The 288,358-nt window shown below is 43.1% G+C and overlaps 4 protein-coding genes and 2 long non-coding RNA genes across 10 annotated transcripts, besides 3 other annotated features; 5 read left to right on the forward strand and 1 right to left on the reverse strand.

Annotated features, from left to right (window-relative positions):
* Nucleotides 1-13,806: 13,806 nt before the first annotated feature.
* LOC105373367 (uncharacterized) lies at nucleotides 13,807-39,673 on the reverse strand. Its single transcript, NR_188661.1, has 3 exons — nucleotides 39,446-39,673; nucleotides 33,399-33,578; nucleotides 13,807-14,388 (listed from the first exon to the last, which is right to left on the reverse strand). It is a non-coding gene; the product is annotated as an uncharacterized LOC105373367 (long non-coding RNA).
* On the forward strand, nucleotides 16,653-17,364 carry LOC105377213 (uncharacterized). The gene is made up of 2 exons (NR_135614.1): nucleotides 16,653-16,782; nucleotides 16,996-17,364. It is a non-coding gene; the product is annotated as an uncharacterized LOC105377213 (long non-coding RNA).
* On the forward strand, nucleotides 64,777-177,841 carry PASD1 (PAS domain containing repressor 1). 2 transcript variants are annotated; one of them, NM_173493.3, is made up of 16 exons: nucleotides 64,777-64,941; nucleotides 102,629-102,683; nucleotides 105,748-105,836; nucleotides 112,766-112,855; nucleotides 122,032-122,131; nucleotides 122,584-122,694; nucleotides 124,039-124,166; nucleotides 126,550-126,632; nucleotides 149,717-149,804; nucleotides 160,815-160,938; nucleotides 165,221-165,450; nucleotides 172,140-172,298; nucleotides 172,675-172,881; nucleotides 173,285-173,763; nucleotides 175,030-175,288; nucleotides 177,099-177,841. In NM_173493.3, the coding sequence occupies exons 2-16, from the start codon at nucleotides 102,656-102,658 to the stop codon at nucleotides 177,243-177,245; spliced, it is 2,322 nt and encodes a 773-aa protein (NP_775764.2). In that variant the 5' UTR covers nucleotides 64,777-64,941; nucleotides 102,629-102,655; the 3' UTR covers nucleotides 177,246-177,841. The 2 variants fall into 2 exon arrangements, with proteins under 2 accessions (NP_775764.2, XP_011529404.1); XM_011531102.3 differs by having other exon boundaries at nucleotides 173,288-173,763.
* Nucleotides 160,065-160,265: a silencer, noted in NCBI's record as "peak7436 fragment used in MPRA reporter construct". NCBI's record gives its function as "represses an SCP1 promoter by STARR-seq MPRAs in K562 erythroleukemia cells {active_cell/tissue: K562}" and the evidence as "EXISTENCE:reporter gene assay evidence [ECO:0000049][PMID:32103011]".
* Nucleotides 166,645-166,845: a silencer, noted in NCBI's record as "peak7437 fragment used in MPRA reporter construct". NCBI's record gives its function as "represses an SCP1 promoter by STARR-seq MPRAs in K562 erythroleukemia cells {active_cell/tissue: K562}" and the evidence as "EXISTENCE:reporter gene assay evidence [ECO:0000049][PMID:32103011]".
* Nucleotides 182,100-182,239: a silencer, noted in NCBI's record as "silent region_21057". NCBI's record gives its function as "represses an Ori minimal core promoter by ATAC-STARR-seq in GM12878 lymphoblastoid cells {active_cell/tissue: GM12878}" and the evidence as "EXISTENCE:reporter gene assay evidence [ECO:0000049][PMID:35858748]".
* PRRG3 (proline rich and Gla domain 3) lies at nucleotides 195,709-207,026 on the forward strand. Of its 4 annotated transcripts, none has more exons than NM_001372165.1 (4): nucleotides 195,709-195,845; nucleotides 199,886-199,923; nucleotides 201,109-201,258; nucleotides 201,608-207,026. In NM_001372165.1, the coding sequence occupies exons 3-4, from the start codon at nucleotides 201,199-201,201 to the stop codon at nucleotides 202,133-202,135; spliced, it is 588 nt and encodes a 195-aa protein (NP_001359094.1). In that variant the 5' UTR covers nucleotides 195,709-195,845; nucleotides 199,886-199,923; nucleotides 201,109-201,198; the 3' UTR covers nucleotides 202,136-207,026. The 4 variants fall into 4 exon arrangements, 3 of the variants coding, with proteins under 3 accessions (NP_001359094.1, NP_076987.3, NP_001359092.1); NM_024082.4 differs by lacking the exon at nucleotides 195,709-195,845 and adding an exon at nucleotides 196,075-196,377 and having other exon boundaries at nucleotides 201,098-201,258; NM_001372163.1 differs by lacking the exon at nucleotides 195,709-195,845 and adding an exon at nucleotides 196,560-196,646 and having other exon boundaries at nucleotides 201,098-201,258.
* Nucleotides 217,137-224,296, forward strand: FATE1 (fetal and adult testis expressed 1). Its single transcript, NM_033085.3, has 5 exons — nucleotides 217,137-217,327; nucleotides 218,374-218,501; nucleotides 222,497-222,603; nucleotides 223,005-223,083; nucleotides 223,730-224,296. Exons 1-5 carry the CDS (start codon nucleotides 217,222-217,224, stop codon nucleotides 223,859-223,861), a joined length of 552 nt encoding a protein of 183 aa, NP_149076.1. The 5' UTR covers nucleotides 217,137-217,221; the 3' UTR covers nucleotides 223,862-224,296.
* On the forward strand, nucleotides 235,848-246,666 carry CNGA2 (cyclic nucleotide gated channel subunit alpha 2). The gene is made up of 7 exons (NM_005140.3): nucleotides 235,848-236,045; nucleotides 239,560-239,695; nucleotides 239,889-239,981; nucleotides 240,664-240,834; nucleotides 241,896-242,003; nucleotides 243,638-243,744; nucleotides 244,195-246,666. The coding sequence occupies exons 2-7, from the start codon at nucleotides 239,586-239,588 to the stop codon at nucleotides 245,598-245,600; spliced, it is 1,995 nt and encodes a 664-aa protein (NP_005131.1). The 5' UTR covers nucleotides 235,848-236,045; nucleotides 239,560-239,585; the 3' UTR covers nucleotides 245,601-246,666.

The raw sequence follows: 288,358 nt of genomic DNA on the forward strand, positions 1-288,358 counted from the left end.
TTTTGATAGAATAGTTGGCTACTCAGGGCAGGGCAACAGAAGTAGCTTGCCCCTGGTGCTTTGGGGAGAATTTAATAATATGTAATGCTTATGTGGGAAAAAAAAGGGAAATCTGAAATCAGTGATATAAATTTCTATCTTGTGAAACTACAACTATAAAAAGTAAATCCAAAGCAAACAGAATGCCAAAGTAAGGAAATACTAAAGAGCAGAAATCAATGAAATTGAAAACAAAATTATTAGGGAAAAAAATCACTGAAACAAAAAACTCTTTCTTCCTTTCTTTTTTAGTGACAGGTTCTCACTCTGTCACCCAGGCTGGAGTACAGTGGTTTGATCATGATTCACTGCAGCCTTGAACTCCTGGGCTCAAGCAATCCTCCTTCCTCAGCCTCCTGAGTAGCTAGGACTACAGGTGCATGCCACCATGCCCAGCTAATTTTTTAAAAAAAGATGTGTACAGATGGCATATGTTACCCAGGCTGTCCCCAAACTCCTGGTGTTAAGCTGTCCTCTCACCTCAGTTTCCAAAATGCTGGGATTGCATGCATGCATTACCACATCTGGCCAAAAAGCCATTTCTTTATTAAAAAAAAATCGGTGAAATTGACAAACCCCTGGCCAGACCAATGGAGAGAAGACACAAATTACTGATGTCTTGAATGAAAGGGAGGCTATCACTATAGATGCTATAGACATTAAAGGGATGATTAAGGAATAACATGGACAACTCGATGCTCATAAATATAACAGCTTAGATAAAACAAACAAATTCTCTGAAAGATACAAACTTAGAGAAATCACTTAAGAAGAAAGAGGCAACCTAAAAAGTCATATTTATATTAAAGAAATTGAATTCATAGTTTAAAACCTTCCACAAAATAAAACTTCAAGTCCAGATGATCTCATTAGCAAATTCTCCCAAACATTTAAAGGAGAAATAATACTCCATCACACAAATTCTTCAGAAAATAGAAGAGGTGGAAATTCTTCCAAACTCATTTTATCATCAGTACTAACCTAATTACCAAAATTAGACAGTCATTACAATAAAGAAAAACTACAGACCAGTATTCCTCATGAACATAAATGTAAAAGTTCTCACCAAAATACTAGCAAATTAAATTCAACAATATATTAAAAGGATAATGCATCATGACCAAGTGAGGTTTATCCTGGAAATACAAGGCTGCTTCAACATTCAAAAGTCAGCCAATATAGCATACTAAAGAAAAAAATCACCCAGTCATATCAGTCGATGCAGAAAAAGTATTTGCCAAAATCCAATAACCATTTATGATTTAAAAAAAACTATGCAAACCAGGAATAAAAAGTAATTCCTACATCCTGATAAAGAGCATCTATAAAAATCCTAAAGCTAGTATCATACCTAATGATGAAAGACTGAATGCTTTTCCTCTAGATAGAGAACAAGGTAAAGATGTCTGCTTTCACCACTCCTATGCAATATCATACTTGAAATCATAGCAAGTGCAATAAGGGAAAAGAAAGAAAATGCATACACATTGGAAAAGAAGAACTAAAACTGTCTCTATCAGGAGACAGCATCACTATCAAAGTAAAAAATTCCAACAAAATCTAAAATATATCCAATGAAATCTTACGCGTACTCAGTTTGAGAGTCACAGTGCAAGGTCACAGTGTAAAAGGTCTTCATATAGAAATTAATTGTATTTCTATATATCGGCAATTCATATTTGAAAATTTACATTTTTATTAGCTTTACTAAAGTACAATTGATATACAAAAACTGCACGTTTAATGTATACAATTTGATGAGTTTGAATACATGCATAAACCCATGAAACCATAACCACAATCGAGGTAATAAACATATTTATCACCTCCAAAAGTTTCCTTGTGTTCCACTGTGTCTTTTTAATTAATGTGGTAAAATTATCTAACATGAGATCTATCCTCTTAAAAATTGTAAAGTGCACAAAAGGCACTATGCTGCGCGACAAATCTCTAGAACTTATTCATCTGCATAATTGAAACTTTATACCTACTGAGCAGCAATACCCCTTTTCCTCCTCCTTCCAGCCCTTGGCAACCATCATTCTATTCTCTGCTTCTATGGGTTTGACTATTTCTAATACTTAAAGACCTAAAAAATGGAAATACATACTCTAGTTATGAATTGGAAGACTCACTATCATTAAAATGTCAATTATCTGCAAACTGATCTATGGATACAGCCCCAACAAAATCACAGGTTTTTTTTTTGTAGTTATCAACACATTGATTTTATGATTCATATAGAAAGACATAGGAAATAGAATAAAAATGAAATTTTGGAAAAGAAGAACAAAGTTGGAAAAGTCATACTACCTGCTTGTAAGACTTAATATAAAGCTAAAGTAAACAAACCAGTGTGATGTTGGTGGAGGAACTGACCCATAGATCAACAGGAAAAAAAAATAGGGAACCTATAAATAGACCCACACACATACGAATAATTGATTTTTGACAAAACTTCAATGGCAATTCAATGGGGAAATAGTTTTTTCAACAAATAGTACTTAAACAATCAGACATCCATATGCAAAAAAAGAACTTTGACTTATACCTCAAATCTCATCACAAGTTAGCTCAAAATGGATCATAGACATAAATGAAAAGCATAAAATCATAAAATTCTAAATTAAAACATAGGGGAAAAATCCATTTGGCCTTTGGTTAGGCAAAAAGGTTTTAGATATGCCAAAAGCATGATCCATAAAAGAAAAATATATATCAGCTTTATATAAATTAAAAACATTTCCTTTGCAAAAAATACTATTAAAAGAATAAAAGTATAAGCTATAGACTGGGAGAAATTATTTGTAATCAGATATTTGAAAAAGGAACTGTATTTAGAATACACAAGGCAATCTCAAAACTCAACAACAAGATCAAACAATCCAATTAAGAAAATGGATAAAATATTTGAACAGATACTTCACCAAAGAAGATACATGATGGACCAAAGAGGATATACAGAATATATATACATAAGACAAATAAGCACATGAAAAAATACTTGGCATCATTAGTTGTTTTGGAAATGCACTTTGAAACCATAATGAGACACTACTACACATCTATTAGAACATTAAAAAGTAAAGAAAAGAGGAAAGAACTGACAAACCAAGTGCTGGTGAGGCTGTGGAGCTACTGGAACCCTCATCCAGTGCTGGTGGGAACGCCAAATGGTACTGTCATTTTGTAAGACATTTTGGCAGTATTTTTAATAAAGTTAAATATACACTTCTCATGTGATGCAGCAGTCCTATTCCTAGGTATTCACCCAAGTGAAATGAAAACACATGTTCATACAAAAACTTGTAGTCAATGTTTATAGTAGCTTTATTCATAATTGTCCAATAAAAACTGGAAACAACCCAAACATCCCTTAATTTAGAAATGCAAACTGTGACCTATCCATCCAATGGAATACTTCTCAGTAACAAAAAGAACAAACTCTTGATACACACAACAACATGAATGAATCGCGACTGCATCATCCTGAGTGAAAGAAGCCCATCTGAAAAGGCTACATATTCTGTGATTTCATTCCTATGACATCCTAGAAATGGCAAACCAGTAGGGATGAAGAATAGATCAGTGGTTGCAAGGGATTATATGCGTGGGGAGGAGTTTTCATTACAAAGAGGTAGCCTGAGAGAAGGTTTTTGGGGTAGTGATGGAACTGTTCTGTGTCTCAATTGTGGTAGTGGTTGTATAACTCTGTACATTGTTAAAACTCATCAAACTGGACACCAGAAGAGTGAATTTTTCTGAATGTAAGTGGAAAATAAATTTTAATAAAAACTTGCAAATGAATTAGGCATGGTGGCACATGCCTGTAATCCCAGCTATTTGGGAGGCCAAGGCAGGAGGATCACTTGAGCCCAGTTCAAAAATAGCCTGGGCAACATAGTGAGACTCTCTGTCTCAAAAACAATTATAAATGAAAAGAAATCTGCTTGGCTAATTTTGGATAAAAGTCTGTAGGGGAGCAAAAGTGGATTGAGTAAACCAGTTAGTAGGTTATTCCAATTTCCCATGAGAGATGTAGGGTTATAACAGAGAAAGTTGATCAGAGTGGACAGATTTGAGAGCGATACGGAAGTAGAAAAAACAGTGTGAGGTTGATTGTGTGGCTGAGAAAGTGGGACTAGTCTAGAATTACTCTTAGGTTTCTAAGTTGTTAACCAGAGTCAGTATTGTCATTTACTAAAATAGAGAAGAGAAGAGTAGGGCCAGGTTTGGGAGAAAGATAATATGTTCATTTGGGGACATAGGATATCGTGCGTGGATGTCAAGGTAAAGATGGCCAGCAGTGACTCAGATATCCAAGCTTGGTGCTCAGAAGGAAAATGTCTGCATTAGCGATGAAGATTTAGGAGCCCATTGAATTGGAAGCATTCCATCAACATGTAACACATTCTTTTATTTTGGCCCCTCTGTTGCATTTAACAGTTGTTGTCTACCTCCTTTTTGAAGCTCTCTATTCTCTTGACTTGTGTGCCACTGCACCGTCCTGGTTTGTCTCACATTTTTGTTTTCTGAGACAGGGCCTCACTCTATCACCAAGGCTGGAGTGCAATGGCATGATCTCGGCTCATTGCAGCCTCAACCTCCAGGGCTCAGGTGATCCTCCCACCTCAGCCACCCTGAGTAGCTAGGACTACAAGCGTGCACTATTATGCCTGGCTAATTTTTGTATTTTTGTAGAGATGGGGTTTCAGCCATGGTGCCCAGGCTGGTCTCGGACTCCTGGGCTCAAGCAATCCACCCACCTCAGTCTCCCACAGTGCCAGGATTATAAAGGTAAGCCAACGCACCTAGCTTTCCTCACATTTCTATGTCTTTTTTTTCTACTTTCTTTGTGGACTCCTCTATGTCCATCCAATAAATATTTTTCTAGGACCTACTAGGTGCAAAGTTACATACTAAGTGTTGAGGTAGCAATAGTAAGTAGGAGCCAGTGCCTGCCCTCAGAGTGCACAGCCTAGTGATCTCTTCCCTGGCCTTCCCTTTAAATGTTGGTATCCCCAGGCTTCTGCCTACTGCTCTTCCTGGTTTTTGTACACTGTCCTGTTGGAGCCTAGTCAAATAATTCTCCATGCTTACCCGCAGACTTCTCTTTAGTCTTTGATCAAGTGACTTGTATTTATCCATGGAAGACTTGAACCTATGTTCAAGTGGCAGCCCAAGAAGCAGAATAGATGCATTTTAGCCCTGGCTCTGCCATTCAGTGGTTGTGTGACTTCAGTATGTCCCTTGCTCCCTCTCTGGGCTTTGAGGTCCCATCTATACAAAAAGAGGATAGTATCAGGCAATGTCTTTTTAAGACAGACTGTGATTCTGTTTCCTCAGGCTCTTCTCCAGATTTTTCTTCAGCTTGTTGTTACCCTCAAATTCTGTAAACTTCACGCCACCAATCATATCTCAGAGGTTGAAGGGCACTTACAACTACAAAGTTATGTCCCAGATTTTGGGCCTCTGGCCCAGTGTCTAATCTATTAACCAATGGTCTGTTAACCGGATTATTCTTTAAGGAAGATGTTGAGGCTCCTTCCTTTCTACTACATCGATGAGCGTACCTTGAACCCCTGATGCCAGCCAACCTGAAACATGTCTGCCTCTTCCTGCCTACCTGCCGCCTAAACCCATTCTGTTCCAGAGCTATACAGGTGTACATTGGGAAGGCAGCCCCATTCATCGTCAAGGCTGATATGTCTGCTTCTCCCAGATTACAATCTGTGTCAAAATTAGCTATCCTGCCAAGGGGAAGCTTTTAGCCACCTGGATAGAGATATCTTTGGCCACTTGCTGCTCTGTCCATGTGGTATTTAGCTTTTGTAACATCAGTTTTAATGCTCTACAAGCCATGTCTGCCTTTTCAGTTGGGATCCCAACCAACGAAGAACTCCTCTTTTTTGGGGGGGGGGTGGGGGGATGATTATAAAGATTTATTTGCTATAGCATTTTTTTCCATTTTTAAATTCTTTTTTTTTTATTATTATACTTTAAGTTCTAGGGTACGTGTGCACAATGTGCAGGTTTGTTACATATGTATACATGTGCCATGTTGGTGTGCTGCACCCATTAACTCGTCATTTACATTAGGTATTTCTCCTAATGCTATCCCTCCCCCAGCCTCCCACCCCACGACAGGCCCCAATGTGTGATATTCCCTGCCCTGTGTCCAAGTGTTCTCATTGTTCAATTACCACCTATGAGTGAGAACACGCGGTGTTTGGTTTTCTGTCCTTGCGATAGTTTGCTCAGAATTCCAGAACATTTTCTAACAAAGCCTTAAGATTTCCATTTTTGCAGACATCCAGCTGACTTTGTCCAGGGTTTGAAGTTACCACCTCTAACAGGCTCCGCCCTCAATCCCTGGAGGGTAAAAATAAGGTGATTATTTTCTCATACAGGGATGAAGAAATTGGACTCATCTATTCAAGTGCTTTGGGTTCCCAACTGTGTACCACATTATCAACACTTCTCAAGGGCATCAATTGGAAAGTACCTGCAATGCCGCCCTGTTACAAATGTATTCAGACCTTTCAGTGGAGCAATGCAAGCTAATGAATACATTAACTCCCTCCTCATCAAGTTGTGCTTATTTATTCTGCTGCATTAAGCTCAGACATCAGAGAACAGACTGTCTGAACCTTGTTATCTTCCCAACTGGCAGAAATGCCTCCACCTCCCTCTTTCTGGAGGGTATAGTCCATTCTCCCAGGCTTGATGGTGCCATGAGCAGAAGCAGAGTTGCCATTCATTTGAGGCAGCACTTGCTGAAGTCATAGTACACTCTCATGCAGGTCCCAAGTGAAGACTTCTCAGTTTAATTGAGTTTCAGGACTCATTGGCCTTGGCTGCTGATCAGTCAGCTTTTGCTTTAATTTTTTTTGTTGCCAGAAAACAACCACCACAAAAACCAGTAAATTTCCCTTTGTGCCTTAGCTTCCAGAAAGCTGCCAGCCAAGGTCAATGCCCCATGCAACTCTCTAACACTCTGTCTCCACAGTAGGGAACACGCTCTGCCTTTCTTAGCCTTAATTGCCCCACTGGGCACTGTGTTTTGGCCTCTAGGTGGCCCCAGAGCATCTAAGATGAATGAGAAGAGGCTGAATAATAAATTCATAGGCATTCATAAGGTCTTCAGGAGTCTAGGTCCTACTCAAGTACATTCAAAGCAAGCTTAAAAGGGGTTGTTCCCCAGCTTTCGTGATCTGGCTTCTGTTCACCCTGCAGGCTCATTTTTCTCCAACTTCCCCTTCACTTGCGCCACTTCAGCCACATAAGTCTCGTCTTTTTCCTGTAATACTCCAAGTTCTTTCCTATCCCAGGGCCTTCACTCATGCTGTTCCATTTGCTACCCCACCACCCTCAACCAACATTTGGTAACTCCTACTCCATCCATTAAGAGTAGGAGTTGAATATGATTTAATCAGAGATGATTTAATCTTCTCTGACCTTCCCAAACTGGATGAAGTCCCCCTTCTTATTCTGTTTCATAGAACCCTATACTCTTCTTTGATAGCAACTATCAAAATTTATCATTATTTTTGTAATTTTCTGTTCATTGGATCTCTCCTCTACCAGGCTATAAGCTCTAGGAAGTCAGCAACCATGTTTAGCTTTGTTCTCTGCTGGATTTCTAGTGCCTGGAACATACTAAAGGCTCAATATACACATAGTGAGTGAATGAACAAGTGAATGACTACCCTGGAGGACAGGCAGAAATGTTACTCTTGAAGGTAGACAACTCAAGAGAAACTATTTGAATTTACCACTACATTAGCCAGGCACCTGAGGTGGTCAGGGCTCTTGCAGTTCCATTTCAGTCAGAAGACAGATCATAGGAAACAGTCCCCATTTGAGCTCTGGCACAGAGGCCTGAAATCTAGATTTTTCTTTGAGCTCTTCTACTTACTGGTTTTGTGATCCTAATCAAGCTTTTTGCCTTCTGGGACCTCAGTCTCCTTCTATGACAATACTAATTCTTGTCCTGCTGTGTTAGTCAGGGTTCTCTAGAGGGACTAGAGGGTTCTCTAGTCAGGGTTCTCTCTCTCTCTCTCTCTCTCTCTCTCTCTCTCTCTCTCTATATATATATATATATATATATATATATATATATACACACACACACACACACACACACACACACACACACACACACACACACATATATATACAGGAGTTTATTAAGTATTAACTTCCACGATCACAAGGTTCCACAATAGGCTGTCTGCAAGTTGAAGAGCAAGGGGCGCCACTCTGAGTCCCAAAACTGAAGAACTTGGAGTCCAATATTCGAGGGCTGGAAGCATCTAGCACAGGAGAAAGATGTAGGCTGGGAGAGGCTAGGCCAGTTTCTCCTTTTCATGTTTTTCTGCCTGCATTATATTCGCTGGCAGCTGATTAGATTGTGCCCATCAGATTAAGTGTGGATCTGCCTTCCCCAGCCCACTGACTCAAATGTTAATCTCTTTTGGCAACACCCTCACAGACACATCCAGGATCAATAATTTGTATCCTTCAATCCAATCAAGTTGACACTCAGTATTAACCAAACACCTGCTTACCACACAATACTGATGTAATAAATAAGACAAGATATATCCTGTAGCACTTTGTCAGCAGTGAAGCACTGTACATTTGTGAAGAATGGCTGCCACTATTGATGTCTCACCTCAATTGTCATTGCTATTGCCAGCAAAGGTTTCCTCAAGGCTCCCCCAGATCAAGGCATTGTATAATGCTCTAGGACTCTGGAGTGAGCTGTTTGCTTCTTGTGGAGCTAAAAGAGGTATCCTTTGAGAAAACACATGTATCAGCCCAACTCAGCTGTCTGCAGTAGATTACAGGGTTTTTCTTTCCTGAAAAGTTAAATCAGAGCAGCTCAATAGAAAATGGGACATTTTGAGGCCACAGCTAACTGTTGCAATAGCAGTGTGCTTATAAAGAACCCAGGGACGTCCCAGATGGAGTGACAGCTCACCCTTCATATGCAGAAAGTTTGCAGTGGTCAAATTCCAAGGATGCATCATGTCACAAGAAGAGTAAGTGTTCATTTGCAAAACAGAACAGAGCCTCAAGGAGACATCCAGTCCAGGAAGGGCTATACTCCACCAACCCCCAGAGTAAAGAAGGGTTTGCAACTCAGGTTTAAGGAGGCAAAAGTAAGAGAGCACCTAGTAGTTTTAAAGGAATAAAAGCACCCTTGTCCAAACACAATTCATTTCTAGGGCCTGAGAAGATTTTAGATATGTTAAGAAATACACTGTTTGGGCCGGGTGCCATGGCTCACGCCTGTAATCCCAGCACTTTGGGAGGCCGTGGCGGGTGGATCACCTGAGGTCAGGAGTTCAAGACCAGCCTGGCCAACATGTTGAAACACCATCTCTACTAAAAAAAAAAAAAAAAAAATACAAAAATTAGCCAGGCGTGGTGGCGGGCACCTGTAACCCCAGCTACTCTGGAGGCTGAGGCAGGAAGAATTGCTTGAACCTGGGAGGCGGAAGTTGCAGTGAGCTGAGATCACACCACTGCACTCCAGCCTAGGCGACACAGAGAGACTCCGTCTCAAAAATATATATATATACATATATATATAAACTGTTTGTAACAGCAGTAACTGCTTGGCTTGTAGTGGTAATTAAATATGTGTTGAATGAAAAAGAAATTTCTTTGCAGAATCACAAAGAATGGAACTTCAAAGAAGTAAAAGTTACCCTGATTTTTCAAAAGCAGAAAGAGGAAAATTTCAGAAACTAAAGACTGCATAATTTTGAAGGCTGGTTCGACATCTGTTCCCCCCCAAAATTGCTTTCAGACTGGAGGAACATCTTTTAATGATATGCACCACAGGACTCAGCATCTGACACTGCTGTCACTATTATACCATAGGTGAAGACATATGCACCAGCCAGGTTAAATTTAAAGATTCTCTGCCTGGCCTCGTGGAAATAGACTTATTCTTCTCCAGGGAGATGTCCAAGTATGAAGACAGGTCTGGACAGTTCAAGCAGAGTGGCTGGGTAAAGATCCAGGGAGTAAAGTGCCTGTGAATAATGGAAGAAAACATTCAAATAAGCAGAGCAGAAGGCAAGAGCACAGCCAAGGCGAGCAGGTGAGAGTATGCAGGATGCTTTGGAGGATAAGAGAGAAGGCCTGCTGGGCAAAAATGAAGAGTTTGTTTTGAGAAGAAGACTACAAGATGATAACATTGGTAGGACAGTATGCAGGGGCCAGATTAGGACAACCCAGAAAGCCTGGCTAAGAAGTTTGTGTTTTATGATTCTGGAAATGTGCAACGATTCATTGACCTATTCATTCACATAGTCAGTATACAATTATAGAGACCCTACTTTATGCCAGATCCTGGACCTGTTCCTGGCTAGGCATGCAGAGGTAAGGAAGATGGGATCCCTGCTTTCAAGATGCTCACTGTCTTGTAAGGCAATCCAGCTCCTCAATAAACATCTGATGACAAGAATGTGCCCAGAGAGCAGGCAGGAGGGTGTGTTAGGAGATTCACTGTGCAGTTGCTGGGGTTGGGCTTGAGGGGTGAGAATGCGTTCAGATGTGTTCAGGTCAGCGCTTCCAAAGTGCCCTCCCATGGGACAGGACTTGCTGTGTGAATGTGTACCCCAGGACAACAGGGAGAATTTTTCATAAGGAAAAGGTGTTACAAACATTTTCCTAGCAGATTTTAAATTTCTTACTTTCTAGATAATAAATGTTCATTGTTTTTAAAACAGCAATGATTAAACAGATAGTAGCTGGAATTCTTTTATACGCATTTACTTGGAACAACAAGAAGTTGCACCTTACATCATTCTCTCCTCAGGTTGTTTCAAGTTATGCCAGTGGGAGCCTTTTGGGGTAGGGCAGATCCCACCTTAGAAAATACACAGGGCAGCAGCAGAAGCAATAAGAATGGAAGCAAAAAACAGATGGTCTAGATAAAGACAGAAGGAAAGGGAACCAAATTGGAACAGGAATCAAGCTGACCAGAACAAGGCTGTGGCTCTCCTAGCATATGTCTCCATGACACACACGGGAAAAGAGGGTACAGAGACCTGGACAAGTCCAGAGAGCACCCGGCACAAGAAAGTGGGCTCATTTTAAATGGAAGGGATTCATGTGGGTATCAAAAAGAATGCCAGACTGGAGAGACAATTGACAGAAAGGCAACACGAAGAGCTCTGTGAGCCCTCTTCCTAGTGAAATAAATGGTGAATATTACTAAGGAACACAACAATTTAAAGTCTCGGGAAATTCAGAGAGTATTCAACAAATGGAGAAACATTTATTCCAAAAAATGTACTAAATATCAGTACGAGCAGCAACCAGCTCCCTCACCTGCCCCCCAGCTTAGCGTGACAGCAGCTCCACTCCTTCCAGCCATAGCTCAAAACAGACAGATCCTTATACAGCCAGTTTCCTGACTAAGGTTCTCCCCCCAACCCCAGTGGCAGACTGCCAGCATTTCTCATCCCCTCACCCTGCTCCACATTGCAGAAGCTTTGCTCCAGGAAAGAGTATCTGAGAAATCTAAGTCTCTCATTATCAGAGGAGAGGAGGAGGCGGGGAGAGGAAGGGAGAGAGGGAGAAACGGAGAGAGGTAGGGAGAGAGAAAGTATTCAAAGAAGCAGGTTCTAAGAAAAGATCAGTAAAAATGACAAACGTTTATCTAGGTAGACAAAGAAAAAAATGTGAGAAGACTCAAATTACTAAAATCATGAATGAAAGAAGGGACATCACTGCCCATTGTAAAGAAATAAAAAGGATAATAAAGGAATACTATGAATAATCATATACCAACGAATTAGATAATCAATTAGATAACCAAGAGGAGATAGAAAAATTCTTAGAAAGACACAAAATACCAAAACTGATAGGAAATCTAAAAAAGCATATAAGAAGTAAAGGGACTGAAGTTAATAATTCAAATAATCTCCCACAATGAATAGGCTAGGTCCACGTGACTTCATGACTGAATTCTACCAAATGTTTAAAGGAGAATTAACACCAATCCTTCTAAAACTTCCAAAAACTAGAAGAGGAAAGAACACTTCCCAACACATTCTATGAAGCCAGTATTACCCTGATACCAAAACCAGACAAAATCATCACGAGAAAAATAAAACTATACATCAAAATTCCTGGCCGGGCACGATGGCTCACGCTTGTAATCCCAGCACTTTGGGAGGCCGAGGCGGGCAGATCACGAGGTCAGGAGATCGAGACCACGGTGAAACCCCGTCTCTACTAAAAATACAAAAAATTAGTCGGGCGTGGTGGTGGGCGCCTGTAGTCCCAGCTACTCGGGAGGCTGAGGCAGGAGAATGGTGTGAACCCGGGAGGCGGAGCTTGCAGTGAGCCGAGTTCGCGCCACTGCACTCCAGCCTGGGCGACAGAGCGAGACTTCTGTCTCAAAAAAAAAAAAAGAAAAATTCCTAATGAATATTGACACAAAAATCCTCAACAAAATGATAGCAAACCAAATCTGCCAACATATTAAAAGGGTTATATAACATGACAAGTGGGATTTAGTCCGGAATGCAATGATTATATATATATGGATGTGTGTGTGTGTGTGTGTGTGTGTGTGTATGTATTGTCTACACTACCCTGATTTTACCTGTACAGTATTTTACAGACTTTATTTTAGTCAATTATTATGAAAAACACTGTGATTTAGGAGCCAAATAACCACAGCTGACCTGGGACCAAATTCTGCTTCCAGTTGCCTGTTTTTGTAAGGTTTTAGTGGGACACATGGAACATAGCCACACTTGATATTTACATATTGTTTATGAATGCTTTTGTGCTTTGATGGTAGAGTTGAGTAGTTGTGAAAGAGACGATTTAATGTAGCTTGCAAAGTTTAAAATATTTACTACCTGGCCCTTTACAGAAAATATTTGGCTGGGCACGGTGGCTCACGCCTGTAATCCCAGCACTTTAGGAGGCCGAGGCAGGCAGATCACGAGGTCGGGAGATCGAGACCATCACCAACACGGTGAAACCCCGTATCTACTAAAAATACAAAAAAATTAGCTGGGCGTAGTCCCAGCTACTCGGGAGGCTGAGGAAGGAGAATGGCGTGAACCCGGGAGGCGGAGCTTGCAGTGAGCTGAGATTGCACCACTGCACTCCACCCTGGGTGACAGAGTGAGACTCTATCTCAAAAAAAAAAAAAAAAGAAAAAGAAAAAGAAAATATTTGCCAAGCTGATATTTTCCAGATGAGAAAATTAAATATCCAAGTTCAATATCTTGCCCAACTTCATACTACTATGAATGTGGTAGGGTTGAGAAATGGATGCAAGTCACCTGGTTTTAAGGCCAGTGCTTATAACATATATCATACTACCTCATTATCTGATAGGACTGTTATCATCCCATCACTCCCAACAATGGTCCTCAGGCTTTAATATTTTTTTTCCAAGATATTGGCATTTTTTCACTTTTTAAATGATAAAAATATTAAAAGGTATCTATTTACCTCTGAATACTTTAGATACATTTCATAGACTTGATATTCACTGTATTGCTTTTCATTATTTTATAGTCTATAATATTTCATTTATTGCCTCTTTGATCTGTTGTTTGTGAGTTTTTACTTCTTCAATTTTGAGGTGGTTGCAATTTTTTTTTAATTAAAATATGTTAGGTAACATTTTATTTTCCAGTATGAATAGTTTTCCATGCATGCAGATTAAAGAATACTTTTCATATTATATTGTAAACCAAAAAGTATCTGAGACAGGTCTCAATCAATTTAGAAGTTTATTTTGCAAAGGTTAAGGACCCACCTGGGTGATATGTCTATGCCTTTCTCCAAGTATTATTTTGAGGGCTTCAATATTTAATGGGGAAAAGCAGGCTGGAGGGGAAAGAGGTAGGGTATGGTCACATTACTGAATCCACATATTGCAAGAGAAAAGGAGCGGTTAGGGGAAGGGTCAACTATGTATTCATCTCATGCTCTGCAAATCAGCACTTTACATAAGATAAAGTGAACCTAGAGTAGCTACCTGTGGAGATACTAAACCTTTTATCTGTAGCTATTTGCTTAGGAACAAAAAGAAAGGCAGCTTCTTGCATTACTCAGCTTTCAGCTTAATTTTTTCCCTTTTGGCATAGTGAATTGGGGTCCCAAGTTTTTATTTTCTTTTTATATTTCTCTCCCGTTTTCTTCTTAAAATCTTTCAGACAGAGCATTTTAGAAGAAAATGAGTCTGTGGTCTTGGGTTTTGTCTCATCTCTTGTGGCTAGGACAGTTTATTTTTAGACAAATAGGTCCCATGTTGTTAGGAAAGCTCATTTTTGGCAGATGATGAAGTCTCAAGTCCTACAAAGAAAAAATGAGGGGAGGAAAAGATAAGGGAAGCAACAATCAAATGAAAAAGAACAATCCTAGAAAATGACTGTAAGCCATATTGCTCTGAAATCCATACATCAGTAGGCAGGTATGAAAGTGGTTTATATACATAAATAGGTTATTGTTATTTTCATCTGAAGTTTAAGTTGTCTAGCTTCAGTTTACAGGGACTTAGGAAAAGCACAGCTTAATTTTTAGTGATTTCAAATCAGGAGTTTGGCTCTGTGTCTCCACCCAAATGTCTCCTAGAGTCTCTAGGGAGAGGGTGAGTCTTATGCACAATGGTGAAGAAGAACATTTCTCTTGGCCACAAATTGTCAAAGAAGCTTTGGATTAATCCCATCTGCTGATGCTGCTAACCTCCCTAGTGTTGTTGATTGAGCTCCCATTTAATCCTAGGGAGGAATGGGCTGCCTTCTGTTGTTAGATTGGGGGTTGGGAAACATCATGTCTAGATGACCTCTTTATTATATGTCATTATCCTTATATTGACATATTCCTATATTATATTAATTATATTAGTATAATCTTCCCTTAATTTCATTAGATTTTGTATATTAACGCAGTCACTTCAGCCTGTGCGTAACTCTATCATCCCTTTCTTCCAGGGACAAAAACCTGAATGAGAGGTCCTGTACTTAGGGAGGTAAATGAACTGAAATTGATCACACAGTGTCTCCTCCAAGAAGTTGGAAGCTTGTTATAATTGTTCATGAAAAATAATTCTATGAGTGTTTCCCCTTAAGGTAAGCTCTATTTCTTCAGAAGACCTCAGGAGAAGAAAGGGAAGTAGGATGTTAACAGAAAACAATAAAATAAGATAAGAAAATTATCTGGTGGATGAGGGCACATTTTGAAAAGAGCTTTTCACATAAGGTGGGCATGACTCTGGTTAAGCCAAGCTCCTTCCTCTATGCATTCATCAGTTTGAGGTTGTGATTTTCTTCATGCAAACACCCAGCACAACTTGGAGCATGTATAAATCTGCCTCATCCCCCTAACACTGTTAAAACTCAAGCCAGAGTATTATACCTGTTGAGATAAGCAGAGTTGAAACAAGGATAGGATACCCAGAAGAGCAAGTCTATTCAAGGAAGTCCCTCCCCTCCCCTCCTCTCCCCTCTCTTTTCTTTTCTTTCTCTTTCTTTCTCTTTCTCTCTTTCTTTCTTTCTTTCTTTCTTTCTTTCTTTCTTTGTCTTCTTTCACTCTTTCGTTCTTTCTCTCTTTCTCTCATCTTTCTTTCACAGGGTCTTGCTCTGTCACCCAGGCTGGAGTGCAGTGGCATGTTCATGGCTCACTGCAGCCTCGACTTCCTGAGTTCAAGTGATCCTCCCACCTCAGTGTCCCAAGTAGCTGGCACTACAGGCACGCACTACTATGCCCAACTAATTTATTTTGTGGAGATGGGTCTTGCTATGTTGTCAAGGCTGGTCTTGAACTCCTTGACTCAAGCAATCCTCCTGCCTCAGCCTCCCAAAGTGCTGGAATTACAGGCATGAGCCACCATGTACAGCCCTTCACTGAAGTCTTCATAGTCTGAAGGCGGTGGTTTCAGACTGGAGAATAGAAAACTGAGGAGAGCTAAATGGACACTAGAAAAGGTACGTGGAATAAAAAAGTTTCTTGGTAGTAAGCCAAGAAGTTAATGGTTTTCAAAATGCTTAGAGGATTTGTAGGTGGGAACTGGATGATTGACATCTCCACAGACACTTAAATATGGCCATGACATATTAGCATAAATTTTTACCATGAATAGATTGTAGGTAAGACATGCAACAACTAGATAATGGTTAAAGGTGGAAGAAAACAGAATGTACCACTGAATGGGTTGGCAGTAGAGAAAGGCTTTGGAAGACACACCCTATCCTTGCCATGTGACTCACCAGAACTGACATGAGAAGATGAGGAGGGTGCTAGGTCAGTTTGGGAAAGTTTTTAGGAGTGCTAAAGAAATGCCCCTTTTTTGTTTCAACCAGCCTGGCCTCCTCATAAGACTCCCCACTCCTCCCCTTGTCCCCTCCTCTTCCCCATGCCTGGCCCCTCCCCCTACTCTCTACTTCCCTATGACAATGTCCTGATGGGGTTTTGTGATGTCTAAGCCCCTCCCTGCAGGCCTACCATTGGCTGGGTAATGGCTTGCTGGCCAATCAAAGCTTAGGGGTGTGGCTCATCATTGTCCTGGAAGGGTTATATATAGGGAGGCCAGGTGACCCAGAGAAGACAGTTGGGAGATGCTGATGTGGTGAAGATGGCCAGTAAAGCACAAGCCTCCAACCCAGTTGTCGAGGGACAACCACCCACAACACCAAAGAGGCGAAGAAGAGGAAGGCCCCCTCTCAACCAAGATTCAGAAGCCCTCTGAAGGTGAGTGGCGCACCCAGGCTCCTCCTTGTCTTCCCCTTGATTCCTCCCTGCCTTCCCCTCTACTCCTCCCTCCCAAGACGCCTTACCCTGTCCTCGCCTGGCACAACCCCCACCTCAGCCTGTACCCTTCTCATGAAGCCCCTGTTCCCACCCCTCCCCCATCCTCTTCCCCCAAACCAATGCCCTTCTGTGATCTCCCTGTTGTCCTTCCAGATTCCCAAGACAACCCGGAAGGGAAAAGAGAGTCTTTGAGGGAGTTCCAGGAAAAAAGCCACTCCCGAAAGACCGCCGCTTCAAGAAAACCTGAGGAAGGGAGAGGGCCAACGCTATCCAGCCACTCTGACCAGCTGAACGAGGAACTCAATCAAAAGGAGCCACAGCAGGACCAGGAAAGTGAGGAGACTTCCACCATCTCCAGCGTCTCCCTGGACAGCCAGTAATTTCAGGGCAAGTTCAAAGGACTAGATCTATCTGAGAGGTCTCCATAGGTCTAACCCCAGAGAAATAGCCAAAAGGGTCTATGGTACATTTTACACACAACAGGGTACCCCTCATGGTGATGAAAATAAAATGAACCTGTTGTAAAATGATTTGAGTGTCTGCATGTTCTAGGATGGTGGGGAGGGAAGGAGGGAGGAGGTGGTGTGTGGCAAGCGAGGGAGGTGGGTGTTGCGGGATTGGGGTCAGACTGACAGGTCCACAGTTAATCAGACAAGGAGGATAAGGATTGAGTCGGGACTGAGCACTGGAGGCAAATTTCCACTTAAGAGGCTGGCTCTGCTTCTTGCGAGGTTGCTTTCAGAAGGCCAAGGGTCAGCTCAGCACTCCTGGGCTACATGCTGTGACCCTGGGGGACTGGGACCAGGCTTGCAACTTTGTTCTCTGGCCCCTTGAGGTTAAGCACCCGCTGTGATGGAGGGGCCAGAGTGTTTGTGTTGTGTCCATGGCAACAACACTGTGATGGGGGCTGCTGGCAAAAGTGCTCCAGCAGGGCAGCAGAGGCCCCCGTGTGTGAGCATATGCAGGGTGGCAGAGGTCCCCATGTACGTGTGTAGGCGGGACAGTGTGGGAGGCTGCAGGTGACTGCGTGGTGGTGAGGCAAGGCTGCAGGTGCAAGGTGGTGGGGGTCCGTCTGCAAAAGTTCTCTCACAGTTGGGCAGGATCTGCCAGCAAAAGAACTATGGCAGTGGCCGCTGGGAAGCTGAGGCTGCGCTGCAAACGGCTGTGGCTAGGCAGGGACCTTGGTAGATGTCGGCAGACAGGGGGCACTCAGATCATACTGGCCCCATCCCACGGCTAAGACAGCCTTGCTCTGTCCAGGTCCAGCAGCTAACAAAGGCTAGAGCCACCTAGAGGAGTATGGAGAGTCTTGAGGAGTGGGCGTCCACGGCCATGCTCCACTGCAGCCGCTCCTGCGCCAAACCCTCTGGGCTCCATGCAGGCTAGAGTTGTGTCTCTGCCAATTCTCCAGGAAGTTCTCCCTGCCAGTTCAGATGTCCATGGTGGTTGTGGGGTCTCCTGCAGCTAGAATCTCAGAGGTCCGTGGCAAAATTGGGCTACTCCATGCCCATTTCACTCACCCCTTCCCTAAGAGTTGCTCAGGGGCAGGAACTAAATACTGCTTCTTGGCAACCCTGTGCAGGGTTCCCAGCTTCCTTCTCTTTCAGCCGGGGGTCTGCGTCTTTCCTCTGTCCACTCTCAATGCCTTCTTTCTGAAGATCTGTTTGGAGTGTGCTGGTCTACTTGACGGTCTGATCTCTCTCAGTGAGAGAAACTCTTTCTGGCTGCATCTAGTTGGCCATCTTGGCTCTCCCCCTCTCCCTTCATATTTTGAATGTCCAAGATATTATTCTTGGTTTCTAAATGCCCCTTTTTATGCCCTCCTTGTCCTAAATTAGACCTGAATATTGTCTTGTGTCTTTGATGACATCATTTGTAGATTTCTTTGAAGTTTTATTTTGTTCCCTGCTGTGTCTCTGTTTCATTCAACTTTCCTGTTTTTGTTGGTTACTATGTTTACTTTTGGTCTTGTGTTTCATGTAAGCAACTTTCCTTAAATATCTCATAATTCTTGGCCCACTGTCCATGAAATTGCAGTGGAATTGGTGGATCGTATAGTTGCTCTATTTTTAGTATTTTGAGGAGCCTCCAAACTGTTCTCCTTAGTGATTGTACTAACTTACATTCCCACCAACAGTGTATGAGGGTTTTCTTTGCTCTGTATCTGCACCAGCATTTGTTGTTGCCTGTCTTCTGGATAAGCCATTTTAGCTGGGGTGAGAAGATATCTCATTATAGTTCTGATTTGCATTTCTCTGATGATCAATGACGTTGAGCACCTTTTCATGTGCCTGTTTGCCATTTGTGTGTCTTCTTTTGAGAAATGTTTATTAAAATATTTTGTCCATTTTCTGTTGGATTATGAGATAATTTTCCTATAGAGTTGTCTGAGCTCCTTATCTATTCTGATTATTAATCCCTCGTCCTCAGAGGGGTAGTTTGCAAATATTTTCTCCCATTCTGCGGGTTGTATCTTCATTTTGTTGATTGTTTCCTTTGCTGTGCAAAATCTTTTTAACTCGATGTGATCTCATTTGTTCACTTTGGTTTTGGTTGCCAGTGCTTGTGGGGTATTACTAGACATTTAACTTTTAAACTTTTGTTCTTACATTTCTGTTCCAGACCTGTTGTTCTATAAAATATTTGGCTAATAGTAATAAAAGTATCTGGCTTCCTGTATAAAGTGATTCTAATGTATTGGCTTGACCAAAGTTTAAAATATCCCAGCATAGGGATTTCTAATGTTTAAAAAACCCTGCAAGGCAGTATAGTGCAATGAGAAGAGTACTAGGTTGTGAATCAGTAGACATGTAGCTTAGTTTTAGCAAAAAATCCCTGTGTCACCTGGGGCATGTCTCATGCCCTCTTTGCTCCTGAAGTCCCTTCTGTAAAAGGAGTTGAAAGTAGATGCTTACCAAGATACCTCAGTGCTCAGAGACATTCAGAATTCTATTAATAGAAATACTTTTATATGTGTTAGGTTACTGGCTATTTGATATCAGGTAGTCTGGGACTAAAATGTAAAACCAAAGTTACATTGTAAGTAAATATGGCCCCTTTTAAAGTTAAGTTATATTTAAAACTTGGTCAGACAATAACTTAAACTGAAGAATTTAGTCGTTGTGAAAAGTAATTTTTAAAGTAGAAAAGTGCCACGTTTTACTATCCTCTGGCACAATCAGAAAAATGATACCTAGAAATGGAAATTGATTTGTTTAAAATTGAGATAAATACAAAATTGTCGGAGCCATGGAGAGACCCAGCATCCAAATAATAAATCCAGTACTTTAGAATATACCAATTAGACTGTATTCGGAGCTCTACACTCTCTAGTTATAGAAATAAAATAATCTCCACGTCCACCTTTGGATATATCAATACATGTGTTAAAATTGATGAAGCTATGAAATTGAAAAGTCTGAGGTCTTTTTGGTCTCTAATCTTATTTTTGTGGTCATTTACAGACTCTCAAAGTTAGATTTTGATTCCGTTCTGTTTCTTCTATTTCAGCTATTTTACTAGCTGCAAAGAAGCTTCTTCATAGGAAGGCTAATGTAATTCTTACAGATTGCTAAAAATGAAGAATTCAACGTTACTTTTGAACTTCCGTGTCTGATTGATTCTGAGGAAAATATTAGGAGTCAAGTGAAGGTGATATTTTTCAAGAGAGTGATTATGACAAATTTAATACAGTATTAAAATATCAGGGAAAAGGGAACCTTCTGTCTTTTTTTTAAGTAGTAGATCCTAAATTCATTTCATAACAAAGAAATGCGCTGACTTGATCAGAAATGTTAATATAAAAAGTTGTAGAATTTACTAAATGGTGTTTGTTTTCTCCAGTCTTCATAGTCAAACTCTAAATTATCCATATGGATAACTTCTGTAATCAATCAACTTATTCCGCAAAAATCATTTTTAAAGGGTTTGTGTTGGAATATCTTATCTTCAGATTCTATAAATATCATAGTTCCTAACACAGGTATGGTCAACTAGGTGGTTATTTTGAATCCAGATAAAAGGAGAGTTAAATCCTTAAAATGTAAAAATAAACTGTAAGATGGGCATAGTAATATCACTGTTATTTCTGGGTGAGTCAATATCATTTTCTTACTATATCATGCTCATCATATGTAAAAGTGTCTCTCCTATATCTAATCCGAGGTCTCCCAGACTGTATTTCTGGTTTATTAGCAGGCATGAGACAATGGTGTTTTTTGTATCATAATAATGTCTGAAAGATTCCACATGAAAATATAACCCAATATGGTATTTTTAAGTGAAGTAGGATTCTGACCTAATGTCTTATTTTACAGATTTGGAAATTTGAAGTCCAAAGAAATTTAGAGACCAGCGTGAGTTTCCATAGTAATTAGTAACTAATCTGTGACTCTTTCCTCCCAAGCTAGGATCTGTTCTACTGCATATCAAAAATAAGAACTTTTCAGATAAAATTACAAATATCTCCAGGTTTTTCTTGACAATTTCTTTTTCAATTCTACTCTCTTTTCTATCAAAAACTATGCTGGACTGCATCTTTTCCACAAAAACTTTGTAGATAGTTAGCTCACAGGGGCTTGTACCATGAATTAAATCCGGTGCCTAATGGAAATGATTGGCTATAGAAGGCACTTAATTGTTTTTTTGTTGTTGTTGTTTTGTTTTTTGAGATGGAGTCTCGCTCTGTTGCCAGGGTGGAGTGTAGTGGTGCTATCTCAGCTCACTGCAACCTCCGCCTCCCGGGTTCAAGTGATTCTCCTGCCTCAGCCTCCTGAGTAGCTGGGACTACAGGCTCATGCCACCATGCCCAGCTAATTTTTGTATCTTTTGTAGAGACAGGGTTTCACCATGTTGGCTAGTATGATCTCAATCTCTTGACCTGGTGATCCACCCACCGCCGCATCCCAAAGTGCTGGGATTACAGGCGTGAGCCACTGTGCCCGGCCAATTTTTTTTTTAATATAGCAAATATATTGTTTTTTAATATAGCAAACAAACAGGTAATTGTCATTATTTTCAAATAATGCATGACAGCTGAGAGAAATCACCTGCTTTTTAATTTGAAAAGTAATTTTTTTAGCCATTTTCAGTTAAACAATTTGGCAATGTGTATTAAGGACCATAAGACTTTTCTTGACTTAATAATTCCATTTTTTGACTCTAAGGAAATAGTATTATGCATACCATTTCTTTGACACTATTCTAAAGCAATAGTTTTATGCACAAAGATGGTTAACACATCATCCTTAATCATAAAAAGAACGTAGGGAGTGAATATACAAGGTTTACCTATTCCATTCACATGGCTGGACAAACAGCACCTACTGCCTGTGATTCAGCATTAATTTGATGTATTTAGGGCCTTTTGAGCATTCATTTCCATTCTCATCTCCTGTGGAACAACTCAAAAAGGACCCTTGCCCTTTTGTTCATTTCAAAATAGATTGATCTGCGTTTGAGAGAAGATGCAGAAACAACTTAAATGTACAATAGTAGAGCTATTTTAACATAAATTATTGAATCTCCACACAACTTGTTATTATGCAGCCATTAAAATCAGGTTGTATAATTTTATTTAATAATATGAAGAAGAACTTTATTATAATGGTAACTTCTAAAATCAGAAGATAAAATTGTATGTACGATATGGCCTCAATCATGTAAAACAAATATAAATAAAAGGGAATATGCCAAGATAGTATTGACGATTACCTCTGCTTAATGAGATTTTTTTGAAACTTGTTTTTCAAACTTTTTGTTTTTCTACAATAAGTATGTATTGCTCTTATAATCATAAAAAGAGACAAGATGATGTATGTTCAATTGTTCCAAAATGATTAGAATAAAGTACTTGAAAAATAATAGTGAAACAGACTGTTTTCTTTCTCATGCATTATTTATAAGGAAAATAATTCCTATCAGTCTCTGTTTTCAAAAAGCACAATGTGTACTCTTCACACCATTGCCAATACAATGCTGACGTAATATTGGTAAAAAGCACAAATGATACCTCCAGAGACCTCTCTGTTGATTAACTGGTCCTTCGAAATTGCTAAGTTCTAATGAAAGGGTCACTTAGTCTCCAACAAACATAACATTTTGTCCATGTCCTCTAATTTCACACAATGACAGTGTAATTTAAATATATATGGTTTTGAAATTTTCAATCTAGTTTGAAGAAGTACTATGTAAATATTTTGAATATTCAATTTAAAGTTCAACATAATGGAGTAGCACCTATTTAACAACTATACTGTTCCACATGGGGACAAAGACAACTTTCCGAAGTTTTAATTGGTAGGGACCATTTTGTACAGAGATATTACCTTCCTTTGAATAGTCTTTGTATTTATGTGGTACTGGCTGCCTTAATAGCTCACGAATCAGCCGATAGATCATCTGTTCCTATTTGTTAGATACTTCTCTCAGATGCAGATTAATCTATTTTGAAATGAACAAAGGGGCAAGGGTCCCTTTTGAGTTGTTCCATAGGAGATAAGAATGGAAATGAATGCTCAAAAGGCTCTTCATACATCAAGTTGCTGCTGAATCATAGGCAGTAGGTGCTGTCTGTCCAGCCATGTGGATGGAGGTAGGTAATTCAACCTTACATATTCTCTCTCTACATTCTTTTTGTGATTAAGGAGATGCATTTCCAAAATGGTAGGTTGACAGTGTCTGGGTAGCAATAACTAGCAGAGAAATAGTACACACATCCTACTTCCTGCACCTCATTCTTATAGAAGGCACCAACTAATCATCAGGCTTGATCTAGCCCTGTTCTGGCCCTTCCATTCAGTAAGTTGTTGTTTTAGCATCTCTTTGCCCTCAGCTACCCAGTCTTTATCTTCATGCATCATCTCCTCCCTCTGTGTTCTATTCCAACCTTGTAACTCCTCATATAACATCTTTCTTTCTCATTTCCCAGGACCAGACCCTTCCAGGTCTCTGATTTACTTCTGCTTTCATTCCTTGGAAACTGGTGTTGATTTACCTATGACCCTGACCTCTAGCCCCTTCCCCCTCACCCTACACACGGCTCTTGTGTAGAGGCTCCCTACAGAGCTTTAGACAGAGCTGGCTTCAAACATCTGCTGAAATTAACCCTTCACATTTTACCATTTACCAGAGCTAAGACTAGTTCAAATAAACAAATAATTAGAGTTGAAAGAGATATGTGGATGTTCAACAACAAACCAACATGCAACATTATCCAGAGGGGCTATCTAAATTAGAGCTTATTTTACCACATCAGTAGGGAAGTATATAATTTGAAAACATTCAGAGGGAATCATTTTCTACTCTTGTGCCTGACGCTAAACATTATCCAGTCCCCCAGTCCAATGTTGCATATTAACCCATTTTCAAGTATTAGGTGTGAATAAATACTGCATTCAGGTAAGTGAAGGACACAAAACTCCATTTCCTGTAAGGCAAAGTTGATTGCATCCTATTCAATGTAAAGCCAGGAGGTTTTAGGAAATCGGGCTCAAACATTTTGTTAAGTCTTGAACATTTTTGTTAAGGCACTGTTTTTAGGGCCCTATTGCTTGCATGCACAGGGCAGCTTGTAGCTTTTGAGATGCATGTTAATATCGGATATTCTCTCTCTGGTAGATTATTAAGTGATTTATTACTGGAGGGGTTCAGAAATACTGAAAGAACATCACTGAGAGTTTCCTCTTCTCACAACATGGATGTGGGGCTTGAGGAGTCAGCAAATTACTCAGCAGACAGTGAATATTAGCCAGTTCATTAACTATTTTCTCCTAGCCCCAAGAGCCACGAAGCTAATCCCTTGTTTGCCAGGCAGGGTGGGCCTTGCTCTCTGGTTCTTAGTGATTGAGATAACTAAAATTTGTTTGTGTTTTCCAGCCAGAAGTCATTCCACTTAATGCTTTCAATATGGAAACACTCTGGTTAAGGCACTGAGCAGAATTTAAAGTAATTGTCGAGTCTTCAAAATTAAAGTATAAACAAAAAAGCAATTTTAAGAATTTGTAAATCCTTCTTCCTGGTTCTGAAGGCTTTCCCTGAGGCTGACATTAGGCAGGGCTTGGTCATTTTCCTTCAGGGGAGAACCACTAAGTCAAGCTCCCCGGGAGATTTTTTTGTTTTGTTTTGGCTTGACCAGCCGTGAGTTTCCTCCCTGGTCAAACATGACAGATTCTTAATTTTAAAATTCTGAAGTAATGATAAATCAGGCTAAGAAAGGCTGAAGTTTCACATTTGGGAGCTAGCAAGGTAATCTTTGCTAAGTAATGTGTGTGAATAAGTTTAAGGAGGTGAGGTAGGCAAGAAACAGGTGAACCAAGGAGACCTGGTCCTAAGGTAAATTTACCTCATCCATTTCAGGTGAGTAGCATCCTGTTTGCATATCATTCGCATCTCTTCCTTGGCACAGACTTCTGGTAAGTGTTTTCCCATCTTCATATGTGTTGGTAAATGAAATAACAAAAGTATTTCATTCGAATGGAAATAACACAAATGCCTGTCTTTTGAAATACTCTTTAAACTTAATTTCTGAATGTTTTAGAACAACTCTTAGCCTCTTCTAGGATTTCTGAGACTTGACTACATTTTTGAACAACTGATTATAGGTTTTCCAGAATTTTAGGGAGTTAATATGTACATCAATTGCCTAGAGTTTATTTGCAGATTATACTGCAGCATTATCGAGCAATCCATCCACATTTACTGATATTCTCACAGCATGCCCAACAGTAGGATAGCATTGAAAAATAGCAGGCCTTATCCCCATTTCTTGCAAAACAAAATTACAATCTGGCTAGAGAAGTAAGTCTTAGAGAATGTTTATAACCACAAATAGATAATTCAATACAAAAAAGATATCCAACACAGGATTGATATTAAAGGTAGCTAGAGAAGGGCAAAAATCAGGGCTAGGCAAAATGAGTCAGAGTTTAATTAAGGAGGTGAAGCTTGAGTGGGATTTAAATGAAGCTGAGATATAGACACAGAAAGAACACAGTTATATCAATAATCTGAAAACAATGATGCACCCTCCTTTTCACAAAAGCTTCTTTCTATGATTGCACCACTGCATTCCAGCCTGGGAAACAGAATCAGACCCCATTTTAAAAATAAATAAATAGGCCAGGAGCAGTGGCTCACGCCTGTAATCCCAGCACTTTGGGAGGCCAAGGTGGGCTGATCACCTGAGGTCTGGAGTTTGAGACCAGCCTGGCCAACATGGGGAAACGCTGTCTTTACTAAAAATACAAAAATTAGCCAGGTGTGGTGGCGGTTGACTGTAATCCCAGCTGCTTGGGAGGATAAGGCAGAAGAATCACTTGAACTCAGGAGGTGGAGGAGGTTGCAGTGAGCCGAGATCGTGCCATTGCACTCCAGCCTGGGCAACAAGAACGAAACTGTCTCAATAATAATAATAATACTATACAATAAAAAATAAATAAAGCTTCTTCTGACTCGAAACTGGAAGGTAGAAAAAAAGATAGTTAAAGAATGGTGCAGTTTGGCCAGGTGCAGTGACTTGCCCCTGTAATCTCAGCACTCTCGGAGGCCGAGGCTGGCAGATCGCTTGAGCCCAGGAGTTTGAGACCAGCCTGGGCAACATGACGAAACCCCATCTCTACAAAGAATACAAAAAGTAGTCCGGCGTGGTGGCACATGCCTGTAATCCCAGCTACTTGGGAGGCTGAGGTGGGAGGATCACCTGAGCCTAGGAGGTCAAGGCTGCAGTGAGCCATGATTATGCCATTGCATACCAGCCTGTGCAACAGAGTGAGAGCCTCTCTCAACAACAACAAAAAAAAAAAAAAGAAAAAGAAAAGAAGAAAAAACAATGGTGCATTTCATTTGATTAACGTGTAAACACCAACTTCCCCAGTCCAAACCACGAACTTCTTTCATCACATAGCTCTGAAATGTTGCTGCTGAAATATTTCTGATGAAATGCTGCTAATAAAATATATTGTTTTGTATATAGTAGATATTCAAAGTGTTTTTATAGAATTAAATTGAGAAGTAAAGACACTAGCTTAATTCCTCTGGTTAAGAATAATTTAGTGGAGGCTGTGCGCGGTGGCTCACGCCTGTAATCCTAGCACTTTGGGAGGCCGAGGTGGGTGGATCACTTGAGGTCAGGAGCTCGAGACCAGCCTGGCCAACATGGTGGAACCCTGTCTCTACTAAAAATATAAAAATTAGCTGGGTGTGGTGGTGGATGCCTGTAATCCCAGCTACTCAGGAGGCTGAGGGAGAATGGCTTGAACCCAGGCGGTTGAGGTTGCAGTGAGCTGAGATCACGCCACTGCACTCCAGCCTGGGAGACAGAGTGAGACTCCGTCTCACCAAAAAAAAAAAAAAAAAAAAATTATAATAATAATCTAGTGGAGAAAGGACTCAGCTTCAGCTTCACAAATATTCAGCAAATAATGCACGAGCACAAATTTATTGATAGTGATATAGTTGCTTTTCAGCTGCTAATAGATATAGGTAATGTATATATAACTTTTTTTTTAAATTGGACTTTTATTTAGCAGGTATGCTATGCCCCGAATATATGATTTGTATAAAATATAGTAGAATTTAAAAGGATCATCTGCATGCTATCTTAAAAATCAAATATTAACAAATATATTTGATTTAATTTCATTCAGAATATTTGAAACTATATAGCTGAATTAATGCTGATTAACAAGTTTATTGACCATAAGCAGCAAAATCACCATGAGAAAAAAACTGCCAAAAATATGTCTTTTCTCCAACCAAGGTGTTTAATAACTCTTGTTCCTCTTACATCAAAGTAGAAAATTCAGCATGAAAAATGACATAAAGTTTTAAATTGGCTTTTAACTGCTTTCTGACAAAAACACAAACGTGATAGTGAATGAGGCAGCCTTTTAATTTTCCTCATTTGTTAAAATCTCCATAAAGTCATCTCTTTATTTTATAATATTCATTTTACTATGCTCTATTCAGTCCCAGAATAATTCATATGGTGTGTAAAACTATAACAAGTAGCTTTATGTGTAGGTTCTCCCCCGCTTTGGAGATTATGATCAGAAAGGAGGTCGCTGTGTCAAAGGCTGTGCTCACATGTGTCCATACTGTTTTCCAAGAACTGACTGGCCTTCTAATAGAATTAGTCATTCAACGTGTAACTATACCACAGAGAATCAAGATATTTTATTTCCCTCAACATTGCATCCCTAGGGCTTCCAAATTCTTACTTGAGTTCCACAGTTTTCCTTAGCTCCCTTTGCTAACCTGTCTTTGTTTTGGTCCTTCCTCATTTATGCCTTCATGATATATAGAACCACCGGACAATGCATTCATTTACTTCACTTTTTTTTTCTGTTTTTTGCTTTTCATAAATGTTTGCGATCGCCCATTGAATTTTGTCAATATTATAGAATCTGTTAACTGCAACAATAAACACAGTCCTAAACTTTACTTTATCTGTTCTCATTAATTAGTGTTCTAATTAGATTTTACTCTACATAGTATTCCTCTCCGTGTTTTACAAAATCATGTTTTAACCTTTTGCTTATATGTACTCTTCTTTCAAATGTAGAAAAAAAATTAATTAAAAAAGATGGAATCTCTTTTGAAGATATAACAAATTCAGATGTTGCTAAACCTACAACTAGGTAATTGTGAGCAAAATTAGCTACCGGCTGTTCGTTCTAAAGTAACAAGTGTTTGCCTGTGTCAGTAATTATTTCTACATAAAATTTTGCACTTTTGCATTTTGACAATTAATTAAACCATGCAGTTAAATTATACATGATAATTAGTCATGAAAGAACAAAATGCAAATAAAGAAAACTTAGAAAAAGCAGCCCTCATAAAGAGTAAATTTTCTAGCCGCATATGAAGATAAGCCTATTGAGCAACCATCTAAAATACCTTTTTATAGAACTAGTTATACAGTTAAGGTGAGAGATATACTGAGAATTGTCTGCCCTTGTGCTACATGTTCTGGCATCCCCCAAGAATCCCAAGAATCCCTGGTGATGCGGACAGGTGTGCAGCTCCCTGAATGTGCAACTGTTTCTCTCTGGGTGCTTTTTGCCCCTTTCTGCTTCACAATACAATGTCTCTGGGAAGTGACTTGTCATCTCTCCCAATACCCCCTCCTCCCTGATCTGGCCATAAGTTCCAGGCACGGTTCTAGGCACTGGAGATATAACAGTGAACAAAAGAAAGCCCCTGCCCTCATGGAACTGACTTTCTATAGGGAGGAGACAGAACAAATACACAAGTAAGTACATACAATTTTAGGTAGTGATACATTCTATCATGAAAAATAAAATCAGAGAAGCGAATTGAGATTGAGAATTGGAGCTTACTGTAGTGGTTATTGGAAAAGGCCTCTTTAAGGAGATAGTATTTTATCAGAGACCTGCAAGAAGTGAGGTGGTGAGTTATTTAAACATCTTGCAGGGATTACCTTTCCAATGAGAAACCAAAAGGTGAAGCCACCAAAGTGAAAACATACTTGTTTCAATGACCAGAAAGGATACCAGTGTGTCTGGGGCAGAGAGGGTGAAGGGAGAGTAGGATGAGTCCAGAACGGTATCAGGGACCAGATCATGTAAGGTTTTGTAGGCTACAGTAAAGACTTATTTCGGATTTTACTCTGAGGGTACCGGGAAGCCAAGGGTGTTTTTTTGTTTTTGTTTTTGAGACAGGGTCTTGCTCTGTTGCCCAGGCTGGTGTGCAGTGGCACGATTATGGCTTAATGCAGCCTTAATCTCCCGGGCTTAGGCAATCCTCCCACCTCAGGGAGGGTGAGACTACAGGCACATGTCACTATGCCTAGCTATTTTTTTTAAATTTAATTTTGTAGAGATGGGGTCTTACTATGTTGCCCAGACTAGTCTCTAACTCCTGGGTTCAAGCAATTCTCTTGTCTCAGCCTCACAAAATGCTGGGATTACAGGCATGAGCCACCATGCCCAGTCCAAGGGTGGGTTTGGAACTGTAAAAACAAATCACCAAATTGAGAGATTGTTATGGGCCAGGCACTTAACCCCATCCAACTGCAAGAGAAGCTTAGTTCCAAAGTTCTGGTGACAGAAAAGGAGCATATTTAACACGCTTTGACCTCTGTATTTGTTGTCTACCACTCTACTGTGGCATAACCAATTACCCCAAAACTTAATGTCTTAACACGTATTTATTATCTCACAGTTTCCATGGGTCAGATGTTCTGGTGTGATTTAGATGGGTTCTCTGATTTTAGAATCTCTAACAAGGCTGCAATCGAGGTGTCAGCTAAGGCTGCAGTTTCATCTGAAGACTCAATTTTGGGATAACTTACATGATACATGGCAAAATTCAGTTCCTTAAAGGTTTTTAGTTTGAGGCCTTGGTTCCTCATGACCTGTTGATCAGAGGCACTTCTTGTGTTTCTTTTTGCCATGTATGCCTCTCCATAAATTATCTTACAACATAACAGCAAGCAAGCTACAGAGCAAGAGAGAGTAACAATAAAAGAGACAGAGAGACACAGAGAGAGAGAGAGATAGCAAGATGAAATTCAATCTTTTGTAATCTTATCATAAAATTGTCATCCCATCACTTTTGCCATATTCTATTGGATAGAAGGAAGTTACTAAGTCCAGCCCACACTTAAGGGGGAAGGGATAACCCAAGGTCATGAATTCTAGGAGGCAGAAATCACTGAGAGCCATGTCAGAAGTTGTCTACCATGTCCTCTATCTGCACCAGGCTCTGCTTAGCCTACAACATCTGAAGCATGGTTCAGACCAAGGCCCAACCCAGGCCCAGAATGTGAAGAGCTGAGGACTTGGGACAAGGTGAGCAGGAGAAAGTCAAAAAAGAATATCCTATGTTTAAGAAATCTACAATGTCCAGGAAGATCAGCAAAGTCAGAAAAAAAGAGGCAGGTACCACTGGAGCAGAGGATTGAATTAATCACACTCTTTTGTTATGGGCACATTCTCATCATAAGTCCATGCAAACCCTGTTTAAGTTTTTATTTATCTATTCCATGCATTCATTCATTCATTCCTTTTTTATAACAATTTTATTGTATTATAATTCACATACTATAAAATTCACCCATTTGAGGTATACAATTCAATGGTTTTAGTATACTCACAGAGTTTTGCAATTTTACTGTAGTCTAAGTTTAGAATATTTTTATCATCCAAAAAAGCAATAACAAATCTATTGTTAGCGAAGTTCCATGTCCCCAACTTCCAGCACCTGGCAACCATGAATCTACTTTCTGTCCTTATGGATTTGCCTACTCTAGATATCTCATCTATGTGGAATCATATAACATGTGTCCATTTGTGTCTGGCTTATTTCGCTGAGTATAATGAACCTTTTCAAGGTTCATTCATGTTATAGCCTATATCAATATTTCATTTCTTTCTTTCTCTCTTTTTTTGTTTTTTTTTGAGACAGAGTCTTTCTCTGTCGCTCAGGCTGGAGTGCAGTGGTGCAATCTCAGCTCACTGCAACCTCTGCCTCCCGGGTTCAAGTGATTCTCCTGGCTCAGCCTCCTGAGTAGCTGGGATTACAGGTGCCCACCACCATGCCCGGCTAATTTTTGTATTTTTAGTAGAGACAGGGTTTCACCGTCTTGGACAGGCTGGTCTTGAACTCCTGACCTCGTGATCCACCCGCCTCATCCTCCCAAAGTGCTGGGATTACAGGCATGAGCCACTGCACCCGCCACTTTATTTCTTTTTATTGCCAAATTACATTTTGTTATATGGGTGTATTTTATTTATCATCAGTTGATGAACATTTGGCTTGTTTTCACTTTTTGGCTATTATGAATAATGCTGCTATCAACATGTGTCTATTAGTTAATATTATATATATATACACATACCCCTATATGTACATACACATGTACATACATATATGCATACATACAAAGGCAAAATTGCTGGACCATGGAGACTGTGTATACTTAATTGAACTGAGCAGTATTTGCTTGATTTCTTTGCAATTGGCTGGCCCTGTCTATGTTCCCACAGCAAAGCATGAGAATTCCTATAATACCTCAGCTCTGTCAATACTTGGTAATCTCCAGCTTTCTAATTTTTCCTGTCCAGAAGGTATAAGATCATATTACATAGTTGCTTTAATTTACATTTCTCTGATTATAATGAATTGGAGCATCTCCTCATATGTGTGTTTGCTTTTTGGGTTAACTCCTTTATAAATTACCTGCTTGTATTTTCCATTTTCACACTGCTATCAAAATACTACCCAAGACTGGGTAATTTATAAACAAAAGAGGTTTAATTGACTCACAGTCCTCATGGCTTGGGAGGCCTCAGGAAACTTACAATCAGGGGAAGGGGAAGCAAGGCACCTTCTTCACAAGGTGGCAGGAAGAAGTGCCCAGTGAAGGGAGAAGATCCCCTTATAAAACCATCAGATATTGTGAGAACTCACTCACTATCACGAGAACAGCATGGGGGAAAACGCCCTCACAATCCAGTCACCTCCCTCCACACGTGGGGATTACAGGTTGAGATAAGATTTGGGTAGGGACACAGAGCCAAACCGTATCACTGCTCCTTTATACTTTAATCATTTTTCTATTATGCTTTCTTTTTTTGTGTTGCTTTTTACAAGTGTCTTATCTAGCTTAAAGTTAGTTCCTCTTGGTTTTAGATATTGCAAATATTTTCTCCCATCCTGCCATCCATCTTGAATTTTGTTCGTAGTGTCCTTCATGAACAGAAATCCTTAATTGTAATGCAATCAAATCAATTAACATTGACTTCACATTTTGGGTTTTGGAGTCTTAAGAAATCCTTTCCCATTCCAAGACAAAAACAATATTTTACAATTTCTTTTTTGTTGCTACCATTTTTTCCTTTCATAATTATTCTTGGTTTGTTTGCTTGTTTTGAGATGGAGTCTTGCCCTGTCTCCCTGGCTGGAATGCAGTGGCACTATCTGGGCTCACTGCAACCTCCACCTCTCGGGTTCAAGTGATTTTCCTGCCTCAGCCTCCCAAGTGGCTGGGACTACAGGTGCACGCCACCATGCCCAGCTAATTTTTGTATATTTAGTAGAGATGGGGTTTCACTATGTTGGCCAGGCTGGTCTCGAACTCCTGACCTCAGGTGAGGAGGTCACCCACCTCAGCCTCCCAAAGTGCTGGGATTACAGGCATGAGCCACCATGCCCGGCCCATGATTATCCTTGAAATCATCTGGAATCCACCTTCATATAGGTTGTTAGAGAGGAACCTAGTTTGATTGTTCTGCACATAATAAGACAATTTTCCCAGCACTGTCTACTAACTGATCCATGCTTTTCCATAACCTGTGATGCCATATTTATTGTATCCTATAATCCCATGCATAGCTGGGTCTTGCTGGGTCTCTGAGCTCTTCATTCTGTACTATGATCTACTTAAATTTGACACTATCTCTAGCATGACTTTAGCTTCATTCTGTATGCATTCACCTTGGTCATTTTATTCATTGCCAGGAATAGAATAACTTACCTGAAAAAGGAAAAGCAAAGAAGCCAATCTTGCAAGATGAACCTGAGGGGAGGCTTACCTGCTGGATTCAGTGGTGCTTAGCTGCAGAGTGTTCACTTCAGTATGCCAAGAGGGCTGAGGGTCCCTTGCAGAGTTAAAAGCTCAGTCCACTTTCCAAGAATCTTCTCACTTTTCTTCATTCTAAAGGGCTTCTGGCAGTTTCCTTCCTTATGGGGCAGCCAGGAACTCATGCCCTACACTGTTATAAATCAAGAGGTTTGATGTACTTCTAGCAAGTCCAGTAGGAACCAGACTTTCTCAAATAGCTTAATTAAATGACGGCTATTGTTAATTTACACTAGTATCCTATTAGCTGTCCACAGAGATTTCTATTATCCAACATCAGTAGTGAGAATGAGGCAGATATTATTAGAAAAGCATGGAATTAGGACATATAAGTGCCATTAGGCTGTATTCAAATAGAATATTAGTATCTATTCATATTATAATTATTTTTTGTATCTTCAAGTTAGTTAGCCACTGACCAGCCATTAGGAGTAGTTATCAACTGGGTTTCACGGCAATCTTGTGTCATGTTTAAAATAATCATAATGGATATGTATTTTGCTTATTTTATCTCCAGCCACGAAGCCCACTCTTGGTTTGAGCTAACTGTGGTGCATGACTGTCTGCACCTGCAGACAATGAGACGTTTGTGAGCAGGGAAGCCAATGTGTAGCTTTTGCATAGTTTCTCATAATCATCAATTTCCTATCTTTCCTTTTCCTTTCATCTCTGGCGTACACTCCAGCTCCTACTTCTAGATTCTTTTATTGTCTTGTATCAAAATTTTGAGATAAAATTTACCCTTTTAAAGCATACAATTCAGTGTTTTTTCAATGTATTCACAAGGTTGTGCAAATACCACCATTACGTAATTCCAGAACATATTCATCACCACCAAGAGAAACCCCATGCATTAGTAGTCACTTCCCAGTCTCCCTCCTCCCAGCTCCTGGCAACCACTAATATACTTTCTATCTCTCTGGATTTGCCCATTCTGGACATTTCGTATAAATAGAAGCTATTCTTTTATTATGGTAAAAACATATCACATGAAATTTACCATCTTAATCATTTTTAAGTGTACACTTCAATAGTGGTAAGTACATTCACATTGTTTTGCAATCAATCTCCAGAAGTCTTTATATCTTGCAAAACTGAAATTCTGTCCCCATTAAACACTAACTCCCCATTCCTCCCTTGCCCAGCCCTTGGCCACTACCATTCTACCTTCAGTCTATTTGAATGTGACTAATCTAGGAACCTCAGATAAGCTAATCATACAGTATTTGTGTTTTTGTGACTGGTTTATTTCACTTAGCATATGCTGTCAAGGTTTATTCATATTGTAGCATCAATCGGTACTTCATTTTTATGGCTGAATAGTATTCTATTGTAAGGATATACCATATTTTGTTTATCCATTCTTCAGTTGATGGACATTTGGGTTGTTTCCACTTATTGGCTATTATGAATAATATGAATTAGGAGCATTCATGTGCAAGTATTTCTTTGGATGTAAATTTTTAAATTTTCTTTGTCATATACCTAGGAATGGAATTGCTGGGTCTTATGGTATCTGTGTGTTTAACCTTTTCAGGAACCACCAGACTGTTTTCCACAGCAGCTGCATCATTTTACATATCCACTAGCAGTGTGTGAGAGGTCTAATATCTCCACATCCTCATCAACACTTGTTATTATTTGTCCTTTTGATAGCCATTCTTGTGGGTTGCAGCAGGGGTTCCCTGCCTCCCTAACCCTGCAATTTCTGAACTGACTTAGGGCAGAGGGAGCCAGGTGAGAGGGGATTTTAGTTGTTCCAAAGGTATACCTACAGGAAGACTAGTAACTGGATCAATTTTATTTTTTAACAAAAGCTCTTAGTTTTCTATTTGAAAAAGATCATTCTGAACGCTCAGTTTTCGCTTGATTATAATAATTAGGTGACCAGACTGCTTAAATAAACAATGCTGTGATAAGCCGGAAGAGAATGATCACTCAAGCAGATCTGCCCTGGGTTTGCCCTGCCTCTTTGGACGAGTGATTGAACTTCTGAGTGTTCTTCTCTTCTGTAAAATGAGGTAAAATCGTGATAAAATGAAAAGTTGTATGTAAAAGAACCTGCACACATCTTCAGAATATGTCCATGATAAATCTCTATTTTGTCATTCTTTGGTTTTTAATGACCTGGCTTTTTATGAAAATTTCATTTGATTTTAGCCCTTGGGTATTCCTTGTTGAAGTCTTCTGGCTATCTGTGACAAGCAACACAGAGAAAGTGGAGAATAGTGAGGTGGCTTTTCTAAAGAGAAGAACATTTTGTTGATTTTTTAAAAAAGGAGGGATATTAGAGTCCTACATATTTCAGTATTTTTGAAGCTTCATATTATTGAGACAAAATTGTTATAGTTGTCATGGTAAGTGGTGTTTTTTTTTCATAGCAACTGAAGCCACAAATAATTACACAAATGCTGAAAAAAAAAAAAACCCAAAAATGACCAGAGGGCAAAAACATGGCTTGCTCACAATCTTTAGGTGAAGACATTTTCTCCTATAAAAACATTTTAAAGTTCCGTGCCTACAGCCTGTGCTTTTGATTTAAGCTACCCTAAGATTGCTTGGGCAGTAGTAACTGCTTCAGAATGGAAAGACTTAGTGCCCAAGGCTCTTTACTTGGGCTGGCTAGGCCAGTTCTAGGGTCTCATGTAAACCAGTTTAAAAAGATGAACACAGTTCATCAAACTGGATACCAGTTTTAAAAGATGGACAAGATGGCATAAATTGCATGGAGCCAGGGGGCTCTCTGGTTGACTTGAACCAGGATGTTTCTTATTGCAGAGGCCCAGGAACACAACTTAGAGATGGCCCAGCTTGCCTGAGATCCCACATAAAAAGAGAATTGGCAACCAAGGCTGGAACTAAGATGTAGCAAGTGGAGTGCCCAGGGCACATTTAAGGAGGCATTCACTCCCAGGGTCACGCAACATTACATGAGCTATTTGGAAATGTAAAATGTGTGATGCTAAGGCAGCTCAAAGGAGAAATTTATCTGGGCTACTGTAGCACTAAATCACAATATTAAATTGATCCTTACCCTGCTCCCTTTCCTATTCGCCCACCAAACCAGGGTCTGACACTGTGGTAGGGGCTTGGGAAGACAGGGAATCTCCCATATGGTCCCTGCCCTCTGTCAGCTACCAGATAGTGGTACACATAATTCTGAACCGAGATCAAAGAGATGTAGAAGTGCCTCCCAGTTGAGAAGTCTTGGACGGGTGAGAAATGTGGCATGGTTAGCACAGAAGCTGTACTTTAGGAGGCAGGAGACATGAAATGGGAAAGGAGGCCTGGATTAGTTCAGGAAGGCTAAGAGAAACTAACACCTATCACGTCCACTATTTGCCAAGCAAGGAAAGGCCCCCTGGGTTTTGATGACCGGATAGGGCAGAGAAAGCCAGAACAGTTAAAGGACCATTGCCACAGTCTAGCCCAGAGATCTACACTAGGAGTCCAAGCCAGTGACCAGATCTCCTGCCTGAAACTCACTGGGATGTAGTGTCCATATGGAAGGATTCTTGTGCCTTGTACATTCCTCATTTTCTTACTAAAGAACTGCATAGAGTTTGGAAGATATATTTGACCAAATTCATTTCTTTTTTTAAAAAATTAATGTTCCAATTTCATCCATGGAACATTAATTTTTTAAACTATCGCAAGAACAAAAAACCAAACACCGCATATTCTCACTCATAGGTGGGAATTGAACAATGAGATCACATGGACACAGGAAGGGGAATATCACACTCTGGGGACTGTTGTGGGGTGGGGGGAGGGGGGAGGGATAGCACTGGGAGATATACCTAATGCTAGATGACGAGTTAGTGGGTGCAGCGCACCAGCATGGCACATGTATACATATGTAACTAACCTGCACAATGTGCACATGTACCCTAAAATTTAAAGTATAATAATATTAAATTAAAAAAAATAAATAAGTAAAAATAAAAATAAAAAAAGAAATTTGAAAAAGCAAAAACCTTCTACAATCCTTTACAAATTTTGCTAAAGAGCAGATTAGTGCCTTAAGAGTATCTTGTTGTGCTTTTATTTCAATGCTCAATTTACAGAAAAACCATATAATATCCTTTTGAATTTAGTCCGTAAGTTCACACACAGAATTTCTTTGGCAATATTAATTGTTACAATCCTTTCACAACATGTTTGACCTTTTATCTTTATCTTATCTAACTCAAAACAATCCTTTAACCCTAGGCAAGAATTTACATTTCCACACCTTCTTATAATATTGTATTAAAAACATATTTTACTGTTCTTACACACCTTGCATGTAAATTTATTTCTAGCAGTTTCAATTACATGTTATAATGGTAGCTCCTAGAAATTTTTAACTTTAATGTAAAACCTGGTAAGTTGTTTTAATTATGTGCTAGGTGCAGCCAAGTTTGACTCCTTCCAGCATAATTAAGGGTGTGGTTAGTTCCATATGTCCCCAGGCCTTATCAGTTGTGAAGCAGGCTACTTAAATAGTTCTCAAAAAACAAAAAATCAGTTATAACCTTAAAACATTTAGCAAACCTAGTATCTGACCTGCATAATTTAGTTCACCTATTAATATTTTGACAATATCTGCACTTTACCAATAATCTTTAAGGCTGTTTTTATTTCTCAAAGATTACAGTCATGTGAACTAAAAGGTACCAGAGCTTTATATTCCCTTTAAAAAAATATTTGATCCAAGCGCTTATCTTCCTTTAGGCCAATTAATTAGAACTCTTTTCATAGACACCACACATACAACACATATATAGCTACACAGACAGGTAGAAGAAAACCCAGTTGCCGTAAGATTTTTTGTTTGCCAATCTCCTAATTGGATTATTGGCCTCCAGGTGGAGTCCTTTAAAAGACAGGGCTCAGAAAACTTGTAGCTTCTAAGGCCTAGTAAACAGACATAGGTGGGGCAAAAACAGATTTTGAGAAGGATCTATCTGCTTTTAATTCCTGGGGTTCCATGAGGAAAACAGAGGTCTCCCCACTCTCATGTGTGCATTAAGAGTGGCAAGGCAAAATGGAGAAAAATAATTCAATCAACTGAGAAAACACCTTTTTCTAGCAAAACAAGGTCCAAGAAAAGAAAAACATAAAGGCCTTTTAAATATACCTATAACTTGGATATCCACTTTAATTAAGCTGAGCACTCTTTAAGAAAATCATTTTAACTCCCTTATTATCCAATTTTAGCCATGCCAAGTGGCCAATATCTCTGGCTTTCAAACCTTATTAAGGCTCAGAGAAAGGAAAATCCAAGGATTAGTGGAGGGAAAGAGAGTCAACAAATAGCAAAGGATGCAAAGATATCAAACTAGAAAGGACTCATTCCCTAAGCCAGGATTGAATCGGGGCCACCACTGTAAAATGGCAGAGGCTAAACAAAGCATTGCTATGTGGTTACAGGTCATGCTCCCAAGGAGGTAAAACAAGATGGAGGACTGCCACAAAGTTTGCTATGTACCATATAGAAAGACACACAAAGCACACCAGATTGGCTATAGCTCAAGACCACCCTCACAAATCCTTTTTCATAATTAAAACTTTACAGAGAATATAAACAGTGAACTTTATCATTACTGGCCTAGTAAAACATTTTGAAAAGAAAAAAAAACACCTCACTTAAAAGTTAACTCATCACCTGGTAGAGAAAGAAAGAAAGCTTAAAGTACAGGGCTGTGTTAACTGCTGACAGGGTAGAGAAAAGGAAAAAAACTTTAAAGTGAAGGGCTGGAAAGATGCCTGGGGGAAGAACCTCTTATTCTTATGCCAATGGGCTCCTCCAACTGGGAGACAAACTTAAGAGGGGAGCTGGGGAGCTGCCGGTTCGCCCGTCCATCCCCAAAAAAGAAGGAAAAAGGTGACATTACCGACCCCCAGGAGCAACATGAATGGGAGAGGTATAATTTTCTCTACCCTCAGAAGAAGTCTGAGGACAAAAAGGCTTAGAAGTGAAAGGAAGAAACAGTTTTTGGTTTGCATGTTACTAACCTTTTCCCATGTCCCCATACAGGCCACCAAAAATGTAGAAAAAAACAAGTTCTTGTCACATGACCAGGAAGGATTGGGTGCACAGACATGTTGAAGGGTGATTAGAGAGGAATTTACTGGGTGAAAAGGAAAAAAGGAAAAAAACCTCTCAGCAAAGTGATATGGAGTCTTGCTAACAGGCCCTCCACCTCACAGATAGATTCCCAGGTCACCACAGGAGCTGAAGAGAGCAGAGTCCTCCTCTGCTTAAGATGTGAATTCCCTGTGGCTCCACCCACTTCCCCCAGTGCATATGCTGGGCTCCAGTCCACTGTGGGCATGCCCAGAGAAGCCCTGGGCAGATTTCTTCATCTGCACACAAGCATCTGATGTAAAAACTTGTGGGGCAGATCGGAGATTCTCCAGGGATGCCTTTTTATCTGCCTAGGCATTTGGCTGTCTTAGTGAAAAGAAAAGTGTTGCAGTTCTAAGGTCAGCAAGCCGACTACCACAGGGTAGGAGGGAGGAGACTTAAGGAACAGGAGCAGGGAATAAACAGCTTGCCATGCTTACAGTTTGCCAAAGAGACTTTACCCACCATCATGAGTCATGGCACTTGGGAGTAGTTGGGAAGCATCATTAGTCCTGTTAGCTCAGTTTCTTGGCAGCCCACTTAAATCAGGAAAGTCAAGATATACTAAAGGAATCCATTTCTGTTCTCATTACACACCCAGTTAGAAAACAGTCCACCCTCTACAAAAGGCAAAAGTAGGGCAGTGTCAGCCAAGATGGAAGATGGTTGACCTCAGAGCTTAGTTTGTTGCATTCTGTTGAAATGTCGAGTTTCAAGTTGCAATGAAAAGACCATAGTCTTCTTTGGTTGTGTTACCATCCTGTCTCTAGGCAAAACAGTTCTGGCTGTTCCTGCAAGTCTGAAAATGTGTAAGAGCAATCTTGTTTATGTTTGTTACCAAGATTTTCAGTCTCAAGGCTTTATATGCTCCCTAGTAGTACTTGCTAGGAAGTTAAGGACCTTGCCCTGATGCTGTGCAGGGTTATGGAACACTAGGGTGCATGTAGCCTTCCTTCCTTCCTGCTGTTTTTTCTAGTATATCCCATCTGACTACATCTTTCTCACTACATTTCAGTGGCTCCTGATAGACTTGAGGATTGAACCTCAAAACAGCTTGAAGTTAATTGATTGCTTATCCCATTAAGACTTTTATTTATTCTTTCACCAAATATTTATTGAGAGTCAACTACATGCAAGATTTCAAGGTCTTGCATGATCTGGCCCCTCCTTACATGTCTAGATTCATCTTCTTCCACCTGCCCTTCATACTGTATGCTCCAGGCCAAAAGAATGATACCCAATTCCATCAGCAGGATGTTTAATGTCTTAGTGACTTTGCACATGCTATTTTTTTCTGCTTGGGAAGCACTTTCATTACTTTTTTGTTTGGCTTGCTACTTGAGACTCATCAGGACTCAACTCTGTAATCACCATCACCCCCTCTGAGAAGCATTGCTAGAATTGTTGCCTTCCTCCCCATCTCTGTGGTGTTGCAGTCCCTCCCCAGTGGAAGTAGAGCCCCCTGTGCCTTCTTTCACCACAGCCTTCCCCTATTACATTGCACTGTAACTTGTTCCATCAACTGTCAACCCTTACTTCCAAGTCTATGAACCCCTAGAAGGCAGAGATTGGGATTTCATCATTTATGAATCCCCAAGGCCCAGGCCCGAGTATTGGCCACCATCTCTAAATGCTAAGTGAGTGAATGGATGAGGCCAGACTTCCCTCAAAGGGCTTGCCAGGCAGGTCACAGGAGCTGTCATCATGGAGAGGGGAAGGGACAGGACCCTGTTTCCAGTGAGCTATGGTGGAAGTTCCTACTTGGCATTTTCTGACACTGGCTTGAAGGGGAGATTGGGGTGCCCTTGCTGGCTGGAATGAAGGTGGGGTCACAATAATTTTTCTGTGGTATTTAGCTGGATTAGAGAAGTTATTGTCCAAATGTTTTCTGCCCTAGGCACCCCTTTCCTGGTCCTTTGGCTGGAGAGAGCAAGTTTTTCTTGGAGCTTTTTCTGTCTGCACCCATTGGTGTTTCCAGATTGCCAGTTTCTTCAGCTCCAAGTTTGGGATCTGTGAGGCAGAAAGAAAACCCACAGAAGCCACCACTGAGTAGTTCCATGGATCCTGAAGTCCCTAAAGAGTCAACTTTCTTCTTTCTACCTTTCAGTGTCTACTTCTGTTTGTTTTATACCTATTGTCCAGGGGTTTTAGTTGTACTTAGTGGAAGGAATAGGGAGAAATATGTCAACTCCATCTTCCCAAAAATGGAAGTCCCATAATTGTTTTTTTCCCCAGCTTCAGTGAGGCATAATTGATAAGTAAAAATTGTATATATTTAAGGTGTACAACTGGATGTTTTGACGTATGTATATATGGTGAAATGTTAAATGATTTACATATCCATCACTTCACATAGTTACCATTTCCTTTTACTTTTTATTTATTTATTTATTTTGGTTAGAACACTTAAGATCTACCCACAACTGATTTTTGTACATTGACTTTGTAACTTTTGACTCTCCTATATTTACTCCTTAAATCTAGCAGATTTTTGTGTAGATTCCATAGATTTTCTATGTACATATATAATAGTTTTGCTTCTTACATTCTAATATCTTTGTCTTATATTTCTTTATTATTATTTTACTGAATAGGCCCTCTAGTATAATGTTGAATAAAAGTGGAAGGAGAGGACATATTTGAATAGTTCCCACTCACAGAAAAACTAGTTAGTCTTACAATTGAGTCTTTTTTCTGATCTTAGGAGGAAAGCATTCAATTTTTCATCATTAAGTAGGATGTTAACTGTAGGTCTTTTTTAGATGCGCTTTGTCAGGCTGAGGAAATTTTCTTCTATTCCTGGATTGCTGAATATATATTTATATTTATATAAGGAATGGATGTTGAATGTTGTCCATTTTTATATCTCTGTCAATGATCCTCTGGGTTTTCTCCTTTATTCTGGTGACTTAAATTAATTGATTTTCAAAAGTTAAACCAACCTTGTGTTTATGGGATGAATTCTATATGGTCATAATGTAGTACCCTTAGTTTTTAATTCTAAAATTCCTTTTATTGTGGTAAAATATACATAACAAAAAATTTATCACTTTAACCAGTTTTAAGTGTTAAGTTTGGGGTGATAACTACATTCACACTGCTGTGCAGCCATCACTGTCAACCACCTCCAGAACTTTTTCATCTTCCTAAAGTGAAACTCTGTACCCATTAAACAAGAACTCCTCATATATCCTCCCCCAGCCCTTGTCTCCATGTGTTTGACTACTCTAGATACCTCCTATATGTGGATTCATACTATTTTTATGCTTTTGTGACTGGTTTACTTCACTTAGCATAATGTCCTCAGGATTCATTCATGTTGTAGCATGTGTCAAAATGTTTTTCCTTTGAAGGCTGAATAATAATCCATTGTCTGTTTTTTTTTTTTAAGAGACAGGGTCTCACTCTGTTGCCCAGGGTGGAATGCAGTGGTGCAATCATAGCTCACTTAGCTCACTGCAGCCTCAACTCCTGGGCTCAAGCAATCCCCCCACCTCAGTCTCCCAAGCAGCTAAAACCAGAACCATGTGCCACCACAGCTTGCTGATTTAAAAATTATTTTGGTAAAGGTGGAGTTCTCACTATGTTTTCCAGGCTGGTCTTAAACTCCTGAGCTCAAGCTCTCCTCCCACTTCAGCCTCTCAAAGTGCTGGGATTATAGGTGTGAGCCACCATGCTTAGCCGATCCATTTTCTTTATATATCACATTTTGTTTGGCCATTAATCTGTTGTTGCTTCCACTTTTGGGTTACTATAAATAATGCTGCTATGAAAATGGGTGTACAAATATCTGTTCAGTCCCTGCTTTCAATTTTTTGTGTATGTACTCAGAAGTGGAATTACTAAATTATGTGATAATTCTATGTTTAGCTCTCTGGGGCACCAGCATACTATTTTTTTTTTTTTTACAGCAGCTGCACCATTTTACATTCCCACCAGTAATGCATAAGGGTTCCAATTTCTCAGCATCCACACCAATGCTTGTTATTTTCTGTTTTTAAAATAATAATTATTCTAATGGATGTGAAATGTTATCTTACTGTGGTTTTGATTTGCATTTCCCTAATGATTAGTGATGGTGAGCATCTTTTCATATGTTTATCGGCCATTTGTATAGCTTCTCTAGAGAAATGTTTATTCCAGTCCTTTTCCTTTTGAGTTTTATTTTTGTTGAGTTGTAGAAGTTCTCTATATAATCTAGATTTTAATCCCTTATCAGGTATATGATTTACAAATATTTTCTACCATTCCATGAGCTGCCTTTCACTCTGACAGTGTCCTTTAATGCATAAATTTTAAAAATTTTGATGAAAGCCAATTTATTCATTTTTTCTTTTGTTGTGTATGCTTTTAGTGCCATATTTAAGAAATCATTGCTAAATCTAATATCATGAGGCTTTTCTCTTATGTTTTCTTCTAAGAGTTCTGTAGTTTTAGCACTTGCATTTATGTCTTTGATTAACTTTGAGTTAATTTTTGAATATGGTATAAGGTAAGGTTCCAACTTCTTTTTAAATTTTTTTGCATGTGGATACTGAGTTTTCCCAGCATCATTTGTTGAAAAGACTGCCCTTTCCTCATTGAATGGTCTTGGTACATTTGTTGAAAATCATTTGACTATATATGTGAACTTTTATTTCTGGGCTGTCTAGTTTTTTTTTTTTTTTTGAGATGGAGTCTCACTCTGTTGCCCAGGCTGGAGTGCAGTGGCACGATCTCGGCTCACTACAACTTCCGCCTCCCAGGTTCAAGCAATTCTCCTGCCTCAGCCTCCCAGGTAGCTGGGACTACAGGCGCCCGCCACCACGCCCAGCTAATTTTTTTGTATTTTAGTAGAGACGGGGTTTCACCGTGTTGCCCAGGCTGGTCTTGAACTCCTGAGTTCAGGCAATCTGCCTGCCTTGGCCTCCAAAAGTGTTAGGATTACAGGCATGAGCCACTGTGCCTGGCCTAGTTTATTCTTTATATGTCTGTCTTTATGCCATAGCTACATTCTTTTGATTCGTGTAGCTTTGTTGTAAGTTTTGGAATCAGGAAGTGTGAGACCTTCAACTTTGTTCTTTTTAAAGATTATTTTGGTTATTCAATGTCTCTTGAGATTCCATATACATATATTTTAGGACAGATTTTTCTATTTCTGCAAATTGCCATCAGGATTTTGATAAGGATTGGGATGAATCTGTAGATTGCGCTGGGTAGTACTGACATATTAACAACATTAAATCTTCCAATCCATGAACATGGGGATGCCTTTCCGTTTTTTGTGTCTTCTTGCATTTATTTTAGCATTTTGTACTTTTTAGTGCACAAATCTTTAACCTCCTTGCTAACAGGCCCTCCACCACACAGATAGATTCCCAGGTCACCACACAAGCTGAAGAGAGCAGAGTCCTCCTCTGCTTAAGATGTGAATTCCCTGTGGCTCCACCCACTTCCCCCAGTGCATATGTTGAGCTCCAGTCCACTGTGGGCATGCCCAGACAAGTCCTGGGCAGATTTCTTCACCTGCACACAAGCATCTGATGTAAAAACTTGTGGGGCAGTTTGGAGATTCTCCAGGGACCCCTTTTTATCTGCCTAGACATTTGGCAGATAAAATACAAAAAAATTAGCTGGGCGTGGCTGCAGGCACCTGTAGTCCCAGCTACTCCGGAGGCTGAGGCAGGAGAATCCCTTGAACCCAGGAGGCAGAAGTTGTAGTGAGCCAAGATCACGCGACTGCACTCCAGCCTGGGCAACAGAGCGAGACTCCATCTCGAAAAAAAAAAAAAGTTTATTCCTAAGCATTTTATTCTTTTTGATGCTGTTATGCCTTCTTGAATTGACTCTTTTATTACTATGAAAAGTTATTCTTATTCCTGGTAAGATTACTTATCCTGCAGTCCATTTTATCTAATATTAATATAGCTACTCCATCTTTTTTATAATTAATATTTGCATGATACCTGTTTTTCATCCTACTTTTAACCTCTCTTCATCTTTGTATTTAAAGGCATTTCCTATAGGCTGGATATGATGGCTCACACCTATAATCCCAGCAGTTTCAGAGGCAGAGATGGGAGAATTGCTTAAGTCCAGGAGTTCAAGACGCCTGGACAACGAAGTGAGACCCCGTCTCTACAAAAAAATCAAAAAAGTATCTGGGTGTGGTGGAGCACACCTGTAGTTCCAGCTACTCTGGAGGCTGAGGTGGGACAATTGCTTGATCCCAGAAGGTCAAGGTGGCAGTGAGCTGTGACTGCACCTCTGTACTCCAGCCTGGGTGACTAAAGGAGACCCTGTCTCAAAAACAGAGGTGTTTCCTATATATGAGATTATTGTTCAGATTGCTTTATTTTCCCAGTCTGGTAATTTTTGTCTTTTGATTGAGGTTTTCATACTATTATTTTCTTTTAATCTAATTATTGATATGCCTGGGTTTAAGTCTACCATCTTACCATTTGTTGGAAATTTAGGAACAACTTTAGAGCCTGTTCATGCTCTGTTTCAAAGCAACCATTTTGTGGGAGCAAAATACACGTGGGCATGATAAAGTGGGAGCATCCAGGGCTTCTCATCTGGGTACAACTAATCTCTAGCCCTGGGATTTGATAATTCTCCCCAAAGAACTCCCTGGGCTTCACTGTCCTCAATTAGAAAGTGAAGGGCTTGGACTAGACCATCCATAATGGCCAGCTTGGCTATGCTAGGATCACTAAGGCAAGACTCCAAGCAAATTTCCGACTTTTGCCCTTCTGTCATCTTTGTGAGAGACTCTTCTGAGGTTCACCAACACTCTGTAGGTTAGAGGACATAGGTACTTTCAGTGGTCTTGATTTTTTTTTTTTTTTTGACGGAGTCTTGTTCTGTCACTCAGGCTGGAGTGTAGTGGCATGATCTCAGCTCACTGCAACCTCTGCCTCCTGGGTTCAAGCCATTCTCCTGCCTCAGCCTCCCTGAGCAGCTGGGATTACAGGCACACACCACCACATCTGGCTAATTTTTGTATTTTTGTAAAGACGGGGTTTCACCATATTGACCAGGCTGGTCTCGCACTCTCCTGACCTCAAGTAATCCAGTCACCTTGGCCTCCCAAAGTGCTGGGATTACAGGCATGAGCCACCTCGCCTGGCCTAAACTTGTTCTTGTTAAATTGAGAGCAGAGGAAGAAGAAATCATAGAGGTTTAGGCTCTCTAAGAACATGTTTTAACATTTTTTTTTTCTTTTTAGTTAATGCTGTTTCTGAAAGGCATTATTTTTTTTCCTGGATTCCAATGCCAAAACATGTTTCTTCCATAGTTTGTCACATCAAAACATTTAGTAAGAACTCTAGGAGTAAAGACAAGATAGCCAAATAGAAACAGCTCTGGTCTGCAGCTCCCAGCAAGACCAACGCAGAAGGCAGATGATTTCTGCACTTCCAACTGAGGTACCCAGTTCATCTGATTGGGACTGGTTAGGCAGTGGGTACAACTCAAGGAGAGCAAGCAGAAGCAGAGTGGGGCGTTGCTTCACACGAGAAGTGCAAGGAGCTGGGGGACCTCCCCACCCCGCCAGCCAAGGGAAGCCGTGAGGGACTGTGCTACCTGGCCTGGGTACTATGTTTTTCCCGTGGTTTTTGCAATCTGCAGATCAGGAGATACCCTCGTGTGTCTAACTACCAGGACCGTGGATTTCTAGCACAAAACTAGGTGGCTGTTTGGGCCGACACCGAGCTAGCTGCAAGAGTTTTTTCATATCCCAGTGGCACCTGGAACACCAGTGAGACAAAACAGTTCACTCCCCTGGAAAGGGGGCTTAAGCCAGGGAGCCAAGTGGTCTTGCTCAGTGGGTCCCACTCCCACGGAGCCCAGCAAGCTAAGAACCACTGGCTTGAAATTCTCACTGTCAGCACAGCAGTCTGGAGGCAACTTAGGAGGATGGAGCTTGGTGGGGGGAGGGGCATCTGCCATTACTGAGGCTTTAGTAGGCGGTTTTCCCCAGACAGTGGTAAGAAGACTGGGAGGTTTGGACTGGGAGGAATTCGCCACTGTGTAGCAAACCGGCTATGGCCAGACTGCTTCTCTAGATTCCGCCTCACTGGGAAGGGCATCTCTGAAGGAAAGGCAGTAGCCCCAGTCAGGGGCTTCCAGATAAAACTCTCATCTCCCTGGGACAGAGCACCTAGGGTGAGGGGCAGCTGTGGGCGCAGCTTCAGAGGACTTAATCTTTCTTGCCTGCAAGCTCTGGAGAGAGCATCTGATCCTGACAAGGGGGATTCTCCCAGCACAGCGCACCAACTCTGCTAGGGGACAGACTGCCTCCTTGAGTGGGTCCCTGATTCCCGTGCCTCCTGACTGGGAGAAACCTCCCAACAGGGATCGACAGACACCTCATACAGGAGAGCTCCGCCTGGCATCAGGCCAGCGCCCCTCTAGGACGAAGCTTCCAGAGGAAGGAGCAGGCAGCAATCTTTGCTGTTCTGCAGCCTCCACTGGTGACACCTAAGTGCACAGGGTGTGGAGTGGACCTCCAGCAAACCGCAACAGACCTGCAGAAGAGGGGCCTGACTGTTAGAAGAAAAACTAACAAACAGAAAGCAACAACATCAACATCAACAAAAAAGACCCCCACACAAAAACCCCTTCCAAAGGCCATCAGCCTCAAAGACCAAAGGTAGATAAATCCATGAAGATGAGGAAAAACCAGCACAAAAAGGCTGAAAATTCCAAAAACCAGAATACCTCTTCTCCAAATGATCACAACTCCTCTCCAGCAAGGGCACAAAACTAGATGGAAAATGAGATTGATGAATTGACAGAAGCAGGCTTGAGAAGGTGGGTAATAACAAACTCCTCTGAACTGAAGGAGCATGTTCTAATCCAATGCAAGGAAGCTAAGAACCTTGATAAAAGGTTACAGGAACTGCTAAGCAGAATAACCAGTTTAGAAAAGAATATAAATGAGCTGATGGAGCTGAAAAACACAGCACGAGAACTTCACAAGTATCAATAGCTGAATTGATCACGTGGAAGCATACACAAGTATCAGTAGCTGAATTGATCACGTGGAAGAAAGGATATCAGAGATTGAAGATCACCTTACTGAAATAAGGCATGAAGACAAGATTAGAGAAAAAAGAATGAAAAGGAATGAACAAAGACTCCGAGAAATATGTGAAATTTCTTGGGATTATGTGAAAAGACCAAACCTATGATTGATTGGTGTACCTGAAAGTGATGGGGGGAATGGAATCAAGTAGGAAAACACTCTTCAGGATATTATCCAGGAGAACTTCCCCAACCTAGCAAGACAGGCCAGCACTCAAATTCAGGAAATACAGAGAACACCACTAAGATACTCCTCTAGAAGAGCAACCCCAAGACACATAATTGTCAGATTCTCCAAGGTTGAAATGAAGGAAAAAATGTTAAGGGCTGCGAGAGAGAAAGGTCAGGTCACCTACAAAGGGAAGCCCATCAGACTAATAGCGGATCTCTATGCAGAAACCCTACAAGCCAGAAGAGAGTAGGGGCCAATATTCAACATTCTTAAAGAAAAGAATTTTCAACCCAGAATTTCACATCCAGCCAAACTAAGCTTCATAAGCTAAGGAGAAATAAAATCCTTTACAGACAAGCAAATGCCAAGGGATTTTGTCACCACCAGGCCTGTCTTATAAGAGCTCTTGAAGGAGGCACTAAATATGGAAAGAAAAAGTGGTACCAGCCACTGCAAAAACACACCAAAATATAAAGAACAATGATACTATGAAGAACCTGCATCAACTAATGCGCAAAATAACCAGCTAGCATCATGATGACAGGATCCAATTCACACCTAACAATATTAACCTTAAATGTAAATGGGCTAAGTGCCCCAATTAAAAGACACTGACTGGCAAATAGGATACAGAGTCAAGACCCATCCGCGTGTGGTGTTCAGGAGACCCATATCATATGCAAACACTCACATAGGCTCAAAATAAAGGGATGGAGGAATATTTACCAAGCAAATGGAAAGCAAAAAAAGCAGGGATTGCAATCCTAGTCTCTGATGAAACAGACTTTAAACCAACAAAGATCAAAAGAGACAAAGAAGGGCATTACATAATTGTAAAGGAATCAATGCAACAAGAAGAGCTAACTATCCTAAATATATATGCACCCAATACAGGAGCACCCAGATTCATAAAAAAAAGTTCTTAGAGACCTACAAAGAGACTTAGACTCACACACAATAATATTGGGAGCCTTTAACACCCCACTGTCAATATTAGACAGATCAATGAGACAGAAAATTAACAAGGATATTCAGGACTTGAACTCAGCTCTGGACCAAGTGGACCTAATAGACATCTACAGAACTCTCCACCCCAGATCAACAGAATATACATTCTTATCAGCACCGCATAGCACTTACTTTAAAATCGACCACATAATTGGAAGTAAAACACCTTTCAGCAAATGCAAAAGACCTGAAATCATAACAGTCTCTCAGAGAGCAGTGCAATGAAATTAGAACTCAGGATTAAGAAACTCACTCAAAACCGCACAACTACATGGAAATTGAACAACCTGCTCCTGAATGACTCCTGGGTAAATAACGAAATTAACGCAGAAATAAAGAAGTTCCTTGAAACCGACAAGAACAAAGAGACAATGTATCAGATTCTCTGGGACACAGCTAAAGCAGTGGTAAGAGGGAAACTTAAAGCACTAAATGCCTGCATCAGAAAGCTGGAAAGATCTGAAATCGACACCCTAACATCACAATTAAAAGAACTAGAGAAGTAAGAGCAAACAAATTCAAAAGCTAGCAGAAGACAAGAAATAACTAAGATCACAGCAGAACTGAAGGAGATAAAGACACAAAAAACCCTTCAAAAAATCAATGAATCCAGAAGCTGGTTTTTTGAAAAGATTAACAGAATAGATAGACCACTAGCCAGACTAATAAAGAAGAAAAGAGAGAAGAATCAAATAGACATAATAAAAAATGATAAAGGGGATATCACCACTGATACCACAAAAATACAAACTACCATCAGAGAATACTATAAACATCTATATGCAAATAAACTAGAAAATTTAGGAGAAATGGATAAATTCCTGGACAAATACACCCTCCCAAGATTAAACCAGGAAGAAGTCGAATCCCTGAATAGACCAATAACAAGTTCTATAATTGAGGCAGTAATTAATACCCTACCAACCAAAAACAGCCCAGGACCAGATGGATTCACAGCCGAATTCTACCAGAGGTACAAAGAGGAGCTGGTAGCATTCATTTTGAAACTATTCCAAGCAATAGAAAAAGAGGGACTCCTCCCTAACTCGTTTTATGAGGCCAGCATCATCCTGATACCAAAACCTGTCAGAGACACAACAAAAAAAGAGCCACTACATGTTCTCACTCATAAGTGGGAGTTGAACAATGAGAACACATGGACACAAGGTGAAAGACATCACACACCGGGGCCTGTTGGGGGGTGGGGGGCAAGGAGAGGGAGAGCATTAGGACAAATACTTAATGCATGTGGGGCTTAAAACCTAGATGACGGGTTGATAGGTGCAGCAAACCACCATGGCACATGTATACCAACGTAACAAACCTGCACGTTCTGCACATGTATCCCAGAACTTAAAGTAAAAGAAAAAAAGGGAAATTAATTGGCAATTCACCAAGAAAAAATAAATGAAATAAATGATCTATTACTCTATAAAAAGATGTTCAAGCCTAATGATAATATTTAAGAAATAAAAATCAAAACAATAAAAACTCTAGCAAAGTTATATATATTTACCTGTTGTGGAGTGAGGAGAGAAAAGCTGTCATTATAATTGGGAGGGGTATTAGAGGAGGTGAGGCTGGCACTGGGCCTTTCTCAACAAGCAAAAATGGTGGTGGTGGCAGTAGGGGAGCTGACAGTATTCCCATTGTGTCCGGAATTGGTGGGTTCTTGGTCTCACTGACTTCAAGAATGAAGCCGTGGACCCTCGCGGTGAGTGTTACAGCTCTTAAGGTGGCGCGTCTGGAGTCTGTCCCTTCTGATGTTCAGATGTGTTCGGAGTTTCTTCCTTCTGGTGGGTTCGTGGTCTCGCTGGCTCAGGAGTGAAGCTGCAGACCTTCGCGGTGAGTGTTACAGCTCATAAAAGCAGCGTGGACCCAAAGAGTGAGCAGTAGTAAGATTTATTGCCAAGAGCGAAAGAACAAAGCTTCCACAGTGTGGAAGGGGACCCGAGCAGGTTGCCAATGCTGGCTCAGGCAGCCTGCTTTTATTCTCTTATCTGGCCCCACCCACATCCTGCTGATTGGTAGAGCCGAGTGGCCTATTTTGTCAGGGCGCTGATTGGTGCGTTTACAAACCTTGAGCTAGATACAGAGTGCCGATTGGTGTATTTACAATCCTTGAGCTAGACATAAAGGTTCTCCACGTCCTCACCAGAGCAGCTAGATACAGAGTGTTGACTGGTGCACTCACAAACCTTGAGCTAAACACAGGGTGCTGATTGTTGTATTTACAATCCGTGAGCTAGATATAAAGACTCTCCACGTCCTCACCAGAGCAGCTAGATACAGAGTGTCGATTGGTGCACTCACAAACCTTGAGCTAAACACAGGGTGCTGATTGGTGTATTTACAATCCCTGAGCTAGATATAAAGACTCTCCACGTCCCCACCAAACTCAGGAGCCCAGCTGGCTTCACCTAGTGGATCCTGCACCGGGGCTGCAGGTGGAGCTGCCTGCCAGTCCTGCACCGTGTGCTTGCATTCCTCAGCCCTTGGGGGGTGGATGGGACTGGGCGCCGTGGAGCAGGGGGTGGTGCTCGTTGGGGAGGCTCGGGCCACACAGGAGCCCATGGAATGGGTTGGGAGGCTCAGGCATGGCAGGCTGCAGGTCCCGAGCCCTGCCCCACTGGAAGGCAGCTAAGGCCCGGCGAGACATCGAGCACAGCGCCGGTGGGCCGGCACTGCTGGGGGACCCAGTACACCCTCCACAGCCACTGGCCCGGGTGCTAAGTCCCTCATTGCCCGGGGCCAGCAGGGCTGGCCGGCTGCTCTGAGTGCGGGGCCCACCAAGCCCATGCCCACCCGGAACTCCAGCTGGCCCGCAAGCGCCGCACGCAGCCCCGGTTCCCGCTCGCGCCTCTCCCTCCACACCTCCCTGCAAGCTGAGGGAGTGGGCTCCAGCCTTGGCCAGCCCAGAAGGGGGCTCCCACAGTGCACGGGGGGGGGGGCTGAAGGGCTCCTCAAATGCCACCAAAGTGGGAGCCCAGGCAGGGGAAGTGCCGAGAGCAAGCGAGGGCTCTGAGGACTGCCAGCACGCTGTCACCTCTCACCATTATGGAAGTGATGTGACATGAACTTCGTTTTAGAGGTCACAATGGCTGCTCGGTGGAGAACAATTTGGAGGGGTCAAGATTGGAAGCAGCAAGAACTCCAGTCAGGAGTGCAGACTAGAGTTGATGGCGATGTGAACTAAAACAGTGCCAGTGATGGGGGAGAGGACAGTTTATATGGCATTTCTTGTGCCTAAAGAACATTTTTAGCACCAGAAAGCATGACTGTTTTTGAGATTTCTGTCAGAGAGCAATAATCATGCTATATAGGAGAGGCTTGACATCTAGAAATGGATCTTATATCCAGTTTGTACTCTTGGAATTATGAAGACTGTAGTAGGTAATGAAATAGAAGTCACCCACTGTATGTTTGATGAATAGAGCTGAAAACTGTATAGACATAAAATGAGGATCCTTCTAGAATTCATTGGTTGATTTTTTAAAAATTCCAAATGAATTAAAATAGCACTACTTAAATTCCTTTCATGTATTTATCATTAAGTTTTTCAACAAGTAAAATACAGCAGATGTCTTTAAGGGACACCACTATGTATTAACATCATACTCCCCCCCCAGAAAAATGGAGGACTTTTGAGGAAAACTCAAATCACACATTGATCAGTGTATTTCAGATGTAATGGAAATATTACCAAGGCTTCACAAAATTGCATTCAAATAAACTGGATATGAACAAAAGTGTGAGTATTCTTATAAGCCAAGAGGGACTTCATGTTGATTTTGTGCAAGTTTGCTCTGTTTGCCTCGAGAGATGTGAAAATGAGATACTTACCTCCTTTGAGGATGAACCAAACAAATGGCAGTTTGATGACCACATAGAAATAAAACGTTACCTCACTTGGCTTTATGTCTTCCAAGGAATTCCTCCAGAGATTTCTATGAAATTTCAGGACTTGCTGTACAGGCTACTCACAACTGTCTTTTCTTTGCAGACAAGTGCCTAGTCTTTGATATTGACCAGTCCCCCTGTGAGAAAGAGCAGAGGTAAGATGATACTTCCAAGAAAGACCACTAGAGTCTCAGGTCGAAGTGCCCCAAATCCTGCATCCCATGTTCAGGTGGGATGGACATCTGGAAGCCCTTCCTGCCTTTGGTGAGTATTCTATTGTGGTTTCCGCTGGTAATTACAGCCTCACTGGCCAGGACCACCTCCCTGCCAGGCCCTTTGCTAAGTGCTTTGCATGCATCATCCCACTGAATCATCCCAATTTTGTGAGGCAAGTACTATTTATTACTGGGCCCATTGTCAGGAGAAGGACACCATGACTTCAGAGATATTAATTACGTTCTCTAAGACTGGCCAGGATTTATACTTAAGCCCAAACTCTTCCTGTTCTTTGCTGCCGCTAATCTCTCTGCTTTTGTGGCAGGAGTCATAACTCCTTTCTGAGGAAGCTTGGTTGAGATGTTATCAGGAGAAAAGCATGTAAAAATCCTTTTTGAACGTTGTTTCTGACAACTCACTACTAAATTTACAATTAAAATTAATTTATGCAGACAATATACTCTACAAATGACAAGTATTACATACATACATGTTGTTATCACCCCTTTGCATGTAATACGGCACTTAAAGAAGGGAAGTGATTTGCTTAAGGACAAGAATTGCATGTGTGTTGGGGAAGAAGAGACCTGATTTCTCTGCCCCTAGCAGAGCATTGTGATTTAGGTTACTAGAAGTATTACATAAATGGCTGCCTCGCTAAACAACTTTTTGCTCTATCATTTCCTGGTTATTTCAGATGTCATGTCATGCTGAAGCTTTTAAACTTAATAATTAGAGTTTGTTTGTAGTGCCCGAAGGTTGCAGACACAGCTGCGAGTCAGAATGTTTTATTTAAAATGCCGTCAGGAAGACCCATGCTGTTTTTAAATGAGTCCCTTCTGAAACTGGGTTTAGGAGCTTGTTTCTGAAGTTCATTGATCTTCAATTTTGATATGGAGAAAATAATACATCCAAAGACCACCTTTCAGAGTGGTCAACTTTTGACGTTACAAGGATTGAGTAGGAGGTTGAATGCTCTAGGGCCCTTTCTGTGACATATCCTCCTTGTCAGAGGGGCAGGGGTTATCACTATTATGAATACAGTTTAATATTAATGATGTTAAATTAATATTTGCTTTGTTTTTCCTGTGCTTAGTGATAGAGCAGAATTAAAGTTGGTTTTTGATCTTTTAATATCTGAATGTCTTTTTAACTTGTCTCAAAATTGGTCAGTTTAAGAAAATAACATGTAGTGTTAAATCTATTCCTCATTGAGGATTTATTCCACTCTGGAATGAGTGGTGAGGGAGGTTGTGAGATCATCTTCCCCGTGAGTGTTTAGAAACAGACTGGAGAAATCAAATGGTGTAATATAGGGCAACCCTGCAAAGCTCAGTGGGTATGTCTCCTGGAAAAGGCCAGAGAGGAAGGCAGATTGGGAGGTGTGAAAAAAAGGCTGGCCTTGTGATTGAGACCACCATACTAAATGAGGCAGCAGGTCAAGGGGAACACTGTGCAGTTGTTGCCCTCCCTCTGACCTCTGGGGTTCCAGACACCCACTGATGCCCTGCTAAGCTGGACTTGATACTCAACAAGGGTCGCATTTTGCTCTGTCAGGCTGCAAAGGCCCTTTAGATCAGGATGTGGTCCTACCTTCTTTAGTTCTGTGTCCGGAATTGGTGGGTTCTTGGTCCCACTGACTTCAAGAATGAAGCTGCGGACCCTCGCGGTGAGTGTTACAGCTCTTAAGGCGTTGCGTCTGGAATTGTTCGTTCCTCCCGAGTTGTTCCTTCTGACGTTCAGATGTGTTCGGAGTTTCTTCCTTCTGGTGGGTTCGTGGTCTTGCTGGCTTCAGCAGTGAAGCTGCAGACCTTCGTGGTGAGTGTTACAGCTCATAAAGGCGGCGTGGACCCAAAGAGTGAGCAGTAGCAAGATTTATTGCAAAGAGCAAAAGAACAAAGCTTCCACAGTGTGGAAGGGGACCTGAGCGGGTTGCCACTGCTGGCTCGGGCAGCCTGCTTTTATTCTCTTATCTGGGCCCACCCACACCCTGCTGATTGGTCCATTTTACAGAGAGCCGATTGGTCTGTTTTATAGAGAGCTGATTGGTCTGTTTTGACAGGGTGCTGATTGGTGCGTTTACAATCCCTGAGCTAGACACAAAAGTTCTCCACGTCCCCACTAGATTAGCTAGATACAGAGTGTCGATTGGTGTATTTGCAAACCTTGAGCTAGACACAGAGTGCTGATTGGTGCATTTACAAACCTTGAGCTAGATACAGAGTGCCGATTGGTGCATTCACAATCCCTTAGCTAGACACAAGGGTTCTCCAAGTCCCCACCAGACTCAGGAGCCCAGCTGGCTTCACCCAGTGGATCCTGCACCGGGGCTGCAGGTGGAGCTGCCTGCCAGTCCTGCGCCGTGCCCCTGCACTCCTCAGCCCTTGGGTGGTCGATGGGACTGGGCACCGTGGAGCAGGGAGCAGTGCTCGTCGGGGAGGCTCGGGCTATGCAGGAGCCCATGGCAGGGTTGTGGGGAGGCTCAGGCATGGTGGGCTGCAGGACCTGAGCCCTGCCCTGCGGGGAGGCAGCTAAGGCCCGGCGAGAAATCGAGCATAACAGCTGCTGGCCCAGGTGCTAAGCTCCTCACTGCCTAGCGCTTGTGGGCCAGCCGGCCGCTCCGAGTGCAGGGCCTGCCGAGCCCACACCCACCCGGAACTCGTGCTGGCCTGCAAGCACCACGTGCAGCCCCAGTTCCCGCCCGCGCCTCTCCCTCCACATCTCCCCGCAAGCCAAGGGAGCCGGCTCCGGCCTCGGCCAGCCCAGAGAAGGGCTCCCACAGTGCAGCGGCGGGCTGAAGGGCTCCTCAAGTGCGGCCAGAATGGGCGCCGAGGCCAAGGAGGCACCGAGAGTGAGCAAGGGCTGTGAGGGCTGCCAGCACGCTGTCACCTCTCAATCCCCCCTCTAAACAGGACACCCTAACTGCTGTTGGGAATTTGGCCGATGACCGCTCTAGCCTCCAGAGGGGAACTCTCTAGGCCAGGGGAAGTGCCAGCAGGTCAGTCGGTCCAGGGGTCCTCAGTAGAAGTTGTTAGTTGAACTCATTTGGGGTTCCATTTGTAAGACCATCTGTAGCTTGATGGCCTCGATTCTAGAGGAAACAAATTTGACAAGAAGGTTAAAAATACAGGGCCCAAAGGTGAGTAACAGCAAGATGGCTGCCAAGGGACCTAGAAAGGGGAGAAGCCATGTTGCCCAGCTCCAGAGGTTGGTATAAGAATTTGAAAGGCATTGTCTGATTTCAGAAGCCTTTTCCTGTAAATGCCGGGCGGCATCTCATACTATCCCTGACTGGTTAGTGTAAAAACAACACTCTTCCCCTAAGAAGGTGCAGAGTCCTCCTTTCTCAGCAGTGAAGAGGTCTAGGCCTCAGCGGTTTTGGAGAGTCACTGCTGCCAAAGAGTCTATTTGGGATTGTAAAGTAAGAGTAGATTTCATTATTTCTTGCAAACTGTCTGAGAAATCCTTTGAGAGTGTGTGGTAGTAGGATAATGAAGTAGATAAACTGGCTGTTCTGGTTCCTGTAGCAGTAGCCATTCCTAACCCTATAAGTAGGGGTATTAGTTTTATGGCTCTGTGCTGACAGACTTGAGCTTTGAGGCGTACTGATAGAGTCTGATTTCCTGGGGCAATGTTAATGTTGGGACTTAGAAAGACTAAGGTGCAGGTGCCTGTCCAGTTAGTGGGGAGGCAGATATAGGTCGATGTTCCACATACAAAGAACATGCCTTGGCTGGGTAGACAGAACTTTACCCTGGCTTTTAAAGGAGTAGGGTACACTGTTTTTTTCTTTACTATTTCTTTCTCTCTCTCTCTTTGACTTCTTCTTTGTCTCTTCCTCTCTTTTTAACTCTCTCTTTGACTTTCTGTGTCTGTCCCTCTTTGTCTCTGACTCCTTCTCTTTGTCTCTCTGTTTCTTCCTCACTCTCTCTCTTTCTCTGACTTTCTTTTTCTCTCTTTTCTTCTTGCTGGTCTTTCCCTACCTGTGCCAGCCACTTATGCTGCTGTTCTCCCCTCTTCTTCCCATTTTGATGGCTTTGGCAGTGTAAGAGTGCCACCTCCTTGTGTTTTTGCATTGCATGCAATAACTTTATAATTTCCTTGTGGTATTTAATGGGGGTTCCCCCAGAGGTTAGGAACTCCCTCTCTTTCCATATTGCAGCATGGGCATGCAGGATTAGATAAGCATACTTGCTATCTGTATACACATTTATTCTTTTTCCCTTTCCCAGTTCTAAGGCTCAGATAAGTGCCATTAGTTCTGCTAACTGGGCACTGGTCCCTGGGGGAAGAGGCTTACTTTCAAGTATGGTTACATCACTAACTATGGCGTAACCTGCCCTTCGTATCCCATTCTCCACAAATGAACTTCTGTCGGTATATAGGTTAAGGTCAGGATTAGTTAAGGGGACTTCTAAGAGATCATCTTGGGCGGCATAAGTCTGGACTATAATTTGTTGGCAATCATGCTCAATTGGTTTCCCATCCTCTGGGAGAAAAGTGGCAGGGTTGAGGGCCACACACGTGCGTGTTTGAAGCACCAGTCCCTCAAGGAGTGGTGCCTGTTATCTAAGTAAGCGGTTGTCTGATAGCCATAAACTTCCTTTGGCACCTAGTATACCATTTACATTATGAGTAGTCCAGACAGTGAGATCCTTTCCTTGTATTATTTTGATAGCGTCTGACACTAAGATGGCCACTGCTGCAACTACCCTTAAACAGTGAGGCCAGCCTTTTGCTACTACATCAATTTCCTTACTTAGGTATGCCACTGGTTGTGGGGTTGTCCCACAAGTCTGAGTAAGGACTCCAAGAGCTATCCCGGCTCTCTCTGTGATGTATAAAGAGAAGTTTTGTCCTGTGGGAAGGCTTAAAGCTGGAGCTTGTACTACGGCCTGCTTTGAGGTTTTGAAGGCCGTTTCTGCCTCTGGTTCCCATTCTACTAGATGAGTATTTGCCTTCTGTATTTCCATGATTAGAGTATAGAGGGGCCTGTCTACCTCACTGTATCCGGGGATCCATAGTCGGCAAAAGCTGGTAATTCCAAGGAACCCCTGCAACTGTTTTAATGTCTTAGGGTGAGGGTAAGCCAGTATAGGCTGTATTCATTCCTTACTGAGGGCCCTGGTCCCTCTGGCTAAGATTAGGCCTAGATATTTGACCTGCTGTAGGCAAAGCTGGGCCTTCGGCCTAGACACCTTGTACCCTTGATTAGCTAGAAAGTTCAAGAGAGCTAGAGTAGCCTGCTGGCATGAGGCTTCTGAACTGGTAGCCAAAAGTAAATCCACATATTGAAGGACCTCAGTGCCTGGACTTAAGAAGTGGCCTAGATCTTGGGCCAGTGCCTGACCAAACAGATGAGGGCTATCCCTAAACCCTTGGGGCAAGACCGTCCACATAAGTTGGGACGTGTGGTCTGTGGGATCCTCAAAGGCAAAGAGGAACTGGGAGTCAGAGTGCAGGGGAATACAGAAGAAGGCATCCTTGAGGTCCAGAGCCGTGAACCATTCTGCTTCCTCTGGTATTTGAGAGAGCAGGGTATAGGGATTGGGTACAACTGGATATAGAGGAATTACTGCCTCATTGATGAGTCTAAGATCTTGCACTAGTCTCCACTGACCATTCGGTTTTTGCACTCCTAGAATTGGGGTGTTGTAGGGACTGCTGCATTTCCTTACTAAGCCTTGAGCTTTCAAATGTTTAACAATATTCTGTAATCCTTTATTAGCTTCAGGCCTTAAGGAATATTGTCTTTGATAAGGAAAAGTGGTGGGGTCTTTTAGCCTGATTTGGACTGGGTGGGCATTTTTTGCCCTTCCAAATTGTCCTTCCAATGCCCAGACTTCAGGGTTGATTCCCTCCTCAAGTAGGGGACAACAAATGGGTAACTTGTTCCCCATATTCATGTAGATAATAGCTCCAGCCTTGGCTAATATATCCCTCCCTAATAAGGGTGTGGGACTTTCAGGCATAACAAGAAAGGCATGTGAGAAGAGCAAAGTCTCCCAATTACAACTGAGGAGGTGGGAGAAATACCTGGTTACAGGCTGTCCCAGGATTCCTTGGATGGTAACGGACCTTGAGGACAGTCATCCAGGATAGGAGATTAACACTGAGAAGGCCATGCCAGTGTCCAGGAGGAAGTCAATTTCCTGGCCCTCAATAGTTAAACATACCTGGGGCTTAGTGAGGGTGATGACATGAGCTGGTGCTTGCCCTGGGCACCCTCAGTCCTGTTGTTGGATCATCTGGCTGGGGGCTTCTGACCCAGGGAATCTTCATCCTCTGGGGCAGTGCACCTTCCAGTGATTGCCTCTGCATAGTGGACATGGATGAGGGGGCAGCTTGTTTCTCACTGGACAATCTTTTTTGAAGTGTCCTAGTAAACCACACTGATAACAAGCCCTACCAGGTGATTGGCCTGCTCCATTTTCTGTCCTCTCTGAACCACCAAGGTTTGATTGTGTGAGGGCCACGACTAAGGCTGCAGCCTTTCTCTGATCTCACTTTTCCTTTTGGGCCTGTTCCTCTTGATCCCTGTTATAGAACACCGAGGTTGGCAGGTTTAATAATGCCTCTAGATTCTGTTCAGGGCCCAGGGCTTGCTTTTGGAGCTTTCTCCTGATATCTGCAGCTGATTCAGTAGTAAACTTATCTTTTAGAATCAATTGACCCTCGAGTGATTTGGGTGACAGGGGAGTATATTTTCTTAAGGCCTCTCGTAGCCACTCGAGGAAGGAAGAAGGATTTTCTTCCTTTCCCTGAGTTATGGTGGACATCATTGAATAATTCATGGGCTTCTAATTCTCCTTAGTCCTTCTAGAATACGGGTCAACAGATGTTTATGACTCCAGTCCCCATGATCTGAGTCAAGGTCCCAGTGCGGATCCATACTGGGGATGGCTTGCTGACCGGTAGGGAATTTGTCCCTTTCTTCAGCTGTCATTCTATTATTTACTTGACTAAGATACCAGGTATCTCCAAACTCTCAGGCTGCACCTAAAGCCACATTCTTTTCATTAAAGGCCAGGGTTTGATCTAACAGTAGCATGACATCTCTCCAAGCGAGGTCGAAGGTTTGCCCTAGACCCTGTAGGACATCTGTGTACCTATCAGGATCATCTGAAAACTCCCCGAGGTCTGCCTTGATCTGCTTTAAATCAGAGAGGGAGAAGGGGACATGTACCTGGGTTGGGCCAAATTCCCCTCCCCCTAACAGCTTGAAGGGGACATAACCGATAGTCCGGGGGTTTTTGTGGTCCTTTGGAGATTTCTTTGCTTGTTTCCTTCTGGGCAGGGGAGATTAGAGGAGGCTTATCATTAATAGGAAGGGGAGCTATAGGGAGGCTAGGATATGGGGGTAAGCTGAGAGGTCCTCCTGTGGGATGTAAATTGTAAGCTTTGCATGGTTGTGTATTCTCCCTCAATGAAAAGAAAGCTTGGACATAAGGTATTTCACTCCATTTGCCTTCCCTCTTACAGAAAAGGTCAAGCTGCAGGATAGTATTGTAATTTGTACTTCTCTCAGGTGGCCATTTTTCCCCATCAGAGAGAGAATATTGGGGCCAAGGCGTAGTGCAGAAAAAAATGAGCCACCTCTTTTTCAGGGTTTGTGGGTCAAATTGGTCCCAATGGCTTAGGATGCATTTCAAGGGTGAGCCTGTTGATGCCTGAGTGTTTCCCATCTGAAAGACAAAACCGCCCGCAGTTTTGGTTTGTTTCTCCCCCTGCCCAAGAACCTGCAACGTTCCCTGGACCCTGCTGATCGGAATAGTTGTGCTCACTGATGCAGCAGCAGAAACACTAGTTTTCCTCCCAGACCACATGGAGGACCGAAGAAGGTCGGATTTAGTGGCCCTCACTGACGCATTCTCGAAAACCTGCACCCTTGCCTGTCCTCCTAGACCACAAGGAGGACCGACGAAGAAAAATCAGATTTAGTGGCCCTTACCGATGCATTCTCGAAAATCTGTTAGAGTCCTAAGCATTCTCCTGTTAGTACTGGGATTTTACCCCTGTCCTATAAAGGTGTTATGCCCCAAAAATGAAGTGGAGGGCCATGCCCTGAGGGAGGGAAGGGATCTCCACGGTTGGAAGAGTGACACCTTTTGTCCTCACTTATATGAACGGGAAGGATACAATTTCTGAGGCTCCCCATATCCTAGCTTCAGGAATAGCTTTTGTTAGGCCTATTAGTCTGAGGAGAGGAGGGATCATAAAATTCCAGGTAGTCCCCACTATGACGGGGCTTTGGGCAAAAGTTATGTCTTTCTGATTGGTGAGCCTGGGTTCCTAAAGAAGGTAACAGTCCTGGAGTTTATACTAGAAATCATACTTATAGGAGAAACTAGAAAAGCACCAGAGACAGGTAACAATTTTTAGAAGCGGGACTAACCTCGGAGAAGAGAGGCGAGAGGAAGTTTGTCTGGCAGGCATTAGGACCCAGGGGGCAAAGGTCAGGATAGATAGGATAGATGGGCGAGTCTCGCTTGGGCAACATGCCTTTGAGAGTTCCGCTCATGGCCGCAGGGTCAACCAACTTGTCGTTGGGACCCTGGAGCTGCATGGGTTTCCTCTCTGTCGACCCTCGGCTCAGCCCAGAAGTACAGGAAAAGTGGAAGCTGGTTCTAGGCAAACCAACGCTCCTAACTCCGAAGAGTCGGGGGTTGTTAGAGAGCCCTTTCCCAGAAAGCCTGACACCTGTGTCTGTAGTCCGGTGGCCGCGCTAGTCGCTTTTAACTGGCCGACAGGCGCCCGGTATTTAGCCTCCGAATTCTAAGGAAAAATAGGACAGAATAGCAAGCGAAAGGGGTCCGATGGTACTCACTGCTTGGCGATAGGCGATAATCTCTCCGCTCAGTGATAGGCGATGGTCTCACCACTTGGCGATAGTCTCACTGCTTGGCGATAGGCGATGGTCCCTTCGTGGTCACCAAAATGTGTCCAGAATTGGTGGGTTCTTGGTCTCACTGACTTCAAGAATGAAGCCGCAGACCCTTATGGTGAGTGTTATATTTCTTAAAGGCGGCGTGTCCGGAGTTTGTTCCTTCTGATGTTCAGATGTGTTCGGAGTTTCTTCCTTCTGGTGGGTTCGTGGTCTTGCTGGCTCAGGAGTGAAGCTGCAGACCTCCACGGTGAGTGTTACAGCTCTTAAGGCAGTGCGTCTGGAGTTTGTTCCTCCTGGTGGGTTTGTGGTCTCACTGGCTTCAGGAGTGAAGCTGCAGACCTTCGTGGTGAGTGTTACAGCTCATAAAGGCAGTGTGGACCCAAAGAGTGAGCAGCAGCAAGCTTTATTGCAAAGAGAGAAAGAACAAAGCTTCCACAGTGTGGAAGGGGACCCGGGCGGATTGCCACTGCTGGCTCAGGCAGCCTGCTTTTATTCCCTTATCTGGCCCCACTCACATCCTACTGATTGGTCCATTTTACAGAGAGCCGATTGGTCCATTTTGACAGGGTGCTGATTGGTGCGTTTACAATCCCTGAGCTAGACACAGAGTGCTGATTGGGGTATTTACAAACCTTGAGCTAGATACAGAGTACGGATTGGTGCATTTACAATCTCAGCTAGACATAAAGGTTCTCCAAGTCCCCACCAGATTAACTAGATACAGAGTGCCGATTGGTGCATTCACAAATCCTGAGCTAGACACAGGGTGCTGATTGGTGTGTTCACAAACCTTGAGCTAGATACAGAGTGCTGATTGGTGTATTTACAATCCCTTAGCTAGACATAAAGATTCTCCAAGTCCCCACCAGACTCAGGAGCCCAGCTGGCTTCACCCAGTGGATCCCACAGGGGGCCGCAGGTGGAGCTGCCTGCCAGTTCCGCCCAGTGCGCCTGCACTCCTCAGCCCTTGGGCAGTCGATGGGACTGGGCACCCTGGAGCAGGAAGCGGCACTCCTCCGCAAGGCTCCTGCGCACAGGAGCCGACGGCCGGGGCAGGGGGAGCAGGCGGGGGGGCGGGGAGTGGGGCTGGGGTGAGGGGGCAGCGGGGGGGGCGGGGGGTGGGGGGGCGGGGGGCGGGGGGTCGGGGGTCGGGGGGGCGGGGGGCGGGGGGGGCGGGGGGGCGGGGGGTGTCGGTGGTCGGGGGGGGGCGGGGGGGGTGGAGGCTCGGGCATGGCGGTCTGCAGGTCCCAAGCCCTGCCCCACAGGGAGGCAGCTAAGGCCTGGCAAGAAATGGAGCACAGCAGCTGCTGGCCCAGGTGCTAAGCCCTTCACTGCCCGGGCCTTGCGGGCCCACCGGGCCACTCCGAGTGCAGGCCCGCTGAGCCCACGTCCACCCGGAACTTGCGCTGGCCCGCAAGCGCCGCACGCAGCCCCAGTTGCCACCGGTGCCTCTCCCTCCACACCTTCCCACAAGCTGAGGGAACCGGCTCTGGCCTTGGCCAGCCCAGAAAGGGGCTCCCACAGTGCAGCGGTGGGCTGAAGGGCTCCTCAAGCGCGGCCAGAGTGGGCGCCAAGGCCGAGGAGGTGCGGAGTGCGAGGGACGGCTGCGAGGGTTGCCAGCTCGCTGTCACCTCTCAGTTCCACAATAGAGCCATGATTGGACTCAAAAAGACCCCTCTTTTCTGGGATCCATACATTTTCTGGGCTCCATTAGGTCCTGCTTAGGTAGTGCTCAGGGGTCCAGGGAGGGTGGAGAGCCTGTATTGGGGTGGAACCCTTTGACTCGACAAGCTAAGGGCTACGTTGAAGTGGCTTATCTGCACTCCTAGTTCCAGAGACAGTAGTTATCTCGGGCCCCAACATCGCGAGGTCTAGGGAAAAATGCTACCACTCCTCCCCCCTACTTCCGCTGCCACGCTGCCTCCATGCCTGCCTCCCCTCTCTGCCACGCCCCCACCACGCGCTTTGCACTCTGGGGCCCACGCACTTCCCTGAAGAGTCTAGAAGCTGCTCCTCATTTCCAGACTTTCCGGGCGCCCACCAGGCTCCCGGGCTCTCACCGGAGACCACAGGGAGGAGCTTCAAGGTACCCCAAGTCCCTGCGGCCTCCAGCAGTGAAGAGTTCCACAAGGGTGAGTGAAGTCCGTTAATGAAAGCTACTGCAAAGTAAAATGCCTTGGGGTGGCGGCGGGGAGCCAGCCCCTTTGTCCCTCGGTGGCTGAGGAGCCCAAGCTACTCCATCAGAGACATTCCCTGCAGGACCCTCGTTTTCCTGGTCATCCTGGGAAGGTTGGTTGGGATGAGGCAGAAGGAGAGGGGTGGCAGCGGGTAGCTGGGGGTTACACGAGGAAGACCCCCACATTCTGAACCTCCTCCTGCATTGGGCACCATCGTAGGTGCACCATAGGAGGCACCCATTGATTTTTCTTTGGACATTTCGAGAAATTGAAGCAGAGTTGGGAAGAATGGAAAGCTTGCGGTGTCGCGAATAGGCCGGTCTGAGCGGGCGGTTCGGGTGAGAACGCCAGGCTCTGTCCGGCAGGTCTGGGGCGCGTCTCCATTACCACAGTCGGGGACGGTGTGCTGGGGTGGGCGCGTATATCGAGAGGTTTGCCTGGTTTTCAGCAGATTGAGCAGTTTGTACACGTGAAATCTCAGACTTCAGAATTTTCAGGGCAGTAGCGGCTTTTCAAAGGATCTGCTTGAAGTTTTTGTTGTCCTTTGGGTTTGTTTTTTGCTTTTTTGGATTTCAAATGATGAGGAGTTTATGTCAGGATGTGTATTTGGGCACACTTACACGGAGAGCACAGAAGTTGTGGCTACCTTAGAAAATGTGTTTTTTCAAAATGGAGTCAGATTAGCGTGAAAGTGCCAGCAGCCATGTATCTGAAGACCGATAATGGAGGCGAACGTCGGTGCGGTGGCAGGCATCTTAGTCTCAGCTACTGGTTACGGCTGAGTTTGAGACCAGCTAGGGCGGACTTAGCGAGACCTGTTCTCTACAAAAATTAAAAAAAAAAAAAAAATTAGCTGGGCGTGTGGTGCCCAACTAGTCAGGAGGCTGAGGTGGGAGGGATCGCTTGAGCCTGGGAGTTCGAGGTTGCAGTGAGTCATGAATGAACCACGGCACCCCAGCCTGAACAACAGAGCAAGACCCTGTATTTTCAATCAAAACTTCCTTCAAAAATTACAACTCATAAGACAATAATTTATCAGTTACTCATCCATCTTAAGGGAACATAACTTTCCAATGTATAAAATCAAGAATGTAAATTAATCTACCCTGGATTATGTAATATGCATGCCATACACCACACAATATGCCAGGAAAGGCAGGTGGCAAAGTCATGCTCCAAAAGAGATCCAGGAACAGAATCAGGCATCCTGGTTTTTTTGAGGTATCCCTACTGACTGGCTGTGCTTTTCTCTAACCTTAGTTCTTTCAGTAAGTTAAGCTGTATCTAAAGTAGATTTGTTGTGCTTATTTCTCTGCCAGTTCTAGAACAGAGAGTACTGAGGGGTAAAGACACTCAGGCAGCAAAAGAAAATCCTTTCCACCAAACTAAAGAGAATGGGCAGAAAGCATTGGACTCATGACTTTGAAAGTATTCAGGCCAATGTAGCCAGTAGATGCCCTCCAATCTGTCAGTACTTACTTAGAGAGACATCTGTCTTTGAGATTAGCCTAGCACTTCCTTAGGAGAGTTGGCAGTGATGGAGGGAGGATGTGGGGGCGGGAACTGGACCTTTCTTCCATCAGCAAAGAACAGGCGTGAGGGCTGTTCCTCCTTTTCTTTTCCCAGCAAGTCAGGAGCCAGTGGGAAGTGGCTTTCTTTTTTCTTTTTCCTTACTTTTTTTTTTTTTTTTTTTGAGACGGAGTCTCGCTCTCAACCAGGCTGGAGTGCAGTGGCGTGATCTCGGCTCACTGCAAGCTCCACCTGCCAGGTTCACGCCATTCTCCTGCCTCAGCCTGCCAAGTAGCTGGGACTATAGGCGCCCGCTACCATGCCCGGCTAATTTTTTTGTATTTTTAGTAGAGACGGGGTTTCACCATGTTAGCCAGGATGGTCTCGATCTCCTGACCTGGTGATCCGCCCGCCTTCGCCTCCCAAAGTGCTGGGATTGCAGGCATGAGCCACCGCGCCCAGCCAGAAGTGGCTTTCTAATGGCTGGCCTTTATGGGCAGATTTCTTTGCAAAGTAATTCACAGATACCCAGTTTCTTGGGTAATAAGAATTAGACTAGAAATCCTCCTACTCTTAACTGAAAGTTGATAGGGTTGATAAGGTAATTAGGATTATGGGGAGAGCATTTGGTTGTTGGTAGTAAAACGAAAATTTGTGATAAAAGTGTAGTTTAACTCTCCTGGTTTTGGTTTCAACATTTCATTCAACACATATTCAGAAGTTCTGTTAGAGGCACGTTTTGAGCTAAGATACAGGGCAAAGCAACTGAGAATAAAGATGCAGCTTTTAGGGAGTCCATAGGCTAGTGGAGCAGAGAAACGTGCAAACAAATTATTATATCCCATTATTTGCTTTGAGCTATAATATGTGAATAAGAAACCCAGACACTGGACTTCAAAGAGAAGGGAGTGATCAATTTACCCTGGGTTAGGGCCTCAGCCCATCTTCCCCAAAGAGGAGGATTTAGATTGGGTTTTAAGTTATGAGATTAATAACTCTGGAAGGAGAAGGCAGAGGGAGACACACATACTAACAAAATGATGGAGGAGCAAAAATGCCTAGCATTTTCCGAAGCAGGAGGTGACCAGGTGAGGGTGGCTATCCTTGTGACCTTTGAAAGAGGAGGGATCAGTTTGAGGAGTTGCCTTTCATTTCTTGGACATTAGGGAGCCACGGCAGGATTTTAAGAAAGTGATTCCCTGTACAGGTTGATACCCTTTATCCAAAATGCTTGGGACCAAAAGTGTATCAGATTTCAGATTTTGGAATACATGTAATTTGCATTATGCTTACTGGGCGAGCATCCCTAATTTGAAAATCTGAAGTCCAAAAATGTTTCAGTGAGCATTTCCTTTGAGTGTCATATTTACACTTAAAAAGTTTCAGATTTTGTCCGGACGCGGTGGCTCATGCCTGTAATCCCAGCACTTTGGGAGGCTGAGGCAGGTGGATCACCTGAGGTCGGGAGTTTGAGACCAGCCTGACCAACATGGAAAAACCCCGTCTCTACTAAGCCCGGTGCGTGCCTGTAATCCCAGCTACTCGGGATGCTGAGGCAGAAGAATTGCTTGACCTGGGAGGTGGAGGTTGTGGTGAGCCGAAATTGCACCACTGCATTCCAGCCTGGGCAACAAGAGTGAAACTCCGTCTCAAAATAAATAAATAAATAAATAAATAAATAAATAAATAAATAAATAAATAAAATAAAATAAAGTTTCAGATTTTGGAGCATTTCAGATTTTGGATTTTCGATTTTCGAGTCAGGGATGCTCCGCCATACGTACCACACCTGATTTAGAGGTGGACTCATCAGGATTTGCTGGACTGGATTGTTTGGAGGCAGAGTGAAGGAGAGGGAGCTGTTAGCAGTGATCCTACAAGTTTTTGTTTTATGCAACTGATTCCACTTACTGAGATGAGGAGCACCGGGACCAGGAGAAATTTGGGTAAGTTTAGTTTTGGACCTGAGCATAAGGTGCTGGTGAAGCATCTAGGAAGCCACTGGATATGCTTCTAGAGCCAGAGCTCAAAGGAGTAGTCACAGCTGGAAATAAAGATGCAGTGTCATCAAGGTTTCTTTTTGGCAGAGGCTTCTGGGGACTACTAGCACCTCTTTATGGCTCTGGTGTCAGGGAAATGAGTCAATGCCTACCCTGCTCTAGCCATAAAAAGCTGCTGTCTCTAGTCATGCTGATGTGACTTAGACTCTGTCTGAATGTTGATAGGCAAAGGTCTGTGTGACAAAGGCTTCCACTAGATTTTCAAGGAGGTACTCCCCGAAAGTCAGTCTCTTAAAAGACGAGATCTAAGCAATTGTCTTTTTGTTCTGTTTTGTTTTGTTTGTTTGAGACAGGGTCTTTCTCTGTCACCCAGTCTGTAGTACAGTGGCATGATCTTGGCTCACTGCAACCTCTGCCTGCCGGGCTCAAGCGATCCTCTCACCTCAGCCTCCTGAGTAGCTGGGACCACAGGCATATGTCACTATGCCCGGCTAATTTTTGTTTTTTTTGTAGAGATTGTAGGGTTTTGCTATGTTGTCCAGGCTGGTCTTGAGCTCCTGAGCTCAAGTGATCTGCCCACCTCGGCCTCCCAAAGTTCTGGGATTACAGGTGTGAGCCACCACGCCCGAACAATTGTCATATTTTTTAATGGAAAATACAAACTACCTTTGACGTCCCAGTTTACACTGAAACTTTACATTTGCCCCTTGTCCTTTATCAAGGGCTTAAGATGTCGGCAAGGCTTTCTCCAAACACTATATAAATATTAAATTGACTTCCAAATGTTGTTTATGAGAACTAGAATACCGTTCTTGTTATTTGATATGTATTTATGGAGTGTGTGTGTTCTGACTTGAGTCTAGCTAATGTCCCAGTAGGGTAGGATGTTTTGGACGTTGATGAGTTTTTCTTCTGATTCTATTTCTAACAGTTAAGCACATTGTTTAGGTAACTGGTTGTTCCTTGATTATAGAGTGTTCATGGCCACTAATAAATGTCCCCCATATTTAAATATACAAGTTATACCTTTGGGATGGCAGGGAGCTAAGGGCCATCAGCTCTTTTATATGCTAATACCTGAGATCAAGGCACACGATATTATTCAATCAAGCTAATATTTAGCTTTGGAAATTAAAGCATAAATTCATGAATGTGAATAGTGTTCTTCTTTCTGCATTGATATTTAACCATAATGTATGTATGCACACAATGTTCCAAGATTTCTCTTTGTTTTTATTTTTTTGATGATGTATGTTTCACTTGCTGCAATATTTGTTGATTTCATGAATACTACTGATATTTAGGGAAAGGATCCAAGAAGTGTTGAACTCCTAGTGTGTCTTTCTTTAAGCTTGTCTCCTTGTTAAGGTGAACCTTAACATTCAAGGTTATGGTGATCCTTATCATTTGAGACATTTCACCGAATATATGGGTGAGCAATGCACCTTAGACTTTTCGGTGAACTTCTCCATCCGTGTGGTATCTGATCCTCCTGAGAGTGGCCATATGCGGTAGGGAGGCCAGGGCTTAGCACCATTTTGCAGGTACTCAGACAGGCTAGGTGACTTGCCCAAGATCACACAGCTAGTGCAGAGCTGGGACTAGATCCCAAGAATTCTGACCTCAAGAGGGGTGTTGATTTCCATTGATTTTGCAATTCCCCCTACTTAAGTCACTGGATTAATAATTTTAAAGTGTGGATTAAGGCAAGTATATTTTGTTGGCTTGCTCTCCTCTAACTTTAGGTCTCCCAGTTGGGAGAATGAACTTGTAGGTTAATAGTTTCCTAGTAGAAAGCAATAAATATATTCCTTAGTATAGACAATAAATTGTGGCAGTTTCACTCTCCTCCTTGGGCTGCGTCAAGATCACTTTGAAACATTCCTGGGTATTCTTCATACAGGACTTAGGGCTGTTTACTCTTTTCCGTCTCCCATATCAGCCTCCTTTGCCAATCATCTTCAGAAATACAGGTGTAAGCTGTGCTGTAAGGCATGAACCACACAGCACTTTGAAATGAGAAAGCTTTAAAGTAACAGGCAGGAATTTGAGGGGGAAATTGAAAAGTCTTTCTGCACAAAATGATTGTACTTTAAGGTGAAATTCACAAAGTCAATCAACATGAAGAATCTGGAAACTCTCATTGAGAGTTCTTTCATTTTTTTATACATTCCATAAGAAACAAGGTAGAGCTTTCATGTAAAGTTCTAACTTGTGATTAGAGAAGGCATTTGAAGTGTATAGAACAGAGAGTATATTGTAGCTGGCAGCCAGGGCATTTGCAGAGCTTCACGTTAATGGGCAAGTGTCTTAACCATCAGCATTGCGAAAAGGAATGGCACAGGAGTGAGGGCTGAGGGTGGGGTGGGGAGAGGGGCTCTGGCATCAGGTAGCCAAGAGTCAGCAAAAATTAGAGATAATTTTAAGTGAGGAGGTCCATAGCCTTTCTTTCAGGAAGTGGAAGGTTTCCTTGGCCCCTTTTTCTAATTTGAGAACAATGTGGCTCATACATTGTCAACCTTTTCACTCGGTGGTATATATTTTTTGACCTTTTATGTGATATTGATACTTAAATTATATATCCATCTTAAATTAATTTTGTTGCATATAGATTTTTATGTGTGGACATAGCCCTTTTTAAAAAATTATTCAACAGCTTCTAGGAGACAACTTCTCTGCTTTTTGGGACAAGGCAGCCCTGCAGTAGGCAGAACAGTAGGGTAGGATTCAGGAGAACTGGGGGTTAGGCTGGGGATTACTTGAAGATAAGGGATTTAAAGGAAGTTAGGATTCTGTTCCTCTTCTCAAAGTTGAAATAAAGTAAAATAAATTAGGAGAAACCTAATTAGAAACCTAATTGCTAAAGGGTTTGTTTCCCTACTCAGACTTGCCCTGATTTAAAAACTGTATTTACAGAATGTTCACAGCCATGTAAAATAGACTGGAAAGAAATACTCTAATGTGGCAATGTTTCCCTCAGAGTGGTAGAATTATGCTTGTGTTGTCTCTCCTTTCTATTTTGTAAATTTGGCACTCTTTAAAAAAGAAACCTAAAATAAATTTCCTTTTAAAAAATGAAATTCTAAAAAGAAACAAGAAGCCTGGCTCGTTCCCAGCATTCTAAAGGGGAATGATTGTAGAGCTCCACAAAACTGGCCAAGGAGCTACATAGTGATGAAAGGGTTTTGATCTCTTTGGGAAGTATTGTAGGGAACAGCTTTGCTGGCACTCTCACAGCCCCTTTCCTGTGTGGAGATTGGGCTGTGGGACCTTTGTCTTGAGTGGTAAATGCCCAGCATGCCGCCAGAAGCCCTAGCTGTGGTCACTCCCTCATGGAGCACCTTTTCGGTCTGAGGCTGATAATTGTCCTGCTTCTTATGTGGTAAGCTGTCAGGACTGTGGGCTGCCAGCTGCCTTAGCTTTACTAAAAGGAGGTGGTTGATTCATTCTTTTACTGTGGATTGTCAGCTGAATAAAGCGGCCCACCACAGCCTTAGGGACAAAAGCTCTCCATTAGGATTACACTGCCAGGTTGGAGAATGGCCCTTTAAATGCTGTACAGCCTCAAACAGGGGCTGTATTAAGCTGACCACCTTTATGCAAATCTCTCTCCTTTGTCCAAAGGCCCCCTCATGACAGAGGCCAGCTAAGCCTTTATGGACAGATAGGCTTTGTGCAAGGCTGGGGGATCACCCAGGTTAGGTGTTTCCAGGAAGAAAAGTGGATTGAGGCGATTTTGTAAATGTCACTGCTAATAAATTGAACATTGGCAAACTTGCACTTAAGACATTACTTGGGAAGAACAGATTATTAAAATGGAACAAATTGAGGTGCCATAGAGTTCTGGAGTGCTGAAATTGTTGTCCTTTGGCATTATGCAAAACAACATTATGTCTTTATCTGTCTTTTCCAGTTCCTTTCTAGTTTCCTCCCTGATCCTGAGCTGCTTTGTTTTTGTCCAAAGTGGAGAGGCTGCTCCCATCTGTGCTCATCTCCTCCTTAGTTGCTTTGGCTCTTTTCTCTCTCCTTGGTGCTGTGTTTTCCCTCCACCCATCTAATAGAATATTTCCAAGGTCTTATCTTCTTTTCCTCATGTCACTCCCTTGGGGCGCTCAAGTGACTTGTCTAATTTCAAATATTCTCTGTGAACATGTCTTATAGAGTCATGGATTCCCCAAGCTGAAAGAGACTTCCAAGTCATCTGTCCGACTCATGTCTATGTGGTCAAATTGACAATTCTTGTCAAATAGAGGTTGGAGTTTCTTCCATGTTTCATTGATGCCTAAGCATGCAAGAGAACCTAAAGTTGATGACTTTTCTTTCAGTACTTTTCCATGATTCAGTTTTTCTTTAAGAAAAAACACTCTCCCCTTTTGACCTTCAGCTACTTTAGCCTCCACTGCCCCAGGCCCATAACAGTAGCAACACATCTAATTCTTAATCTTTGTTCCTTCTCATATTAGTCTGCCTCCTTCATAGCATGTCTGGGAGTCATCCTCTCTTGCAACCTTTTTCTCTTCTTTCTGCAGCAGCTAACCTCGAACCCCTTCTCAGCCTGTCTGCTTGAGCTCCCCTTGCATCACCTCTTTTAAAATTAGTTTGATCTTGTGAGTCAATTCTCAGAAAATTTGAGTAGTGCCCAGCTACCTCACACAGTAAATAAAAATGTTAACATCTTCAGTTAGAGAATCCAGCCTGACCTGACGACTTTGATTTTCTCATTTGATTTTTCTTAACACCTTTTAACATTCCAGCTGCTCAATTTTTAGAGAATTATTTTGACAGTTGTAAGTTATAAGAGCTATAGCTCTTCTTTGAAATAATAATATTTTAATTTTTCTTTAGGTCCTTTTGATTTACAAAAACCCCCCACAACAACAACAATAATAACAATAGCAATGAAAACACCAGACACAGTGCCTTGCCCATAGTATGTTTGGGGGCATGAATGATGAATAAATAAATAAAAGTATTTGAAATCACTGTAGATAACTTGAGTTGCCCAGAAGCCAGAAATGTAGAACCCGCTGTCCTGGAAACTGTATTCTTTCTTCCTTGGTAAATTCCTACGGCATCAAGTAGAGGAAACCTTAATAAATACGGACTGGGAGTGGCCTAAAATATTCCACTATAATCTGTAATACTTTCAGATTCTTTACGGTTTAAATTTTTCTGTTCATTTATATATGAAAATCTTTCTGTTTAAAAAGTTCTTTAATGAAGTGTTCCAGTATCATTTTCTCTAGATTGTTTTACTGATTGGCTGTCAATATTTTAAATTGAAAAAGGACTGGAGACAGAGAAAAACTTACCTATCAAATTCTTAATTAAATGATTCATGAAGATGTCTTTTAAATGGTTCATTTGAAATATACCTTTATACGAACAGGAATGGCTATCTCCATATTAAGTCATCTGTATAAGTTCGTTCTTGCATTGCTACAAAGAAATGCCTGAGACTGGGTAATTTATAAAGAAAAGAGATTTAATTAACTAACAGTTCTTTAGGTTTTACAGGAAGCATGGTATTGGCTTCTGGATGGAGCTTTTACTCATGGTGGAAAGTGAAGCGGGAGCTTACACATCATGTGGCTAGAGCAAAAGGGGGTGCAGGAAGATGGGGTGGTGACGGGGGGTGGGGGAAGGGCATGCTGGGGGTAGAGGTTGGGGGTGGGGGGTAAGGCAGGGGAAGTTTTGGGGTGGGGGTGGGGGCTGGGGGTGGGATTGGGGGAAGGTGCCACATACTTTTAAATGACCAAATCTCCCAAGAACTCACTCACTATGGAGAAGACAGCACCAAGCCATGAAGGATCCACCCCCATGATCCAGTCACCTCCTACCAGGCCCCACCCCCAACCTCGGGGATTACAATTCAACATGAGATTTGGACAAGGACAGATATTCAAACTATATCATCATCTGTCCTGCATGTTTTCCTACATTTTTTCTATGTCTTAGGTCGTTCTGTTCCTGCATCTCATGATCTCTGGAGAAGTAACAAGTTCTTGATTTTTCACAATTTTCAACTAGCTGAATGTTATTCTTCATAGTTTTACAGGCTATGTTTAGATAGCCTTGTGTTGCTGAGAGAAACTTACCCTATTCGCTGCAGTGATCGGGGAGAGACTGACAATACAGGACTTTGATACAGTACCAAGTAAGGCAGGTGCCATAAGGGTAAAGGCAATGTGCTGTGGAGATGGAGGACAGAGGATCAGAAAAGGCTTATTGGAGAAGATGCTTTGGGGGAAGTGCTTTGAAAGATTTATATTACTTCATTAAGTAAAGATATAGGGAAGGACATTTTAGGCAAGGAGATGATCATGAGCAAAGGCTGGGCAGTATGAATGAAGAGTGAGTGTCTGGATAATAGTGGGTAGTTCCTGGAATTCAGGAATGTTGTGATTGGAAAGGTGAATTGGGTTGTATTGTAGAGAGCCTTGGGTGACAGGCTGAGACAGTTTTATTGTGGTGATGCTTAAAATCTCCAGACAAGAACACATGTGATTGTAATAGGAGAGCACATTCAATAAATATTTGTGGAGAAATCATATATTGAACTTCTTGTATTTCCCCTTTACTAACATGTTGTCTGTAATGAGGCAAGGTAGAAATGAATTTAATAAACCAAACCAAACTCAAACCTGTCTAACTAAGTGGGTTCCAAAGTCCACATGACTACTTTTGCTTGCTTCACAATGGCTTCAAGTGACAAACCTTGTGAGGGGATCTTCCTTGAGGTCACAATTGTGCCAAACAGGTAGTCCCAAGTGCCAGTCACTAGTGAAGTTAAGCACTGGGCATAACTGCCAACTGTGGGCACCTAGCCAGGTTCTTGCCAGATGCTCCTTGGCTGATGTGAATGAAAGTCATCTGTTGAGGAGTGGCTCCAGTTCATGTCACTGGATGATTCTTGAGCTTCTGCCCTGTGCTGGGTGCTGCAGACAGGGAGAAATCAGACCACATTCTGGCCTTGTGCTCATACTCCACTGGGGGAGACAGACAAGGGGTCGAATAGTGATCATACCTCTTAGAAAGTGACAAGTGCCCTGAGACAGTAGCAGACAATGAATTCTAGAGGGTTCAGGGAGAAGGAAGCTGAGGAAAACATTTGTGAGAGTGCATTCTACCTGAATCTGGAAAAACTTGAAAAAAATGATGTACTTTGGGATTCAAGTCCATACATCCAGGTTACACTTAACCTTTACACCCAGTAGATGCTGTGGGGATAGATATATTTTGCCAAACATCAGAAACAGATTGCTCTTTTGGGACTACACTATTTGGCTTTGGCATTGGTATGCTCCAGAGGCAAAAATGGTGTGTCCCTCAGAAAAGGCAAGAATACTATTTGCCTAAAGTGAAGCAAGTCCATAGAATCTGTTAAAAGAAGTTTTTGAACATCAACACTTACATTTTCTTCTTTTTTTATTAAAAAATAGAGACGAGGTCTCGTTGTGTTGCCTAGGCTGGTCTTGAACTCCTGGGCTCAAGGAATCCTCCTGTCTCAGGCTTCCCAAAGTGTTGGGATTACAGGTGTGAGCCACTGCTCCCAGCCATCACGCACTTTTGTATCTATAAACCAAGGTAAAGATTACAAGTAAGAGTTTTTACATTGCAGAAAAAGGAGAATTTCCTTAGAGGCAGATGTAAACACCATCTCTAGGGCTTGTATCAAAGACCACTGGACAAAATAGCATGAGAAAGCTCAGTCCCTTTGGTCAAGTAAACCATCATGGTGATTGCAGGGGGCTGGAATTGGGAGGAGACTAAAGACATTTGACTTCGTGCAAAAGCTAAAAGCAGTTTAAGACCATTTTTTTTTTGGCGGGGGTGGGGGGAGGTGATGAACATTCCCAGTTTCTCCAATCAATAGCATTTCTGTGAGAATTGTAACACTATGAAAAGTCATTTCTAATCTGGAAAGTCTTGGTGGTTGAAAAGTTTCTCTTACCTTTATTTTCAGTTATGTGATTATTGAATTCCCTGGTGTTGTTAGATGGGCTATTTTTTATTTAAAAACATCTCTTTTTTCTAAGATGATCTGGATAGACTATCCAGTGCCCATACATAACACTCATCAGTTTTTCAATCTCTCATTCTCAGGTAAGAAAACGATTTTTGTCTTTCAGACTTTACTTTTGTACTTACCTTTTTATATTTTACTATGTACTTGTAATGGAAGTAAGATTCCTCTGTAATTTGAAACGGATCATCAAGTTGTAAGTGGGGAAAATCTAAGTAATGAGCTGGAATTTTTTTTTTCTTTTTTGAGACGAGGTCTCTCTCTCTCTCTGTCACCCAGGCTGGAGTGCAGTGGCATAATCATGGCTCACTACAGCCTCGACTTCCAGGGCTCAAGCAATTATTCCACCTCAGCCTCCTCAGTAGCCAGTGAATAGCTGGGACTACAGACATGTAGTGCCATGCCCAGCTAATTTATTTTTTATTTTTAAAATTATTTTTATTTTTATTTATTTATTCTTTTGAGACAGAGTCTCACCCTGTCACCCAAGCTGGAGTGCAGTGGCACAGTCTTGGCTCACTGCAACCTCCACCTCCCAGGTTCAAGTGATTCTCCTGCCTCAGCCTCCCAAGTAGCTGGGATTACAGGCACCTGCCACCATACCTAATTTTTTTTTTTTTGTATTTTTAGAAGGGATAGGGTTTCACCATGTTGGCCAGGCTGGTTTCGAACTCCTGACCTCAAGTGATCTGCCCCCCTCGGCTTCTCAAAGTGCTAGGATTACAGATGTGAGCCATGGCGCTCAGTCCTAATTTTTAAATTTTTTTGTAGAGACAGTGTCTCCCTGTATTCTCCAGGCTGGTCTTGAACTCCTGGGCTCAAGCGATCCTCCTGCCTCACCCTCCAAAAGTGTTGGGATTGTAGGCGTGAGCCACCATGCCTAGCAATAAGCTGCATTTTAAAATAATAACACCTGAGTTAGTAATTCATACAATGCTCAGTCAGGCTTAAAGCATAGGCCAAGATGTAACATCATTCAAATAGTCAAAATCAACTCTTATCCTAGTGAATTGATTACATGTGAAATTGTGTAGCATCAATAATAAAATTATCTGTTTATGGATGTTCTTGATTTTCACCAATGACAACTACAGATTTAAAGTGCAAATCATATTTTATCTTGAGATTCTACTTGATCACTTTAAATGTAGCACTCTTCTAATTTCCCTCAGAGAATTATAAAATCAAGTGAAGGAAAGAAGATGTCTTAGTTTTGATAAATTGGTGATTGTAGATCAATAAGAAGTGTGTGTGTGTATGTGTGTGTGTGTGCACACGTGTGTATGTGTACTCAGTTGTAGAACAGTTGCAAACAGAAATGAACTTTAATGTTAATTTTCGCCAACTACTGTAATTTTATGTTTATATAGATATTATATGATTGTATTCTATCAAAACATAGCATATATTTATTGCCATAAATGTAATTTGTTTTTTTACATGATTTGCCATAAATGTAATTTGATACTTCTGTAATTAAAAAGTAAATAGATATAGAAAATAGATTTATAAATCTTAAGATATAACAATTAGAGCTCATTCTCACCCAACTCTTTCAAATGGGGCATTTTTCCAGCTATGCGGCTCGTCAATTCTGTAAATATATTTTTTGAAATTACATGAGACAGCCCAGTGCAGTGGTTGTGCACCTGTAGTCTTAGTTATACGGGAGGCTTAGGTGGGAGGATTGCTTGAACCGAGGAATTATTAATAGAAGCCAGCCTGGGCAATATAGTGAGACCTCGTCTTGAAAGAGAGAGAGAGAGAGTGAGAGAATGAGATTTACATTTCTGTTATGCTAAGTTGCTCATTTAATAAAAAATTCTCAATAGAAACACAAATTATCCTTGCACAGCCTTGAAATTCCATTTTGGGACCATTTCCTTAGTATAGGAATTCTACTGTGGTGGTATATACAGTGAACAGATTTTACCTTGTTTCTGTCTTCAAAGTTATTTCAATGGCAGGGATTAATAGCATATTAATTTATGGCTCATACTGTTTGCCTGAAGGAGACTTATCTTACACAGATAATTCTGACAGAGACATATACCATAATGCACAGTCATTGCAATTGTTTTGTAAAAGAAAGGTTAGGTGAGAGTCTTTATTTATTTATTTATGAGATGAAGTCTTGCTCTGTTGCCCAGGCTGGAGTGCAGTGGTGCGATCTCGACTCACCAAAACCTCCACCTCCCGGGTTCAAGTGATTCTCCTGCCTCAGCCTCCCGAGTAGCTGGGACTACAGGCATCCGCCACCACGCCCAGCAAATTTTTTTTGTATTTTTAGTAGAGACGGGGTTTCACCGTGTTAGCCAGGATGGTCTCGATCTCCTGACCTCGTGATCTGCCCGCCTCAGCCTCCCAAAGTGCTGTGATTATAGGCGTGAGCCACTGCGCCCGGCCCTGAGAGTCCTTTATTCTTCAAGTTGTTTCCCAGGTATTTGGGCAGGCTATGCTGGGGACCTTTATGGGAGCACTTTGAACTGCAACCAGTAAACCAGTTAAAAAGGATCTCTGCTATTACCACATTCATCTTTCCCTGGACCATTCATAAACCTTGGAGGGGATCCTAAGACTAGTATTTTTGTCACAGAGACCATTCAATATTTGTTAGGCTTTCAAAGTTTCCATTTTGTCATGTATAAGCCAAAATGCATGCATAGGTGTTTGAGGATAGAAAGTAAAACAAGACAAAGACACACTGAAGTCATTTTGGAGATTCTCTGTGCTCCTAGATCTATTAAAAGTGCTGAGATGTCTTGTGTCAAGAAATCTGCTTCAGTGTATTTAACCAGCATTTTTCAAATGTTCTCCGCTAAGGAACACTTAATACCTATTTTTATTTTTGCTTAATCCTGTTAACATCTTTTGGTATTCGTGTTCTGCAGGACCAGTGACCTTTAGGAAAGTTGTTGTTACCTGTATGATACCATTTTATATATATGATCAATGGTATTTGGCTCAGCTATATTGAATTCCCCAGGAATAATATTGACCAGCTATTTCTGGGCAAGAAGACCATCAGCTAATTGCAGTGTCAAACTTCTTATGACAACTGGTCATGAATGCTTTTGTGCCAAATTCTCTGATGTGTTGACTAAGGCTCTGGCAGGTTTGAAGGCATCAAAAACTCCTGAGGTATCTCCAGTAGATTCAAAAACTGGCCTTGCAGGCTTAAGAACTTTCTCTGCTGCAGAGACAACAGAAACAAGCCTAACTCCCCAAATCCAGAATGAATCTGTTGACTCAGTCCCCTCTGATCTTAGATGCTGTTGCTTGGGGATGACATTTGCCAGAGATTTCTCCCCTCTCCCTCTCCTCTGAGTGGCTTTGAGATGGTGGGTTTTGATAACTGAGTTCACCTCGTTGGAGAGAAAGTGTGGACACCAGCATCACAACTGTGGTGAACAAAAAGTCTCCTCCCCTTCCAAGGAAGCTGGGAAGGTGGATTGCTTCACTGAAGAGTTAAAGAAAAGAGTTTTAGAATATATTATTTGATTTTTTTTCTTTTTTCAGGATCATCTGTTGGGCACTTAAGTCACAGACCAAATCCCATTCCATGTTCCTGAGAACCCGTCCTTTAAAATACTGCAGAAAAATGGGTTTGCCTGTAGTTTGACAAATTAACTTTTCTTTAAGGAAACAGTAAAATGTGATTTTCCCATTCAGCAAAACTTAGAAATTCTTTGCATCAAATTTCAGTGAGTTTTATTTTTAGTGTATATGATTGGAATTCTGTTTAATACATAATTTTGAAAAGTCAGCATCTGTTTATATTGTGTATAAGATAGATCCAGTGTGGACAATGTCATATAAAATGTTAATCTTACAAACCGGTAAAGGCTTCAAGTTTAACTTAAGCCTGTTACTAACTTTGCAAAATTTTTTAATAAGGTGAGTGACTAGAAAAACCCTAGTTTCTATAGATTTTAATAAACTCAAGTGAGGAAATATATATAAAATGAAGTTTTACCCTTACATGAGTAATAATAGAAGTTTTAAACTGTTATGCAGATCTGTAGAATCCAAGTCAAAGGATAAGTTGTTATTCAGCTTTTGTAAGGAGCAAAGGAATAACTGTAGGAAGCTTAAAAGCTGTAGACATTTTAGGGAAAGAGGCATAGTGAAATGGACATGAGAGTAATGTAATCTTGACTCAATTTTAACTTTTTAAGCAATCATTTGCAAACCCCAATGCTTTAACTAATATTAAAACATGATTATTTCATTCATTTATTTATTCATTGAATAAAAATTATTGGGAGAAAGTGAAGATGGGAGGTGTGGAGGAGATGTGCAGGAAAGAAAGAGCCTCTATTCTGGGTTGTTGGAGGCTGTCATTTAGTACTTCACATTATTTTTCTTGTTAGACAAGATTACACATGTTGGATTGCCTCAGTGGATTGAAATGGAAATTCTATTGAAATATAATGGGTGAAAATAGTTTTTCTTCTATAATGGTTTGCTCTCTTTATCTCAGTAGCAGTGCAGTCTGTTTTCTCTGTGAGTCTAAGAATGACAGCCTGAGCTTTTCATTAGCCAGGGAACCCTGAGCTTCACTCTAGCAGAGTTCAGGGCATTTAAGAAAAAGTATGATTACTTTAACCCAGGTACTTCCCTGCTGTCCATAACACCAGATGCTGACCCTCTGTGCTTCTGTTTCTGTATTCCATCTGTGCTCTTCATTTTTATTTCTCCCTCTTAGCTTCCAGAACACTTTACGTATAACTTTTTAATGGAATTTATAAATTTTGACCTTGTATTCTAGTTATCTATTTACAAGTCTGATCTCCAAAGAGCAGAACAAATTGGCTTCATCTCTTTATTCTCCAGAGTCAGCCACAGAGTCCACACTTAGAAAATGTCTATAAAATGAATTAATGTTAAATGAATAAGTGGAATTTTTACAGAGGACTCTTCCGGAAAGATGTGTTACATGATGTGTGTTATCTTTAGTTCCACAAACGAGTCTCTACTTTTTATATAAAAGCTATCTGGTAAAGAGAACCAGGATATTAGAATATGGGATTTTCTCCTGTTGACCTTTTCCTTCGAACATGCTCCCTTTACATCATTTCTTTTTTTCTTTTTTTTTTTTTTTTTTGGTGGAAGTAGTCTATATATTATTTTGGATAGTGATTACACTTGTCAGAATTCATGAGACTGAAAATATGTGTATTGTATATTGTTATATCTCAATTAAAATATTTTAGAAAATAATACAATATAAACATGCAATACAATAAATACAATAATATAATACAATACAGTAAACATAATGATATATGTCTCTCTTGATATGGAAAGATGTTCATGGTATAATGTTAAGTAAATTAACTTGGTTAAAAACTCTGGCTACCATAACCCTTTGTGCATATATATCAAGGTAGTGAGTTTTTAAATTTTATTCTTTAATGTCTTTCACATTTTTCAACTTATTTTGAATGAGTATTTTACCAATAAAGTATTGTTTACTATACAGTAAAAAATTTAAAGTACATCCCCTGCTTATTAAAACTGCAGAAATTATTGAACCATATGAGAAGTTTATTTTTATTTCTATTAAATTACGAGGCTGCCAGATCACTTGAGGTCAGGAGTTCAAGACTAGCCTGGCCAACATGGCGAAACCCCATCTCCACAAAAAATACAAAAATTAGCTGGGTGTGGTGGCACATGCCTGTAATCCCAGCTACTCGGGAGGCTGAGGCACAAGAACTGCTTGAACCTGGGAGGCGGAGGTGGCAGCGAGCCAAGACTGCACCACTGCACTCCAGCCTAGGCAACAGAGTAAAGCTCTGTATCAAAAAAAAAAAAAAAAAAAAAAAAAAGTAACAGAACTGTAGCTTAAAAATAGTCATGAAAATTTATTTAAAAATGTCTTGGGGCCAAGTGCAGTGGCTCACACCTATAATCCCTGTGCTTTGGGAGACCAATGCAGGAGGATCCCCTCAGGCCAGGGGTTTGAGGACCAGCCTGGGAAATATAGTAAAACCTATCTCTACAAAATTATAAAAATTAGCTAGGCATGGTGGCATGCACCTGTAGGTCCTAGCTACTCAGGAGTCTGAGGTAGAGTATCACTTGAGCCCGGAGTTTGAGGTTGCAGTGAGCTATGATAGCACCACTGCACTCCAGCCTGAGTGACAAAGGCCCTGTCTCTAAAATTAATTAATTAATTTAATTTAATAGAAATACATCTTTTCTTATAGATGAACTATCAGTTACATGTTTTGAGTTTCTCATTCTTCATTTTTGGTAAATTCTCTGGTTGATTTCTTTTGGAGAGGAACCCATATTAGAACTTGGGGACAAAATGATGAAAAAGGAGAGAGGAAAAGAGCAGGATACAGGAATAGTGTCCACTAATGAACCCTAGAAAGAGAGGCCATGAACAGCCAGCTCTGTCAACTCAATTTTGCATAGCTCTCAGTTCAATGAGTAGCTGAAATAGATAGGATAGAGTTACAGTGTGTGAAGAGTAGACAGGAAAATTTCTCTAGGAGGTGTTCAGGGGCAATATTCCCAATAATATGTCCTTGAATCTTTTTTTTTTCTTTTTCCTTTTTTTTTTTTTTTTTTGAGAAGGAGTCTCGCTCTGTTGCCCAGGCTGGAGTGCAGTGGCACGATCTCAGCTCACTGCAACCTCCGCCTCCCGGGTTCACGTGATTCACCTGCCTCAGCCTCCCGAATAGCTGGGATTACAGGTGTGTGTCACCACGCCCGGCTAATTTTTTGTATTTTTAGTAGAGACGGGGTTTCACCGTGTTAGCCGGGGTGGTCTCTCTCCTGACCTCGTGATCCACCACCTTGGCCTTCCAAAGTGCTGGGATTACAGGCTTGAGCCACCGCACCTGGCCCCCGCTTTTTTTTGAGACAAAGTCTCACTCTGTCACCTAGGCTGGAGTACAGTGAGTGGCACAATCATGGCTCCCTGCAGCCTTGACCTCCCAGGCTCAAGTGATCCTCCTGCCTCAGCCTCCTGAGTAGCTGGGACTACAGACCTGTACCACCATGCCTGGCCTGTCTTTGGATCTTGAGTGTATCTAAGAGTATCAGCCTTGGTTCAGTGTCATGGTCCACTCAGATATGACAGCAACAAACACCCAAAGGGGCTTTAGGAGAGCTCTAGGTGGGAGAGAGATGTAGCAGGGGCCTAGAACTCAAATACTGGAGGGGGAAGTGATGAGGCAAGGATGGAATGCACTTCAAGATTCTTACCTCCTCCGAAGCCTAAAATGCTGCTGCACTTCAGCTTTGATACTGTCTAGAGGTTTGAAGTGCACTGGACTGTCACTCCTTGCTATAGACCAGGAATTCTCAAATATTCAAATCCCGTGTCTTAGCAATCACTGTCAAGGGACTGAGCTCTTAACATGATGGAAACCAAACTCTCTCTCCTATTTTTTTTTCAACGAACAACACTGATGTGTTTACAGACACTTTGTCAGCATAGTTATGATTTTTTGTGAGTTTCAAGAGCAAGATCAATTGCTGAAAAGTTATTGGACATAAATGTAATTGCTACAGAACATCAAAGTAATTTGTTGATAGGCAAGGGAACCAGAATTGGGAGAAATGTGGGATGTTCGTGCTTAGTCCTAGTGAGCTGAAGGTCACAGATGGAAATTGGGGGTGGGTGTAAGCAGGGTGGTTGGGAAACAACACGTGACACTTGCAGATGGGCAAGAGTGTTGAAAAAGGGCCAATGCTAAGTAATGAAAAGGCAGTACACTACAGCAAGTGAGTGCTCAGGCACTGCCATGGACTCCCAGGATGGCCTTGGGAAAGTTAGCAAAAATATTTGGAACCCATTTTCCTCATGTGTAAAATGGGGAACATAATGCCTGGGATGTGTAGTAAGTGTTTAATAAATATCACTTAATGTTATTACTATCTTTAATTATTCTAAAATCTTATACTTTTCTACTGCTATAAATCTAAATTCACTAACTATGGTTGCATATGAGCCCCATTCCAAGGGAGGTTTATTGCTTAAATATAAAAGTAACATAAGGAGGATGGTTTCATCTCCAAGGAACTCTTATAACAAGGGACCTGAAGACAGATTCCCTGTCAAGTCCCAGCGTAGTTTTTTTTGTGTGTGTGCTTTGGAAGAAGAATGATAGTAACATACTCTTCATAATTAATTAAAAAACTGGCAATATTTTTCAGTTCTACCTGTCTTTTAGATTTCACAGACTGTTTTAATCTTGATGAAATCCTTTCTAATTGTGGAGTTATAATGATTGACTTCAATGCCTCTCCTTATTGACTGTGAACTTTGTGAGGACAGAGACTGTGGCATCTTCATCTCTGGATTCTCACACTTGATATTGCTAAGGCTGGCTCGGAGTATGCACTTTGTGAATGTATTGGGAATAAATGCAGTACTTCAGCTTTTTGACTTAAGGTGCTTTCATGTGTCCCAGTCCTAGAAGAATTCAGGCTAAGTCTAAGGGAAATCAAAAGAAGATCTAAAAGAGATAAAAATTTACTGATAGTTCTATCAGTTCTCAGCTAGATTTTTATAAGATGTCAATTTGGAGAAGAGTATGAATTTAATGGATTAATAGAACAACAAGGTTGGTATATAGGCACATTCCTAGTGAGCAGAAGGTCACAAATGGATGGAAATTGTGACATAGCTAGAAATGTAAGGACCATTAACAATAACTTTGGAATTCCCCTCTGAATCCCACAGTAGACCACTCTCATTGGGAAGTGAAGGCTAGCCTTTGAAATACAGATTGAAGAAATCAATCAGGGAAAGATAGCACCAGACAATACATCCAGAAGAAAAGCAGAAGCTTTTCTTTTCTTCATATCAGGGGTTTATTGCTTCCTATACAGATTGATTTCTGTGTTTAATATTAGGACATGCTTTGGGAATAATGAAAAACATTAAGTTCTACAGGCTGATTGAATTCCACTTAAAATCTTACAATTCGTGTTTGTCACCTGGATATCTATAGGTCTTATTCACTAGGTTTTATTGTCCAGCTACTGTAACTAGCCGTGATAATGTGTACATTTGAGTAGCAGACTTCAGATTAATTTTCCTTTTTCAGGAAGTAAAGTCCTGCAAGGATGTCTTGTTATTTTACTGGAAATCAAAGGGATGATGAACTTTCCTTTGCCTGTTGGGGGTGGAGGTAGCCCTGGACAGTTATAGATAGTGTGAGACAGCACTTTAACCACTAGATGCAAGAAACTTGGAATTGATTTGTCTTGTAAATGCTTCCACAGGCCATTACCCATTCTCTAACCCTTTGAAACATCCTTAGACATGATGGGGTTGGTAAACTTCACACAGAATTCACTACGGAAATTAAATATGCTGGATTTCTCTGGAATTATTTATTCTGTAAAATCCTAGGACTCCTAGGGACCACATCTCTTTGATTTTGGTATTCTAAATTCTCATTTCCTCTATTTTGTCATCTCATTGTATAGGACCATATTCTGTCACTGCACTTTGCAAAGAGAAGGGTGAGCTGTTAAGGAAACATAGTTTGTACCAAGTTTTCTATATCATCTTTTGTACTTACATACATTTAATTTGATTGAACAAATACCCAATGCTTTGTGTCTGTGGTGCACAGTTCTAGATGTTTTAGGATATAGAAAATGGAATAAGCCTTCCCTGTCCTGAGGAAGCTTACATTCTAGTGGAAGAATAAGAAAAATGCACATAAAGGGCAAGGTTTAGTAGGGGTAATCCAGGAAGACTTCTTGGAAACAGTGGCATAGGTATATAAGGAAATCCAGTGTACTTTTTAATTCTTATACCAGACTCTCTGGATTCAAATCTTTGATCTACTACTTACTAGCTGGTTGATCTTGGGCTACCTTTCTGTGACTCAGTTTTTTCATCTATAAAGTGAAGATAACATCAGATCATACCTCAAAAAGATCTGAGAATCAAATAAATTACTTGCTGCAGAGGGCTTCAAGCAGGGCCTTTCCAGTAGTCTGGGATAATGGGGGACCCAGGGGAAGGCTTTAAGTGGAAGGACAGATCAAGTCAGTGTATAAGATCATATTGGCCGCTGGTTGAGGATGGACTAGAGGGGGCAAAAATGGAGACCATGGAGGAAGAGGTGGTTGCAGGAATTGAGGTGAAAGGGCCTGAGCTTGAGGCCTGGCATTGAGGATTGGTAGGAGCAGGCAAGTGTGAGTGATAGTACAGAGATGGGATCCAAGGACAGACAGGCTATGGTTGCTGGTCAGTTGGGCCCAAACCAGGGCAGAGAAGGAAGAGATGTTATGAAAATTGACTTGGCAACCATCATTTGCAAGAATAGATTGATGATATTCATGCTTGAGTATTTTGTCGTATAACTGGGATTTTCTCTGCTAATATCCAGGTAAATATGAATACCTGGCTTTCTACTCCTTTCAGAGGATTGTTATACAATAAATGTAGAAATTTAATTCTACCGAATTTTTGTTGTTTCAACCAAGGAAGGAGAATGTTGCATTCTGTTGATAAATAAGGGAGGGAAATTAACAAACATTTAATTACCTGCCTGATACTGATCAGCAGAATTCTTACATGGCTTAGGGATTCTGGAGGAAAGGGTTGTGGGAAGGGCACTCAGTTTGACCATGGAAGAGGAAGCAGATTGCTTTGGGGCTTCATGTACAACCCAGGAAAATGCTAGGGGACAGGATGTAGAAGACTGCATCTGAGAGGGTAGCTAGAGAGCTTTCCTGGGCAAGAGTGAATGTGAAGGCTGTTACAAAAGCTTAGGTGGTGTTGTCCAGAGAATGTAGTGGTTATAAACTGAATTCTAAAGTTTCCCACTTATTCATATACTCACTTTCACATCAGTTGGGCCTCCAAAATAGTTTAGAGAGCTTTTAGAGTAATCACTTCAGAGTTTAGTAAGAGAGAAAGAAAGTGGGTAGCGTAGCAAGAGAGAGAAAGATCACCTTCCTTGAGAGTTGAAAAGCACTACAGAGGAGATGGTGAAGCAAATGTTTACAGACTGATTTTCCAGTGCTGTCAGGTACTAGCTATGTAACTTCAGACAAGCTACTTAAACTCTGAGTCTCAGTACCCTCATGTGGGAAATGGGAGTAACAGCACCTATCGAACAGGGCTGTTGTAAGGATTAAATGGTGACTGGTGAAATACACAGGACCTAGTATGTATGTAGTAATCTCAGTAAATGTTGGTTATTTTGGCTCTACCTCTGCTGCCACTGCCCTACTTCAAGGCCCCAACCTCTCCCAGCTGAACTCCCTGGGTCTTCTAACTTAAGTGCTTCTCAAAGGTTAGTGTGCATAGACATGGCTTAGAGAACTTGATGCCGTGATGATTCTGATTGTAAATGTCCGGGGCATCCCTAGAACTTGCCATCTTCTGTGAAGCTTCTAGTTCGGTATTGATTACTCTCTTGCCCCTTGCCCTGAATCAGTGGATTTATACAGGTGCCAGTCTTCCCCACAAGCCTGTGTACTGCCAGGGTGTGGCAGGGACAGGAGTTGAATTGCTGAGATTTCAGAACTGGCAGGAACACAGAAGGGTTTTATGGACTTAATTAGAATAAGACTGGGATTAATCGTTTAATGGATTGCTGATCTGTTTTAGAGCCTGCAGAAATTTTTGCTGGACCATCTAGAAACTTGAAATATTCTGCCGGAATGTTCAGGGATGCCAGAAATCTTCTGTTTCTTTAGTATTCCTTATTGTCTCAGACTAAGAGAACATGACATATGAATTCCCAAAAGGGGGAAATCAGTAAGAAACACCCTTTTAAATCTGACTTTGTTTCTTTACAGATCTGGGTTTGCCTTTTTTTTTTTTTTTTTGTACCTATCTTTTAGGAACAGGATTAGGATTAGCTGGGTGAGAGGAGGTGTTCAGCAAACTTTGACCATTTGCATTTTTACAGGTAAGACTCAGCGTTCCCTCATTCATTTATTCATCCACCAAACATTTATTCAACATGGGTTTTCTACCAGGCACAGTTTAGGGTGCTAGGAATATAATAAGTGACAAAATTGGCCTGACCCTGTTCTCAGAAGGGGCCACAAAATATGCACCTGTGCTCAGAATGCACCTCAGCTTTGGTCTAGGAAAGACTGGGCATTTTTCCTATGCAGGTATGTGTGTATGTGTGTGTGCGTGCTTCCGTGGAATTGAGTTCATTTTCTTCATTGCTTGGATTCCCTCACAACGTTGGCTCAGGTCAGGGTCTATGCTTGTGCAGTGAGAGCTTACTGAAAGAACTAAGGTTAGAGAAAAGCACAGCCAGTCAGTAGGGATACCTCAAAAACACCAGGATGCCTGATTCTGTTCCTGGATCTCTTTTGGAGCATGACTTTGCCACCTGCCTTTCCTGGCGTATTGTGTGGTGTATGGCATGCATATTACGTAATCCAGGGTAGATTAATTTACATTCTTGATTTTATCCGTTGGAAAGTTATATTCCCTTAAGATGGATGAGTAACTGATAAAATATTGTCTTATGAGTTGTAATTTTTGAAGGAATTTTGATTGAAAATAAATTGGAAATTTCCACTGACTTGGTTGATATGTTTATATCATACACATTTAACATCATTACTGTCTACTTGAGAATTGTAAATATTTCATTCTTTCTCACTGATTAAATGCCTTTAATAAACCTTATATGAGAAGAGAAGATGACTTCACTCACATTGATGAAATGTGCCATAATGCATTTTCCCCTATAAACTTAAAACAAATTCCTGGAACCATATTGAGATTTGAAAGACCATTTTCCTTTGCTTGAGCAATTGTTTATAAAGAGTGTGTACGTGTCTCTCTCTATAGAAAGACAGAGTTGATCCCTGATAGTGCGCAGCAATTTTTATAACTACAAATATATGATGTGATTATCTTCCACAATAGCATTTTCAATACTTTGAGGTTTTTACTTTAAAATAAACAAATATTGTAACCAAAGTAATTTCCAAAGATGTAGTAGTCTCTGCATTCTGCTTTTCTTCTGACCTTCTCTGGTTTTCTTTAAAATTCCATGTAAACATCTTAAATGATGTTTACATGAGTCAAACACTTTCTGGCCATTACTGCACTGGGAGGCCACAGAGTTTTCTTTCTCTCTGTCAGTCTGGCTAAGCTGACTGACAGACTGGGTGAGGGAGGACAGACTGATCTGCAGAGCACATTTCTGGGTGCTGCTGAAATAGTACTCATTCTGACAAATCGCTGATTAGGCCTGCCAGGAACTGCCTGTGATTTAGGCAACCCCACAGAGATTCCTGGGTTCTAGAGCACTAACTAGTTAACTTTAACCTCTTCAGATGTGGAAGAGTGAGGATATGTTCTCTCTTAGTCTCTCTTTATGAAAGATAGAATATTGTTCATGATCATACTTTTTGCACCATTAGAAATTACTGCTAACATTTGCAACTTAATTCTGCTCAATTAGGCCCAGAAACTCCAATCCTTGCATTACTCTTTCTCTGGGACTTTTAATACACCTGCCCATTGCCTGCTGAAGATTCATTCCAGCCACTTGGCTTCTCTACTTTTTTTCTCAGTGAGCTTTCCCCACATCCCTGCCCCAACTTCTTCACTTAGTCAATCTTTACATCACAGTTCTACACGTCAAGTACTGTGGCTAATATTCTTAGTGTCTCTTGTTCTCCTTGGTGCTCAGAAACACTCGGAGCAAGGACTGATCTGATCACCCCCTTTCCCCATTCCTACATGTGGGCTGCTGTGTGTTATTGGGGACAATGTCACTTCTGCGCAGATCATTACCACTACAGGGTTATCCTCTTCTGCCACATGTTGCACATTACGCGGGCATACATTAGGTGCCATGATACCCTGACTCTGCACCTAGACCTGAGACAGCACTTATTCATGACATGTTAGACTTACCTGGTAGGCCCACTGCATGGAGATTGGTCTCCACACAGTTCTCTCATTGTTGCAACAACAGGTGATGTGAAGAAACCTCTCTGTATTGCCAAATTTTTGCCATCACTGCCCCCTCTGAGAAGACTGCATCCTTCTCACAGTCTTTTAGATTTTATACTGCTATTAACAATCGCTAATGAAAGCCATAATTTATTGGGTGGTTGCTATGAGTCAGTCATAGTGCTAGCCACTTCATATACATTAACTTAATTCTCATAAAAACCTTGGCATGTAGGTATTATAACCCCCATTTTAAAGTTGAGATAATTGAGACTCATAGAAGTTAAGGACCAAAGGTCACACATCTACAAACAGGTAGAGAGTTGGGATTTAAACCCAGGTCCAATTGATTCCAGAGCCCAGTCTCTTCACTCTTCAACACTGGTGTCCACATTATTTTTGAGAGGAGTTTCTTAATTCTGAATGGCACACATACTAATTGTAACAAACTTTAAAAATATAAAAAAAATGTACTTGCTCATTGTTCTATCACTAAAAGACACCTTGTGAATGCTTTGCTTTTATTTCTCATTCTGTTTTCTACACAATATTGCATTTGATCATTTGCTTAACATGATTGGGTTCATATAGCACATACAATCCTGTAACCTTTTCCAGACAACATTATAAGTATTTTTCGTAATACAGATTCTCTGAAAACATGCTTTTCACTAGCCTCTGCATTGATTACAAAACATGAAAAATCTACTGGGGAGTGTCACAAATGAGATATTCCATGAAATAAGAAATGTAATCTGGGGTGGGAGGATAAAGGGAGCTTGGACTCCTAGTCCTGGGCAAATGTTACTCTATTTGAAAATGAAGAATGCCACAAATATAGACATTTCACATGGAACTGCACTAAAATTCAACTTTAAAAGGCAGAACAGGCAAAGGTGGATGAGTACAAGTTATTTATCTGAATTTGTGAAGGATTTGTTGGAAAGGACATCAGCCCTGAGATATGTAAGTAAACTCATGAATTACAGTGCTTTAGTCTTTATTTTAAACTCTTTCCTAGTCCCCTAGGTTTGCATTCAGAAAGTCATGATCTTGCAATTCTTGCTCCTCAGCCTGGTTTCTCTCCTTCCACGGCTGTCAGGTGTAGTAAAAATTTGGCATTGTAAAGTAGTCCATGGATGGTGGAAGATTTAATACCTTGAACCTAACCCCATAGTAAATGGGTCCTGGACTGATTCTCAGGACATGTTCCACTTTCACTTTTTATTTTTACTTTTATTTTTACTTTTATTTGAGATGGTCTCACTCTGTCGCCCAGGCTGGAGTGCAGTGGTGCCATGTCATCTCACTGCAACCTCCGCCTCCCAGGCTCAAGCGATCCTCCCACCTCAGCCTCCACAGTAGCTGAGTCTACAGGTGCGCGCCATCATGCCCAGCTTATTTCTTATATTTTCACCGTGTTGCCCAGGCTGGGCTTGAACTCCTGGGCTCAAGCTATCCTCCTGCCTTGACCTCCCGAAGTGCCGGGATTGCAGGTGTGAGCCACTGCACCCAGCCAGGACATGCTTCACTTTGATTCTAATTCAGGATTACAACTTTAGTGTCATTTAGTCCTGAAATATTTGTTCTGGGAGATATGGCACATGACATGTATGTCACATAGGTCCCAGATAGAACTCCTGCAACATGTTTCAGGAACATTAGCAACAGGAGCCCAGATTTTGATCAGTAAGTCACTTGTCTCTAGAAAAGGTTGGTATTGCTGTGGAGCTTGAGCTGTAAGTCTGATATTTGGGTCTTGGAAGTTTTGAGACTGAGAGAGTTAGACTGAGGATTCTTTTGACTGTGGGCCTTATCCCAATTAGACACTGATACATCTATATTATCATAGTAGTCATGCCGGAAAGTATATATCTAAGTGATTCTCAACTACAGAGAGCCAATGATGAATTAAATCCACCTATTCAGTGTGTCTTCTTGTAAACTAAAACAAATATCTATGTATGTATAGATGTGTGTGTACACACACATCTATCATACGTTTTTCCAGAAAATTAAAAATGGATGAGAACAACACTCCCCACAAAACCTCTTAGAAGAAATGTTTGCAAGTGTGACCCTCCTGACCTTTATATTATACTTCAGTAATACAATTTGATGGGATTTTAGATTATTTCCCATTGATTTTGGAAAAATGTACTTATGTAAACAGCTATTTCCAACCAATTAATTATTATTTTGCATAGGAGGGCTGACTATTCTTGGCCTGAGAGCTTTTAATTAGCCTTATTCTTTTTCAATCTTTCCATGTTCTTTCACCGACATAAGTTTCTGAATCTGTTGTTTTAGAATGAATTACTGAGTGGAGAAGGTGCAAAGTCCATTAGCAGTTAGGTGTTTGAGCCTACCTTGCCCAGTAGGTAAGGAGAGTGGTCAGGTGTTTATCTGTGGATTTTGAGTGTGTGCTCTGTGTGAAGCTGTGTGCTGTTGGAGGTATCAAAGATATGTAAAGCATGGCTCCTGTCTTCAAAGAACTTGTAAACAAATTTTGTTGCCCCAAAACACAGAAAGGGCTATATTAAACACACACACATACTCTCTCTCTCTCTTTTTTTGTCTCTCTCCATGGTAAAACTTCAAAATTTTAATGCCTCTTTTATCATAAATCAAATTTCAGTTTATGTTGTCTCTTCTCTGCTATATGTATGTGTTTACCATTATTGATTAGCCTGAATACAGTAGCTTTATAATAAGCTTTGATGTCTAGTAGGCACACCCTTTATATTGCTGTTGTTCTTCAAAGTTATTGTAGGTATTTTGGCCCTTTACTTTCCACAGGAATTTTGTAATTAACTTGTGAAGTTACATAGAAAAACAAAGCAAAGCAAAACAAAAAAACTTACTGGTCTGATCAGAATTATGTTAATTTGTACATTAGTTGGGAAGATCTGATAAATTGATGATATTGAGACATCCCTTACACAGACTTCGCATTGTCACTGCATTTATTTTATGTGATTCAATAAAGCCTTATTATTTCTAGTGTAGTATTTCTGTGCAGTTTTGTTAAATTAGCTACTAAGCACTGGATAGTTTCCTTTCTATATGAAGGAACCTATAAATGTTATTTAAGAACATGAAAAACGGGTTTGAATAATTGTAGAGAGAGAACTTTTCTTGATGGAAATATATACCATAAAGATGTATAAATGTAATTTTAATAAATTACAATTAGATTATTGAAGTTTTTGGAATTTAAAATTAATTTTTATAGTAAATCATTTTGAAATATTTTCCAATTTTCTTTGGGGTTTCTTCTTTGACCCACAGATTGTTTAGAAGTATGACATTTAACTTCCAAATATTTGAGGGGTTTCCAGATATTTGTGTGTTTAGTATTACTAATTTAATCCTGTTGTGGTCAGAGAACAAAATCTGTGTGATTTTAATGCTTTAAATTTATTGAAACAGTAGATGTTGAATCTTATTGAATGTTCCATATACAGTGGAAGATAATGTACGTTCCATAGCTGCCTGGATGTGGTGTTCTGTAAATATTATTGCTGGTAATGTTAAGTCTTCGATATCCTTACTTATTTTCTCTTTATTTATTCTATTGATTACTAAGGGGAGTATTTAAATTACCAACTCTTAATTGTGGATTTATTTATTTCTTCTTTCATTTATGTCCGTTTTTACTTCACTGTAAAGCTTTGTAGTTAGATGTAAACATATTTAGGGTTGTTAAGTTTTCTTGATTGACTTCCTTTATCATTATGAAATGTCCCTTCTTTTCCCTAGTGATATATTTATCCTAGAGTCTACTTTGTGTAATATTAATATAGTCACCCAAATCTTTTATTATTAGGGCTGAGTGGTATATATGTTTTTATCCCACTTTTTTGTAGTTATTTAAGTTTATTTTTTTATTTTATTTTTTAAAATTTTATTATTATACTCTAAGTTCTAGGGTACATGTGCACAATGTGCAGGTTTGATATATAGGTATACATGTGTCATATTGGTTTGCTGCACCCATCAACTCGTCATTTACATTAGGTATTTCTCCTAATGCTATCCCTCCCCCAACCCCCCACCCCTGACAGGCCCCAGTGTGTGATATTCCCTGCCCTGTGTCCAAGTGTTCTCATTGTTTGATTCCCACCTGTGAGTGAGAACATGCGGTGTATAGTTTTCTGTCCTTGTGATAGTTTGCTGGGAATGATGGTTCCCAGCTTCTTCCATGTCCCCGCAAAGGACATGAACCCATCCTTTTTTATGGCTGCATACTATTCCATGGCGTATATGTGCCACATTTTCTGAATCCAGTCTATCATTGATGGACATTTGGGTTGGTTCCAAGTCACTACTATTGTGAATAGTGCTGCAATAAACATATGTGTGCATGTGTCTTTATAGTAGCATGATTTATAATCCTTTGGGTATATACCCAGTAATGGGATTGCTGGGTCAAATGGTATTTCTAGTTCTAGATCCTTGAGGAATCATCACACTGTCTTCCACAGTGGTTAATCCCACTTTTAACCTGTGTCTTTATAATTAAATTGAGTTTCTTATAGACGATACATATAGTTTGGTCTTGCTTTTTAAAAATCTAATCAACAATCCTAAACTACATTTGTGTGTTTAGCCCATTGATAATTTATATTATTATTATTATTTTGAGACGGAGTCTCACTCTGTCACCCAGGCTGGAATGCAGTGGCACGGTCTCGGCTCACTGCAATCTCGGCCTCCTGGATTCATGCCATTCTCCTGCCTCAGCCTCCTGAGCAGCTGGGACTACAGGTGCCCGCCACCATGCCTGGCCAATTTTTCGTATTTTTAGTAGAGACCGGGTTTCACTGTGTTAGCCAGGATGGTCTCGATCTCCTGACCTCGTGATCCACCCACCTCAGCCTCCCAAAGTGCTAGGATTACAGGCGTGAGCCACCGTGCCCGGCTGATAATTTATATTATTATGAGTATGTTTTGATTTAAGTCTACCATCTTACTATATGTTTTCTGTTTGTCCTATTTGATTGATGTTTCCATTGTCTTCTTTTTTCTGCTTTCTTTTGGATTAAATGAGCTTTTAGTTAGTATTCCATTTTATCTCTTTTTTGATTTATAATCTATATCTGTGCCTTTTATTTGTTGTCTAGGCAGTTTGTCATATACATCTTTAATTTATTACAGTCTGCCATGGATTAATATTGTGCCACTTCATGTATAATGTAAGAAGCTTACAACAGCAGATTTCTATTTTCCACCCTCCCGTCCTTTGTGCTATCATTGTCACGGGTTTTACTTCAGCATATATTATAAACTTTAGAATATTTTGCTTTTACATCAATTATCTTTTATAGAAATAAATTAAAGAAGATAAACATTCTTTTATATTTATGAACATATATATTCTTGCCAGTGCTTTTCATTCCTTTGTGTAGATCTGAGATTCCACCTGGGATCATTTTCCTTCTACCTGAAGTACTTCCTTTAATATTTCTATTAAAGCTGGTATGCTTCTCATTGACTTCTTTCAGATTTTGTTCACCTGAAAATATCTTTAGTTTTCTCAAAGGGTGTATTTTTGCTGGATGTAGAATTCTAGGTTGATTTTCCAACCCCCCCTTCCCAGCACTTTAAAGATGTTTCATTGTCTTTTGGTTTGAGTTGTTCTGATGGGAAGCCAGAGAGAAAACATTATTTTTCCTCCTGTATTAAATGTATCTTTTATTTCTGTTTGCTTTAAGATTTCTGTTTAAAATTGGTTTTCAGCAATTTGTTTTAGTTTTTCTTTGTGTTTATTTTATTGGGTTCACCAATATTCTTGGATATATGAGTTTATATTTTTCATCCAGTATGGCAAAAAAATTGGTAATTATTTTTCCAAAAAATATTTTTGCCTCCCTCTTCTGGGAATCTAGTTACTTATATTTTAGATTGCCTGATACCATCCCACACTGAGAGAGACTCTGCTCCTTTTCCTCTACTCTGGCTGGATACAACTCAAATGTCTTCCACCTAGGCATGAACTGTGGTGGTTATTTAGTTTTGTATTCATACCATTTGTTCTCTCCCTGGTAGTTTTGATCTTTGACTGGTCTTGTAGAATGTCACCTTGCAGGCCGGGCGCAGTGGCTTACGCCTGTAATCCCAGGACTTTGGGAGGCTGAGGCGGGCGGATCACGAGGTCAGGAGATGGAGACCATCCTGGCTAACATGGTGAAACCCCGTCTCTACTAAAAATACAAAAAAAAAAAAATGTACCCGGCGTTGTGGCAGGCCCCTGTAGTCCCGGCTACTCGGGAAGTTGAGGCAGGAGAATGGCATGAACCCGGGAGGCAGAGCTTGCAGTGAGCCGAGATCGTGCCACTGTACTCCAGCCCTGGCGACAGAGTGAGACTCTGTCTCAAAAAACACAACAAAAAACAAAAAACATGTGTGCAGATTTCTGGAACTCTTTTTCCCCCAGAGCTCCCTTCTTTCTGATACTCTGCTCCACAAATTGTAACCATCTTTCTTGGTTTTCTGAACTCTTAGGTCTGTTTCCTAAAACTTAATGAGACCACTTTATTCTGGTTGAGATCCTTCTCCCTCAATCATGGTCTGGAAGTGCCCTCAGGTAGAAATCTGGGATTTCTGTGGAGCTCTTCTCATTTTTGCTCTTATCTCAAAGATCACAGGCATGTGCTACCTGCTTTCCAGTGTCTTAGAACAGGCATTTCCTATAATTTGTCCAGTTTCCTAATTGTTCATGGCAGGGGGACTGTTCCCACATCAGTTATTCTAGAGTGATAAACAGCAATCCTGTCTTAGTCTGTTTTCTGTTGTTATAACAGAATACCTGAGACTGGGTAATTTATAAAGAAAAGGGGTTTATTTAACTCAAGGTTCTGCAGGATGAGAAGTTCAAGGGGATGGCCCTAGCTTCTGGCAAGGGATTTTGCGCTACATCACAACATGGCAGAGAAAGTCTAAGGGGAAGGGGACATGTGCAAAAAGTGAGGCAGGCAGGAGGAGGAACTTAAGCTTCTAACAACCCAGTCTCTCAGAAATTAATCCATTCCCCTGAGAAGTAATCCTGTATCAAGAGAGTGAGAACTCACGACCAGGAGAATGGCACCAAGCCATTCATAACCCAAACCTTCTCACTAGGCTCCACCTTCCAGCATTGCCTCTTTTTAAGGATCAAATTTCAACATGAGTTTTGGTGGAGACAGGAAACCACAACCAAGCCATAGCAGACCTCTGTAACTTTTTGTTGCTATTGTATGTTTTAAAAATATTTCCTAATTTTGGTTGCTGGTATGTAGGAACAAATTAATTTTTAAATATTAATCTTGTACACAGCAACCTTGCTGGACTATTTTATTTCTAATAATTTGCAGAATTTCTTAGGTTTTCTATGTAGATAATCAGAGTGTTCATGAATGCAACCACTCTTTTTTTTCCTGAAGCTAAAAAATTCCTTTAATGTTCTACCTTTAGGAGGTTTGTATGTTTCTGGTTGACATATTTTATCAGGTTAAGGAACTTCCTGTCTATTCCTAGTCTGTTAAGAATATTTTCAAAAATCATATGTGTGTATTAAATTACATCAAATGTGTTTTTCTGAATCTACTGAGATGATCACATGCTTTTTCTCTTTTTAACTGGGATGTTGAATTATATATTTTTTCTAATGTGAAAGTATCCTGATATTTCTGGATTAACTCCACTTTCTTAATACCCTGCTGGTTTGGGTTTTTACAATTTATTTAGAACTTTTTCATATGGATCATAAACAAAACTGACATAAAATTTCTCTTTTTGATGCTGCCTTTCTCTGGTTTGGTATGAAGAATATACTAGCATTATAAAATAGATTGGGTAATTTCTCTTTTTATGTGTTTTCTAGTGTAATCTGCATGGGATAGGAGATACCTATCAGTTCTCTAAATGTTTAGAAGCATCCATTTGCGAAATCATCAGGTTTTGTTTAGATTTGTTTAGGTTATTTTCTGTGGATGGATTTTTAACTACCAAATTTATTTATTTAGATTTGTAGAGTTTATTCAGGTTTTCTTTGTATCCTTAAATAGGTTTGGGTAAAATTCATTTTCCAAGGCAGTATCCCATTTTATCTGTTTCTCTGTTTTCAAATTTATGGGTATAACGTTGATCATACTGCTTTTTACTATGTTGTATTTATAATATGCCCTTTCATTCCAAAATGTGTCCTCTCCCATGTTTCTTGATTAATCTTGTATAACAATGCTTTATTTATTTCACTACTTTTTATTTTAAGAAAGCATTTTAAGATTTCTGTTTTATCTTTATTTTTATTGCATTATTTTCTGGTCCTATCTATTATTTTCTTCTCCTTTCTTTAGCTTTACTTTTATTTTTAAATTATTTTGTTTACTAATTTATTAATTTTGTTTGTTTGTTTGTATGAAATGGAGTCTCACTCAGTCGCCTAGGCTGGAGTGCAGTGGTGCGATCTCAGCTCACTGCAATCTCTGCCTCCCAGGTTCAAGCAATTCTCCTGCCTCAGCCTCCAGAGTAGCTGGGATTATAGGTGCCTGCCACCACGCCCAGCTATGTTTTGTATTTTAGTAGAGAGAGGGTTTTACCATGTTGCCGAGGCTAGTCTCAAACTCCTGACTTCAGGTAATCTGCCCGCCTCGGCCTCCCAAAGTGCTGAGATTACAGGCGTGAGCCACTGCGCCCGGCCAACTTACTAATTTTGTTTACTAACTTGTTTACTAGTTTTTGTTTGCTTTTTTTCCTAATAGGCATTTAAGACTAAAAGCTTTGGTACTACTTTAGCTGCATTTTACTTTAATATATTTGTAATATGTGGTATACTTGTAATACTTTAGTTCTGAGTATTTTCTGCTTTTCAGAGCTATTTAGGAAGTTTTGTTATTTTGAATGTTCAAATCGATCAGGTTTTGTATTGTCTTTTTATTATTGATTTCTAATTTAATTGTATTTGGGCCAGAAAATATGGTCTATATGATAATATTCTTTGGTATGTATTGATCTTTTTTATGGCTTAGAATGGCTTAGCTGTTTTTTGTGCTCTGAGATTTCACTGTGATATTTCTAGGTGTGGTTTTATTTTGATTTATCCAGATTGGGTCACATTTTCCATTCTGGAAAATTTAAAATTATCTCCTTACTGCTCATCTCCCCTTGCTATTATGCCCATCTGGAACCCCTCTTAGATATATACTGTGCCTTCCCATTTTGTCCTTCATGTCTCATAACCTCTTGTTTCATATTTTCTAACCCATTTCTCCTACTGTATGGCAAGTTTCCTCATAGCTCTGTTCCACTTACTAATTTCCCTATCTGATGTTTCTAATACATTGTTCAATCCATCTTTTAAAAATTAGTTTCATTGAATATATCTATTTATATAATTTCTAATTCATCTTTGTCCACATCTATTTGAAGTTCTTGGGGGATTCATACTGTTGGGGTATGTGTGTCCCTTATTTTGGGGACTGATAGATTATTATTATTATTATTTTAGTATTTATTGATCATTCTTGGGTGTTTCTTGGAGAGGGGGATTTGGCAGGGTCATAGGACAATAGTGGAGGGAAGGTCAGCAGATAAACATGTGAACAAAGGTCTCTGGTTTTCCTAGGCAGAGGGCCCTGCCGCCTTCCGCAGTGTTTGTGTCCCTGGGTACTTGAGATTAGGGAGTGGTGATGACTCTTAACCAGTATGCTGCCTTCAAGCATCTGTTTAACAAAGCACATCTTGCACCGCCCTTAATCCATTTAACCCTTAGTGGACACAGCATATGTTTCAGAGAGCATGGGGTTGGGGGTAAGGTTATAGATTAACAGCATCCCAAGGCAGAAGAATTTTTCTTAGTACAGAACAAAATGGAGTCTCCTATGTCTACTTCTTTCTACACAGACACAGTAACAATCTGATCTCTCTTTCTTTTCCCCACATTTCCCCCTTTTCTATTCGACAAAACCGCCATCGTCATCATGGCCCGTTCTCAATGAGCTGTTGGGTACACCTCCCAGATGGGGCAGCGGCCGGGCAGAGGGACTCCTCACTTCCCAGACGGGGCGGCAGGGCAGAGGCGCCCCCCACCTCCCGGACGGGGCGGCTGGCCGGGCGGGGGCTGCCCGCCACCTCCCGGACTGGGCGGCTGCCGGGCGGAGACGCTCCTCACTTCCCAGACGGGGCGGCTGCCGGGTGGAGGGGCTCCTCACTTCTCAGACGGGGCGGCCGGTCAGAGACGCTCCTCACCTCCCAGACGGGGTGGCGGCGGGGCAGAGACACTCCTCAGTTCCCAGATGGGGTCGCGGCCGGGCAGAGGCGCTCCTCACATCTCAGACGGGGCAGACGGGCAGAGGCGCTCCCCACATCCCAGACAATGGGCGGCCGGGCAGAGACGCTCCTCACCTCCTAGATGGGATGACGGCTGGGAAGAGGCGCTCCTCACTTCCCAGACTGGGCGGCCGGGCAGAGGGCCTCCTCACATCCCAGACGATGGGCAGCCAGGCAGAGACGCTCCTCACTTCCTAGACGGGGTGGCGGCCGGGCAGAGGCTGCAATCTTGGCACTTTGGGAGGCCAAGGCAGGCGGCTGGGAGGTGGAGGTTGTAGCGAGCCGAGATCACGCCACTGCACACCAGCCTGGGCAACATTGAGCACTGAGTGAGCGAGACTCTGTTTGCAATCCCGGCACCTCGGGACGCCGAGGCTGGCAGATCACTCGCGGTCAGGAGCTGGAGACCAGCCCGGCCAACAAGGCGAAACCCCGTCTCCACCAAAAAATACGAAAACCAGTCAGGCGTGGCGGCGTGCGCCTGCAATCCCAGGCACTCGACAGGCTGAGGCAGGAGAATCAGTCAGGGAGGTTGCAGTGAGTCGAGATGGTGGCAGTACAGTCCAGCCTTAGCTCGGCATCAGAGGGAGACCGTGCAAAGAGAGAGACGAGGGAGAGGGAGAGGGAGACCGTGCAAAGAGGGAGACGGGAGCGAGAGAGGGGGAGGGGGAGGGGGAGAGATTATTTCCTTATGTATTTTCTAATTTTGAATGGTGAGCTCATCTTCAACAGTGCCTTATTTGTGGAAATTCTGTGGAATCTGTCTTTAGAAAGTATGTCTCCAGAAGGGGTTTATCTTTGCTTTTTCTGGAACCCCAAGGTTGATTCAGTATGGTGGTGTCTTTTCTCCTGTACCCAGAGAACATGCTGAGACAGACAAGCTTCCTGTTTTCTTCTTTTGTTGGTAGGAGGATTTTTTTTTTCAATGTAATGTTAGCCTCTGGGAGTCCTGGCTACATGTAGGGAGAGGTGGTGAGTTTTAATTCCACTTCGCTGTTTGGGTTATTTTTTATCCAATTTTTCTTTTCAATGTAATGTTAGCCTCTGGGAGTTCTGGCTATACATAGGGAGAGGTGGTGATTTTTAGTTTCACTTCCCTGTTCAGGTTATTTTTTATCTAGGAGAGCATTAACACCAAGCACGGGTTCATATTTTGTGCTCAGTACCGTTCCAGTGTTTGACTCCCTGAACTTTCCCTTACTTAGAGAACATTTAAAGGATGTTTGCTATATTTTAATCACTTTTTTGTAACACATATGTATTGGGATGCCATTGACATCTACCTTGAGGCTTTGGCCTTGAGGTGATGTGTGAGTCTAATTGTATAGCTCAAAGCAGAGGACTTCAGTGATTTCAGGGCTATTGTTTTATATGTCAAGGATTTCTGTGAACATCAACAATAATGCAAATTTTTCCCTTTTGTGGCATGTACACGCTTGGCATGAAGCTTTCAAACTGCATCTGTCTTCATTTCCTTAAATTTTCTCAAAGTTAGTGAAAGTTAAATGAATTTAAGGGTATGGAATTAAAACACAAATTAAGGGTATGGAATTAAAATACAAATATTTGGTTTTTTTTTTGGTTAAGTGGTGTAACCACAGAATGTTTTTGTAACTTTTACAAATATATTCATTTGTAATGTTATTATCAAAAATATTCATTGGGGATTATGCAATAAAGCAAGTCTTCAACATCTACATAACATATGAGAGTGTTATTGGTACTTAATGAAAGCCTATCTTTAAAAGAAGTAGACATTCCTTGAGGGAAAAGTGTTACACAATTGAGAATTTTGATTAGTCTTATTGCTTTACTGTGATTCACCATAGACTGATCTCTTAGTAAAATGTTGCTTCACTTTGATTTCAGGAGTCTTCCTACGTCACTGAATAATGAATGAAGATGAGAGGGGAAAAGAGAAGAGGTATGCATTCATAACTGACTGACATTTCTGTCAAAGCCCTCTCCCTCGTCCTGTGTTCCCGTTTCACATCTAGCAAAATGCTACTTCCTCAGGGAAGCCTGATTCACTCAGAGAAATGTGGTTTCTCCAGTGTTTTTTTTTCATAACTCTCAGCTCCAGCTCTATTATAATACTTAGCACATCACCTGTTTACCTGACAGCCCTCTTCCTCAAACTGTGTCCTCCATGCCTTGCACAGTGCCTGCCCAGAGCTGACTCTAAGGGTTGTCAAATGACTGACAAGTATACAGTCCCTGATATTTTTAGAAGACAGTTTTTGAGCCTTGGCTTGCCTACAGCTTAAATTCATTTGTGTTTGAGAAGATAAATTAACTTACTTTTCCAGATCAAACTTCTAAAATAAATTCAAGTACACTGATCAAAAAGTTTTTGTCAAAAGTTTGCAGTATGATCTGTGGTATCCAATGGATACATTTGATACATTGTGGAATGGCTAAATCCAGCTAATTGATATATGCATTACCTCACATACTTAACTTTTTCTGATGAGACCACATAAAATCTACTCTCTTAGCAATTCTCAAGTGTACAATATACTGTTATTTACTGTAGTCACCATGATGTGCAATAGAACTCTTGAACTTACTCTAACTGAAATCTTATATCCTTTGTCCAACATCTCCCCACTCCTTCATCTCTTACTTTTGATGAAGGTTCATAGCTAGATTCTGCCTCTATCTTTGCTACCCACTTTATTCTGTTTGTAACAAACAACCATAGGGATCTTGTAAAAACCTAACATGTCACTCTCCTGCTTAAAAGCACTTCATGGGCTGGGCACGCTGGCTCACACCTGTCATCTTGGCACTTTGGGAGGCCGAGGTGGGTGGATCACCTGAGGTCAGGAGTTCAAGACCAGCCTGGCCAACGTGGTGAAACCCCGTCTCTACTAAAAATACAAAAAATTAACTGGGTGTGATGGCAGGTACCTGTAGTCCCGGCTACTCGGGAGGCTGAGGCAAGACAATGGCTTGAACCTGGAAGGCGGAGGTTGTAGTGAGCTGAGATTGCGCCACTGCACTCCAGCCTGGGAGACAGAGCAAGACTCCATCTCAAAATAATAATAATAATAAGAAGAAGAAGAAGAAGAATTAAAAGCACTTCATGTTTTACTCAGCATAAAATACCAACTTCTTACCATATACCCTACATGATCTGGCCCTTCCTGTCTCTCAGGCTTCACTTCCTACTGCTTTAACCCCTGGTCATCCCACTGCAGCCACTCTGGGATCTTGTCATCTCTTTAAATAGGCAAAATGATTTCCTGTTTCATGTTGCACTTACTGTTTCATCTCCCTGAGACGGTTTGGTCCCGTGTCTTCACATGGTTGCTTTCTTGTCAATCAAATCTTAGCTCAGATGTTACCTTCCTAATACCTTCCTAGTAAGGCTTTTCTTGATCACCCGATCTTACGAATTATTGTACTTGCAGATACCTGAAACTGTCTGTTCTGTTGTCTATGTGTTGATTATCTGTCTACGCTGCCCCGTCAGTCTGTAAGATACAAAAGAACAGTCACCTTATTTTTCTTGTTTATGCTATATCCTAAACCTGTAAAGCAGAATATGACCCATAGCAGGAGCTCTGTAAACATTCGTTAAATAAATGAATAAAAGAGGTTCACTTTAACAACAGGTACTGAATCCCTGCCATGACCTAAGTACTATGTTAGACGTTGGGGATATGATGAAGAACTGGATATGATGCACACCTTAGAGAATAAACAAAAACAAGTTCATGGGTAATAGTAAAGTAGAAAAGTCCTTTATGATTTATTTATAAAATACAGTGGTTATCCTTTCTTGGCAATATATGAACTCCCCTCTCTTTTTTATTTCTTTGAATGAAGTCTAGGAGATGAAAGTTATGAGATGGAACTGGAAGGCAATGGAGAAATTTCTTCAGAAATTGACTATGGAAGAGTGTCATGGGTTGTTTCTTGAGTTTGAAGAGCTATGCCTAGAATTGAGTTTCCAAGCTGGGACAGTGGTCAGGATCACTGATCCTGACTCATTTATGCAGTTGGCATGGTTTACTTTTCATGTTACTCCTATTTCACACCCAGTTACACACCCTATTTTCATTCCCTCATCAGTGAGGGCTCTAAAGCTCTCTTTATGCATGGCCTCCCTCTTACCCAACTCTACTCCTAGGAAAGAGTCAGAGACTCATGCCTGTCAAGAAAGCAATAGCCACTGTCAACATTATCCTTGTCATAGGATTTTACATTTTTAATAGAGATCAAAGTTGTATGCTATGGGTCTCATTTTTCTGTGAGGAGAAGGAACTAATGTTTATTGACATGAAGCATTAAAATCACTTGAGATTGGAGGGCTGTGTTAGTGAAGTCCCTTTGCTAGTGAAGTTAGTGGAGTAGGGTGGAGTTGGGGAGGTAGAGAGGAGCACATGTTGACAGCAAAGACTAAGCACAGGAGCAGAAACACACTTCTCATTGAGGAAACCAGAAAACCCTGAAGAATGTGATAGGACAGATGGGGGAGAGGACAGTACCAGGAGCTTTGAAGAGATAAAAGATAAGGCTTGAAGATATTCTAGTTAAGGAACCTTGTGCAAAGCTTAAATAGATGAAGCTAAAGAGTGGAATTTCATAATTTAGTTAGGACTAGGGAAGGGCTTTGGGAGTCTGGATCTGCTTAGAACCCCTTGACTTACCTGGCAGATTATGGATACTGGGTTTTGGTAGAATTCAAGAGGAAAAAAAGAACTAGAAGTTGAAAAATCATAAAATTGTTGGACAGGTCATAATGTGTGTGGTAGAAATTGAGTTGGATGATCTTCAAAGTCTTTTTCAATTCCAAACACTTCTGGGTTTATGATCATTTATATACAATTAGTTAGCCAACATCAGATCCTTCATTAGCACTCAGCATTTTCTCATAAGAGTCTTTTCTATAAATTAAGTATAACTTTGAAAAATCTAATACCCATAGCTAATCATTTTAATGTGACACTGTTCTGTACTTTCTTCCTTTTTCTAAAAAGACAAAGTCAATCCAAAAAGCTCTCAAAGGAAATTAAACTGGATTCCATCATTTCCTACCTATGATTACTTCAACCAAGTGACGCTACAGGTAAGAGGGCTTTTGTTCTTTGATTACTTCATATGTTGAATACATGTAATAGAAGACAAAGAATAGTGTTTGTCAAAGTGTGATTAGGAGATCATATGCATTAGAATCAACCAGGGAGCTTGATAACTTAAATCGTCTGAATCAGACTCTCAAACCTGTTAGGGCCGGGAGTTTGCATTTCTCTCAAGCTCCCTGGATGCTTCCTATGCCAACTGAGTTTTGAGAACCACTGATTTTGAGTGACAACAAACACAAACAAGTCTTCGCATAGGTTAGTGGCAAGTTAAGTGGTTATCTGGTAGACTAGTTCAACATAGATGGTTATACTCTAATGAATTAGCCTTCAAGTAGTTTCTCCCCCCTCAAGAATGTAAGGTGTTTATAGTTTCTGTCTCCAAGAGAACTGGTTAGTTTCACAAGCCACAAACTGCACTCTGAAGAACCATATTCCTTTGAGTGGGACAGACAGGGATACAGATTTTGCCTTTGTCCCTTACTTGCTGTATGTCTTGACTGAATTACCATCTCTGAGCCTTGATTTCTTTCTCTTTAAAATGGGTAAAAATTATCTTTATCTCATTGAGATGATGTGAGAATAAAATAAAGTGAACATGTGTAAAATATATAGTACAGCGTTTGGCAATATTAGACGCCTGGAAATTATCCGTCCAGTCCCTTTTCTCCTTCAGTACTGGCTGACCACCCAGCACTATGACCATTAGTGGTCATAAAGGTGTGTGAGAAAGGCATTGTGTGAGTGAATCTTTTCAAACCTATCCCAATGTTAGGGGCAAAATTCTGACTGTGAATGAATGGAGCCATATTGTAATATTCTACTTCATTTTTCTTCCTTTTAAGAAACAGACTCTCACTTTTTTTTGTGACACAGGGTCTCACTGTGTCATCCAGGTTGGAGTGCAGTTGTGTGATTGTGGCTCACTGCAGCCTCAAACTTCTGGGCCCAAGCAATTCCCCCAACTCAGCCCCCAAAGTAGCTGGGACCAGAGGTGCACACTACTATGTTCAGCTCATTATGTTTCATTACATCTCACTCTGTCACCCAGGCTGGTCTCCCAAGCTCCTGGGCTCAAGCGATCCACCTTGGCCTCCCAAAGTGCTGGGATTACATGCGTGAGCCACTGCACCTGACTCTCTCTCAATTTTATTAGAGGTTTTGTTTTAGGAATCCTATACACAAATATTTGCTAAATAGAGGACTTAAAATGTGTTATGTGAAATCCTGTTACCAATTTTATGAAACCAGATGCTTATTTGAAATATTTTAGAAGCTAGACAAGGTATAAATACACCCTAGAGGGATAATTATGTTCACAACTACAGAACATATGGCATTCAAGTGGAAGGATCAGAATTTCTTGGGTAATTCCCTCCTTTCCACTTTTTTCCCCTCCATTAGGCTTTAATAACTTCCCTAGAAAAGTCTGTTCTTTATTCTTTATTCATGAAGTTTTTTCTTGAAATAAACAAGCCCAGTCTGGCTAATCAGAGCTGACTTCAACCAGGGAGATGGAAACATCAGGGAATCTGAGAAGAGGGACAGTAGAGGGCTCTTTCTCTTCACTTTCCAGTTTCATTACAGCTTTGGCCATTCTTTTGAAGCATGAAAGAAAGCGGGGTTTGGAGGGCAAGAGAGCAAGGTGACTTTGTTTCTTATGGCTTGTATTTCAGAGCAGTGACTTAGCTTTGGATGTTTCCTTCCTGTTTGCCATACTGTTGGTCAAACGTAACAGCCTCCTGACATCTGCATAACAACCTACACTGTGCTCTCATGTAGAGTAGCCGATTTCATCCTCATAAGAAGCCTATGATTAACTTAATAATGATGTTGATCCCTTTTACTGCAGGAAAGAGGAGACCAAAGCTGGGAGAGCTTGCACCTTGCCCAAATCCAAGACCTGTTGAGTAGCACAGCCGAGTAGCACACCATGTTTTCTCACTTACACTCCAGCCCATGGGGGTCCAGACTAACTCAGAGCAAACCGTCTCAGTAGAGAATGTGGTAATCAAAATGCCAAAAGCAAGCAGACATACAGAAAATGAGTAGAGAAGCAAAGTGCCTTACCAGATCTGCCTAGACTCTTTTCTGAACCTATGTGTTTGGGAGGTCACTTCAGGCATGTGGCAATTTTGGATGTCATCTTTTGATGTCTAATGGGAAATAGCAAACACCCAGTTTTAAAAGTTTTTACTTAAAATTTTATCTTACAAAAATATACATAACATATAGTAACACTTAAAAAAATAGTACAGGTGACACCGAGCTTAAGAAATAGAGCATTACCAGATCCTTTGAAATCCCTTTGTCGTAATCTTCTTCTTCCACACCACTTCTTCCCTACTATTTCCTGAGTTCTGTATCAATATTTCTTTGCTTTGCTTTGTATTTTTAGGACATGTGTATGCATCTCTAAGTGATATGTTGTTTTCTTTTGCATGATTTTCACCTTTATATAAATGGAATTATATTGGATGTATTCTTCTCTGACTTGATATTTTTGCTCAACCTTTCTTTTTCAATTCATCCATGATATTGCATGTAACTCTAGTGCATTCATTTTTACTTCTGTATTCTTGTTAGAACATACTACACAATTACTTACCCATTTTGCTGTTGATGGGCACTAGAAATCTGTTTTAGCTCATGCTCCTTAGGAAGTAGAGGCTGAAGCAAAATTTATATGCTAAGGTTTTAGTGGGATATGCAATCTCAGGATAGCGAGGGTGAGGGGGAAAGTAAGGCAGGGAAGAAGGGAACTGAAATATAGGGTAGTTTATTACCAAGCTGGATAGAGCTTCACAAGAACACACAGCGGGTTGTTCAGTCACTCTTAAAACTATGTAAAAGGCACCACACCTTGAAATAGTCTGTATAGGGGAGGAAGGGAAAATACTGTATCTACCAGTTCCTTTCTTTCTCCTGTCATTAGTCAAAAGTCACACCCAGGATGTTAGCAATTCTGTCCTTTGGGTTACCTGGCTTTTCTGGAAACCCAATGGGGAACCCAGATCCCATGCTCCGAGGTGGATGAAGTTACTGCCTTCATGAATCCAGTCCCTTTGGATGGATACTGAAGCACCTAGTGCTGGCGGAGTTAGGAGACTAGGTTGGGACTGCAAAAGCAAAGCTAACATCCCTGGCTTGATTGAGGGTGGGATGGGGTATGAATCTTGAGGAGGCGCATAAACTGAGTCTGGTATAGCTGTAGGTTTTTGTTATTGTGAGCAGGTTTGGTTTGAACGTTTTTGTTCATATATCCTCTTCCATATAAGCAAGAGTGTTTCTAGGTGTATGTCTAGGAGTGAGATTGCTGGAGGGTAGGGTGGAGTGGTAGGGTCGCTCCCTCTACATGAAAATGACAATGCTTTTCAAGTGACTCTGTTTCACTGTGTATTTCACTGTTCTTTTATATTCTTAGTAGTAGTGGATGAAAGTTCTTATTGCTCCACATCCTTGCTAACAATTTATTGTCTAATTTTTAAATTTTTGTCAATTGGGTGGGAATGGAATGGCGTCTTGTTTCATTACAAATGACAATGAGCCTCTTTTCACCAATTTTGAGGCCACTTGTGTTTCCTCTTCTATGAGATGCTTGTTTCTAGCCTTTGCTCAGTTTCTTATGGTATTGTTCTTTCTAATTATTCATATGTTGGAGATTTTTAAAATAGATTCTGGAAACGAATCACTTGCTAGTTATGTGTTGCAAAATTCTTGTTCTAGTTTGTAGCTTGCCTTTTCACAATTTAAGGTGACTTTTGACAAATTATTAATTTTAAAGTAATCAAATTTACCAATCAAAGGGTGTTTACTTTCCTGTTTAAAAAATCCTTACCTACCACAAGGTAATAAATATATTCTCTTATATTTTATTTTAAAAGCTTTAACGTTTTATCTATTATATTTAATGTGTTCATACTTTTTGAGTTATTTCTTGTGTATGCCATGAAGGAGAAACATCACAAAGATAAGAGAATATTCTAAACTAGTGATTTCATTCTTTAATGATGATGTGATTGGTTATATTTTTTACTTCTTCCCAAGTCACTTTTTGCAATTTATATGTTTTTAAGACTTGCTTTCAAATTTATTGGCATAAAGTTGTTCATAATATTCTCTTATCTTCATAATGTCTAAAGCTTCTGTAATGATATCCACTTTTCACTCCTAATATTGTTTGTGTTTTTTGCCCCATGATTCATCTTACCAGAGGTTTGTCGATTTTAATGTTCTTTTCAAAGAATTGACTTTTAACATTCTTGATTCTGTCCATTGTGTCATTATTTTTTGTTTTATTAATTTCTGCTCTTATTTTTATTATTTACTTTTTTCTACTTTTTGGGGTTCATTTTTTGTTCTCTAACAATTTTAGATTATTTAATTCATTGATTTGTAACCAATTTTCTTTTCTAATATATACATTTAGGCGAAGATTCCCAAGTGTTGTTTTAGCTGCTTTTCACAGGTCTCAATAAATAGTGTTTAAAAAATTATTCTATTATAAATACTTTGTAATCTCCATTATTACTTATTATTTGGCCTATTTTTTTATTACGGTAAAATGTATATAACACGAATTTACCGTTTAATCACTTTTAAATGTAGAATTCAGTGGCATTAAGTACATTCACATTATTGTGCAACCATCACCACCATCCATTTCCAGCTTTGAAAATCTTGCGTAACTGAAACTCTGTACTCAAACAATAACTCCCCATTCTCACTTTCTCCCAGTTCCTGGTAACCACCTTTCTACTTTCTGCATCTATCAATTTGGCTATCCTAGGAACTTCATATAAATGGAATCATACAGTAATGTCCTTTTGTGACATGTTTCGCTTAGTATAATATCTTCATGTTTCATCCATGTTGTAGTATGTGGCAAAATTCTCTTTCCTTTTAAGGCTGAATAATATTTTGTTGTTTGTTACGCATTTTGGTTATACATTCATCTGTTGGACACTTAGATTGTTTACACCTTTTGGCCATTATGAATAATGCTTCTGTGAGCATAGGTGTACACATACCTGTTTGAGTCCCTGCTTTCAGGGTGTTTTTTTTTTTTTTCACTATACACTCAGAAGTGGAAATGCTGAATCACATGATAGTTCTATGTTTAGTTATTTGAGAGACTGCCGTAGAGTTTTCTATAGCAGCTTTGTCATTTTATACTACCATCAATAGTGCATAGGGGTTTCAATTTCTTCATATCTTGTCCCAAAACTATTTGTTTTGTTTTAATCATAGCCCATCCTAATGGGTTTGAGGAGTTCATGACTTTATACAAATAGAGAATCCTGCTTCAATTATTTGGGCTTCCTGAATCTTAAGATTGGTGTATTTTATTACTTCTGGATAATTTTCCACCTATATCTCACTGAGTATTTCCTCTTCTCTGTTATATTATCTCCTTCAGGAACACTGATCAGACATATGTTGGACTTTCTGATTCTCTTCTCCATGAAATGAATTTATCTTATTTTTCCATTTGTATCTCCTTGTGTTACATTCTGAGTCATTTCCTCAGCTCTTTCCAGCTCAAAAATTTTATTTCTGGCTGTGTTCTAACATGCTACTTAACCTATACATTAAGTTTCTAATTTTGATGACAATATCATCTATAGACATTTTGTTTGATTATGTTTTATATCTCACGAGTCAGTTTTGAGTCTCTTGTTTCTTCATATTTCTAGTGCCCTGTGTTATTTATTTAAGCCTATTAAGCATACTTATTTTGTATTCTGTATCTGATAATTCCAATAAGTTATTTTTAAATATGATTCTTTATTTTATTATGTCTGTTGCCTCTTATTCGTAATGCTTCATCTCTTCCTGTGTTTTATTTTTATTATAAGCTCATATTATTTGTAATTTTATCTACATGAATTCTTTGAACCCTCACTTTAAAATAATTCTCTAGATGTGATTTTGATTTCCTTTTATTAGACATATGGGGTCAGGATCACTTTAAACTAAATATTAGACTTTGGTTGTTGAGGGCCACACAGGTAGTATATGAATTCTAGCTCCAAGTTTGTGTGAAGGTGGGCTTCTGCTTAGTACCTCCTAAAGTTGACTATTTTCTCTTTTCCTACTCTTCCCAGGATGGAGGCTGAGGCAGACATGCACATTCCCTGTCTCCTTTCACTGGATAAGATTTTTCTGTTTTACCTGTTGAAAGTGTCTCCCTTTTGGAGACCTGGCTTTGTACTGTGGTCTTTGATTTCACCTCCTACCTTGTACAGGCCTCGGCTTTGCTTTTGTCCCCCAAGCTCTAGGCTATCAGTGTTGGAAGATAGTCTCAAGGCAAATACAGGGTCTAATATTCTCCAGTGTCTTAATTCTCACAATCTAGTCATTTCTGATATCAGGTTATTTCCCTTACTTTACCAGTAGCTTGGTCCTGTTTTGAAAAATAAGTTTTAATCTATTTTATTCATCATTTTAGATATTCTCTACCAGGAGGCATTTGTCTGGCTATTGAATCCATCATACAGCAGGAAAGTGATGGCAATATCCATATTTATAAGGAGATGACTAACCTAACCACAAATGAAAGTGTCCTTAAAATATTTTTAACATTTTTGAAATTAAGTGTTCTTAAAGTGAAACAACCTACACATGGAAATGAATCTTCTTAGCTTGCATTGGAGAATTTCATGTTAATTGGGTGTACATTGAAATTTGTTTAAGTGACACATCATTTGATAAACATTTCATGCTTAAGGTTAAGTAGATTCTGTGTAGGAGGCAGAATAATGGAATTTTAATTAAGTCTGTGCCTACTTTATTGATATTTAAGGACTGGGGTGCATTTCAGTGTGCTATTATAATTATCTATGCATTTAGCAATAAAACTATCATTTTATTATTGTTCCACTATTTAATTACATTATTATTCTCTCGTCATTAGTTATTAGATGGCTTTATGATTACACTGAGCACAGATGGAGTGATCATTTGTGTGGCTGAAAACATCTCTTCTCTTCTTGGACATTTACCAGTAAGTTCTTTCTACTTTTGGGAAAGTGGATCATTCTGGTTTGTTGTTTAGGGGTTCATTATTTATTTTCTTTTTTTATTATACTTTAAGTTTTAGAGTACATGTGCACAACGTGCAGGTTTGTTTCATATGGATACATGTGCCATGTTGGTGTGCTGCACCCATTAACTCTTCATTTAATATTAGGTGTATCTCCTAATGCTATCCCTCCCCCCTCCCCCCACCCTACAACAGGCCCCAGTGTGTGATGTTCCCCTTCCTGTGTCCATGTGTTCTCATTGTTCAATTCCCACCTATGAGTGAGAACATGCGGTGTTTGGTTTTTTGTCCTTGCCATAGTTTGCTGAGAATGATGGTTTCCAGCTTCATCCATGTCCCTACAAAGGACATGAACTCATCCTTTTTTATGGCTGCATAGTATTCCCTGTTGTATATGTGCCACATTTTCTTAATCCAGCCTATCATGTTGGACATTTGGCTGGTTCCAAGTCTTTGCTATTGTGAATAGTGCCACAGTAAACATACGAGTGCGTGTGTCTTTATAGCAGCATGATTTATAATCCTTTGGGTATATACCCAGTAATGGGATGGCTGGGTCAAATGGTATTTCTAGTTCTAGATCCCTGAGGAATCGCCACACTGACTTCCACAATGGTTGAACTAGTTTACAGTCCCACCGACAGTGTAAAAGTGTTCCTATTTCTCCACATCCTCTCCAGCACCTGTCGTTTCCTGACTTTTTAATGATCGCCATTCTAACTGGTGAGAGATGGTATCTCGTTGTGGTTTTGATTTGCATTTCTCTGATGGCCAGTGATGCTGAGCATTTTTTCATGTGTCTTTTGGCTGCATAAATGTCTTCTTTTGAGAAGTGTCTGTTCATATCCTTCGCCCACTTGTTGATGGGGCTGTTTGTTTTTTTCTTGTAAATTTGTTTGAGTTCATTGTAGATTCTGGATATTAGCCCTTTGTCAGATGAGTAGATTGCAAAAATTTTCTCCCGTTCTGTAGGTTGCCTGTTCACTCTGATGGTAGTTTCTTTTGCTGTGCAGAAGCTCTTTAGTTTAATTAGATTCCATTTGTCAATTTTGGCTTCTGTTGCCATTGCCTTTGGTGTTTTAGACATGAAGTCCTAGCCCATGCCTATGTCCTGAATGGTATTGTCTAGGTTTTCTTCTAGGGTTTTTATGGTTTTAGGTCTAACATTTAAGTCTTTAAACCATCTTGAATTAATTTTTGTATAAGGTGTAAGGAAGCGATCCAGTTTCAGCTTTCAACATATGGCTAGCCCGTTTTCCCAGCACCATTTGTTAAATAGAGAATCCTTTCTCCACTTCTTGTTTTTGTCAGGTTTGTCAAAGATCGGACAGTTGTAGATACGTGGCATTATTTCTGAGGGCTCTGTTCTGTTCCATTGGTCTATATCTCTGTTTTGGTACCAGTACCATGCTGTTTTGGTTACTGTAGCCTTGTAGTATAATTTGAAGTCAGGTAGTATGATGCCTCCAGCTTTGTTCTTTTGGCTTAGGATTGACTTGGCAATGTGGGCTCTTTTTTGGTTCCATATGAACTTTAAAGTAGTTTTTTCCAATTCTGTGAAGAAAGTCCTTGGTAGCTTGATGGGGATGGCATTGAATCTATAAATTACCTTGGGCAGTATGGCCATTTTCACGATATTGATTCTTCCTACCCATGAGCATGGAATGTTCTTCCATTTGTTTGTATCCTCTTTTATTTCCTTGAGCAGTGGTTTGTAGTTCTCCTTGAAGAGGTCCTTCACATCCCTTGTAAGTTGGATTCCTAGGTATTTTATTCACTTTGAAGCAATTGCGAATGGGAGTTCACTCATGATTTGGCTCTCTTGTTTGTCTGATATTGGTGTATGAGAATGCTGGTGATTTTTGCACATTGATTTTGTATCCTGAGACTTTGCTGAAATTGCTTATCAGCTTAAGGAGGTTTTGGGGTATTTTCAGAAGCATAAAGCTCATCAGAGAAGATGTTTTCAATGTTGTCAAAATGTGTCCCTGTTTTATTGTCATTTCCATTGGTTTCAGAGTACTATAGATTGGGTGTCTTTGTAAACAACACAAATTTATATTTTATAGTTTTAGAGTCTGAGAAGTCGAAGATTAAGGTGCCAAGAGATTTGGTGTCTAGTGAGGGCCCAATCTCTGCTTCATAGACATCCTTATTCTTACTATAACTTCATATAGTAGAAGAAGCGAGGGAGCTCTTTTTTTTTTTTAAGATTGGGTCTCACTCTTGTCACCCAGGCTGGAGTGCAATGGTGCGATCTCGGCTCACTGCAACCTCTGCCTCCTGGGTTCAAGTGATTCTCCTGCCTCAGCCTCCTGAGTAGCAGGGATTATAGGCACGCATCACCACGCCTGGCTAATTTTTGTATTTTTAATAGAGACGGGGTTTCACCATGTTGGCCAAGCTGGTCTCGAACTCCTGACCTCAAGCGATCCGCCCATCTCGGCCTCCCAAAGTGCTGGGATTAAAAGCGTGAGCCACCATGCCCAGCCTAGGGGTTTCTTTTATAAGGATACTAATCCCATTAATCATCTCCAAAGGCCCCACCTCTTAATATAATACCATCACATTGACAGCTAGATTACTTCAATATATAAATTTTTGGGGGACATAAACATTCAATCTGTAGCAAGGCCTTCATATTCCACTTATACGTGTGTTTGAAGAGGGGTTACCTAGAATACATTTACCAACAACCCTCCCACACAAACTGTCTGCCATTGGCATGGTTGTGTTAGCAAAAAGTTTTGGGAGAGGATATGAAGAAATTGAAACCCCTATTCACTAATGGTAGTAGTGTAAAACAATCATATCTCCGTTGTTGTTTTCATTACATATTCCTCATTCCACAGAGTTGTCTCAAGAACTTGACAAACCCTAATCCAGAAATCTATAGTACTCAAATTTGGAACATGGAAATTAATAGAAGCTAGGTTAGATTATCTTGTAGTTAGGTTGGAAGTGGATTAAAAATATGTCACTATTTTAGCCAGGCCAGTTGGCATGTTCCGTGGCCTTCTTGGAAGCTCAGAGTCCTTATACCCTTTTAAAAAAAATTACAGATGCTAGAATCGATCTCTTTTATTTCTCATTCTCTTTCATTTTTTAAAAAAACAGTTTACATTTCCAAATTCAGCTTATATTTGTAGGATACCAAAACAGCTAAATGAAATAGTAGAGATATTTATTGGATTGCACTTTAGTATATTTAAATCATAGAAGGAAAAGAGTCTTTTAAAATATATATTAAAAGAGGGAATGTACGAGTATGATCCACTACAGCTTAAATTTTATTATAATGAAGACCAGAAAACCACCCAAATTCTTGTGGCATCAGATATTGCTTAAACCAAATTGGTCATTGGCTGAGACTGGTGACTTTTTCTTATTATGTGAAGATTTATCATAGTGATGGTGTTAGTTATGATATGATCTTGCTTCTTTATGTATTTGGTTCAAAGTTTTCCCTATCAAGAAGCTCTTTCACCCTTCAACATTTGAGGTACCACACACACACACGCCCCCCAAAACCACAAGGTCTAGAGAGGTGTCTGGGACATGTGCTTTGAACTGCCAGCCTTAAACAATAGACTTGATTTACCTGAGATCAGTGTACTTAAAAATAAATGTATAACTATTACATTTGTACATAAACATTAAATGGGAATTAAGTTATATATTCCTATAAAACAAGGTTAAAAACGACTACACCTGAGGCATAGTTTCACACTTCCTCATTGAATCCCAACTGTTCTTAATTTTTCAAAACAGGCAATCTTTTTCTCAGGCTTTGATTAAAAATTTCATTTTATAAGTCATCCAACTTATATTATAAAATGGAGACTGAACCATTTCTAGAGTGTCTGCGTGGCTCCAGGAATCTTCAGTTTCATTACATATCAGGGCACCTCTGTCTATGGAGCAACTCCAAACTAATAGCATGGTGTGATGGAAAGAACTTGGTCTTCGGAATCAAATAATCTAGAGATTAAAATTTAGCTTTGTTTCTCTCTAACTGCCTGACCTTTAGTTTCTCTTCTATAAGTGGGGAAATAATATTACTTAGAGAGTGCTGGGAGATGAATTAGTATAAATAACGTGATTGGCTAAGGCCCATCTGATCAGTGACATTTATACAGAGACCTGAATGGAGTATGTGTGATATGCAGGTAACTGGAGCAAGTGTCTTTCAGACAGAGGAGGAAGCTTATGTAAGAGCCTGAAAGCAGGAAAAGGTACAGCAAAGAGGACAGTGTAACTGGAGTGCTGTGAGCAAAAGGAAAATAGAGATGATAAAGTCAGAGCAGTAACAGGAGAAGTAACATCCCTTTTCCTCTGAGATGGGAGGAAGCCATTGGGGAGGTTGGAGCAGATGAAAGAAATGATCTAACTTAAGTTTTATCAGAATCGCTTTGGCTGTTATGTCAAGAATTGGCTATGAGGGGCAGGCATGGAAGTACAGAGTCCACTTGGAGGGCCATAGATGGTAGTGGGTTGGATTAATGTGGCAGTGGAAGCATTTTGTAGGTAAAATAAGTTGTTTTGCTGATGTATTGGAAGAGGGGTGTGACACAGAGATAAGATGTGTCCAAGTTATGCTGTTACAACACATACCATGAATAAAATGATGCCCATTATCATCATGATCATGGTATTAAACTTTTATCTGAAACCTGCCATCATATTTTCCCAATCATTGATTTCATTGACAGTTTTTTTTTTCCTTTGGAAAAACTCATAGTCATTTGTAGTAGTAAGTTCCAGTCACTGCCCCCTGTTCTTAGCAGCCTGCCCTCCTACTCACCCTACTCTGTCATTCCCCCTGAAAATAAAATCAAATCTGGGAGTTTACATATATTTATTCTCTTTTGCAGTTCTAAAGCAAATGAAACTTTTAAAACGTACACTACATCTGAAAAAATTCTCAGCATTGAATCTTTAAGAGATTAAAACTTAGCAGGTTTTGAACATAGGTACATGGTTAGTTTGTGATAACTGTGATGAGATTTGCCCTATTTTCCCTGAGAAGCTTACCGCATAGTAGAGATTTAGTAGTGATGAGTCTCATTTGATTTGAGATGCTGCCTAAATCTCCTGCAGAGGATCTTATCCTTCCCTGTGCCCTATACAGTTGAATAGTTTTCTAATGCATGTATAATATGAGTGTCTTTGGCAGGAAAAAAGATGCTTCTTGCCTAGGTTCTCAGTAAATGTCATGAAGTCCTCAGTAAATTTCTTAATTCTTTCTTTTTTTGACGTGACTGAGACTCACCACACTAATATTTGTGTGACAACTAATAGATATTTGCAAACTTGGCTTTTGAAAAACCACCTTAGTTTTTCGCTGGTATTTATCCTTGCTTCATTAAGCTCTAAGTACCTTGATCTTTCTACCTTGTGTAATAAGAAGAGCAAATGCTAAAAATTTACAAAAATAACATGAGGTCGATCATGCTTTCAGGTCTCCTCCCTTTTTCTAACTAAGGAACAAGGCCACTGGAACAGATCCAGTGTTTCAATTAGCGGTTAATTATAAGGCTTATTGTCACTATTCCTATCCCTAGAGAGGCAATAAGAAACTCATTACCACTAGTCACATCCAAGAGAATGTAGACTATCAAAAGATAGCTCACTTTGAACTCTTTTAAGTGACAATGCTATCTTCATTTTTCAACTAATGAAAGAACTTACGAGACATAGCACTTTGTACCTCTTGTTAGGGTATTATTTTATACTCTACATCATAATTGATTGTGCATATTTAATCTGCCCTACTAGACTATGTGCTCATTGGAATTCGTTGTCAGGTTCATCTTTTGTAACCCTTATAAGAAATAAGTATAAAATCTTATTCAGTGAATTACTTCATGTAGAATGTCCAAAATACAGGAACTGGTCCAGTAGCAAATTTTCTGTTCCTGATGCAAACTGGACTTGAGGCAGCTATGGTGTAGTAAAAGGAACAATAGACATGGAATTGGATGGAGCTTTCATGTCAGTTTCATTTCTGCATTTCTGAACTCTCAACAATTGGAGAAGCCTTAATTTGCTGATGAATAAAACAAGGGATAATTCTTACTCTCCCAGGGGATTAAGTGAGCTTGTATATGTGAACATACCTAGAACAGTGACTGGCATGGAGCAATTGTTTATCGTGTGTTAGATGAGTGAATGAATGAGTGGTCTCCACAGAGGTAACCCAGTTTGGCATCTAAAGTCTATTTTATAACTAAACCAACAAAAGTGTTTTTATTGAAAAGTTAAATTTAGTGAAAAAAATCTACATTTCTTTTGGGAAGTCAGTATTTTACTGTGTGACTTTCACTGTCAAGATGTATTGCCTGTTAATTCCATAATGTTTTGTTTGCTAGATTAAGGTAATATTTCTATCCTTAATCAAGCCAAGCTTGATTGAGACAGCATCTGTCTGCTAATTTGATCATTGACCAGTTCATAGGCTGGCTTCTACAAATGGGCCATAAAGATATATTTCTAAATAGTGACTGTAGATTATTAATGCTAATCAGTTAAAAAATCATTGGAATTTGTGGTTCATCACACAAAGCCATTATTCAGCTACAAGGAATACTTTATTACTTTGTTGCTATCACATTAAAGCCTCATTACTTCTATATCTGATATTCAATTTATCCATGTCTCACCGTATTTCAGCTACATGATACGGTATTATTCATTCATTCAACCAATATTTACTGAGTGCTTACCAGTGCCAAGCTCTGTTCTAGGTGTTGAAGATATAGCAATGAATAAGACAGGCAAGGTCTCTGTTATACTGCAATTTACATTTTAATGGGGAAGGTAGATAATAAACAGATAACAAAAAAGGCAATAAGAGAATGTCAAGGAGTTGGTGCTATGTAAAATACTTTTGAGTAAAGACCTGTATTAAGTGAGAGAGAAAGCCATTGCAAATATTTGGGAACGAGTGCTTCACATTTCAGGAGGAGTTAGTTTAAGGGCTCTGAGATGAGTATTTGCTCTCATTGTGTTTGGATGTGAATGAGGAGTTGGGTGTACCTGGAGTGCAGTGAGAGAGAGAGAGAGAGAAAGCAGATAAGGTCAATAGCAGCAAGGAACCAGAATATAGAGTGGTGAAAGCCCTTATAAAGACTTTGGCTTTTATTCAGAATGACTTGGATAATCAGTAGAAAATTTGGAATGAGCATAGGAATAGCATGATGTGGCTCATGTTTGGAAAGAATCATGCTGGCTGTTCTATAGAGAATGGAGTGGTGGCAGGGGCATGGCAAGAATAGATGCAGGGAGAGCAGTTACGGCTACTGCAGTAATCCAAACTGGAAATGAGACTTGGACCAAGTGGCGAAAAGTGAACTGAGCCTGTATGTGTTTTGAAAATTGATCCATTAGAGATTGCTGATGGACTGGATATTGAGTTTGAGAGATAAAAGGCAAGTCAAGGACAAGTAAATGGGTAAATGGTGGTTGCCATTACTGATATTGGGAAGACCGAGGGAGGAACATATTTTGTCAAAGAAAAGATCAGTTCTTTTTGGATATCTTAAAGTTGAAATCCGATTAGACATCCAAGTTGAGTTATCATGGGGGCAAGAGACGACTATCTGTGAGTCATTAACAGATAGGTGGTATTTAATGAGATGGAAGTGGAAGAGACCACGTAGGGAAACAGGCCTAATGACTATAAGCCCTGGCACTCCGATGCCTAGTATTCAGGAAGCAAGACTAAGATCTAGCAAATTGTGAAGGAGTAGCCTTTGAGGTAGAAGTATATCCTCATGTGTGTGGTGTCCTGGAAGTCAAGTAAATGTATCAAGGGAAAAGGAAGGATCAATTGCATCAAATGCTGAGACGCTTGGTAAGATGAGGGCTGAGAAGTGATGATTTGATTTGGCAATATGGAGGGCACTAGTGACCTTGACAAAAGCAGTTTCAGTGGAGTGGAGTGGTTAGATATAAACTTCATTAGTGTGGTTTCAAGAAAGAGCGAGAAGTGAAGAAAGGGGAGGTAACAAGTGTCGTTTCATTTCAGGAATTTTTGTTCCAAAGTGGACCAGATAAGCAGAGTTATAATTGAAGTGAGAGGCGGTAATGTAAAGGAAGGTTATGCATGTTTCGAATTTTGTGTTGTTTTTGTTTTCCTGATTATTTTTAAAATTTCTTATTCATGTATAAATTTGTACATAACTCCAGATAAGTAGAATTATAATTGAAGGGAGAGGCGGTAATGTAAAGGAAGGTTATGCGTTTTTAGAATTTTGTGTTGTTGTTTTTGTTTTCCTGATTATTTTTAAAGTTTCTTATTGATATGTAATATTTGTACATATGTATGGCGTACATGTGATATTTCAATACATGCATAGAGTGTGTAATGACCAAATAGATGACAGATATCATAGCATGTATAGTACAGCATTTTGTATGCTTATGGGAACACCCAGTTGAGAGGGAAAGAAAACTTGATGTGTGGGGTAGGGTGAGACTTTCTAGAACAATGTCTTTTCATAGTCTACAGAAAAATGGGATGCAGTGCACAGGTGAAGGAGTGAAATTCAGGTAGGAGCTTATTCATTGGAAGAGGAGGGAAAGCAGGTCTCTAGGCACAGGAACAGATAGGTTGGTAGATTTGGTGTCAGATGTTGACATTTCCCATTTTTTTTTCACTGAAACAAGAAATTAGGTCAGCTGAAAATGAAGGAAGGCTCGGGGGTCGGAGGTTTGAAGGAGGAAAAAGAGTAGGGGAGCAAATTGTCTAAATAAATGATTTTTGGGCAGACTTGAATACTTATTTCAAATAATATACTGCTTAGTTGTGGGTTTTTCTTCATTTACATTCAATTGCTTGGGTGAAGGTGTAGATAAATGAAAGGTTGGAAGTAACTAGAGTCAAAATTTTCCCAGGCAAATATGGTAGAGGGAAAGAGCACATAGGAGGTGGTGCTCATAAAGTAGGATAATGGGAATTGTATTTTTTAGAGGTACAACAGGTATAACTGTACATGGCTGAGGTGGGGCAGAGCATAAGCTCACTGGAGGTAAGGAGATAGAGGAACTGAACAGTATTAACACAGATAAAAAAGTTTACTCTCTCCCTCTTCCCCTCCTTTTTCCCTCCACCTCCTCCTCTCCTCTCCTGCCAGGCTGAGATTGTGGGCAAAAAATTATTAAGCCTTCTGCCTGATGAAGAGAAAGATGAAGTCTACCAAAAGATTATTCTCAAATTTCCTTTACTAAACTCAGGTATGTATATTTTTAAAAGTAGTAAATTCTTAGGTTTTAAGGGACAAGTAACAATCGCTCAATGGATTAATTTCTAAAAAGATATTAGAGCACATACGGCTGTTGATCATATATTAATTTACTTTTATATAATATTACAAACTCTATTTCTAGTGTTAAAAAAATCTCTCCTCCATTAAATCTTATTCCTCACCACAGACCCTGAGTATTGTAGCATTTGTACAATTGCATTAGTGCTATATAAATGATGGACCATTGTATATAGCGTTCTAGCTGGTGCCCTACTCTACTGATACAACATAGCTAGCTATGTAAGTGCTAATGTTCGTGGAAAGAAAATAATATTTTTGTAAAATCTAATCGAAGAAAGACATTGGTCATATGAAATAATCCAGTAGAATATGGTAAAGTACAAATGTAGACTTGTTTTGTATTTCTTCTCTTTTTACTAGAAACACATATTGAATTTTGCTGTCATTTAAAAAGAGGAAATGTCGAACATGGTGATAGTTCTGCTTACGAAAACGTGAAATTTATTGTGAATGTAAGAGATATTTGTAATGGTAAGCAGTTCTGTTTATCTTATCTATATGACATTTATGAGTCATGTAGCCTCACATTACTAACATAAATGCTCTTCTGCTTGGTACTTGCAAACTGTCTGATATCCCTATGGCCACAGTTTCTGACTACTCACATTACTTAGACTTTTAAAAATTAACAGTGAAATTTACAAGGTGGGGGACACTGAGTTGTTAAGGATGGCTCTTTCTTTTTATAAAACAAGGAAATGATTGCAAAAATATAACAAAAGAAGTTTAATGCATATCCAAGCTTAAAATAAAGGGGACTCTGTGGGTCTATGTGTACCAGAAATTAAAGTTTAAAGCAGTATGACAGTGGTAAGAAGCAGCTGATTTTGTGGTGGCCTCGGTGGATTTTAAGTCATGCATAGGCTCCATTGGCTGGGGTCGGGAATTCTAACACCCAGTCAAGCACCAGTATATAAAACCTAGAGATCAATGAAGTGATCAATAAAGTTCTGTCCATTGACCCAGAGGAATAGTGAGTAGGTTTATCATCTCTCTGGGAATTTGAATGGACAAAATGTGCCATTTACAAGAAACCAAAACCCAAATTTTTGTCGCGTGTGGATATAGGGTCCATTTTACAAATTTTGAGGTTTCAGAAACTGCAAGCTGAGAAATTAACATAAATTAATTAATATTAACTGGTTTGGAGCCATTAAAATATCTGGGACTTGAATCAGAGGTAAATAGCCCAAATAGCTAACAAATATATGAAAAGATACTCCAACTCACTAATAAGCAAAGAATGAAACATTTAAAAACCAGTGACATTAGCACTCTACACCCATCAGAATGGGAAAAATTAGAAGTTTGAATAATACCAAATATTGATGAACATGTGAGAAATGAATAAATAAATAAATGAAATTAACTCACGCAAAAGGTGGCTGATATATTTGTCATGATTCTTGGAAATTAAAAGTCATACCTTTTGAAAAAATCTTACTTGACTCTGTGTGCACAGATTACACACACACACACACACACACACACACACACTCCCACACACTCTACCCATATGGTCTATATAAAAGAGAGGAGCCACATCTCTTTTGGAGACTAAAATATCCATCCACAGGGTAATAACGGAAGACTGAAAACCAACCTTAACTCTCAATATTTGATTCTCAGTAATAAATTCTTTATGTTTTGATGGGGAGGGTGGCTGAAAAGGAAAGAAGACAGGAAAAATCCCATGGCTCAGAATTTTGAAAATTGTCAATGGGTTAGCAAACAGCACATGGATGTGTCAGGTATTTGTCTTCTTGTTTAACTGGTCCACCTTTCTGTTTTCACATGTGTGTCTATCTTCCTTAGAGTTTCCTGTGGTCTTTAGTGGCTTGTTTTCCAGCCACCTCTGTGCTGACTTTGCTGCATGTGTTCCTCAGGAGGATCGGCTTTATCTTGTGGGAAATGTTTGCATTCTCAGGACTCAGCTCCTGCAGGTGGGTATACTGTGTTTGTGCTTCCCCCGCTGTGGCGATGTGGGCTTCCTTTGAAGGGTCACTTCCCCTTTGGTCTGTCAGCCACTGGACAACATTGCTAAATTACTCAGTGTGTGCAGAGGGTTGTGCTGGGATATGTAAATAAGGAAAATCAGCTCCTATGTTTCAGAAGGTGAACATCTCAGTGAAAATTTAGACACACTCGAAAGAGATGCACAATCATTTACAAGTAGTCTTGACATAATATAAAATATTATAAAATGTAGGTGCTGGGGACTGGAACACATGAAGAGAAATGAGCATTTTGGCAGGTAGATGAAGGAAGGCTTCTTATACTACGTGAGTTTTGAGGCAGCTCCACCACAACCCCATTGGGTAGCTGATTGTAAAGGCTTCTGCTCTCTTTGTGTTCTCTAATATAGCATTCACAAATTCTAGCTCTAAAAAGAATTCACTTTGGAATTCATCTGATAGATTCAGCTTCCATTAATTTTTCCATTCAGTAACATATATAGTAAGTACCTACTGTGTTACAGGTACTGTGCTAGGTGCCAGAGAGACATTAGGGGAGATAGACAATAGCTAAATAATATTGGAAGGTGCCCTGAAGGATGACAGAATAATGTGCTAATGACTAGTGCGGGTGGGGAGTTCAGACAGAGTGGTCAGGGAAGGTCCTTTTCGGATAATTTGTCTTTTGAGCAGAGACCCCTAGGGATGCTAACTAAGAAAGGAAGGCAACGCAGGTAGATGGTTCAACATCTGTAAAAGACCTAAGGTAGTAACTAGCTTGGAGAGTTCCAAGTAACAAAGTAAGTTATGTGACCAGAATAAGGTGAAAGGGGGAAGGAGCAGCAGAAAATAAGATCCAATAGATAGGCAGGGGACAGATTATGTAGAACTTTGAGATCCATGGTAATCAGTTTGGGTTTTATTTCAAGTGCATTGGAAAGCAGGAAGGTGACATGATCTGATTTTCTTTTTTAAAGGTCAGGCTGAATACTGGCTGAGAAATGGAGTACAGAGAAACAAGAACAGAAGCAAGAATACCTAAGTGAAAGATGATAGGGGCTTGGACTATGATTGTAGTAATGGAGATACAAGTATTCTGACTTGGGATGTATTTTGGAGGTAGTGCCCTTGCTGATGAGTTAGAAGTGTCTAGGAGAAGGGAGAGAAACATCTCGTGGAGGATTTTTAGCTTTTTGGCTTGTGGAACTCAGCAAATGGAGGTGCCATTAACTGATTTTAGCAAGACTGGGACAATGTGGATCAGGCAGTGTGGGAGGCTAGAATCAAGAGCACTGTTCGGGCCATGTTAATATTGTGTTGATGTTACAACATAAAACATCTCCAACTCATTACCTTATAAGGGAAGGCTCTGATCCAGATTTCCTGTGTTCAGATCCTTTCCCTACCAGCTCTGTGACCTTGGCCAAGTCACATCCTTTAGCCTCAGTTTCTTTTTCTATAAATGGCAGTCATAGTACCTTCTATTAGGGTTGTAAGGAGTAAATAAGACAGTTTCTCCTATATGGTAAGCACTCAGTAAATGTGAGCTATTACAGTTGTTGTGATCATTGTTATTACTGTCATTATTACTGCCAGTGATCCAGAGAGGGCAACATGCTTGCTTTACTTTTCATCTCTGGTTTAAAACGTGGGCTTTTCAGACCACATTTTAGAAACTGTGGAGGGGGCCTTTACATTCAATTTTAGAACAAGTAATATATGTCATCATTTCTTCAAATTAAAGATGGTAAGAAAAGTAGTATAGAAGAAAGGCAGTTTAAGGAAGTTGCCTAATTCAGTTGCCCCATTCATTATTCCGTCTTTGTAGCCCTCTGGGATTTGAACTGTCACATCTGCCATGAGAATACAGACATCCCATTTTGGAAGTCAACCCCAGTAACTACTTCCTTTTCTGAGAAACAGAAAAACATCTGATTTGGCCCAATACCTTGGTAGCCCTTACAGCACAAGGAACTCTATTTGTGTTCTAGTCCAGTTTCTCTCTGGGTTTATAGGATGTTTGTTCCATATTAGTGGACATTTTGGAGAAAAAAATCTTGTGCAAACAGGCGGGCTTTTGGAGGAAGATTTTTTTCACAGCGTGACTGTGTAGTACAGTGGGAAGAGGGATGAACTCACAGTTCAAACTTTGAAATTCTGCTCCTGGATCTACTAGCTCTATTTCTTGGGTCAAATCATTATATCTCTAATCCTCAGTTTTCAAATCTGTAAAACTCCAGTGCATTTCTCACATTGATATGCAGATTATTTGTAACATTGGATATGAGCATGCCTCCAAAATTAATATATGCTGTGCATTTTTACTATTTATATACATATTAAATGTCTAAATATTTGAATTTTTCTGCAGCAACTTTACACTTCAAAGGCAGTCAGTGATGAAGCTGTACTTACACAAGATTCAGATGAGGAACCTTTTGTGGGAGAGCTCAGGTGAGAGGTAGTATTGATAAAGCTAATGAAGATCTAGAATTCAATTTTACTAAACGAAACTAAAACAAGAGAAATAACACCTACAGATATTTTTTTTCCCATCAAAATGAAAATGAAAAAAGAAACAAACGGGCCAGGGATGGTGGCTCATGCCTGTAGTCCCAGAACTTTGGGAGGCTGAGGCAGGAGGATCCCCTGAGCCCAAGAGTTTGAGACCAGCTTGAGCAACATAGTGAGATCCTATTTCTACAAAAAATACAAAAAAAATTAGCCAAGCATGGTGGCATGTGCTTGTAGTCCTAGCTATTTGGGATACTGATGTGGGAGGATCAGTTGAGCCCGGGATATCAAGTCTGCAGTGAGCAGTGATCATGCCACTGCACTCCAGCCTGGGCAACAGAGTGAGACCCTGTCTCTAAATAAATAAATAAAACCAGAATAGCAGTCTACTAGTCTGAACTTCCTTTCCCAGCTCATATAATTCACATTTTTCCAACAGAATGTAAATACAGGTGATTGGCTTTTTATTTTTTATTTTTTAAAAAAAGCATTAAAGCAATAAATAGAGAAAACTTAACTGACCCAGGCATGTAATGACTTTCAAATTAAGGTAATGCATTTTAATATACTACTTCATTACTTTTTTTTCTTGAAAAGAAAGGTAATGTTTAGACACTTTTAAATGGTAGAAGAGCAAGTATGCATTGTGGTAACTGCTAATTATACAGGCATTCCTCTTTTGTGAATCTAATGTGTTCTTTAAAATTTGTTTACTAACACATTTTCAGAGAATAGAAGCAAATATTCCACTATTTCACGTGAGAAAAGTAAAAATATATTCCTAACCCCCAGGAAAATGCCGATTAATTTGCCAGATACCACTAAAACCCCTTTATAAACTTATTTAACAACCCACAAAGGATTTCTGTAAAATATAAATTATTTATAATACTATATAGTTATTCAGCATTTGATAAACTCATTGTTTGGCACATTTGTATGTAGTAAGCCACAATAGCATACACTATACAGTGTCTAGTATTGGGAGGGGATTACATTTTCCTTCTACGTTGCAGTGTACATGTACTGGTAAATAAATAATGAAGTAATATATTAAATATATTAAAGATGTGCACTGTATGCCAGTAATATTTAGCAAAATAAAATAAGCAAACAAGAGAACTTTGCAAGAGATTTCTTGGGATCAAAGGCATGCTTGCATGAGGTCTGATGGTGAGAAGAGTGAGCTGGAAGCTGTGGTCACGGTTACTATTCGGGGGCAGGAGGAGGTAAGGAAGCCAGAGCTGGTGAAGGAATGAGTTAAACAGGAAATATTTGAGGCTCATCTGGATTTAAGAGAAGGCAGGGAGAATCTTCCATTCCCATCAGAAGAGTACAGAGGTGATTGGTTGTCAACCTTTAGCTGATGCTACACACAGAGCAGTGGGATGAGAAACAGAACTCATGGTGGCTAGCTATTTACATCCCCTTTGCTTGATTAAAAATTCTTGCTAACATAAAGCTGCATTTGTATTAATAATTGTGTAATTGTGTGTTGAATGTGACAATGTGACATGTCTGCTCATGCCATGATCACATTTATTTGTACCAGCATGCTGTTTTTATGGAATCTAATTTTTATTTTTATTTATTTATTTTTAAATTTTTATTTATTATTTATTTATTTATTATACTTTAAGTTTTAGGGTACATGTGCACAACGTGCAGGTTAGTTACATATGTATACATGTGGCATGTTGGTGTGCTGCACCCATTAACTCTTCATTTAACATTAGGTATATCTCCTAATGCTATCCCTCCCCACTCCCCCCACCCCACAACAGGCCCCAGTGTGTGATGTTCCCCTTCTTGTGTCCATGTGTTCTTATTGTTCGGTTCCCACCTGTGAGTGAGGACATGCAGTGTTTGGTTTTTTGTCCTTGCCATAGTTTGCTGAGAATGATGGTTTCCAGCTTCATCCATGTCCCTACAAAGGACATGAACACATCTTTTTTATGGCTGCATGGTATTCCATGGTGTGTATGTGCCACATTTTCTTAATCCAGTCTATCATTGATGGACATTTGGGCTGGTTCCAAGTCTTTGCTATTGTGAATAGTGCCGCAGTAAACATATGTGTGCACGTGTCTTTATAGCAGCATGATTTATAATCCTTTGGGTATATACCCAGTAATGGGATGGCTGGGTCAAATGGTATTTCTAGTTCTAGATCCTTGAGGAATTGCCACACTGTCTTCCACAATGGTTGAACTAGTTCACAGTCCCACCGACAGTGTAAAAGTGTTCCTATTTCTCCACATCCTCTCCAGCACCTGTTCTTTCCTGACTTTTTAATGATCGCCATTCTAACTGGTGTGAGATGGTATCTCGTTGTGGTTTTGATTTGCATTTCTCTGATGGCCAGTGATGCTGAGCATTTTTTCATGTGTCTTTTGGCTGCATAAATGTCTTCTTTTGAGAAGTGTCTGTTCATATCCTTCGCCCACTTGTTGATGGGGCTGTTTGTTTTTTTCTTGTAAATTTGTTTGAGTTCATTGTAGATTCTGGATATTAGCCCTTTGTCAGATGAGTAGATTGCAAAAATTTTCTCCCATTCTGTAGGTTGCCTGTTCACTCTGATGGTAGTTTCTTTTGCTGTGCAGAAGCTCTTTAGTTTAATTAGATCCCATTTGTCAATTTTGGCTTTTGTTGCCATTGCTTTTGGTGTTTTAGACATGAAGTCCTAGCCCATGCCTATGTCCTGAATGGTATTGTCTAGGTTTTCTTCTAGAGTTTTTATGGTTTTAGGTCTAACATTTAAGTCTTTAATCCATCTGGAATTAATTTTTGTATAAGGTGTAAGGAAGCGATCCAGTTTCAGCTTTATACATATGTCTAGCCAGTTTTCCCAGCACCATTTGTTAAATAGGGAATCCTTTCCCCATTTCTTGTTTTTGTCAGGTTTGTCAAAGATCAGATAGTTGTAGATATGCGGCATTATTCTGTTCCATTGGTCTATATCTCTGTTTTGGTACCAGTACCATGCTGTTTTGGTTACTGTAGCCTTGTAGTATAGTTTGAAGTCAGGTAGCATGATGCCTCCAGCTTTGTTCTTTTGGCTTAGGATTGACTTGGCAATGCGGGCTCTTTTTTGGTCCCATATGAACTTTAAAGTAGTTTTTTCCAATTCTGTGAAGAAAGTCATTGGTAGCTTGATGGGGATGGCATTGAATCCATAAATTACCTTGGGCAGTATGGCCATTTTCACAATATTGATTATTCCTACCCATGAGCATGGAATGTTCTTCTGTTTGTTTGTATCCTCTTTTATTTCATTGAGCAGTGGTTTGTAGTTCTCCTTGAAGAGGTCCTTCACATCCCTTGTAAGTTGGATTCCTAGGTATTTTATTCTCTTTGAAGCAATTGTGAATGAGAGTTAACTCATGATTTGGCTCTCTGTTTGTCTGTTATTGGTGTATAAGAATGCTTGTGATTTTTGCATATTGATTTTTTATCCTGAGACTTTGCTGAAGTTGCCTATCAGCTTAAGGAGATTTTGGGCTGAGACTTCAGCAAAGTCTCAGGATATTTTTATTTTTTATTTTTTGAGATGGAGTCTCACTCTGTCGCCCAGGCTGGAATGCAGTGGTGCAATCTCGGCTCGCTGCAACCTCCACCTGCCGGGTTCAAGCGATTCTCCTGCCTCAGCCTCCTGAGTAGCTGGGATTACAGGCACGTACCACCACGCCTGGCTACTTTTTATATTTTTAGTAGGGACGGGGTTTCACCATGTTGGTCAGGCTGGTCTCGAACTCCTGACCTCATGATCCGCCCGCCTCGGCCTCCCAAAGTGCTGGGATTAAAGGTGTGATCCACTGCGACCAGCCAGAATCTAAATTTTACGTGAATCTTCAGTGTTTTATGTTTGGCTCCTAGGAGTGGGGAGCACGTGCACGACCAAGCTTAAGACTTCTAGCCAGTCTCTGAATGTGCTTTATTGCTCCCAGCTTTTCTTGTAGTACATGGACTTCAATAGGCCTGTTAGTCTTGCCCACTTCCTTCATTAGTTTCTCTAGTTTCTTAGATGACCTTTTACTGAATAATGTGGAACGTAAGATACCTACAAGACAACATGTTTAAACAACATGAACTCAAGTTTTGCTATAAGGAGAATGACTGAGACACAATAGCAGCACACTGACATGCTCTTGTCTAGGCATGCATGACTTAAACATATTCTTGCATGCACCCTAAAACAGATTTATTTAGCAGGTTTGGGTAATGAATTTTGTTTAAAAACTAGCATATCAGTGTAGCAAATATTCAGATAGTGAGAGTTTAGAGAACAAAGATACTCATATTTTATTTAAAGGTAGAGTTTAATTGGATGAAAAATATTCTGATGCAGCAAGGAGCCAGCTACCACATCTATGCCGTAATCTTCATAAGATACATAATAAAAGTGTTTTCTGAAGGCTTAAAATTATATCATTTCTAATTTTGTAAGAAATTATGACTCAAATGTGGGTGAACGCACACTCTTTCCCCTAAAGTTCAAAACTAGACAATGGATTGTTTATCATGTAGGAAGTAAGATAGAAAATGACACTTAGGGAAAAAGCGGATGCATTTAATGAAGAAAAGTCTGATTAATTCCAGACTGCTTGTCCCTCTCATATCCCTCCCTCCTCCAACTCCATGGCCACTACTTTGGCCCCAGTCTCTTCAGCTCTCATGTGATGGATTGTTGGTGGACCTGGCTGGCCCACTAACCTGAACTCTGTAAGGCAGGACCTGTCACCCTCACCCTTGTCTGAGCACAGAACCTGACAATGAGTAGGCAGAAGTGACATCTGCTCATTAACTGATTGGTTACTTGATCTTATCAAAATGGTAATACATTCCGGGCCATGAGATCTCTCAAACATTATGCAGTATTGTTAGAAAAAAAGTGCAAACCAGTACCCTATTGCTTGATTTTTTCATAGACTTGTCCCTTGTCCCCATGATATTTTCAATTAAAAAGGAGAAGAGATTGCATCATATCAGGGTTGTAATTTTTAGTTATTAATAGTCTGGCTTCCATTTTACCCTCTGGGGGATAGTTAGAAAAGCAATTGTTCACAAAGGTCGTAGGGACCCACAGCTCCCAAAATGTTTCCCTTATCTTGGTAATTCCATTTTTTAAGATTAAGAAGCATCCTGCTAAGTTTTCTCTATGCTTATGAAGGAAACACAAAGGTGGGAATTTGAAGTATTTAGAAGAAAGGGTGTATTTCCACATAGAATGTCCTGTTTGTGCAGGTTTAAGATTTGAGGCTTAAAAATCTTTCATTTCAGGAGAGGGCCTGAACAGCTGGGGTATTTTTCATTGAGGCTACAGGTGTACCGGAGTGGAAAGTCTTGCTTTCTTGGACTATTGAAGGTAGAAAGAAGTAAGGGATTTGTGAGTCAGTGAGGGGCAGGCAAAAAAGTGAATACTGAGTAGCCCTCTGCTGTCTTGCTACTGCTAAGAGTCAGAAGTAAGCAACTAAGGTACTCTTTGGATTTGCCCAGTTGCATGTATTGGTAAGGCCCAAATTCCTATCATAGCATCATCTTTTAACACAGTGCAATTTGTTCTTTATACTTCATCATGTTATTTTATGTTTATTAACTCAGTTATTTTCTACATATCTATAAGGTAGATTTTAGACTCATTGTACAGGTGAGAAAGTGCACTCACAGAGGATGTATGATTCACCCAAACTCACACAGCTGGTTAGGCAGTATAGCTGTATTTGGGACCTAAGTTATCCTGGGCTGCATTCCACGAGGACACCAGTTTCAGGAGCTGTGGCCGGTATGTGATTCAAGGGAGAAAACTCAAGGAGTCTTTGGAAAGTATGTGACCAGGGATGTTACTAAGAGAAAACATTTTTCTTTTTAATTTCACCTTAAACTTAGAGGGAGGAGAATATACCGATTAGTTAGCCCTAATACTTTTTACAAAGATGGCACATTTTCACCCAAAAGTAAAGTAGAAAACACTGGAAAATCAAATGATGAGTATTTCCCAGGTTCTAGTAGCTGTTACCTGTGCTTGCAAAGTCCTCAGAAACTCTGCTATAGGACTGGAATTGGTCCCTGGGGAGACTCCATCTGTCAGCAACTCCACCAGAAAGAATGTTCCTGCCTAATTCCTCTTTCAGTGAAGAGACACCTTGTACAAAGGTGTGGGGAAAATTTTGCAAAGATGTACAATGGTCCTAGTTAGTGAGGTTTTGTTGTACCGAGTCTTTTTACCATACTATACTATACCGTATTGACTCCATTCCTTATGTCTGTCCCATCTTGAGCAGAGGAGGGGCCTTGCACATCATTGTAAATGTGGCTAGCATGCCTAGTCTTATCACTTTAGTCCCAGTGAAACTTATTTATTCATACAGAAAATAGTTAGCATCTGCTATGTGGAAGTTTCTGTTCCAAGATTTAAGGATATGGTAGTGAGCAAAAGTCCTTATCTTCGTGGTCATTACATTCTGGTGGAGGAGAAAGATAATAAACAAGTCAATAGACTATAGAGCAGGTGAGATGATGAGGGCCAAGGGAAAAAAAATTGAGCAGTGAAAGGGGTATAGGGAATGTTATTGGGGGGAAGTTAAATACTACTAGATTTTGAAATGGCATTTTATAGGTTAAAAATGGAGTAATATTGGCAATTCCCTGTGGTTCCTTTGTGGCCAGAAAGGGCCTCAACAAGCAGGTGACTTGAGTTAACATCTGAAAGGAGTGGAGGAGCAAGCCTTGTGGATTTTGGAGGAGATATTCCAGACAGAAGGAAGAGCAGATGCAAGGTCCTTGAGGCAGAAGTACATGGCAGAAGCATATGTTTGAGAAACAGCAAAGGAGCCAGCATAGCTGGAGCAGAGTCACCAGAGAGGAACATTCAGAGCATGCAGGGCCTGTGAGCAACTGTGAGGGAAGGACCCAGGATCGTGTCAGCTCGACCCTGCCTTGTGGAATAGCTCCTGCTAGAGTCATTCACCATTATTTCTCTTGTTTTTCAATGCCGTGTGGAGACTCAGTCAACACTACCTGCTCTCCCTTTGCACGTTACTTGGCTATTTCTACTAATTCTACTCTACTAATTCTACCTATCACCTTTGGCAAATACTGTGGAGGTCTTGTAATATAGTTTTAAAACAACATAAAATTAGGATTTTTAAAAACTATAATGCTCAGGTTTTATTTCTCAGTTTTGCCATTTACAGTTTGTGTGATCTTGGAGAAGCCTGTTAAGTCTTATGTTCTTTATCTATAAATGATGAAGATAATTACTGCAGAATGGGTGTGAGGCTCAAATAAAAAAAAAAAGAAATAAGATCTATATGTTTTGTAAAATACTATGCAAAGTCAAATTATTATGGATTAGAAAGTCCTTCCAAATATGGAGTAATTATAATTTAACACTATAGTCCTTACTAATCTATGCAGACACCATTAACTACAAAGGGCTACCTGTGAACATAGCAGACAGTCATGATCTGAAGTTTGTGTCTGGTGATTTCTTCAATATTCTTTTTATTTTTCTATAAATTTAAGGTAGTTCTTTTTTTTTCTGCTTAAAGCCAGTACATTTGAAACCTCCATACTGAGATGGTACTCTCTCCATGAACAACCGAGTCATTCCATGAAGAGCATCCATGTCTCCTTGCAGGGTGAAGTGGGTGCGGCCCAACTTTGAATATGATGAAACTTCCAGCTTGGAGGCCACATACAGCCAGATGACTCTGTGCTCCGACACCCACCAGACAGATACTCACATGCTGACACCTGGTGTTAGCAGATAAGGAAAGGAGTTGGGGCTTTTCAGGCTTACATCCAGGGAAAGAACCCTTGAGCCCATTTCCACGCAGCTGTATTTGTTAGATTTGAAGCCAGCCCCTTGGTGTACATTTAACTAATCATATTAGTAGCATGTACAGGGTCTGGTCCTTGAAAAGGACAGACATCAAAAGACACAGGTAGAAGGGATAGCAGTCTCAGGATCCTGGGTTTTATATATCATTTTCTTTATGATGTGATCTCTAGCCAACCCATACTCCATCTTCAGCTACATGACAAATTATTTTGATCATCTAAATGCATAAAATCATTAAACTATTAGATTTGCAATTGATAAGAGCAGTTTTGTTGTTAATATTTTTTGAAAAGCTCTGTGTAAGGGTTTGTACTAAAGACTTATTGAAGCAGCACTGAAATTACTGAGGTTTAGACACTAATGAAAAAAGTCTAATAAATATAAAAGTTTAAAAAAACTGGGACAAATTATCTGATATATTTGCCTATTTTATGAAAAGCAATTTTAAATAAATATTCTCACAGCTGCATATTCTTCTCAAGTAATAATGTTATTTTTTTCTCACAGTATTCATTTGCCATTCCACAATATAGTTGCCCAGCTTGTGTGTTGGTCATCTGAAGATGTGGAATGGGATTCATCCAGCTCTCTTTTCACTTAATGATTTTGGCTTTACCTCTTTCTTATCTTGAGACATTCTTTTGCTTTAGCTCCATTGCCATTTTTAAAATTTCTTTTTATTTTTTAACTTTTTATTTGAATATTGGCAGGAACTATATGTGTCCTCTTTTACCTATACTCACAACTTTTTACAGCTTGCCCCATTTGCTTTATTATCATTCTCTCCTCTTCTCTCCTTCTCTCAACTTCTCCCCATCTTTTCTTCCCTCTCTCTTCTCTCTCTCTTCATATAGATAGATATTTTGTGTGTGTGTAATTTATTATAAACTGTGGAGATACACCTCTATTTCTCAAATACTTCTATGTATTTCCTATGTTCAAGTTTATTATAATACATAACCTTAGTATGGTTATAATATCAGGAATTTTGGTATCTGTGGAATATTATTATCATCTATTCCACAGTCCATATTCAAATTTTGTCAGTTATCTTTTGTAGCTTTTTTTTTGGTATAGGATCCAATTTAGGATCACGATTACATTTAGTTGTCATATGTCTTTAAACTGGAATAGTTTCCCAGACTTCCTTTGATATTCTTAACTTTGAAATTTGTGATGAGTGCAGACTAAATATTTTATGGAATGTCCCTCCATTTGGGTTTGTCTGATGTGTCTTCTTAACTAGAGTCAAGTTACGCATTTTTATCAGGAATACCACAGAAGCAATGTTGTATTCTCAGTACGACATATCAAAAGATAGATGGTGTTGATATTTCTCATAAGCTGATGTGAACTTTGATCACATGGTTAAAGAGATGTCCACCAAGTTTCTCACCTGTAAAGTAAAATTTCCCTTTGTAAATTTTAAGTAACTTATGGGAAAGTACTTGAAGACATGTAAATATTCTGTTCCTCAAGAAATTTTTACCCACTAGTCTTAGTACCTGTTGATAATTTTCTAACAGCATCATACCTTCTACATTTATTGGTTGGCATTTTGGTTAGGAAGTTTCCCCTCTGCCTCATTAATTGAATCGTTATTTATTTATTCACTGGCTTATAATATACTACTATTATTACTTATTTTAATGCTCACATTGTCTCAGAATTGGCCAGTGGGAGCCTCTTCCAGCTGACTCATCTCTTTTTAATGTGCCCTGTCATTCTTTGAGCATCACCCTTACTACCTGGCACAAGACTTTTCAGGTTCATTTTGTATTTTCTCTGCCTCAGAGAAATCAGCCAGTTCTCTAAGTCTTAGTCTGAGCAACTCCAGCTTCTTTAATCAGAAGTATTTAGAAACCAAGATCTAGGCATTAGTTCTGGTCATCATTACTTGTGTGCCACTGCTTTTAAGTGCTTTCAGAACTAGGAAACAAATACACATGTACCTACATATAAAGATACATATCTATATGTATGTGTACCTTTGTGTATGAGTGTATATAAAATAATACAAATCATGAGTTCATAGTGATGCTTCAGATTCTAAGCCAACACCATAGGGTTCATTCTAGTCTTCTCATTTCTGTATTTGCAACACTCTTTTCCAATAGTCACAAAGGCCTGGCCCCACTGTCCTCAATATAGTTACTTACTTGCTCAAATATCAAATGCACAGAAAGTAGTTTCAGGGTTGCCAACTTATGTCATTGCAAAAAGAAAACCTTCTAAATTGAGTTTAATAGTATTTACATTTGTAAAGTAAAATTTACATGTAGTAAAATACACCTATCTTAAGTCTATCATTCCATGAGCTTTGAATGGAGAAGCCCGTGTAAACCTCATTCCTGTCAAGATGGTACAGTGTACATCATGGTGGCTATGGTTAATAACAATGTATTTTATGTTTGAAAATTGTTAAGAGAGTAGATTTTAAGTGTTTTCACTACAAAAATGATAAGTATGTGAGGTAATGCTTGCATATTTTAAATAGCTTGATTTAGCCATCCCGCAGTGTATACATATGTCAAAACATTATATTGTACACCAGAAATACATATATAATTTTTACTTCTTAATTAAAAATTTTTAAAGATATACAATGTTTTCAGCACACTAGAAGCCTTCTTTGTGCCCCTTCTCTGTCATCCTCCCACCTAGAGGCAACTGCTATTTTGAATTTTTTCACTCTAGATTAATTTTGCCTTTACTAGAACTTCATAAAAATAGAACCATACAGTATATACTCTGTTGATTCTGCCTTCTAACCCAGCATAAGTTGTACGTATCAGTAGTTCATTCTTTTTGTTGCTGAGGAGTATTCTATTGTATGACTATACCACAATTTGTTACGTATTTTCCTTTTGATGGACATTTTTTTCTAGTTTTGGATTATTACAAATAAAGCTGCAATGAACGTTCTTTAAAAAAAGTCTTTCTGTGGATATGTATTTTCTTTTTCTTTCTTTCTTTTTTTTAATTTGTTGAGAAATTTCTCGCTCTGTCGCCCAGGCTGAAGTGCAGTGGCGTGATCTCAGCTCACTGGAACTTCCACCTCCCAGGTTCAAATGATTCTCCTGCCTCAGCCTCCTGAGTAGCTGGGATTACAGGTGCCTGCCACCAGGCCTGGCTAAATTTTGTATTTTTAGTAGGGATGGGGTTTCACCATGTTGGCCAGACTGGTCTTGAACTCCTTACCTCAGGTGATCCACCTGCCTTGGCCTCCCAAAGTGCTAGGATTACAGGCATGAGCCACCGTGCCCAGCCTGTATTTTCATTTTTAAAATTATTTCTTAAACAATCTATCTGTTAAATTGTGCAGTAAATTTTTTTTTTCCTCTTGGTATACAGTTCTGTGGATTTTAAGAAAGCTATAGATTCATTCAACCACCACCATAATCAGAATACAGAACAGTTCCATCATCCCTCAAAAAACTTCCTTGTCCTGCCTATTTATTGTCAGCCCTACCCCACCTCACCCCTAACCCATTTCAACCACTGATCTATACTTCATCCTTATAGTTTTGTGTTTTTGAGAATGTCATATAAATGGAGTCATACAGTATGTAATCTTTAGAGACTGGCTTCTTTCTCTCAACACAATTCCTTTAAGATTCATCCGAGTGGTTGCATGCATCAAAAACTTTTTACTGATGAGTTGCATTTCATTGTAGGTATGTACCACAGTTTATTATTTCACCTGCTGAAGGACTTCTGTGTTATTGCCAGTTTTCTGGCGGTTATGAATAGTACCGTGATAAACGTGTACAAGATTTTGGTAAACGTGTTTTCATTTCTCTAGGGTAGATAGGAATAGAATTGTTAGTACATACAGTAATTGTATGTTCAACTTTATAAGAAACTACCAAATCCTTTTCCAGGGTGGTTGTGCCATTTTGCATTCCTACTGGCAATGTATGGGAGTTTTTGTTTGTTTTTTGTTTGTTTGTTTGTTTTCTGGAGACAGAGTCTCGCTCTTGTCCAGGCTGGAATGCAATGGCCTGATCTCGGCTCACTGCAACCTGTGCCTCCTGGGCTCAAGTGATTCTCCTGCCTCAGCCTCCTGGTAGCCGGAATTACAGGTGCTCACCACTACGCCTGGCTAATTTTTGTATTTTTGGTAGAGGGGAGGTTTCACCATGTTGGTCTCAACCTCCTTACCTCAGGTGATCTGCCCGCCTCGGCCTCCCAAAATACTGAGATTACAGGTGTGAGCCACCACACCCAGCTTGTATGGGAGTTATTATTGCTTCACTTCCTCCTGAGTGCTAGGTGTTGTCATTTTTCAAAATTTTAGCCACTAATAGGCACACAGTGGTATTGAATTATGGTTTTAATTTGCATTCCCCCTAAGGACTAATAATATTGAATATCTTTTCATCACTTTCCATCATTACATCTTTGACAAAGTGTATGTTTGAATCTTTTGCCTAATTTTAAAATTTTGTTGTTTGTTTTCTTACTGAATTTTGAGAATTCTTTTTTCAGTTTCATTTTTTATTCACAAAATATTTTCTCATATTCATTGCCTTTAATCTTTGCAACATCCTGCAAACATTGTTCTAATATTAATTTTGCAAAGTCAGAGCAGTAAAAATTAAAAATGTAGTCTCCAAAGCTAACAGTCTGGGTTCAAATTCTGGGTTTGTCACTTATTGCTGTATTAACTTTAGCAGCTTGACTTCCTTGAACCTTGATATCCTCAACTATGAAATCATACTCATACAAAACGATCATTCTCAGCAAATTATCACAAGGACAGAAAACCAAACACCGCATGTTCTCACTCATAGGTGGAATTGAGAAATGAGAACACTTGAACACAAGGCAGGGAACATCACACACTGGGGCCTTTTGGGGAGTGGGGGGCTGGGGGAGAGATAGCATTAGGAGAAATACCTAATGTAAATGACGAGTTGATGGATGCAGCAAACCAACATGGCACACGTATACATATGTAACAAACCTGCACATTGTGCTCGTGTACCCTAGAACTTAAAGTAAAAAAAAAAAAAAGAAAAGAAAACAATAACAACACTTACTGAGTGCTTACTGTGTATCAGGCATGGTTCAGAGTATTTTAAACACATCTTAACTCATTTCGTCCTCACCACAGTCTATGAGTTTTGAGAATTCTTTATGCATTCTGGATACAAGTTATTTGTTCAATATTTGATGTGCAAGTACTTTCTCAAGTCTGGGGCTTCTATTTTCATTCTCAACAGTGTATTTTGCAGAACAAAGGGTTTTTATTTTAAGAAAGGAATATTTTGTCATTTTTTTTCTCTGATAGATTGCTTTTGGTGACATGTCTTAAGAATTCATTACCGAACCAAGACCACATAAACTTTTTTTTTCCCAAAAGTTTTATCATTCTGGATTTTAAGTTTGTATCTACGATCTACTTTGAGTTACTATTTTTATAAGGTGTGAGATTTAGGTCAAAGTTCATTGTTTTTGGTATATGGATGTCCAGTTGTTCCAGTATCATTTGTTGAAATATGATGTTGTTACCGTCCTGCTCAAAAACTTTCGGTGCTTTCTCCATTGCACTTGGAATAAAATCCAGACTCCTTTTGTATGGTCTGTAAAGCATACTGCTTTCATGCCTACTTATTTCTGAAACCTCATTTTGTGTTGTATTCCCTTTTGTCTGTCAGACTTCAGCCTCCCTGGCTTCTCTTTTCTGTGAATTCTCAACACTCTTTTCCAGCGTAGAGCCTTTGCACAAGTTTGTGTCCTCAACCTGAAATATTTTTCCATTATGTTGTTCAATAGTTGCCTTATATTGGTTCCCCTAAGTTTATTTTTTATTCTCTCCCCTGGCATTCTGCCCTTTTCCTTAATCATACTTATTACAATTTTTAACTTTATAGTTATCTCTAAACTAATCACTCATTGTCTGGATTTCCCATGAAACTGTAAGATCCATGAGACTGTGTTTGCAGTGCCCAGTACTGTGCCTATCCTCATAAAACTTGCTGTCTAGTGCTGAGATGTACAACGAAACGAGAAACTACAATACTACAAGAAACTACACCATTCTGCATACATGCCATTTAAGTTCATTCACTATTTCTACATGGACTAAAATGTTTTTCCCCACTATATTTTGTATACCTGAATCCTTCTCACCCCTCAAGAAACAGTTCCATCTTCCCTCTCTGAGAAGTTCCTCCTGGTGCCCAGTTCGGAAGAGCTCTTCCTCCCTGCTTTCTACTCTCGTACTGACACTCTCCACTTTGCCTTGAGATCACAGAGACTGACTTAGCTCTTCTCCTAGAAAATCAAAAGCTTGCTGAGAGTGGGATTGCATTCAGCTTGTGTCTCCCTCAGTACACAGACTAGCTCATTTTATTCAATTAATTCATTTTCTGATTTCTAGAATACAGTCATGTGTTTAGCTATGGGTCCATCTTGCCATTGGAAACTAACAGAGCTGATTTTCAGAACAAAAAGAGAAAACAAGGCCAAACTTCAAATCATATCTCATATTTGCACAGCCAACACAGGCCATTAGAGTTTTAATAAATAGCAAAGACATAAAACGTTTTCTTTTAACATATGCTGGGACTCGACTGGTCTCTTGTTGCTTTATTTCCCCGCCTGGCTCAATAATAGTCCTATAAAAGTGACAGAAAAACCATATACCATGTTACCTTAGAGGGATGACTGAGACAGTTACAAAAATAGGAAGACTCAGATGCCAAATAAAACATGGGATGTTTGGCAAAACCTTAGCATGAACATATGTACCTAGTCCAGGCGCTCTGAAGTTACTGGATGTATTAAAAAGAAGTTGGTCCTGCCCTGTTTTATGATGTAAAAGTGTGTGTGTGTTTGTGTGTGTCTTGTTTCATTGAAGTGAAAGCAAATCATTTTGACTGAATAGTGACAAATATTAATTCATAAAATAGTTTTTAGACTGGAAAAATATTTGATAATGGATCCAAATATGAAAATAATGAAATATAAAAGTCAATATAGTACCTTACAAACTGTAGAAATTATATCTGAGCTGTCAGTTCTAGTCCTTCAAAAACCCTGTCCTCTTTGAGTGAGAGATGCATCCCTATAGAACATCCTGTCCTCAGTTGGAAGGCTTGGCCTTAAGGGCTTATTAGTTAGTGGGAACAGAGCAAACTTTCTTTATATCTTACCACACAGTGCTGGTCTTAGTATAGTCTTGTGTCTGATTTATGAATTTCTCCTGGAATGAATTTTCCACAAATATATGATGGGGAACTGTGTAGCCTTGACATTCATTCTGCCCATGAATGTCTTTAGTGTTAGCAGCTGGCATCCAGGCATATTCCAGTGACTCACCAACCAAAGCTATATGTTGCCTTCTCTACGTTTGAAAAGGGGCAGGGGGCGGACCACAGAACACTAATCAGATTCTAAAGTTGCCTTCATGTTTACTTAATATTTCTACACTGCTCAGAGGAAGCCAATATCAGCAATATTCTTTTTGAGATGACAAAACCTTGAAACTTTTTTGGTTATTTTTATAGCAATAGAGTTTTTGTTGACTTAGTATTCATTTTTCTGTTTTCTCTTTATTATTTGACATTAGGGCAACTCTTACCACAGATTAATTGCTCTTCGGGGTACATCAGACTAAGATTTCTACCATGTTGATGATTTGTGTTTACTTTTTAAGTGTGATGAATATTGTGTATTACTTGTTTTTTTTTAATTCTGGTGAGGAAATACCACCAAGTGCTGTTCGGTGTTTTTCCTCTTTTGATGTGTTTGTGGAAAACTGGTGTAACCAAAAAAAAAGCACATTAGAGGAGTTCAAAATGGCCCTTTAGAGAGTGCTGATTTCTATGAAATGGATAGATTTTTAGTTGTATATTAGCAGTGATTTGAAGCAAGTCTTTACCATACAGCTAAAAGAAGAATTGAATTTTCTTAGCTATGCCATAAAAGTAATTACCTGCCAGATAAAAGGGACCTCATGTTATAAATAGTAGAAACTCAACATTTTGTTTTAAATCTTCATTTTCTAATACGTGAAATTATCTGAACTAATCTATATGGTGTAGGTTCAGTTATGTATCAGCTTCAGATATATCAGTTATATATATGTTAACCCACAAAAAGAATATGATTTTGAAAGCCATAAGAATCCATATCTGTGTCTCGTACAGGAAAACAGGAAGGCTGAAATGGAAAGATGCTTATAGACCCTAACTCATTGTCTCATGAAAGTCAGTCCTCTTCATGCTATGGCCAGGGAGCAGTGAGGGTTGTGGTGCTCAGGATAGGGAATTGGAGAGGAGAAGGGTACATTATTTCCTGAGTCATCTTGTTTCACTTTCTGCCTATCTCTCAATCCCAACACACACCATAGACGTGTGCACACGCGTACTTACACACACACACACACACACACACACGCGCGCGCGCGTATACCAGACATTTTCCTTCCCCATCCTTTTAGGCCCTGAAGTAATAAATTACTCTGCTGGAGAGGACGGGTAAATTCAAATAGCACACTCCTTCCATTCAGAATATCTTAATGAAATATCATACTTTTCCCCTCACATCAAAAAAGACAGAACTTTTTGTGACTAAAAGTTAATTTCTTAAGCCAAAAGAAAATTTCTGGAAGCAGTCACTCAGGAAGTTTCCTAAAACATTTATATGCTAAGATGGTAAACGATGGGATTTGTTGTCCCTTTGTTAGCAGGAAGGCATGATCTTGAGCAGCTTCAGGTCCATCAAGATCTTTCCCAAGTGAGAACGCAATGGGCTTTTCTGGCTGTAAGTTGTCCATTGCCTCTGCTGTCATTGGAGAGAAAGAAACCAATCACCTGCTCGTGTTTTTTCAAATTACAAAATCCATTCTTACATTGTAAAAAAACAGGCTGCTGCTGATTTTGGCTCACAGGCCATAGTTTGGATCCCTTATCTATTCAGTATACTAAGTATCTGTTCATATCAATATATTATTCTTGATTATATGCAATGACTACATTCTTGATTATAGTCAATGGATATATTCTTATTTTCAACATTTTAAGGAATGTTTAATTTGTAAAAAGTTAAAAGTCACAGAATGGTTTACCATTCTTATGAATAAAAACAGAATTTCAGGATTTCATATGAATGTTTCTAGTTCATGCTAATTTAATAATACACTTTTAAAGAATGCATTTTCTAATTTTTCAATGATTTAGCATGTTTTCAGATTTTATCACCAATATCATCAAATGACTTATTTGCCAAATTTACCATTTTCCCCAAACTTATATCTTTGAACTCTGATAAAACTTAATGACTTAGAGTGGATTGAAATATTTTAACAGTTTTTGAAGATACTTAGGATATATTGTGCTTGGCCAATTTTTCTATTAACATTTTAGGAAAGGTTCCATTTGTCTGTACCCCAGGTCCCTTACTGCTGCAGCTGAATTGAGCAGGGGACAAGAGAGGGGAACTTGCAATGGGGAAAAGAAACAAAGGAGAGCCAGCATCCAGCACAGCTTGGGCTTCCAACCCCTGAAGTTGGGTTGGGAGGAAACTGGAGTCCATGAGAGAAGGAAATGAGGAGCTAAGCAGGTGTCTGAAGCCCTCAGGACTCTGAAATCCTTCCTTCCAACGATAGTCTTAAACTCTGCCAACTCAGCATACTGCAAATTTTATGAATAGCTTAAAAAAACAGGTTTTTGGTAAATCAGTATATTTGGATAATTTGACAGATTGTTACTTTGATTCATGTTCATTCAGTCCATTTGTCTCCTGGCAAGTTGGCTTTTGGAAAATTTCCTATTAGCAGATTGACTTGGGAAGTTGGTATGCTTCCATACTGAAAAGCAGTGGCTTTCCAGAAGCAAAACTAAGAAGGAGCCAGGAGTTGGTCAAGATTGCATCCTTCCTGGAAACAATAGTGTGCACAAACTACCTGGCAAAGTTGGTAATAGCTCATAGGTATCTGCAGTTCATTCTGTGGGGGATGTTAGTGGGTTAAGCTGCGGTGTGAATATACAGTGATGGAATGGATCTTAACATATGAGCCTATCGATTTCAAAGACATACACATTTTGGTAATAGAGACAAATGGAGGCATCACATGCCTCTATCAAAACATTTCATGTACCCCATAAATATATACACCTACTATGTACACACAAAAATAAAAATAAAAAATAAAAGTAAAAATAAACAAATTAGGGCATATTGGACGTGTGACATGACAAAATCAAGGCATTTCTGGCTGGGATTAAACAAAACTAGAGATTATTTTACTACTCCCTAGTGGTGACACAACTATTGCCCTTACTGGTATAAGGAGTTAGCAGACTGGGTTCATATTCTGGCTTTGTCACTTACTGGTTGTGAACTTATATGTTATTCATGTTATAAAGCTTTATTTTCCTCATCTATAAAGCAGAGATGATAACAGAGCATATGTCATTGAGTTATTGTAGGATTCAGAAAGGTAATATGTGTAAGATACAGACCCCTGGGTAGGAACTTGGTAAATGATAGTGTCTTTTCTGTCAGTCAGAGATGAGATTGGTCGTGGGTAGGGAGTATGGTTAGTTAGCATTTACCTTAAGATTATTGAGGGTGATGATGAAGCATTCACTTCAAGTTACTGATATTCTGAACCGATCCAAATTACATCCATTGACTATCTGCCTTTAGCCAAGGTTCCTAAAATGAACTAAATTCATCTTCAAATAATGTAAATCTATTAAGACGACTATCTCCAATTATTTATTTAATAAAAGGTGGCTATATTGAAAGAGAAGGACCTATCAAATATTTAGAAGGCAGTGTAGTTATTTTGTATTCGGAAGGATCAGGATTTGTACATTGATTCAGAAGATATTTACAAGTGTACATTGTATGCAGAGCCCTGTAGCCACAGAACACGCTTCTCTTCTCCCCCTCAAAGGAGGGTATTGGTCTAGGTGATCTACAGCAATAGCAACATTCCCAACTCTCTCAGTGCAGTTTCAAGTCACAAAACCCAGGCTCTTGATCCCTAGTCTGCTCATCTTAACACTAGAGCACCTGCTTCTTGGCTCCAAAGGAATAGAGAAATGATAGTGCATGCAGAACTCATCTTGCAGGAAGACGTTTTCTAGGAGAGAGAATTAAAATTACAAAAGAACAATTGTAAAGCAAATTACAGTATTATGCCTCTCAAATCATATAGTTAAGTGGAATAGAAACTTAGAGACATAGGGTGGTCAATGAAAGAATGGCTAATGAGGGCATTTGAACTGACCACACTTATGGGGACTGTACAGATTACAACGTAATTTTTCTTTTTTTTTTTTAATTTTTCAGAATTTTGTTTTCACTTTTTGCATGTGGAGTTGAGAAAAATATTTTTCCAGCTTTATTTAGGTATAATTGACCAATGTTGAGGGTATGTGACCCCAGCTTCTGTTCACCTTCCATGGCTTGCCTAGAATACTGAATAAAATAGTGGGAGGCTGGGGCAAAGAGAGGCTGTTTCAGGCTTAATTCCCAGGGAGCCACTTAACAGGAATCCTCTTCTAAGAACATAATGACTCTTCAGGAGAGGTGGGCTTTGGAGCTGCTAGTATCTAGTTATCAAGGATGGCTGAGATGCAGTTGGATTTGAAGGAAAAGATGATACCTGATCCTTGACTCAAGATTTTACATTTCAGACAGGGCATGGTAGTGGGCTTCCTCTGAGAGCCTGTAGACAAGCCTTGGTTAGAGTAACCTTAAAAATTAGCTCCATAAACTTTGTTCATAACCTGCAACCAAGAAGGGAAATCTGGTTTTCTTTCCCTCCATCACTTCAGATTATATCATCTCAGCTGTAAATTAAGTAGGGAGAGACATTTAGGATTATATTTTTACTGTCATCAGTTTCCTGACTCTCTGCCACAACTGTTCAAAACACACCTTAGTTTGTACTCCATTGACGTATGAAAGGACAGTATTCATTTGACATCTTTTTCATATTTACAGTTTCATTTATACAGCAAGTAGAAGTAGATGATATTTTAAGCCAAGAACAACCTTGCATTAAAGTAATTCAGCAGTGTTGAGCACTTTACCAATGGATATCAAACCTCGGTAAAATATTTAAAATGAAGAGAGAGAAGAAACATGAAGGGCTCGATTTAAGAGTAATATTTTGAGATTTTACATAATGAGACAGAGGTACTTTTCTTTGTAGAATTAGGTGTTATTTTTACGTAACTACAACTGGCAAAGTGTTCTTTGATCTTTCTCCTTATTTTTAAAAATTAAGTGATACAATTTGGACAAAGAAAGTTGTGCTTGTATCTGTTCCTAACCAAAGGCCAGCAGTGGATATGGCTGCAAACCCTCTGTTACATGTTATATCCCATATCCTGAGCCCAAACTCATTATTTACATGCACAAACTAGTTAGGTATTAAATATTCCCTAATGTTTTTATTTAAAATTGTAAGTGCTTCTCTGTGACTTTTAATTGTGAGGTGTTTTTTGTTTTGTTTTGTTTTGTTTTGTTTTCGGGTCTCGCTCTGTCATCTAGGCTGGAGTGCATTGGCGTGATCACAGCTCACTGCAGCCTTGACCTCCCCGGCTCAAGTGATCTTCCCACTTCAGCCTCCTGAATAGCTGTGACCACTGGTGTGCACCGCCACATCTGACTCATTTTTTATTTTTTCTAGAGATGGGATCTCACTGTGTTGTCCTGGCTGGTCTCAAACTCCTGGGTTCAAGTGATCCTCCCACCTTGGCCTCCCAGAGTGCCTGTGACTTTTATGTTCTACATCAAATATTTGCCATTTATACTGGCTTATGGAGAGGCACAAAATGTAAATTCACTGAATAATTTGGAAAATATTTACTTGTATTTATATTCTTGATATTTAAGTCGGTGGATTTGAAACAAAACATACTTGCTTCACAACATATTGCTGTCAAAGAGTTTTGTCCAGTAAAACTTACTGCATCCTTTAATACAGCACTGTCCAGTAGAACTTTCTGTGATGATTGCAGTGGCCTATAATCTGCTTCATCCAAGACGGCAGCCACTAGCTACGGAGCACTTGAAATGTGGCTACTGTGACTGAAGACTAAATTTTAAATTGTATTTAATTTAAATTAACTTAAATTTTGATTTAGCCACATGTGTCTAGTGACTGCCATATTGGACAATGCAGCAAGCAATATATTCCTATGTTGTTTATCTCAGATATAAAGTTATGCACTATTTAGAAGCCAATATAAAGGTATTAGATTGCTTTTAAGCAACAAATAGAAGCTCCAGCTTGTTCATTAAAATAATTTTGTCAATCCAGGCAGACTTGGGATGAAGGATGTGAAAACATTTTGATTGAATTGACTACTAAGTTTTATCTGTTTATTCCTTTATTTACTTAGCAAATATCCATTAAGCACATAGTAATTGCTCTCCATTGTGTGAAGTGCCTGGGATACAAGAAGTTTAAAGCATGTTCATTGCCTTGAAGAAATTAACCAGGTAGAAAAAGTAGATAGAAAGTAATAAGAAACATTCATATAAGGCAGAAGAGAGTTGAGAAAGAGGGAAGAGTCTAGGATGACTTGGAGATTTCAGTCTTGAGTGACTGGGTGGAAGGTGGCACTGTTCACCAAGTAGGAGACACTGGAGTGGGGAACAGGAGTCTATACCATGTTGAATTGAGGTTAGATGCCCACATGCATGTGCTGAAGGCAGTTGGATATGTGGGTCTACAGCTTGGGAAGAGGTCTTGAGGTAGAGCTGTGGGAGTCACGCATAGTTGAAGCCAAGGGATACGACATGGTCTGCAAGGCAGATAATATAAAGAAATAACAGAACTCCAAGAGCAGCCCTGAAGAGGTACCAGCATTTATGATGTGAGAAAACATTCTGTTAGACTAACATAGCTTATAAATTTAGTCGGAGGTTGAAAAATTATTTTAAAAATATGTAATAATATAGGAATTTTGTTTTTAAATAATATGTGGGCAGATTTACAAGTGACTCCATTTATGTTTGTTTCATGACACTGAAAATCAAACCAGTAAGAAATATTTTATATTTTACATATTTTATATTTTAATTAAATTAATATTAACAACATAAAATATTAATAAATATATTTAATTAAATATATACTTTTTATATATTTTAAACATTCTGTATTCGATATAGTCCAGTTATACATGCAAATGAATGACTTAACTCATTAACTAGTTGTTTTATGCTGTGCAAATCAGTACTTCCTAAATATTACGTATTTTGGATATCCGAAATACATTTTTCAAGCTCTTAATTTTTTAGTGTTAGAAATAAATGATATAAATAAAATGGATTTTTGTCAGGGTCCTCTGAAATACATAATGGAAAATTTATCTCCATTGGATCAGAATTCACTTTTTGAAATCATGTGGCATAACCCAGGTTTTCTCTTAATTATGTGTCTTCTGAATATGCTTGGAAAGTTTTATATATATCATTTTGCCACTGTCTTGCTGCTCTGAGGTCTTGTTTTTTATAATATTTATTATCAGACTTTAATTTCTCATTTTGTGGAGTAATAGGGGCTTTTCTAAAGAAAAACTCGTGAAAACAAAATACATTTCAATAACAGAATCTCAGTTATGAAATTTTTAAGGCTTGAAACACTATTATCAATATTAGAAATAAGATTCTCATTCATTCATATTTTCTCACCCATACTTAATTGGTGAAAAGTAAGCTAGTATTTCGACTCTAGTGTGCCATGAAGCTGCATCTCACCCTGGGCAAATTTCTATCTAATTTTGATAGAAATGAATTGTTAATGAGCCCCGAGAATGGAGAGTTTCTCTAATTACAGGAAACAAAATTAAATTGGGCCTAAAGGCATTTTTTTTTTTGTAATTGCAGTTGGTTTAAAAATTGAAAAAGAATATTCACTCAAACACCTTGGCTTTAAAAATATTGGTTTGCTCCCCACTGTTAAAAAGGCATTGAGACCTGCAGCAAACTTCATTCTAATGAGGGTCCAGATGATTTTTTTTTTTGTAGATGTGTAGAACAACTCTGTGGGAAAAATGATACCTCAAAGATTAATGATGTTCTGTAGTAGGGAAAATAAAACAAATAGTTTTTATTTGAACCTTTTTATTGTATGATAGAAAATTTTGATTTAAATGGCGAGTGAGATATGCTTACCATCTCTCTTTTTTCCTATTTATAGTAGCTCTCAAGGTCAAAGAGGACACACTAGCATGAAAGCCGTGTACGTTGAACCCGCTGCTGCTGCTGCTGCTGCTGCTATCTCAGACGTATGTACATTGAGGACCATAGACTACAATCTTAGACCCTTATCCGTGTGATGTTGATTATTTAGTTAATGTGTGTTACCAAGAAGTATGTCATATGGATGTGACACATGAGCAGTGTTCCACAGTTGCCATCTTGTAGACATTTCTTATTAGGAGCCAGTAACTGCCAGACTTCGAATGGTCCCTGTAGTGCTTGAAAAAGAATTAAGCTAAGCTGTATCCCAGATGTTGTTCAGGGTCTTTTTGCCTTGTGAGTACATTTCATAATGGAAGTTTACTTACTGACCTGCCTGGTGTAGAAAGCCATGAAGGCTAGAACCTAGTGCCTAATTAGCCTAGGTTGTCTGCATCCGTTCTCTAAGACAACGAATGTATCATCAATTTATTCATTAACCAGATATGACTAGAAAGAATCCTTAAGGGACATACATTAATAGAAATCTACCTGGGTCTACCCTCAGTGATCTGATGAAACTCTAGACTGGGACATAAAACCAAACTGCAAGGAGAGAGGTAGAGAAGAACAGAAGAGGTATCCCAGAAGGCATTTCCCACGTTAAAAAGTGACAGGGTGGTTCCTCACCTTACATGCCACTCTATGGGTATATGTACCATAGCTGATAGGCTGGATCACCACAGTGGTAACAGTGCTACAGAGAGAAAACATGACCGAGACATCAGAAGACAAGGGTTTGATTCCTGATTCTGCCACTTACCAGTTACATGGCCTGGGGAAAGTTGTTTTACCTTGGACAGCCTCAGTTTCCTCATCTGTAAAATGGAAGTAGTAATAATAATCTCTGCCAGGCTACCTCATGGGGATATAATAATGCTCAAAGGAATCTTATCGGGATATTTATTTTACTCCTATAATAGAATGAAACCTCTGTGAGAGGAGAGATCATTGGCTGTCTTGTTGGTCAGCATATCCCCAGTATTTTGAACAAGGCTTGTTACACACAGTAGGCAGTCATAAATATTAGATGCACAAATGAGTACTCTATGTTAAAGCACTCTGTTATTTTTATAGAACTCTTCAAATATTTGGTAAAGGGATTTCAAGAGCAGTATAGACAGGCTGCATGCATAGACTCTAACTTTGGTTTTCAGGCCTCCATGTGTTTTGCCTGAATGAATTTGTACTGGGATCAGTGCAGACAGCAGGTCTTTTCAGTATTTAAGTTCTTCTGTAATATGGAGATGCCATGAGCACATATTTTAAACATGAAGTGCTGATTTTGTATTGAATTGTCCAAGTATTGCTCATTTAACAAAGTATGTCTATGTGAATAAAACTTTCTCCATTCCGAATAAGTACCTCTGCTTAACCTAATATTCTGCTCAAAGAAGTATGAAACAAAGAGGAAATAAGGTAGAAGAATGCTAATTTAGACAGAGCAGTGTTCTGTTTACACACAAACTAATTACAGGTATGCTGGGAAAAGGGGCCAAGCCAACCATATAGCTCTAGCCATCAGTGTAACATCTACACAGTTGTCAGGCTTGCTTCATCAGCCCGTCAGTAAATAAATATTTACCCAGGGTTTATACTGTACTGTGTGTGAAGAATCCAGAGTCCCTAAACTTAGTATATGTTGAAGAAAGCTGGATTAAAATATTCTCATTTTATAAAATATATAATGCCTAAGTAATTATAATATTTAGAGAAAAGTGGGCTGTTTAAAAAAAAAAAGAAACACATAATCCCACTGCTGTGGCACAGCTGCTATTTAATTTTGCTTATTCCCATTCAGTCTTAGTCCACCAACGTATATATTTTTCATGTAGTTACAATGAAAAATATAGCTTACATTCTACTGCATACCCTTGGCTTCCACTTATCACTAAGTTCCATTTTTTTCAACAGTCACATTGATCATTTTTTAAAACTGTATAATATTCCATGAAATTGTGAGACCTGCTTCCAGCCAAGATGGAGTGAGGGGGCCAGGTTAACTTGCCTACCTGAAACGGGCAAAAATAAAACAGACAAAATATATGACACAACAGTTTTCATGATAATGGCCAGCAGGCAGCAAAGGCCATGGATTCTTGAGCAATTGGAAATCAATGAGAGGAGCTTCACAGTTACCAGAGCTTACTACATAGCAAGTTTCTAGGCCACATTGCAGAGAGGGAGAACACATATGGAGCCCAGTGGACTGCCCGAGTTGAGATTGAGGTGAGAGTATAGGGAGACTAAGTTTGCTAGCGGAGTCCTAGAGAAGAGAGAGCTGCATGGAGAAAGAATGCCAGAGATCTGTGAGGGGCCCCCTCTAGTATTCAGCAGCATATTGATTGGCATATTCACTTGAGGAAGCTACTTGAAGTGGGGCTAGGGGAAAACCATTCCAGAGGATTACAGAGAACAATACTAGTACTCACAAAGGGTTAGTAACAGTTCTTGTTCCTACCAGCCATACTGGAAATCCTCATAACACACAAGACATTAAGTGAGAGTACATAGAAATGTCTTGCATCAGGTGTGGAGAAAAATTAACCCTAATGATATGGTTTGGATCTCCTTTTTAATTGACTCTGTCCCAAATACTTCTCTTAATGATGAGTGTAGGTGACTTATGTTAGTAGCCACCCACATTCTGCCATCCATTCCTAGAGACAGGTTGCTCCTTAGCCATGTTACACTAAACAGGCATGTTTGGCAGAATTGCAGCTTGTGCATTATCAGATTGCTTTTGCACCCAAATCCATTGTGTCAGGAGGTGGCAGGTGGGGTGGGATCTTCAGAAGCAGCTGTCTTTGAGCATGAACCAAGAGCTAGGTAGGACAGAAGCAGACAACACAGAAACAGTCGGCTAGAGCTGATTACTTGCAAATGAGAGTCCAGGACAAACCTGATTTAGGGAATAATCATGAGAGCATCTTGCACTGATTTTATACCTACTATGGTAGGCATTTAGTCATTTATTCATTCAACAGATACTTATTTAAGATTCTAAAAAGTAGTCAAAGAAGGTCAGCCCTGAAAAAGAATAATAACACTGAAAACTAAACTGTATTAAGAGCTTCCTATTTGTGCATTTTACTGGGTGCTTAAGTCCCACAACAGACCTGTGAGGCATTATCATTCCAGTTTTACAGATGGCAAATCTCAGAGTCTTGCTATTGAATAAGTTGCCCAAAGTCACACAGTAAGTGTCAGAGCCAGGATTCAAACCCAGATCTGTCTGATCTCAGTATCTATGTCTCTTACTGCCCAATGAGGCGTCTACTTTTAAAACTATTTTGTCATATTGTCCTATTTGTTGCATGGTTTCCCTTTTGTTCTTTATATATTTGAACATTTTAAATGTGTTTATTTTTAAAGGCCATTTCTGATTCCTTCATTTACTGATTTATTGAACAAGTATTTATTGAACACCTACCAGATACCAGACACTGTTTTAAGTTGGGGGTGGATTCATCAGTTAACAAAACAGTGAAAAATTGTTGCTCTAGAGGAACTTACATTCCAACAGTGAGAAACAGACAATAACGAGATGAAAATATTAAATAAAGAAATCATTGATTAGAAGGTGACAAGACTTAGGCCAGGCACAGTGGCTCATGCCTGTAATCCCAGCACTTTGGGAGGCCGAGGCAGGCAGATCACGAGGTCAGGAGTTCGAGACCAGCCTGACCAATATGGTGAAACCCCGTCTCTACTAAAAAATACAAAAATTAGCCAGGCGTGGTGGCACACGCCTGTAGTCCCAGCTACTCAGGAGGCTGAGGTGGGTGAATCACTTGAACCCGGGAGGCGGAGATTGCAGTGAGCTAAGATCGTGCCACTGCACTCCAGCCTGGGCGACAGAATGAGACTCCGTCTCAAAAAAAAAAAAAACAAAAAACAAACAAACAAAAAAAACTCAACCCAACCCAAACAAAAGAGAAGGTGACAAGACTTATTGAAAAGATAGAACAGGATGAGGAGGTTTGGGAATGCAAGAGGTCGGGGAGTACAGTATTAAATATAAGCAATGACTTGAAAAAGGTGAGAAAGCTAGCCATGAAGACATCTATGGTCGGGGGAGACTATTTCAAGAAGAGGAAAAACTTCTGCAGGGTTTTGGAGGTGGAAGCATGCCCAGTGTTTAGAGGAATAACGAGAAGGTTAGAGCAGCTGGAGCAGAGTGAGCAAAGCTGAGAGTAGGTATTGATGAAGTCATAAATGTAAGGAGGTCAGGTTGAGTAAGGCTTTGGAAGCCATTGTATAGATTTTGGCTTTAACTCTGAATGAAATGGAGAATGATTAGAGAGTTTTGAGCAGAAGAATGGCATGACCTGACTTGTTTATTAAAAGAGTCACAGTGTTGAGAATAGACTGTGGGAGGAAGGGCAGGAATGGAAGTTAAGGAGTCCAGTTAGGAGGCTATCCCAGCAGTCCAAATGAGAGATGATAATGGCTTGAAGCAGGGTGGTAACCGTAGAAGTTATGAGAAGTGGTCAGATTCTGAAAATATATATGTGTGTGTGTGTATATATATATATATATTTTTTTTTTTTTGAGATAAAGTTTCGCCCTTGTCACTCAGGCTGGAGTGCAGTGGTGCCGTCTCGGCTCACTGCAACCTCCGCCTCCCAGGTTCAAGCGATTCTCCAGCCTCAGCCTCCCAAGTAGCTGGATTACAGGCGCATGCCACCACACCTGGCTAATTTTTGTATTATTAGTAGAGACGGGGTTTCACCGTGTTGGCCAGGCTGGTCTTGAACTTCTGACCTCAGGTGATCCACCCGCTTCGGCCTCCCAAAGTGCTGGGATTACAGGTGTGAGCCACCGTGCCTGGCCTTCTGAAAATATTCTGAAGGAAGAGCCCTTACATTTGTTGGCATTTGATGACGGGTGTGAGAAAAAGAGAGGAGTTAGGGATGACGTGAGCAACTGGGAGGATAATGTTGCATTAACTAAGATGGGAAAAATTATGGGAAGAACTCGCAGCTTAGGGATGTTTTCTTCCTTCTTTCCTTCCTTCCTTCCTTCCTTCCTTCCCTCCTCCTCCTTCTTCTTCTTCCCCTTCCTTCCTTCTCTCTCTCTCTTTCTTTCCTTCCTTCTTTCTTTCTTTCTTTCTTTCTTTCTTTCTTTCTTTCTTTCTTTCTTTCCTTCCTTCCTTCCTTCCTTCCTTCCTTCCTTCCTTCCTTCCTTCCCTCCCTCCCTCCCTCCCTCCCTCTTTCTTTCTTTCTTTCTTTCTTTCTTTCTTTCTTTCTTTCTTTCTTTCTTTCTTTCTTTCTTTCTTTCTTTTTCTCTCTTTCTCTCTTTCCTTTCTTCTTTCCTCCTTTCTTCTTTCAAGACAGGGTCTCTCACTGTGTTGCCCAGACTGGAATGCAGTGGCATGGTCAGCTCACTGCAACTTCTGCTTCCCAGGCTCAAATGATCCTCCCAACTCAGCCTCCCAAGTAGCTGGGACTGCAGGCACACACTGCCAGACTCACCTCATTTTAAATTTTTTTCTAGAGACAGGGTCTCACTATATTGCCCAAGCTGGTCTCAAACTTCTGGGCTCAAGCAGTCCTCCCACCTCAGCCTCCCAAAGTGTTGGGATTATAGGCATGAGCCATTGTGCCTAGCCAATGGTGTTTTCTTTGGGGGGAGGAGTAATATCAAGGACTTAGTTGTGAAAATGTTTATGACTGAGAAGCCCCTTAGACATCCAACTGGAGATGTAATACAGGACTGGAAATTTGAATTTGGGGATCATCAGCATGGATGGTCTTAAAGCTGTAAGTCTGGAGGATGGACACTAAGGTAGATAGCAACAAGGACCAAGGACTGAGTTTTGAAGTACACCCAAAGTTAAGAGATTAGGGGAAAAAAAGGAGGAATTAGCAAAAGAGACTTACAAGTGACTAGTGAGGTAGAAGGTAAGCAAAGTGAAGAAAGTATTTACAGGAAGAAGGAATGATGAACAATGTCAGCTACTGCTGATAGATTACATAGGTTGACAATTGAGAAGTGACCATTAGAGTTAGGACCTGTAGGTCATTGCTAAACTTGACAAAAGTTTTGGTGGAGTATGGTGGGGTTCAAGGAGATAATGTCTGATGAGAGTAGGTTTAAGAGAAGATGGTGGAATGGTGGCAGGTAAATAAGAGATAAGATATAGAGATGATTTCTAAACTCAGGGTATTTCTTTGTTTTGATTTTTGTTTTTCTTTTTATTATTATTATTATACTTTACGTTCTAGGGTACATGTGCACAACAAGCAGGTTTGTCACATATGTATACATATGCCATGTTGGTGTGCTGCACCCATTAACTCATCATTTACATTAGGTATATCTCCTAATGCTATCCCTCCCCACTCCCCCCACCCCATGACAGGCCCTGGTGTGTGATGTTCCCCTTCCTGTGTCCAAGTGTTCTCATTGTTCAATTCCCACCTATGAGTGAGAACATGCGGTGTTTGGTTTTTTGTCCTTGTGATAGTTTGCTGAGAATGATGGTTTCCAGCTTCATCCATGTCCCTACAAAGGACATGAACTCATCATTTTTTATGGCTGCATAGTATTCCCTGGTGTATATGGGCCACATTTTCTTAATCCAGTATATCACTGATGGACATTTGGGTTGGTTCCTAGTCTTTGCTATTGTGAATAATGCCACAATAAACATCCGTGTGCATGTGTCTTTATAGCAGCATGATTTATAATCCTTTGGGTATATACCCAGTAATGGGATGGCTGGGTCAAATGGTATTTCTAGTTCTAGATCCTTGAGGAATTGCCACACTTTCTTCCACAATGGTTGAACTAGTTTACAGTCCCACCAACAGTGTAAAAGTGTTCCTATTTCTCCACATCCTCTCCAGCACCTGTTCTTTCCTGACTTTTTAATGATTTTTATTCTAACTGGTGTGAGATGGTATCTCATTGTGGTTTTGATTTGCATTTCTCTGATGGCCAGTGATGGTGTGCATTTTTTCATGTGTCTTTTGGCTGCATAAATGTCTTCTTTTGAGAAGTGTCTGTTCATATCCTTTGCCCACTTGTTGATGGGGCTGTTTGTTTTTTTCTTGTAAATTTGTTTGAGTTCATTGTAGATTCTGGATATTAGCCCTTTGTCAGATGAGCAGGTTGCAAAAATTTTCTCCCATTTTGTAGGTTGCCTGTTCACTCTGACGGTAGTTTCTTTTGCTGTGCAGAAGCTCTTTAGTTGAATTAGATCCCATTTGTCAATTCTGGCTTTTGTTGCCATTGCTTTTGGTGTTTTAGACATGAAGTCCTTGCCCATACCTATGTCCTGAATGGTAATGCCTAGGTTTTCTTCTAGGGTTTTTATGGTTTTAGGTCTAACGTTTAAGTATTTGATCCATCTTGAATTAATTTTTGTATAAGGTGTAAGGAAGGGATCCAGTTTCAGCTTTCAACATATGTCTAGCCAGTTTTCCCAGCACCATTTATTAAATAGGGAATCCTTTCCCCATGTCTTGTTTTTGTCAGGTTTGTCAAAGATCAGATGGTTGTAGATGTGTGGTATTATTTCTGAGGGCTCTGTTCTGTTCCATTGGTCTATATCTCTGTTTTGGTACCAGTACCATGCTGTTTTGGTTACTGTAGCCTTGTGGTATAGTTTGAAGTCAGGTAGCATGATGCCTCCAGCTTTGTTCTTTTGGCTTAGGATTGTCTTGGCAATGCGGGCTCTTTTTTGGTTCCATATGAACTTTAAAGTAGTTTTTTCCAATTCTGTGAAGAAAGTCATTGGTAGCTTGATGGGGGGGATGGCATTGAATCTATAAATTACCTTGGGCAGTGTGGCCATTTTCACAATATTGATTCTTCCTATCCATGAGGGTAGAATGTTCTTCCATTTGTTTGTGTCCTTTTTTATTTCGTTGAGCAGTGGTTTGTAGTTCTCCTTGAAGAGGTCCTTCACATCCCTTGTAAATTGGATTCCTAGGTATTTTATTCTCTTTGAAGCAATTGTGAATGGGAGTTCACTCATGATTTGGCTCTCTGTTTGTCTGATATTGGTGTATAAGAATGCTTGTGATTTTTGCACATTGATTTTGTATCCTGAGACTTTGCTGAAGTTGCTTATCAGCTTAAGGACATTTTGGGCTGAGACGATGGGGTTTTCTAAATATACAATCATGTCATCTGCAAACAGGGACAATTTGACTTCTCTTTTCCTAATTGAATACCATTTATTTCTTTCTCCTGCCTGATTGCCCTGGCCAGAACTTCCAACACTATGTTGAATAGCAGTGGTGAGAGACGGCATCCCTGTCTTGTGCGAATTTTCAAAGGGAAAGCCTCCGGTTTTTGCCCATTCAGTATGATATTGGCTGTGGGTTTGTCATAAATAGCTCTTATTATTTTGAGATACGTCCCATCAATACCTAATTTATTGAGAGTTTTTAGCATGAAGGGCTGTTGAATTTTGTCAAAGGCCTTTTCTGCATCTATTGAGATAACCATGTGGTTTTTGTCATTGGTTCTGTTTATATGCTGGATTACGTTTATTGATTTGTCTATGTTGAACCAGCCTTGCATCCCTGGGATGAAGCCCACTTGATGATGGTGGATAAGCTTTTTGATGTGCTGCTAGATTCTGTTTGCCAGTATTTTATTGAGGATTTTTATATCAGTGTTCATCAGGGATATTGGTCTAAAATTCTCTTTTTTTTGTTGTTTCTCTGCCAGACTTTGGTATCAGGATGATGCTGGGCTCATAAAATGAGTTAGGGAGGATTCCCTCTTTTCCTATTGATTGGAATAGTTTCAGAAGGAATGGTACCAGCTCCTCCTTGTACCTCTGGTAGAATTCGACTGTGAGTCCGTCTGGTCCCGGAGTTTGTTTGGTTGGTAGGTTATTAATTATTGCCTCAATTTCAGAGCCTGTTATTGGTCTATTCAGGGATTCAGCTTCTTCCTGGTTTAGTCTTGGGAGGGCGTATGTGTCCAGGAATTTATCCATTTCTTCTACATTTTCTAGTTTATTTGTGTAGAGGTGTTTATAGTATTCTCTGATGGCAGTTTGTATTTCTGTGGGATCGGTGGTGATATCCCCTTTATCATTTTTTATTGCGTCTGTTAGATTCTTCTCTCTTTTCTTCTTTATTAGTCTTGCTAGCGGTCTATCAATTTTGTTGATCTTTTCAAAAAACCAGCTCCTGGATTCACTGATTTTTTTGGAGGGTTTTTTTTTTTTTAAATTCTGCTCTATTTTATGTAGCATTTTCTCCATGTCTGTCCAATCTGCTGTCTTGATTGGAAGCCCTATGGCCTTTCCCCCACCACTTCCAAAAAAGTAAAATGCAAGGATCTCCTAAAAATTAGAGCACTTTAACAATAAGCCACCACAGGGAAAATGCAAAGATTTGGGAACAGACTTCTTGAATGCCCTCTTCCCCCTCTCCCCCTACATATTTGCAGTTTACATAACCATCAGGTATTGGAGTTTGCATTTGAAGCCTACTCTATATCCAGCCTCAAAACCCATGCCTCTCTTTTCAAATCCTTTAGCACACTATTCGTGGAGACAATTATGGAATAAAGGTGAATCCAAAACTCCACTGAAAACTGTAAAAGCATGTTGATTTTCTTCCTATCTCCATGCATGCATTTTCACCTTAGTCCTAATTGCATTTTAAACTGTTATCTTTTTGCTTCCAAAGTAGTTTCTTGGCTTTGTTTTTTCCAGGCCAATTACCATTACTGCACATGATGCTGTCATTTAAGTTAATTTAAGCTCACTGCATTTATATTGATAAGCCCGAACATACGAATACCCAAAAGTGGACATCTTAATTAACATTTGAGAATATAAGTTTATGTTGAAAATAATCCAGAAAGCAAAGAGTTAGTGATTAAATCGATAGATGGCTATGAAGAAGAACAGAAGGAAGAGGAAAGAGACAGGTCATATCTCCTCTTAATGAATACCGATTCACCATAATGTCATTGTAAGTAATGAAAAGATTGTCACATCCCCAGCAACATATCACTTATTAGGGAGTATAAAACATAGTCATTTGAACAGTGAGGTTGCACAGTTTCCTGAAGTTGAAATGCTGGGATGTGATCCAACAAACAGATTCTTTGTAGAAAAATCACCATGGGTCTGTGTCTTAAGCCAATCCAGAACAAAAGCAAACAAAATATTTTGTCAGGGATGTAAAATATTTCACTGCTAAACCAGGTACTTAAATTTCAATGGACAGTGATCCACAGACTATTCAAAAAGGATTCAGTTGTTCAGGAAATAGGACAGGATCACTCAATAGAAATATTATGTATGTAGTTTAAGGCAACAAATGGCTTAAAGGTAGCCAGGCTTAGGAAAAAGAGCATTGGGTTTGGAGTCAATGGATTCTATCTCTCACTCTGCTCCTGTCTGTCTGTATGGCCTTGCCCTCTTTGACACTATCCAGTGAGAACATTGGACTAGAAGCTCTTAGAGGCCTTTTCACCTCTCTGCTTAAAATAGTTTTGCTAATAATACTTTCAACTTTAATCTGCCTAAAGACATGCAATAGTTGTTAAACAGCCCCTGGTTGGCCTTTTCTTGCTCTAAGCCTAGGATGCAAGTGCAGGAACTCTGGGAAAATGGCCTTATCAGTGGTGGTGCAGGTCTCCCACTGCTGTCCCATTTCTCTGTGAACCAGTTTGTTTGGGTCTAATAATGAGGAATGGGAGATGAGGTGACTACCATCCTTGGCAACTATCATGACAGCATCCTACTGACACCACTGAAAGGCAGAATTGTTTTTGCCATGCCTTTTGATCTATAAACATTTTTTGATGCCTTTATTTTTAGTGTTATGTATACTGTGTTTCTCTTCTTCAGTTTGTCAGTGTATACCTTGTGGCATCTATAATCTCCGCTTGTTATCTTCCAGCAATATTTTTAAGGAGGTATTTGATGATGATTTTTGTTAGGTTTTCAGTTGATTGCAGCAGTGTTAGAAATTGTGATGTGAAATGCATCAAAGTTTGTATTCTGCCTGTGTTTCCTATTCTTTCTAACTCCAAAATGCAATGTCCTATCTTTCTCTTTTGGAAATGTACAGGACCAAATTGATATTGCAGAGGTTGAGCAGTATGGACCACAAGAAAACGTTCACATGTTTGTAGATTCTGATTCAACTTATTGCTCCAGTACAGTTTTCCTGGATACTATGCCTGAATCTCCAGGTAGGTACATTTATGCATTTGGATAGGGACTATTAGAAGAAAAACAGTGACCCCCAGGGTAGTTACAGTTTTTCAAATGAATATAATGCTCTATAATACTGTGAAATCCCAGAGTGAATTCCAACTTTCTTCATCTTCTGTAAATATTTGAGATGATGATTTGAGAATAATAAAAATGAGTATTTCATCACAGATTCAAGTCTTTTCTCCTATTTAATTTTAATCTTCTAAAAATTGGCGCTGGATCTCAATCCTTGAAGGAATAGCGTTTTATCTTTTTATACTCGTGTAGTCTATTCTGCTATCACACAGTATTTGGATTCCAAAGAAACCTCTTGTTATTGAGTTTTCATGCCAATAAAGGGGGAAAGTGAGAGTCTCTCAAAAACAGTGATATTTCTTTAATGAGTTTCAATATTAAAGATATTTCGTAACCGTAATTGTTTGAAAAGTACAAAACTTAAGGAAATGGTGGATGCATAATACAAATTATATCTCCTAATTAATCTTATCATAAATAATTGGTATGTGGAATCTCCTTATATAGAAGTAATAAGCTCTATTTTAATTTTTATTTCACTCTTTTTCAGTTTTTAAATCCAGTTTTAGTATCTCCAACTTTTAAAATTCTTAGTTAACAACTTTTCCATTGTTGCTGTCAATCTCAAAGCTGTGTTTAAAAAATTCCTTCCAAAACAATTGATTTTTGGCAGGAGAGGTCAAACTCCATGAACTCATAATTGTGATTTCTAAAATTTATAAGAGCATTGATTGCTTTAAACCTATTTATCTGGACCTACCATTGTAACTTTGCTATAGAGAATTATTTGTATTCACTACTGTTAAGCCAATGATGGAGAAATCCTTATAACCTTCCACAGATGACTGTTCCAACAAAATGAGCATATTGAAATGGCTAGCAGCTTATGGCTGATATGGTAGAAGTCAAGTAACTCCTGGGTTTCTCACTATCACTTACAGATAATTTAGTAGCTTTGTTTACTTGGAATCAGAAAATTAAAAAATGGTAAACTGGGCCGGGCACGGTGGCTCATGCCTGTAATCCCAGCACTTTGAGAGGCCGAGGTGGGCGGATCATGAGGTCAGGAGATCGAGACCATCCTGGCTAACACGGTGAAACCCCGTCTCTACTAAAAATACAAAAAATTAGCCGGGCGTGGTGGCAGGCACGCCTGTAGTCCCAGCTATTCAGGAGGCTGGGGCAGGAGAATGGCATGAACTCGGGAGGCGGGGCTTGCAGTGAGCCGAGCTCTTGCCACTGCACTCCAGCCTGGGCGACAGAGCAAGACTCCGTCTCAAAAAAAAAAAAGAAAAATATGCTAAAATGATTTGGAAAATGGCTTTTAGTGGAAAAAAGAGTTAAGCAGAAGAATTTAGCCAACAGTCTAAACACTGGAAGTATCCAGAAACCAGAATTTTTCAAAATATTTTCAATGGTCATCCCAAACTCATGCTATGATTAAAGGACAATTCGCTCATGACCATAGCATGGTAAGGTATGCAACCCCAGGCTGCAGAAAGCAGATAGGAAGTGACGGAGTGGTTCATTCTGCCTAATCCAGATGTTTCTCTTTTCCAAACTTTTAATCTTGAAATAATTTTGGACTTGAAGAGTTGCAAAAATAGCACAAAGAAAAAAATAGAAAAATAAGGGAAAGATACCATTTAGGATAACCTTCATTTAGCTTCCCCTAATGTAACATTTTACATAACCACAGTACAGCTGGCAAAACTAAGAAGTTAACATTGATGCAATACTTTTAAGTGAGCTTCAGCCTTTATTCAGTTTTCCCAGAAAGTTGTTTTTCTGTTCCAATAACTAATCCAGGATCCCTCATTGAATTTAAATAATATGTGTTTTTAGTTTCTTCCAGTCTTTGACAGTGTCTCATTCTTGCTTTTTTTTTTTTTTATCATCCGATACTTTTGAAGGATATGGGCCAGGTATTTGACAGAATGTCCCTCAATTTGGGTTCGTCTGATGATTTTTCAAGATGAGATTGAGGTCTTGCATTTTGGGGAAGAATACCACAGATGTGATGTGCCCTCCTTAGGGCATCATATCAGAATATACATGATGGTATGTTTTATTGCTGGTGGTGTTAACTTGATTGCTTGGTTAAGGTGGTACTGTTTTCCCCTTTGTACTTATCAAATATTTGAGGGGAGCTACATTGAGAACATGCACATAATGTTTTCTGTTTCTCCTTAAACTCTCCTTCACATTTAGCATCATCAGTGGAATTGGCCTACAGCAATTACTTCTAATGCCAATTTTTTATTTCCCTCGTTTTTTGTATATTTATTAACTGCAATCTTGCTGTAAGAAAGAGTTGTTCCTTGTCTCTCTTTCATTCATTTATTCGTACATTCATTTACATCAGGATGAATCCATGGGCATTTTTTTATTATTTGGTTTGCAATCCAATACCGTCATTAAAAAAAAATTGTTCCAGCTTTGGCTCATGGGGCTCTTTTAGGTTGGCTCCCTTGTCCTTTTATCATGTCTGCATCTTTTTTTTTCCCTTCACTTCCTTATTTCCATTATTACATGTTGTCATTTAAATCAACCCCTTCTTTAAGGAACCTTATTTAGGTCCTTTATTTGGAGAGTGGTATTTAGAAACGAAGATCTGGGTGCTAGTTGTACTCATTGTTACAGGTGTGTCACTACTTCTAAACCCTCTCAGTGGACTAGGAAAGATGTCTATTCATACTAACCCATGCAACCATATACAACCATCTGTATTTATTTCAGCATGTAACAACCAACAACAACAACAACAACAGGAGTTCATTGATAGTTCCTACTCCAGCCCAGTATCATAGGGTTCATTCTAGCCTTTTCTGTCTGCTTATTTGTAATTTGTATCTCTGACAGTGAGAAATCTGGCTTTCATTATCTATGGTATATTTATTGATTTTTCCAATACATAAACATTCATAAAAAGTAGTTTCACAATTGCTAACCTGTACCCCTTAAGGAACAAATTTACCATTTGGAATTAATTTGTGTGTGCATTTTTTTTGTCTTTAGCTTTGCAGTATCCAGGCAAACCTCTGTTTTCTGAAGTTCCTGCGTTAGCTTCTTTATTTCTCACCCCCATCACTGTGGATATGTCATTTATCTGTAATAGAATTAGATTCATTTGTTACAGTCTGTATTTTCGCCTAGGTTTTCCTGCCTCCTGATCAATTTCTTTTCAATTTTATATACAGTAAAATTCACTCTTTGATATATACAGTTCTATGGATTTTGACAAATGTTGAGAGTCATGTATCCATCACCACAGTACCAAACAGAATAGTTCCATCACCCCCAAAATTCCTTTGTGCTCCCTCTTTGTACTCAACCTTTGTCTCCCATCCCCTGACAACCACTGATCTGTATTTCACCTCTGAAGGTTTCCCTTTTCCAGAATGTCATGTAAGAGGAATCATATGACATCTAGCCTTTTTGGTCTAGCCCCTTTCACTTAGCAAAATGCATTTAGGATTCATCCACGTTTGCATGAATCAACGGTTCATTCCCTTTTATTGCTGAGTAATACTGCATCTTATGAATATATCAGGTTTTAAAACTTCATTCACCTGTAAAAGAACATCTGGATTGTTTCCAAGTGTTTTTTGATCATGAATAAAGCTACATTAAACATTTGCGTAGAAGTTTTTGTGTTGTATGAATATAAGTTTTCAACTCCTGGTTGCGGGACTGCTGGGTCATTTGGGAAGTATGTGTTTAACTTTATTAGAAACTGACAAAATGTTTTCAAAAATGACTGTACCATTTTGCATTATTCAAATAATGTTCTCCACTGTGCTTTTCAGGGCTGTTGAAACCAAGTCATGTCATAACACCTCCCAGAGAACTTTGAGCACTCCCGAGGTCCCACATTCTGGGCAACCCGATTGTGCAGAAGTGATTTATGACTAGATTTTATTTGGTTTTATCGGTTGGATGGTACTAAATCTCCAAAAGCAGAGCCAAAATAATTTTATAATGAATGAAATGACACTAACAAATGCAGTGGGTTTAGGCACTAGCTTAAGCTGGAGGGTAGGCAGTGGTAACTTCAAACACTCTCTCCCTTTTCTTCATTTTCAAATATGAACAGATTTTTAAAATAATATTCTGAATGATTCCTGGCACCTGGCACATCTCATCCTTAACATGGGCTAAAATGACCCTCGTACAGTCTTTTTGATAACATTAGTACTTTTGCTTTTTAAGTCATGAACTCCCCTGTGCTTTCTTCCTCAGCCTTATCCTTGCAAGACTTTCGAGGTGAGCCTGAGGTGAATCCATTGTACAGGGCAGACCCAGTGGACCTGGAGTTCTCGGTGGATCAGGTGGACTCAGTGGACCAGGAGGGCCCAATGGACCAGCAGGACCCAGAGAACCCAGTTGCCCCGTTGGACCAGGCAGGCCTGATGGATCCAGTGGATCCAGAGGACTCAGTGGACCTGGGGGCTGCTGGCGCAAGTGCTCAGGTACTCTGAAAGTCTCGCTTCACTCGCTTCACGTTTGTCTGGATAGCTAACCTTGCAAAGCCCAAATTTTCACTCTTGTGACCAGTTTCACTTCACAGAAAGTATGTTTGTTACTTTTTCAAAACTATATCACTATTTCTGTTATACTGGATTTTCAGATGCCGTTGAGAACTCAATGGACCCTCACAAACAGGGAGATTGGAGGTTCTCTAAGTAAGACCAAATCCCTGTGCTCTTCTTAATATGAAATCCCATGGACACTTTGTACTTGAGGAAAAGTTTGAGCCAAATAAGAAGCTTAGCTGCTAAGAAAAGGTGGTATTTTTAAGAGCCCTGCTTTTAATCACCTGTGAGAGCATGCTAACCATCTAGAGGGAAGACAACTTTCTGGCCTTCCCATACCAACCCTCTCCCTGCACCACAAGCTAGGTTTTCCCAGTGGAATTTTTATTAGGTTAGAACATGCATTTCAGAGTCGTTAGATATACCCAACCTTGAAACATCAGTACCAATGTACAGTCCACGGCCAAATCAAAATGGTTGGATTAACTACTGTGTAGTTCCTCTACCCTGAAATGTGTGTACATAACCACAGATTTCGATGATCATCTTTTATATTAGACAGGATTATTAAAATCAGGATTAGAAGCCAAGCTAATGAGTTGATGGTCAGTTACCTGGAATTGTGTGCGTTCATCACTGAGCCTAAGATTGAGTGACTCCGGTTCAAAAGGATCCTCATCCAGTGAAAATAATTAAGGGCTAGAACACAATTGTTTGAGTTTGGCCCCAGCAGTGTGGCCTTGGCAAATTACTGAGCCTCAGTTTCTCCATGTTGAAATGGTCTTGCCTTGCGGGGATTTGCAGACTGCTGTGAAAATTCTTTGAGCTATTTAAAAGGAAATTTCTGTGAAAATCTGCTGTGGCCTGATTTATGTCCTTATCATGCCAAAAAGTTGTGGTCCCCCTTTCACTGTTGACAGGTTTATCTTCTCTTTTGAATTAACTTGTAATTAAATTTTGAAGTATAACTTTTAAAAAATCACCAAAATAACCAGCAATGAACGTGTGTCATCTGGCTCTGCATGTGCTAGTGTATTAGGCTTATTCCTGGGTGCCATGTATCAGCAACCTGGAGTGTATCCAGAAGATGGAGACCAGGATGAGGAAGGGGCTGGAAAACATCTTAATCAGTTGCCGAAGACACTGAGAAGGGAAGAATGGGAAGGGACAGGACAGCTTTATCCAAGTAGTTGAAGGGTCATAAAGTGGAAGATATGGTTCCAGAGGATCAAGGAAGCAGTCTGACACTATTAGCCCTTCTCAGACGGATTAGGTCACCTCTCAAAATAGCAAGTCCTCTCTCCTTCGATGGAGTGGTGAGAGTCAATGCTTGGCAGCTCCTTTTCCAGGAAAAGCAAAGAAAATTTCTGCTTGGAGAGGGTGAGAGGATGTGATAACCTGTAGGGTTTGTCTCTTCTAGTCCTGAGTTTAGAGGGGTGTGTGTGTGTGTCTGTGTGGGTGTGTACACGCGCGTGCATGTGTGTGTGTGTGTTTTTTTTTTTTTGGTCTAATGAATGTCTGCTTTCTTATAGGAAGAGACATACAATACATAGTGAAAGAAGGACAAGTTGAACAATTTTCAATGGACTAAAAATACATATATAATTTTTATTCCAAATAATGAAAACAACAACTTGTAGGGTATTCTCTCTCTCTCTCTCAACTCATCTATGTACTTACATTACTCATAAAGGGTATTGATGAACCACAGTATAAGTCTATTTTTGGTTTCTGAAAGTTGCAAGTGTAGGTACCTTTTTCTTATCATTAATGTTGTAAATTCTTTATCGATCAGGACTGTGGCTCTCTGACCTTGTTTATATGCATGGTATCCAGCATAGTTCAGGGCAAATAGCAATTGTTCCCAGGCCCGACTTCCAGCCTTGAAAGATAATTATTTTCCAAGAATCTCATCTCTTTTCTGTCCCTCTCGGCCAATCAGTTGAGAAGTCTCATCCACCTTTTTTTTTCTCCTTTTTTTTTTAATTATACTTTAAGATTTAGGGTACATGTGCACAACGTGTAGGTTTGTTTCATACGTATACATGTACCATGTTGGTGTGCTGCACCTATTAACTCATCATTTAACATTAGGTATATCTCCTAATGCTATCCCTCCCCACTCCCCCCACCCCATGACAGGCCCTGGTGTGTGATGTTCCCCTTCCTGTGTCCAAGTGTTCTCATTGTTCAATTCCCACCTATGAGTGAGAACATGCGGTGTTTGGTTTTTTGTCCTTGTGATAGTATGCTGAGAATGATGGTTTCCAGCTTCATCCATGTCCCTACAAAGGACATGAACTCATCATTTTTTATGGCTGCATAGTATTCCCTGGTGTATATGGGCCACATTTTCTTAATCCAGTATATCACTGATGGACATTTGGGTTGGTTCCTAGTCTTTGCTATTGTGAATAGTGCCACAATAAACATCCGTGTGCATGTGTCTTTATAGCAGCATGATTTATAATCCTTTGGGTATATACCCAGTAATGGGATGGCTGGGTCAAATGGTATTTCTAGTTCTAGATCCTTGAGGAATTGCCACACTTTCTTCCACAATGGTTGAACTAGTTTACAGTCCCACCAACAGTGTAAAAGTGTTCCTATTTCTCCACATCCTCTCTAGCATTTGTTGTTTCCTGACTTTTTAATGATTTTTATTCTAACTGGTGTGAGATGGTATCTCATTGTGGTTTTGATTTGCATTTCTCTGATGGCCAGTGATGCTGAGCATTTTTTCATGTGTCTTTTGGCTGCATAAATGTCTTCTTTTGAGAAGTGTCTGTTCATATCCTTCGCCCACTTGTTGATGGGGTTGTTTGTTTCTTGTCAATTTGTTTGAGTTCATTGTAGATTCTGGTTATTAGCCGTTTGTCAGATGAGTAGATTGCAAAAATTTTCTCCCATTCTGTAGGTTGCCTGTTCACTCTGATGGTAGTTTCTTTTGCTGTGCAGAAGCTCTTTAGTTTAATTAGATCCCATTTGTCAATTTTGGCTTTTGTTGCCATTGCTTTCGGTGTTTTAGACATGAAGTCCTTGCCCACGCCTATGTCCTGAATGGTATTGCCTAGGTTTTCTTCTATGGCTTTGTGGTTTTACGTCTAACATTTAAGTCTTTAATCCATCTTGAATTAATTTTTGTATAAGGTGTAAGGAAGGGATCCAGTTTCAGCTTTCTACATATGGCTAGCCAGTTTTCCCAGCACCATTTGTTAAATAGGGAATCCTTTCCCCGTTTCTTGTTTTTGTCAGATTTGTCAAAGATAAGATGGTTGTAGATATGTGGCATTATTTCTGAGGGCTCTGTTCTGTTCCATTGGTCTGTATCTCTGTTTTGGTACCAGTACCATGCTGTTTTGGTTACTGTAGCCTTGTGGTATAGTTTGAAGTCAGGTAGCATGATGCCACCAGCTTTGTTCTTTTGACTTAAGATTGACTTGGCAATGCAGGCTCTTTTTTGGTTCCATATGAACTTTAAAGTAGTTTTTTCCGATTCTGTGAAGAAAGCCATTGGTAGCTTGATGGGGACGGCATTGAATCTATAAATTACCTTGGGCAGTGTGGCCATTTTCACGATATTGATTCTTTCTCATACCTGATTGCCCTGGCCAGAACTTGCAACACTATGTTGAATAGGAGTGGTGAGAGACGGCATCCCTGTCTTGTGCCAGTTTTCAAAGGGAATGCTTCCAGTTTTTGCCCATTCAGTATGATATTGGCTGTGCGCTTGTCATAGATAGCTGTTATCATTTTGAGATACGTCCCATCGATACCTAATTTACTGAGAGTTTTTAGCATGAAGGGTTGTTGAATTTTGTCAAAGATCTTTTCTGCATCAACTGAGATAATCGTATGGTTTTTGTCATTGGTTCTGTTTATATGCTGGATTACGTTTATTGATTTGCATATGTTGAACCAGCCTTGCATCCCAGGGATGAAGCCCACTTGATCATAGTGGATAAGCTTTTTGATGTGCTGCTGGATTCGGTTTGCCAGTATTTTATTGAGGATTTTTGAAAAGATCAACAAAATTGATAGACCGCTAGCAAGACTAATAAAGAAGAAAAGAGAGAAGAATCAAATAGACGCAATAAAAAATGATAAAGGGGATATCACCGCCAATCCCACAGAAATACAAACTACCATCAGAGAATACTATAAACACCTCTACGCAAATAAACTAGAAAATCTAGAAGAAATGGATAAATTCCTCAACACATGCACCCTCCCAAGACTAAACCAGGAAGAAGCTGAATCTCTGAATAGACCAATAACAGCCTCTGAAATTGAGGCAATAATTAATAGCTTACCAACCAAAAAAAGTCCAGGACCAGATGGATTCACAGCTGAATTCTACCAGAGGTACAAGGAGGAGCTGGTACCATTCGTTCTGAAACTATTCCAATCAATAGAAAAAGAGGGAATCCTACCTAACTCGTTTTATGAGGCCAGCATCATCCTGATACCAAAGCCTGGCAGAGACACAACAAAAAAAAAAGAGATTTTTTTTTTTTTCAGAGATGGGGTTTTTGCTTTGTTGCCCAGGCTGGTCTCAAGCCTCAAGCAGTTCTCCCACGTCAGCCTCCTGAGTACCTGGGATTACAGATGCAAGCCACCACACCCAGCTCAGCCTCTTTTTTATTACTGTTTTTTAAACTTTATTTTACTTTAAGATATTGTGGATGTTAATCTTTTTCTTAGAATTTTGTTTATTTTTGATATATTGCAGTTGTACATATTATATATACTATATGTGTGTGTGTATATATATATATATATACACTATATAGTATACATAGTTTAGTGCCAATTGATGGTTTTCATATTATATATATACTATGTATAGTGTATATATATACACTATATATATTATGTTGTACATAGTTTTGGATACATGTATATATTTGGATACATATACACAATGTGTAATGATCAAGTCAGGGTAATCAGGATACCCATCACTTCAAATATTTGTTTTTTCTTTGTGTTGGGAGCATTACAATTCTTTTAGCTATTTTAAAATATACAATAGATTGTTTTAACTCTAATTTTCCTACTTGAGTACTAGAACTTGTTCCTAACGTTTAACTGTATTTTGGTACCCAGTAATCAACTTCTCTTCATCCCCCTCTTCCCCATTCCCTTCCTAGCCTCTGGTAACCACCATTCTACTCTCCACCTCCATGATATCAACATTTTTAACTTTCACATATGAGTGAGAACATGTGATATTTGTCTTTCTGTACCTGGCTTATTTCACTTAACATAATGACCTCCAGTTCCATCCATGTTGCTGCAGGTGATGTGAATTTATTATTTTTATGGCTGAATAATATTCTATTCTGTATATATAACACATTTTCTTTAGCCATTTGTCTGTTGATGAATACTTGGGTTAATTCCAAATTTTGGCTATTGTGAATAGTACTGCAACGAACATGGGAGTGCAGATACCTTTTTGATCTACTGATTTCCTTTCTTCTGGTGTATACTCAGCAGTGGGATTTGCTGGATCATACGGTAGTTGTATTTTTCGTTCTATAAGGAACCTCCATACTGTTTTCCATAGTGGCTGTACTAATTTACATTCTTACCAACAGTGTATGAGCGTTCTTCTTTTTCCACATCCTCACCAGCATTTGTTATTTTCTTAATTTCTCTCAAATGTGTCTCTATATCGTCTACCTCTGGATTGTTCCATGCCCCTATTATCTCTATCCTGAATTACTCCCACAGCCTTCTAATTGACTTTTCCCAAACTCCACGCTTCGTTTCTCCCACCACTTGATCTTCTGCACAGCTGCCAGAAGGCATGTTTTATAACTGAGTTCTGAGCATCTTACATCCCTGATAAGATCTGGGTTGTAGAACACATCTTCTAGCAGCAGTGCCAGGTGACTGATGAATAAAATCCAAGTTCCTCGGCTGCCTGAACCTGTACAAAACTCTGGTTTCTCCTCTACGTGTGACCTGCCTTATTCCTTCTATTCCAGCTAATTTGGAGCATCATTTGCCCCATAGCACACTCTCTACTTTTATAAACCTGTACATTTGCTTCTTTCCAGATGTGAAGCTGTTATCCAAGTTAAAATTAGATTTCCAGGACCTAGAGGAGAGTCCATCTAAGTACTATATGAGAACAATAATAGTACCTGCTTTTCAGGGCTCTGTGAAGATCAGACCTGTGAGTTTTCGTACAGTGCTTAGAAGAGTGCCTGGAACAAAGGAAGTGCCAGTTGATGGTTTTCATTATTGCATTGCTAACAGGGGCCCTATTGGTGGACTGCCATTTGTGATTTGACCCAGGCGCAGAATACTTTGGCACTGGCCCATGACTCTTCCACTAAGGACTTTGGGCATGTTGCTTCATGTCTCTGGGCCAATTCCACTTCTTTCTTTTTGGGAAAAGAATCAGGCTAAATGATCTCCGTGGTCCATTTCTTATCTAGAATTCCTAAATTCTCTAACCATTTTTTCAAACTTTCTAGTAATGAATGAAATCAGGATTTGAGAGCTACCATTTGCATTCTCAGTCTTTCAGAAATTTTGAAGTGAAACAGGATGGTAAGACTTGGAGAAACCAGTGTTGCTATACATGAACCATAAGTAATTCCTCCCCACAGCCATTACAGCCATCATCACCAGTTGCATATGACATCATTAGCCAGGAACTGGAACTGATGAAGAAGTTGAAGGAGCAGCTAGAAGAGAGGACTTGGTTGCTGCATGATGCCATCCAAAACCAGCAGAATGCATTGGAATTGATGATGGATCACCTTCAGGTCAGTCAGGATGCTAGGTTTCAGGTCAGAGACCAGTTCTATATTAGTAGCAGAAGGAAGAGGAGAGAGGGACCTTGGCAAGCCTTAAGGAGTTAGTCAATGGTGTCTGCCGGTAGTGACAGCTGCTGCCCACAGGGTGATATGGGATATCTAATGTGATCTCCAGCAGGGACTTAGAGTTTTGCCCTTTTTCTCCTGGCTACAAGAGCTGAGATTGGCCCAGCCAGGCCTTGGCAATGGTAGATGTGGCTTATATATAGCCAAGGCTTCCTGTAGGCTTGCCTGTGGGCAGTCCTGCTCCATGCCCAGCTTGTCTTATGCCTTAAGGAAAGGTGTGGACTGTGAATAAGACCTTTGTGATACTGTGTCCTTACAGAAGCAGCCAAACACATTACGCCACGTTGTCATTCCTGATCTCCAATCTTCGGAGGCAGTGCCCAAGAAACAACAGAAACAACACGCTGGGCAAGTGAAGCGGCCTCTCCCACATCCCAAGGACGTCAAGTGTTTCTGTGGTTTATCTTTATCCAACTCTCTCAAAAACACTGGGGAGCTTCAGGAGCCTTGTGTTGCCTTCAACCAGGTATGGAAAGGCTGTTTTAACTGTGTATCTGAAAGGGGATTTTGTTTTCTTGAGGACTTTGACTCACTTGGTTCTCCTTAGGGGGTAGTGACTATCCACTTGGCTGCAATTTATTTGCCCAAGATAGTAAAAAATCCTGGGCTACCTAGACCTGAATGCACATGCTAGACCATGTATACATACATGTACATATGTGCTGGATTAGCAGACTCTCGCTGCCAGGTGCATGGCTGCAGCTAGTATCCAGTCTAACTAAAGTAGACAGTCACACAGATCACTATGTGCAGAGAGGCTCAACTGTTGTCACCTTTTGCTTTGCGAGAATTGAATGGGAGTGTTAAATAAGTTTCTGGGAGGCTCTTGCAGACACCAGGGTGCTTTTATCTGTTGCCTTTCGATGCAGCAGCAACTGGTGCAGCAAGAACAACACCTGAAGGAGCAGCAGCGGCAGCTGCGGGAGCAGCTGCAACAGCTGAGAGAGCAAAGGAAGGTGCAGAAGCAGAAGAAGATGCAGGAGAAGAAGAAGCTGCAGGAGCAGAAAATGCAGGAGAAGAAGAAGCTGCAGGAGCAGAGGCGGCAAAAGAAGAAGAAGCTACAGGAGCGGAAGAAGTGGCAGGGGCAGATGCTACAGAAAGAGCCAGAGGAGGAGCAGCAGAAGCAGCAGCTGCAAGAGCAGCCACTGAAGCATAATGTCATCGTGGGGAATGAGAGGGTGCAGATATGCCTGCAAAACCCACGTGACGTATCTGTGCCCCTCTGCAATCACCCTGTTAGATTTTTACAGGCCCAACCCATTGTTCCTGTCCAGAGAGCAGCTGAACAACAGCCCTCTGGCTTCTATCAAGATGAAAACTGTGGGCAACAGGAAGATGAGAGTCAAAGGTAAGACATGCATGGAATGGTGATAGTGGCTATGATTATTGCTTTTCCCTCATGGCTGGATCCCATGCCTGAGATCACAGACAGACGACCTATCCATGTGGCACCAGCGTCCCTCTCATCAATAGCAACTTGCTCTCAACTTGCCTTCTCTGTGGCCACGGCCATCATCCTTCTGCATGTGTGGTGCATGGATGAGCATCCATTGATGGAACAAAGGGGTACCCATGAAGAAAGGACTAGATAAGGAAGCCTCAATGCTAGGGAATTAGCCCACAAACCTTGAAATCACTTGGCTGGATTCCCCAAGCCCAGTCTCTTGCACAGGGTGTCTATGGACAAGTCTTGTGCCCATAGCTGAAAGACTTCTGGGCTTCCAGTTTCATTCCCCAACTTTCCTGGAATCTGGTGATGGCAGTAGGCCAAGTGCAGGTATCTCCCTGGCATTTATGAACAGTAAGAGGGAAGTGAGTGTGAAACAACTGCTAGATTGCTAAGATCAGCCAAGAACACATGAAGGCTAAGTCCTGAGTGGCAATATAGGGACATGAACACATTTCTGCTCAATAATAAGGTCTTCAGTTCCAAATGCTAGAAAGATAAGGTTCTTCTCAGCAATGAAAGGATTGCTTAGCACATAGTTGGGGCCCACTAAATAGTTTTGAATGAATGTTAGCTTTCTGAGACGGGCCTCCTAAAGCTCTCTGGACTTCCTTCTGGGCCTTGCTTTCGAATCAGTGACTTTGACATGAAGACTGCTTTAGGGCCATATTGTCCACTTGACCTGATCATCAGAATCCACCTGAGGAGGGTTTGGAAAGTATAGATTCAGAGTCTGGGATGGGGTTCAAAAATCTGTATTGATCACAAGACTTCCAGGCTTAGGGTTGTGGAGAGAGCACTGGATTTGGAGTTTGGAAATCTGCCTTACAGTCTCTGCTCAGCCATTAGCTCCCTGAGTGCTTTCAAAGTAGGTGAAATGACTTTCCAAGGCCACAGAGAGCATAGTTGTAGCAGGAACAAGACTGTCCAAGTAATATAAATAAAACCAGGTGAGACAAGGGATTGTAATTTCTCTCAGTGTCTACATTCACATTACTTTGACAAGTTGAATCTTAGTCAGGCCAAAGTGAGAATACAAACAAGTGAATCCTGTGGTGTAGCCACCAAAACCAAATGTGCCTGAAGCACCTACTGATGACCACGTGAGTGTCTCATCAGTTATCATGTCCAGATCCACATCACTGCAACAGCTTTCTTCTCTTACAGTTTTTATCCTGAGGCGTATCAAGGGCCCCCCGTGAACCAGCTGCCATTGATAGATACCTCAAACTCTGAGGCAATTTCTTCTTCCAGCATTCCTCAGTTTCCCATAACTTCAGACTCAACCATAAGCACCCTGGAGACCCCACAGGATTACATCCGGCTTTGGCAAGAGTTGTCTGATTCACTCGGTCCTGTTGTCCAAGTGAACACTTGGTCTTGCGATGAGCAGGGCACCCTGCACGGCCAACCCACCTACCATCAGGTATGGGACAGCCCCCTCCTTTTCCTTCCAGCGCAGGTCAAGAGGGATTCTGGGCCCCTTCCACATAAGGCACACACCCCAAGTGCATGCTGTGTGTGAGAGCCAGACTTCAAAGCTCAGTACATTTGACGGCAGTTAGTCACATGATGGTAGCACTCATTGCTGAGTAAAAATATTCTCTACAGGGTTCCTCAAAAAAGTGAGCTGGCCTAGTGAACCTTAGACGCAATCTGACTGAAACTTCTCTCAAAACTATGTTACATGGGCAAAGTGAGCCATGCCATGTTTTTAATCTGAGCTCATCGTCTGGTCCCAAGCCTCCTTTCAGACTTATGGATCTTTAGTTCTGCTACAAAATCTAAGACCTAGTGTAGGTATGTTTCCTTGTACTAAAAATAAACTTAGGGCCCCTCTGTTGAATGTGCTTGGTATCCATCTATGGGGTACCCCGTATTTGGAAGGGCAGGCCTACCTTGTGGATTATCTGCAGTGGCCATGTTTCCAGGATGGAAGCTGGTCCAGATGGCAGTTACGTAGCAGGTTTTGCTCCCCGCAGGCCCCCCACACACAATTTCACTAATGAATGGAACTTACAAAAGGTGTTTTCACTCTAGCTTTAAAAATCTTATTATAGCCTAACCTTTTTTTTTTCAAACAACAAAACCAAACCAAAATAACCAGAACAAACAGTAAGCTAAGGCAGAAAGGAGTTTAAATACTTGAGGCAAGCAAATGTATGATTATTTTCACATATACCCCTTGACTAACTGTGCCACCAGTACTGCTAGAAACTTGGTCACTTAGAGGGACTGCTCACACGGAGAGATCAGAGTGGGCAATAGGTCCTATGGTTCCTATGGTTCCATTACCAAGCCAGACTTTGTTGAGAACATCTTTCACGCCTATTTTTGAGGCACTTTCCCTCCTAGAGGGGGTCCTGAGAGACCAAGCCAGCACAAGGCTGAGCACGTTGCCCAGGGAAGTGGGAAAGGTCAGATTCTGAAAGGTTGCTCAGCTGGGAGAAAGCAGGGCAGGACCAAGTCGGAGCTTTCCTGTCCACAAAACCTCAGGGGCTCCCTGCTATCCTCAGGATGAAACCCGAGCTCCTCTTCTTAGCTTCCCAGCCCTCACTGCCTGCCCTGGCTTATCCCTACTGCCTTCTGGCACCTTTCTGCCTGCAGGTCCCCAGACACCTCCAGCTGTCTGTCCAGAGCCCAGCCCTGCTCCTTTTGCTCCCTGTGTCTTCTCCGCCCCCTTGGGTTCCAGTCCTTGAAACCTTGCATCACTTTGCAACATAACCCAAGGAATCCCTCCTCCTTAACCAGAAAACACCCCCTCAGCCCATACTTTGTAACACCATCTTTGTATCTATTCCTTCTCCCTCCTCCACACCCCAGTGTGGGTTGGTACGTCTCCTGTCACTTTGTTAAAGTGGGCCAAGTAGCTGCAAATCAGTCAGCATGGAAATGACTGAGCCCAAGACCCAAGGCTAGTGGCCTTGGCCGGCCATGGCTGGCAGAGAAGCTGGACAAGAGAGGGCCAGACACAGACCCAGGAGCCTTAAGACAACTTTGAGAAAGCCCAGGTCTGCTTCTGCTGCTCTTTAAGCTAAGATGCTGCTGGGAGAGAGAAGAGGAGAGGAACCTTATCTTCTGTAGCTCCTCCGTCTCCCATCACCTTGCAGGCTCATGTTCCAAAGAAGTATTTCTCAGCAGCTTGTGTATTTGAACTAAAGGATTCCTCCTACCACCAAAAAATGGGCCCACAGACTCTAGCAAACATTCCACCTTGTTTCACTTTTTCCTGGCAGGTGCAAGTTTCTGAGGTAGGAGTCGAGGGACCTCCTGATCCACAGGCTTTCCAAGGCCCTGCTGCATACCAGCCAGACCAGATGAGATCTGCGGAGCAGACCAGATTGATGCCTGCAGAGCAACGTGACTCAAATAAGCCGTGCTAACAGTACTTTCATGACCAGTGATGAGGGGAAATGGGGGGAGGGGGCAGGCCAATGAGGTCTGCATGGCCAGGGGACCTTCAAGGTGCGTAAAGTCCCTTGGGGTAGGGTTTAGTGGGTAGAGACTTATTTGTTTCCTGATAGGTTATGTTTGTAATTGTTTGTTAAGCACAGCCTGTTTCTTGGAAGTTATGCTGTAGAGGCAGCCTGTGATCCGTAGTATGCTAGGGTGTGACAGCAGCCAGCCACAGCTGGATCTGATGTCTTGTCTGCCCCGCCCAGCTTTGCATATCCATGTTCTACCACAGGAAGGTGGCCTGCCAAGAGTCTGCTCAAAGTTTTCAACATAAAGAATAAAGAAAAAAAAATGCCAAAGTGCTTTTCAATCTAGTAAATCTAGAGGGTTGTTTTGTCTTAGCCACAAGAATTCCGAGGTCTTGACCCTGATGATCAACCTGCCTCCCCTCCATAGTCTTGTTGGAGAAGCCCAGAGAGAATGGGACTCCAACTAAGGGAACCTGAAATCAACTCAATGGAGGCACTTCAGAGCTAAAATAATTATGGCTTCCTTGCTTAATAAACATTTTCGTTCACTGCAACTTTGTGAATTGATGAGTGACGTTTGGAACCTGACTGTGCCAAGGTCCCTGGTGAAGGGTTGGTTCCCTACAGTTAGGCCCCTTTTGTAGACCCTGCTCCCCTCAGTCTCTTGTTCACACCTCAGCTCCATGCCACATTTGCAGAGGCCAGCGACTGCTGCCTTCCCACATGGCCGTGTGCCCAGGCCCGCTGTGTAGCTTTTTTTCGTGTAGCTCAGGCATGCTGGCTCCTTCATTGACACCAAGGGCAGCCACAGGCCCACTGAACTCTGAAACAGTTGGCCTAGGGGCTACCTTCTCAGGGTGGATGGTGTTTGTGCCTCACATATTACTTCAGAAGTAAGCCTGAACACTAAAGGGCAGTGTACCCATACCTTTTACATGTGGGTTCTTTCTCTCCCATCAGTAGACTTTTTAATAGATAGGAGTACCCCCTAGAGGGAAAATAATTTTGGTTACAAGTCAAGCACCAAGAAGGACATCTTCACAGTTGTCTGCATGGTGCAGAGAGAGGTTCGGATAGCCAAACCAGAGGTCATTGTGTGCCTTTCTTAAGGTAATGAGCCATTGGTTGGAGAAAGCAAAGGAGACCCCAGTCTCTAGTGGCAAGTTAAAATAAAGGAGGCACATTAGGCCTCACATCACAGGAGAAGCCAGAGATTCTTTAGGAAGCGTGATCTCTACCATGGTTTTATGGACTGAATGTTTGTGCCCCACCCCAAATTCATATATTGAAGCTGTAACTGCCCAGTGTCGGAGTGTTGGAAGATGATGCCTTTGACAGGGGTGATTAAGGTTAGATGAGGTCACTAGGGTGAGACTGTCATGACGGGATTAGTGCCCTTAAAAGAAGAAACACCAGGAAGCCCCTTCACGTGCACATGGGCGCATGCACGCACACACGTACGCACGCACACACACACACACACAAGAGGTCCTGTGAGCACACAGCAAGATTGTGGCTGCCTGCAAACCAAGGGAAGAGGCTCCAGGACAGAACCTACCTTGCCAAAGACTTGATCTTGGGTTTCCAGATCAAGCCACCACACATGGCAGAGCTTCCAGAAACAGCCACCGCGACCTCCACATCAGTTCATTCCCAGGTGGGCAGTACAGCAGTCCTCACTGAGCAGCGCTCAGTCTGTATGTACATAATAGAACATTGCATGCACAGACTTAAAGCTGAATATTCATGTTTTCTAAACACATCAAACATTCATAAATGTTCCTATTCCCAAGCACATTTTCTAATAAAGAAGGAAGAGTTATTAAAACTACCAGCTCCAGTCCATGTTTGCAGCACACACCACAGCATGGGCTGATGCCCACTGTGGTGTCTTTAGTGTGTTTTGACGCGTATTTTGGAGACAATGAAAAGGAAGGTAGCTATAGAATGTTCTTGGGTATGACTTTTGTTCATCTCTGCCAAAATCACCGGGAAGGAAAGGTTGGGGAAGAAGGGCTGGAGTGACAGGAAGTGGGCCGGGCAGACGTGGGAACTGGGAACTGCAGCTTCAGGCCAAACTGCCTATGAGGTGAAAGGAGGGAGCTGGTCCTCCAAGGCCTTGGAATGCGTCTCTAGCCTCAATGGAGACTGCAGTAAACTTCACCTGCATCTCTTAAAATGGGCCACATCAACCTTAACGAAGACTCTGGTTTACAGCTAGGACCAAATTAAATATTCCCTAGGGGATATTAAATAATTGGGATTTTTGTTTGGTTTATTTTAATGGGTAGGGAAGACAGCATCGAGTGCTTCTCCATCGCCTATCAAATAGAATCCAGATTCTCCACCTGGCCTGGCCTCGCCCTTCCTCTGCAGCTGCATTTATCTCCTCCAGTCATGCACTCTGCCCCCAGTCCCCCGAGCCCTTGGGTTTCATAGAAGTCCTGGGCCTTTTTGCCCTTCTACATTTGTCACTATTCCGTATTATCTTATGCCCTTGCCTCCCAGCTCTATATTTTCAACCCTTGCCCACCACCATGCAAAGCCTGGCTGGGAAGGAGCCCTGCTCCATGTACCCCTACCCCCGCCTCTACCTCACTTGGAGTACACATGTCATTGCCCTTCTAGACTGAGCTACAGTGGGCAGAGATTGGGACAGATCTTGGATGCCCCCGTAACACAGTACCTTGCAGGTAAGCGTTTCCTCTATGAATGTTCGCAGCTCCCAGGCCCCAGGAAAGCCTTCCTCCAGTGCTCATTATTTAGGTAGAGCCCTTCTTAAGCTTCTGAACATTAACCAGAAACCTTGCAGCTCTTCCTCAGGGAGGAGCTCCTCGATGAGGGACTGTCAGACCTGCGGGCATGCCCTGCAGTGGGGGTGCAGTTCTGGCCCTGGGACTACAACTTTCCTGTGGGTCTGGGGGCACAAGGGAACTTGGTAGATGAGACAGCAGGGTGTAAGTCATGAAGTGCAAAGCACTGCACACAAGTTGGTGAGCATCCCTAGTGGTGGCTCCAGTTAGCCTCTGCAAATCTCTTTGTGGCACACGGAAGTCAGGACCACTGCAGGGAGATGGGGGCTGTGGGGAAGTGTAGGGGGAATTGACGGTGACAATTAAATGCCAAGAGGCCCAAAACTCCTGGAGCCATGGATGTTTCCTGCCCAGATGGAGGCCCTGACCCCAAAGGTCAAAGGCTAATTAACCACCTGGTCACCTTGTTGATGAAACAAAACCCACAACCCTGCAGAATCAAAACATGTCAATTACAGAGAGGCAAAGGTCGGCAGACAGGACAGACAAATTGCAGTATTTAGAATGGTGCAGTCAAGTGTTTGTGCAATCTATTTCCAGTTCTACCATGTGGGCAAAGTAGTTAGGAGAGGGGCTGGAAATTTGGCTGACTAGGAGTGGGGCGGACTTCAGCACAGAAAGAGGCTCAGGGCTCTAGGTAAGAGCCATGCTCTTGAGGCCATTTACACCCCAAACCTTGGACATGCTGTCTGCTAGGAAAGGCAACCTAGGACTGCTTGCGAAAGGGGTAATGGGACAGCAGAAGACTCAAGATGGGGGTCTTGAACTGAGTTCAGTGCTGCTCTTTTATTGTTCCCCTCACTTGTCAGTAGGCAGTGCCCACCAGTTTCCATGTGGGATATGGTGCCAATAGAGGCAAGGCATTGAATGTTTAGGCTTCTACCTGCTACCCACCTACTGTGAAACTCTGGGCAAATCACTTTACCGCTCCCTGTCTCTGCTGACTCACTGGAACATAGGGACAAAGATAAGACACTTGCTTGAGAGTGAGACTAGAATCCAGAGGCCCTCCTGGATCAAGGAACCAATGAATGAGTGAGAGAACAAATGTCAGCCTGTCTCCCTGCCATTCTGAGCCTTATGTTCTCCATCTCAGCTCTGATGAAGAGACAACGTGGGTTCCTGGAAGATGGCCATACCACAGAGTGCATCTCCACCCTTATTGCATTCACCTCCCCCTCTCTCTTCTCAGGCCAGTTGCGTCTTCTCTTCTGGTCTTTATCAGCACACTGTTCCCCTCCTTTAACTCCTGCACTGCCTCCTCTTTTGGATAGGCACCTCCATCCTCTGAGTCACCCAAGCTAACACGCAGACTCTGCCTGAATCCTCCCTTTCTTCCATCTATCACCTTAGACATAATTGTCTGTTTCTTCCACTAACACGGGGAAGGGAACATGAAAGTGTGAATTAATGAGGAAGTAAATAAATGAACAGATGACTGTCCAGTCTCTATTCTCTTCTGTTCCCAGGCTCAGCATGGGCTGGGCTTACAGGAGGCATCAGGGGAGATCTGGTGGTCAAGGGTTCTCTCCACCAGAGCCTTCCCATGCTCCTCCTTAGGCACGGACACTTTTTCCAGGCTCAGGGCTCTTAGCTCTAGGAACCCTCTAGGTTAGGGCCAGCCCCTAAGACTATAACCTATGGTACCAGCCTTGGGAAAGATGTTCGATGGCTCTTCAGGGCCAGCACATAGATTGTGATTCTTGGTACCATATCTCAGGGTGCCCCTATAACACTCAGAGTCAGCTTCCTGGGGTTGCCGAGGGCTGGGGCATTGCCCAGCGCCTAGACATGGACAAGAGCACAGGATGGGTGGAAACGAAGGAAGTTCCTTTATCTGTGTCTTAGATTCATGGTTTCATCTGTCCTTGCCCCACACACCCCACCGCCACCAATTTGGTGGTAGATACAGCAGGCTCCAGCTCAGGTAGGCAGCATCATGCACCCCAAAGCCCTAGGAGCAGTCAGGTAGGCCAGTGGCGCTCAGGACACACAGCCCTCAAGCCCTAGGTTGGGTGTGGTCAAACTCATTTCTTGTCATCTCTTGCCCCCTGGTGCATGGTCACAGTATTGCAGCTTTCCAGGGTCCTCCCTTGTGACCAATTCGGTTAACATTTTCTGACTACCTATTCCAGGTCAGGCCCTAAGCCATACAGAATTCTGTTCTCAAGGTTTCAGTCCAGCCCTTGGTCAACTTTCTGATGAATCTTCCTTCTCTATTCTCCTCAAGCACCCCAAGGCCATGATCCATCATATAATCATCTTCTTTCTCTTTTTTGCTTCTGTCACAATTGACTGACAAATTCCCACCCTTGGATGAACTCAACTATGCCCTCTGTGTGTCTGCACTTATGCACCTCCGTGCTTCTAGAGAAAATCACACACATTGGCAGATTGTGTACCGCTGTAGGCTCATGATCTTCAGCCTCACCAAGGCACATCTCGCTGCTCAGGACTTCCGTGTTTGGTGTCTTTCCAGTCCGGTTCTCAGAATGGTGATTCGCCCTTTCCTCAAACTCCCCATGTCTTTCCATTTCCCTCTTGCTTTCTTTGTTAATACTCAATTTAGATGTTACAAGATATGGAATAGAAATTCCCTCATCCTCCCATCACTAATCCTTCGTATGCTTTCCTCTGACTGAACTCAGCTTTCTGCAAGCTAAAATGGCAGAAGTATCCCTTCTCCTTTCTAAGGCTGATGTCTTCATTTGTGTTCTGGATCCCATCCCATGCCACTTGCCCCTCCCTCCACCATCAATGAATCCCCCTTTCTACTTGACCAGTCCCATCACCATAGAAACTTGCGATATTTTCTGTCTTTACAAAAAACCAATCCTTGACTCCCACATCCCTCTCCAGTAAGTGTCACATTTCTCTGCCTGTGTTCAAGGCACTTGTCTGCATGTATTGTCTCCTCATCTTGTCTTCCCAGTATACCCAACAAGTTCAGCTTGTGTCCTTTTAAGAAGTCTCTCTCTCTCTCTCTCTCCACACATGCACAGAGGAAAGGCCATATGAGGACACAGCAAGAAGGCAGCCATCTGCAAGCCAGGAAGAGAGCCCTCACCAAGAACCAAATTTGCAGGCACCTTGATGGTAGACTTTTAGCCACCAGAACTGTGAGAAAAATGGATGCTTGTTGTTTACATCACCTAGTCTATGGTACCTGGATGTGGCAGCTTAAGCTGACTAATGCAGCCACCTAGTTTGTGGTACTTTCTTAGGTGGCCCTAGCAAACTAATACTACTGGGATCATCCTTAACTACATCTTTTTGTTCGACTCCAAATATCCAATTAATGTCCACATTTTGTTGGCTGTGCCTCCAAAATCCATCTGGAATCCCTCTATTGCTTCCCATCCCCAAAACTCCCATGATCATCTGTCACATGTGCATTCCCCACACAATATCACAGTGATCTTTACAAAGTATAAAGCTGATCATGTCATTCTCTTGCTTAAAACTCTCCAGTGCATTACATTATTATCAGAAAGAGGGTCAACCCCTTGAAAAGTTCTCTAGGGCCCCTCTCCAAACCATCTCCTCTTACTACCCCCACCCTTGCTCACTACGTCCCAGCCACACTGGCCCCCTTTCTGGACATCGAGCCTCAAACTCACGTCACATGACTGACTCTTTCCCTTTAGGTATCAGCTTAATTGTCACTTCTTCAAAGGGGAAGTTGCAATTGTGAGATCCAAAAATGGATTTTTTTCTCATCTTATTTCCTAACTGGTTATTGTTGATTTGTAGGAAAGGGGCTGAATTTTGTAAAATTGGCTTGATTCCATCTGTCTTGCTAAACACAGTTCTTAGTTAATCATCTTTAGCTTTCTAAGCAGCTAATCATATAATTTGTAAGTAATAATACATTTTTATAGTGGGGCATTTCTAATAGGTTTGCATCTTGTTTCTTGTCCAAATCTTACTACATCACTTTAAGTAAGATCCCCTTCCTTGTTTTAAGTAAGATCCCCTTCCTTGTCATAAGTGCTCCTAACAACACAGCACATCTTAACATCTTAATCTGTACTTATATGTTGTTGTGTCTAATAGGTAAGTGAATACATGCAGTGAAACAGATTGAATGAGTAGACTGTGTGGCTTTTGCTCTCCCCTCTGAACTACAAGTATCATAAAGTGGGGACAGTGATTGAGTTCAAGCAACAAGGTGGGCAGTCATTAGATGTCTATTGAAAAAAAAAGAAGGAAATAAATGAAGATGCTTTAATAGAAGCATGTAATGGCTTGTTGAGTGGAGGTAAAACATGACAACAAGACCATTCCTAGATGAAAGGGGAGTGTCAGCACAGGTTTCTACCGGATCTCAACTCTAAATGGATGTTGCCAGGTAGAGAAGCGGGGTGCACATTACAGGGAGAGGAAGCAGCCATGGCAAAGGCCAAGGAGCTATGGAAACCTTATAAACCCCACCTCGCTAGATGGTCTGCCACACCTGTGGGCCTCTGGATTTCCTGTTTCCTCTAACTCTAAAACCACAAGAAAACTAAGAAACGAAGTGCGTGAATTATCTTTCTGATCCCTGTATGGATAGGTGGATGGGTGGATGGGGCTTTCTACGTTTAAAAGAAATGGAAAGAATCACAAAGGAAAAACAAAGCAATAGATTGATCTACATTAAAATAGTAAACTTCTGCATGTCAAACATATTAGCACCAATAAGAGGCAAACCAAAGCATAAATATGTGCTATATAATGTGCAAAGAACATATGAGAATTAATTTAAAAACACTAAGATTGCAACAGAAAAATGAGGCCACACAGTTAATGCACAGAAAATAAAAGGAAAATGGTGAATGAACATGAGAGAATATAAGCTTGACTAAAAATGCAAACTAAATAATGAAATATTAATAAATTTTGCAAGGACTATTAAATTGCGATATTTCCTGCTGGCAAGGGTGAAGTGAAATGAACACTTTTATGCACTGGGATGTGGTACAACCTTGTTGTATAGCAAATCAGATCTACAGAGTAAAGCCTCTTAAAGGCTCATATTCTTTAAACCCGTAATTTTATTGCTAGAGATCTATAATTCTACTTTTAAGAGTGGGTAAATATTTATAAAAAGATATTCATTTTCAGCATCAATTACAGTAATAAACAGTAGAAACAGCATGAGCCTCCAATTACCTGAGGAATTCTTAGATAAATTTTGAAACCTCCATAAAATGGAATACTTTACATCCATTAAAAATACTGCAAATAAACAAAAGTCATTTAATAAAATTTAACTTCTATTTCTGATTAAAATGATAAATAGTAGTGAAAGAGGAATCAAATGATTCTTTCTCAATATGATGCATTCAGTGTATCATAACCAATGGTAAATGTTGGTGTAAATCGAATCACAAGAGGCATTGCCCTGAAAGCTAGGGACAGGATCTTGTAGTAAGATTATGTCAAGAAACAAATAGCATACATACTGAGGTGGAGGAGACACATTCATCGTTATTTGCAAATTGTATGCTCATCGTTTAGAAAACTAAACATGTTTAACTAAGAAACATTTTTAAGCAAAGCTGATGGATACAGGTAATTTTACAAAAATCAGCATCTTTCTCACAAACTAGCAATAACAAGTTGGCAACTGTAATGGAAATCACAATTGCAACAAATATATATATATAAAACAACTATGCGTAAAATATTTTAAAATGTGCAGCATCTAATCTATAAGAAGAAAACTAGAAAACTTACCTAGGAATATTAAACAAGATAAATGAAAATATTAACACCAAGAGATTGATTGAAAAGATTTATATTGTAAAGATACCAGTTTTCCCAATTTTAATCCAAAAATTTAATACAATTGCAACCAAGATATCAATGGTATTTCTTCTTTTGTAACTTTATGAAACTATTCTAGGGGTTAGATAACAGAATAAATAAGCAAAAATGAACAAGAAAATTGGAGGGAAAGAAGCAGAAATGATTAGGGACAAGAGGAGAGAAGGTAATTGATCCACTAGATAATAAAAGTTGTGCTAAAGTTACACTGGTTTCAACAAAAAAGAAACACCTGGTAAAACTAGTGCTTCCATCAGTGTGGAAGAATTGTGGCTCCAAAATAGCTTTAAAGACACATCTGAATGGTGGCTCTCTGGTCAGTAGGGAGGGGAGAAGATTCTTAAAGGCTGAGGAAATATTAATTGTCCATATGAAAGAGACACTGAGAGGGTGGTTAATGGATATTAAGTCTCCTAAGCTACCCCTTCTCTCCAACAGTGGTGGAGAAATAACAGTTCCCAAACAGAATAAACACTTAGAAAAATACAGTTAATCCCTAGCTTAAATCTTAAGCCAAATTCAATTTCATACAGGGATTAAAAATTTACACATTATCTAATGAAAACATAAAAAGGTAGGTGAAAATAACAAATATTTTAAGTGTTGGAAGTGGAGAAAACCAAAGCATGAAAGCAAAGGGAGAAAATGGTCAAATGTCCAAGACGCATGTACAAGCAGGGCCATAACAGCATTGTCTACAATAATAATAAAAAAAAAAAGGAAATAGGTAAAGAAGTATTAGTTCAGCCATACTCTGTACTGCCTTGACAGAGATGCCCATGAGATCTCAAGATATTGTTAAGGGCAAAAAGGCAGTTCATAATTCCTTTGTGTGTGTGAAAAAAAAATGTACGTGAAAGAAAACATACAGAAGGGTAGAAAACATACAGAAGGATAAATAGGAAAGTACTAAAGTGATTCTCAACAGATCAGGGGATTATGGGTGAATTTTAACTTTCTATTTCATGTATTTGTGTTTTGCCTGAATATTTTATAATGTATATTTTATGAATTGTATAATTAGATTAAAAAAACAAAGGAAATTAAAAAACTTTTTACAGTGTATGAACTAAATGATGTAAAATTGAATTTGTAGAGTGAAAAATAAGAAGGTGATATGTAAACATTTTAATAATGGCTTTCTCTGGCTGGTGGAATTGTGAGTGGTCATTTTCAAAATTGCCACCATGAGAACATATTATTTTTAGAATCAGAACAAAAAGATACATGTATAATTCCTATGCTACATGGTGTGGAATGATATGAGAAAGGCAGGAGGGAGCTGAGGTTACAGAAATGTACAAGACAGAAATGTCCCTGACCTCATGAGACCAATAATCTGGTGGGAAAGACAGACCGATCACAAGGAAATAGGAGTGAATCAGAAAAATGTCAGAGGGCAAATGCTCTGGAGGAAAGAAAACAGGAGCTGAGATACAATGTAGAAGGGGATGAGCTATTTGCAGAGTATATCTGGGAAGGCTTCTTTGAGGTTGTGACATTAGAGCAAAAAGCTAAAAGGCAAGAGGGAGCCAGCTATGGAAAATTTAAGGGCGAATCATCTGAGCTAATCTCCTACCACTCTTTTATGGTGATATTTGATGTAGACACACTGAGCTTCTGTCAGATTCCTGTGTCCCTAGTTCCACAGGACAGTGCCAAACCAAAGATCAGATTATGGGCAACACAAGAGGTGGGTGCTCTGTTGCTAAGGAGCCAATACCACATACTAAAAACTATACTCTAAGGTAGGGAGGGAGGTGTCTTAGTCCATTTGGGCTGCTATAACAAAACACCTTAGACTGGGTAACTTATACACAGCAGAAATTTATTGCTCACAGTTCTGGGGGCTGGAAAACCCAAGATCAAGGCACCAGCAGATTCAGTGTCTGGTGAGGGCTGTCTTCGGATGGCTCTGTTTTCATGGCCTGATCATCCCTTAAAGTCCCACCTCTTAGTACTATCACATCACATTGTTAATCAGGTTTCAACATATGAATTTTCTGAGGGACATAAATATTCAGATCAAAGCAGGGGGCTAGGTGGAAAGTCCCATCCCTCACTAGAACCAGGGAAGTGGGTGAAGAATTGCCTCATGGTAGCCTTGCATAATAGAAAGGAGAGTGGAAAAGGGTCTTGTGGCAGCTCCTCACAGGACTTCCCATCTTCTGACATTCCTGGGAGGATCATCAGGCACTCCGCCAAGACTGGACTCAGACTGTGGTTGAGCCTTGCCTCTGGCCTGTGTGAAATCTTTCCCTCCACTCCTTGTGCCTCATACATGCCAACCACACTTTTGTCCCAGGGCCTTTGCACATACCATTTCCTTTTACAAGAATACTCTTCTCCCAGTTATCTACGCAGCTATCACCCTTATTCCTTTAAATGCTTCTCGAATGTTACTTCTCAGTGAGTCCTTCCCTGACCAACTAGTTTAAAACTGCAATCCAGAGGCAAAGCAAGATGGCCAAATAGAAAACTCTACTGATCGTCCTCTCTGCAGGAACACTGAATTGAACAACTGTCCACACAAAAGAAGCACCTTCATAATAACTGAAAATCAGGTGAGCAATCACAGTTCCTGGTTTGATAAGAACCAAAAATCAGGTGAGTAATTACTGTTCCTAGTTTTAACTTGATATCACTGAAAGAGGCACTGAAGAGGGTAGGAAAGACAGTCTTGAGTCACCAATGCCACTTCTCTCCCATCCCCTGGCAGTGGCCAATAGTCTGGCATGGAGAAAGAATCTCTGAACCTGGTGGAGGGAGAGTGCAGTGATTGTGAGATTTTACATTGAAACTCAGTGCTGCCTTGTCAAGTGGAAAGCAACACCAGGCACAGCTCAGCTGGCACCTATGTAAGGAGCATTTAGACCAGCCCTAGCCAGAGGGGAATAACCCATCCCAACAGTTAGAACCTGAGTTCTGGCAAGCCCCACTACTCTGGGCTAAGATGCTCTGGGGTTCTAAATAAACTTGAAAGGCAGTCTAGGCCACAAGGACTGCAATTCCTGGGCAAGGCCTGGTGCTGAACCAGGCCCAGAATCAGTGAACTTGGAGTGCACATGACCTAGTGAGATGCCAGCTGATGTGGCCTAAGGAGTGCTTATGTCATCCCTCCACTAACCTCAGGCAGCACAGCTTGCAGCTCCAGGAGGAGAGGGAAGAGTAAAGAGGACTTTGTCTTGAAACTGGTATACCAGCTCAGCCACAGCAAATTAAAGTACCAAGCAGAGTCCTGAAGCCCCTGTGGGCCATAGCTCCTGGACAACATTTCTAGACCCACCCTGGGCTAGAAGGGAACCCACTGCCCTGAAAGGAAGGACCCAGTCCTGGCAGAATTCAACAGCTTCTGACTAAATAGCCCTTGGTCCTTGAATAAACATCAACAACAGCCAGGCAGCAGTCACCACAGAACTTTGGCAAAACACAGTACCATGCTGGCTGCAGGTGTGACCCAGAACATCCCCAGCTGTGGTGACTATGAGGAGGGACTACTTTTGCTTGAGAAAAGGAGAGGGAAGAGTAAAGGGGACTTTGTTTTGCAGCTTATGTACCAACTCAGCCACAGTGGGGTAGAGCACCAAGGAGGCTCATGAGATTACCAATTTCAGGCCTTAGTTGTTGGACAGCATTTCTGGACCTGCCCTGAGCCAGAGGGGAGCCCACTGCCCTGAAGGGAGAGTCCCAGGCCTGGCAGTATTCAACATCAGATGATTAAACAGCCCTTGGGCCTTGAAGGAACATCAGTGGTAGCCAGACTGTACTTGTCGTGGGCCTTGGGTGGTGGTAGCCGTGGGGAAGGCATGACCTCTGCTTGGGGAAAGAGGAGGCAAGAATGGGAAGGACTTTGTCTTGTGGCTTGGGTGCCAGCTCATCCACAGTAGAATAGAGCACCAGGTAGATTCCTAAAGTTTCTGAGTCCAGGCCCTGGCTCTCTGATGGCATCTCTGGACCCACCTGGGACAGTGGGGACTTGCTGCCCTGAAGGGAAGGATACAAGCCTGGCTGGCTTCACCACCTGCTGATTGCAGAGTCCTAGGGCTTTGAGCAAACATAGGCAGTAGACAGACAGTGGTTATCACAAGCCTTGAGTGAGGCACCAGTGCCATTCTGGCTTCAGGTGTGATCCAGTGCAGTCCCAATTGTGGTGGTCACAAGGGTGCTTATGTCATCTCTCCCCCAGTTCCAGGCAGCTCAGCACAGATACATATCTCCCCCCCACCCACACACACACAGAGAGAGAGAGAGAGAGAAAGAGAGAGAGAGACTTCATATCTTTGGGAGAAATTAAGGAAAGAAAACAAGAGTCTCTGCCTGGTTATCCAGATAATTCTTTTGGATCTTACCCAAGACCACCAAGGTGGTACGTTTACAAGTCTGAAAGAGCCACAGTGTTACTGGGCTTGAGGTGCCCCCTGATGCAGATATGGCTGCAGTAACCAAACACTTAGATCATAACACCCAAATCCCTTTGAATACCTGGAAAGCCTTCCCAAGAAGGGTGGGTACAAACAAGCCCAGATTGCAAAGACTAGAATAAATACTTAACTCTTCAATGCCCAGACACTGACTAACATCCATAAGCATCAAGACCTTCCAGGAAAACATGACTTCACCAAATGAACTAAATAAGGCACCAGGGATCAATCCCAGAGGGACAGAGATATGTGACTTTTCAGATTGAAAATTCAAAATAACTGTTTTGAGGAAACTCAAATTCAAGATAACACAGAGAAGGAATTCGGAATCCTACCAGATAGACTTTAAGAGATTGAAATAATTTAAAAGAATCAAGCAGAAAATCTGGAGCTAAAAAATGCAACTGGCATACCAGAGAATGCATCATTGCTCTTTAATAGCACAATTGATCAAGCAGAAGAAAGAAATAGTGAGCTTGAAGATAGGCTATTTGAAAACACACAGTCAGAGGAGATAAAAGTAAAAAGAATAAGTACGTGCTTATGTGTAGGTTGGGATCCAGGGTGTGTGTGGGTGGGAGGATGGCAAAGTTCTTGGTAATTTCAATATCTGCATAGGTAATTCTACTCTGATCTCCTACTCCCTTGACCTACTCTCCAGTGGTGCTTTTGCCCTGTTCTCTACCTCAGCCACTTCCTTCTACACTCATCCTAAGACCTGGTTGACATCTATAACCACCATCTCTCCAGAACCTCCATTTCATGTATCCAGCTCTCCAACCACCGGCTCACTCCTTTTAGTATTATGACAGTCCTCTGACCCCTGTGGGGACCCTCAAACCAAAGATTCTACTGTTGATTTCACTCTCCTTCACCAAACCCTGATTCTGTCCTTATCTCCCTCCTTACCCAGCCTAAAATCCATGGTCAATCATTATCATTTCTCCCTTGAATCCACATAAAACTACTGTGTCCCTCCATTATATCCCTGTACTCATCTGGCAAAACCCCAACCCTGATGAAATCCAACTCTACCTACTCTAAATATCCACAAGAACAATTGAATATGGTTGGAGAAAGCCATGCACATATGTTGAGTAGTTTCACTTTAAAATAATGACCATCAACCCTCAAGTGGGCCCTCCATGCAGCCCAGAAATCACGCTACAGTTCCACAGAACATCCACTCTCTTGGCTCCCAGAAGACGACTATTTCAAGCCTTCTCTCCTCAAACCACTGACATCCCTCACCCCAACTCCCAACTGGTGGCTTGGCTTTCTGTGTCACTGGGAAAATAGAAGCCATCAGAAGAGCACTTTTCCAAGCTCTGCCATCGCCTCTCCCACCTACCTACATCTGTGTCTCTCCCTCCTGCATCACCAATTTTTCCCACGTTACTGGCTCATTAGCATACAAACATGTTACAGGGCTGGAATTTATCTCATATTTTAAAAATACTTCTATCTTGTCCTCTCATATCCCTACCACCCCCAACCCCAGCTTCTCTGTTCTCCTTCACAACAAAACTCCTTACAATACTTGTCAATCATTGGGTACTCGCTGTTTTCAATTCCTTTTTTCCTACTCTTGTCCCTCCACATTTTCCTGGAAATGGCCCCTGTAAAGACATTCATGACCTCCACATTGACAGACATAATGCTCAATTCTTTGTCCTCTTCTTATTTGTCCAGTCCGTAGGATTGGAATAGCTGCTCACCGCCTCTTTCCTGATACACTTTCTGCAGTTGTCTCTACGTGTTGCTGCACCCCTCCTGCCTCAACATCACTCCTTACTGGCTCCCTTGCTGGCTTTTCCTCGTCTAAATGTAGGATTGCCTGGGGCTTCGTTCTGGGGCTGGTTTGCTATCTCTACATTCATTATCCTGTGGATCCAATCCAGTCTCATGACTTGTAATATGAACGAAATGTTACTCATTCTGTGATTATATCTCCAGCCTTGATATTGCCCCTGAACTTCACACACGTCTATACAACCCATTCCATCACTGTTTTTCTTATCTCAGTTAAAGGGCCTCCATCCTTCCTGTTCCCTTGACTGAGAACCTTAGTGCCATAATTGATTTCTGTCTCTGTCCTAGCTCAACTCCAAACTGGCATCAAACCCTAATGACTCTTCCATCAAAATCAATCTTGAATCTGCTTGCTTCTTACCACCTCCACTGCATTGCCTGTTGTAAAATAGAAATCAGATCGTGGTAACCACTGACTCAGAATCCTCACTGTCTCTCCACATGACTCTGACTAGTAGCCAAAGTCCTGACAGTGGTCTACAAGGCCCTGCATGATCTCTTGCTACCCCCATCTTAACTACTCTGACCTAGTCGCCTACCATCCTCCTCTCTGGCTTGCTTCACTTCAGCACACTAGCCTCCTGCCTAACCCTAGAACATGCTAAGCTTCTGCTCCCAGGGCTCTCGCACTTGTGAATTTCCCAACCTGGAATAGGATGGCCCCTCAACTCTTTCAAATCTTGGTTCAAATGCCATCTTCTCAGTGGCACATTTCCTGACTACCTTATTTGAAATCTCTGCTTCACTTTTTCTTCATGGCACCAATCACCATCTAGCATCCTGTATCTTTGACTTGTTTTTCTTTTTTTTGTGTCTAATATCCATGAGGTTAGGAGTTTTTATTTAATTTTTTGGCTTCTGTAATCCCAAGTCCTAGAACAGTGGATAGCACGTAGTATCACTGAGTAAATGCTTGATGTAGGAGTTGTTTCAGTCTGTCTTAACAAAGTAGGTACTGTGGACTGGGTGGCTTGAACAATAGAAATGTATTGTCTTCCAGTTCTGGAGGCTGGAAGTCTGAGATCAAGGTGTGGGCAGGGTCAGTTTCTCCTGAACCTCTCTTGGTGGCTTGTGGATGGCCACACTCTCCCTGTGTCTCCACATAGTCATTCCTCTGTACATGCCTGTGTCCTAATTTCCTCTTCTTATAAGGACTCTAGTCACACTAGATTAGGGCCCAGCCTAATAACCCTATTTTACCTTAATAACCTCTTTAAAGGCCCTATTTCGAAGTATGATCACATTCTGGAGTACTGGGGATTAGGACTTCAACATGAATTTGCAGAGGGACACAACTCAATCCATGACACCTGATTAACTTGTTGATCGGTTTGCAGAGATGGAATGAGTCTCTTACAGGGTAAGGATCAATGCTTAGGCTCAGTCAGGACATAAAAGGATGGGAGCAGCAGAGCTCAGATAAAGTTATCCATTCAATTCTGGAATGGATGAGTGTTGGGGAAAGAGTGAAACTCTGGGAGTAAATGAGGTTGTCAGAGAGTGCTCCTCTTAGCCAAAGGGTGAGGCACAGGGATGGGGCTGGGGAGGGGCAATGTGGAGGAAGGTAATGGAATTGGTGGTGATGAGACATGAGGAAAGAGGCAACTGGTCAAGGCTTGCAGAGGGGAGAAGGTGAGGAATCACAAGTGGTGGGTGACTGAGAATTCTGTTACCTGGGATAGGATCGGGGATATTGGAAATGCCACCCATAGGCACGATGGCTTACATACTTCGTGGGACCCAGTGAAAGTGAAAATGAAGGCCTCTTGTTCAAAAAGCATTAGAATTTCAAGATGGTGATAGCACAGCCTTGAGCCAGGTGTCCAGAGCCCTCTTAAGCACAGGGCCCTGTCTGACTCCATGGGTCATACACCCACAATTCCGGCTCTGCCGGAACAGAAATGGGGGCAGGTAAGAAGGCAATGGAGGCCTTCTCAGCCCCAGCCCCTCCAGCCTCAGCTTGACAAGTCTCTAGAGAGCACCAGCTGTGGATGAGGTTCTGTGCGAGATGGTAGGGACACAGGAAGAGACAAGGTCCCTGGCCCCAAGAGAGGAGGCAAGTGTGCACGTAAGTGAGCTACCAAATGAACACAAGGTAGCTGGATGCAGGCCAGCTGATGTGCATTAAGCTCACACTTAAGCGCCAGGCACATTCTATGTGATTAGCTCCACTACCCGCTTAGCAACGCTTTGAGGCAGGCACTGTTAGCATCATTCTCATCTGAAAGGTAAGGAAACCGAGATGCAGAGAGGTCAAACACTTGCTGGAGATAATAGAGCCTACTATGTAGTACCACCAAGAGGTGCAGCAGGCACTACGCTCCAGAGGCACTGCTATTCCTCCTCCCCCACCTTGCTATCCACCGAGGCCCCCATGTTCATAGTCTCTGCAGATAGTCCTGAGAGTGGAATGGCGGACTGGGGTGCAGGAAGGATCCTGCAAGACCTCACAGTAGAGATGTCATGCGCACTGTGTGGGAAGAATGAATGCAAGTGCTCCAGGTCCACAGTGGGAGGAAAGGCATTCTGGGCAGTGGGAAGTAGAAGTAGCCTCATGTGGCTGGAGCCAGAAGCTAAAGTGGGAGTGCCAGAAGGAGGGCAGAAGCCATAGACCCTTGTGCACATACTGGAAGAGCTGCTTTTTTAACAGTCAAGTGCACAAGGGTCTATGCGGTGTTAAGATCACGATGGGAACATGCTGGTGGGCTAGGAAACTCAAGAGGTTAGTTCCAGAAGAGTCTGTGGAATTCTGCCCCACAGGCTCCGGAGGCATGGGGGGAAGGCCATAGAAGAGCTGTCGTGGGTAAGGAAGATTCCTGCAGCCGTGAAATAGCAAGCAAGCTAGGGAAGAACTCTAACAGGAGGCAGAAATGGAAGGGAAAGCACCATGCGGGGAGAGAAGTGTAGAGGCAGGCATCGGGGGAGCTAGGGGAGCCAGGCCCTGGGGGTTGGAGGGGAGGCGGCCGGTGGCAATGAAGGCCTTCGCCCACCCCTCTTCCGCCCCCTGGCAAGGCAGGTTGCTAATACCCGCCCTGGGATAGGGGTGGGAGTGGTTCTGGAACCGCCTTCTGAGACTCATTCCCATCAAAAGCAACACTTGGGGTGGAGGGAGGAAGAGGACGCCAACCCCAGTGCCTGGCCGGGTTCTAGATGTGCAGAGAACAAAAAGGAACCCTAAAAACCCAGCATCCCCTTCTCCGAGGGAGGCTTTCCTAGACCCAGAACCTCAGCCCACCCGGAACCCCTTTGCCCCTCTCTTAGCAGTGGACCTGTCATGTGGTTCCTCCTGGACTAGTGTAATCTCTGCTATGCGTCTTGTCCTGCCATGCTGAACTTCTCACAGTGCGGCCTCCGAAGGAGCCCCCATCTAGCGCTCCTTGCAGTCGCAGAAGATTCCTTCTCCCCTTACTGAGCCTTAGAGTTTTCCAAACCCATTTCCTCCTTCAAATCGCTGCAGCCTCGCGAGGGAGGCAGAATTCTCCCCATTTCTCGGACTTTGCAGGAGAGAAGCCTGCCTTCCCGGGGCAGGGTGGGGGTAGGTAAGTGAAGAAGCCAAGGTCACCCAGTCATTGGCGGAACGCGGCCTCGACTCGGTCCTTCTTCTGAGGGCCCTGTGGATCCCTGGCAAGGCAGGCCTAGGTTGCAGGCTAGCCCCCCTCTCTTTTCGTTGGCCCCAGGAGCCCGGCGGGCCTGAATGGCAGGTGAGCCCGGGGGGTGGGGACAGGACGCGGGTTGGGCTGCGCAGGGACGCCTGGCGCGCGGGCCTTGGGAGCGGCCGCCGGAGCTCCCTGCTACGCCGTATCTTCCGAGGGCCCACGCCTTGGGTCACGACTGGACCAGGGCTTTGACCAAGGGTCCTCTGTGTGCCCCAGGCCCGCCAGTCAGGCCCCGCCCCCCGGCGGCACGGGCGGGGGCAGGGGCGGCGCCGGCAGAGTGGGGCGCGGGCGCGCGGTGCTCGGTGCGCGCCGCCGCCCCTCCGGCCCGGCTTGCCCGCCCGCTCTCCCAACCCCCTCGGCCCACTCCGTCGCCCCCACCCCTCCTTCCTCCACTCGGCCAGGCGGCCGGCGGCCCGGTGCGCGGGGCAGCGCGACGATTGCGGCCTGGCGATCGGGGCACTGCGGTCGTGGCGCGCGAGGCGCGGGGCGCGAGGCCAGCCCTGGAACGGCGGGGTGTGGGGGGCGGGCAGCTGCGGAGCCCCCAGAGGAAAGCAGGGGCAGGCAGGGGGGTGCCGAGGTAATGGGCCGGGCCTGGGCGCCCGGCTGCGAGGGGCGGGGGTTCCAGGCGCACTTCGGCCCTGGAGGGGCGGGCGACAGGGTGCCCGGGGCGGTGGGAGGGCAGCGGGGAGGGGAGGAAGGGAGGGAGGAGACGGCTGGGCCGGACCGGGGGGCTTGGCCGACGGGGAGCAGGTGGGCGGGGACAGGGCCCCTGCTGGAAGAGGCGCAGCAGCGAGGTGGCGGGCTGCGTGCGCAAACAGGGCGGCCGCCTTCTGGGCCCGGAGAACGGTGAGGCCATTTGGGTTGGGTGTCCCAGTCCCGAGGGCACGGTTCGGTATCCAGGGCCAACGAGCTGGGTGCAGGGCATTGTTGAGGAGGGAAGATCTAGAGGCCTGTCCGGGCCAAGGGGATGGGGCGTATTGAACAGCTCCGGGAGAAGAGTGTTGCTGGGTCAGGGCGCTGGTGTCCAGCGAAGGTGGGCGAGGACAGGCACTTTCAGGGCTGGCCTGAGTGGAAAGGGACAAGGGGGCCCCAGAGTTTGAGTTTGAGCATAATTTGGGAGTTGTCGTGTCACTGGGTGGGTCGATGAGTCATGCGATTTGGAGAACCCTTTCCTGGCGATCAGTTCTGAGGGATGGAAATAAAGTCTAGGGTTTGGAGAAGTGGTTTGGAGGCCATGTCTTGGGACACCAGGTGCTCTGGTGGTCACCAGGCTTCATGTGAGGGACTTTGGGAGTTGTGTCCCAGAGGCCTGAGATTCAGAAGCTTCAGTCTGGGGTGGAGTTAAGCAAGGTCTTTGTGGTGGCCAGTTCCCTGCCTTCCTTCCTTTCCAGGCTGTCAGGATTCAGCTGTGTTCCTGCGGGGAGTGGGTTAAAAATTCCTTCCGCCTACAGTCAGCTTTACAGTATCCACCAGGGGCATGGGGGACATATACATGTGTGGCTGCAGCATCATTCTTTGTCGTGGAGCCCTCACGATTGCTTCCTTATTGTTGCCATAGTAACTGTCTACTGATGGTGTATTTATAGGGGAAGAAGCAGGCGCTACATTTTGGGGAGGGAGGGGGAAGAGGCCTCGTGGCAGGCAGCAGCAGCAGTGAAGGTGGCTACAGAATTGCTAATGGAGTGGGCCATGCCATGGGAACTGTTTTGGGGGTGTTCCTGGCTCGACTGAAGCTTAAAAATGAACTGGTGACTTTAGCAGGTGCGTCAGGATAACATGTATTCGGGTCTATGATAGGTGTGACATATAGCCACCTTTGACCAAGGCTAGGTGTGTGGGGGACAAAAGATGGATATATGTAATCTATTATGTAAATTTTTCTCCATTTTTTTAAAAAACCACTGCAGTTTCCTTTGATAAGCATATTTTTCTCTCTTCCCTTATTAAGACTATATGCATTCTTCTCAAACCCAGATACAACAGCTCCATTTTTCTTCAAGCAAAAAATCCTTGCCATGAGGCATACTATATCCACACCCTCACCACATAAAGCTCAGGTATCCATAATGCAAGCAGAATTTTGAGATCATATTCCATCTTGGTTCTGACAAACATTGAGGGCCAACTGTCTCACAAGGCAGGCCATCTGTTGACAAATTCACATGTTGATAGTTTTGAGGGAGATTGTTGCAGGGTTCAAAAGAGAAAGCCCCTTGATGTGGCGTTTCCACAAATAGATGTCAGATCTGCTGTTTTACCTTTAATTTTCTTTTCTTTCTTTTCTCTCTTTCTCTCTTTCTTTCTCTCTTTCTTTCTTTCTTCCTTCCTTCCTCCCTCCCCTTCCCTTCTCCTTCTTTCCTTCCTCCTTCCCTTCCCTTCTCCTTCCTTCCTTCCTTCCTCCCTCCCTCCCTTCCTTCCTCCCTCCCTCCCTCTCTCCCTCCCTCTCTCCCTCTCTCCCTCTCTTTCTCTCTTTCTCTCTTTCTTTCTTTCTGGCTTTGTAACCCAGGCTGGAGTGCAGTGGCGCAATCTCAGCTCACTTCAATCTCCGCCTCTCTGGTTCAAGCGATTCCCCTGTCTCAGCCTCCAGAGTAGCTGGGACTACAGGCATGCACCGCAGCATGCCTAACTAATTTTTGTATTTGTAGTAGAGATGGGGTTTCACCATTTTTTGGTCAAGCCAGTCCCAAACTCCTGACCTGAGGTGATCCGCCCGCCTCAGCCTCCCAAAGTGTTGGGATTATAGGCATGAGCCACCGCGACCAGCCTAAATTATTGATTTATATCCTACCTGTTTGCCAAAAGGATTAGGTGGCATATTATAAATGCACAATAGGACACTGGAAACATAAATAGAAAGCTGTATACCACATCGCAGGACAGAAGCATATGTGCTTAACAGCTGGGCTTCCAGGGTGCCTGTGCTTGACTGGCAATAGTGACGCTGAACTTCCTGGCAGCCTAGGCAAAAAGGAGGGCTCAATGGATTCCACAGTTCACGTGTCTTGCATCCAGTTAGTCATCAAACCAGAGCTTCTGCTTGGGGAGGGGAGCAGTGGGGTGATTGCTCCCAGATGTGGACAGCTCAGCAAGGGCTCTAGAATGTGTGTATGAGTGGGCGTGTGTATTGTGGGGAGGGACAGAGGGAGCAGTGTGCTGTGACCATGGTTTAAGTACTGGCTGGATAGCTCCTTAGCAGGAGAAAGGCTTTCTGACAATAGCTCACATTAGGGGCAACTCTTGTAGTTAGCGTCTCAGTGTCGGGCATCTAAATTCATGTCTTGGCACTCTACTGCCATGGGCTTTAATGCAAAGAGAGAAGAGAGGCCTGGTTCCAGAAGATTCCAGGTATCTTGCCTCTTTGTCTGGTGAAGATGAACACAGCGGGTCACCTGGGTTTGGGCCTTCTGATTATGCCTGGGAATATGAAGAATGCAGCATTGTTGTGCATGGAGGATGAGACCCTGTAGAAGATGTGTCCACTGAAGGTTGCTATAGGCTAGTCCCAGCAGGGCAGTGACTTTTGAGATGGTTGATGCTGTGTTAAGCTTTGTTTTCAGGGAACATGCTTGTCATTGGAGGTATCTGTGACTCACCATTGTGCTCAAAATTAGTTGTGAATTCTGGTCCTGCCACTGTCACTGTTGATTTGCTTAACCTTGTCTGAGCCCGTCTCTCTGGGCTGTATCTCCTCATCTATCTCTGAGGTCCTTTCCAATTGGAAGTTGCAAAGATTCATTGAGGGGAGCAAGGAAGGAGGAGCCTCAGCCTTTAGGAGCTTTCCTTTTTAAAAGAAAAAGGTCAACCCTTGGTTCTTATAGATGCTCAGAACATGTTCTTGGGGGAAAACGCTGAAAGGTTTGCTTTGGGCCCTACTGGGCCTGGGGAGGTCTCTGGAGAAGAGCTTGGGGCAGAATGAGAAGCAGCGGAAGCCATGGGTGGCTGCATGGAGGACGACGCACCCCACAAGGTGCTGCTTCAACCTTTTGACCACGCCAGTGGGAGGGGGGCACATCCCAGAGCCAAGAGTGTGCCCTGTAAATTTCTAGATGTGGTTTCACTGCAACTTTGCTTTTCTCTTACTCCAGAGAAGTGAGACCCTGCAGCTGAGGGAGCATCATGGCAGGTGAGTTTTTCCAGGCCTGGGCAGAGCCGTGGAGGGCCATGCCTAGGGGTTCATGAGTCAGGTTTCAAGTCCTTCCCAGCTTCCCTGCCCCCTACCCCCCAAGTGGGCCTGTAGCCATTTTCCAAATGGCTGAGTAGCAGTTTTGCCCTCTCAACTCTTTGGCTCCCTTCTGAAGTATATGTCACTTGTAGATGTGTACCTACCCAGGCTTCCCTGAGTGACACTAACGTGACAGGCCATAGGGCCTGGGGAAGGGTGCCTGCCTGCTGGCAAAGACATGCCAGCTTGGGCATCCAGGGGGAGTTGCTTTACATGGGAACCAGGAAGTCCCACCTCTAGGTGAACAACAGGAGCAAACGTCACCTCTTCTTTCATCCTTCACAGTCTCAACTTAGGCTTATGTGGGTGCAGAGCTCAAGCTATTCTGGTCAGCCTGTTTGTAGCTGGGTGTCTCTCTCTGGAATAAGTAGATATGCCCACCATCCAAAGACGGTATTGTAGGGAGATTCTGTGCCCCGTCTGTAAAAGCTTAGACTCTCCATCTGAACCCTGCTACTTCCCATCCCCAGAGGTGCTCTTAGGCTCGTGTATGCCCACTTGTCTGATCTAGCCTAGGCTGGCTTTGCATTAGACTTTCTTGAACAAGACTATTGATGCCAGACCACCTGGTGGCACAGGTGGATGTTCAGGTGGAGGAACACCACCCTGGTAGAGTCTTCTAGGATTATCTGGTATTAGTTCCACCAGTATCAGCCTTAAAGAGGAATACATTCTCATTGCAAGGGCTCCAACTTTCACTTTTCAAGGTGATGCAGAAGATACTGGAGCTTTAGTCACTGAACATTGCCTACTTACAATTCTTATTCTTTCTTGTTCCTGTGCAACGTGCACTTTCCTTGCAGTTGGCTACCATTTTCTTCCATGTAGCCAGGGACCTAAACCTTGTTGGGGCTGTGGTATTCTAGACAGGTGTATCATGGCACCATAGAATGTCAGCCCTTCCATCCCTTTCACAAAGGGCCGGCCATGTCCTTTGATCAGAAGCCTGGTGTCTTGCCTGCTCACTCGGCCTTGTTTCCCTGCATAATTATGCTTCAGTTGCTGGGCTGGGCCTGGTTTGAAGGAGCCCCTGGGCATCTCCCCATTCCAGGCCTCAGTAGGGCTCTCTCCTCAGTGTTTCTGGAGGCCAAGGATGCCCATTCGGTCCTGAAACGATTCCCTCGTGCCAATGAGTTCCTGGAGGAGCTGCGCCAGGGCACCATCGAGCGAGAGTGCATGGAGGAGATCTGCAGCTACGAGGAGGTCAAGGAAGTGTTTGAGAACAAAGAGAAAACGGCATGTACCACCCTGGGGCTGGTTCTGGGAGTAGGAGTAGCCTCAGGAATAGCAAGAACAGGCCCTGGTAATGCAGACCAATCAGAAGCAAGGAAAGACACCCAGCCTAAGGCATAGCCACTAGGGCCATCACGGAGCAGATAAAGTACGTACAGTCCCATTGCCTGACTCTTTTGGGGTCCTCCTCACTTGGGAGCATTGTCCTTTGCCCTTGGTACATTCTGCTGCCTCTCTGGTAACTCTGTGAGACAAGTCAGATGGGGAAGGGTAGGAAGCACCAGAGTTACTGAAGGCCTCTGAGCCCACCTGGAGCTTGAGCTTCTCTTAAGTACCACTTTTTCTTTTGCAGATGGAGTTCTGGAAAGGGTACCCAAATGCAGTCTACTCTGTCCGAGACCCCTCGCAGAGCTCAGATGCCATGTATGTGGTGGTACCCCTTCTGGGGGTGGCACTGCTGATTGTCATCGCCTTGTTCATCATCTGGAGGTGCCAGCTGCAGAAAGCGACCCGTCACCACCCCTCCTATGCTCAGAACCGGTACCTAGCCAGTCGCGCCGGGCACACCCTCCCCCGGGTCATGGTGTACCGGGGTACTGTGCATAGCCAAGGGGAGCCTTCTGGGCACCGAGAGGCAGCGAACAGCCCCCAGGTGGTGCTGGGGCCCAGTCGGGGGGGCAGGACCACAGTCCGGCTAGAGAGCACCCTCTACCTCCCTGAGCTCTCTCTCTCCAGACTGTCCAGCACCACCCCTCCCCCCTCCTACGAGGAGGTGACTGCGCCCCAAGAGAGCAGCAGTGAGGAGGCCAGCGTGTCTTACAGTGACCCACCCCCAAAGTACGAGGAGATAGTGGCCGCCAACCCTGGCGCTGACAAGTAGTGGGACGTTTGTGCCCTGTCCTGGATGAACGCCTCTTTCCGAGGTCTCCTATTTTCTTTTTAACTTTTTAAAGACTGTGCCACCACAAAACAGCCTTAGCCTCCTTGTTGCCAAATAATTCCCTAACTGTGGAGTTTTAGGAAGTCAGTTGTCAGAGACAGGTGGGGAGGGTGGGGGTAGGGACCACGCATGAGTCGAAGCCCCCGGGAAGAGCCAAAGGCCAAAGTGCCCAACTCTTTGGGATGACCCCCAAGCCTCCAACATCCTGTCTTTCCATCAGGAACTGGCTTCTCTTATGCCAAAGGAATAACCCCATTGAGTTGATTGTGGCCAGAATGTCCACAGGCCTGGCCTGGGGGCTGTGGGACTGGCTGGAGGCCTGCCTGTGTCTAGAGCTCTGGGCCTCAGGGGTAAGGGAAGGAAGCCAGCCTTTCAGCACCCCTTACCCTCCACAGTTCTGTGATTTCTGTCCTTGCTTACATTTGGAGGACAGGGACAAGGACTGAGCAAAAACAAAATGAAAAAATCATGACAAATAAATAATTAACACAATAGAACAAAACTCTAGCACCCGGGCCGTTCATAGGAGGCCAAGGGAAATTTATCACATGGATCTGTGATGTCCGCCTCCCCTAAAACCTGTCCCCACACTCCTGGAAGGAGGACAGGGTGTGTGAAGGATGAGGGCCAGAGGGCTGGGTGGCAGAGTTTCCTCTTCCACATTGACCAAGGGGCCCACGTGGACTCTGCCATTCAGTTTCTAGTGTGCTTGTCTCTCCAGACATGTGGACCAGCTGTGTTCAAACCACTACCCACTGGCATGAGCCTACTTTTTGCGAATGGTGCATTGAAATTGAACTTCAGATTGAGGATTTCTCCTTAACGATGGTGCGCATCTCAGGAGAAGATCCTAAAGTGTCCCTTTTAAAACATTTATTTGTGGAGAAGCCCGTGGCCTGGGGTTGAAGGCCCATATGGGGTTTGCTCTGCTGTTGCCAGGTGCCAGTCTGTTTTCAGTGAGGCTTTGGACAGCAGTGGGGCAGAAGGCACCTGCCCTTTAACTGTCAGTGACCATGCTAGACACTGTTGATACCACCTCCCCCTACTTCCGTCTCCATCCTCCTGACCTCAACACCAAACCATTTCTCCTCTGTGGTGCTTTAAAAATTGTAGCAAATTTTTGTGTGGTGCAAGAATGCATGGCCTGCGTCTATTGGCAACCACAGCAATTTAAAATCCACTGAGCTGACAAGCTTTTTTCTGTCAAAATATCTCTCTAAGGCAGACATTGGGACTCATTTCCTTGAATGCAGCCCTGCCTTCAGGCCACAGAGGACTTCTGGAGGCTGCTCTAGCCCTGAGGACTTGCCCTGGGACGTGCTTCCAGTTAGAAGGCTTGTGTCCCTACCCCAGTGAGGCCACCAGCTTGGACCACTCCACCCTGTGGCTGGGGTTTTCCATCCTTCCCCCTACCTCACAGGCCCGTTGGAGGCTGACTGAGCAAATGCCTGCGAAGTGCTTGAATTGCCGGGGAGCCAGCGAGGTTTGCCTTAGGAAGAGTCTTCTAGAAAGGTGTAGGTTATAAGGGAGCAGTCTTAGCTGAGGCCCTCATATGCCTCTGATGTTGAGTCTCCACTTGGAGAGTCAATCTCCCGTCAGTTGACCCTTTCCATCCTCTCGTCCTCCCTTTCCAGAGCTCCCTGATGCCAGAGATGCTGGTGAATGCAGGTGACATTCTACCTTTCGTTTCCTTGTCTTTCCCTCCCCTGGGCCTTCAGCATTGCACTCCTGCCCTTCATCACAAAGGGGTTTTTGGCTTAAGAGGCCCCTGCTTTTTCCATGTTGGGGGACCTGGGGAAGCCTGAAGCTCGGGGCTAGCCCTGGCTCTCCCAGTATTTCTTCAAGTAGGTGCCAGAGTGTGACCTGGGAGCAGGTGAGAAGAAACTTATCCCAATATGTCTACTCAGTTAGCACAGAGCCAGGCATGAGCTCCACTGATCAGAGCCAAAGGGAGTTTGCCAAGAAATGCCCGCTGCCTTTGGCATCTGAGTTGCAGCTGGGTGGTAATGGGAGAGAGCAGGAAGAGGCCCAAGGCCTGGCCCATGGAGGGCAACATGTGTCCTTCAGGGGCTGAGGACAGGCCGTGGGAAGAGTCACAGGAGGTTGCTTAAGGCCTGTGATGTTCGGTTCAGATGCTTCATGGTGTTCTGCCAGGTGGGGTTGCACCACGGTCTCTGGGATGGTTTCTGCAGCACATTGTAGAAAAAAGACTGTACAGCACACAGCAGGCATCACTCCTTGCGATGCACACTTGGATTTTATGAATGCCCTGTACATATCTTTTCAAACTCTGTGTTTGTATGGAGGTGGATTTGATACAATGCTGACTCTTTCGTGGCTACATTTTTGCTGTTTTTGGACTTCTATGTGTGTGTGTGTGTGTGTGTGTGTGTGTATCTATGTGTGCACGTTGCCTTTTCTCATTGCTTATCTGAAACAATAGCCGGTGTGCAGCTATATTTGTACCAGGAGGGATCCGGTCTGAAAAGAGGAATGTCACCTCCCCTCGCAGGGCTGAGTAGCCTGATGACAGGGCCCTGAGCAAGGAAACGTGGCATTAACTATATTGGACACCCAACCCCCAAAGTTGTCACTGTTTGCCTCCTTGAAAAAGGCTTTGGAAGAAGACAAAGCAGCTCCATTCTGCAGGTCTCCACCCTATGCAACCCCCGCTCACACGCCCTTTTGGCATGGTGCCCCTGGCCCAGGCTTCTGTTCTGTGGGTGTCAGCAGCTGAAAGAAATCTGAGTACTCCTGGGCATGGTTTTTTTTTTTTTTTTTTTTTTTTTTTTTTTTTTTTTTTTTTTTTTTTTTTTTTTTGTGTGTGTGTGTGTGTGTGTGTGTGTGTGTGTGTGTGTGTATGGAAAGATGTGTGACTATTGACTTTGGGTATCGCGGGACTAGTTAATTAGATGTTTTTCATTTTTCAAAAAGAAAAGGTTTTAAAAATTTTCTTGAAATGTGACTGTCACTTGTTTTCAACCAAAAACTTTTTAAGATTTTTTAAAAGAAAAATCGAAATCCTGTCCCTCCCCCGCTTCCCATCGCCTCCGGTTTTCAAAATGAAAGCACAAGTGCAAGAGTGGGGTGCACAGGTGCCTGGCGTGTACACACCACCCACACAGCTGCGTCCAGCCCTGGCTGAGGGAGACGCAGTGCTGAGCAGTCAGCCCCGGGAGGCCTCTTTTTCAACTTCCAATCCCACTGCCATGAATGTGAATTCCTTAGGGTGCTTCCAAAAACAGGAGTCTGCCTGATCTGTTGGACATTGCCTTTTTGGTAGCCCGAATATGAGGAATTCAGGACAGGAAAGTGTCTTTTTGTCAAGTAGTCAGAGCCGGATGCTTCCCCTCTCCCAGTGGGTGGAGCATCGCAACCCCCAGCCAGAGTTGATCTTTTGACAACCCAGTGACATCCCATGAGAAGGAAGAAAAAAAATTCAACACTGCCTCTAGATTGTTATTTTGTCCAAGAGAGAGATCATGGAGAGAGTCTCTCTCGCTCACGGAGGCTCTGTCTTTCTAGGAGTATGTGTGTGTGCTGTCTCATGTGTGGACACTCACAGTTGAGGCTGAGATGGATATCTTGGCAGCAGAGCTGCTGGTCTAGGTGGCTTTTCAGCTTGACAAGTAATGAAGCTCCATTTCAGGACTTCATCGATTCCGAAACAAGCACAGCCCCCCACCCCCCGCCACGGAACTCTACTAATACTAATCACTATAATTAGCTAATTTAAAAGTACGGTAATCAGACTGCTTGCAACTATTTTAAAAGCCCATTAATTTGAAGCCCACTACTTCAGAACTTCGAGAAAATCACAACTTAAGACAATTCACAGTAGCTGTGATTCTGGCTACATAAAAATATTTGAAATATTCTTCCCTTTAGTCAATGTTCAGGGTCTTTTGTGTAAGAGAAATCCAGTTTAAAATGAGTACCCTTTTCAAAGAAAAGGCTCAAGATATTAAGGATCCCTTCACCGTGCCTTCAGCTTTGCAGTTCAGCACTTCTCGTATGTACAGGGTGATCTCTTGTTCTCTCTCCATCACAGGGATGTTGGATATTGCAGCCTTTCACTCTACTCCGTTATTTATCCTGTGAATAACATAGTTTGTGAACTAGACTGCAATTTAAACTAATACACATGATGTATCTTTCTAAATATTCTGTAAAGCAGATGCTTCGCTGTCAGACTGGCCGCTCCATCATTCGCCTCCAAATATTCAAACGTGGGAGCTTTTCCTTTCAGACTGTGGGCAGCGAGTCTCTCTCTAGCAAGAATTTATCTGACAAACATACCCAAATAGCACACCCTCTCAAGCTCAATGCCTCAACAGTTGTTTCACTGTACTGATATCTGACTGCTGAACAGTGCCTGCCCTTCACCCACCCCCAGCCCGAGCATTAACACAGATCTTCAGGATTGGGACAAATCCCCCAGCTGCTTTTGCCTCTCAATCCATCTCCCCTCATCGATACCAATTTCCCAGGCCTGAACACATCTGTTATTTTGCTCTGACATTGTGAATTTGTGACAGTGGAAACCCTGATATGTGCAACTGAGCTTATAGAAATAATTACTGTGAAATGGATTAATTTTGATACCACTTTAAACTGTGCTTGTATTCATGTGTTGACCCTTGTCAGCTGGGAAATCTGTACATTCAGTATATGTCAGCATTTCATTGGAGCCTGGGGGCAACAGACAAACTTGCTTCTGATTTCTCTCTCTCTCTCTTTCTTTTTATAATTGTTGAATTTGGCTGTTACATTTTGTCTCCTTCTTTACAAGAAAACAATAATAATAAAGAGCAAATGGCATCCACTTGAATCCTGTCGTCATCCATCTTGGATCCCTGCTGACTCCCAAACTTCCAAGGGGTATGGGTGGTTGTGAGTCAGACTGTAGATAAGGAAGAAGCCCAAAACAGTCCAGGAGCAGGAAGCAGACATGTCCTGGGTCCTAAAGTTTGTCCCCAGTGTGTAAGATGATCTCCTGAGCCATCCTTCTGGGATGAGGTTGGTGAGATCTGTCAGAAATCACAGTTAGAAACTTGGTTTCAGAGCTGGGAGAGGAGCGGAAGGTATACAATACTCAGGCTTTGCCCTGGCTGGGCTTCCTAGGTTCTAAAGATGGCAAGGATCAGGGACTGTTCAGAGGGCAATAATGCCCAGCCTCTGCACAGAGGAAACATGGTCTTAGCTCCCAGAGATTCCCAGCTGTGGGTATGCAGAGAGATATAGCCACGGGAAGTCGCAAGTGCTAGTTGTGCCAACCCCAAGTAATGAAAGTCATCCGTCCTTTAATCGGGAAGACCCTGGAAGTGATGGGACAATGGCAATGAAATTTGGGACCTCCTTAGAGGACTGAATGTGGAGCCCAAATGCCAAGAATGGCAGCCAGAGGCCTTGGGGAGCTGGGGCTTGAGTGATGCTAACCTTCTGGGGATGCTGGAAACTCGAAGGCCCTTCAGGCACACAGATGGGGTCATATTCTGAACATAGGTTTTGAACTTTAGGCTCTTTTGCCAGAGACAAATGTTCTAGGCAGTGACTTAGGGTCCCAGGCCAGCCCATGCAAGGAAGCTAATACATGAAGGATGCCCTGAGCTTCCAAAGTCCCCTGTATGCACCATCCAATGGACTGGGCCTCCCCTGCTAATCTAGTCACAGGTTCTGGGGCCAAGGCACTTGAATTGCTTATAGACGATGAGGGCAAGTCAGGGCCAGGGACTTAATGGGGTGACTGTGGAGGGAGATGGTTCTATCCCTAGAGACAGGGGATCAGGTGAAAGGCAGACCCTGTGCCTCAAGGGTGTGGCTTGGGAAGGTGGGGTCCCTCTCCTTGCCCTCTCCCCAGCCTCCCATCCTGCACCAGTGCCACCCCCTCATAGTAGCTGACCTGAGGCTACAAGGAGTGACAGGATGGAAGGGCAGTGGGGAAAATGCCTGAATTGTGATTATAAATGATCATAGCCAGCATTTATTGAGCTCTTAGTGTATGCCAGGCCTTGTACATGCATTGACTGACACAATCCTCTCGAGAAACCTGCGATATGGGGTTTATAACTAACCCTAGTTTATAGCAGAGGGAAGCAAAGCCAGCAAAGGCATGTCATTTGACGAAGATCTCACAGAGAGGAAGTCCTGGATCCATCATGTGAATCCGGGTCTGTCCTGATGGCCCCACCCCAGGCCATGCACCTAGCACTGCTGGTCCCTTTTGGGGAAGGGTGACTTTGCGTTGGTTTTGTGTTGACTATAGATCCCTCCAGAATGCCCTCTTCCTCTCCCTGCCCTACTGGTAACCCCATTTGGGCAGGGACCATATATAACTTTTCTCACCACTTCTGCCCTAGAACACAGCACAGAGCCTGGATCACAGTAAGTGTTCAATTTTTAAAAACGTGTGGACTGATTGTGTTCTACAATCGGAGACCAAGCTCCATGTATTAGTTTGCTTGGGCTGCCAAAACAAAATACTACAGGCTGGGGGGTTAAACCACAGAAGATTTTCTCAAGGTTCTAGAGGCTGGAAGTCTGAGGTCAAGGTGCTGGCAGGGTTGATTTCTTTTGAGGCTTGTATCCTTGGCTTGCTGATGGCCATCTTCTCCCTGTGGCTTCACAGTATTGTCCCTCTGTTCTTTTCGGTGCTCCTAATCTCCTCTTCCTATAAGGATGCCAGTCAGATTGGATTAGGTCCTACCCCACTGACCTCATTTCCACTTAATTACTCCTTGATTACTCCTGCAGCCACATGTTGAGGTCCTGGGGGTTTACAATTTCAACATATGAATTTTAGGGGGACAAATTTTGGCTCATAATGCTCCACTCATGAGAGGAAGACTCTGTTGCTCCTTCCTCCAACCTAAGCACATGATGCACATTCTGGAAAATCTTGAAGGGTGAACATCATAGCTTCTCTGAGATGCTGGCAAAGACAGAGGGGCACCTTGTCAGTCTCCAACCAGTCCCCAAAGCAGTTTCTTCCCTGCCAAGCTGGACAGACTTGGGACAGCTGCCAAAAGTCTCCACAGGGCAGGTGAGTTGGGAAAGGAGAAGTGGGCTTCAGAATGCTTCTTCCAGGGTTCTTCTGTGGGAAGTGATGTGAGAACCCAAAGCCTGAAGAATAGACACAACGTTGGTGCCCCACAGGTTGTTTTTACAGACAAAATACATTGTTTTGGGGGATCACAACACCGCCAGCTCCAATGACATTAACTTTCAGCATTTTCTCTGAAGAGCTCAAACTGTGTGATGGGTTCGGTTTCACTAGGATTTCCGAGCTATAAAAATAGAGACTGGGTAACATTTCATATCAGGCTGGTTGCATGGGGTCACAGGAGCCCAGTGGGTGGGCAATTGGTGGTGGCACTGCTGGGTCCTTGGGCTGATAGGACATCTAGGGGTGGGTGCTGGCAGAGCATGGTGCTCCACAAGCTGGGGCATGCAGGTCCTGGCTGTCTGGAGCTCTGGGCATAGCTGGGTGGGGGAAACATCAGAACAGCTGTAGCAATAGTGCATGATGAACTTTATGCTAGGGGAAGTCCAGGGGGGTGGGGCTGGGGGCTTCCAGAGAAAGTCTTCCTGAGGAAGCCACGGCCAACCAAAGTGAAGGATGGGTAGCAATCAGCCAAGCAAAGACCATGGAAGACAATTCAGACAGGCAGAGGGGCAGCACGTGAAGAGGCCTGGAGTTCAGCAAGTCCATCTTGGTTTTAAGGAAACAGAAGACAGGGTAGCATGAGGGGAAAGACCTGTGCAAGATGAGATTTGCAAGATACATGGAGGTCGGCCTATGTGAGGCCCTTTAGGCAGTATTCAGAGCTGTAGTCTTTACCCTAGTGATAAGCGAAGGCCACCAAGGGGTGCCTTAAGGAGCAAGCGGGCATGGCCAGGCATGCTCTGCCAGCCATGTGGAAAACAGGCTGCAGGAGCCGAAGAATAAGAGAAGTCAGGGAGGTCAGGTTATTGCCATCGCCCAGGCAAGAGACAGCGCTGGGATGGATGAGGCTGATGACGGAAGAGACAGAGAGAGATAGACTGTTGAGAAGGTTTTTACTCAAACTTTGATGGGCACAAGACTATCTGATTGCTTAGAATGTAGATCTCCAGACCCCACCCTCAGAGTCTGATACCTTGAGTCCAGGGTTGGGCCAGCCATGTGCATTGTGACCAAATCACTCAGTTGATTCTTCTGCAGGGGATCTTTGGGTCACATTGGAAGAAACACTGAATTCTCTATTCAGGAGGCAGAACCATGCATGGTGACTGATTGCGTTGGGAAGGGGTAGTGAATAATCCCAGAGGACTTTCAGGTTTAGGGGCTCAGACAGTAGAGTAGATGGTAGGGCCATTCCCTGGAAAGGGTCACAGTTGAGGAAGAGCAGGTTTAGGGGAGCAAAAGACCACAGGTTTGAGTTGACGTGTTGCATGTGTGGTGTATAGCGCATTTGAGTGTAGTTGAGGAGGGAGGCCTAGGCTGCAACAGGAGAGATCAGAATTGCTTGAGGTCCCAGAAAGACAACAAGTGGTCTTGAGTGTGGACCTAATGGCCCAGGAGGGAGGCCAGACAGGTGGGAAGAAAAGCACTGGCATATGGAGCCCTGAAAACCGAAGGACTAGAGTGTTTCTAGAAGGAGACAGTGGACAATGATGTGAAATGCTTTCAAGAAGCCAAGGAAGATGACAGCCAAAGTGAACTCATTGTATGGAGCCATCAGGGGGTCATCGGTGACCTCGGCAAGGGGTGATTTCAGTTCCATGGTGACTGAAGAAGCCAGACTAGAATGAGCAGTGGGATGCCTGGAAGGTAACAAGTGGAGACAGTGCATATGATGGAGGCAACACTTTCCAGGAGTTGAGAAAGTTTAGCGGCAAAAGACAAGATGCTAAGGGGGGATTGTTTTGTTTTTTAACATTCAGGTCATTCCAATCCAACCACTATTTAGTGATCTTCTAATATGCCAGGAAGCACGCTAAGTGCTGAGGAGCCAGCAAACAAAGCAGACAAGGTCTCTGTTGGTCTCTATCTTCTAAGAGTGAAGGGCAGGTCAGAGTAGAATAGGGGCTGGAGGATGTTTTCTGAAATGCTCTGGAGCCACCTCCTCCTTGGGACTTCCTCTTGGTCTAGCGAGCACCCTGGAGTGTTAGTGTGATGGCCTTGGTTTATCACTGAATCAGTGAACTGGATCATATCTCAGCCCTCTCTTCCCGCCTCTGTCCAGCTTTTCCATCTGTAAAATGGGGGCATACTGGGAATAGTAACCACTTCATAGATGGGAACACCTGTCATTAGCTTCCTGTCTGAAAAAAAAACCCATGCAGCTTCTCAGGGCTGTGCTTCCCACCTTGGGCCTTCTTCCTCCTCTCCAACATCTTTCTCCAGCTTGGAGGGGCAGCTGCTGCTTGTGTTTTGAGCAGGTCATTTTCTGAGGTTTTGTACCACATTTTCTACCTCTTCCTTCGGCCTCTGATTCTCCTGATTTTTACATACACATCACAATTCAGTCATTGGGCACAGAAACAATTAAAAGCAGATGCATTTTGATCTGAGGAGTCACCACACAGCCGAGGCCAAGGATTTTGTGAGGTCACCTTGCTCAAACCCCCTTCCTGAGGATCAGGAAAGAGACTCTTTCCCACCAGCTCCCAGGGATCTCTGGACATAAGAGCAAAGTGCCCTAGCCTCTCAGCTGGGGGCAGGGTGACACTGGGCCACAGTGTGACAGATAGGCAGGAAACAAACCCCTCTGGGTCTCTGAACCTTCTGCCAGCTTTTGGGGGAAGGATTTCTTGGGCCAGTGAAGAGAAAAGGAGAAGGCAGAAGAAGGAGCAGGCAGTGACAGCAACTGGCTGCGCTGGGAGGCGAATTTCCCCTCTTTCTGGGTGCTGTTCTTTGTCACATGCAGGGTGGTCCCGAGTTGTTTCTAAGGCAGTCAACCAACAACAATTACGCTGAGCTCTTTGCAGCTCCACCTGAGCTGCTGAGAGAGCCTTCCTTTCTCAGGGGGAATCTCAAGGTGCTGTTCTGAAGGAACTCAGAGGCACAGCAGGATGGTCTCTGGACCCCTAAGCCTGGAGGACTGGGTTGTTTGGGAACCACTTAGCATCTCAGCAACCGCAGTCCTACCTGCTGGTTTGAAAGCCAAGGCTGACTCTGTGTCTGCATCTTTAACTTCCTTCTGCTGAAGCTGCTCCTCCCCCACCCCCCAGACTGTGCCAGAGTTTCCACCCATGCAGGGAAGACGTTTCTACTGATCTCAGCCCCCTTGGGAGGTAGCGAGCTGCCCCAGGAGGTGTGCAGTCAGAGGCTACAGAGGCCAGGGACATTGCTTGGGACAGATCTCCCTTGCGCCCCTCCTTCTTAGGTTTGCCAAGCTATAGTGAGCACCCACCACACTCCAAGACAGGCAGAGTGCAGCAGGGTTAAGGGCATGGCCGCCACACAAACAACTGCCTGCTACTGTCCCCACAGAGAGATGGACTTCTTTCCTGTCCATTTGATTCTCTGTTCACTACAGCATGAACTTCGTGAGGACAGGGACCTCATCTCCATCCCCAGTGTCTAGCACACAGGCAATCTTGATTCAAGGCAGAAAGCTAGAAATCAAGGTGGCTCTGTCCCCATGGGAGTGGGTCCTAAGGGCTGCCCTAAGTGGCCCTGTTACTTTTTATTTCCCTCTCTCTGCTCACAAGGTGGCCTTCCTTCCCTGGGCCAGCTATGGTCCCTGCAGTTTGACCCTGAATCCTTCTGTCTGTCCTTCCTGCCTCTTTAAGGAGAGGCGGGAGAGATGCAAGACTCTGCTAGTCTCCTTTCCCCTTCCTCTCTGGCGCAGGGAGGGCTTTGTGGCTCCAGGGATGACCTCAGTACCAGCTGCTTCCAGGAGCAGGAAGGAGAATTGTTTACAGGTCCATAAGGTTCATTAACAAGCCAAGAGGAAGCTCTCAGCTGCCTGAAAGATCCAGGTGCACCCATTTGCTTGGGTTTGGGGCTGTAGCTGCCTGAGACTGGGCTCTCAGCAGGGCTGGGAGATAGGAAGTCATCACACCCAGTGGCTTTTTTTACTTTCCTTCAAGACATTTGGCTTCAACGACCTCTTACATAAAGCCCCAATATAAGAAAGTGGTAAGAGCTGAGCTGCTCTGGATGAAGAACAGTAGAGTCTGCCTTGAAGCCCAGGCAGCCCCCACACACCTCCCTGAAACTTCCACGTGAACATGGGAAACTGAGGCTCCAAGCAGGTGAAGCAACCTGCCTAAGATGTCCCAGTGGCAGGGTTCTGAGTCACTCACAGATGTGCTGATTTTGGGCTAGGTTCCTGCCATCTCCTGCTGCAGCTTGCAAGGGAGGTGGGAGCTGGGGGCAGACAGAGCTGCGACCCTGAGCCGCTGGGAAATGGAGCAGAGTGCTCAGCTGACTGAACAGCTGGAAGAAGCTAGTGGTTGGAAGGCACTGTTGGAGGCAGATGATCAGGCTGGCTGGGGGCAGGCAGAGAAGACAGACAGACACAAGGGCAGATGGACAGGTAGGCAGGCAGCAGCCTGAGTTGGACACCTGCTCCGTGGGTGGCTGGATGCCCTCTAGGTTTCAGCAAAAGCTTGGATGCAATTAACTTTATTTGTTTGGTCCCCAGTGGAGGCTCTGTGCTCACGATCCCCCTTAGGGAAAAAGATGATACATTTCCTTTGGAGATACTTAGCTTGAAAGGAGGGAGAGTTTTTGTCTTATTCTTTTCTGTTAATAAAATAGCTCTTATTTTAATAAAGATCCAAACCCTCCAGCAGACAGTTCATGGGAAAGAAATACAGAAGATCAATAAACATATGAAAAATTGCTCAGGATTATTCATAATTAAAGTAATATAAATTAAAGCAACAATGAGATGGATATCATTTTTCACCCATTAAGCCTTTTAAATAGTTGCATAATATTCCTGTTGATCAGACTGGGAAGAAACACGGACTTTCTTCTAGGTGAGGCTTCACTTTGTGCAGGCTCTTTGGAGGCTCCTTTGACAATATTGGTCCATATAGGTCAAAATCATCAACACACATACCCTAGAACCCCACAATTCCACTTATAGGCACCTGCTGTGCAAACCCATTTACCTATGTGTGCAGAGAGACATGTTCAGGAATGCTCAGTGCTACATTGTTTCTAAAAATATAAAAGCTCTAGACACCCAAAATATCCATGAGCAAGTCAATAAAGGAGCAAGGGGAGGCAGCTGTGTAGGGAAATGCTATGCTGGGCTGAGAAGAAATGAGGTAGATTTGTTTTCACACGGAGAGATTCCCCAAAGCACATGGTTCACTTGAAAAAATAAGTTGCAGAATATGGCACACACCTCAGATGTAGGTGATCTCAATTGTGCAAAACACTGAACACTGAAAACATATAGACACACATACAAGCCAGGTATGTTCTGGACCCTTCTTTCCCCTATGAAGAAGCATCTGTTGAACCTTTGGGTGAGCAGAACCTTCCACTGGAGTGTTAGGGCTCTGCAGCCTGTTATGTACACTTGGCCATGTGCCATCTTCCTGGACCCAGGCACCGTGTGAGACTTGAAAGGTCTCTCTCTGTATCCCAGGTGCTCTAGTCCTTCGAGGCCCTGAGGTTAGCACACAGACTTTGGGGTAGGGGGCTTTTCAGAATGGTTGGAGTACGAATTTAGGGCCATTTCAAAAGGAGATTACCATGCAGATGATAATTATGAAATTATAATTAGCTAGCATGCTAAGAGACAAGTTCAAAGGCACATAGCAAACTCTCGTCACCTCCAAGTTGTCCTTGGCACTCAATCCAAGAAAGGAAGGCATGCTAAGGGGGTGAGATGCTGGGGTTTTTGAGTGGCATTGGGGGTTCAGGGATTGGGAAGGAATTCTCCCACCCTCTTTGCTTGGCTTTAGGTGGTGGATTCCTATGCCACCAGGGGGCAGTGCCTCCACATGCACCTGGACCCTGTGCTCCTGTGCCCAAGAAGCCCCACCAGGGCCAGTTGATAGCGAGACAGAAATCTGGCCTCCATAGCCCGAGGCCCTGTGGCAAGCCAGTGCCCACACTGCTCTAGCTTTGCTGACTTCTGAGTGCTCCTCACAATCCAGCCACCCTGTAGGGAGGCTTGTCCATGGGGGAGACTGACACCAAAAGAAGCGAGAAACTTGCCCAAGGTAAAATCTTGAAGTCATAGTGAGATAAGATTGTCAGATGGAATACAGGATATGCAGCTAAATTTCAATGTCAAATCAATCCATGAATCATTCTTTAGTGTAAATATGTCCCAAAAGTTAGTGTACGAGAGAATACTTATACTGTTGTTTATCTGAAATTTAAATGTACTTCGTACCTATATTTTCATTTGCTCAATCTGGCTGGGCTTCCCAGGCTCCTGAATCCCACTGAGCTGAGCACACTCAGCAGTTTCTCTGCTCCCAAGGTGGCCCTCCAGAAAGCTCGAATTTCATCACAGCTGCTCCACTGGATCTGGGAAGGGCTTCTTTGGGGCCCCCAGGAATGCAGGCAGGGCCTATATCAGCTCTGGTTCCCAAGCTGGACAGGTGAGGTGGGGGCAGGGGGCAGGCAGCCTCAGACCATGCCGCCCTATCTCAGCTACTCCTGGCCCCTTCGTTTCCACTTTCTCTCCCTTCCTTCCTTCCTTCCTTCCTTCCTTCCTTCCTTCCTTCCTTCCTTCCTCCCTTCCTTCTTCTTTTCCTCCTTCCTTCCTCCTCTTCCTCCCACCTGGCCCAGGGGCTCTGGGGGAAGAAGAGGCTATTTGTAAAAGGAACCTTATATAAACCTGTCCTGATTCCTTTTACAAATAGCCTCCTATTCCCCCAGGGGCTCTGGGGTTGTTTCCTAGAATGAAGGGTTCACCACAGGTAGTTGTAGCAATCAGGGTTTTCCAGAGAAACAGAACTGATAGGATGTATATATGTATGTATGTATGTATGTATGTATGTATGTATGTATGCATGTATGTATGTATATATCTGCATATGCACAAGTATATAGAAATTTATTTTAAGAAATTGGCTTATGCGATTGTGGGGCTGACAAGTCTGAAATGTGCAAGGCAGCCCTGCAGGCTGGCAACTCAAGGAAGAGTTGACATTGCAGTCCTGGGGTAGAATTACCTCTACTTTGGGAAACCTCAGTCTTTGCTCTTCAGGCCTCTCAGCTGATTGTGTGAGGCCCACTCACATCATCGAGGATGGGTCTCTACTTTATTTCAAGTCCACTGGTTGTAGATGCCAACCACAGCTACAAAATGCCTCCACAGCAACACCTAGACTAGGGTTTGATGGAGTCACTGGGGACTAGAACCTGGCCAGGTGACACATAAACCTGACCATCACAGTGGTCTAATCAGTAGGGAAGCTGAGGGAGAACTGGGACTTAGAAGGTGCAGGGCCTGAGGCCCCTGGGGGTTCTAGTGGCTGCAGTCAGGTCCCACCTCTCTTGCCCTTCTCTCCCTTTGTTATGGCTCCTGCCTAGGCTGACCTACTTCAGGAAAAGGCTACCTCCCGTGTCTGGGGACTCTGGATGGGGGAGGTAGGATACGCTCTCCAGAGAATCCCTTCTGAAGGTGTGGTATGGCCTGGATTGCTAGCACCTAACTCTGTTGTGGCCACTGTTGGCTCTCGGACCCTGTGCCAATCCCTGTTTCTTCATAGAAATGATGGAGGGTGGACCCCACCCTTCTCCCCATGGGCTAAATATGGAGATTCATGAGCCAGAGCAGTTCTCACAGGCAAAGGCACGGAATTGTATCTCTTCTCCTAAGTTGCTTACAGAGTAGCAGAGGAGAAGGCCACTGACCTAGCCAGCAAGATACAATAGAAACAGAAAGTACTGTGTCCAAGGCCTCAGCCTAGAGAGGGAGTCTCACTCCACCCCCAGATCTGACTATATCTTCCTTGAGCTCCTGTTTCCGGAAGAGGTGATTTTCTGAGTGTGACTCCTCTGTTCCTGGCACCCTGTGCATCCTTAGCCATAGCTTACAAGAGAACAGCTGGTTGTGATGGCAGGAGGCCCTCCCAACACCAAGGCGGAGATGGAAATGTCCCTGGCAGAAGAACTGAATCATGGACGCCAAGGGGAAAACCAAGAGCACCTGGTGATAGCAGGTGAGGATCCCCTAAAATACCCCTAGGCTACAGCCAACTGTGTAGATACGTGTCTATACCTGTGCATGTGTGTGTTGGAAAAGGTGCATGTGTGCACGGAAGTGTTTGCACATCTGTGTGTTGGCCGGGCTTCGAGGATTTGTGGGTTGATGTAAGGGAGCTAGGGGAAAAGGGATAGATGATGTGAGCATTTTTCCCTGGGAGGGAGGAGGATGGGAACAACATGTGTAGTACCTCTGTCTCCCCCTTATCCAAGCCACCACAGTCTCTGTTGCAAAATACTCAGAGGGCTCAAATTATGAGACCAGAGATCAATTCTCTCTCCCAATCCTCCAATTCATTTTCCTGCCATTTGGAGGAAAATCCAAATTCCATGATCTATAAGATTGTATCAGCCTCCTCAAAACGTTTCATGCTATGATATAGACAGAAAATACCATTTCTATAGCACACAAAGGGATCCAGATCACATTGCATTTATGTTTGTTCTTACGATGCTCCAAGCCTGCTTCTTCCCCCAAAGACCTTGCATTTGCTGTTTCCTCTGCCTGGAATGCTCTTTCCCTCAATTTCCCAGGGCTGGGTCCTTTTTTTCCTTCAGGTCCCCACCTCAATTGCTGTCTCCTACTTTTCTAGGAGGAGCCCTTTCCTTCCACTATGTTACCCTGTTTTGATCATTTATGGAGCCTGCATCTCTCTGTCTGCATTTGCAAGGATAGATTGCTTTCTGTTTTACACCTGTCATTCCCCCTTATACACAAACAGATGGTCAGTTCCTTGATAGCTGGAATCTTGTTCTTGGTCATTGGTCTCTAGGTTACTGGAGAGTAACCTAGTCTCGAGCTCAGCCCTCAGGAAATTCCGGTTTAACTTTTGAACAGATGAACAAACTGAGACCTGGGATCAGCTGATGGACAGTGGTTAATGGGTGCTGAGTGATTCCCAAGAAAGCTGGAGACTCTGTCTTCTTTTTGGTGTGTTTTGTGCCCAAGAAACCCTGGTGCAACTTCTATGGGTGCTCCTGGAGCTTCTGTTCTTCTCTCTAGAAATGATGGAGCTTGGATCTCGGTCCCGGGGTGCCTCCCAGAAGAAGCAGAAGTTGGAACAAAAAGCTGCTGGCTCTGCTTCAGCCAAACGAGTTTGGAATATGACTGCCACCCGACCCAAGAAAATGGTACTGTATGGGGTCCTCAGCACTTGGTGGCCAGGTTGGGGTTGGGAGTACTGGTTGTAGGGGCTCTAGCCTGACCAGGTCAGGCAGGGCTAGACGTTGACTTGTGAGGAGGAGGAAGCTCCTGTGCTCCAAGCTGGCAAATGAGGACAGGAAGTTCCAATTAAAGGTCAGGGTCATCCTTTCCTATGCTGGGGGTTCAACCTTGGGAATTCAGAATGCCTGAAACAAATATTGCATGGGGAGTACATAAATACTTTACTCTATAAATCTATTGTGTGAAATAACGCTTTCCTGTATTTAAAATTATGTGTGTGGTACGTGTGTGTGTGTGTGTGCGCGTGTATACACACAATAAGTCAGGTGAGGCTCCTATGCTTTCTGGCTGTTAAGAAATCCAGTCAAGTGGACTGGCATGGTGGCTCATGCCTGTAATCTCAGCACTCTGAGAGGAGGAGGCGGACGGATCACTTGAGGCCAGGAGTTCGAGAACAGTCTGGCCAGCATGGTAAAACCCCGTCTCTACTAAAAATACAAAAATTAGCTGGGCATGGTGGCACATGCCTGTAATCCCAGCTACTCAGGAGGCTGAGGCATGAGAATTGCTTGAACCTAGCAGGCAGAGGTTGCAGTGAGCTGAGATCATGCCACTGCACTCCAGCCTGGGCAACAGAGTGAGACTCTGTCAAGAAAGAAAGAAAGAAAGAGAGAGAGAGGAAGGAAGGAAGGAAGGAAGGAAGGAAGGAAGGAAGGAAGGAAGGAAGGAAGGAAGGAAGGGGAAAAGAAAGGAAAAGGAAAGAAAGAAAGGAAGGAAGAAAGGAAGAAAGAAAGAAAGAAAGAAAGAGAGAAAGAAAGAAAGAAAGAGAAAGAAGAAAGAAATCCAGGCAAGTGAATCTGACTATTTTGTAGGCAATCCTTTTAAGCTACATTCAATATGGGTGAAGGAATGTTCTAGAACAAATAGTGGCTATAATGTTGCAAATGATATTGGGAAAACACAGTCATTTTGGAGGGGGAGGGAAACCTGACTATTCTACAGAATTAAGTGAGTCCCACAGTTCTGTATCCAATCATTTTAGCTAGCTACATTCACTGTAGGTAAGGGAAAGTTTTAGAAAAATTGTTGTTATGCTGTTGCAAAGGCTGCTGGGAAAAGGCAACAAGATTGGAGAGGGAGGGAGGCCTGACTGCTCCAGGAAATCATGTGAGTCCCATAGTTCTGTACTTTAAGCTACATTCATTGTGGGTGTTGAATGTTCTAGAAAAATGCTGGCCACATTGTTGCAAAGGATACTGAGCCATTTTGGAGAGGAGGTAGACCTGACTGTTTTAGGGAATCACGAATCCCATCATTCTGTAGCCAGTGCTTTTCACCACATTCAGATGGATGAGGGAAAATTTTAGAAAATGGTGGCTTTACTGTTACCACAGTGAAGTTTGAAAGTTACTGGGGGGCAATAAGGTTGGAGAGGGAGGGAGACTCGATTGCTGAAATGATTTATTGGGTGGCCCCAGTGAAGAATGAGAAAAAAAGCTTCCAGGTTAGAGGTTTCCTGGGAATAAAAATAAGTCAAATATTGAGTTGACTTTTTGTGTCCAAAGACAGAAGCCAAATCAAGTTGCTCCAGGAGGTCAGGCTCCTGCAAACCACTAATGTCCCTGAGACTAGGGGAGATATAATCTCTGGTTTAATTAAAGTTGACTACAAGGGCTAGAGGTAGACTGTTTGAAAATATAGACATTATATTGAATTTATAAATTAAATTTAGAAATTTAGAATTAGGAAATCTAATTTACTAATTCTATTTATTTATTAATTCATTCATTCCTTTATTTTTGAATAAAACAGTTAATGGAACTGCCTCTAGGAGAACCATAATATGCAAGGGTGAGAAAAGTTAATAATGCTATCCTGCTGACTTGGAAAAAAGCAGTGTGCCTTTAAAATTACATGGAAATTAAAATAACATTTTTTGAAATGATTAACAGAGAGAAGTTGGGACTTGGTGGGTTAACAACAAACTATGTTATCTGAAACAAACAAACAAATTCCAGCCATCAGCCATTCATCCTTATTTTTTGCCTTCAAATCTCTCAAAATTTTTTTTGTCCTTCTGATTCCAATTTATAGGAAAATCAAGCAATGGTCTGAAAATTTTTCTAAGAGACATCATTGATCAAATTATAGTCATGGGGTCTCCCTAATACCCATTATCTTTTTAATGCAATTTTTGAAGTATCTTAAGAAAATAAAATATTGTGACCATGAACTACGGTTCATAAAAAAGTTGCACCAATATCTGTGTGCTCCTCTTGAGAAAGATTAGTTATGCCTTATTGCAACAAACAGAGTGCAGTGGCAAAGTTCCTATGAAAATCCTTTACACAGAAATTGATCCACCTTCAGTTTGATGTTGTTACTTCGGAACAGAAGAGGGCTGCAGATATTTCTCAGGTGACAGGTGAGCCTTGGTTGTCTATTTTTTTGTAAGAATGAGGCAAATAGAAGAGCTAACCCAGTACTCTGTGCGCCTCAGTCAGGCCTCTCAAATGACAGGCTCTACTTCAGCAGGGTGAGCGGGTAAGGAACTGGCTGTCATGTGGGGCACCCTGAACCCTGCCAGAATGAAGACGGTTTTATTTTGTGTCACTTTCACCCCAGCTTTCTTATTCATTTGGTTCAGGTTTTGGCTTGGCGGTAAGTGCCTGGCTGCCAACCAGGAGTGAGAAGTGTGGATGACTGCTTCCTACATAGATCATTAGTTAAAGGCCCTGTTTTCCTCCCTCCCCTCCTTTCTTGTGATATGCCGCCATTGTCCTTGCAGGTCTAAGTCCTCTCTGGATGCTGCTGGCGGGGGCCTCCTTTGTCAGCTGAGTCCCATCTGCTTCCCATCCACAATGAGGCCTAGTTCCTCCATGGACACTTCCTAGATTCCAGAATTTTATTGAATTCTTTCATTAGCTGATGCCTCTTGTGTTGTCTTCTGTCTTATGGGTTTGTACTGTTTTACTGTCTTCACTGGCAATTAGTGGAGCCTTAACAGGAAGGAGTGTTAAATATGAGGGACATCGTAGTGTAATGGCTGAGAGTATAACCTCTGGACTGAAATGTCCTGGGTTCAAATTACTGCTCTGCTACTTCCTAGCTGTGTGACTTGGACAAGGTAATTAACCTCTCTGTGTTTCAGTTTCCCCTACTTTCAAAACGGGATGATAATGATACCGTTTCACAGGGCTGTGACGAGGAATCAGTCACTTAGTATTGGTAAGGGCTTAGAGGATGGCATGGTCCCTGGCATGTGGTGTGTGTTAAATAAGCAGCTTGTGAAACATTTCATCTTGAACTGGAAACCTAGAACTATGATTTGAGCCCAGGCAGGTCTGGCACCAAAAGCCACGCTCTTTTCCTCTATCCCCCACTGATGCTTCAAAGGCATCAGATGGCCCTGGCCCAAGGGCTCTGGGCCAGAGATGTACATGCTAGGGAGTTGTTGGCAGATGGATAAAAATGAAAGCCACAGGGATGGCTGGCTGAGCTTACCCAGAGGAGTTGCTGGTTTCCCAGTAGCCAGGGTTCTAGCCTTAGCCCTGACATTTACCACGCATCCTTGGAAAGTAAAGGCATCTCGCCAGGCCTCCATGGCCTGGGCTGCCAATCAAGGTTTTACGTTCTCCTTCAGTAGGTTGCTCAGCCTCTCAGCTAATACCTGCATGTGAAAGTTCTTGCAGAGGACAGGGACCCCTGTTACTGCTCCTCTTTTGCCACAGCCTGCCTGGATGACCAAGAGCTACCGAGGAGCATGGTGTGGGTGGGGTGGTGGCCAGCAGCCTGTGTGGGGTTCCCAAGCTTTCCTAGCGGCCTGAAGCTGCCAGCCCTTGATTCCAGAGACCAGGCACCATGTGATTCCCCATGGGGTGCACCATTGGCTCTGGGCAAACTGGAGAAGCCACTCATGTGGGGTTGGGCAGGCTACTTTACTGACCATTCCTTTCTTCAGGGGTCCCAGCTGCCAAAGCCCAGAATGCTGAGAGAATCAGGCCATGGGGATGCCCATCTCCAGGAGTACGCTGGCAATTTCCAAGGCATACGTTTCCATTATGATCGGTAAGAGCTGAGGGTCTGTGGGCCCTGGCTGCTCAGACAGGGCCCGGAGTGGGGCAGAGGGGCTGGTGAGCAGCCTGGCCAGGATGGAGTCATGAGGGCCTGGAATGCCTCCCTGTCAGAGACCATGAGTACCCTGGCTCCCTGCCCATTTGGGGCATCCCAGTGCTCTGCGGCCTAGCCGAGTTGGGCTGGACTGGGCTGGGCCAGGCTGGCTCAGGCTAGCTCAGGCTGACTCCCAGCCCTCAAGGCCCTAGGCCCTCTTTACCATGGAAGAGGACTGGAGGCTGATAGAGTCACTGTCCAAGAAGATCACGACCTTACCTGCTTGACCTCACTGCCTTCTTGTGCTCCCTGCCAGGGACCACCAGCAGCTTTGACCATCTGTCTTTTTTCTCTCCCAGCAACCCAGGGACAGATGCAGTGGCGCAGACTAGCCTGGAAGAGTTCAATGTACTGGAGATGGAAGTCATGAGAAGACAGGTGAGGAGGGACCCAATCGGTGGGTGCAAGCAGAATCACAGTGCCTTGGAATAGGCAGGGCTCGACAGCTGGGGTCCTGTAGTCCCTTACAGTCATCTTTCCCTTTAGCGCTGGAGGTGGGGCAGATTCCCTTCCTCTTCCTCCTCATCCCCATGGCTCTGACACCCCGCATAGATGTCCAGCCTCAAACTCACTGCTGTCCCTGAGATGCTGGTAGGGAATAGGGGCAGATAAAAGGTGGAGGAAGAGGGAACATACAAGGATAAGGGTTCTATGTCCAGAGAGAGAGTGATACCTAAGGGTCTGAGAGAGGGGTCGCCTTTGTTCAAACCAAACCCAGACCTTCTTAGGAGGAGATCCTTTCTTCCTTGGCTCCCCGGCGCAGCTGGAATGGGCTGGTCTCTTCCAGAGAAGGGAAGTGAACATAAGGGAGAAGGCAAAAGTGGGGCCTGCAGACGTAGCAGCCAGGTCTTTGGTCCCGCGGACCTGGCCCAGCCTCCTGCTTCTCACTAGGGGCGCTCCCCGCTCCACCGCCAAAGGGCAATCAAGCCCCTTCTTGCTCTAACTTTATGCTTTTCCCATGGCTGTGCTGTGGGCTTCTGGAGAAGAGCCTCGCTCAGCAGCCCTGCCTTTGACTCCTCTGCAGCTGTATGCAGTCAACCGGCGTCTGCGCGCCCTGGAGGAACAGGGCGCCACCTGGCGCCACAGGGAGACCCTGATCATCGCCGTGCTGGTGTCGGCCAGCATTGCCAACCTGTGGCTGTGGATGAACCAGTGATCGCCCCAGCGCGGCCTCCGTATTGGAGCCCTCCCTGCTTCCCCTTCTTTCTTTCCTCTTTCCCCAGGCCGCCACTGCCCTTGCCCCTTTCATCTCCCAGCAGCCCTCAGGAGCGTCAGGATCATTTTCAACTCTGGTTAGGCCTCCTACCTGGGGAGGCCAGGTCACTGCACTGGGAGGTCCTGGCTGCTGCGAAGCTGGAGGAGGACTGCGTGGGCTGAGATGCCACCCTTTGAAGGGTGAACAGCATGGCGGCATCTGGGCCCCACAGTAACACCTAGTGGCAACCTTGCCTTCCTGACCTCAGCGGCCCTTCTGTTCCATCCTCTGTGGGCAGGGGTGTGGCTTTGTTTTCCTCCCTCGTTTGCTTCCACCTCGTGCACAGCGCTCTGCACAGACAACACGCTCAATAAAAGTTCAGCCATAGCAGCAAAACCCTGTGGCTGAGGTTCCTGTGTCCAGCACTCACTGGGGGCAACAGTGGAGGTGGGGTGCGCTGGGAAACAACAGCTCCTCTTCACAGAGACCTTGTGGCTGGGACTGAGCCTCTGCCATTGCCCCAGGGGCCCTGGTTCCCTCCTCCCTTTCACCTCCCCCACCTCCCTGTCCCCAGCCCCAGCTTTGCAAAGTTCTTCCTGTTGGGCTCATGCAAACCAGTGCTTGTGGGGGTGTGGTTCTGGGAGCATGTCTGCGCTGTGTTGCAGGGAAGCAATCAGAGGAAATCTCCTGAAAGGGACCAGAAACCTCATTTGCGCAAGAGGAAATTGAATTCCAGAGAGAGGAAACATGTCCCTGGGTCATCCAGTGAGACAGGGCCTGGATGTGAGTTCTCTGGCGTGAGTTCTCCTGAGTCCTACGCTAGGGCTTGGCCTGCCTCCTGCAGACAGACTCACTGGAGATGAGGTCCTGCCTCAGCTCTGGAGGCTGAACGGGAGCTACACATACCCCTCACCCTACCCACCACACACTCTGGGTCCACAGCCCATGAAGCACACCTCAGACAGGGTGAATAGCTGGGCTGTCCAGTGGGGCTGAGCCTGAGAGGTGGAGAATGTTGCCTGCCATGTGGGGGCCTGACCACAGTGCAGATGTGCCTGGTGCAGGAGGCCTGCAGAGGAGCTGCAACCCCTTTCCCTGGGACCAAGGGCTCAACACACATGTCTCTGACCCAGAACTTTCTCATTGGCTTTAGTTGCTAAGTGCACCTTCCCTAATCCCCCAAATCTGTCAAGGATTCTCCATCTGTAAAGACTGGGAAGCGTGTTAGTCCCTAGGTATGAAATGAACGTGTGTGTCTGTGTATGTGAGAGAGAGAGACAGAGAAGAGACAGGGAGAGGAGGGGAGGCGAGGAGAGAAGAAAGGATGGAGGAAGGGAGAGGCAGAGAGAGAGATACAGTCAGCGATACAGAGCGGCAGAGGGAGGGAAGTTAGAGTAGAGAGAGAGAGAGAGAGAAGCTTGAGTCCCAGAGCCTGCTCTGTCCCTGCTCCACCTCTTTCTCTCTGGTCCTCAGTGGGCTCCTATACAATGAGGGGGTTCTTCCACGCCTGACACTCTAGGGCTTGCAATACTTCTAAGATGAGGATGCAGGGCCTCCTGTCAGCCCTGTGGGACACGAGGCACGTGGCCCCTGGAGCCTGGGCCCTGCTCAAAGCAGAGAAAAGGACACCTAGGAAAGAAACACCAGAGAGAAAGATTCTCTCTCTGGTCCCAGAGCACAGAGGTAATCAAGTGCCACAGGAAGCCCCTCTGCAGAATGGGGAAACAGCAGCACCCAGATATGAGTACTTCTGGCCAGGAGAGCCAAGAGGGCCAGGGAGTACCAGGGGTGTTCCCTGTCCTCTGCAAATGGGGCCTGGGGCCCCAGGAGTCACCCATGGGCTAGATGGAAGACTGGGGGACCTCCTTGCAGGCCGCCCCTCCCCTTCCTGCAGCTTCAGGACAGAGCAGGACCCAAGATACAGAGGAATATTAAGGGAAGCAGGGAGATGGAGCAGGGGCAGCACGTGCAGCTTCTTGCCATCAGCCCAGTGCTCCAACTGCCATGAGTCCAGCCTTCACACTGTCTACCCCGGGCTGCCCCTTTCTCCGGCCCCAGTCAGGCCCCACAGGGAAGCTCAGAGGAAGAGGAGGCTGCAGCTGGGAAGGGCTGGGTCTGCCCTTTGGGACCTGAGTGTTTGTGAGCCTGCACAGACATGGACATGTTTGCAGAAAAAGTCTGGCTGAAAATATGTTGTGAAACAAAGGTTCACCCTTGGGAGCAATTTAGTTGAGTTGCAAACAAACAGCACGGCAGTGCCCTAGAGGAACGTCTCCTGAGCCAGGTGGGCTCATAAGGAGCCCGTGGCTGGGCCTCCACCCTGCCTTTCTGTGTGACCATTTGGCTGGTTCCCAGCAGGGCTGGAGGCCAGTTCCTAGAAGGGCATTCCTGCTCTATCTCTAGAACTCCCTGCCCCACCTAGAAGACCTCAGGAAGCTCCTGAGAGGAACTGGAGTCAGAGCTGCCCAGTCTGGGCCCCTCTGCAATGTTCCTTAAGGGGCATGGGGACCATATTGTGGGGGCTGGCACATCTGTGATTCCCAAGCCTCTGGGAGATCCAGGGAGGCTCGGGGGCAGAGTGCCAGGAGGCAAGTTGGCACCTCCTGCCTGGCCCTCTGGCTCTGACCCACCTAGAGCATTTGCCCATCTGATTGCATTTCTCTGCCAAACTGTCCTTGCCTTGCCCAACCTCTCCACCCTGAGCCCAGCCCTTCCTCCAGCAAGCCATGAACTTCCCCATGGTGAAGCAGGATGCTGTGGGTGAATGAAGGAGGGAAGGAACTCATTCTTACTTGGGGGTGGGGGAGGGGATTCTCCTGGCGTGCTGTTTTTCTCTAGTCTTTGAAGCTTCCCAGGGGCTGCCCAGGCTTAGTATTAGAGGGGTACACATCAGTCCTCCACTGGATCAGTAGCTTCTTGAGGGCACAAGGTAGCCTGCATTGTCTTCTGCACTCCTGGAACAAGTAAAGGACTGGCAGGATGGCCTCTGATTAGGGTCCCCAGAGATTGAATCTAGCCCTGGTCTTCCCCTCCTGGCCTTTAGGGTATGCCTTCTGTTGAAAACCTTTCCCCACCAAAGGGAGCCAATTCTATTCTTCGCTTCCTACGGCACACCTACTCTGTGCCATGCACTTTGCATCTTAAAAATATTTAATTACGCAAGTTGTGCATGAACACATTCTCCCCAAAAAGGCAAACATTGCAGGCCTAGCTAACACAGTCCCTTGCACCCCAAATGCCAAGTCCCTCCACTGAATTATTTCCCATGGTTTGGTTGGTGCGTATCCTTGCGAACTCTCTATGCTGTTCCATGCAGATTATGCGCACCTGTATGTATCCCAGGCTTTGCACGCAGGATGTCATTTAAGCCCCTCCTAGCAGCCCCCTGAGGGAGTGGCTTGTCTTCCCAGCTGGCTGCGCAGGTGGGCAAAGCTTTAATCCTCCATTTATGTAGTTCTCTGCCCTGCCAAGTGGGCCCCTGGTCCCCCGCCAGTCCTGGTCAAAAGCTGAAACTCAATATTCCAGTTCTTTTGTCACAGGCTGGCTTCCTGGCAGCTGGTGGAAGGTGGGAAGAGGAAGGTGGGCATGTGAGGAGGGGTACATGAGGGTGCATGGAGGGGACTCTGGTGTACCCAGGAGCAGCCTGAAATCCTGGCTTCTTGGAAAGGAGCCCAAAGCTCACTGCCCCAAGGGTCTTGCCTTGTTTCCCTTCCCTAACCCCAACCCTTCTTGGAGGCCAAGTCCAGGGGACCTGGCAGAGAAGGTATGGATTTTCCCCTCAGGCCAGCCCTACCCCAGGTACCTCTTCTCTCAGATTTCTCCCTGGCTTGACCTCAGATCAGGTGGACTGGTTGAGATTGTGCCAAGGTCTGGAGGCAAGTACACCAGGGCTGTGAGCTGGTGGGGTTGAATCCCCAGACACATAGCTCTGAGCATGCTCCGTGCAAGGCAGGGCTCCTCAGGGAGCTTGGGAGGGGCTGGCTTCTGGATCTGGGCAGGCAAGCAGCTTCTACAGCCAGGCAGCCCAGCACCCAGCCCTCGCCTGCCAACAGCCTGGGGTGTACAGTGCCCACAGACAGGCCAGCTTCTCCATTGGGCAGGTGACACCCTGGGGCAGCGTCTTGAGTTTGCCTTAGCCATGAGCATGAGCTCTTCTTGGCCTCTGCCAGCTTCTCCTGTTGGCCTCAGGCAGGGTGGGGCAGCTCTCTGACCCCGAGGCTGCAGCTAAGTTGTCAGGGGCTCAAGGGCCCCGCTGGCCTGAGGGGCAGGAATGGCAGGAGATCTCTGTTAGCTCCAGATGCCGATGAGCCCCCAGTGGTTTGTCTCTGACTGGAGGTTGTGCAGAAGGACCAACGGATGCTGACTGGCCAGGAGAGCCCCTGCCTCTGAAGCCATCTGATTGGTGAGGAAAGCGGCTGACCTTGGGCTGATACCTTTCTGTGACCACAGGCCAGTTACCTCCATGGGGGTACAGAACTGGAGTCCGTGAAAAGTGCGTGGGCCCTAGAACCTGGCTTGACATGGGTCTTCATATGTGTCATCTGCCGAGGGAGCTGAGGAAAGTGGCTGTGTTGGGAAACTTTGTCCCCTGTTAAAGCAGCCAAAGAAATTATTTGGGGCTCTAGGAGGGTGGAGGCCCTGAGTGCCACACAAAGCTTGTCCTGAAGCAGCTGGGACTTTGTCCTTTCCCAGGAGGGTGGCAGGGAGGGTTGCTGGAGCAGATTTGGAGCAGAGGGACGGAGGGCCTGCCCGACAGGCAAGCTTCAGTGGGAGGAAGGGGGGAACCCATAGGCCTTCACTGCCTGTCTGACTCCGAGCATTTCTGGGCCCCTCAGCTTCAGAGCACGGGCAGTGTTCACTTGGAGCCTGTGGCTCTCTGCATATGAGTAGCAGTGGAGGTAGGGGTGTGGGTTATGTGGGCTTCTCCCAGGAGCCATGCTGGGATTGCAGCCTTTGCTTTTGGCTCTTTGAACTGTACCCTGACCTCTTTCGGAGATCCTTAGAGGGGATCACCCACTTCAGGCCTCTCAGGCTTGGGAGCCAGCCACTCTGCCATTTGGGGAAATGCATGTGGGGTGAAGCCCTTGGAGCTTCTGGCTGAGGGAAGATTCTGGAGCCAGGCAGCAGGCCTGGGGCAGAGATAGGCTTCCAGGGCTGCTTCAGGCCTGGTACCCCGTTTGGGCTCCCCAGCTGAGCTTGCATCCATCTCAGCTTGAGCCCAGAGTGGCAAGTGTAAGCTCCGTCCATGTGAGACTGTGGCCATAGGAGGCAGCTAGTATTGGAGCAGCCTCATCTCTAGACATCCTGCCAGTAGCTGGGTCCCTGGGCCCCTCTTTCTGCATAGCTGGGCCCCCTCCAACTGCTCCTTAGTACCACTCATCAGTGACCACCTTCTCCAGAGGGAGGGACACTAGTGCTTGGACTGGACACATGCATGTGGCAGACAGAATATGTACCTGGTTGATCTGCAGGTGTCATGGTGGCCACAAAACTGCCAAGACCAGCCCTGGCCACACCCCCACTAAGCTCCAACACAAAATGGCCCCACAGGAGATGAGGCTGCATACATGGGTCTAGTGACAACCTGAAGGAGTTTGAAAGCCGGAGTGCAGAGTTTGGAATGTATTATTTAGATGATCCTTCCATCCATCCAACAAATACTGGACATGATCCCTAATCCTGGGATGTAGCAGGGAACAAGAAAATCTGTAGTTCATTGTCAGGAGATGATAAATCTATGATACAAATAAAGTGGGGGAAAAGTGAACATGAAACAAGGTAGACTTGGGAGAATCATTCATTCATTCATTTACTTGCCAAATATGTATCAAGCACTTATTACGTGCTTACCATTGGGCTCTGCTCTGCAGATTAATGACTAAAAAAATTAGATGAGTCCTTGCCACATAAAGTTTATTTCTAGAGTGCGGTCTTCTTTCCATGGGTTTTCAGAGGAGCAACAGACAGGACCAGGTGTAGTCCTATGAACTCACCCTGGTGATGTGGAAGATAAAGGAAAGGAAGAGCTGGGATCTGGAAATAGAGAAACAGTGAGACTGTGACAGAGTCTGGGCAAGGCCCAGGGCAGCAGCAGTCAGAATGGATGGAGAAGAAGGTGCTAGAGAGAGATTCCAGCAGAATAACAAATATGATTTGGGGAGCGGGTGCGAGGTATCAAGGATGACTCCTAGGTTTCTGAATTAAGCACATGTGGGGCAAGATGTGCCTTTCTCCAGATAAGGTGCTGGGGACAGAGGAGCTGGGGCGGAGGGGCAGAAGTTCATGTCAGTTTGAACATATTGGTTCCAGGGGCCCAGTGTCTTCCTCTAGGAGACAGAGTTGGCCCATGGGCACCTGAAGATATGGAGCTCAGGAGGGGCTTCTCAGTGAGGTCAGGAGCATTTAGGGAGATGAGCTACAATCACTAGGGTCCAGCCTGTCTTGGGCGGCCTTCTAGGAGGAGCCTCCCCTGGGGTATGGACTGTATGTGGCTGATGCCAGGCATATTGCCCCAGCCCCATCTTTGTCTATAAAGAGACGAAGCCTCCCTTGGCAAAGCAGCCCAATCATGGTAAGTTTGTCATAGTGGTGTCCACACTAGAGACTGTAGCCCCTTGTCAAGGTAGTGATCAACCATGCTGGCCTGCCAAGCCTCTTGGGCAAAGCCCTGCCTTTTGTGTATCCTTCTGGAGATTTTATTCATTCAACAAGTAGTTCTCAAGGACCTAGTTCATGAAGCTGCTGTGCTGGAGCCTGAACTCAGGGAGGCTGAGGCAGCTCAGACTCAAAGGCCCACTACCTGCCTAGTGAGTGCCCGGCATGCTCTCCACCTCCAGCTCCTGCAGCTCACCTTATCACAGCTGGGCCCCCCCCCCCACTGTCCCTCCTAAGCCTGGGCACAGGGGGTCATGGCAGCTTCAGCTCCACACTCAAAAGTCAGCCCAGGAGCCTGCTGCTTCCAGTGCAGTTCTGACCATACCTCTCTTTTTAGTACTTGTGCACTTCCTGGCTCATTTTACCTTCCAAGCTGGCCCTGTGACTGAGGGTGCTTTTGCAGCCAAATTGCTTAGGTATGAATCTGTGCAACGGGGATAAGAATAGTGTCAACTTTGTCAGGTTGTCATGAGGTTTAAACGAATTAACTTATGTCAAGTACTTAGCACAAGGTAGCTGCTCCATGAATGAGAACCTGCCCCTGAATCACCAGATTCCAGCTTCCTGTCAGGGATACCCACTTCTTCCTCTGGGACTTAGCTATTGCTGCTCACCCACACACCTCCCTGCTTCTCTGCCTGTCTGCCCTACCACCCTGCCCCCCATGATGTCTATGACTCTCCTCTGTAGCATTCTCTGCCTGCCACCCAAGACTTTTTCCACTGCAATGGAAAATATCTGATATTAAAACATATCAGATATTGACTACCTGGGGGACTAGTTTCTGGCTAAGACGTATAGTAGTCTGACTCTCTAGGCTGTCAACCATGGAGAAGATCCCTTCCCAGTATCAGTGGAAAAACTTTGGCTTGACCTGGTATTAAGTTGAACCTGAAACCAAAATGGGCTGGATTTTTGTTGCTGTTGTTGTTTTAAACTAAAGTTTAAAGTAATATTTTATTTTATTATATAGCCCTATAACCTCCCTTCCCGACTACAGACATCACACATTACAATACAGAATATCGGACACTATAAAAAATATACAAAAGAAAACAATTTCCCCACACCCTCAGAATTGAGAAATAAAGTCTTGATCTTGTGAGTTTATGTATCTACGTGTGAATATATATCACACATGCATGCATGGAAATTATTAACATAACAGAACATTCCATTTTGAAACCTGGTATCCCCCTGACAAGAAGTAGTCTTTTACAATAGTAATACCATTTTAAGGGCTGCATAGCATTCCACCCTATGGTCTTGGTTCACTCGGTTAATTGATTAATTCATTAAGGTATACGTCACTGTGACTAGCATCCTTGCACCTGTATTTTTGTGATTTTACTGTTTTTATTTTTTTAATATATTGACTTGTAAGATCTCTGTTTATAAAAAAAATCAATCTTTTTCTTTCTCTGTCAAATTTGTTTTCAGTTTATTGTATTCTTTTAAATGTTGGGTTTAATGTGCATTTATGTTCAATGTTTTCTTTCATGATATTGTCTTTCTAACTCAATATTATGTAAAATGTTTCCTACTGTTTCATCATCATAGTTTTGTTGTTTACATTAAATTTTTTTGTTGATACATAGAGATGATAAATATTTATGTGGTACACGTGATATTTTGGTGCATGCATACAATGTGTAATAATCAAATCTGTGTAACTGGGATACTCATAATCTCAAACATTTATTATTTTTTGTGTCGAGACTATTTCAAATCTTCTCTTTTAGCAGTTTTGAAATATACTATGAATTATTAACCATACTCTATTTAAAACATTTATTTTTATTCCCAGTACTTATGCGCTTCATTTATTTTTCTTGCTTATTGCACTGACTGAGGAATCCAGCACAGTAGTGTTTAGAAATGGTGATAGTTTACGTACTTTTTAAAATTCCTTTTACAAGAGATCACAGTGGAGCAATCTCAGCTCACTGCAACCTCCACCTCCCATGTTCAAGCAATTCTTGTGCCTCAGCCTCCCGAGTAGCTGGGATTACAGATGCCTGCCACCACGCCCAGCTAATTTTTGTATTTTTAGTAGAGATGAGGTTTTGCCACATTGGCCAGGCTGGTCTTGAACTGCTGGCCTCAAGTGATCCACCTGCCCCAACCTCCCAAAGTGCTGGGATTAGAGGCGTGAGCCACCGTGCCCTACCTAGAATTCCTAATCCCATGAAAAAGGAAAATAATTTCTTAATATTGAAATAGATTATAATTATATATAATATATATTTATATATTATATATATATTTCTATGTATATATTAGGAATAGAAAGAAGGTCCTTTCTATTTCTAATTTCCTAAGATATTTAATGTATACATATGTAACAAACCTGCACGTTGTGTACATGTACCCTAAAATTTAAAGTATAAAAAAGAAAACTCTCCCTTTATAGCTTTAGAAAATTGCACAAGAAAAAAAAGTAAATAAGTTCTGAATTTTGTTCAATATTTTTTCTATACCAACTGGGGTGATGTAATTTTTTTCTGCTTTAACTAGATCAAGTATTCTAACTATATTGATTGAATCCTTTAAGTCCTTATTGAGCTTCTTCTGCTTTTCTATCAAGGATGGGCTGGGTTGTATGAGAAGCTGGGACGTCTGGTTACTTAGAGAAACCGGTTTCATGAGCTACTCCCTCACCAACCCGCTCCCCAGGAAGACCTCCTGCATCTGTTCTCCCCTGCTCAATGCTTCAGGCTCAGGAGTTCCCTTTTCTGAGCTCTGTCTTCTGAGATTCCTCAGAACTTCACCAAGATCTAGTCTTTATGTCTTTTTCCCTCTCTCTCCCTCTCTTCCTTCCTTCCACCAACATGTAGGCAATGCTTTTCAGGAGCCACCCTCAGTGCAGTGCAGGGATGTAGTGGACAAGAACACGGACACTGATGCCTGCCCTCAGGCAGTACACATTGTAGTGCAGGCAGTATTGGCAAGAAGGGTGGCATAGTCTGAATACAGGCTTCACCCTAGGACCAGGGAAACTTGGCAGAAAGCTGTAGACAGGGAGAGGGAGCCTGGGCATGCTCTTCAGGGAGAAGTTAGAATGCCAAGCCACCCTGGAAGCCAGCAGTTGAGGGTCTGAAGGCCCAGTCAGTCACAAATGTCTATCTGTCAAAGGGCTGATGGTGGCGATAAATAGTGTGACTTGACGCAAGATGAGCTGCAGTTTTCCAAGGGCAGCCAGAGAGTAATGTCCAGTTGGAAGTTGGAAGGAAAGCCTGAAGCTTAGCAGAGAGGTCTTGTTGTCACCTGTACCTTTGTTAGTGGATATTAGATGCCATCTGTACTTTTGTGATTCAGTGCATAATGTGTCTTCTTTCTCGGGCAACTTTTACGATTTCCCTATTATCAGTGGATGTGGGCACTTTGATACTCACATGCCTTGGTGTAGTTTCCACTGACGCTTTGCCTTTTGTTGTTGCTGTTGCTGCTATTGTTGTTTTCTGATTGTCTTTTCTCTCTGTGCTACATTGTGGATAGTTTTATTGTCTAAATAAATACTGTAAATTCATTTTAAAATAAGTTTGTCTGTATGTTCACTAATTCCTTCTTCTGCAATATCTGATCTTCTGTTAATCCCATATAGTGTAATTTTCATCTCAAATATTGTAGTTTTCATCTTTAGAAATTTGACTTGGATCTTTTTATATATTTCATGGCCCTGCTTAACTTTTTGAACATATAGAATATAGTTGTATTAGCTGTTTTCATATTCTTGTGTACTAATTGTACATCTGTGTCAATTCTGGGTTTATTTCAATTGATAGATTGTTGCCTCCTCATTATTGAGAATTTATTTGCATGGCTGATAATTTCTGAGTGGATGCCACACATTGTGATTTTTACTTTGTTGGGTGCTGTGTGTTTTTGTATTTCTAGAAACATTCTTGAGGCTTGTTCTGGTGTGAAGTTAATGGAAAGAGTTTGATCCTTTTGGGTCTTGCTTTTAAGATTTTTCAGTAGGACTAGAACAGTGCTCAGTGAAAGGACCAGTTATTCCTCATGAGTGAGGCAAGCCCCTTCTAGGCACTCTACCCAATAGCCCATGAACCACTAGGTTTCCAGTTTGACTGGTGGCATGAGACACTATTCCAGGCCCTGTGTGAGAGCTGGGAACTGTAATGCCTAATTTGGGGGGATGGTTCTTTCCTAAGCTGTGGGTAACCCCCTCATCAGTGTGTGCAAATAAGCACTCAGATGAATACTTGGGACAGACTCTTTGCAGGTCTCCAGAGCTCTCTCTGTGCAGCTCTCTCCTCTGCAGTACCCTGTTCTGCAAACTTTAGCTGCTTTGGTCTCCTTTCATTCTGTTCTCTGTGTCCCTAACCCAGGGAGTCATCCATCAAGTTCCACCTGCATTCCCCTCTGTGCCATCGTCTGGAAACTCTCACAAAGGAGTAATCTGGGGCAGTCACCAGATTCACATTTGGCTCCTGTCTCTTAGGAATAGCTATCCTTTGTTGCCTAACGTTTATAGTCTTGAAAACTGTTGTGTCGCATATTTTTTCTATGTTTGGTTGTTTCATTCTGGAGGAAAAATATGATCCCTGTTACCCCATGTTGGCTAAGAGGAAAAGTGTTGCATGTTCCTTTAAAATCAAATAATTGATATAGCAGAATCTTATGCTGTGCAATGAAAGTAAAAAGAGAGGGAGTAATGGACTGGGAAAAATGCAGGGACCATGCATAGACTACTCATTTAAAACTTATTTATTGAGCACCTACTATGTTCCAGGCACTGAGAAAAGGTGGTAGCTTTGATTAACGTGGTAATGGTGGAGATAAAAAGTGATTGGATAAGAGGTATGTTTTGAAGGTAGAGCCCATATGATTTGCATATATGTAGAGTCCATGGGGTATGAAAAAAAGAGGAGTCAAGGATGATGCTGAGGTTTGTGACCTGAGTAACTGGGAGTATGGCTTTGCCTTTACTGAGATGCAGATGATTATGGAAGGATAAGCTTTTGAGGGGAAGATAACTCACTTTTGGACATATGGAGCCTGAGATGCCTATTCAAAATCCAAGTGGTTATGTGAGGGAGGTAAATTACTATCCATGGGATAGGTTGAACTGGTGTTAAGAGTTTGCAAGTCATCAACATACAGACGTATTTAAAGCCATGAGACTGGAGAAGGAGGTGATGAAGAGAGAAAAGACAAGAAGTCCATTGAAGGACTGAGTTTGGGACACTCCGACATTTAGAGTTGGAGAAGAAGAGGAGGCCTCTTCAAAGAACACTGAGAAGTGGCCAGTGAGGAGGAGGAGAACGAAGGGAGTAGACTCTATTATTTCAAGAAAGATGGCGTGGATAAACTGTTAGATGCTGCTCAGAAACACAATAGAACATGGACAGAGAAGTGACTTGGGATAAATCGTGTTCCTGTCTATCTCTTACTCTGGGACCACCACTGAGCTCGAGACTGCCAGACACTTCTTTCTAAACTCAGCACCCAGCAAAGGACCTGGCACATAGTAGGTGTCTTGGGGATGTGTGTGAGATAGATGAGTGAATGAATGGGCCATGAACTGAAACTTCTAATCTTGGCTATATGATGAACTTGTTCCTTCTCTCTCTGACTTGACTTCTCTAGGAAGGAATTTTCCTCAAAATTCTTTCAATAAACTCCTTGACTAGGCTGGTTTTTCTTTAAAGTCCTGGGCTGGCTGCTCAACTTGTGGATAAGGAGAAAAGAGGCCTACAACTCCACCTTGACTGTGTTTGGACTTTTTACCAAATAATCATGCCTTACTCTAGGTTGTTAAACCACCCTCCTTGAGAATCCCACTGCTCATCTAAGATCTGTTGCCCATCTCTGTTCTCTTTGGTAGGTACATGGTCTGTCATCTTCCTTGCCAAGCCTTTTCTTGTCCTCGCACTTGTTTGGTATCTCCTGTCTGTCCTTGCAGCAGCTATTGCAAACGTTCTGGCCTCCAAAGTCTGCACCTACTGCTGCCTGGTGTCTCTGAAGATGAGATCCCCCCATCCCTCCCATTTCACTTAGAACACTGGGGTTTTGCAAGAGTGAATCCCTTCAACTGTCTTGTGGCCTGTTTCTCAGCAACCCCTTCCCATTGTCCTGGATTTGTCTCCTGTCACTTCCTCTGGTACCTGAACCTTCCCATTCCACCCATGTTTCATGGGCTTCAGCCTCAACTGGAGTGGCTCACAAGCACACATATTTTTATTATCTACTGAATTCCTCCTCAAAACCTTTAAGCTTGCTTTATTATCTTCTTGACATAGAAAATAACAGCAACAGCAAGACAGAGAACCTTTGTCAGCCCCCTATCCTCCTCCAGTTCCCACTCTATCTTTCCTCTTTTTCTTGCTCAGTCTCTTAGAAAGACTGAGCTATGTGCTCTATCTCTTGTCTGTCCCCTCCTACTCCTCGCTTGAAACTTCATGAAACAAGCTCTGTTTGACCACCACTCCTTGACGCTACTCTTGATAAGGTCCCCAGCGAGGCCTCTATTGTTCCACCCAGTGCCCGCTCCAGCTCTCATCTCAGGGGGAAGAAGTACCCGGCATAGAACACTTATCTTCCTGATATGGGAGGGGGGCATTGGCCTTGCAGACAGCTCCCTTCCTGAAAGTTCTGCCTTCCCTGGGAACTCCCTCATGTTTCTCACATCCCCAGCCTCATTCTCCTTCACTCACCCAGCCCCTCAGCTGTCTTTCATGGTTGCAGCTCCCCAGAGCTCTACCCTTAGCTTTTTTCTCTGTTCTCATGATATGGGGATGGACACATCCCCCTGAGAGCTTTACCTGTAATGTAAACCCTGGTGATCATGCGCCCACCTCCAGTCCAGACCCCAGTGAACACTGAGCCATCTGGAGTCCACTGCAGCAGGCCTGGAGAGCCATGTTGAAGGCTTGAGACCAGTCCAGGGCCTTGGGGTTGGAGGGCAATGGGTGGACAGAACTTTGACGCTTTTTGTGGGGACAATCTACTCAGGGCAGAGGCTGCTTGGATGTGATAAAGGAAACAAGGAGTTACGGTTGACACCAGGCTTCCAGCTTGAGTGACTGGGAAGAGGGCAGGCCCCTTTCAGAGGTGGGTAACTTTGAGGAGGAGCTGATTTGACATGATGGTAGCTGGAGCCTTGGGACTTGAGGTTTCCTGGAGAGGGTGTATACATGAGACCCACCAGCCCCACTGCCTTGTTTCCAGCAAGCAGCATGAGGGGGCAGTTTCTGGCAAAGGGGAGGGTGTGCAGGCAGTCAGGCTCAGGGACGGGTCTGTTTCCTGGTACAGAAGGAGCAGGGGTCATGGGGTGGGGGAATCTGCCTTTGTGACAGAACCTTAGAGAGGATGTGAACATATGCTGTGCCCCCAGCACTGGCCTGGCCCTGGATTACAGCCCTTTTGATCTGCCAGCTTCATCTTCAACACCAGCTTTTCCAGGAGGCCAGCCCTGAAACTCTGGTGCGAATGGCTCCGGCTTTGTTTGCATTGCCTGAAACTTTTTGTCTCCATGGTCTGCTGCCTCCAGGGTCCAAGCAGGGACTCAGTGATGCTGGTTCCTTTCCCTCAAGTGCCCTCGTTACTATCCTGGTGCCATAGTTCCGCAGAGAGCACCAGGTGAGCATCTCTGAGGCTGTTTGACGTGCCTGCCATCGCCATGGTGACAGCTTCAGAGGCTGGAACAAGCTTAGGCGGGGGTTGAGGGAGCTCCAGGGACAGCTTCCGGACTGTGGGTCCAGCAGCATGGGCTGTGGGAAATCTGGGGGTCATGCTGACCATTTCTGCCCACACCTGGTAGGGCATGCCAACCAGCCCTGGCAGGGAAGAGCTCCTCCAAGTATCTCCTGACTCTGTGGCAAGAGACACTGTGGGACACAATCTCCTGTCCCTCCTCTAGATTGTTACCTCCTCGGCTGTTCCTTCTCCATCTATTTTGTGGACACCTCATCCTCTGTGCAACTCTGAAATATTGGGGTTCTCCACAACTCTGCCCCAGACCCTCACTCTGTCTCCTCTTTCTTTGTGATCCCACCCACTCTCTCCATTGCTCCCCACATCCACTCCTCTGAGTCCCATTCAATCTCCTTCCCAGATAGTTCCGCACTCTGCCCTCTTGTCTTGGGCTCCATTGGTACTCTTGTCCAGCCTCCTCCCTGCCCCAACCTTCACCCTTGTTCTCCCTCTAATGCAGGCTCCACAGAGCAGCCAGAGGGATTTTTCTGGCACAGAACACTGACTTGTCCCTCTCCTGCTCTGCGCAGAGGAGAGGGCCCTCACTATCAAACTATCAAAGCTGAAACAAAACAAAACAAACAAAAACTGTTTAAGCCATCTTCCTGTGCCTTCGCTTTGCAGATGTCTGGCACATGCTTAAGCTGCCGAGCAGCTCCAAGGCAGCCACTGCCCCAAAGCCCTGGCCCAAGGGAGGAGGTGCGTCTCCCTGGCCCAGAGCAGCTGCTCTCTACCCCACACCTCCCCAAGCCACCCAGCTTTCTGGTTCTCCTCACTGGAGACCACCTCAGAGCTCATGCTCCTTAGGGAAAAGGGAAGCTACTCTGGGTCAGGGAGATGCACTTCCTTGCTTGGGCCAGGGCTTTGGGGCAGTGGCTGCCTTGGAGCTGCTCGGCAGCTTAAATATGTGCCAGACATCTGCAAAGTGAAGGCACAGGAAGATGGCTTAAACAGTTTTTGTTAGTTATGTTTTGTGTTAGCTTTGATAGTTTGTATGTAAAAAAATACTGGGGTAAAATAGAAAAGCAAACGCATTTTGTAGTTTAGCACTGTTTCCATTTACAATTACATATTAGGGTTGGGGGAGTACCCTCATTTTCTTGGGCCCTGGTGCCTGGCATTTAGGGACTGCTGAATCCCACTGCCCTGACTGCCACAGCAGTGCCTGAGGGTGCTGAGGTTGGCCAGGTGGGCCTGGGTTCTAATCCATCCTGTTCACTTGCCACTCTCCCACTCTCTGTGGGTGTCAGGGTCCTCTGTGACCTTCTTCTTGGCCCTCTTCCTGGCAGATAAGTGCTCTGGTTGTACATGGAGGATGACCGAAAAAACCAATGGTGTGAAGAGCTCCCCAGCCAATAATCACAACCATCATGCACCTCCTGCCATCAAGGCCAATGGCAAAGATGACCACAGGACAAGCAGCAGGTGAGTCTGCATGGTATCAGGGAAGGTACAGAGGCTGCTACTTCTTCCCATCTCTGCCTCATTGTCACAGAGCAAGCAATCTTTGTCTCCAGGACAGCCTCTAAAAAGAACATGGGATTTCTAAGCATGACCCAGGAGGGGAGACAAGTCATGCCCTGAGAACCCTGGGTCAATTCTGCTCTTTTTTCTGCAGGCCACACTCTGCAGCTGACGATGACACCTCCTCAGAACTGCAGAGGCTGGCAGACGTGGATGCCCCACAGCAGGGAAGGAGTGGCTTCCGCAGGTGGGTCCCACCACTACCCTGCTGCTTCCCCTTCCTGTGCATGGAGCCTGTCAGGGTGGCTACCACTGCCCTCCTCTTCACGGTCCCACCAGTCCTGTCCACCAAGACCTCCAAGGAGCACTGTCACTGGTAGCCAAATTTAATTCCGTCCTCCTGAGGTCTGGGCAAACCCCAAGGCAGGCAAGCTCAGAGGGGCCAGAAGAGGCCTCCCTTCACATTTGGCTGTCTCAGCATCAGGGAGCGATATCCTTCCCGGTAGAGAGACCTAGGTAGAGGACCCAAGGCCTCTCTGTCCCAGAGTCAGAGGCTCCATAGGGAAAGCAGGAAGCTCAGGGCAAGCTTTACTCATGATAGTTCCTGCCTTAACACCACCTCCAACTTTCCCTGAAGACCTCCTGCTTGCTCTTCGCACCATCAACTGAGATGGCACTTCCTATAGGAAGTCTTCCCAGGACAGCAGTCTCCCCCTGGACTGCATTCAGGGTCATGCCTGAGCCCCAGCCCCCTGCCCTATGGCCTCTACCCCAGCTTTTAGCACACGGGAAATCATGGTCTGGCCTGTTTGTAGGTTTCACTGTCCTTCTTTCATCTTCCTTAGCAGACAGTGAGCTCTTGGGGACTGGTGCTTTCTGAACAGCATGAGTCTTGGCTCTGGCTCATACTCTTTTTCTCTCACCTCTAGGATAGTTCGCCTGGTGGGGATCATCAGAGAATGGGCCAACAAGAATTTCCGAGAGGAGGAACCTAGGCCTGACTCATTCCTCGAGCGTTTTCGTGGGCCTGAACTCCAGACTGTGACCACACAGGAGGGGGATGGCAAAGGCGACAAGGATGGCGAGGACAAAGGCACCAAGTACAGCTGTTCAGCCTATGGGACTCAAATGGGCTTTAAGCATGCAATGGAAGAGCTCACTGGGGTTTCTATGCTACTGCTAGGGGCTATGACAAGCCCTGCTGTAGTAAAAAGAGTGGTGGGCAAGGGTGATTTGCAATGTTTTCACCTCCAGAATATTTCCATTGTTTCCCCAACAGCCAGTGGCCTACTTGCCATGAGAACCTCTGGTGTCTTTTCTCGCCTTAGTTGCCTCTTGCCAGATGTCCTCTTGCTGCACATGAATGTATAGCCCAGTTCCAGTGGTCAGGAAATACTGAGAGGGTGCATTCAGGGAGTGCCCTGGAGGGGATGCCAATCTCATCTCCACTGTGGGCAAGGAAGTGGGTCTTTGAAGAGATCATGTAGAGGGATGGAGGAGAAGCGCTGAATGATGGAGCAGGATAGCATGGGGAGGGCAGAGAAGGCAGAGCTGGAGGGTTTGTCTTTTGAGGAATGAGAAGGCAACTGCAGATGTCTGGCCAAGCTGACATTCCCCACCTCTGGCTAGTGGAGAGAAAGCAGGACACAACATCCCTTGTCAAAGCAGGACACAACATCTGGGGAAGTGATTTGGAGGCTGGAGGCCAATGACCAAAAAGGGAGGGTGAGGTGGGCAGGAAGCTCATGGTGCTCACTCACCTGGAGCACCTCTCTCTAGGGAGGGATGTGGGAATAGGCCTAAGCCCCAATTATCATCCTGTGGAAATCCCTTCCCAGGCCCTGAGACCCACCACTACTGAAAGCTCTGCCCCTTGACATGCCCTCTGGGCAAGGGGCCTGTAACGTGCATGGGAACCAATGGACCTATCTAGGTTCAGAATGAGAAGATGGGTGCCCCCGCCCATCTGAGTTCCACTCAGATGTCCAGTACCAGGTTGTAGTTCCCTGAAAAATGTGGCCCTCAGCCAACCCATCTTTCACCCCACATATACCCTTCGGCAGTGCTTTTGCTTTCTCAGGCACTTCTGGTTTCTGGGAGCTGGGGTGCTATCACACTGGGGGACCTGATCCCCAAACCTTGCCTTTGTCTGTCTTCTCAGGAAGAAATTTGAACTATTTGTCTTGGACCCAGCTGGGGATTGGTACTACTGCTGGCTATTTGTCATTGCCATGCCCGTCCTTTACAACTGGTGCCTGCTGGTGGCCAGGTGAGCAGGGTGGGGCCCAGGAGGGGTGGCCAAAGCAACCCAGTCTTCAGACCCCGGGATTGACGGCGCAGCAGTCCCTGGATACCAATGGCACCTCCAACTTCTCTGTTAACCCCAACCCTCTCCCCATTTAATATGCCATGAAGATTTCTTGTCTGTCCTGTGTCTGGGACAACTACAGTGGTTCCACACACCTAGGGTGCATCCTCCACATTTGCAACAAACATGCTTGATAGCAAACTAGGATTTGGTGATGCCATTCCCTCCTCACAAACCCTTAAGTGGCTCCCCATTGTCCACAGGAGGAAGTTCAAGGTCTAAGCATGGCCTTCAAACTCCTCTGGACCTGACCTTTTTCTCTTGCTACACCTTCTGGATACACCCCAGCCCCAGCATTCACCACTCTTGGATCAGAACATGCTGTTTCCTCTAGAGAAAATTCCCTTTCCCTTCCATTTTCCACCTATGGAGATTCTTCTCCTTGCAGGCTAAGTTCAAAAGCCACTATCTACATGTAGCTTTCCTTGGCAGCATTCCCCATCCTACTCCGTCCCAATCCCAGTCATTCATTCAGCAAGGATTTGACTGAGCACCTCATGTGTGCTCAGTGCTGGGGATAATGTGATGAGCACAACAACCATGGTCTCTGCTCTCCTGGAGCTCTCAGGCTAGTGGCGGACAGTGACTGTAAACCTGAAATGAAACAAATGACCAGAATGATGCCAGGGCCTGGTGGCTAGAGAAAGGGCAGTCAGGATCAGCGTCTCTGAGGAGGTGATGCCTTAGCTCGTGGGAGGGAGGCAGCCAATTAGATACTTGAGGATGGTGGAGGGAGCATTCTGGGCAGAAGAAACAGCAAGTATGAAAACCCTGTCTCGGGATGGCCTAGTGTGGCTGGAGGCTGTGAGTGAGCCATCACTGGCATGGGCCAGCTCTGCAGTCTCAGTGGGAAGGGGAGGGGGCTGGAGTTTGAGTCTGAATGTGACCAAGTAGTCAGACTTAACGGCTCTCCCCTTTGACTAGTACACTCACTGGACAATCATCCTGGGCTGTGTCCCTGACTCTGCTCTCTCCCCAGTCCTCTCCCTACTCAGTTGCCAAATCCTGCCACTTCCTTTTAAAAAGTTCTGCAACCTCCAAACTTTCTCCATTCCCACTACTATTCTCCCTCTCACGTGTATTGGCTAGTGCTGTTTATTGGGTGCTGAATAAGATGTATGTTGAAGAGATGAGCATGGAGATGGTTCAGTTGTGTGCTGTAGTTTATTCTTCCAATGACTTGTTCATTCATTCAACTCACAGCCATTGAGTGCTCAAATCCTGTTGCCCTAGGTCAGGCATGGGGCATGCCGTAATGACTAAGAGGGGTCCCTGCCTTCCTGGAGCTCACAGTTCAGAGGGTGAGACAGAAAATTAATGGTTAGTGGTGCTGTCTATGTAGTGATGTTATGTAATGAGGAGGGGTGGGGCAGAAGTTACTTGTAGATAAATATCTCTTGGCATCAGGCTGACTGTGACTAAATGATGCCCCTGGTAGCCATCCCAAGCCCTGCACACAGTGAACACTCAGTTTGGGGCCTCCAAGGGACCTTTGGCTGGCTTTGGGGGTGAAGCTTAGCCCTGTCCTCCCGCAGAGCCTGCTTCAGTGACCTACAGAAAGGCTACTACCTGGTGTGGCTGGTGCTGGATTATGTCTCAGATGTGGTCTACATTGCGGACCTCTTCATCCGATTGCGCACAGGTCAGTGAGCAACTGGGATGCAGGTAAATCCGAAGGCCTGAGTCCAAATTTTTAGGAAGCCCACTGGACATGGTGTTGGACTAAATTGCTTGGGTGGGACTCTGGTAGGTGAGTACCCTTCTTTGAACCTCATGGTCCCACATGCATAGAGAGGTTTTGATCTCGGGGTGTTCTCTTAGAGTCCTTCTGGCCAGCCCTGGTATGTGAGCTATATCCTTCCTTGGGAAGGAAGTTTCAGTGAGCAGTAGTTTCCTTGCCTAGAGATATTAGCCTATAGGGAAGGATATATATATATATATGTATATGTATATATATATGTATATATATATGTATATATATACATATATATGTGTATATATATATACACATATATATGTATATATATGCACATATATATGTATATATATACCCTGAGGGCAGAGATGACATGCTGGCTTTCATCTCTACTAGGTTTCCTGGAGCAGGGGCTGCTGGTCAAAGATACCAAGAAACTGCGAGACAACTACATCCACACCCTGCAGTTCAAGCTGGATGTGGCTTCCATCATCCCCACTGACCTGATCTATTTTGCTGTGGACATCCACAGCCCTGAGGTGCGCTTCAACCGCCTGCTGCACTTTGCCCGCATGTTTGAGTTCTTTGACCGGACAGAGACACGCACCAACTACCCTAACATCTTCCGCATCAGCAACCTTGTCCTCTACATCTTGGTCATCATCCACTGGAATGCCTGCATCTATTATGCCATCTCCAAATCCATAGGCTTTGGGGTCGACACCTGGGTTTACCCAAACATCACTGACCCTGAGTATGGCTACCTGGCTAGGGAATACATCTATTGCCTTTACTGGTCCACACTGACTCTCACTACCATTGGGGAGACACCACCCCCTGTAAAGGATGAGGAGTACCTATTTGTCATCTTTGACTTCCTGATTGGCGTCCTCATCTTTGCCACCATCGTGGGAAATGTGGGCTCCATGATCTCCAACATGAATGCCACCCGGGCAGAGTTCCAGGCTAAGATCGATGCCGTGAAACACTACATGCAGTTCCGAAAGGTCAGCAAGGGGATGGAAGCCAAGGTCATTAGGTGGTTTGACTACTTGTGGACCAATAAGAAGACAGTGGATGAGCGAGAAATTCTCAAGAATCTGCCAGCCAAGCTCAGGGCTGAGATAGCCATCAATGTCCACTTGTCCACACTCAAGAAAGTGCGCATCTTCCATGATTGTGAGGCTGGCCTGCTGGTAGAGCTGGTACTGAAACTCCGTCCTCAGGTCTTCAGTCCTGGGGATTACATTTGCCGCAAAGGGGACATCGGCAAGGAGATGTACATCATTAAGGAGGGCAAACTGGCAGTGGTGGCTGATGATGGTGTGACTCAGTATGCTCTGCTGTCGGCTGGAAGCTGCTTTGGCGAGATCAGTATCCTTAACATTAAGGGCAGTAAAATGGGCAATCGACGCACAGCTAATATCCGCAGCCTGGGCTACTCAGATCTCTTCTGCTTGTCCAAGGATGATCTTATGGAAGCTGTGACTGAGTACCCTGATGCCAAGAAAGTCCTAGAAGAGAGGGGTCGGGAGATCCTCATGAAGGAGGGACTGCTGGATGAGAACGAAGTGGCAACCAGCATGGAGGTCGACGTGCAGGAGAAGCTAGGGCAGCTGGAGACCAACATGGAAACCTTGTACACTCGCTTTGGCCGCCTGCTGGCTGAGTACACGGGGGCCCAGCAGAAGCTCAAGCAGCGCATCACAGTTCTGGAAACCAAGATGAAACAGAACAATGAAGATGACTACCTGTCTGATGGGATGAACAGCCCTGAGCTGGCTGCTGCTGACGAGCCATAAGACCTGGGGCCCAACTGCCTCTCCAGCATTGGCCTTGGCCTTGATCCCAGAAGCTAGAGGAGCTATTTAGATCTCCGGATTTACATGCATTACCCTCATGTTCCCTGAATTCTCCCAAAAGCCTCTCTGACCCTGGGTTTTTGGCCTAAACATCCAAGATTCCGCCTCCAAGTTTAGCCCAAGTTTGTGGAGAGTACAGACTGCGTTGGCTGGGCTTCCGAGAGCTTCGGCCTGCCTAAGTCTGAGGAAGGGAGAAGGGGGCAGCTGTCTGCCAGGAGTCTGGCTCTTTTGCTCATAGCGACCCCTCCCTTGGTTCTGGCCCCCGCTTTTTCTAACATGTCTTCTGAATGCTTCCTTTTTCCCTGCACACGCATGTACTTCGAGCACCGACTATAGACATTTAGATCAGGTACCCAGTGTCTGTCTCCCACGACAGGCCAAGGGATGTGATAGTGTTGTTGGGAGGGGGTAGAAGGGTGCCCACTCAGGGTTATTCCTCCCCCATCAGATGCTCCAGCTCCTGCTCTGTAGATTGATCTGTCTGTCTGCTAGCCAGGATGGGATCTCTGCAGTCTTCTGTGGACCAAGGAGATAGACCCGGCTTCTGGTCCATTCCAGGGCAGGGAGTGAGGAGCAAGGCAACTGGCATTTGTCCACCTGGAGACAGAGGTAGCTGGCAGCTCTGGCCATCCCTCCCCTATGAAGAGCATTCCTAAAGAGGCCCTGAAAACTGCTGGTGGTGGGGAGACTCTTCAAGTTAATATCTGCATTAGAGGCACCTATGAGTTAAAAAATTCCTTTGAACTATCTGTGGTTATTGCTCAACTCTGCTGTTCACATTCTCTCCCTCCCTTCATTAATCCCTCTCTTTTCACCATATGGTTGTCCCTCAGTATTCATCAGGGATTGCTTTCAGGAGTCCCCATGGATACCAAAATTTGTGGATGTTCAAGTCCCTGATACAAAATGACGTCGTATTTGAATATAACCTATGCACATCCTCCCATACTTTAAGTCATCTCTCGATTATTTGTAACACCTAATACAATGTCAGTGCTATGTAAATAGCTGTTATATTGTATCTTTTCTTTGTATTATTTTGATCTGTTATTTTTTTCCTGCATATTTTTAATCTGCCATTGGTTGAACCTGCAGATGTGAAACGCAAGGATATGAAGGAAAGACTACTTTTCTTTGCCCCTATCCAGAACTCTTTCGGTCTGAAATACACTCTCCCACCTCTCCCTGCCTGCCTAAGCCTTATGGGTCCTTCAGGGCTTACCTCAGGCACCACGTTCTCGCAGAAGGCCCACTTGACTGCAACCACTCCCACACTAGTCAATTATCTCCTCTGTAGGCTCCCACAGCGCAGAGCCTCTCTGTCCTGGTTTTGTAATGTGCGGTCAGTTTTAGTGGACTTGGTTTCCCCTCCTGACTGTGGACAAGGCCAAGACAGTCTACCTCATGTGTCTATTTGGAGCCTCAGTGACATAGCTGGCACTGAGGAGCATTCAGAGAACATTTATTCATTGGGGGAGTAAGTGAACACATGAATGAGTGAATGAATGGATGAATGAGCAAAGAAACACAGCGGACCAAAACTCTCATGCTTCTCCCTGACAGCAGTCATGCCTTGACAGAAGCATTGGCTCTGCTGGGGGAGTTGGGAAAGATCTCCTGGAGTATCAGGTCTTTCAGCTGGGCATTCTAACACGATCAGGAGCCTAAAGGAAAAGTACTAATTAGTGGGCAAGAAAATCCAGGTGCAGACTCAGAGGCCTTCCTGTTCACATGCACACCACTTATTTATTCATGTATTTCTTGTGGTGAAATACACACAAAATTTACCATCGTAATCACTTGTAAGTGTACAGTTCAGTAGTGTTAAGTATATTCACATTTTTGTGAAAACAATCTTGAGAATTTTTCACCTTGCAAAACTGAAACTTTGTCCCCAGTAAAAATTCCCCATTGCTCCTTCTACCCAGCCCCTGGAAGCAACCATTCTACTTTCTGTCTCTATAAATTTAACTTCTCTAGGGACCTCATATAAGTGCTATCATACAGTATTTGTCCTTTGTGTCTGGCTTATTTTACTCAGCATAACATCCTCAAGACTAATCCATGTTGTAGCATGTGTCAGAATTTCTTTCCTTTTTAAGGCCAGATAATATTTGATTGTATAGATCACCACATTTTGCTTAGTCATTCATTTCTTGATGAACACCTGGGTCGTTTCCACCATTTGACTATGGTGAATATTCCTGTATCCATGAGTATACAAATAGCTCTTTGAGACCCCGTTTTCAGTTTTTTGGGCATATACTCAGAAATGAAATTGCTGGATCACTTAGTAATTCTATTTTTAATTGTTTGAAGAACCATTTTCTTTTCTGTGTGTCACCAAAACAGTGACATCATTTTACATTCCTACCAGCAATGCACAAGGGTTCCAATTTCTCTACATTCTCCCCATCACTTAGTTTCTGTGTTTTTTGTAGCTATCCTAATGGGTGTCAGGTGAATCTTACTGTTGCTTTGATTTTCATTTCTCTAATGAGTGGTGATTTTGAGCATATTTTCACAAGCTTATTGGCCGTTTGTATATCTTTTTTGGAGAAATGTCTATTCAAGTTCTTTGGCTATTTTTTAATTGGAGTGTCAAGTTGTAGAAGTTCTTTATATATTCTGGATATTAAACCCTTATCAGCTATGATTTGTAACTATTTTCCTTACTGTCTACGTTGCTTTTCTACGGTGTGACCATGTGGATTGTGCCCCTTGGTATGCAGAAGTGTTTAATTTTGTTGTAATTCAATTCATCTGCTTTTGCTTCTGTTGCCTGTGCTTTTGGCATTACCATTCCTTTTTATGTGGATTCATCCTTCTGGCCAGGCTTCTTTTACATTTAGTGTAGTTTCTTGACCTCTTCCCTAGCTTAGAGGAAGAAACCTTAACCAGGGGAAGACTCACCTGGACGGATCTGTAACATGACACATGCCTAGGTCCTGGTCCCTGAAAGTTGCAGAAGGAGAGAGATGCATTCATGATGGAGCAGTGCTTTGTGTACACCCCCCTTTGGGTATTGGGCTTGGAGAAAAAGCTCTAAACCCCTTTGCCTCAAGAGAACCCCACGCAACAGGAGGAGTCTTCGGAGACCTAGCCAGCTCCTTGCCAATAACCTCATTGCTAAGGTTGCACTGAGTTCAGTTTTTACCGTGTCTTGGAACCAGGACAAAATGTAATTTTTGCAGGCGTAAGATGGTACTGGGGCCAGAAACAGGGGGATGACTGCATTGAAATTTTTTGCCTTGATTTCAGCAAGAAATCTTCAGTGTTCTCCCTGGAGCCTGGTTCACCATCAGCCCAGCCCCAACAGGTGCCTGATTTCCAGCCCACATCATGGGATGGACATTGTGTCTTGGATTTGGTTTTCCCCAGGGCAAGGCAGGCACCTTCTCTGGACCACATGGGGAGCTCATTGGTTCAAGACACAGACTCCAGGGCTCAGCTCCCACCCTCTTCCAGTTTTCTTTTCCCCAGATATCCTTGGGCCCACTCTCTCATAACTTTTTGCCATGTCTCGAATGTCTATGTTCTCTTCAGCTTTCAGGTATTTTCTTTTATTTTTTAAATAAAATTAAATCCAAATTTTATTAAGGATTTCAAGTTACATACTTCAAATTTCTACAATGGAATGGAATCATTTTGGAACTGGAAAAGTGGCATAAACACTGACATCCCTTGAAACTACAATTTTATAAAGAAAATTCTGCAAACCACATCCCCATTATGTAACAAGACTAGGCATTATCTACACCTTCACTTTGGCAATAGCTATTTCCCAAAATAATGAAAAAGGTGATTTTGCTACTTCAGTTCATTAAAAACGGGATTCTATCTTTAAGGTTCAGAAAAAGCTGCATTTAGATGAACTATGGTTACCCGCTCCCCCCACCCCCCAAAAAAAAGAGAGCACAGAGTGTCTAAGCAAAGCAAAGGAAGTCATTTTGAAAATAAAGAGAGAAAAGCTATTATAATTGGTTAAGGATTTCCAGTAGTAAGTGAAAATCTCAGGAGAGGAATGGATAGCACTACAAACAATGTGTTCACATTCCAAGTCCTTAACACTAACTTTCTCTGTTCTGGATCTGGGCAAGCAGCACTCTGTTAGATCTTTGCGTGGCTCCTAATTTTATAGAAGTGGATGGATGCACTATTTCACAAGGTCTAAGAGTTTTTTTCAGATATTTTTGATGACTGTACTGTAGTAAATACTATAGGGATAGCACTATAGTATTGTAGTCATGAGACTAAAGTGGAAAAAAGACTATTTTTGACAAAAGATGCCATTAAATTTCAGACTATAGAGCCACATTTACAATATCTCAGGCTAATTACTGTTAATTTTGGGGTTGAACTTTTTTTTTTTTTTGACAACAGCGAGGGTGGACTATTGGATTGTCATTAGAGGAAGGTCTAGATTTCCTGCTCTTAATAAAATTACATTGAATTCATTTTTAGAGGTGATGAAAACTTCCTTTTTGAGAAGTTAGTGTTCAGGTCTTGGAATGCTTTCAGGTATTTTCTCATGCTGTTCCCTCTGCCTGGATTACCCTTTTCTGCCACTTTTTCTTCTGAGATGAAATTCACAGGCCCCTTCTCCGAGTCCTGCCACAGCTTTCTATGTGAGACTCCCTTGCACACTGGTCTGCAAGTGTCTGTTTAGCAATAATATATTCTCATCTAAAGACAGTTTGTTCATTGAGAAAAGGATGAAGGAACAACAGAAGGAATATCTGTGCAGCTTGTCGTGTGTGTGTGTGTGTGTGTGTGTGTGTGTGTGTGTGTTTGTGCGCGTGTGCCTGTGTGAGGATCTGGATGTCAGCCTAGGCAGTGTCTGTCTCTGGCCAGCCCCTCACCCACCCTCTCTCCGGTTGTTTTCTCTGTAAGAGCGTGACTCTCCTGTCTGTTGCTGGCCGCCGCCCCCGCCTCTCTCCTATAACTGGCTGTAATATAGGAACTGAAGTACGTTTTCCATTATGTGTTGGATTTATTCAGCACAGCCTGATGTTTCCTGCTCTTGATTTTAAAATGTTTAAATTGGAATGTTTTTTATTTTCATTTGAAAATACCCATTGAAGGTAAATTGCTCTATTTGCATATGGCCATCAATTGCTTTTCTCTGCATTGGTGACCTTCTATACAAAACAAAAGTCCCCTCTCCTGCGCACCACACTCCTTCTTCTTTTGGTGTGACCTGTGGTGGTCCTTGCCTGGCCAGCCCAGCCTGAGTCCAAGCCTCAGAAGCATCTATTCCTTGGTCTGGAGCTTAAAGTTAGTCTGACCATTTATCCCCTCCCTTCGGTGAATCCGAGGCAGAGGGTCTCTGTCTTCTGTTTAGCCTGGAAACAAGGAAGCCCCCAGTGCACAGAGATGGGGAACCCTACCACCAGAGGGCGCATGAACCTCAGGAAAGGGTGGTGGGCTCCACTCTGCGAACCCTCCACCCAGCAGAGGACTGAGCAGGGCCGGTTGAGGCAGTTAGGTGGCTGCCCCCCGGGGCCTTGCAGAGCTATTGGACAAGGTCTCTTTCCCATTGTGCCCCACTGTGGTCCCTTTGAAGGCCCTCAGAGGTTCCTGGGTGTCAAGGCCAATGCCCAGTACAAGTTTCTTCATGCTAGGTACCCAGACTCTGCTGGAGACTGGGGAAGGAGAGAATGTCAGGGTGGAATTACAGGGAGACTTGAGCACTATGGTTGTCATTACTTATTGTATTCAGAAAAAAAAAAAAATACTAGAAGTCTAAAAAACCCTTGATGTTATGGATAAGATTGGTTAGCATGGAGCTAATGTCAGCCTACTTAAAATTGACATAAATAAAATTATTATATAAATAATTGTTCCAGTGTCACATGAAGGTAGTACACAGATGATTGTGTACATTTAGCCAAATACCTACTTGATGCCACCATGGTATTTGAAAAGTAACACCACCATAACTCACCCTTTGGTGTTTCCTAGAGAACCTGCTCATCTTCCCATGTTGGTCATGGCACGTCTGTCCTTCAGGTTGCTCAGGCCAAAGCTCCTGATGTAATCCTGGATCCTTCTCTTTTCTTCATCCACTGCATCCAATCAGCCAGAAAATACCCTGTCTGCATAACTTTTCAAAGTCCAGTTAGAATCCATGCACCTCTCCCACCTCCGCCACTCCCGCCCTCGTGCAGGGCTCTCTCCTGGATGACTGCAGTCGCCTCCAGACTGGTGTCCCTGTTTCCACCTTTGCTCCCTCCCCTCCAACCCACTCTCCATCTAGCCAGCAGAGTAGTCAAAAGCAATGAAAGTCATGTCTCATTCTGCTTACATTCTTTTGGGGTCTTCCATTACTCTTATAATAAAATTCAAACTCATGGCTTGGTCTCCAGGTCCTGTTGCACAGCGCCCGCCAGCATCCTTGGCCTCACCTGCTTTCTCTCCTGGCCTCTTCTGGAGTCAGGTCCTCCAGTCTCCTCTGAGTTCCTCAGACACACCCAGCTTCTCTGTCCCTTGGCAGCCTTGCGCTTGCTGTCTTTATGTGTTGCTCTCTTTTCCTCTGGAACTTCTGTGACTGGCTTCTTGTCCTCAGGACTCCACAATGAAAAGAGCCCCCAGCCTCCCAGTCATGCTGATCTCGGCACCCTGTGAGGTTTTCCTAACAGCACTTAGCACCCTCCACAATCTTCTTGTTCATTGGTTTCCTTGTTTATTGCTTGTTTCCCCAATTAGAATGTCAGCTCCCTGAGATAGACCTTTGTGCTGGCCCCCACTACATCTGTAGCACCTAGAGCAGCTACTGGTACCTCAGTGTTCTGTACATGCCCAATACTGGGAACTTCTTAGGGGCTGGCCTCCTCTTTTTTCTCTAATGGACTAAACCCCATATCCTTAGCTGCTTCTCTCTGCCCATCCTCATAGCCCTGCAGGTTTTGCTCACACAAAACTCCTTGGTATTCCGTAACCCAACTGGAGCTGTCCCACGAGAAACTCGGCTTACACCTACTTCTATCCCTACATCTGTCTGCAACATTCCTCTAATCCTTCAAAGTCACCTCTAATGTCACCTCCCTCCCAAAGCCTTCTTTGATCCCCTATAAACAAGTGTGACTCAGCTATCATCTGTATTTGTGGCTTTCCCCCTTCCTTGCTCCTGGAGGATGGGGCTGTGTGAGATTCATGCTACCCTCCTATAGCCAAAGCTACTTGCAAGAGGGTATGTGTGTGGAGGAGGAGAGTGGGTGTGGACTTGGTCCCCAGGGAGCTCTGCTGAGGTAGAGCTCCCCAGTTGAACAGGGAGCTGGGGTAGGCAGGCATGGGGTACCAGCTGGCCCCAGCAGGAGGAGTGGTGTGCCATACTGGCTGTGGGTTCAGTGGCAGGTCAACTTCCCCCTGGCAGAGACTGAGCTGCCAAGAACTAAGTGATTTTGCTTCTCTCTGAGGCAGACATTTCCCTGGAAGGACAATCTAGCCCTGATTTAGGACCTGAAACCAAGCCAGTTACAGTTAGCCTGACGGGGAGGGTGATGAAGATGCCTTTCTAGATAAAATGTTTGCTAAGCCCAGGTCCAAAAGGGACTCAATGCTGTGGCTGGGACCAAGGCCACGCTTAGAGAGGGCCCGTAGGAACACTGGCCTGGGAGCCCTGTAACCTAAGCTTGGTCCTGTTCCACTCCCATTTTCTGGGGACTTGGACTATTCTATTCCTGGAAATCTGGAACATAGCACAGTAGGGTAGCTGGGGAAGAGGACAGTATCCAATAGAGCCTCTTTCCTTGGCTTCCCTAGGCTTGAGGAAGACCCTGCTCTTTCCCAGCACTGCCAGCCTAACTGCATATTCACATGACTCAAACTGGGCAGTGCTAAGGGGGCCTCAGCAAGCTTCTGTCTTGTCTTCTTTGGACAGATTTGTCCCTGGAACGTGATATTTGCCCAGGGTCTTGAAAGATGCAGAGGAGCTCGATGGGCAAGCAGGATGAGATGCCAGGTCCCACAAGCCAAGTGAGCAAGAGTGTTGAAGAGCAAGACCAATGGCCTCAGTCTGTGGCCAGGAGGGGGTTCAGTGGAGCATGAACCTAACTCTCTCCTGGGCTCTACAGATCCTGGAGTTAAAGTGATCTCAGTGGTGAACTGAACAAATTTCTTTCCCTTTTGGGTTCAGTTTCCCACTTATTTTAAGAAAGGAAGTTCGCAGGCCGTTTGCAGCCCTCCTGGGGAGTCAGAGGATAGATTCGTCTTACCTCAGCTTGTACACTTGCATCATTCAAGTTTGTCTAAGCTCAAACTTCCAGCCAGGACTTTGGAGTTGCCAGTTTCTACGGATCAATGTTTTTAATTAGATTGGGTTTCTTGTTTCTCCTTTATTGAATCGGGTAAGCAAATTAAATTGGGCAATTTGTTGTTAGGTCATTTAAGTGCCAACTGGGTTTCATAACCTGGGTTTGTGCCATATCCAAGTGCCTCCAACTTCTTCCTGGAGTGGTGGAATCAGAGGCCAGCTGGAGGTGTAGGCATCCTAGGGAACCGTAGGCGTGGGTCTCTGGCTCTTGAGGGTCTGAGTCCCTGGGGCATAGACCCACTCTCTTTGTTGGTCTAGAAAGGCAAGGTGGATGGTCACAGGGGCTCAGGACTGAAGCTGGATGGGAACAGTGGTGAGATAATAATCAGGAGTTCCCAGGGTTGCCTGTGGACAAGGCACTTCCTTGAACCCGTAGCCTCTGTTTTGTTATCTATATAACGGGTAAGGTCTCTGGAGACCCTTCTGTTCTGGCATTCTGTTGCACTCTGGCTCTGTGAAGGTGGAATCTGCTCCACCAAGATATAGCTTGTTTGCCTGGTGCTGGAGGGGGCACAGCTTTCGGGATCCGAGTCTTGGAAGGCCGACTGAAGTGGGCTGGGCAAGAGGCCTGGGTGGGGCAGCAGCCTGGGCCAGGTCTGGACAGCGCCTGGCTGACCAAGCTAAGGCTGCCTCGGGCTCCAGACAGCTCGCCCTGCTGCTGTTCCACCTCCGGCCGTAAAGAATGGTGGGGACGCTCTTGCACCGCGATTCGAGCGCACCGTTGGGCTTGCCAAGCCCTTGCTCAATCTCCACGTAGCGGGAGCTTTTTTGCACGACCTGTACTCCAGGAGTGGGAGCGCCCCAAGACCCTCTGGCGAAGAAAGAATTTGAGCAGGGCAGCTGCAGGCACAGGGCATGGCAGGAGGAAGCTCTTCAGCGCCTGCCTCAGATCTCCTCATCTCCACATCCCCCTTGGAGCCTTTGCCCTCACCCTCTCCTCTCAATGGCCACATTTGCCAACTACACGGTGCCACCCTGCAGGGTTTTTGTCGGCAACCCATTCCATCTCTTGCCCAAAGAAAGGGAGGAGGGTTGAGCTGTAGGCCATTCACCTCTGGGACCTGTTCTGAGAGAGGGTAAGGCTGGGACTGCTAGGCCACCTTCCTGGCTCCTGGAGATACAAGAGTGAGGAGGCAGGTCTGCAGACAGGCTGCCCAAACCTGTTGAATTCAGGGAGGTAGTGACAAGATGTGACAGGCGAACAGGGACAATGGCTGGAGGGCTCCAGCAGGGGCTAGGGACAGGTATTCAGGGCATCGGGCTTGGTAAATAACATTAACAAGGCAGCAACTTGAGCAGGCAAATTGGTAATGCAGACAGGGCTCCGTGACTGTGCTGGCTGGCTGCCTGTGAGTCACCTCTGTGGATCGATTTAATTGCTGAGCACTTGGATATGCAATGTGCTTAGAGAGGCTGAGTTGAAGCCCCGCCTCAAAACCAGTGCAACAATTTGGGTGTACTACCAGTGGCCCAGGAGCATTGCTTCCTCAGGCCAGGCCCGGAAGCCTTAGCTCATGTCTCTCCCCTTTTCTCTCTCTTTTGTAAGCACTGGGTCCCTCAGGTTTCAAGGTGAAACAGACTTCTTTTCTAAAGCCACCCTGATCTGGGGGGTCTCTAGAGATCTCCCCAGCCCCATTCAATCAAGTCACCTCTTGTTGCTTGATTGCATTGTCTCTGTCCAGTGCCTGACCCAGAGTAGATGCCAACAAATATTTTTAAAAGAATGGGAAAACCAGTGTATTTCTTGATTTTTTTCAGGTGCTTGCTGTTTTCTATTATGCCTATGAAATAAAAATACAGCCCTTTAGGAAACAATGTTGTGTCCGGTGTGTCCATAGCATAGCAGACGTTTCAGAGAATAGACCAGTTTTGTGCAGATGTGGACTGAGGGCTAGGTGGGGGAGTAAAGAATCTGAGAAACAGGAACTCTGCCAGCATCTCATTTTACAGGCACGGTCTTGTTCTTCCTTTTCTGCTCTGACCATGTGGAACAGAAAACAGTTTTCCTTGGCTCAAAGACAAGGCAGGCGAGGCAGTGACTGTGCGTAAACGTGCCGAGAGCTAACTGTACCTGTTATGGAACAGTTTCAGGTACTGTGTGCAGAAAGGAGTGGAGTGTGCGGTTCAAAACACCGGCTGCTGTGGTCATGCCAACCCAAAGTTGCTCCTGAACCTCAAAGTGATAGCATCCCCAGACTGAGCCACTGTGGGCCGGAAACCCAGGTTTCTGGTGGGTTGTTTACCCAATTGCGGAGATAACATCATAGCCAGATGGAGTAAGTCCTGATTGGTGACATTTGAGGATTTTGAGATGGAGCTGGCTAAAACTTGATTTTTCTATTTTCAAATCTTGTCATGTATTGAATCGTTTTCGAATGGCATGAAAATCTTATTTAGTGGTTAATATCTGCCCATTATTTTAAGAGTAGTTTTCATAACCAGTGACCATCACTAGATCAGGGCCACTAGTAAATCACTAGTACTTTGAATTACTGGCCCTACAAAGCCACAGCTTGGAGTTGGAAGCAGCTTTTCTCTGCTACTCAAAGGGGTGGTGACTGTACTGAGTGGCCAGCTTTGAGATTACTGCCATACACACTCCTGGGTTCTACCTGGCTTCCGCTCTGGGGATTCAACCTAGACCTAGGGCTGGGCCGAGACCTCCGCCTCCCCCATTGTGGGATTGAGGGGCGTGGAGGTGAGGTAAGGCTGTGGCCAGCTCTGAATGGAGAAAGGAATAAGAAAGGAAGGAGAGAGGGAGAGAAGGAAGGCAAGAAGAAGGGAAAGAGGAAAGAAGAAAGGAGGGGAGGAAATAAGGGAGGAAGAGAAGAAGAAAAGAAGAGAGTGAGGGAGATATCTGGGACCCTATCCTGGCAACTTATGGCGGCAGAGTGATGACAGGTGGAAAAGCTTAGCTGACTCTCATGCCAGGCCAACATGCAGAGCTTGGTGTTCAGCTTTGCTGGGTGGCAGGGCTCACTCGGAGGGGGCATGAAAGGGTCACTGGTGGAGTGGAAGGGGTCTTGGCAGGTCATGAGCTGGCTCCCCTCTGCTGGGGAAATGCCACAAGGACTCTTGAGAGACAAGCGGCAGGCCATTGTCATGTTCCTTTTGAAATGGGTCTTCCCAGGCTTGGATTTGGTCACCCCTCACAATTGGGTCACAGATGCCATCTGCAGTGGCACTCCTTGCCTTTACCTTTCTTTGCTCCCCTTCCAACTCCTTTCTTTTTGTGCTTCTCTCTCCTCTCTTTGCTCTCTTGCTCCTCTTCCTCCTGCCCCTCCTCCTTCCTTGCTTCTTTCTCCCTCTGTGGCTCTCTCATCTGCTTTCCCTCCTCCTCGCCCTTTCTTCTGTTCCTCCTTTTGCCTCTGAGACCACTCTTCCCTCCTCTCCCCCTTTTGCTTCCCCTTTTCTCCTCCCTGCTTTATCTCCCCCTCTAAAGCTCGCTTTTTCCTTCCCCCATGTCATTCTTTGTCCCCTCCCCAGGCACTTTTTTCTCTGTCCTCCCGAATCCTCCCATCCTCCTCTTCTCTGTCTTTCAGGATGGCTCAGCCATCTTTTCCTGCTGCCTGCCTCTCTCCTCCCTATGGCTCTGTCTTTTCCAGCAGCCTAGTCCCTGCTTCTGCCTCACCTCTCATCATCCCTCTTCCCTTCTCACAGTTCTTGCTCCAGCTTATCCTCCAAGCCCCTTCTCTTCCCTTTCCTTCTCAGTCTGTCTCCTCCCTATGTTTCAGGCTTCTAGCCCACCCTTCTTCCTCCCAGCTCCCAGCATCCCAAGCAGCAGACTCCTGGGACCAGCCTCTGGATCCAGTGGTACATGAAGCGGGAGAAAGGAAGGTAGTAGAAGGATATAGCCTCGACAGACTTTGCACTGAGCTGAAGGCATTGGACCCAGAAAAGCCACCAACCCTCCCCAGTCATATTCCCAGGCCAGGGCAGCTCCTAGAGATGTTACACACAGATCATCATTTCTGCCATTGCACCAAAACCTGCTAGAGGATGCTGGCAATGGCTTTCTGGGGACTCGCAGAGTCTCAAGGGAGTGGACATGGTGGTGGCTGCACAAACATTGTCTTAAGTGTCCCATTATACAGCTGGGGACTCTGAGCCCTACATTCAGAAAGTTAAAGAACTGGGATCAGAAGTCAAAGTTAGGAATAACAGAGCGAGATTCTTCGCCTGTGGAGTCTGCACACATGTATCAGAGATGTGGGGACACATGTGTGTTTGTGTGTTAAGTGATTTTCTTAGCATGTTTCACACCCATGCCCACACACCCCTACACCCACAGCCACTCTTCAACCTTGTGATACAAGTGGAAAGTGAATTTGTGCTATTTCTGAAAGACGAATTTAATATTCAGGGAAGTACGAGCTCCGGGAGATTTATGTTGGAGTCCTGAATGGAAGTGATATTGGGCAAGACTAGGCCACAGTGTCCCCATTTTCAACAGAAGACTGGACTAAATGGTCTCCAAGGGTTTTCTAGCTGTGGTGATTTTGGCCCACCACAGGCCCATTTTGCTCCAGACACTATACGTGTGTGGTTTCCTTTAAGCCTGGCATTAAGTCAACAAGCTAGATTTCTCCATTTGTACATACAACAGCCAAGGTACAGGGAGCTTAACTAATGGGCCCTAGAGTCCCAGTAAGTGAAAGATCTGGGATTGGAACATGGGTCTGCTTGGCTCCAGACCTCACTTATCCTGTGCATCAAGGCAATTTCTGACGGAGTTGGTCCAGGGATCTGGGACTCAGGGCTCTTGTCAGGCAGCAGCAGTTTGACCAGTGGAAAGGCAAATTAGACTGGGACAAAGCTGCTCAAGGGAGATGGCTGGAGCTGTTTTCCTTCTGTCCCTGCTACAAGCTGGGGAGTAGGGAGCCTTCACCCAAGATAACATGTGTTTAATCATTGTTTCAGTGATAGCAGAGGCTCTTAACTTTCGGTTAATCACTTGCTGTTCCCACTGCCTGGATGCTCTGTCCCCTGATCTCTGCATTACTGTCTCCTTCTGGACACTCAATCATCCACCTGAATGTCTGGTCGCCCAGTCTGAAGTGTCCATGCAGCTACTCTCTGCCACATCACCTTTTGTTAAATCTCTGGCTAGCACCACTCACTCATATTGTCCTCCTTTATTTCTGTGATTGTTCAAATTCTCCTCTCTCTCTCCACTGAATAGTGTCAGATCATGTTTATCTTGTGTCTGGTTGTACCCCCAAGGCCTGGCACTGTGCTTGGCACCCAGCAAGAAATCAGTGAAAGTTTATTGTGTGAATGATGCCCCAGTGGCAAATAGTGACAAGAACCCAGCACCAGCAAAGTGTTTGGTCATTCTGCGCTGGGTGATGGGGACACCGATGACAATTCCACCAACTTCTTGCCCTCCAGGATTTCCAACATAGTGGAAAGACAGACCTGGTCACAGATCACTGGGGTCCTGTGCTCTATGCTGTGTACTGTGAGAGCCAGACTTATAAAAGGTGCTGCCAAGTCTAGGGCACATTGTAACTGTCTCTGTCTGGGAGAATTAGGGAAGATATTGAAGGTTGAGTCGTTTTTCAGGCAGAGAACCAGGACAGGACATTTCTAGAAAAGGAAACAGTATGAGAGGAGGGGAGAGGTAAACAGGTTTCCCGCTAAGACAGGAGTCCATGTCAAGGGCTCCATTAGACAGGAAGGCACACATAGACTGTGTGGGATGACCTGGCTTGTAGAGGAAATGTTAGAAATACCAGCTTCAGGCCGGGCGCGGTGGCTCACGCCTGTAATCCCAGCACTTTGGGAGGCCGAGGCGGGCGGATCACGAGGTCAGGAGATCGAGACCATCCCGGCTAACACGGTGAAACCCCGTCTCTACTAAAAATACAAAAAAATTAGCCGGGCGTAGTGGCGGGCGCCTGTAGTCCCAGCTACTTGGGAGGCTGAGGCAGGAGAATGGCGTGAACCCGGGAGGCGGAGCTTGCAGTGAGCCGAGATCCCGCCACTGCACTCCAGCCTGGGCGACAGAGCGAGACTCCGTCTCAAAAAAAAAAAAAAAAAAAAAAAAAAAAAAAGAAATACCAGCTTCAGCCTGGATCATAAACCCTGAGCAAAGGTGCTGGACTTGGACACCAAGACCTTGGGGAGGACTGCCTTTTTAAGCATACCAAGACTGAGTGGCACCAACTAGGTAATGAAGGGGCCTCCAAGGAAAGAAAGCTGCTGGCACTTCTTCCAAAGAAAGAAAATGTCCGATGCCTCCCATAAGCTTGTCATGCAGCCTGGAAGTGTCCCACCCTTGCCGGAGCTAGACCCTCTGAAGACATTTCCGTGCCGAGTAAGGATCAAGGCCCCAGGGCATGTGGTGTGGTGGGTGCATGGACACGAGCCTCCACACATGTGTGTGGGGCTCTGGGATGAAGTAAATCTTGAGTAGCCATCCTGTGCCTGAGTGATGGGCTCTGAACTCCCGCCCCTGCCAACCCTCTGCCCTGCAGGGCTCTCAGTTGTTTTAATTTGACACTGACCCAAGTCACTGAAATGGAGATTGGCTGCCATGTCAGGAAGGAATAAGGGAGACAAAATTGCCTCGTGAGCAATACAGCTTGGTCATAAATATCACCAATAATCCCTCACACCACACTGTGCTTTTTCAGGCACTGAGCTCTTTCCCATACGTCAGCCCACTCGATCGTCACAATGAGTCTGTGAGGTAAACAGGACCAGGACTAGCTCCCCAGGGCGGGGTGGGCAGAGCTGGGGCTGGAAGCCAGGCCTCCTGCCCTCAGCCCTGAGCACTGCCATCTATGCCAAGGGGTCCTTGTGCTGCAGTGGGGAACCTGGCCTCAAAGGGCCAGTAGCCCAGAGACAGGCTGGGGATGAGCAGATTGTCACTCAAATGGAAACCCCGTACCCATTAAGCAGCCACTCTCTGTTATTGTTGCCCCTATTTTCCTTTAAAGCCTGTATTATTAAAATGTATTTGTGGACCTCGGGTGCAGAGAGTTGAATTGAATCTGCCCCTCGCTTCAGGGCTGGGCCACTAGCATCACCTACGGTATGTGGAAGGTCTCTCTTGCATTTTATTTATTTCCTCCTCATTCTCTCAGGTCCCCGCATCCCTTTCCCCCTCCGTGAGCACCCACTTTAATGCATTTGAGATGAGTCCCTGAATATGTTTGCGTTCTTATAAAATATAGTGTTGTTTCGTGTATGTGTTTTTAATTTGCATAAATATTATTGTGCTATAAATCTTGTTCTGTTTCTTACTTAAAAAAAAGAAATCAGCCTGTAATTTTGAGATCAGCCCATGTTGTGCATGCATCTAGTTACTTCAAACTGCTGCTTAGTTTTGTATTTAGCCCATCCATTCTCCTGGGGATGAAAAGATAACCTGTCCCCAGTTCCATTCAGTGCCACAGTGGCCACCCTTGGACACGTCCCCAGTGGGACCTGCGTTGGGGTAGAGCCCCAGATGTGGGCTCACTAGATCAGAGAATACACGTATGCTTCATTCTAAGCCCTGCTAGATTGCTCTCCAGTACAGTAGAGTAGTTTGCACTCCCTACCAGGAGAGCACTGGGATTCAGTGTCACCTTGTCCTTCCTGACAAATAATAATACTATTATTACCCAGCTTTCTAATGCCTGTCAAACTGATAGGGCAAGGTGAATCTTATTTTTTTAGTTTGCATTTCCTTGATTACTACTGAGTTTGGGTATCTTTTCACAGGTTTATTGGCCATTAGATTTCCTTTTATGTAAATTGCCTGTTCAAAATATTTCTCTGTTTTTTAAATTCAGACTTCCATGTTCTTGTTGATCAATTCCTTTTTGTTGGTTTTAAACATCACAAAACTATTCATCTCTGTAGTTTATCTTTGTTTTTAAATGTCATTTTGTAAACAGCAATCTGTAATTTTGTTTGGTCCAATCTATCAATCCTTACGGCTTGCTGATTTTAGTTTTAGATCTGACCCTTTTCCACTCCAAGGCCAAAAAGGTATTCTCTTACATTTTCTTGCAATTTATTTTATGTTTTTACCTGTATATTTAGGTTCTAAATCCATCGAAAATCAGTGTTTAAGTATGGTGTGAGGTGGGAATCTAGCCACTTTTCTTAGCACTGTTTACTCAAAAACCCTCCATTTCTCCATTGATTTGTGGTTCTAATTTAACATATATATTAACTTTCTAGTGTTTTCCTTTGGGGTCTGTTTTTATTTTTTCCTGTACGAAAACCTATTACTATTTACTAAATGACTATAGATTTGTATTAGGTCTCAATATCTAGTGGGACAAGTCTTCCTCTTTGCTCTTTGTCTATACAAATCAACTTAGATGTTGCAAGGCCTTTATTATTTCAATATCCTCTTATTTTCTTAATCCTTACATATAAAAATGCACGGCATTGGCACTGAGTTGGCAACCCTCCTTTCTCTGGGGTCTGGAGCAGAGAGAGCTACTACTTCAGGAGAGCTAGTGCCTTAGCCATTACAAATTCCTTTCAGGTCCTATGCTTCATTTCAAGACTGACAAGAGGCCTCTGAGGAAGGCATGTTAATTTTATGGATGAGGATCTAGAGGCTCAGAGAGAGAGGGATTCTCAGAGATGCACAATGATTTAGTAACAGAGGTGGTATTTGAGCCCATGTTCCCTGAGTCTCTGTCCTTGGCTCTTGTCACCACACTATGCTAGCACACATTGTTCTAAGAAAGTTGACAGCTCATCCTCCAAAGCACTAGTACTTGCATTGCCCACTCCCCACCCAGATGAACAAGGTAGAGGAACCATGTGGCCAAATAGCTTTGAAAAGGCAAAAGCTGAGGCCAACTGGCATTTTCAAGGCAGGTTGTCAAGCAGAGTTGGGAGGCCATGGTCAAAGCAAGGGAAGTCCAGGAGGCCCAGGCCCTGCTAAGCAGGTGGGAGCAGCCTCAAGTGAGATGGGGACGTCACAGGGGTGAATATAGAAGCAGTTGAATGGGTCTCAACAAATCAAGTCCTTCTATTCTCCTTCTGGCAAGAGTTGGGGGGTGCTGGTAGAAAGGGAAAGAATGGCACCAGTAACTGCACTTAGGAAGTCAGAGATGGCATGGGTGTACCTCTGTCAGGAGCCTCTATGAGAAGGGGTGATGCACACAGCAAGGTTTTTTCAGATGTCTCACAGACAGGCTGGGAGTCTAAATAGCCTCTGCCTGAGGAGCGGGAACATGGGTCCACAGACCCTGCCCTGGTGGGGTCTCAGAGGGGCCCAGTTGCCACTCAGCACTCCAGCTCCAGCTAAGTAAGCACTTTTTTGAGGTCAGAGCCACTGCCTTAGGATGTGGGCACCCCTCAGCCCTGGAGGTGTGCAAGGAATGGTTTCATGACCACTGAAACCAGGTATGAAGGTGTCTCCTGCACACGTGTCTCCTGTTTGTGGTGCAGGTCATTGCATACCAATGGTCCACTGGTTCCCAAGCCTGCTTGGGAGTTACCGTGGGAGGGAGTTAAAAACACAGATGCCGGCCGGGCGCGGTGGCTCGCGCCTGTAATCCCAGCACTTTGGGAGGCCGAGGCGGGCAGATCACAAAGTCAGGAGATCGAGACCATCCTAGCTAACACGGTGAAACCCCGTCTCCACTAAAAATACAAAAAATTAGCTGGCTGTGGTGGCGGGCACCTGTAGTCTCAGCTACTCAGGAGGCTGAGGCAGGAGAATGGCGTGAACTCAGGAGGCGGAGCTTGCAGTGAGCCGAGATCGCCCCACTGCACTCCAGCCTGGGCGACAGAGCGAGACTCCGTCTCAAAAAACAACAACAAAAACACAGTTGCCAACCTCTATGCTGGTGACTCACTGCTAGGCTGGGAAGCCTGTACTTTAGAGCAGTTCTTCTTAAACTTCTTGTGAAGGAAGGACTCGTTTTTCAATTTTCATTCTGTCACAATCTATACTTTTGGAAAATACAAAATCACACACTTCTGCATTGCAGCCATGTCAAATTGCCAAAACAGTACCTAAATACCTACTCTAATTGCTGCATTTATCTTGTCTTGCACCTGGAACAAACTGCTTGCCAACCAGCACCAGACTGTGAACCACACTCCGTGTAGCTTGTGTTAAATGACCCTCCCTCTAGAGGTCATCTCCAGCCTGGAAGTTCTTTGTCTCCGTGCTGCTCCTGGTCAGAAAAGGCTGTCCTGCCTCTATTCCAGCATGTGAGACTCCATGTGGGGCCAGGCCCTTAGGCCTGCTTCACCAACTAAGAGCTCATTTTGCCCTGTGATTGTCTTAGCTCCCCAGTTTCCTGCTGTCTGTGAAGGTGGCAACTTATGCAATTTCCTCACAGAATCCAAAGACCAATGGAGCTATGATGCATGTACAGTCTTTTTCTTTTCCTTCTTTTTCTCTCTTTCTCTCTCTTTCTCTCTTTCTTTCTTTTTCTCCTTTTTCTCTCCCTCCCTCCTTCCTTTTCTTTCTTTCTTTCTTCCTTTCTTTCTTTCTTTCTTTCTTTCTTTATTTCTTTCTTTTTCTCCTTTCCCTCCCTCTTTCTTTCTTTCTTTCTTTCTTTCTTTCTTTCTTTCTTTCTTTCTTTCCTTCTTTATTTCTTTCTTTCTTTTTCTCCTTTCCCTCCCTCTTTCTTTCTTTCTTTCTTTCTTTCTTTCTTTCTTTCTTTCTTTCTTTCTTTCTTTCTTTCTTTCTTTCTTTCTTTCTTTCTTTCTTTCTTTCCTTCCTTCTTTCTTTTTTTTGACGGAGTCTCACTCTGTCACCCAGGCTGGTGTGCAGTGGGGTGATCTCAGCTAACTGCAGTCTCCGCCTCCCTGGTTCAAGCGATTCTCCTGCCTCAGCCTCCTGAGTAGTTGGGATTACAGGCACCCACCACCACACCCAGCTAATTTTTGTAGTTTTAGTAGAGACAGGGTTTCTCCATGTTGGCCAGGCTGTCCTTGAACTCCTGACGTCAGGTGATCCACCCACCTTGGCCTCCCAAAGTGCTGGGATGACAGGCGGGAGCCACCGCGCCCGGCCCAGTCTTTTTCATTTAGTGGGCCAGGCCTTCCCATTCTGCCCCATACACGCTAAACAAAGCATGCATTGATTTAGCAAAGACCTGGCCTGGGCCAAAGGGGTCACTTGTTGTCCCCAAAGTGTAATTCTCAAAGCAGAGACCCAACTTCCGTGACTACACTCGATGGGCTGTACTTTTGAGTGGGTCTGACTACAGAGTAACAGCTGCACAAAAGCTCCCAGAGCAGGCTAAGGAAAGGTGGTGCTAAGGGAAATGGGGCATTTAAAATTAAAGGAATGGAATGTACCACAGTGATTGCTGAGGTCTTGTCCCCCTTGAAAGTTCTATAATTCAGATGCCTAGTAGGACTGAGCTGCTTGAAGCCAGGCAGTTTTCTCTCATGGCCGCAAACACTGCCATTCATTGCAGCAACACTTTCTTAGCATCTTCTAACTGCAGGTTCCTGTGCTGAGCCCTGGGAGAGGGAGATCAGCAAAGAGTCACACATGGTCCCAACTCTGGAGATGCATGGAACTCACAGTCCAGTGAGGAACAAGAAGGAAAAAATTCCTAATAGGACAAAATCGCTGAAGCATTGACCAGGCTGGATTGTTAGCTACATGAGCACAGGGATTATTATATGGCTTGTTTACTATGGTATACTCAGTGCCTGGTACCCACTCAATATTTGTTGAATGAAAGCTCTTTAATATTCCTATCCTGGGTGCCTGTGATCAATGATCAGTCTTATGTGCCCACTTGGCTAGCTATAGTCCCCAAGTATTCAATTAAACACTAATCTACATGTTGTTGTGAGAGTACTTTGTAGCTGTGCTTAACATCTACAATCAATTGACTTTAAGTAAGGGACATTATCCTAGACAATCTGGGTAGGCCTCAGTCAATCAGTTGAAAGGCCTTTAGTGCAAAACTGAGGTTTCCATGAGAAAGAAAAAGTTCTGCCTGTGGACTGCAGCATCAGCTTCTGCCTGAGGGGTTCCAGCCTGTCCTTCCTGACAACCTGTCCTATGGATTTTGGACTTGCCTGGCCAGCTCCACAATTGATTGAGCCAATTCTTTGCAACAAATCTATTTATATGTCTATGTAATTATTTACCTATGTGTTCATTTATGTATCTATCTCTCTCTCTTGTCTCATATCTATCTATCTACAGGGTGTCACCAGAGAAAGAGTACCAGTATCTAAACCTATATCTATATCTCCTGAGCCCACACCTTAACTCCACACCAGCACCCAGGGCTGTCACCCAACTAGCACTGCTCTTGCTGTCTGTGAGCTCTGCTGTCTTCTCCAATAGTCTGTGAGCTTGCTGAGGGGAGAGACCTGGTTGCCTTCATGTCTGTAGCCCCAGTGCCTAGCCAGGGCTTTGCGAGGAGTGATCTTTCTGAATGACTGTTGGATTAATGGATGTAAAAAGGACAGGAAGCAGATAATAAAGTGTCATGGGTGACCTCTTAGGTCAGTTCACCCACCTTGCACAGCTTTAGTAATGACCTCTGCACCTGTGATTGCTGAGCAGCCCGCTCTAGCACAGACCTCTCCTCTGAGCACCAGACTCATAGCTACTGTCACCTACTGCCTGTGGTAGAACCTCAAACTCAATATGAGAGGCAGCCGAATGTAGTGCTTAAAGAGTCTAGACTAATGGGCCCTACTGCCTGAATTGAAATACTTGCTTCTTCACTGATTAGCTGTGATATCTCAGGCAAATTACTTTATCTCTCTGGAACTCAGTTACCTCACTTATAAATTAAAATCATCATCATCATCATCATCATCAGCAGCAGCAGCAGCAGCAGCAGCAGCAGCAGCAGCATCCTCTACTTGATAGGGTTGGAGGAGGAGTGAGGTAACACATGTAAAATGCAGAGACGGGGTCCTGTAATACCGTATGCTCTCTACAGCACTGAAGACCTGTTAACTAATATTATAATGTTCCATTCAAATTGCTTTAAAACTAAACTCAAGATCTTCTCCGAGATGTTCCTCCTTCCCTGTATTCTGCACTATATAAATTTCTCTACGTCCACACCCCTTCCACTTCCCAATATATTTTTAAATTGTGTCAACTCTAATTCTTAAAAATCTTTTTTCTCCATCCTCCCTGCCATCACTATGATCCCAGCCACCACCATCTCTCACCTGGATGACTGTGACAGCCTCCTATATAGTCTCTCCACCACTGTTCTTGGCCCCTCCTCAAAGTCTGTCCCCTGCACAGCTGCCAAGGGGATCTCTACAAAGATTGTAACTCCTGCTTAGAACTTTTCAGTAATTTTCCATCTCATGATGAATAAAATGCAAACTCTTCCCCTGGCCCTGGCCTCCAATTCCTGTGTACCTTCTGATCTGATGTTCTGCCTCTTTCCCTGTCCTCCACTATGTTCTGGCTATACCAACTCCCTTGCTATTCCTCAAACACATACGCACCTACTGCAAGGTATTTGCACATATTGATCTGTTTGGCTTAACCCCAATTAATCCTTCCCATTTATGTCTCATTTCACACACCACCTCTGCAAGAAAGAATTTCCTGACCTCCCAGACCAGGTCAGGTTCTCCATTGCATGCTTTCATTGCATCAAAGCTCTTAGCTCAGATGCCAATATTCCTTTATTGGTGTGCTTCTCTGATTAATATCGTTGTCTTTCACTAAAGCCAAAAGCTCCATGAGGGCAGGGATTTTATCTGCCTTGTTCAAAACCGTCCTTCCGGTAGCTAGAAGAATATTTGGTACATAGCAGATGCTCAATAAATAGTTGTTAAATGGCTGGATCATGGAAATAACATTCAAATTGGGCTTAGGATATAAGCAGATATTTAAAACAAAAATTATAGGCACTTGGCGCCTGAGTGGTATAAACGGAGAAAAACAGATTTCAGGAGTAAAAACTACATGAGCAAAGGCACAAAGGCATATACATAGAGGGCAGGTGGAGACACTGCTGAGGATTCTGGCATAGCAGGAAAGAAGGTTTCTGTGGTGAGAGGTGAGGCTGGGGTGACAGTGTGGGGGTCTGTAGCCTGGAGCCTCATCTTTGTCTGGAGGGCAACGGAGAGCTTGAAACGGTTCTACTTTGGGGAACACTGGCCAGAAGTGAAGACTGCCTTTTAAAAATTTATTTATTTACTTTTTTAATGCGACAAGGTCTCACTCTGTCTCCCAGGCTTGAGTGCGGTGGTGTGATCGTAGCTCACTGCAGCCTCCAACTCTTGAGTTAAAGCAATCCTCCTGCCTCAGCCTTCTGAGTAGCTGGGACTACAGGTAGGTGCCATCACACCCATCTAATTTTAAAAAAATACTTTTTTTTTTTTTTTTTTTTTGTAGAGATGGGGTCTTGCTGTGGTGCTTAGACTGGTCTTGAACTTTTGGCTTCAGGCAATCCTCCTGCTTTGGCTCCCCAAAGTGCTGGGATTATAGGTGTGAGCCACCATTCTGCTGCTCTGCCATCTTCATCTGGCCTCAGGTATCTTTCAAATGCTTCACTTTCAAATAAGCCACCTTCAAATGCTCAGGTTGCGTTTTCTCATGCTAGGACAAGCCCCAGGGAGTCCCAGTGGTTCTCCTTTCCTGTTCTACATTTTCTGAAGACTTGGAGCACTTTTTGTGGGCTCCAAGAAAAGCTTACACTAAGTTCTCCACACCAGGTGTTCAAATAACAGTCATTACTTAAAGTTAGATAACTGGGGAAAAGGTCAGAGCTACAGGTTTGGAGGAAAACTGTTGGGCCTTCTGGGAGGGGTTAGAATCACTGTAAGCTCCAGAGTTTAGGGCTTGAAAGATGGACCTGAGGCCAGAGTGAAAAGAAACAGTGTGTGTGTGTGTGTGTGTGTGTGTGTGTGTGTGTGTTGAGAGAGAGAGACAGAGGGATAAACGAAGTGAGATAGAGAGACACAGAAACTAAGAGACACAGAGAGCAAGCCAGAGAGAGAGAAAGACAACCATGGTAATTAGAAAAGACAGAGGCACAGAGACATGGAGATCTAGGGAGACACAGGCAGAGACCCTGAAAGCCTAGGAGCCAGAGAGAGATGCTGCCCATGAGAAAGGCTGAGAGGCACAGTCAGAAGCATGGATGTGTGGAGCTGGTGGGCTGGCTTGCTCAGCTTCTGATAAATGACTTCTTCCTTCCAGTGAAAAAGGATATACGAGCTCTGGATTTGGAAGTTACGTGGGGTGGGGGGGAGGGGAGCCAAAATACCAAGGGAAGACAAGTGAAAAATAAGCTTGTCAGCTGGTTAAGAAATTTACTGGTAAAGTTTTTATATCCACACATTTTCTTCTTTTTGAGCCCAGTCTGTGCAAGCAAGAAAGTAGGTGCAGAGGCTTCTCACCCTCAGAAAGGAGGTCAACATAACTAATGGCTTTTTCAGCACCCTGTTGAGAGTTTTTCCTCAACCTGCCCATGGTCTAGCCCCAGTCAAGGCAGCTGGGGGTTCCACGTAGATCCCATCACCAGCCCTTAACTCCATTCATTGTGTATTTCACCCCAGCCTGTGTCCTCAGGGCCACAGATGTGGTAACCATGGGTGACATTCAGAGAGAAGGATGCTTTCTGGCTTCTTACTGCTGTACTGGAAAAGGGACTGCGGTATGACATGTCTCTTGTTTTTATTTTCAATGTCAATTAGAAGGAAGCTTCATATATTCTGGATAATTGTGCCAGTGTCCATTGTCCTCTTGTGAATAGAGTCTGCAGCAAGGTGCAGAGGGCTAGATCTGGATTGTATGGAACTAGAGCTTCATTCTGTTCTACTACACTGGTGGCTCTAGGCACTCTCTTCCTTTCTCTGGGCTTCCGATTTCCCTGTCTAACAAAAGGACAGGTAATTAATTACTAAGAGGCCTTCCGTTTGCATCATTCTCAAAGTCCTGGTGTTTTCAAAATCCCTAATTGGTAACCACCCACACAAGTCTATCATGACTTCCTCAGAAATATGAGTTGAATGGTTGTACCACTGGGTGGACTCACGACTATCTGAGCAGCTATAGCAAAATGGTGTACATTAAAACTTGGTGTTCCATCAAAAAGCTTATCCACCATGATCAAGTAGGCTTCATCCCCGGGATCCAAGGCTTGTTCAACATACACAGATCAATAAATGTGATTAGTCACATAAGCAGAACTAAAGAAAAAAACACATGATTATCTCAATAGATGAAGAAAAGGCCTTCAATAAAATTCAACATCCCTTCATGTTAAAACCCTCAATAAACCACATATTGAAGGAGCATACCTCAAAATAATAAGACCCATATATGACAAACCCACAGCCAACATCATACTGAATGGGCAAGAGCTGGAAGCATTCCCCTTGAAAACCAGCCCAAGACAAGTTTGCCCTCTCTCATCACCCCTATTCGATACAGTATGGAAGTTTTGGCCAGGGAAATCAGGCAAAAGAAAGAAATAAAGGGCATTCAAATGGAAAGCGAGGAAGCCAAACTATCTTTGTTTGCAGATGACATGATCCTATATCTAGAAAACCCCATCGTCTCATTCCAAAAGCTTCTTAAGCTGATAAGCAACTTCAGCAAAGTCTCAGGATGTAAAATCAATGTGCAAAAATCGCTAGCATTCCTATACACCAACAACAGGCAAGCAGAGAGCCAAATCACAAATGAACTCCCATTCACAATTGTCACAAGAAGAATAAAATATACAGTCAACAAGGGAAATGAAGGACCTTTTCAAGGAGAACTACAAACGACTGCTCAGAGAAATCAGAGATGACACAAACAAATGGAAAAACATTCCATGCTCATGGATAGGAAGATCAATATCGTTAAAATGGCCACACTGCCCAAAGTAATTTATAGATTTATTAAACAACTATTGACACTCTTCACAGAATTAGGAAAAATCTATTTTAAAATTCATATGGAACCCAAAAAAGCCCAAATAGCCAAGGCAATTCTAAGCCAAAAGAACAAATCTGGAGGCATCATGCTGCCTGACTCAAACTATACTACAGGGCTATAGTAACCAAAACAGCATGGTACTGGTACAAGAACACACATAAAGACCAATGAAACAGAATAGAGAACCCAGAAATAAGACTGCACACTTAAAACTATCTGATCTTCAATAAACCTGACAAAAACAAGCAATGGGGAAAGGATTCCATATTTAATAAATGTTGCTGGGAGAACTGGCTAGCCATATGCAAAAAATTGAAACTGGACCCCTTCCTTACATCATATACAAAAATCAACTCAAGATGGATTAAAGACTGAAACATAAAACCAAAAACTATAAAAACCTTAGAAGAAAACCTAGGCAATACCATTCAGGACATAGGCACAGGCAAAGATTTCATGATAAAGATGCCAAAAGCAATCACAACAAAAGCAAAAATTGACAAATGAGATCTAATTAAACAAAAGAGCTTCTGCATAGTAAAAGAAACTATCAACAGAGTAAACAGATAACTTACAGAATGGAAGAACATTTGTGCAATCTTGCCTTCTGACAAAGGTCTAATATACAGCATCTATAAGGAACTTAAATTTACAACAAAAAAAAAACCATTAAAAAGTGGACAAAGGTCATGAACAGACACTTCTCAAAAGAAGATATACTTGTGGCCAACAAACCTGTAAAAAAGCTAAACATCACTGAACATTAGAGAAATGCTAATAAAACCCACAATGAGGTACCATGTCACACCAGTCAGAATAGCTATTACTAAAAAGTCAAAAAACAACAACTACTGGTGAGGTTGTGGAGAAAAAGGAATGCTTCTACACTGTTGGTGGGAGTGTAAATTAGTTCAACCATTGTGGAAGACAGTGTGGTGATTCCTCAAAGATCTAGAGGCAGAAATACCATTTGACCCAGTAACCCCATTACTGGGTATATACCTAAAGGAATATAAATCATTCTATTATAAAGATACATGCATGCGTATATTCATTGTAGCACTATTTGCAATAGCAAAGACATGGTATCAACTGAAATGCCCATAAATAATAGACTGGATAAAGAAAATGTGGTACATATACACCATGGAATACTATGCAGCCATAAAAAGAAACTCTATCATGTCTTTTGCAGGGACATGGATGGAGCTGGAGGCCATCATCCTCAGCAAACTAACACAGGAACAGAAAACCAAATAATGTGTGGTGCCACTTATAAGTGAAAGCTGAATGATGAGAACACATGGACACACACTGAGGCCTGTCAGAGGGTGGGGAGGGGTGGGGGGAGGGAAAGCATCAGGAAGAATAGCTAATGGAAGCTGGGCTAAATGCCTGGGTAACGAGATGATCTGTGCGGCAAACCACCATGGCAAACATTTACCTATGTAACAAACCTGCACATCCTGCACATGTACCCTTGAACTTAAAATAAAAGTTGGAAAAAAAAGTTGGTGTTCAACGTGGCATACAGGTCTAATGTGACATGTCTCAGAACTCTGATCTTGATCTTGATCATTCTCACATTTACAGAAGTGATTCAGGTACAGGCGTATAAGGCAGTTGTGCCAAACTTGCCAATGCTCCAAGGTTTGGAGAAAAGGATGGAACTAGCTATAACACCCTAGCCCAACTCAACACGATGACTTCTGAAAGAGTCATTTAAAAAGTCATTATGTTTTAAAAATAAATTGTATGACCCTGATTAAAGAACTCAGGCCCTGAAGAAACTCAGAAGAGAAATACCTCGTTTGGTTAACCATAAAGTTCCAAAGGGGCCTACAGTGCAATGTGACCACAGAACTAGCTGCCACAGTAGTTGGCTGTACAGTGTAGAATGAAGGAAATAATGACTCCCCTCTGATCAGACAATATTCACAGACTTGAGCTCAGTTTTGGGCCCCACACTTGAACTGGGCTGGGTAAAACCTGGCATATGCAGAAAAAAACTACTAGATGGATGGAGAGGAGAAAAATGTGAAAGAACTGTTCAGCGTGGAGAAGAGCGGATTCCTGGTGGAGCATGGCCATCCTCTTGAGGTCTCTGAAAGTCTGTCCTGTGGAGGAGGACCCACAGCTTGCCAACTCCTGGGCCCTAGAAGGAAACCCTAAGATGAATCATCAGGATGCAAGTTGGAGGAAACAATTGGCTGCCTGAGGGGTGGGTTTTGTCAACATAAAAATGTGTCTTCTGTGCTCCCTGCTCCCAATAACACAATGGACTTCACAAAGGCATTCTAGCTGTGAGTACGAAGAAGCATTTCCAGGTGACTGGAGGAGCAGGTGTCAAGGATTCTGCAGCTGGAGACCTCAGGGTTTGAGAAGCCTTTTTCTTACACTCCTGCTCATTTACTTTTTAAGTTGGTCATTCATTCACTCATTCATTCACTGACAAGCCATTCCTAAGAACTGAAGAAGACCCAGGCCCTATCAACAAGGGGCTTCAGGGTTCGAGGGCTTCCTGCAGCCACAGATGATTCCTGAGGTATGCATTCATTAAGATGCACACTGGAAGCAGAGAAGCCTTTTGCAGAGTGCTGTCCCTCTGCTACTAGCCCCTTGTCCTGGAGGTGGAGGTCATGTTCAGTAGAGCTGACCCAGCCTGAGAAGGTCGTAAAGCCCCAAGGGAACCATGCTCAACATTGTGCCTGGCACTGAGCCATAGCCTAAGCATCATTCAGACTGTGGTGTTTGCTGCATCTCCTTCCTGCCTGTTGCCAGAATTGTAGTGGCATTTGGTGGCACCACAGGCAGCAGAAACATCAAGGATCCCTCCCTCAAGGAGGTGTGATTCACCAAAGGTGAGAATAGCCAGATTACAATGCTGCAAAAGCCTTAGAGATAAACTTGCCAATTAGTATGGAAAAGAATGAGGTCCCAAAGGCTTCAGAACCCTGTGTTTGTCTCTTCTCTTTCAGAGCAGCAAAAATTTTGGAGGCAGCCTGGGGTCCCTCCTGAAGCAGAAGAGCCACAACAGGCACTTTGGGATGGAGCTGTCGAGCCACAGCATAAGCCCCCGCACTCACAAATCGACTGGCAAATTCATCCACTGTGGTAGAGATGGATTTGTTTCCCAGGGACACTAGAGGAATGCACAAATATGAAGCCTGCATGTCAGTCCCCCTTCCCACAGGGTTCTGTGCTGCTCCCTTCCACCTAACAGGGGTCTGGGTTAGAGTCAGCCACAACTCCTTACCACATATTTTTCATTTGCTAGCCATTGCCTCGCCCAGGTTGCAAGCCCAGTCTTTTGTCTCTTGTAGTCGGGGTCTCAATTTTGGTATGGGGATAACAAGAGAGGAGTTGTGGGAGGTTGCTCTCCTAGAGCTACTGGCTAGCCCAGGGTAACAACAAACTTCCCTGGCATCCTTTCTCCTGAGCTGACCTGTGGAACTGATGAGCCACAGGTGAGCTTGGGCACATCGCCACAAAGGCAAAGCTGATTTCTCCATGGCTGGGGTCCCTATACTGGGATGCCCTGGCTGGATTAGCTGCCACCAGCTGCTCGAAGGTGGATTCGCATTTCTGCCCCTACTGCAGAGGCCATTTATCATAGTGATGATAGATATTTAATCTGTAGCCTGAGCTGCAAGCACAGTGATAACTGTAGACAGAGGAAAGGTGAGATTCGTAGTCTGTGTTAATGGGGCTGCCTTTATCATGGCCAAATAAATAATGAAAGAAGATGATAACAATGGTGCCTTTATGATCACCATGAAAAGCTCTTACTGCTTCAGGGTTCTGCACTGTGCTGGGCCGCATTTAAAAAGAAGGCAGGCAGAAAGCAAGCAGGCAAAGGGGCTGGGCAGGGCATCAGGCCAGGGACAGGGCGGAGGTCCCCCTATTGGCCTTAGTAAGTATGGCTGCAGCCAACCCTCCATTCTTACCAGTGCCATCGCGACCACCTTTACCACCAGGGCCTCCCCACACCCAAGATCACATACCTGGGTTTTCAGGGTCTTCCTAAAGGACTCCCAAGTCTCCTGTTGACAAAGGATAAGAGAATGGCCACCAATAAATGTTCAGATGATTTAATGGCTTTCCGTGGGATTATTTGAGACAAAACAAACTGGGTGGGGTATGAGTCATGGAGCCAATCAGGTTCTGCCTTTCATAGTAGATGTCGGGGAGACAGACTCAAAGCTGCTTCTGGAGCACCGGAGTTCTCTTTACATAGGACACCCGTCTAAAGTTTTAGAAGCTAGCTGAGTGGAGTGACCACTTCAGAACATTTACTAAGACCTCCAACATTTCTTCTCCTCTCTTCTTTACTGCTTTAGAACAAGAAGAGAGGCAAGAGAGCAAGCAGTCATGGCAAAGAACCCCTAGATGTAATAGGCTCTCGGGGATGCCAAATAAAGTTATCCCCTGAATTACACAGCCAGCTGCTAAAGGGAGGGCAAATGTTGGCAGGTTGTCTGGGAATATAACTTGATACAAAACTTCTGGAAGGCCTTAAGGCTACCACACACAACTCCACAGGACGTTCTACTCAAGCCCGGCTATGTAATTTGCTTGGTGGAAAATAGTAGAAGGTTTGTGAGTGGAGCGCTACCTTTATTTGTCCACTTGCATTTGGAAAACTGTCTCTTTAGAAACACCAAGACTAATATATATTTGTGTTAACCTGTTTAAATCAGGGTCATAACGGTTCTGGAGTAAGTGGCTTTCAAATTCCAGTTCAATCTTGAAATTCTTGCATTGTATTTTGTGATAATAGTCTTATGGATAAATGGAAATGCAGGCTACATTTTCTTCAATGCAGTTAGTAACATTTGTGAGAAGCCAAGCTATTTGGACCATGAGGCAGCAACCCAAGCACCATGATTTCCTCCAAGTTTATTTAACTTGGGACAAAGTACTGGGCAGTACTCCACTGTTTCTGATATGTGCATCTTGCAGATTGAAATTTTGGCTGAGAGGGTCAAGAGCTTGGCTGACACCCTCGCACAGGGCTTGCCTCTCAGTGGGCCCATGGAGACAGTCGGTGAATATGTAGGTGAATGAATGCCCACATCCTTCTCCCCAGCCATTTTCCTTCCTAGGAAGTCTGACGATTTCTCTAAACATCTTCACCTCTATCTGCCATCATGTTCAGATTAGCTTCGGACTTTCATGGACAAGGCTGGTGGAGATGGCAGGAAGATCCAAACTCTGTGTTTAGGTAATCATCTCACTCTTTTTACAGTATTTCTTTTTATCCAAATTGCTTTCTTGCCGGCGCTTCTGCTCCTTCTCTCTCATTCAAGGTTCTTTGAATCCTTTACCCTCAGATTTGTGCCATGCTTGCAATTGATGGTGAACATAGGCTCCTGGCTCTAGCATTCCTTGATCCTACAGACTGCCATCTCAGCGTGGCCAGCAAGGCCAGATGGCAGGTCTGAGATCTCACACCTGGATGAGCAAGAGCTGGCACTGTCCCCCTGCTCGTCTCTCAACTGCCACTCTCTACATGACAGGCTCACAAACACTCTCTGCTTAGGACCCATCTTAGATCCAAAGGGCCTTCAACGTAAAGGATTCCAGGTATCTGGTGTCTGGTCCTAGCTGCATCTCCCATTGACATTTCTCACATCCTCAAGCCTACAGAGGCTCTCCCCCAAGGACAGCTTTTATCTTCCAGGCTTTTTGTTTTTGCATCTGCCTTCTCTTCCACTTAGAATGCTATCTTCCAAATCTATTAACAGGGTTAACTTAGAATACCCTCTTCCAAACCTATTAACAAAGCTTTTAAAATCTCAGCTCAAGTAACAATTTCTCCTTGAAGCCTTCCCTCCTCCTTGATGAATTCAAAGAATCATCAAGCTGGAAGAAGCCTCTGAACTTATCTAATCCAATACCCCATTATATAGATGGGAAAACTGAAGCCCAGGGAGGGTCAGTGCATGCCCAACCTTGCAGAGCACATCAGTAGTGCAGCTGGGACCTAATTGCCGCTCTCCTGACATTTACATTGTCTCATTCTGCTCCCTCCTCCTCACCTGGCTGTCAGTTGTCGCTAAGCAGTAGAAATAAAGCAAACACACAGAAACCCTCACTTCTCAGAAAGATTAGAGGAAATATTGGAATAAAACATTTCAAAATATTAACCGTGGCTATCTTTGGGTGGTTGGAAATTGGATGACATTTTCTACTTCTTTTTCTTATTTGGAATAATTCAAGTGTTCCTAATGAGCATATATTGCTGGTAAAATGGAGAAAGTCAATACATATGCAAAGAAAGGTGGGGAGGAAAAGGAGGAGGAGGAGAAGAATGAAAAAAGAGAGACAATGCCTTGCAAAGCCAGTGTGGTGTGTGGGGATTTGGAGAGCCCAATGCTGCCTTAGAAGGCCCTGGACATCCCTTGTGGATGGAGGAAGTAAGCCAGCTCTTCTCCTTTGGATTAAGAAGCACGTAGCTCTCACACGGGCCCTAGCTCCAGCAGCAGCAAAAACCAAAACAAAACAAACAAAAAAAAAACTGTGTCCCATGGGAGAGGTTGCCTATCCAAGAATTACTGATCTCCTGACCTACATCTACAGTGGTGACTTCACACTTCATCTTCATAGGTTTCTGGGATTACTAGGATCCCTTGCTGACATTGAGCCATCTCATACTCATTGCTGGATTCTGGGCTGCGGGCTGTGGAGCGAGTGTGATAGAAATAGGAATCAGATGCATTTGCTGGCCTGGAGGGGCTCTCAGCTACGTGAAGGACACAGATGCGCATGTAAATAAGGCAAAGGCCGGATGGAGGTGGCTCTCGAATCCCATACCAGATGCCTGGGGAATGACATCGAGCCCTGCCTGGGAAACACAGCTGTCCTCATAGGACAGTATTGCAGCAGCTGCTTTCATGGCGCTAAAATCCGCTCAGCTCCTGCCTGCTGAGCTTGGCTTGGCTCGGTTGGGCCCTTACAGCCAAATGTAGGCCCTCTGCAGAAGAGGTCTGCATTCCGGCCCTGAGGCCTCATCTCCCCAGCAGTCTACTCCCACTGTCAAGGATGAAAGAGGGCCTGGGTCTGCAGAACAGCCTCTGTGTAAAAAGCTCACATAAACAAGCTGAGTGGCCTCGGGAAGCCTGAAGTGGCCTTGGCCCAGCTCTAGTGCTCATTTGTGCCCCTTCTCTCCAGTCTGTGCACTCCACCCACCCTCTGCTCCCACAGGCATGTCTGCTACAAAGCCGAGTTCACATTCCTTTCCTCCCGTCCTCTCTCCTCTTCCTGCCTCAGTGGCTCTTACAGCCCTGCCACCTTTCTCCCACTCCCAAGAGTGAGGCCCTCTAGCAGGCTGGCAAGCAGTGTGCACAAGCCCACATTCTGCTTCTGAAAACCAGGGCAGAGCAGCTCTTTGAAACTGCTCTGCACTGCCCTGCCTGTGTCATATCCCTGGGCCCCCTGGATGCTCAGGGCTAGTGCATACATATGCCTTTAGGTCCAAGAGCATTGGGAAATGGGACTGTCAGGACAGCAGCCCCGGGCAACTAGAAAGTGGAATGGAGGGAGGGTAGTCGCAGTCTGATTCCACGAGATATCAGAACTGCCCCTGCCCAGGGACTGTCTCAGAGCAAAGGGTGTGTTTCCCACTGAGACCGAGCTCCCTGCCTGGGAGTCAAAGGGAGTAGAGAAATGGAGAATCTCTATGCCAGGGGCTGAGTTCAGGGGAGAGGGCACTAAAGTTCCATGGGAAGCTAGTATTGGAGCTGTCTCTTGGAGAGTGCTTGGGCTTTCCAGAGAGGGTAAAGGGCCTTGGAGAGCAAAGGTTTCTGGGCCCAAGGGCTTCAGCGCAGCTAGCTTGTCAGGTACAGCTGTAGGAGGAGCACTGAAATGGCCTGTCAGGTTGAGTATTTGCGGCTTCCATTGCCAGGCCTTGTAGGCAAAACTGGGGTGCTCCACCCCTCCCGTAACTGTGGCCTGAAGACACAGGATGCACAGATGAGGGGCCATCCCTATGCACTCCTCCTAGACACCATCTTTGTTCTCTGGTGTCTTTAGGTGGCATGAAATGATAAGCCCTGATGGTTTCATTCAAGTTCCATGAGTTTGTCAGCTTCCGGGCACAAAACACAATATTTACTGTGCAGGCACTGAGCCAGAGTGGTGGGTGTGTGTTTTCTGCCTCTGGAAGTGCACCTTCCACTTGGTTTTGGATTAATTAGGCTCTTAAAGACGTGTGGATGGAGCTGACTTGCATACCTGAGGGCAGGGCTTTTCTTCACAAGCCACTGTGCCACATGGCAAACCCACTCTCATGGACGGGAGGGAAAGCCCCAGCTTCCCGAGGGTCCCCAAAGGCATCGGTTGGGCTTAGGACCATAGAAACAGGGAGCATGGCCTCCTGGCTTGGCTCACTTGGAGCCAGCACTCTGAAACATGTTGCTCTTTTTAGAGCACTGAGATGTGGGAGGAAGAGGGAGAAAAAGAAATGACTTGCTCTTCACTAGGGGGTGCGACTTGGGGATCACATTTTCATCGAGGCTTCTGTTATGAATTTTGCCCTTGCAAAATTCATAAGTTGAAGTCCTAACTTCCAGTATCTCAGAATGTTGACTGTATTTGGAGATAGGCCTTTACAGAGGTAATTAAATTCAAAGAGGGTCATATGGGTGGGCCCTAATCCAAAAGGACTGGTATCCTTATAAGAAGAGATTAGGACATAGACACACATAGAGATGACCATATGAGGACACAGGGAGAAGACTCCATCTTATAAGCCAAGGAGAGATGCTTCAGGAGAAACTAACCCTGCCCACACCTTAATCTCAGACTTCTAGCCTCCAAAACTATGAGAAAATACACTTCTGTTGTTTAAGACCCCAGTCTTTATTATGGCAGCCAGAGGAAACTAAGGCTGCTTCTCTGCTGTTAGGAAGCCTAAGACTCACAGGACAACTGGTTAAAATGCAGATTCACGAGCTCACCCTCAATTGATGTTATTTAGGAAGCCTGATACACCACCAATTCCTCTTGCTCAAGAAACTCTGCAGAGTATCCATCCGAAGGATGGGGGCCCTGGGCCACGCTTTGAGAAACCAGGACTAGAATATTGGACTTAGACTCAAAAGTACTGGGTTCGAGACCCAACACTGGGCTTATTCACTCTGGGAGCTTGGTCAAGTGAGGTTGCTTTTTGGGCTTCAATTTCTTCCCATATGGAATGGGGTTGATAGTGTCTTTCATGCCTTGCTCACAGGGCTGCTGATGAACATGTATATATGTGAAAGGAAAGGCTTTGGCTTCCTCTCAGGGGTCCAGGAATGGTTTATTTGTCAGCTTGAGCTGCTGAGCTACCATAACAAAATACAATAAACTTAGGGGCTTAAAGAACAGCTGCCTTCTTGCTGTGTTCTCACATGCTTCGGTGGGGTGGTGGGGGCTGGGGGGTGGAGGGGGGGAGAGAGAGAGAGAGAGAGAGAGAGAGAGAAATACAAACTCCCCGTCTTGTAAGGACACTAATCCCATCATGAGGGCCCACACTCTCAGGACCTCATCTAACCCCAATTACCTCCCAAAGGCCCCACCTCCAAATACCATCACATTGGTGGGTAAGACTTCAACATAGGAATTTGGGCGGCAGCGGGGGACACTGTTCAGTCCATCCCAGGTGGCAATGATGCCAATATGCTTGCAAGTCAAACTTAGACCCTATATGCGACTCCCTAGATCTCTGAGACCCAGGGCCCTCCATTTCAAGTTACTGAACTGTGAAATAAACCTCGAGGCCTTGTTCCTTCTTTGAGGATTCTCACCCTTTCTGAGCAGAGGTGCTCTGTGGCCTAGTGGCCCCAGGATGAGGGAAAAGGAGATGGGGGCAGGGGAGTAGCTGGGGGATCATCAGGCCTTCCTCCTGTGGACAGGCCAGGCTAGTAAAACTCTTCTGGTTATACTCAAATGTGCCGGGGCCTCTTTGGGCCCTCCCTGCTCCGGCACCATGCCCTTGTAGAGGGCAGTCTCAGCATAATGCTTAATCTTCGAAAAGAACAAATCCAACAGCAAATGCCTTGACAGTTAATGTGGCATTTTACTGAAGGTTTCAAGGAGAGACAGGGAGATATATATCACCAAGCAAAATTTATTAAATGCCCTCTTTCAACATCTTGGCTTTTTTCTTAAAATTTATCTTCAATGGCAGCTGCCTCAATTCTTCTCTCTCCCCCAACCCTGTCCTCCCCTCAAGATGGGTTTCAGATCAAGGCTTGGAACAGAGTAAGTTCTCAATCAGAGACTGCTGCTTTCCCCAGGAAATCTAGGACTCTTGTCTTCCCACGTTGACCACTCATTCATTGCAGCAGTCTCATGCCTCACAGAGTTTGCAGAGCAGCCTTACTAGAAGGTTCTCAGTCAGAGATCATTTAGGCCAGCTTTTCATGTTACAGAGGGGAGAACTGAGGCCCAGGAGTGAGAAGGCAGTTTCCTCATAACAAGGAGAATAGAGATAAGTAGCAGAGTGAAGTAGGTGTTTGGCTCCCTTTTGTCTCTGCTTAACTTTTGATCTTGAATGAAGTCCTCATCCATCTGCAGATCACTGTGAAGATGGTGAGCGATGCCACCTGGGCTTTCATTGTCAGTTCAGAGGCCCAAATGTGCTGGTCATAAGCTGTTCATCTCCAGTGTGGAATTAGCTCTTCCCTCTCCCAACCCCCAATCCAGCGCTAACCAGATTTCCAATGGTCTCTGAGTGAAATCTGGATAGGCAGGCAGGAGAAAGGAACACTGCTGAGGTGGCAGGAGAATGAAAGGGGTTTGTTCTGATGGGAAAGTGGACTTGGCAAGAGAGTTGTGGTTTCCTGCTCCAAAGCCATTCTCAGACTCTTGGTTTCTCTCTTGGAATGGGCTGGCGGCATAGTGGGGTAGAAAAAGCCATGGGGTTAGGAGTCTGGAAACCTGGACTCAGGTCCTGGCTTGGCTTCCGCCTCTGAACGTGGCCTTGGTCATAGCCCAGCCTCTGCCTGGGCCTCTTTCCTGCCTTCCAAGTGGGGAGAGTCAGACAGAGGCCCTGCATAGACTGGGGGTGGCAATCTATCACAGGTCCTGCCCATGTGGGCACTGGTGGCCAATCTGCCAGGCCACGCTCTTCTAGACTGCAGTCAGGAGGCAAGATCAGAAGGGACCCGGGCCTTCCTGCCTGGAAGGGATTTGGGAAAGAAGTTGCCTGATTGGTGCATCTGTAGTCCAACAACACTGAAATGGAATTGATATGGCAGAAACAGGCAGAGATTCTGGCAAACACCAAGGGGTGGGGGGCAGAAGTCAAGACCAGAGTGACTGTGGGAGGAGGGACTTCTGGCTCTTAGCTTCCAATCTCATTTATTTTCTTGCTTCCAGAGGAGCCTTCTTGGCTCTTGGAGGAGGGGAGAAACTGTCACAGCAAGCAGCTCACTGTTTTTTTGTGTTTTTGTGTTTTGTTTTTTGTTTTGAGACGGAGTCTTACTCTTTCACCCCGGCGGGACTGCAGTGGCATTATCTCGGCTCACTGCAAGCTCCGCCTCCCGGGTTCACGCCATTCTCCTGCCTCAGCCTCCCAAGTAGCTGGGACTACAGGCGCCCGCCACCTTGCCCGCCTAATTTTTTTTGTATTTTTAGTAGAGACGGGGTTTCACCATGTTAGCCAGGATGGTCTCGATCTGCTGGCCTCGTGATCCGCCTGCCTCGGTCTCCCAGAGTGCTGGGATTACAGGAGTGAGCCACCTCGCCGGGCCAGCAGCTCACTTTTTACATGCACAGAGCTCCAGCAGCAGGCCTGGCAGAAGGCGGGAACCAGAGAGGAGGCCTCTCACAGGGCTCACGGTACTGAGCTGAGCAATAGGACAGCATCATTGGCAAAGCCACAGTCGACTCCCACTCTGTAACTGGTCTCCCTGCCTCCATTCTTGCTGTGCCCTCAACCCACTCTTGGCTCAGGAGCTAGAGTGATTTTAAAATGCAAATCACTTTACTTCCCTGCTCCAACCTCCCATGGCTGCCCATTGCAGGGAGAATAAAATTCACCTTTCCTATCCTGATCTCCAAGGCCCCAAGTGACCCAGCCCCACTTAACATGCTAACCTCATCTGGTGCTGTCCTCCCCTCATTCTCCATATGCCAACCTCATGTGCTTTCTTTCCCTCTTTTCCTTAAACAGACCAAGCTCAGTCCCACTTTAGGGCCTTGGCACTTGCTTTCCTACTTGCTGAGAAAACTCTGCCTCCCAGATTATTATGTGACTGGCTCTTTGTTTGTTAACCGGTCTCAATTCAAATGTCATTTCCTCAGAGATGCCTTCTTGAAACCAGCCAAACTGAAGAAGCTACAGGGCTATGAGCACTGTGTGTTTGTTTACTTGCTTATTGTTCATCTTTTCCACTTGAATGTAAGCTCCCCAGGGCCAGGTCATTGTTGTTTTGAACTTCACTGTATTTCCAGTGTCTGACACTTAGCAGGCACTCACGGAATGCTTAGGGGAGTGAATGAATAATGAATGAATGATGTGTAGAAGTTAACCAGGGAAAGGTAATGGTGAGAAAGGCAACGTGTCCAACCCGCAGCAGAATTAGCCACTCTGGTCTCTTGGCTCTCATGTTGTGATCACGATGTGTGCTAATGTACCTGCACACATGGCCACCTCTCCCAACAGACACTAAACCCCATAAGGCCCAAGATCTTTTCTGTCTTGCTCAGCATTGCATACTTTGTACCTCAATATTCCTGGCACATTGGAGGTCCTCAGTAATCTTTGTTAGGTGACTGAATGACTAATCTGTCCTCAATCAATGGAGCATAGAAAGAACCAACACATCTGTCTTTTATAAATGGGAAAACCAAGGCTCAGGGACACTTGTACATGGTAACACCTGAGTCAGGCCAGAATGCAGGTCTTAGCAGCAGGACTATTTTCCTGTAAATGATTTGAAAGTTGGCCCAGCTGAGATGTCTTTTCAAAGCTGAGTGACTAAACACACCGAAGGCCAATCCATCATTTTGCTTGAAGAAGCCGGGAATCTTGTTATGGAGGCAAAGGGCATACTCGATGAAATGCTACATCATCCAGGACTGGATTAGCCTGGACAAGATACAGGAATAGAGGAGCTACATTGAACCCTGGTAAACACCTGCCCTCACTAATAGGGATCCAGGCTTATCTTCCACTCTGCTAATGCCTCCTCTTCCCAGAAACCCTAGCCAGACGCCCTCATCCTGTGGAAGGTGTTCCTATCTGCTTCAGATGATGGGGTCAGTAACAGGATTGATGTTTACTGAGAGCTCTGCAGAGTTAAGGATTAAAAGAGGCAGACTTTAGAGTCAAAAAGATCTGGGTATGAATCCTATCTTTTCTATTTACAAAACTTGCCCTTCATCAACTGATTTGCTTCTCTGAACCTCAGTTGCCTCCTTTAAAATTTTGGAGTAATAAGAATAAGATCTATCATGTAGGACTTTTTGTAAGAATTAGGGGTGATAATGTGAATACCTAGCAAACTGTGCAGCTTTCTACTCATTCTCTTCTTGGGTCTCTAGGAGTCTGCTCAGTTTGTATTCAAGTGATTGCTTATGCTCTTCAAAAACAAAACTGTTGTGATTTCATCTCTATAGTCTCATGGAAGCCCAGTACAGACCTGGGCACAGAGTGGGTGCCCATGCAGGCTGCCACCCTGTTTGGAGCTCTAATGCTCAATGAGGATAGGCAAAGCTATTGCTAACAGAGGTCTTTACACTTGTGTAAAACACTTGGGTCTTTACATGTATGCAGTTGAGGTCAAGGACACCATGCCCACCTCTAAGAGACAGGAAGACCCTGCTTCTGTGCAGGCAGGATGGGCCATGATAATTCAGTCGGCCTCTCGGCAGTTCCAGTGCATGGAGGCAACCTCAACTCTGGACTCACAGCTCTTCCCAGAAGAGATTCAGAAGGTGTGTTTATGTAGTTACTGACTCTGCTCTTGCTCTAGCTCCAGTCAGTCGTGATGGCCTAGCCTACTAGTCACCAACTTGATGGCAATGGAGATGGGCCAGGAAGCCATGGATCCTGTGTTCCTAGCTGCCAGAAGCTGCTGTTTCTCTTCTCTTGGTGTCAGTGACATCACACTATTCCTTTAGATTGTCTTTGTTGTCTCCTTCATGGATTCTTCCTCTTTTTAAATGCTGTTGTTGCCCAGACTTCTTTCCTCTATCCTCTTCTGTTGTCCTTCCACACAGTATGGCTGGATAGTGCATGGTTATTTGCAGGTTGGTGACTTCCCACCTTTATCTTTAGGCACTTGAATGCAAGACCCTAGGTGGTCTCATTCATGCCCGAGGCTTCATTTATCACCTGTATGCAGGAAACTCAACAACTTCTCTCCAATTCACAAGTCTCTTCTGACCCCAGACCTGTACATCTGTCTACTAGACACCTTCACTTGGATATCCCACAGGCACCTTATATCCCACATGTGCAAAACTGATCTCCTGGCCTCTTCCAGTGTCCCCATCCGAGTGAATCCTGCTTCAGGCACTCAGTTGGCCAAACTAAAATTGAGGTAGCATCCCTTCCCTCTCCCTCTTCCTCTTGCCACCTCCCACTCGCTGCCACTTACAACCATTGCTCTTAAAATAAAGACAAAAATACTATATATGGCCTAAAAGCCTTGCACGTTCTGGTTCCTGTCTATTCATTCTGTCATGTTTTGTACCATATTCACCCTTGATCATGCTGTTTAAATCACAACACTATTATTTCTGTTCCTTGAACACATCATGCTTCCTTTTACCTAAGGGCCTTTACACTTATCTATTCTTCTCCCAGATCTTCATCTCCTTAATCCCTCTTCATCCTTCCGATTACAGATAAAGTGTTAATTTCCTCAGGAGGCCCTTCTCTGACTTCAAATACCCCTTAGAAGGTGTAAGTCTCTTTTAGAGGGTGTTTTAAAAAAGTAATAGACTTTATTTCACGGTTTTTGATTTACAGACAAATTGAGCAGATAGTACAGTGTTCCCATGTACCTCTCCACCTCAATTTTCTTTATTATTCACATGTTACTTCAGTGCAGAACATTTGTTGCAATAATGAATCAATATTGATATGTTGTTATTAACTAAAGTTCGTAGTTCATTCATATTTCTTTAGTTTTTACATAATGTTTTTGTGTGTTTCAGTATACCACACTACATTTAGTTGTCGTGTCTTAGGCTTCTCTTGGCTGTGACAATTTCTCAGACTCCTTGTTTTTGATGACTTTGACAGTTTTGAGGAGGACTGATCAGTTGTTTTGTAGAATGTCTCTCTCGTGATTTGCCTGATATTTTTCTCATGATTAGACTGGGGTTATGTATTTTGGGAGGGGAATCACGGAAGTAAAGTGATATTTTCATCACATCATATCGAGGCAACATACTGTGTACGTGATATATGACATTGATTCTGATTGTGATCACCTGGCTAAATTTATGTCCATCAGGTGTCTCCACCTCTAAAATTACTCTTCCCCCCTTGCCATACTGTACTCTTTGGAAGAAAGCCACTATGTGCAACCCACATTTAAGGAGTGGGTGTTATGCCCCTCTTCCTTTAAGGTGGAGAAGTTACATAATTTATTAAAACTTGTATGCCTGAGAGGCTATCTTTTCTTCCCCATTAATTAATTAATGTATATTGATATATACTCAGGGATATTTATTTTATACTTTGGGTTATATTCTAATATTGTTTTATTTATTTTGTTGCTTATATTACTCTAGCTTTGGCCATTGAGAAGTCATTTTGTTGGCTCCTGTGTCACTTTGATATATTCCCATCATGGTAAAGATTTGTTTTGTTTTAGCACTTTTTTATTTTACTTTCTGGTGCTACAAGATACTTTAGCGTTATCCTGTATATTTTCTAGTCCTAGAATAAGTCTTTTCTCTAAGGAGCTCTGGTTCCTTTTATTGGAGAATGGTATTAGAAACCAAGATCTAAGTGTTAGGTGTGCTAGCATTAAAGCACTTTTATTAGTCACAATTTTATTTCTATTTGTGTGATTATTTAATACACATCTTTATCATCCACAAGGTGTTCAAGGTGGGGGCCATGTATACTTTTGCTCTTGCTATGTCCCCAGAGCCAAGCACAAGCTCTGTTAAGTAATATGCACTAAAATACTTCTACAAGAAGGCCAGTTAATGTTTTACGGAAATGTCTTCCTCTAGGTTATCCAGGACGAAAACATAGAATAATCTAAGTCTCTGTCATCTCTCTCACCCTTCATGTCCGATCACCAAGTTCTGATGATTCTATTTCTGGAATGCATTTCCTAAGTTCCACTCTAATACTACACTTTTTCAAGCACGTATTTCCTGTCCATGGATAACCCCAATAGCATTCCAAGTGGTATCCATGCTTCCAGTCCAACCTATACTTCATATTGCTATAAAATTTATCTTCCTAAAGCACAGCTCTGACAAAGACACTTCTTTAATTAAAAACTCATTACAGAAATGGAAAAATATACCATATACATGAACTGGAAGACACTATTTGTGGAGTGTCAACTCACAAATAGATTTACAAATTTATAGATTTTATTTAATAGATTTATAGATTTAACACAAGCATGTCATCATCATGACAATTTGTTTTGGTAGAAATTAACAAGCTGGCTCTAAGAGCTATATGGAAATGCTAAGGACCTAGAAACCTAGAGTAATTTTGAAAAATATGAGCAAAATTACAGGATGAAACTTAACCTGACTTCAAGATTTGCTCTAAAGCTATGTTAATAAAGATAGTGTATTACTGGCATAAGTCTTGACCAATATATTGTGTGACAAATACAGAGTCCAGAAATAGATTCACATTTATATAGTCATATTATGTTTGACAAAGGTGCCAAAGCAATCTAATAAGAAAGGGAAAGTCTTTTCAATAAATGGCACTGGAAGAACCAGCTATCCATATGAATAAATGAACCTTGAACCTTACTTCACACCCACCATACATAAAATGTAACTGGGGAGAGATCCAGGGACCTAGACATAAAGTAAAAGACCACAAACCTTTTAGAAAAGCATTGCTTCATCCCTTAGGCTAGTCAAATGTTTCTGAGGATACAGAAAACAGAATTAACAAGGACAATTGATCAATTAAACTTCATAAAAATTAAAAACTTCTGCTCATCAAAAAACTGCCAAGAAAATGAATAGTTAAGTTACATATTGTGAAATATTATTTACAAAACATATATTTGACAAGGGACTGGTATTCAGGATATGTAAAGATCTTCTACAATCCAATAATTAAAAGACAAACAACCAATTAAATGTGGGCAAAAATTATTGAATGAACACTTCACAAAAGAAGATATACAAATGGTCAATAAGCACAAGAAAGATTGCTCACATTATTTGTCATCTTGGAAATGCAAATTAAAATCACAATGAGATACCACTACACAGTCACCAAGGTGGTTAAAGATGAAAAGACTGACAATACCAGATGCCGATGAGGATGTGGAGAAAGCCAAATTGTCACACATTGTTGGTAAGAATGTAAAA

This window comes from Homo sapiens, chromosome X (assembly GCF_000001405.40).
Source record: "Homo sapiens chromosome X, GRCh38.p14 Primary Assembly".
NCBI classification, from domain to species: domain Eukaryota; kingdom Metazoa; phylum Chordata; class Mammalia; order Primates; family Hominidae; genus Homo; species Homo sapiens.

What these genes read in the sequence shown, in the direction of transcription:
- PASD1 (NM_173493.3), top strand. Translation starts at nt 102,656, where the DNA reads ATGAAGATGAGAGGGGAAAAGAGAAGAG. An exon ending in TGTAAGAGATATTTGTAATG is followed by an intron (nt 122,695 to 124,038) that starts GTAAGCAGTTCT and finishes TATCTTCCTTAG; the next exon opens with AGTTTCCTGTGGTCTTTAGT. An exon ending in CCTTTTGTGGGAGAGCTCAG is followed by an intron (nt 126,633 to 149,716) that starts GTGAGAGGTAGT and finishes TCCTATTTATAG; the next exon opens with TAGCTCTCAAGGTCAAAGAG.
- FATE1 (NM_033085.3), top strand. Translation starts at nt 217,222, where the DNA reads ATGGCAGGAGGCCCTCCCAACACCAAGGCGGAGATGGAAATGTCCCTG. An exon ending in ATACGTTTCCATTATGATCG is followed by an intron (nt 222,604 to 223,004) that starts GTAAGAGCTGAG and finishes TTTCTCTCCCAG; the next exon opens with CAACCCAGGGACAGATGCAG. An exon ending in TGGAAGTCATGAGAAGACAG is followed by an intron (nt 223,084 to 223,729) that starts GTGAGGAGGGAC and finishes ACTCCTCTGCAG; the next exon opens with CTGTATGCAGTCAACCGGCG.
- CNGA2 (NM_005140.3), top strand. Translation starts at nt 239,586, where the DNA reads ATGACCGAAAAAACCAATGGTGTGAAGAGCTCCCCAGCCAATAATCAC. An exon ending in GGCGAGGACAAAGGCACCAA is followed by an intron (nt 240,835 to 241,895) that starts GTACAGCTGTTC and finishes CTGTCTTCTCAG; the next exon opens with GAAGAAATTTGAACTATTTG. An exon ending in TGGTGCCTGCTGGTGGCCAG is followed by an intron (nt 242,004 to 243,637) that starts GTGAGCAGGGTG and finishes GTCCTCCCGCAG; the next exon opens with AGCCTGCTTCAGTGACCTAC.
- PRRG3 (NM_024082.4), top strand. An exon ending in TTGAGAACAAAGAGAAAACG is followed by an intron (nt 201,259 to 201,607) that starts GCATGTACCACC and finishes TTTCTTTTGCAG; the next exon opens with ATGGAGTTCTGGAAAGGGTA.